This window comes from Capra hircus, chromosome 2 (genome assembly GCF_001704415.2).
Source record: "Capra hircus breed San Clemente chromosome 2, ASM170441v1, whole genome shotgun sequence".
Lineage (NCBI taxonomy): Eukaryota > Metazoa > Chordata > Mammalia > Artiodactyla > Bovidae > Capra > Capra hircus.
This window is the reverse complement of record NC_030809.1, coordinates 122614362-122899541: the sequence shown is the minus strand read 5'-3', so window position 1 is coordinate 122899541 and position 285180 is coordinate 122614362. Positions and strand designations below refer to the sequence as shown.

Here is a 285180-nt window from a genome sequence, read left to right as displayed (position 1 = left end):
GTGCCGCTTTCCAGTGTCAATTTCTGGGCCCAGCTGCATGAAACCATTCTCAAAGCATATTTTCTACAATCTCTATGGTTTTTGTTTGTTTGTTTGTTTGTTTTTTAGGTTATGTAGGCACAGTTTTAGCCGTGTCCTACTCTTTGCGGTCCCATGCACTGTACAAATTCTCCAGGCCAGATACTGGAGTGGGTAGCCTTTCCCGTCTCCAGCGGAATTTCCCAACTCAGGAACGAACCTGGGTCTCCTGCATTGCAGGCTGATTCTTTACCAGCTGAGCTATCAGGGAAGCCCATTTTACTTAAAGCATAATTTATACTTGCTGTTTTAATGTATGTTAATATAAACAAAAGATTAAATAACGAAGGCTAATGCTACACACCCGTGAACTCACCACATTGCAGAAGCCTGTGTGTTCCTCCCTATGCCATCCCTGCTGTCTGCCTTTCCCTGCTACTGCTGCTGCTGAATCGCTTCAGTCCTGTCCGACTCTGTGCGACCCCATGGACCCCACCAGGCTCCCCTGTCCCTGGGATTCTCCAGGCAAGAACACTGGAGTGGCTGTACTGCTTTTCTTTAGATATTATTTGAAGAGCGCGCACACAAACACATTGTATTATCAATATGTGTGTGTGAAAATAAGTTGTTTAGCCATTTGCAGCAACATGAATGGACCTGGAGATTATCATAGTGAGTGAAGTAAATCAGACCAAGAAAGACAAATATGATATAGCTTATATGCAGAACCCCCCCCAAAAAAAAGAAATACTAATGAACTCATTTACAAAACAAAAATAGAGAAAGAACTTATGATTAACAAGGGGAGAGGATAGGGAGGAAGGATAAATTGGGAATTTAGGACTGACATGTCACACTGCTAGTTTTAAAACAGATAACCAACAAGGACCTGCTGTATAACAAAGGGAATTCTGCTCAACACTGTAATAACTGAAATGAGAAAAGAATTTGAAAAGGAATTCATGTATGTACTTGTATAACTGAATCACTTGGCTGTACATCTGAAATTAACATTGTTAATCAACTATAGTATAAAATAAAAATTAAAAAATAAAAGGAAATAAAAGGGAAAAAATGTGTTGTTTAGTTTTGCTCACTTACTAATTAAAGTGATATGCTACATGGGTATATTCTGAGATGCTCTCTGATCCATACCAAACTCACTATCCCGCAAATACTCACCATCCTCTCTATTTCCTCTGAGGTTTTCCTGAAATCCCAAATCCAGCCAAGATTTTTCTAATTTGGGTGAGGTAATAACAATTCCAGCATTAAATGACAAGTTTCCAGAAATCAAAGCTTAAAACCACTTACAGATGAAGTGACTTTTTCTTAACAGATGTTATGAATGGGTTGAACTCTATCCCCCAAAATAAATGTTAAGATCCTAACCTCCAATATATAGGAATGTGACCTTATTTGGAAATAGGGTCTTTGTAGATGTAATCATGTTCAGGTGCAGTCATACTGAATTACTACAAACTTTGTGGCTTAAACCAACACAAATTTATATTTTATAGTTCTAGTGGCCAGAGATCCAAAATGATTGTTATAGGACTAAAACCAATGTGTCAACAAGACTGCTTTCTTCAAGAGGCTCCAGGGGAGAAACTGTTTCCTTGCTTTTCTAACTTCTGAAGGCTCACCATATGTTATGTATGCACTTAGCTTTTGGCCCTGTCCTCCTGCTTCAGAGCCAGTGGCATAGCATCTTCCACCTCTGACACTGCTTCTCTCTGCTTCTGTCGCCCGTGGTCTTTTCCTCGTATAGTAAAATCCCCCTCTGCGTCCATTTTATCAGGACCTCTGTAATCACATTTAGGGCCTACTCAGACAATCCAGGATAATCTTCCCACGGTGGTAACCAGTTGTGGTGATTAAGCTAATAACGATGTCTAAAAAGTAACATTCATAGATTCCAGAGATTAAAATGTGGAATACCTTTGGAGGCTCTATTCAGGCCACCACACCCAGCGATTCCCTTTCTAGAAATAAGGTACCAAGAAAAGTTCATCAATGAAGGGATTTCAATATAAATTATGATCTAGCGAAATAAAAGAACATCATGCACCTGTTAAAAAGAATAAAATGGATTGGATATGTGACTGTATGTATTGATCTAGAAAAATCTCCATGGTTGATGTGAAAGAAGCAATTTGAAAACATTACATAGCATCATTTCATTTTAACTTAACAAAAAGTATACATCTGAGAACAGATGCAAAGAGAGAGAGACAGAGATGCTTATTTAAATAAAGGAAAAATCTAGAAAACATTCCTCCCAAACTATTAACAGGGAAGGTAGAATGGGAGAGGGGTTTGTAAATCAGGGGGCTTAAGAAGGGCCCTTATTTTATCTTATATAACTTTTAATAGTTGATTATAGGCATTATTTACTATTTTTTAGTATTCTTCAAATTAAAACACTTTCTTTACTTTAAGAAAGCCATTTTCCTTCAGTTGCTTTTCAGTCTTCTACCCTTTAATTGTCTCTTTCCTTACCAAGTTATAAAGATGCCTACTTGTCCCTCTCACAGAAACTTTCCTATATCTTGTTCTTTCTCCGAGCTGCTGCTGCTGCTAAGTCGCTTCAGTCATGTCCGACTCTGTGCGACCCCATAGACGGCATCCCACCAGGCTCCCCTGTCCCTGGGATTCTCCAGCTACCATGCACTAATTTTTCTCACATTTTCTCTCCTTTTCTCAAGATCTCAAAATAAGAGCCTACAGATTTTCGTAGATGATCTATTTCCCTAACTTCACCACCTTATCGTTTAATTAAATACATACAGGCTACTATGTAACTCTTATGAAACTACTGATCCCCAGCTATTTTTCTCCTTGTGGCCAGATTAAGCCTGTCTTCTTGATAGCTGCAGTAGTCAACAGCTTTGACCATCTTTTTGTCTAGACAGTGTTTTCCATGTTTTCGGTGAGGCTACACTTCCTATTTTATCCCCTAACTTTCTAATCTTTTTCTGGTTTTTCTATACCTGACCCTACTTTATTCTAACCTGCACATATTATTAATAGTCAAGACTTTGTCCTCCTTCTTCTTAAATTCTTTTATGTTCTTTCTGGGAGTCCTCGTGAATTGTCATGTCTATGCCAAAAAAAAACCACAAAAAACTCCAATATTGTAAGCCCCAGCTCTCTCTAAAGCCAACTGATACTTTCCCAGATGCTTGATGAACAATCTACCAGCACATCAAGCCTCAAAAATAAAATCATCTTGCCTTAAAACCAGCCCCATTCCAGCTGTCCCTTTTTCTATTGACTTCTTAGAAATTCAAAATCACAGTATGTTAGAGTCTAAAATGATACAGACATTTATTCAAAGTCCGGCTCATACACTTAAATCTTGTATTACTTCAATTTGTATTAAATCTCTTTAGATTGTAAAATAGAAACAATACCTACTATGAAAGGTGGTTATGCTTAGTACAGGCTTCCCTGTTGGCTCAATGGTAAAGAATCTGCCTGACAAGGCAAGAGACGTAAGAGAGGTGGGTTTAATCTGTGGGTCAGGAAGATCTCCTGGAGAAGGAAATGGCAACCCACTCCAGTAATCTTGCCTGGGAAATCCCATGGACAGAGGAGCCTGGTAGGGTCCATGAGGGTGCAAACAATTCGAACGACTTAGTGACTTAACAATTACAATATGCTTAGTACAGTGCCTGGTCCATTTTGCTTTTTCTGCCTTCCGTTTTCCCTTCCATCAAACATTCAGATACCAAGTCCTGTTCTTTCTCTCTCCTCAATGCCTAGACAATGCAGTCAACTCTTAACAACGCCATGGCTTCAATCTCTCCCACCAAACACCACTATCCAATGCTCCCTTCCTTGTACACACTAGTCGGCTGTCCAAAACTCTCACTGACTTCCCACTCCCTACAGTAGCCTCATTTTCTTCAACTTCACAAGCTTCACGTGTGCAGCACATGCCAACCAATAGTGTCTCCCATTACACTGTATACATTCTCACCCAGGCAACAAGAAAGAGGAAAATCAGAATCCTTTAGGGGTGGAAGTTGCTATGACTGAATATTTGTGTTCCCATAGTTCATCTGTTAGAAATCCTAACAACCAGTGTGATGTTATTTGGGAGTTGGGAACTTTGGGAAGTCATTAGGTCATGAGGGTTAAGTCCTCATGAGTGAGATTAGCGCTTTTATAAAAGAAACCATCCAGAGAGCTCCCCAATCCCTTTGGTCATGTGAGCATAGAGCAATAAAATGCTGTCTGTAAGCCAGGGAGCAGGCTCCCACTTGACACCAAATCTGCCATATCGATCTTGGACTTCCCAGCCTCCAGCACTTTGAAGAAATAAATCTCTGTTGTTTATACGTTCCCCTCAGTCTACGGTATTCTGCTGTGTGTGTGCTCAGTCACTTCAGGCATGTCTGACTCTTTGCAGCCCCATGGACTGTAGCCTGCCAGGCTCCTCTGTCCTTGGAATTTTTCAGACAAGAATACTGGAGTGGGTAGCCATTCCCTTCTCCAGGGGAACTTTCCAGCCCAGGGATTAAACCCATGCCTCCTGTATTGCAGGCAGATTCTTTACCATCGAGCCGCCAGGGAAGCAAACAGCCCAAACAAACTGAGAGAGGACAGCAGGAGCATCTCTTTTGCTGATTCAACAGGCACCCTAAAAGGAATATATATTGTCACCCTACCTTCACCAGAGTTGGTTGAGAACCTCAGTTTCAAAACAGTCTCTTCACTCTCTCACCCTAGCTTTCTGCTCCAATCAGTTCTCCCATTATTCCCCTTTGCAACTGTTTCAACATTTTGTGAAAGATCTTCACATTATACTCCTTGCTCACAGCAGCACCCCTGTTTAGCATCTCTTTGCTTTCCACTGCAATTTACAAATTCCTGTTATTGCAAGTGGCAGCTCTCTTCCACCATGAAACTTGCTCCAGCCCTGCCAGCCTTTAATAATCGTTTCATCTCAAAAGGTACAACACATCATTTCTGCAACTCATTTGCTACAAGATACTTTTCTTTTTAAGTTTTCTTTTCAGCCCTACTAGATGAATTTTCTTGAGGACAGGATCGTAATATTTTCTATTCTGTTTTCCTCACTTTCCAACAAAACTATGTTGAAAAAGTAAATGGATGAACAAATTTTAATGACAAACTGTATATAAACATTGAATAAGTGTAATTATCTGATATAACTTATTTGATGCAATTTTCATGTTTTAAAATGTTTAAAATAATAATTTTACACATTAATTCTATTAGAAGTGCTTATTATACATATTATAAATGGAAGACCTATTTGTAGTTCTGTTTATCCTTTTTTAGTAAAATGAAATTTCTATAAAATCAGATAAAATGGGTTATCTTGAATGAATACCATTGTAGAGCACAATTTTACTTTGTATGTTTCTTGTTAAACTACAATCTTTAGAAATACTGCATGTTCATCATAGTCTTCCGTACATGGATATTATTATCTTAATTGCAATACTTGCTTTCCTACTTTCTTTTCTGAACATGGTAAATAAAATGTCAAAGTGGAACACCTGTTCCTTATTTCTATTCTGGATTTGTGGTTCTCTGAATGCTGCCTTCCACTGACATATGATTCCATCAAAGTGTTATTTTTGTAGATCATTGATTTTCAGACTTATATGGAATAATCGTTCATTTAACAAGGTTTTGTGCAGATACTTAATACCTACAACAGACCTACTCTGGTTGAGGGGAAGAAAAAAAAAAACAGGAAAAGTGCAAGCCCCACTAACTCAGGATTCTCTCCCCCTCAGCTGTCAATGATCGCCTTCAAATGACCCCTGAAGCACTTGGGTGAAATCCCTACGGCTACAGAGAGTCCAATCTAAAGATTAGTTTCTGGCTATATACATTTCAACTTTCTTCTAAACACAAATTTTTAAAAAGTCACAAATGTATTTGAGACACGAAGCCTCAAAATGTATTAATTTTCAATATATTTGATGTATTTGCAGCCAAACTACTGTGTGTCTGTTATACACACTAAATACTCATCGACCTATTTATAAATGTCTATCAATATTCAATGTTTGTATATAAACCTAAATTATTAAATCCCACTCCTAGTCTACTTTAAAAATAAAAACAAAGAATCTTGACACTGAAGCAAAGAAAAATGATATCCATCTTTGGTAGGAATTTAGGGAAAGAATAGAGTTTGTCACCTTTGAAAAGAGAGCCAAGAGAGGCAACATTGTCGCACTCATGTTCCCATCCTCTGAGCTTTTGGCAGCTGGTGTAGCATGGACAGGCCATGACGTAGATTGTGATGTCACATAAAGCATATGGAGAGATCATGATTTCATAGGGCCCAGGGACAAGTGATCTCCAAAAGAGCTTTATGGTGTTTAAGACGTAGGGATTTTGTCCAGAAAAAAATGCAAATCAATTGGTTGTTATTTGCATTGTCTGATCACTATAAACAGTAATGGCCAAAGCTACATCTTTATAAACTAAAATCAATATTATATTTGGAAACTTACCAGTGTTTTCTGATTTCATTATAGTAAACAACTGACAGAAAGAGGGTAGCCAAGCATCAAAAGATATATCAGTTTAGCTGACTCACTTGTCTTTTAACCGATTAGATGGTTCTTAACACCTGTTGGGGCTGCCCTCGAAGCTCAGCTGATAAAGAATCCGCCTGCAACGTGGGAAAACTAGGTTCGATCCCTGGGTTGGGAAGATCCCCTGGAGAAGGGAAAAGCTACCCACTCCAGTCTTGTGGCCTGGAGAATTCCATGGACTATATAGTCCATGCGGTCACAAAGAGTTGGACACCACTAACAGACTTTCACTCACTCACTCACTAATACCTGTTGGAAGTAAAAAGACATCAAAACTTACATATAACTATAGGAGAGAGTGGTGAATAGGCAGAACACAGGTTTTTTAGTGCAGTGAGGCTATTTTGTATGATATTATCATGGTGGACAGATGTTATTATAAATTTGTCAAACCCAAAGAATGTAGAACACCATGCGTGAATCCAAAGTAATGTAAACTATCGATTCAGGGCGTGATAATGAAGTTTCAATGTAGTTTCACCACTTACAACAAATGTACCACTCTGGTGGGAGATGTGATAAAAAAAGGAGGCTAAACATGTGTGAGGGCAGAAGGTATGTGGGACATCTCCATACCTATTGTTCAGTTTTGCTATGAATGTAAAACTGTTCTAAAAAACGTAACTTTCAGGTGTTATAAATTATTTTTTATAAATTAAATATATTATAAATACGATTTCATTTCCTGCTTTTATATGTGAACTATTAGATAGGTTTAATCAGATATTTAAAAGCCCCATGGAAGTTTTAGCAGGAAAAATGGACAATACTGAAAAAAACAGGATTTACTTTACAGAAAGCTTTGTCTGGGAGTTTCCTTGAAATAATCCTCTGTAATAAGGGAGGGCAGAAGCAGTGGAGGAAGAGGATAGTTGAGCACATCCTTTAAACAAGAAAAGCCATGAGTTGATCATTGTTGATGGCCAACTGATTATAGTATTCTCTAATTTTGTGTATTTTGACATTTTCCCAAGTTAAATTCTTTTTTTAAAGCAATAAGGAAAAGGGATAGGCTACCCACTCCAGTATTCTTGGGCTTCCCTGGTGGCTCTGAGGGTAAAGAATCCGCCTGCAATGCAGGAGACCCCAGTTCAATTCCTGGGTTGGGAAGATCCACTGGAGAAGGGAAAAGCTACCCACTCCAGTATTCTGGCCTGGAGAATCCCCATGGGCAGATGAAGCCTGGTGGGCTACAGTCCATGGGGGTTGCAAAGAGGTGGACACAACTAAGCACAAGCACAGTACTAGGGTGTTCAAAGATCATACATTCTCTCCCAGTTTATGTGAATAAATGAGAGTGAAAAACCAATGAAAAAATTACTCTTTTCCTACTTGATAATGTCATCCCCTTCTCCTCCTGCCCCTAATCCCTCCCAGCATCAGAGTCTTTTCCAATGAGTCAACTCTTCACATGAGGTGGCCAAAGTACTGGAGTCTTCATTTAGAGAAGTAGCATTTTGTTGAGGAGAGGTGCAAATCTTGACTTAATAAAAATACTTAATAGTTATACGTTGGAGAAGGCAATGGCACCCCACTCCAGTACTCTTCCCTGGAAAATCCCATGGATGGAGGAGCCTGGTAGGCTGCAGTCCATGAGGTCGCTAAGAGTCGGACAAGACTGAGGGACTTCACTTTCACTTTTCACTTTCACGCACTGGAGAAGGAAATGGCAACCCACTCCAGCGTTCTTGCCTGGAGAATGCTAGGGACGGGGGAGCCTGGTGGGCTGCCGTCTATGGGGTTGCACAGAGTCGGACAAGACTGAAGCGACTTCAGTTCAGTTGCCCAGTCGTGTCTGACTCTTTGCGACCCCATAAATCGCAGCATGCCAGGCCTCCCTGTCTGTCACCAACTCCCGGAGTTCACTCAGAGTCGCATCCATCGAGTCAGTGATGCCATCCAGCCATCTCATCCTCTGTCGTCCCCTTCTCCTCCTGCCCCTAATCCCTCCCAGCATCAGAGTCTTTTCCAATGAATCAACTCTTCACATGAGGTGGCCAAAGTACTGGAGTTTCAGCTTTAGCATCATTCCTTCCAAAGAAATCCCAGGGCTGATCTCCTTTAGAATGGACTGGTTGGATCTCCTTGCAGTCCAAGGGACTCTCAAGAGTCTTCTCCAACACCACAGTTCAAAAGCATCAATTCTTCAGCGCTCAGCCTTCTTCACAGTCCAACTCTCACATCCATACATGACCACAGGAAAAACCATACCCTTGACTAGACGGACCTTAGTCGGCAAAGTAATGTCTCTGCTTTTCAATATGCTCTCTAGGTTGGCCATAACTTTTCTTCCAAGGAGTAAGTGTCTTTTCATTTCATGGCTGCAATCACCATCGGCAGTGATTTTGGAGCCCCCCAAAATAAAGTCTGACACTGTTTCCACTGTTTCCCCATCTATTTCCCATGAAGTGATGGGACCAAATGCCATGATCTTTGTTTTCTGAATGTTGAGCTTTAAGCCAACTTTTTCAGTCTCCTCTTTCACTTTCATCAAGAGGCTTTTGAGTTCCTCTTCACTTTCTGCCATAAGGGTGGTGTCATCTGCATATCTGAGGTTACTGATATTTCTCCCGGCAATCTTGATTCCAGCTTGTGTTTCTTCCAGCCCAGCGTTTCTCATTATATACTCTGCATAGAAGTTAAATAAGCAGGGTGACAGTATACAGCCTTGACGTACTCATTTTCCTATTGGAACCAGTCTGTTGTTCCATGTCCAATTCTAACTGTTGCTTCCTGACCTGCATACAGATTTCTCAAGAGGCAGGTCAGGTGGTCTGGGATTCCCATCTCTTTCAGGATTTTCCACAGTTTATTGTGATCCACACAGTCAAAGGCTTTGGCATAGTCAATAAAGCAGAAATAGATGTTTTTCTGGAACTCTCTTGCTTTTTCCATGATCCAGTGGATGTTGGCAATTTGATCTCTGGTTCCTCTGCCTTTTCTAAAACCAGCTTGAACATCAGGAAGTTCACAGTTCACGTATTGCTGAAGCCTGGCTTGGAGAATTTTGAGCATTACTTTACTAGCGTGTGAGAAGAGTACAATTGTGCGGTAGTTTCAGCATTCTTTGGCATTGCCTTTCTTTGGGATTGGAATGAAAACTGATCTTTTCCAGTCCTGTGGCCACTGCTGAGTTTTCCAAATTTGCTGGTATATTGAGTGCAGCACTTTCACAGCATCATCTTTCAGGAAAGCAGCAGAAATAGTTATATAACATTAAGAACTCTAGGACTTAATTTTTTAATCTGAATAGTGGAAATTATAGTAGCTACAATGTATTGACTTATTCACTCAGTGATATATAATATCATTTAATATTCAATATTCAATATATAATATATATTCAATAACTGAAATTTATCCTAATGCTCTTCTATGTCACTCAGCCTATTATATAGCTTTTAATAAGCTTATTTGGCTTCTTCCTCCATTAATTCACCAAACAACTCTTGCCAACATCACCAAAGACCTCCATAAGGCTAAATCCAAGACATTGTCATTTTATATCTCATATAACTTTTAGCACCATTAGTTCACAGTAAACATTCTTTGAAATTCCCCCTAATTGACTCTCTCGCTTTCTCTCCTACCTCTCTGACCATGTGGCTAAGTCTCTTTTCTTAGCTTATCCTTCCCTATCTACCCCAGAAATGTTCCCTAGGCTCAATCTCATGGTCTGGTCTTACTCTAAACTCTTTCTCTGTATAATAGTATTAACATCCATTGTCCTAATGACTCTCAATTCATATCACCAACCCAAATCATTTTCCGACATCCAAATTTACATATACAATTGCCTATAGGACATCTACACTTCAATATCTCCAAGGCACTTCAAAATAAAATATAAAAAGTGGAGAAGGAAATGGCAACCCACTCCAGTACTCTTGCCTGGAAAATCCCATGGATGGAGGAGCCTGGTAGGCTACAGTCCATGGGGTCACAAAGAGTCGGACACGACTGAGTGACGACACCTTACACCTTAGAGCTAGGAAGGATTTTGAGATGATCTTGTTTATCCCCTGAGTTGCTGAAGGAAATATCTTCTGTCTTTCTATGCTGGAATATCTGAAGAACGATATGAAACTTCGCATGTGAAATGTACTTTGTTATATAGCCCCTTCTAGTTAAGAAACTTTGTTTATACCTTATTGAAATCTCTGTTGAGAAGGTTCCAGCAGAAACTCATTTGTAGTTTCTTTATAGGAAGAAAACTAGTTCTGTCAAATGCCTGTTCTGTATTATTATTCTGGTTATAACACAGGGTAGGCTCAGTAATATGAAAGAGAAATAGGTTATTATTTGTAATTGTAATATTAGGTTGATGCAAAAATATTTGTACTTTTGCATTGTTGAACTTTGCCCTTTATATTGGCATACATTGTTTAATAAATGTGATAATGTTATACATCAAAAAAAATAAAATAAAATAAAATAAAATATAAAAAGCCAAACTTAACTACCTTTTCTGTAAAATTTAATTACTTATCTCAGAGAATGACCCCACCAGCTATCTAGTTGCTAAAGAATGAAGTCTTGACATGGTCTTTAAACACCAACCCTTTCAACACCAATCCAATCCTGCGAATAATAATCCCTAAATACCTTTCAAATGCATCCACTTCTTTGCATTTTCACTGCCTTCACCAAATCCTGGCTTTACCATCTGATACCTGTATTTAGCTTCCTGGGTAGTCTTACCCTCCCTAATCCACACTCCACAGCACAGCAGAAGTGAGCTTTTAAAAATAACGTTCTGAGCAAGTTGTTCTCCGGATCAAAATCTTTCCATCCCATCTACTGCTCTAAAAGACGAAAATTCTAATGTGTCACGCCCTTTCTCACCCCTGGGTCTTTACATGCCTTGTTTTCTCAGTTCTGGAAGATCTTCAACACCCTACTTATCTTTCAGCACTTACCTCAAACATCGCTCAGGAGAGCATTCCCTTATAACTTGACAGATTATGACTTGAAATATATACTTCTATAATTCTAAAATTATCTATTCCCCCCAGCTAAGTTGTAAGCTTCATAAAGTCGGGTACTTGGAGGTTTTTGTTAATGGTTTTATTAAATTAAACTTTGTTATCTTGAGATGTTTGTGGATTCACAAGAAGTAAAAATAAGGTAGAGAGATGCTATGTACCCTTTACCTGGTTTCCCCCGTTGGTAACATCTTGCCAAACTATAGTACAATGTCACAACCAGGATACTCAACTTTGATACATTTACATTTTGACCAGGATCTTTCCTGTTGCCTTTTTGTAACCACACCTACTTCCCTAGGCTGCAACCACCTTCTTAACCCCTGGAAAACACTAATCTGTTTTTCATTTCTATAATTTTGTAGATACACATGTAACACTGACGTGCCCTGAACTATGGGCTAGGAGAGGGCTAGTATTCTCTTTGCTACAGAATCAGGGAAGGCTGTGTTATAGAGGAGGATCAACATATCCTGTACTGCCAACAGATATTTTACAGAAAAAGCACAGCAGCATCTGAAGAATGTCCAGAATGACTAAAAAATGTTTCCTAATTTGAAGTAACAACACAATAATACTAGTAGTATAGCACTCTACAGTTTCAGAAAACATAGTTTCATACAATTCAATTGTAGAGCCATTGATTAGGGGAGATGACATCAAGTTAACAGGTAATAAAAGAGAACGTCTTGACTCTGTTTGCTCCAGACTCCTTTGACCAAAGTTTTGCAAAGTGAAGTCGCTCGGTCGTGTCCGACTCTTTGTGACCCCCATGGACTGTATCCTACGAGATTCCTCTGCCCATGGGATTTTCCAGGTAAGAATACTGGAGGGGGTTGCCGTTTCCTTCTCCAGGAGATCTTCCCGACCCAACAGTTGAACCCAGGTCTCCCGCATTGTAGGCAGATGCTTTACCATCTGAGCCACCAGGGAAGCCTCTGAAGTTTTGCAAGGGAAGACCAATTGTTAACTGATCTGAGTGGAGTTAACCTCAACAGCACCAAGAATATGAAATGTCAAGGAGCCACTGAAGCAGTTGGTTAGCTTGTTGTATTACTTGTGAACAAGGTCCACAGCTATTCTTTCTCGTTGAATAGGAAAAGACCACAGAATTGAATTCTATTGATTTCTCAATTTCTTAACTACTGAAAAGAAAATGTTCTTCTTAAACAAACTTTTAACAAATGGCTTCTTTTGTCTGGAATTAATGAGAATTGTAGAAAATATTAGTACTTACTGAAAAAGAAAACCTTAAGATACAAATAAGTGCTTAATCTATCCTAAGGATATGGACTATATAGTGAGAAAATTTTATTTCTAGGCTACTCATCACTTGGAAATCTACTTCAATTTTTTATTTAAATTGAACTTACTATTAAGCTAGGCGCTATTACTGCTACTTCCTTAGTATTGTAATAATAATTGCAATATCTTCCAAAGAAACAAAAAAAGTTTATAAATATCAAATTGCTAATTCTTTCAACTTTCTTGTGAGGATGGTTAATTAACAGTTTCAATTCAGTTCAGTTCAGTCGCTCAGTCGTGTCCGACTCTTTACGACCTCATGAACCGCAGCACGCCAGGCCTCCCTGTCCATCACCAACTCCCAGAGTCTACCCAAACCCATGGCCATCCAGCCATCTCATCCTCTGTCATCTCCTTCTCCTCCTGCCCCCAATCCCTCCCAGCATCAGGGTCTTTTCCAATGAGTCAACTCTTCGCATCTGGTGGCCAAAGCATGGCAGTTTCAGCTTCAGAATCAGTCCTTCCAATAAACACCCAGGACTGATTTCCTTTAGGATGGACTGGTTGGATCTCCTTGCAGTCCAAGGGACTCAAGAGTCTTCTTCAACACCACAGTTCAAAAGCATCAATTCTTCGGTGCTCAGCTTTCTTCACAGTCCAACTCTCACATCCATACGTGACCACAGGAAAAACCATAGCCTTGACTATGGACCCTTGTTGGCAAAGTAATGTCTGTGCTTTTCAATATGCTATCTAGGTTGGTCACAACTTTCCTTCCAAGGAGTAAGCGTCTTTCAATTTCATGGCTGCAATCACCATCTGCAGTGAGTTTGGAGCCCAAAAATATAAAGTCTGACACTGTTTCCACTGTTTCCCCATCTATTTGCCATGAAGTGATGGGACCAGATGCCATGATCTTAGTTTTCTGAATGTTGAGCTTTAAGCCAACTTTTTCACTCTCCTGTTTCACTTTCATCAAGAGGCTTTTTAGTTCCTTTTCACTTTCTGCCATAAGGGTGGTGTCATCTGCATATCTGAGGTTATTGATATTTCTCCCGGCAATCTTCATTCCAGACTGTGCTTCTTCCAGCCCAGCATTTCTCATGATGTACTCTGCATAGAAGTTAAATAAGCAGGGTGACAGTGTACAGCCTTGACGTACTCCTTTTCCTATTTGGAACCAGTCTGTTTTTCCATGTCCAGTTCTAACTGTTGCTTCCTGACCTGCATATAAGTTTCTCCCATACAGATATGGTCATCCAAGGACTCCATACCTTGACAGAACAGAAGAGTATCAACTCTTATTTCCGTAATTATCAGCTTGATTAATATTTTAAAAGATTATAGGTGTTTTGAAAGTCAGTTATAAAACACATTCACTGCCTATAAAGGAATATGTGTGTATGTTTCTGTAGCTTGATCAAAACTGCACATTAGGGAAGAAAGTTTTTATAATATTTTAATTATAATATTTATAATTCAAAGAATATAATATTCTTTCTGTAATAGAAAGAATATATAATTGATATCTATAGACAATTTTTCTCTGGTGATTACTAGGAATTTGTTCTCTTTAAACTTTGGTAATTATTATTAATTAATGTTATTATTGTAGGTAGATGGTGGTGAGGAGGAGTTTTTGTGTTTCTTCTTAAGGCTATTTATTTTAGCAGAACCAGGAGTGGTTGTGTTGGGAGATCCTTAGAAAATTCTGCCCTTGGTAATTTGCCCACCTCTCCTTAGTAAAGGAAGACCTCCATGGTTCAGAAATGTCAAAACAGAAAAAATTCTAACCAGCAGAAGGCTGAGTGATCAATGTAGATGTGTCTGCTTATTATACAGTGGTATTACTTTGAAAGCAAGCTCCATGGGGGCAAGGATTTTTGACTGTTTTGCTTATCATCATATCCTTAGCACCTAGCACAGTATTTGACATGCAGGGGAGTCCCTGAATGTGAAAAAAAAAATCATTTTTTAATATTGAAGAAATACTAGGAAAATCTGCTAGTGATATTCTCAAAGCAAGATCAGTTATATTTAAGGCATGCTGTGAGAGTGTCATAAAATTGAAGATAGGCAATTATTATACCAGATTTTTTTTAAGAGGAAAGGGAGAATGCTATAACTTATACATAGTAAGCTGTATGCCAATTCTAGAGAAAATGTAGGGAACTTTTTGTTTGTGAGCACTTATACAAGCATTTGCTATTACAAAAAATAAATATATATATATGTGTGTGTATAGACATCACATACACACACATCACTAGTGGTGAGACATTAGGTGTCTTCATTTACTCCCTGAGTTTCTGAAGTTGCATTAGCAGTAATTGCAACTATTAGTAAGTGGATTCACAAATTTAGCAGCACAACTGGCCTATGCAAAGAGGGCAGTGAGAATTCAGTTCAAGCACTGAAAGCAATTTCCTCTCCTCCTGGTATGATATACAAATGGGAAGAGTGGGTAAAAACATAAGAGTAATAGCAAATTACACTATTTATGTGCTTTCTTTTTAACTTTGAAGAATTCACCACTCTGTAGACAAGAAGCATTAGCAAAATCAGGTCATTGTACTTATACCCTTACTTTCTTACACAGAACACTGTTTATATTCATAGAATTATTCTCTCAAAAAATATTCCTACAACATTAATTGCCATTTGAGCCTTTATTATCATAAGGTGCATGGCTATAACATAGCTTGACCTGCTGCTAGAAACACTCCACAAGGACAATTATTAAAATAATTGACTGTAAATTATAGGCTAGACAGCCTGGGTCCATCAGGAGAAACACCACACAATAAGAGTGGGAAAGTTTAATATAAAAGTTTATTAATTATAAAAGGACTGGAGTAATGAGGCCTAACTAGGTGGCAGAGAAGCTATGAGCACTGTTGGAGGCTATCTGAACTGCAGCAGCCTGCCTTGGAAGCACACCAAGCCCAGTAGAAATGGCCCTTCCTCTTGAAAGGGCTCTCCAACACACAGCACCTTCTACTGAGAAAGCTCAACATCACAGCCACTGTCAAGAGAAAGGTATGTAAATTGCCCATCTTCCTTTTTATAGACACAATTATGAGTGGAGTTGGAGCTGAGCTAATAAATGGGTAATTGGCACGTAAGCCATTATTCTTTCATATCTTGAGTGAAAGCAAAATACCATATCCTGGATACTCTTGCTGAATGTTTGATCAACTTTTAATTTCTAAATAACTTTGGTAGAAAATTATTGCGGGAATTTCCTGGTGGTCCAGTGGCCGGGACTCCATTCTTCTACTGCAGGGGGCACGGGTTCAATCCCTGATCGGGGAACTAAGAGCCTGTAAACTGTGGGCATGGCCAAAAAAGAGAAAGCAAATTATTCAGAAATTAGAAAGGACACTCATGTTTTCTGTTGTGTAGGCGGTCCTGTTCCAGACCTATTTCTAGTGTTCCCTGCTGTCGCGCTCAGGCACTGTCTGCCGGGGCTGCAGATGTACACTGCAGCTCACTTGCCAGAGCATGAATTATGACCTGCAGTGGGTGCTGTTAAGCTGGCACAGCAACATGCATCAATTCTTTTCCTCCCTTCCCCGCTCCCTCTCTTTCTGACAAGAAATGTTTGAGTGCCTATTATGGGGTACACACTGGTACAGATAAACAACATAGTAAAAATCTCTGCTCTCCCGGGGAGCCCAAGTTTTGATGGGAAAAGCAACAAAATAAATGAAAATACGTACAATTTTGGTGACAATTAAGGATATGCAGTAAATAAAACAGGGAAAGGTAGATGTAAGTACTAAGGATGGGAGCTGCTTGAAATACGGTGGTCAGAGAAGGTTTTACGAAGAACGTAAATCTCAGTTTAATCTGAGAGTAATTTAGCATCTTCTCTTGACTTAAAGTACTAAGATATGCTATTGAATTTTCACTGCCAATTTATCCACAGTAATGCCAATTACAAGAACTGACTTTAGCTTTTCACTTCTTGAGGTGGCTGGAGCATCAAATTTCCACAGACCTTTAAACTAATTTATATTCTAAAACGTATAACTCAGTGTTTTGCCAACAAGATTTTTTTTTTAATCCAGAAGTTGATGGCAAATAAGTCTTTTAAAACAAATAATCGCAAAGAAATAAAGATACTAATGGGAGAAATAGTAAATTTATTATTTTTATAAAGTATATCAATACCCAGAAACAATAAAGGGCACATTATAAATATGGATACAAAACAGTAAGTCAGAGTTTCACTTGAAGTAGAAAAGTTTAAACTGTTTTAAGTATATCAATGAAGACAAACCAAAAATGTGTTCACTGTAAATACCATTGCATGTAACATAACAATATAAAACCTTAAAATCTTCTGCTTTAAACTCTTAAATAACTACAAGTAACTAAATATGTTCAGGAGGCTTTGGGCAGAAAAGTCAACTACTTAGGGACAGCTGGAAAAGTCAAATAATTCCTTGTGCTACATTTCTGTTGTTTTTTTTTTAAATGTATTGTGGGTTTGCTTGTAAAGGTGTTAACTCACCCAGTTTATTGTGTAAGGTAAAAGGACAATACTATGATTTATAGTTGCTACATTCCAGAGTCTTTGGAGAATTTACCTTTGAAGGAGACTTTCTAAAATAGGAAAATCTGTTTTAAAATAGAGGCACAAAGTCCCTGAAATAGTTTTGTCACTCCCTCAAAACAGATGTATATTTGAGATCTGTCCATAATATGTGAAGGATTCCCTCGTGGCTCAGATGGTAAAAAATCTGCCTGCAGTGCCGGAGACCCAAGTCTGATCCCTGGGTTGGGAAGATCCCCCGGAAAGGAAATGCCTACCCACTCCAGCATTCTTGCCTGGAGAATTCCACAGGCAGAGGAGCCTGGTGGGCTACAGTCCACATGGTCACAAAGAGTCGGACATGACTGAGCAACTAACACTTTCATTTTCTCTATAATATGTGGAATAGAGAATCATAGTAATAAAGCTCCTTTTTGTGAATAACTAGGCATGACAGTGACATACTCATGGGAAGCCAAATAAACATGTTACATGTATAACCTATCCTTGCCTTACATAATACCCCTCATTTAAAAGACTGAATTCCCTTCACTGATTTATTTTAGATACAGCAAACTACTACCATTTAAAAGAAAACAAAATTGATGCTCAATGCCCTTCTGTAGATGTGCCAGAATATACATGTTTGCACTGTAACCAGATCACTACAGGCAACAACATATAACTGCAGACAAAACTAAACTATCCATAAGGAATAAGTTCTATTTAAGGCTTCATGTTCACAACATTTAATGGCTGAAAACTAAATAACAATAACAAAGGAAAATGTATTTAAATAAATACTTACACGTGACCAGACAAGGTTTACCCAGCAAATCCTCAGCAATATTAACTATAAAGACAATATCATACGCCAGCCTCATATTTAAGAGGATTCTGTCTGCAGGCTTCAGACAGCTCACTGTAGGTTGATTATACTTATGCTGCTTCTTAACAGATGGAAAGTTCATAGCTTTGCACACGATGACATCTTGTCAGGCTATCAGCAATCTTAAAACATAATTTGCATTTATCGCTTCTACTTTTTGCTCCCGCCAGCATAAGAAAGCCTCTTTTTCAAATGCACAGATGTGCTCAATGTGCACTTTCCAACTTATCTATAGGAAAATGCTTGCTTTCTATAATGTGTATCTAAGGAGAGCTCAGGATTTTCTTACTAAAATCTACAGGGCAATGATATTTTCTAAGTCATGCAAGTCTACCTGAAAGCTCTTAAATTCAATCTTAATTATTATAATTAATTTTAAGTGGATTTTTATTCTGAATAATTCAAAGCATATCTTTAAGCAAATTCATAATGAACAGAGTTTAGCCTTGCCAACAAGGAGACTTAATAAAAAAAAAAAGAAACCATTCAAAGCCTCTGGCCAAAAATAAAATTGTAAATGATTTTGGGCTTTCTAAAAATGTATTCAAAATTTCTTACAAAACCATAAGTGTTCTTTCCTTAAAAATATGTTCCCTTGTAGAATACCAAACTAGAAAACAGACCACATTTTAAAAATGATTCTTCAGGTTGAAACACTTTCCTACAGATTCAAGGGGATCAGATAATTATGACATGGAATCCAAAAACAGAATGCTAGGAACCCAGAATAAAAAGTACACAATTTAAGAGACTAGCACCTAATTAAAGAACCATACGCTCACAATAATGTAAGAGAGCATAGCTACACAAACATAGCTACATGTTTTAAAAAAAAACAGAATATAAGTTAAAAATCAGAATGAAAAGCGGGTGCATTTTCATAAAAGGACATACAAATTTTGTGAATAATGTAACTACTACATAAGTATTGTGTAAATCTTCAGATTTTGGTTACCTTTTGGGGGAGGTTTAAGGTATCATTTTTTAATCTTAAACTCTTTTCAAAGAAATTAGCCTTCTTCTGAAGTAGTAAATCAAACAGCACTTCACATTATTTCTTTCATGGAAATAGTTACTGGCATAGAAAACTACCAAAAGTTTTAATCAACTAATTTAATCTTTCATGCTTTAATATAGATATTAAATGTAAACCTTTTTTTTCTACAGAAGTCAATTATTGGTAATACATTGTTATTTTTCCTTAGCAAATCAAAGCATTTAATCTCACGTTATAATACTAAAGAAAACATGATATAATTTAAAAATTTATTTATACCCTAGTTTAGGACGATCAATTGACCTCTATTTCCACTTGAAAAAAAAAGCATGAGAAAAGGAGGTTGCTACTAGTTTACTCTCCAAAAAAGGAGGGAAGGTAGTGGCTCTAGAGACCAACTCAGAAAGTACAGTTGTCCATCATTGGCTAGAATGTAACTCAGGAACTGTTGCTTCTTCTAATTCCTGTAGTTTGTCACATCTATTCCTCTCTTTGCCCCCTTGATATGTACGAAGCTGCTCCAGAAAGCCAGCGTTGGGACATATGGAAGGCCTTGCATTTTTCACCAAAGAAAAAGCACTGGTAAATGAGATTTCTTCAGAATTCATTAGGAAGCCTATTATAATTGCAGCAGCTCTGGAAACTCCTGCATTACAATGAACAAGAACCACTCCATCCTATAATAAAACCAAACAAAAATCTTCATTATTTATTTAAGAAGAGTTGTACTGAAAACTTACACTATTTAAAAATTATAAGATAAAAATATTCACTTTATCAATTTATTTGACTCAGTTTATTCTGATATAGTGCATCAGAAACCAATGCACTGTAGGGAATGAATGGGGAAAAAAATCAATCAATTAATCAACACCTTCTTTTCCCACCTCCCAGGTTTGAAATGCTTTGATGATATATTTGGAATTCTGAAATTATCTTTTACTACCCTGAAGTAATCTAGTAAAGTACACACAAAAGTCTAGTAACTTAGTAGCCAAAGGCCTATAAATAAGAGAAAAATCAGAGAAAATATATGTGGAAATATAAATAAAACCACAATCATAAACTACACAGAAAGCTCATATCCTAGGTACATATACCGTTCCTATAAAGAACTCGTATCACTGGCTTAGACATCTATCTATAAAATGATCAGTAAGGAAAAAATGTTCTTCCTTTGGATCTATTTTATTCTGGAGGGAAGTGACCTAAAAAAATAGTTAAACTTATGAGGCAGTAAAATGTTGACTCAAATAGCTCATGACAACATGAAGTGGAAAATGTAATTTAGACACCAGCATGAGGTCAATAAATGCAAAACGTTTCAGGTAACTTGCAAATGATACTTTACAAGTGAAAAGGGACACAGTGCAAGACCAATGCTAATGGGGGTAATATTGCATTAAAAATGAATGTGATATATCTGATGGATCAGCACTGATACAGGTTGGCTTATCTCAGGCCTTTTAAAAGTTAATGATCTTAATGAAACATAGTGAATGGCGAGCACACCCTGCAGAACCAGTCATTTTAGTTACTTCATTTCTTGATTTTTCTTTTCATACAACACAAACAACATAGGAACAGGGAAGAGGAGAAAAAACCTGACAACTGAAAACTCTCTGCCCAAAGCAAACATCAACAATGCTATATGTTCATGGCTTATTAGATTATTTTACAAGGTAGTTCTTAGATGCATACATCGGTTGAAAAATTCCTTTCCTAAGACTATTATAACAAGTGTAGCAAGTGTATCTCACTTCAAGAGAGAAAGATGATTCACAAGATTAGTTAATATTTTAAAAATTCTCATATCAGAAAGACAGTTTCAATTGTTTATATTTATATATTTCAGAGTCATTTCCAGATATTGTTTCTGCACAAGAAAAGCAAAACAAAAATATTCACTATGCATATACAGAACTTTTCTCACTTTGTACAATGGCTCTTTTTAATAAGACTTAAGACATTTTAAAATCATATTACAGTAACCAATGGACACTGCCAATGAACTTCTTTTTAAAAAATAATATTTATGTATTTGACTGCACCATGTCTTATTTGCAGCTGGCAGTGTCTTTAATCATTTCTTGCGGCATGTGGGCTCCAGTTCCCTGACCAGGGATCAAACTAGGGACCCTGCAGTGGGAGCTCAGAGTCTTAGCCCCTGGATCACCAGGGAAGTCCCACTATTAATGAACTTCTTTTAACGCAAAACAAATCAGATTTTCCAAAGAAACTTGGGCTCATAACATTAATAAGAGATACCTTCCAGTGTAATTTTTAATGTTTCCTATGTATCAGTTATTGCTATTTTATGATCTACACATATGCTTTTGAAAATGAAACTAGCTTTATTTTTAGTCTTACAGTGTAATCAGTTTTAGCTATTATTTAATAATGTTAGTATTTTCTTCTCTTACATTCTTTATGTAACAGATACTTTTCTGTTAGTTTTTACAGCCTTTGAATTTACTTATTTACCTCTTATTCCTCGAGTATCATACTGCCCTTGAAAGTATTTCCAAAGAAACTACTAGCTTCATATTCCCTCTCAAGAATTCAAAGTAATGACAATTAAATAATTTATAAAGCAATTTTTCTTTTGCATTTGCTGTTGTCCTATGTTTAAAAGGCTTTTTCCTCTCGTTGATCCAGCTAACCATGGCTTCTAAGAAGCCTGTCTCTCTGCTTGAGAGGAGGGCAGGAGGACTCTCCAAGACATCTTTTTATGCCTAGTACTTAGAGCAATTTTTGGCACATAGTAGGTGTTCCATAAATGTCTGCTAAGCAAAATAAATTTTGCTATGCATTTTGAGAAAACATTCTCTTAAAAAATCATGTCACCATTTTGCAATGGGCATTTAGGAATTATAGTATTTCCATTTTACATAGCTTGCTTTGTTTTCATGTTGTTATTCATAGCTTTTCAATTAGATTGCTAGCTCCTTAAAGGCAGCAATATACATCCCTTCCTCCTTCTCAGAATAAGTAACTCATATTTTTTGACAGATCAAGTTCAGATCTTTTTTTAAAAAATAAGTCTTTTGATATATAGAAAAATACATTAAAATACTACAAGTGGCTATATGTATTGGTGAAAATGCATGATCTCGATTTTTACTTATCTATATTTTTCCAATGTTATAAACCACTTACATGTTTTAAAAATCACATCTTATAAATAATAAAATAAATGTGGAATATCAAATACACATTTTGTACTAACAAAATCTTCTGCACATAAAAAAGGGGATCAAATAAATACTCAAGTAAAAGAACTCTTGAACCTATGGAAGTTATCTTACTACTACCATGTCATGTGTATTTCTGTCCCTTTGGGCATAAGCCTGGCAGATAACACATTAGGGGGAGATACAGGAAGGACAGAGAAACCAAACAGGGTTTTATAACTACAGAGAAAAATGAGGAAAGACATGGGGAAATGAAAGACATTCTATTTGGCAGCTGTATGTGAAAAGACGAAAACAACAAACTAGGGCCTAGAACAGTAGTTCTGAAATAGGCAATTCACAGAGTAATCGCATTTAATAATACCTGAATATACAACAGGCAAAATCATGAAGAGATTTCTTCTAGGGGAAAAAAAAAAAAAGAATGAAGAAAATTCAAAATTCTATTGCTAAAGTTAAATGTGCATTATCTAAACGATAAAGAGTTTCCAGGGTAAGGAAATAATCGCTGAGGCTCAGGTTCCAGTAAAACACATAAGGCTTGAGAAATCAGAACATATTATATATATATCTCACAGCAGAAACACTTCAGGCATCTCCTCAGATTCCCTTGATCTCATGGACCCTCAGCTTGTTCCACCTCAGCTGCCACCTCTGTGGCTATTTCCCGTAGGCCTACTGAGTTCAGCTTGCCTAAGAATACCTGGCTCTTCCCCCACGTCAGTCTCTGCATAGACCGGTACACCCTGAGTTCTGGATTCTCTTGCTGCTTCTGAACTTGGATGGCAAGTCATACCACAGGGCTTCAAGGTGGGTGCTGAAAAAGTGGGGTGCTGTAACCTGGAATTGTAGGGTTAGTTACCTCTCCATGCCTAAACTCTGACCAATGGGAAACAGGAGCTGACAGAGAGCCCGGCAGATAAATTCTCTCTCTTCTCTCTTTCCCAAAATCTGTACTGAGGTGCAGTTTCTTTGGATCCCCTGCCTGGGGATGTCCTGGGTACCACCTCGCCAAGGAACCAGCTATTTTGCTATCAGCTCACTGTGAAGCTGTGCTCAGCAGGGTAAAAACATCACCTTATATTGGTTCTCATCCCTTTCTGAGTCACTTCCCTTTCTTCTCACTCTCACTGCCTAGGGACTACACCTCTCAAATGAAGCATCAGCTCTAAATCCTTGCCTCAGGTTCTGTTTTCTGAGAAACCCAAACTAAGGACCACTTTAATTAACTATTATCCATTTCACTTTTTACTTGAAACATGTGTATGTTTAATGTCTAATATGACATGTCTAATATGGAGATAAATATGAATAATGTTTACATTTTTCCATTACCATCTAAGGCATATTATACATCTCCTTAGAAAAGCAGCTAACACAGAAACATTATCCCTTTTATTCCTAAGACTATTAGCTGGTACACTGGCATCTGACAATCTAGAATCTATATAATTTTTCACATGCTAAAAGAGTGGCCAATATTAGGCTTTGAATTAGAAAACCTCTTTCTTTTTTCTTATCCAAATATCTACTATTAAATAAGGTTGAATAGTTTAATATTTTTTCAGAAATCTAGAGGAAGGTATCTAGAACAGTGTTGGGCACATAAGGCACTCAATAAATATTACTAAATGAAAGGAAGAAACAGAGAGAGGCAAGGAGAGAAGGTAGAAGGAAAATCATTAGAAGTTAATTAAGTTATAATGTTAACTATCGTTTATTGCCAAGTGCTCCATGACAGTTAACTTTTCTCTATAAGTGCTTCTACATTCCCATCTATTTATCTCACATAAATTTTATAAGAATTATATATTGACTAAAAATGATATAATTTCAAGGCATAATAATTGGTAAAGCCAACCTAGAAGCCCTGCCTGTCAGAGTGTTCCCTTGGATCTAGTACCAAGATTAAAGTATTGTATTTTCTGTGGGTCTTCTAAAATCAGAGAACCAATGGACAGCTTTTGATCAGCATTTTCAAACAATCTTAGTAATATTCATCTTCATAAATACACTAAGGACCAGAGCAGCTTCTGTTCCATAGTTCACCTGATTACCTTGCAAAGTGGTCAGAGGGCAGATGGTTAGAGATGATCAAAAGGAACCTTAGTAGTGGGCTGGCCAGAAAGGTCATTCGGATTTTTCTGTAAGATGTTATGGAAAAACCCAAACAAACTTTTTAGCCAACCCAGTTGAGCAGAAAATTTTAAATCCTAACATTTCTTAGGAAGGCATATGAAGACGAGAAATTAAAGTTAAAGAATACAGACTTCCCTGGTGGTCCAGTAGTTAAGAATCTGCCTTCCACTCTAGGAGATGTGGGTTCGATCCACACATCTTTGTGACAACAAAGATCCCAGATGCTGTGGGGCCACGAAGCCCAGGTGCCCCAACTAGTGAGCCCGTGTTCCTCAACTAGAGAGCCTGAGTGCCACAAGCCACAGAGCGTATGCGCTCTGGAGCCTGCACACAACTGCAGAGCCCACGCACTTTGGGGCCCAAGTGCCACAGCTAGAGGGAAGCGCACAGGCTGCAAAAGAGAGCCCGATGCCATAGTCACGACCCACGCAGTCAAAATAGTAGTAGTAAATAAATGCAAGAAAATAAAGTTAAAAGTAAGTACCTCGCTGGAAGAAGAGCAACTGGAGGACTAAATAATTATAGGAATTAATGAAATATTGTTGAAAGGGAAACTTAATAATAGTTCTTACATATTCATTACAGAGAGAAGTGGAGAATGGACCAGTATTTTAAAATTTCTGTTCTTGAGGAACTGTGAATCGGTACCAAACTTACCTTCATTTTTGCTTGTTCAATAAATTCAAAACATTCTGGAAAATAAGACAGGATATTGGTCTCAGGCAGATCCAATATAGAAATATTCTTATATATAAAGTCATTGAGGAAAGCGTTTTCAACTCCATACGCAACATTGAGAATATGAGTCACCTTAGAGAAAAAAAAGATAATTTTCAAAAATTCACATGAATTAGGTTAATTAAACCTAAAAAATAATGTTTAAATAAAATTAAACCTAACTAGGTTACTTAGGTTAATGAATTAGGTTAATTAAATTGAGGTGTTGAGATCTGTAACAATACATAATTTAAGCATGACTCACTTGGGCTTCCCAGGTGGCTCAGTGGTAAAGAATCTGCCTGCAGTGAAGGAAATGCCAGAGACACAGGTTCGATCCCTGGGTCAGGTAGATCCCCTCGAGGAGGAAATGGCAACCCACTCCAATATTCCTGCCTGGAAAATTCCATGGACAAAGGAGTCTGCTGGGCAACAGTCCAAAGACTCACACAAAAGTCAGACACGACTGAACACACGCACACTTGAATAACACGTCCTTCAGGGAGCCTTCTCTGCCGGCCTCCTCCCTTACCAGAAGTGCTATTTCTACACACTCATATTTGTTGTTATTGTTGTTTAGTCGCCATGCCATGTCTGACTCTTTTGTGACCCCTATGGACAGTAGCCCACCAGGCTCCTCTGTTCATGGGATGTCCAAGACAAGAAGACTGGAGTGGGTTGCCATTTCCTTCTCTAGGGGATCTTCCCAACCCTGGGATCAAACCCACATCTGCTTGGCAGGCAGGTTCTTTAACACTGAGCCTCCAGGGAAGCCCGTATACTCCTATAGTACCCTCTATGTGCCTTACAATAGCCCTTATCACCTAGAGTTCGTCTCCCATATTGTACTGGAAACTCCACCAGGGTAGGGACCATATTTAGCCTACTCACTTTTATAAGTAAGCATTGTGAGTGAGCAGGAAACCTCACACAGAAAGTACTTAAAATATCTATTGAATAAATCAATTAATGTCCATAAAAAAATTAAAGGGACATGCATTAGTAGCAATAACTTTCCTTTCAATAATTATTTCCCTACTTTCCTTTTGTATTCTTTGTAAGTACAGTCGTTCTCAAGTGAGGCTACACACCAGAACTACCCAGTGAGCTTTTTAAAAGTTCAATAGGTACACCCTGAATTTTGGATTCTCTTGCTGCTTCTGAACTTGGACAGCAAGTCACACCACAGGGCGCTGGGCTTGGTTTCAAGGTGACTGGTCACCCAATGAGGTTTTAAAAAGCATCAATGCCACAGGGTCTCAATCCCAGAAATTCTGATGAATTAGTCTGGTTGAAAGGTGGGATGGTCGTGAAAGATTTGCTTTCAAATGGCACATGTGAGCAACCTCCTCCTCCATCTACGCATTCAAGCTCCTTTCCTGGAGTCCACCAAGCAAATGCAAGAAGCCATGTGAGAAGTTCGTTAAGAGGATCCAAAGGCTAAATGGATCAGATTCTGCCTCTCCTGCCCCTACTATCTTCACAGGTGTGGCTCTGGCAGTGCCTTGCTCCCTCCCCCAACACAGCTAACTGGATTCCGGTGGACACCTGACTTAAGCTAGATTGATTTAAGAAATTTAGAAAGAGGTGTACGAGACAGTTAGAATAATCCACAAACTCAGGAGCTTTAAGACAGCCATTCTGTATTAAGTGCTTCCAAATGAGAAGAGCAGATGTGCAGAGAGGGGCTGTGTGCCAGCGGATGGCCTTCTATTCTCTGGCACAGCCACTCTCCTCCCGGCTTCCAAAGAGCTCCCTCTGCCCTCATCTCCCCGCCCTGAGATCATCATATGCATTCTCTCTCGTTGCTCAGGTTTCTGTGGTCCACAGCCAAAAGAGTATTGATTAAGATATTCAGGGAACTAGACCGCATGAAGAGAGGGCCATAAGCTACTTACAAACCTAACTGCCTTGTGGAGGAAAACAACAGGAATAAACCTCTAATCTGCTCAAGAGGAGAGATGGGAGAATTCTAGACAGAAGGGAAGAACATTTTCAGAAGAGACTGTCTGAAATGTCCTTCTGCTTTCCCTGTGATGGCCTCTCAGGCTGTGTCAAGTTACCCTCCCACTCCAAGAGAACCTCTGGCCAGGGCTGTATGACTCTGCCTTTAATTACGTAATAGATGTTCCAATGTCGTATGATACTGATGTGTTTGCCCTGTCTTTAGAACTATATTCTAATCCCCCAAAGACCAAAAATGAGGTCTGACCACTTATAGAATATATATGTATCTATACAGCTTTCCTTGGAGAAGGCAATGGCACCCCACTCCAGTACTCTTGCCTGGAAAATCCCTTGAACAGAGGAGCCTGGAAGGCTGCAGTCCATGGGGTCGCTGAGGGTCGGACACGACTGAGCGACTTCACTTTCACTTTTCACTTTCATGCACTAGAGAAGGAAATGGCAACCCACTCCAGTGTTCTTGCCTGGAGAATCCCAAGGACGTGGGAGCCTAGTAGGCTGCCGTCTACAGGGTCGCACAGAGTCAGACATGACTGAAGTGACTTAGCAGCATACAGCTTTCCTATCTATCACAGGATTATGAAGATGACAAAATGAGAATCTTGGGGAAACTTGCTGAAAGGTAAAAGTGCTTTACAAATACTATGGGCTATTAAACTATCCAACGTCTAGGTAGTTTCAGTTCAGTTCAGTTCAGTCACTCAGTTGTGTCCGACTCTGCGACCCCATGAACTGCAGCACGCCAGGCCTCCCTGCCCATCACCAACTCCCGGAGTTCACACTCACGCCTATCGAGTCGGTGATGCCATCCAGCCATCTCATCCTCTGCCGTCCCCTTCTCCTCCTGCCCCCAATCCCTCCCAGCATCCAAGTCTTTTCCAATGAGTCAACTCTTCTCATGAGGTGGCCAAAGTATTGGAGTTTTAGCTTTAGCATTAGTCCTTCCAAAGAACCCCCAGGACTGATCTTTAGAATGGACTGGTTGGATCTCCTTGCAGTCCAAGGGACTCTCAAGAGTCTTCTCCAACACCACAGTTCAAAAGCATCAATTCTTCGGTGCTCAGCTTTCTTCATAGTCCAACTCTCACATCCATACATGACCACAGGAAAAACCATAGCCTTGACTAGATGGACCTTTGTTGGCAAAGTAATGTCTCGGCTTTTGAATATGCTATCTAGGTTGGTCATAACTTTCCTTCCAAGGAGTAAGCGTCTTTTAATTTCATGGCTGCAGTCACCATCTGCAGTCAGTTTGGAGCCCCCAAAATAAAGTCTGACACTGTTTCCACTGTTCCCCCATCTATTTGCCATGATGTGATGGGACCAGATGCCATGATCTTAGTTTTCTGAATGTTTAGCCGCTTGGAAATGCAATTTATATGTGTATTGATTCAATGATCCTGCTTGAAAAGAACTGTACTAAGTCACAGGTCATGGTGGTGGTGCTGGAAGTATTAGTCACTCAGTCAGGTCCCAGTCTTTGTGACCCCATGGACTGTAGCCTGCCAGACTCCACTGTCCAAAGAATTCTACAGGCAAGAATACTGGAGTGGGTTGCCATGCCCTCCACCACAGGATCTTCCAACCCAGGGATCAAACCCAGGTCTCCTGCACTGCAGCAGATTCTTTGCCATCTGAGCTACCAGGGAAGCCCAAGATGGTAGTGTTAGGGACCTAACCTAAAACCTTTCTAGGAATGAAGCATACTTCCAAAATGCAGTTTCAGAGGTCCTTTCAATCATTGACCTTGGGATGCCCTTTAAAATAGGGATAATAAGAACAGCCCCTTCATTGAGTACTTAGTATGTGCTAAGCACACAGGTTAACTCACTTAAACCTTACATTTAGGCAATATCAAAATTTTATTTTTTGAAGTCATTCAAAAATCAAAACCTTATTTAAACAATTAAGAAGTCTTGCTCTTCAACCTGTTCTTTTCCACTCCATTATTGCCCACCTATATAGTAACTACCTTTATCCATTTCTTATATATTCTTTTAGAGTATCTTTAAAAGATATTTATATCTTATAAGATAGATATTTATATCAAATATTTTATTTACTCTTTTTCTTACACAAAGGCAACATTGGGGATTTTTGGCCCTGTTTAAAAATGTCCTTCAGATCCTTTCATATCAGTATTTAAAGACTGTTGTGTGTGTTTTTTAAAAGCTATATAGCATTCTGTCATTGTTCATTTAACCAGCTCCCTACTGATGGAAATGTGGGTTGCTTTCAATAATTTGCTATTATAAACAGTGCTGCAGTAAATAACTTGGAACACTCCTGAAGTACTTCTTTTTACCTTGAGTCTTTTCAGTGTATCCAGATCATGAGCAGCATCTTGTGACCCTATAAGAAATAAATCACATCACCTTGAACATAAAAATAATTATCCTGACTTTTAATCTGAATTTTGTAACAATTCTGTTAGTTATTCATTTATTTTAAGAAATATACCTTGGGAGGACCTGAGTCCAACTCTTTGAAAGATAATTCAGGAATACTCATCAAAAAATATTCATCCTGTAAATACTTTTGGACTCAAATCCCACTTCTAGGAATTGTTTCTAGAAAAATTGGACCATTGATGGGGCATTGGGTTTGGGTGGATTTTTGATGTTTTCTTTCTGTGGGGTTTATTTTGTATTACCAACAATACTGTGAAGAATATCCTAATAGCTAATCTTTGCAATATCCAGAACTTTTAGGAAAAATTCCTAGAAGTGGGATTTCAGAGTCCAAAAGTATTTACAGGATGAATATTTTTGATGAATATCCCGTGAAAATATATACGGCCCCTTGAAATGAGAAATGTAGAAGAATATTTATTGCATGGAAATATATTTTCAATATATCAGGTGATAGAAGCAGGTTACAAAACATCAATCATTTTTGTAAAAACAAAAATAATGTATATGCTTAAAAATGGGCAGGAAGTATATAGAACAAAATGTTACAGTAAGATTATAGGTGACTTTTTTCTTCACGCTCACGATTTCTTTTGTAACTGAAGAAAAGAATATTTAAAAAGACACCCACAAAATGATCTAGTGCCAGCTCGTCTGGGAACACTTAGTAGCTTAGAGCAAACACTGTTGGTCTACAGAGTTCCACCCACGTTCCATGCACAACTAGGGCTGTACCCTTTTCCAGTTGCTCCCTCTGAAAGTTGGCTTTCCAGATCTCCTACATTTGAAAAATGACTCTAGTCAATAAGCAAGTTTATACAGGAGAATAACTAGTTAAACTAAAGTGAGTTACACAACTGAAAAAATAGGGCATTTATTATTTAAAGATTTCAAGTATTTTACTTTCCTGAATTAGGTTCCATTTCTACAGAAAACGGTTTTTTCACCTTAACTGTCTGGGAAATCTGCCAGCTTCTACCATGTGATTTTAGGTAGCTGGAAGGTCAGCAATATGCTGGTTGGCCAATATTCTCTTGGTAATACAAAGCTCACAGGCTCCTTACTGAATCTACGTTCAACTTTATTCTACTTAAAACTTAGCCTATCAAAATATTAACATTTGTTAATGGTAGATATGTAATTGCTATAGTCTATAATTTTATACACATTTGAAGTACCTAATAATTAAAAAATAAAAATAATCTCTCAGTTTTCTGTAGGTAGTCCTATTCATCTCCAGGAGAAGAAATGGGTTCAAGTAAGTTAACTGAAATTTGGTGGTTTTATATGTACGGTATCTTTTAAATAATAATTCCACTCTATTTCTTACAAGAGAAAAAAGACAAGAAAAGAAAGAAACATGCATGAATGAAACTCTTTTTTTTCTTCCCTCAACTGTCATTATTGTATTTCTCGAAGCTGGATATTTTCATTATTTCCATTAAATACATATACACCTCAAACAGAATGAGTTAGTCATTTTTCAGAGTTGGTTGTTACATGTTGAAAATGATTTCCAGACAATGAATACATTGATTCAAATTTAGTGTTCTTGAGACCAAAGCAACTGACTCTTCAAACACAAGGAGAGTGTTAATAGTGTGGCCGGATAATTTTAGTCAGTACAAATGGACTTTAGGTAATTGTCCTGTGTGTTTCATCTAATACTTGGTAGTATTCAGTTCATGTTACTTCTCTCTAAATTCTAGATATAAACATTAGCTTTTCTCCAAATTAAGTAGCTTTGTGTTGCAGTCTTCCATTAAGCTTTTGTTGGAAAAACACTTAATATTAAAAGAAATACTCTAAATCATTATAACAATATGTTATTTAACCTTTGTTTTGAAAAAGTAGAATGTATTCTTTTATAAACTACCTTAATTAACATTTTAAAGAAATATTAATTTTAAGAATTTTATGATTTTAACAGTGACAACATGAATCTATGATTGTGTTAAATTTAATAGAACTGAATAGCAAATCAATTTTAACTTATGGTAATTTTAAATAACAGAAAAAGAAGTTGATGAATAGGACTATAACTAAAGAAATAAGTTTAATAATAATAATGTACAGTTATATCTTACATTGACACAACCCAATAATATTCATGACCCTGGCCAAAAATTATTATGGAAATATTATAGATGAAGTAACTGATTTAGAAAGCATATTACATGCTATTGGAGCTGGGACTTCTAACAAGTTCAGTATTTTGCAATCATATGTATCATAAAATTAGGCTATGTAAGATCTCTAGAATTGTTTCTGTTTTTAATGAAAATACCAAATATTGCATAAATTCTGATGTAGCATGTCTTAATTTACAAATCTCTATTTTCATCATCACAGAAATAGACCAAAAAAGTTATTACTGAAACAAACCAAAAAGATATTACATTACAAAAAGGGAAATAAATAATATTCTAAAGAGAAATGTTTTGGGGAAATTTGTAGGACTGAATTTTCACAAATGGATAGAAATAGTAGCATAAATTTCTATACTGATAAGGTAAAATAAAATTCATGAAAGAATTTTACAAAATAAAGAGCTTTACAAATTTAATGTATTATCTGCCTTCTAAAAATATTGAGTTTTCTAGATATTAGAAATCCTCTATAATCTTATGTGTTAGTCGCTCAGTCATGTCCGACTCTTTGCAACCCCATGGACTGTAGCAAGAAAACTGGAGTGGATTGTATATCCTTCTCCAGGGGATTGTTCCAAACCAGAGATTGAACTGGGTCTCTCACACGGCAAGTAGATTCTTTACCATGTGAGCCACCAGGGAAACCCTTATAACCTTGTAAAGGATTCCCAAATTTTCACTTGGAATTGAAGCAAAGATCTCAAGATGTCACCGATTGGGACTCTGTAACAAAATGGACATAGCCAAGAAGTAAGTGTACCTTTTAAAACTACCCAAGAGAAAAGGAATTTTCCACTTTTACAAATCAAGTTGGATTCAAGAAAAGTCCCAGTGAGATTTGTTGTAAAAATATAATTTGCAAAACCAAGGACAAAAATACTAACTATGATCTTTTATCAACCTGTTAGGTATTTCAAGGGCCTATGTAAGATTTTTGAAATGCAGGAGCTTGGGTGAATTTATGAGCAAACTGAAACAGACAGATCATATTTGTATAGCTTTCCACCTTCTTTATCCATCACCCAAAACAATATTTAATTTCATGTAGTGCTAGGTGGGAGCTGTGTTGCTTTGAAGAGATAAGGAAGTTTTCTGAAGCAACCTAGAAACAATCCCTGTATCATTCACCTGGAAAAACTTTAAATGTAACCATCCATAGGTCCCTCGGGAATAAGTTATTTGCAACCATCTCCCTCTCTTGTAACCATATCCTTCCCCTAAGAAAGGAATATTTCATGTTCTGATTCAAAGAGGAGACCATGTAAGGACTAGTTTCAGAAGTCCCTCCCACCACTCATTCAAGATCCTGGTAAGGTTCCAATGCCAGTCAGAATAGTACCTTGATCAGCCCACTTTGCATAAGTCTAGATTTAAAAAATAAGCAAAGTTCATGAAGACTCTGAAAGAGTGAAAGATATTTTTAAATTCTACCATAGTTATTTTAAACCATTATTACTACAATAGAACCACATAACCAAAAAACGTGCCTGGATATATTTCCTTTCCTAGAAACAGTGTGCAAATCCTGGGTGAAATTTTCAGACTAACTAAATGACCCACTAAATTTTTCACTGGGCTACAGAAACTAACTGGACATAATTATTTGGTGAATTTAAAAACAGATCATGTAACAATGCACACAATACATACTACAATAAATAACTCAAATGTATACTGCAACTGATACGTTTCAAAAAACTTTTGCAACAACTTTAGGACAACCCTATAAGATAAGCAGATATCCTTACTTCAGCTTTACAGATGGTCTCTTGGAGGACTAGAGAGAATTAATAACTTGCACTGGCTCATCTACTATAAGTAGAGTAGGAAGATTGAGGCTGAAAGCCTGGACTCTGAGGCAGTATACGTTAATGATGGAGAGCAGGAGTGTTATCAGACTTGAGCTGTGCAAGTTATTTAACCAATTGTTAAATTCAATTCCAATCTGAAAAATGGAGCTAATGATCTCTGTTTCACAGAGCTTTTAAAAGGAGTGTGCACATCACACAGCATCTCACTGGCTATTCTTGACTCCCAATTCAGTGTTCTTTTTACACAAGAGAGGCTTGGCTATATAAATACTGAAAAATCATTGATTTTTCCAAGTCTTAATTTCTCTATTCATAAATGAAAAATTATTCAAACCTACTTAAAACACTGTTGACTATCTTTTAAGAACACTGCATCATGTTTGTGCCAAGCTAACAAGTTTGCACACTCATATCTGTGCTTCATTTGCTATTTGTAAATTATGCGTTGTGCAGGGAATCTCTATTCATCATAATACAAGAAATCATAAACCATCAGACTCATAGCTATAAAATAACAATCCACCTTCTTAACAGTCCAAAAACAAGCACCAAGGATAGATGTGGCCACAGGAGGCATGCACTCCATATAGCTGCAATCCCAGGGCAGGCAAACAAGCACTTGTCTCTTCAAGCATTAACTTTTCTACAACTTCAACCCTCATCACTTGTAGTCTTGCCTAATAAAAGCATTATTTTTACTTTGATAATCTTTTAAGGCTATATCCTTTCATAATCCAATAAAATACACCATCCATGTGTTGTCCTCCAGACAAGTTGGAAAAACAGGAAAAACGCTTTTCTAAAATTCAAATACCAGGTGCTATGTGCTACTAGAATCTATGCCTCTTAGGTTCATAGTGTGGCAGAAACAGTCCCAGGCAGCTAGTGGAAGTTCCTAATCCATAAAAGGAAACATTTCAATTTTCTGGCGCTTTTAGCTGACAGCACAGACTACTATATACTAGGAGGAAAAAAGAAGTGATATGGTTAAAAGAACTCAACGATTTAGCGGCAAATCAAATATACTCACCCAGGAGCAACCATGGCTTAATAACACCAACTTTCAAGTCCAAGCTAAGGTCCTGCACATAACCACAACCTCCCCCGCCGCTTGGCTCTACTTCTTCCACAACATGAATTCTGGCATCTTTCCATGTTTCTATAATTTTCTTTCCAGTTAGCGTTGTCACCCTGGTGCACTGCTTCCTGAGATTATTCCGGGAGAATGCCTTAATTTCCTGGTTAAGGGAGTGCATTACCTGAGCAGTGGCTAGGAACAAATACAAGCAAATCCAGCTAGCACAGTGATGGACCGAACTGAGCGTCCCTTAGTGTTCAGTTAAGAAAAACAACCTCATGGGCACACGGCCCCGCAAGTAACACTAGCTGACACTCGCCGGGAGACGAGAGAGCCCGGCTCCGTTTTTCCCAGCGCCGCAATGTAAGGAGAAATTTGATTGGCCATTGCGAAAGGCACGCCGATTGGATGCTGTTTCTGCTTCCTGTTTTAGTGGAAAACAATGCTATCCAGGCAGAGGTCTCCCTTATTGTTGCTTCTGCTGCTGCTAAATCGCTTCAGTCGTGTCCGACTCTGTGCGACCCCGTAGACGGCAGCCCACCAGGCTCCCGCGTCCCTGGGATTCTCCAGTCATGAACACGGGAGTAGGTTGCCATTTCCTTCTCCAGTGCATGAAAGTGAAAGGTGAAAGTGAAGTCGCTCAGTCGTGTCCGACTCTTCGCGACCCCATGGACTGCAGCCTACCAGGCTCCTCCATCCGTGGGATTTTCCAGGCAAGCGTACTGGAGTGGGGTGCCATTGCCTTCTCCGCTTATTGTTGCTAATGCTAAGTCACGTTAGTCGTGTCCGACTCTGTGCAACCCCATAGGCGGAAGCCCACCAGGCTCCCCCGTCACTGGGATTTTCCAGGCAAGTACACTGGAGTGGGTTGCCATTTCCTTCTCCAATGGGTGAAAGTGAAAAATGAAAGTGAAGTCGCTCAGTCGTGTCCGAGTCTTAGCGACCTCATGGACTGCAGCCTACCAGGCTCCTCTGTCCATGGGGTTTTGCAGGCAAGAGCACTGGAGTGGGTTGCCATTGCCTTCTCCTTATTGTTGCTACGTAAAGCTATCTTTTTAATACACGCCGATTGGTAAAATATAAGAAATGATTGGCGAGCTGGTATTTCCTCACACTTTACAAACAGTGGTTTTCCGGATAGATTCGATCGGTGGCCCTTGTGGTTGGTGACCTGGGTATCCCTCCTGCTCTGGTTAGGCTACCTCTCCTGCTCGCCTGCTTTTAGGCTAATCCGAGGGGGCTACAGCAGACGTTAAAAGTTAGTCTTCGCTTTCTGTGTTCACACCTTTTCTTTCTGCTGTTACTGCCAAGAGGAACATTTACTCGATTGAAAAAAAAAAAAAAAAACTTGTGTAGGCTAGTAACAATTTAAATAAAATTTGCAAAAGTAATTTTTTTCTTTTTCATTTTCTAATTGTTTGTATATAAACAAGATAAACAAGAGCTTAATACATTTTTCCCTCTGACTTCTCGCCTGCATTTTCATTATCAATAAAACTGCTGAAGAAGCCTTCATGCAATAAATATACACTGTTTATAAGAAGCATTGCAACATTCTTTTCATACATAGTTTCAGAAATTGGTGATGCAAACATCCGTATTTACAAAACATCAATTATAGAATGATTAATTAGAATCATTATTCTAATAATATAGAATATTCTAATAATATAATAGAATTATATATAGAATTTGAATTCTATATATTATATATACATAGAATTAGAATATATTATAATAATATAGAATGGATTACAAAAGAATGATTTGTTTTTCTCAAGAAATCCCGATTCCTTTAAATAGAAATTTTTCTTCGCCCACCTAGAAGACAGTGCAACTTTGAATGGACTTAGACATAGTGTATAAATTCATGTATAAAGTGACAAAGTTGTGCTTAAAGAACACTTATTCACAACACCACATATTGACATTTTTGTTGTCATTGAGATTGATTTAAACCAAATTTCTCCCTATTAACAAGAGTGAGATACTAGCCCAAGCTAGCTACCCTGCACTCTAAAATGAAAAACTCAAGAACTTCTTTGCATCATTTAAACAAGTCTGTGTTCATCAAAAACTACTCTGACCACATATTATTCCATGTATTTATCATGAAGTGATTAAAAAAAAAATACCAACTCTTGAGCACACTAGATGCCAGGTCCTGTGCTTATAAGCAATTTTTAAATTCTTAGTGTTATATGTCAGGTACTTTATACACATTATCCCATTTGCCTCACCCCAAATTTTTTATGTAGCCATTGTACTATAATTACCTACATTTTACAGCTGAGGGAGCTCAAATGCAGAGATTGCAAATACCTTATCCTACATTTCACAGATTATAAGTAGACCCACAAGTAAAATTTAGGTTTGTTTCAGTCCAAGGCCCTAGCTCTTGTTTACTATGGAATACTGCGCTGCCCCTCAAGTAACTGTGTTAACAAATATTTATTGAGCAGTTACAATGTGCCAGGCACTGTTGTAGTCCCTGGGAATATAGCAATAAATAAAAACAAAGTCCCCTCTTTTATGGAACTCATTTCCAAATGGAGGGAGCAGATGGACGGATAATAAATAAATAAACTATAATTATGTTGGGTCATGAAATAAGAGCTAAAAAGAGAAACTAAGGGAAATAAGGTAACAGAGTGAAAGGACAGTGTGCTGTTTGCTACAGGTTGGTGAAAGAATGCTCCTCTGATAAAGTGAAATTTGAGTAGAGACTTGAATGAAGTGCAGGAGCTAGCCCTGTAGATACCTAATTGAAGAGCTCTGCAGGTAGAAGACGGAGAAGGCAATGGCACCCCACTCCAGTACTCTTGCCTGGAAAATCCCATGGGTGGAGGAGCCTGGCGGGCTGCCGTCTATGGGGTCGCGAAGAGTTGGATACGACTGAGTGACTTCACTTTCAATTTTCAGTTTCATGCATTGGAGAAGGAAATGGCAACCCACTCCAGAGTTCTCGCCTGGAGAATCCCAGGAATGGCGGAGCCTGGTGGGCTGCCGTCTGTGGGGTTGCACAGAGTCGGACACAACTGAAGTGACTTAGCAGCAGTAGCAGGTAAAAGGAACAACAAGCGCCAAGACAGGTGTGTACTGATGAGAGGTTTAAGGAATTACCAGGTGGCAAGTGTGGCTTTAGAGAGCGATTAAAGAGAAGCGTTGAAGGAGGAGAGGACGGCAGAAAGAAATGGCGAAGACATTGGATCTGATTCTGAATGAGACGGAGAGCCACAGAGAGAACAGAGGAGAGGCGGAACCTGTGCTGTACTACCCACATCCCCCTTCAGCGAGCGCCTGCTGTCTGGAAGTGCTACTGGCTGACTGGTAATGACCCTTTCAGGACGGCCTCAGCTACAGCAGGCTGCTTTGCCAGAGCATATAGCCTTCATGGAACAGACCACAGCCAAGACTGGCTGATGAGGGACTATAAAGACCTGGCTATCTTAGCCCAACTTGAGACAACTTTGAAGAGCCCTTCCAGCTTGAAAGACCAACATGTGGTTGGCCAAGACTATCACTGGGCCTGCATAACCTGTTGACTTCTGCTGAAGCCTGATCCTTCCACTCCCTTCTACAAATGTTGACCCCCAACAGCACTCCTTTGAAAAAGTCCTTCATGCTAAACACGACCTCAGTCTGCTTCCGGGGACCCAGTCTGTGATAAAGTGACATGCTAGCTTATGCTGTAAAAGGATGATCTTTCTGGCGGCTGTGAGGAGGAGTAGGGGCAACATGGAAGCAGGGAGATTTGTTAGGAGGGTATTACAATGACTCAGATGGAAGACAACAGTTACTAGAGCCAGAATGACTGTAGATGAGGAGGGAAGACACAGTCAGATGCTAGATATATATGATACCTGAGCCAAGAGACTTCTTTAGTAGACTGATGTGGGAGAGATTACGATCATTTTAAAGTTTTTTGGCCTAAGCAACTGAAAAATAGATCTGCCATTTACCAAGAAAGGAACGGTGTGGAAATGAAAAGTCCAGTTTGGGACATGTTAAGTTTAATATGCCTATTAATCTCCCAGATGGAAATGTCCAGTGGGAAGCCGCACATGTGGATCCGGACTTCATAGAAGAGCTCTCTGCTGGGGATGGAAATTTTGGAGTAAGACTCCATTAAAACCATAACACTGAACAAGATGATCTAGTTACAAAGGTTGATAGAGAAGCCAGACTTGTGCCCTCATTTAAGGGTCAGGAAGATGAGAAGGATTCGGCAAAGGAGACTAAGATGGAGAGATCTTGGAGGCAGGAGGAAAGGAAAGAGAGTTCTGAGAGTACAAAGAAAGCGTTTCAAGGAGAACGGTGTGATCAGCTGTGTCACATGCTGCTGATAGTGTTGAGTGACATGAAGACCAAGCTCTTACACTAGATTAAAACCCTCCTCAACGAGAACACATGCCATTTCCCAGCACTATACAGACATTGCTTCATGACAACTCTGTGAGGGAAGTAATATAGACCACATTTTTACAGAGACGGGCATTTAATGTGCAAGGTAAAGACTAGCCTTTGGACACAAAGAGTTTGGATTTGTTTGTTAGGGTCTAGCAGCAAGAACGGTTGAACACAGTTCCATCTTACTCAAAAACCCATATTCTCTGTACCACATCATTCTGTAATGGATGAGTAGAAGTGTCAACTACACAGTGATAGCTGCAGTCCCTGCTGATAATACTGTAGTACTAACATGTTCGTGTCACTGGGTACTTAGACGCTGTGCCACTCACCTGTTCATTTTACAGAAGAGTAGCCCAAGAAGTAAACTTATTTGCCCAATGTCATCACTCGTGGTCCCTGGTCCCTTAAGTGAAGTAGTTCAGTCATCTCCGACTCTTTGAGACCCCATGGACTATAGCTTATCAGGCTCCTCCGTCCATGGGATTTTCTAGGCAAGAATACTGGAGTGGGTTGCCATTTCCTTCTCCAGGAGATCTTCCCCAGCCAGAGGTTGAACCCGGGTCTCCCACATTGTAGACAGACACTTTACCATCTGAGCCACCAGGGAAGTCTCCCTGGTCCCTTAACTTAGTATCTAATGCTTGTTCTGGAGAAGGCAGTGGCACCCCGCTCCAGTACTCCTGCCTGGAAAATCCCATGGATGGAGGAGCCTGGTAGGCTGCAGTCCATGGGATCGCTAAGAGTTGGACATGACTGAGCGACTTCACTTTCACTTTTCACATTCATGCATTGGAGAGGGAAATGGCAACCCACTCCAATGTTCTTTCCTGGAAATTCCCAGGGACGGGCGAGCCTGGTGGGCTGCCGTCTACGGGGTCGCACAGAGTCGGACACGACTGAAGCAACTTAGCAGCAGCAGCAGTGGCAGCAGCAATACTTGTTCTACTGTAGTATATGGTTATCTAAAAAGTCCTTTAAGGGAAAGATTCCTTTTCATTAAGCTAGCCTGTGGGCAGAGGAGTTGGAGTTCTGGCAGGAGAGAAAGAAGAAACAAAAGGATAGAAAGCCCAGGCAAGAGGAAGAGGGCAGCGTTCCACCCATAGGAGAGGCATTGCTTATGTTGGGATTTGATAAGGATTGGTTGATAAAGGTTTGATAAAGGATTGTTCTGGAAGAGGGAGCATGTTCTTATAAGAATTAAGGGGTATGGGGAAAGGGGAAAAGTGTGAATTGAATATATTCTGGAATTTGTTGCCATGTCCACCATATAATTTCTCTCTCCTAACAGATTTAAAGTGTCTATGCCAAATAGATGGGGAAACAGTAGAAACAGTGTCAGACTTTATTTTTGGGGGCTCCAAAATCACTGCAGATAGTGACTGCAGCCATGAAATTAAAAGACGCTTACTCCTTGGAAGAAAAGTTATGACCAACCTAGATAGTATATTCAAAAGCAGAAACATTACTTCGCCGACTAAGGTCCGTCTAGTCAAGGCTATGCTTTTTCCAGTGGTCATGTATGGCTGTGAGAGTTGGACTGTGAAGAAGGTTGAGTGCCGAAGAATTGATGCGTTTGAACTGTAGTGTTGGAGAAGACTCTTAAGGGTCCCTTGGACTGCAAGGAGATCCAACCAGTCCATTCTGAAGGAGATCAACCCTGGGATTTCTTTGGAAGGAATGATGCTAAAGCTGAAGCTCCAGTACTTTGGCCACCTCATGCAAAGAGTTGACTCATTGGAAAAGACTCTGATGCTGGGAGGGATTGGGGGCAGGAGGAGAAGGGGACGACAGAGGATGAGATGGCTGGACGGCATCACGAACTCAATGGACATGAGTCTGAGTGAACTCTGGGAGATGGTGATGGACAGGGAGGCCTGGCGTGCTGCGATTCATGGGGTCACAAAGAGTCAGACACGACTGAGCGACTGAACTGAACTGATGCCAAATGCTATGCATTTTTCTAGTATTATCTCTGGACATGACAAGAATCTCACTTCTGGATAAAGCACAGTTGACAGCTAAACAATACAGGTTTGAACTACATGAGCTCCCTTATACGCAGATCTTTGTTAATGATTACTGGACCACAGTACTACACAATTCTAGGTTGGCTGAATCCCCAGATATGGAACTTACGGATATGGAGGGCTGACTGTAAAGTTACACTCAGATTCTTAGAGGTTCATGGCTTGGTGCCCCTAACCATGCATTGATCAAGGGACAACTATACTTGAAATGCAAAGAGCTAGTAAGCAATGGCTCTTGTACTCAATCTCAGGTCTATTGGATCTCAAGGCCCACCTTCATCCCACTACATATACACCTTGTGACATATTTCATAATAAAATTGCTATGGAAATATCTACTTTTCATTAACTCAGATATGATTTATATGGGTAAAAATATTTATAAATAATTGGAAGTCCAGTTGGCATACAATTTTTGGCTTCAGTTAATAGTCTTAGTTCTGCATTTCACTGAGAACAAAGAGACAGCCTGAAATGAATACAGGAAAAAATCAAATTCCTCTTATAACACTGCTCACTTTGCAATCTTTTTAAAATTATTTATTTATTTTTGGCTTTGCTGGGTCTTCCTTGCTGTGAGTGGACTTTCTCTAGTTGTGGAGAGTGGGGGGTTACCCTCTGGTTAAGGTGTGCAGACTTTTCATTGCAATGGCTTCTCCTGTTGCAAAGAAAAGGCTCTAGGGGCACAAGCTTCCGTAGATGCATCATATAGGCTCAGCAGTTGTGGCTTGTGGGTTTCAGAGTTGCAGTGCATGGGTTTAGTTGCTCCTAGACATGCGAAATATTCTGGGACTAGGGATCTAACCTGCATTGGCAAGTGGATTCTTACCCACTCTACCACCAGGGAAGTCTCTGCAATCTTTTTAAAGACTTTTTTTTTTTAATTAGTTCCATTAAAACAGGCTTGAATGCACATTTTCTTTATGAATACAATATCTGACATGAATTTCTAATTGGAGCATTTTGATTATAAAACATTGTTTGATTATATATGCATGGTTATAATAATAAAACAAAAGAAGCAACAAAACAAAAGAAGCAGGAATTTTCTATATTTTCTTTCAGATATTAATTATTTGCATGTCTGTGGTAATATTTAAGGATCTCATGTAGCCCAAAACAAAGTGAGGTTCTTTTTTCCAAACCTTGAAACAAAAGGGCTTGGAGTATAATTTAGAAATTTAAAGTTCAATCTTTTGTGATATCCTTTTTTTAAAAAAAGTAGGTGCCACACATTTCCTCATTCTTTTTTATATTTTCTACCTACCTTCACTCCAAAAAAAATTTTTTTTGTTTTTATTTTTGAAATTACTAACAAGCTGGACATAATAAATTATTTGTAGTGCAGCCACTTCTGTGGTTCAGAACTTTATAATCAGGAAATAAATTAACCAGCAACCATTTATGGAGTATCTACAATGAGCTTAATATTTCACCAAGGACTGTGAGGTTACCCCAAAATGGTATTTCATTAAATTTAAGATACCATTGATTATAAGACACACCATTATTTCATGTACCACCAGGAAGTAAGTACTGCCAATCACATTTTTACAAGGTTTACAACATTGTTGATGTTAATTAAGATGTATCTTTATTTAAGAGAAGTTGATAATATGAAAGCATGTGTATTTCAGAATAGACAGAATTCAACAACAACTAAAACTAGGTCTTGATTTCCAAGAGCTTACCATTCCATTTGGGAGGGAAAAAACATCAGCAGAGAAAATGAAATCACAGAATAAGAGAACTAGTATTAGCAAAAACATAGGAGTGATAAGGATACATGTTTCAAGGGGAACTTTCTAGCTGTTTAAGAAAGGGACTTCTTAGGAATAAAATTTACACAGTATGGTAGTTTTAGATTACGGAAACCTCACAAACCAGCTGGAAATTTTGGGGCTTGTAGTGTTTATGACGGAGAAGGCAATGGCAACCCACTCCAGTACTCTTGCCTGGAAAATCCATGCACAGAGGAGCTTGGTAGGCTGCAGTCCATGGGGTTGCTAAGAGTCGGACATGACTGAGCGACTTCGCTTTCACTTTTCACTTTCATGCCTTGGAGAAGGAAATGGCAACCCATTCCAGTGTTCTTTCCTGGAGAATCCCAGGGACAGGGGAGCCTGGTGGGCTGCCATCTATGGGGTCGCACAGAGTAGGACATGACTGAAGTGACTCAGCAGCAGCAGCAGCAGTGTTTATGAAGAGTAAGAGTGATATGATGAGAAATATTACTATATAGGCTGAAGAAAATTATCAAATGACCAATTAAGAAGCAAAGATAATAACCAATTAGGGATGTGGTAACACTGGATTATGTTGAAGTACATACAAAAACCAGATCACTCAAAAGGTACTTTTTAAAAATAAATGAAAGTTATTGAAAGAATAAATATAGGAATTGAAGTAGGAGGCTCATCAAAGATGACCTGACAGTTTCCAGCTAGTCTTGTGAGAGCTGTGAATTGTATTTTTCTAGAGTGTTGAGGAACATAATTTATTTACTTAGTGGCTTCCATAATGTAAAAATTTAATAAATATTTCGTAGACAAATGAGTAAGTGAGCAAAGCTAGAGTATCTGCGTTGTGATGAGATCATTCATGTAGAAGTGATGGTTGAAAGACAAGAAATGAATTTGTCAAAGGAGTCAGTTTAAAGAAAGCCCAGCCAAGGACAAAATTCTGGGGGACAAATTTTGTGGACCTAAAAAGCAAGTGAAACATGAAAAGGAAGCAGATACATTATAGAGGCCTGTAGAAAACCTGAGCCATATTATCAAAGGTTAAACACAGTTTTTAAAGAAATGTTGTTCAATGATATAAATATTACAGAGAAGCTGGGACACAGAGAACCAAGAAGAGAAAACTTGACATGATAAAGCAAAATCAACTAATGATTTTATATAGAAGAGCTTCAGTAAAGTGGTGGGGACAACTGTCAAATTAAAGAGATTAAAGGGATTTAATAGACTGGAAGTAGAGGCAGACAGGTTGCATTTAGAAAACTGCTAGGTTGTCAATGACAGAAAATTCCATTCCATAGTGGAACCTCAAGGAAAGTTGACCTCTTCACTTTCTGCCAAGAATTTATTCTCCTTTAAACATCTTCAATTACATTAATTACAAAAATGCATGCATGCATGCTAAGTCACTTCAGTTGTGTCCAACTTTTTGCGACCCTATGGCCTATAGCCTGCCAGGCTCCTCTGGCCATAGGATGTCCCAGCCAAGAATCCTAGAGTGGGTTGAGAATTTCTTCTCCAGAGGATCTTCCCTGTGGGTTCGATCCCTGGGTTGGGAAGATCCCCTGGAGAAGGAAAAGTCTACCCACTCCAGTATTCTTGCCTGAAGAATTCCATGGACAGTATAGTTCATGGGGTCACAAGGAGTTGGACACGACTGAGTGACTTTCCCTTTCAGATGAATGTATTAGAAAGCAATGGAACTTTGCCCTCAAAATATATCTCAGTGTCAGCATTTAGCTGGATAACTAATTGCATACGTGCTCAGTTATGTCCAACACTTTTTAGACCATGGACCATAGCCCACCAGCCTCCTCTGTCCGTGGGATTCTTCAGGCAAGAATACTGGAGTGGGTTGCCATTTCCTCTTCCAGGGGATCTTCCCGACCCAGGGATCTAACCCATGTCTCCTGCATTTCCTGCATTCTAGGCGGATCCTGTACTGCTGAGCCATAGGGGAAGGGATGACTAATTGTTCCAAAGCAAAATAACATGTCTTATATATTTAATCTTCAATCCTCTCTCAATAGAGTCAGTATTTCTCTGGAAATATCCCTAGAGATAGATGGATCTAAGATGGTAACTGTGGAACTGGAAACCACCACTACTCCTTACCACTTCACAGCAAACAGATGGGGGAACAATGGAAACAGTGACAGACTTTATATTCTTGGGTTCCAAAATCACTGCAGATGGTGACTGCAGGCATAAAATTAAAAGATGCTTGCTCCTTGGAAGAAAAGCTATGACAAACATTGACAGCATATTAAAAAGCAAAGACATTACTTTGCCAACAAAGGTCCATATAGTCAAAGCTATGGTTTTTCTAGTACTCATGCATGGATGTGAGAGTTGGACCATAAAGAAGGCTGAGCACCAAAGAACTGATGCTTTTGAACTGTGGTGTTGGTGAAGATTCTTGAGAGTCCCCTTGGACTGCAAGGAGATCAAACCAGTCAGAAATCAATTCCGAATATTCATTGGAAGGACTGATACTGAAGCTGAAACTCCAATACTTTGGCCACCTGATGTGAAGACTGACTCGTTAGAAAAGACTCTGATGCTGGGAAAGATTGAAGGCAGGAGGAGAAAGGGACAACAGAGGATGAAATGGTTGGATGGAATCACCAACTGAATGGACATGAATTTGAGCAAGCTCCAGGACATGCTGCAGGACAGGGAAGCCTGGCATGCTGTAGTTCATGGGGTGGAAAAGAATCAGACATGACTAAGCAGCTGAACAACAAATCCCTAGAGATATTCTATCATGATGAACAGTGAGGTGAGGTGAGGTGAAGTTGCTCAGTCGTGTCCAACTCTTTGTGACCCCGTGGACTGTAGCCTACCAGGCTCCTCCGTCCAGGGGATTCTCCAGGCAAGAATACTGGAGTGGGTTGCCATTCCCTTCTCCAGGGGATCTTCCCAACCCAGGGATTGAACCCAGGTCTCCCGCATTGAAGACAGATGCTTTAACGTGCAAATAGTAGAAAGTACTCATTTTTTGTAAATAGTGGGTATTTCAAAACTATATTACTTTGGGATGAGACTGCATAGAGTGAAAAGATAATTTTTTTCTGTGATAGGGAAGTCTTGATACTTTTTGCTTTAAAAGACCAAGGTGTAAATACTTTAGATTTTTAAAGACCTGAATTTCATTTAAATACGTTATTAAGTAAGTACTCAGTTCGGTTCAGTTGCTCATGTACATGTTGCTCATGTACAACTCTTTGCAACCCCATGGACTAGAGCATGCCAGGCTTCCCTGTCCATCAGCAACTCCTGGAGCTTAAACTCATCTCCATTGAGTTGGTGATGCCACCCAACCATTTCATCCTCTGTTATCCCCTTCTCCTCCTGCCTTCAATCTTTCCCAGCATCAGGGTCTTTTCAAGTGAGTCAGTTCGTCGCAATGGGTGGCCAAAGTATTGCGGTTTCTTCAGCATCAGTCCTTCCAATGAACACCCTGGATAGGTCTCCTTTAGGATGGACTGGTTGGATCTCTTTGCAGTCCAAAGGACTCTCAAAAGTCTTCTCCAACACCACAGTTCAAAAGCATCAATTCTTTGACACTCAGCTTTCTTCACAGTCCAACTCTCACATCCATACATGACCACTGGAAAAACCATAGCCTTGACTAGACGGAACTTTGTTGGCAAAGTAATGTCTCTGCTTTTGAATATGCTATCTAGGTTGGTCACAACTTTCCTTCCAAGGAGTAAGCGTCTTTTAATTTCATGGCTGCAATCACCACCTGCAGTGATTTCGGAGCTCCCCCAAAATAGAGTCTGACACTGTTTCCACTGTTTCTCATCTATTTCCCATGAAGTGATGGAACCAGATGCGATAATCTTAGTTTTCTGAATGTTGAATTTTAAGCCAGCTTTTTCACTCTCTTCTTTCACTTTCATCAAGAGGCATTTTAGTTCCCCTTCACTTTCCGCCATAAGGGTGGTGTCATCTGTATAGCTGAGGTTATTGATATTTCTCCCAGCAATCTTGATTCCAGCCTGTGCTTCTTCCAGCCCAGCATTTCTCATGATGTACTCTGCATATAAGTTAAATAAGCAGGGTGACAATAGACAGCCTTGACGTACTCCTTTTCCTATTTGGAACCAGTCTGTTGTTCAACGTCCAGTTCTCACTGTTGCTTCCTGACCTGCATATAGGTTTCTCAAGAGGCAGGTCAGGTGGTCTGGGATTCCCATCTCTTTCAGAATTTTCCACAGTTTATTGTGATCCACACAGTCAAAGCCTTTGGCATAGTCAATAAGGCAGAAATAGATGTTTTTCTGGAACTCTTGCTTTTTTGATGATCTAGCGGATGTTGGCCATTTGATCTCTGGTTCCTCTGCCTTTTCGAAAACCAGCTTGAACATCTGGAGTTTCATGGTTCACGTACTGCTGAAGCCTGGCTTGGAGAATTTTGAGCATTACTTTACTAGCGTGTGAGATGAGTGCAATTGTGTGGTAGTTTGAGCATTCTTTGGCATTGCCTTTCTTTGGGATTGGAATGAAATCTGACCTTTTCCAGTCCTGTGGCCACTGCTGAGATTTCCAAATTTGCTGGCATATTGAGTGCAGCACTTCCACAGCATCGTCTTTCAGGATTTGAAATAGCTCAACTGGAATTCCATCACCTCCACTAGCTTTGTTCGTAGTGATGCTTTCTAAGGCCCACTTGACTTCACATTCCAGGATGTCTGGCTCTAGGTGAGTGATCACACCATTGTGATTATCCGGGTCATGAAGATCTTTTTTGTACAGTTCTTCTGTGTATTCTTCCACCTATTCTTAATAGCTTCTGCTTCTGTTAGGTTCATACAATTTCTGTCCTTTATTGAGCCCATCTTTGCATGAAATGTTCCCTTGGTATCTCTAATTTTCTTGAAAAGATCTCTACTCTTTCCCATTCTGTTGTTTTCCTCTTTTTCTTTGCATTGATCACTGAGGAAGGCTTTCTTGTCTCCTCTTGCTATTCTTTGGAACTCCGTATTCAGATGCTTAAATCTTTCTTTTTCTCCGTTGCTTTTCACTTCTCTTCTTTTCACAGCTAATGCCTCCCCAGACAGCCATTTTGCTTTTTTGCATTTCTTTTCCATGGGGATGGTCTTAATCCCTGTCTCCTGTACAATGTCATGAATGATTCATAGTTCATCAGGCACTCTATCAGATCTAGTCCCTTTAATCCATTTCTCACTTCCACTGTATAATCATAAAGGATTTGATTTAGGTCATACCTGAATGGTCTGGTAGTTTTCCCCACTTTCTGTAATTTAAGTGGAATTTGGCAATAAGGAGTTCATGATCTGAGCCACAGTCAGCTCCTGGTCTTGTTTTTGCTGACTGTATAGAGCTTCTCCATCTTTGGCTGCAAAGAATATAATCAATCTGATTTCTGTGTTGACCATCTGGTGATGTCCATGTGTAGAGTCTTCTCTTGTGTTGTTGAAAGACGGTGTTTGCTATGACCAGTGTGTTCTCTTCGCAAAACTCTATTAGCCTTTGCCCTGCTTCATTCGGTACACTAAGGCCAAATTTGCCTGTTATTCCATGTGTTTCTTGATTTCCTACTTTTGCATTCCAGTCCTCTATAATGAAGAGGACATCTGTTTTGGGTGTTAGTTCTAAAAGGTCTTGTAGGTCTTCATAGAACTGTTCAACTTCAGCTTCTTCAGTGTTACTGGTTGGGGCATAGGCTTGGATCACCTTGATATTTAATGGTTTGCATTGGAAACGAAGAGAGATCATTCTGTCGTTTTTGAGATTGCAACCAAGTACTGCATTTCAGACTCTTCTGTTGACCATGATGACTACTGCATTTCTTCTAAGGCGTTCCTGCCCACAGTAGTAGATATAATGATCATCTGAGTTAAATTCACCCATTCCAGCCCATTTTAGTTCACTGATTCCTAGAATGTTGACATTCACTCTTGCCATCTCCTGTTTGAGCACTTCCAATTTGCCTTGATTCATAGACCTAACATTCCAGGTTCCTATGCAATATTACTCTTTGCAGAGGAAAAACTACCACACAATTGCACTCATCTCACAAGCTAGCAAAGTAATGCTCAAAATTTTTCAAGCCAGGCTTCATCAGTACATGAACTGTGAACTTCTAGATGTTCAAGTTGGTTTTAGAAAAGGCAGAGGAACCAGAGATCAAATTGCCAACATCCGTTGGATAATCAAAATAGTGAGAGTTCCAGAAAAACAAACATTTCTGCTTTATAGATTATGCCAAAGCCTTTGACTGTGTGGATCACAACAAACTGTGGAAAATTCTTCAAGAGATGGGAGTACCAGACCACCTGACCTGCCTCCCGAGAAATCTGTATGCAGATCAAGAAGCAACAGTTAGAACTGGACATGGAACAACAGACTGGTTCCAAACAGGAAAAGGAGTACATCAAGGCTGAGTACATCATGAGAAATGCTGGACTGGATGAAGCACAAGCTGGAATCAAGACTGCCGGGAGAAATATCAATAACCTCAACTATGCAGATAACACCACCCTTATGGCAAAAAGTGAAGAAGAACTAAAGAGCCTCTTGATGAAAGTGAAAGAGGAGAGTGAAAAATTGGCTTAAAGCTCAACATTCAGAAAACTAAGATCATGGCATCTAGTCCTACCACTTCATGGGAAATAGATGGGGAAACAGTGGAAACAGTGAGATACTTTATTTTGGGGGGTCCAAAATCATTGCAGGTGGTGAATGCAGCCATGTAATTAAAAGATGCTCACTCCTTGGAACAAAAGTTATGACCAACCTAGACAGCATATTAAAAAGCAGAGATATTACTTTGCCAAAAAAGGTCCGTCTAGTCAAGGTTATGGTTTTTCCAGTAGTCATGTATGGATGTGACAGTTGGACTATAAAGAAAGCTGAGAGCCAAAGAATTGATGTTTTTGAACTGTGGTGTTGGAGAAGACTCTTCAGAGCCCCTTGGACTGCAAGGAGATCCAGCCAGACCATCCTAAAGGAGATCAGTCCTGCGTGTTCGTTGGAAGGACTGATGTTGAAGCTGAAACTCCAATACTTTGGCCACCTGATGCGAAGAGCATTTGAAAAGACCCTGATGCTGGGAAAGATTGAAGGCAGAAGGAGAAGGGGACGACAGAGGATAAGATGGTTGGATGGCATCACCAAGTCAATGGACAGGAGTTTGAGTGAACTTCGGGAGTTAGTGATGGACAAGGAAGCCAGGTATGCTGCCATCCATGAGGTCGCAAAGAGTCAGATACGACTGAGCAACTGAACAGAATCATAAAGTAAAATAATGCAGGAAGCTGGGTAATGAAATTCACCATATATTTTATGTATCAAAGTTGGTTGATGGATACATGGTGTGGGGGTTTTGAAAATGGTCACTATAAAAAAATTTTTAAATAAATAAAAGAAACTTTTAATCAAAATTTATTCCTTTGTAATCCTCTGAAAGTGGTCAGTCTCTCAGGAATTTAAGCATCTGAAATATATATATATTTCTTGAAGAAAAGGTAAAGGAAAGGAAATAAAAGAAAAAAAATTACATAGCTGATAAGATAGATGGAGAAGGCAATGGCACCCCACTCCTGGGAAATCCCATGGGTGGAGGAGCCTGGTAGGCTGCAGTCCATGGGGTCGCTAAGAGTCGGACATGACTGAGCAACTTCACTTTCACTTTTCACTTTCATGCATTGGAGAAGGAAATGGCAACCTACTCCATTGTTCTCGCCTGGAGAATCCCAGGGAAGGCGGAGCCTGGTGGGCTGCCATATGTGGGGTAGCACAGAGTCAGACACGACTGAAGCGACTTAGCAGCAGAAGCAGACAAGATAGAGGAAGACAGAGAAACACTAGGCAATTTCCTAACATTATTGAAAAATTTGGGAAAGTGACAAGAATCTTTTGTAATACACTCTATCTTTTTTAATGTTCTTATATTTATATTTCCACGTTAAAGAGTAGTGACATCTAAGAAGTATATCTCACTATTTACTTGTTAAGTATGTTATTAGTCTTTAAGCTTGGTTTAGGCTACCTTACAATGTTTTTTAAAAAAAGTAATTTGTTTAATAGATATAGAATTTGCAAATTCTTCCATCAATAGAGATCAGCATTGCATGGAATTTTTTTTCTTGGCCACCCACATGTGATTCTAGTTCTCTGACCAGGTATCAAACTCGAACTGCCTGCAATGGAAACATGGAGTAACCACTGGACCTCCAGTGAAGTTCCCTGTATGAAATTTTATTATTAGCTTGATGCAAAAATAACTGCTGTTTTGCATTGCTGAACTTTGCTGAGTGATATCAGAATACATTCTTAAATAAATGTGGTTACGTTATATGTCATTTTAATGAGTATGTTTCTTTATTGTTTTTTTGCTAATGACATTATTTGCAGTTTATTTTGTATGAGTATTCCTCCCACTTTTATGCAACTTTTGTGCCATTCTGTTTATAATAGAGCACTGGGTTATAGTTTAAAATTTTTATGTATGTATTTTAGACTATGGAAATGATGTTAGACAATGGAAATGATGTTAGACAAATAGCTAATTCAAATGATTTTTTAATTAGAGTTCAAAATGGGTCATAAAGCAGTGGAGACAACTTGCAATATCAACAATGCATTTGATCCAGGAACTGCTAGAAACATACAGTGCAGTGGTGGTTCAAGAAGTTTTGCGAAGGTGACAAGAGTCTTGAAGATGAGGAGCACAGAGGCTGGCCTTTGGAAGTTAACAATGACCAAATGAGAGGGTCATCGAAACTGATCCTGTTACAAGTACACAAGAAGTTGCCAAAGAACTTAACGTCACCATTCTATGGTTATTTGGCATTTGAAGCAAATTGGAAAGGTGAAAAAGCTCAATAAGTGGCTGCCTCGTGAACTGACTGCAAATCAAAAAAAAAAAAAATTCATTGTTTTGAAGTGTCATCTTTTCTTATTCTACACAACAATGAACCATTTCTTGATCGGATTGTGACATGTGACAAAAAGTGGATTTTATGTGACAACCAGTGATTACCAAGTTGCTAGACCAAGAAGAAGCTTCAAAGCACTTCCGAAAGCCAAACCTGCACCAAAAAACGGTCACGGTCACTGTTTTGTGATCTGCTGCCGCTCTGAACCACCACAGCTTTCTGAATCCCAGCAAAACCATTACATCTGAGAAGTATGCAAATCGATAAGATGCACCAAAAACTGCAGCATCTGCAGTTTGGTCAACATTGGTCAACAGAAAGGGCCCAATTCTTCTCCATGACAATGCCTGACCACACGTTGCACAGCCAACACTTCAAAAGTTGAACAAATTGGGCTACGAAGTTTTGTCTTATCTGCCCTATTCAGCTGACCTCTGACCTCTCATCAGCTGATATCACTTCTTCAAGCATCTCAATAACTTTTTCCAGGGAAAATGCCTCCACAACGAGCAGGAGGCAGAAAATGCTTTCCAAGAGTGCATAGAACGAAGCACAGATTTTTATACTACAGGAAAAAACAAACTTATTTCTCATTGGCAAAAATGTGTTGAGTGTAATGGTTCTTATTTTGATTAATAAAGAAGTGTTTGAGCCTGATTATGATTTACAATTCACGATCTGAAATCCCCAAATTACATTTGCACCAGTCTAATATTATGTCGCAAAGAGTCGTACACAATTGAGCGACTGAACTGACCTGAATATTATGTTACAGAAACAGGAACAATTAAACTCAGTGTGCATGTGTGCATGGGCTCGTGTGCATCTGCTGCTGCTGCTGCTGCTAAGTCACTTCAGTCGTGTCAGACTCTGTGCGACCCCATAGACGGCAGCCCACCAGGCTCCCCTGTCCCTGGGATTCTCCAGACAAGAACACTGGAATGGGTTGCCATTTCCTTCTCCAATGCATGCAAGTGAAAAGCGAAAGTGAAGTCGCTCAGTCATGTCCGACTGTTAGCGACCCCATGGACTGCAGCCCACCAGGCTCCTCCATCCATGGGACTTTCCAGGCAAGAGTACTGGAGTGGGGTGCCATTGCGTGTGTATATTGGCTATTTATGTCTTAGTAGCATAAAAGACTGCAACTGGAAACCTATAGAGTCACACACCATGTGCTTATCTCCATGGTAACCATTTCTAAGTTAAATGCACTTCTGAACAATAGTCCCAAAATAGTCTATTACCCATTTTTGTCGATTTCCGTTGTAGCGGTAAAAAAATAATTTTGAAAAACTTTGTTCCATTCTTAACCAACAGAATGAGAGACAACAAACATATACCCAAAACAGCAGAGAAAATATGGTAAAGTGCAATGACAATTTCTATAATAAACTCCAGATTTCATCTGATCTGATTTGCATTTTATGGATTTTATATACTTACTGCTTCTCTCACTATTTTTTGGCTTCCTACATTTGAACCATTTATCCTTTCTGAAATTTCTCTGCCATAAAATGAAAAGGAATGAATGATCTCCCAGGCCTAAATAGACTCTAAAATGTTATGATTTTCTGATTTTTCTACTCAGTTTGAACCATTATGAGAACATGAGCCCAAGAAATGAAAACCTAAGCAGGCCATCTTTTCCCCTTACTAGGTTAGACAAAGGAGAATTTTTAAACTAATGCAATGACTTAATTGCCATTCCTACAAAACTCAAAAACTTCAGGTTTTTTTTTCCCATAAAGTTGGCTACTTCTTATTAGAGTTAGAATATCATAATTTTCTAAAATGGGGACAGATTTAAAGGGGTTCTTACTTTTGGGAAAATAACTTCTGTAGTTTTACAGATGCTCCTTTTACACTTACTCTTCCACACTTCCTCTGCTGGAGTTTCAGAGTCTTTCAAGGGAGGGGAGAGTCTTGATGATTCTCATATGGTCTGGGCCAGAGCCTGTGTTAATGGAAAGAAGTGTAAACAGTAGGAGTTGATGCTACCTTTAGTTCCAGGGAAATGGAAAGCTGGCTGCAGGGGTTTTGGTATCTCTACTACTTCCCCTCCCATCACAATCTCCAGTGACATTAAATTCTCTGTTCTCCAAGATTTAGAGGAAGAGAGAGGAAGCAGGTTTCTTAAACTGTTATCCAGACAGCTTTAGGCAGAATTATGACACCACACATTTCCTTTGAAAGTAATTCTTACTTTAAGCCTAACTCTACGAGTAAGTTCCTTTTAAATTATTTCCTGCCTTTGAAGTCCCACATCTTCTCCCACTGCCCTCTTGAATGTTGACTCTCTTTAGTGAAAAGAAACTTCCTCTCTCTTATCAGGGAAGATATGTCCCTATAGCACACCCTGGCCAGACCACCAAGATTCTTACCATTATTTTTTCCTCTAAACATAGTATGTCCTTTTCTATCTTACCCTTAGCTTGAAGCTGCCTACTGACCTTATCCATGCTAGCAAAGGAAAAAGAGGGACTGGAGAATTTATATTTTCCTTTTGATATAAGTACATTTTTAAAAAGCTCTTTGCAGTCAGTGTCACTACATTTTTGGCTAAACTAAAAGATGATGGAGATTTAAAAAAGGTAGATCAACACATGGAATGCATACAAAGGGGATGGTTTTGACAATGGCTTTTTCAATCTATGAAAGGAGTAGCTTTGGCATTGGGCTTTGTGGGTACCACAGGAGATACAAAGACTCCTGAGGGCAAAGTTCATTTTGGTCCCCACAGGTTAGTGGATCTTATGCCTTAAAAGTCCAGCTCTGTCAGCCATTGTCCATGTCAGCCATTGTGGGTCTGGAAACTGCTGTGCTTGCCTTGTCCTGACCCCTTGTCAGACCACCAAATGTCCAGGTTTCACTATTTGAAGGTCTATTTGGCTGAAAACTTAATCTTGGGTTACGATGTTTCAAGGGGCTTGAAAGATAATTTAGTATTTCCCCTCATTTTCTATCTTCTGCTATAGAATCTGAGCCAAGGAAACGTATCACTCTAATACTTTGTGTGTTGTATACAACAACTAATATAAAGAGTACATCATGTGAAATATCGGGCTGGATGAAGCACAAGCTGGAATCAAGATTGCCAGGAGAAATATCAATAACTTCAGATACATAGATGATACCACCCTTATGGCAGAAAGTGAAGAGGAACTCAAAAGCCTCTTGATGAAAGTGAAAGAGGAGAGTGAAAACGCTGGCTTAAGACTCAACATTCAGAAAACAAAGATCATGGCATCTGGGCCCATCACTTCATGGCAAATAGATGGGGAAACAAAGGAAAGAGTGGCTGACTTCATTTTTTTGGGGCTCCAAAATCACTGCAGATGGTGACTGCAGCCAAGAAATTAAAAGATGCTTACTACTTGGAAGAAAAGCTATGGCAAACCTAGAGAGCATATTAAAGAGCAGACACATTACTTTGCTGACAAAGGTGCATCTTGTTAAGGCTACCGTTTTTCCAGCAGTCATGTATGGATGTGAGAGCTGGACTATAAAGAAAGCTTTTGGACTATAAAGAACTGACGGTTTTGATCACCGAGAAAGGCTTTCTTATCTCTGGTTACTATTCTTTGGAACTCTGCATTCAGATGCTTATATCTTTCCTTTTCTCCTTTGCATTTTGCTTCTCTTCTTTTCACAGCTATTTGTAAGGCCTTCTCAGACAGGCATTTTGCTTTTTTGCATTTCTTTTTCCTGGGGATGGTCTTGATCACTGTTTCATGTACAATGTCACGGACCTCCATTCATTGTTCATCAGATACTCTGTCTATCAGATCTAGCCCCTTAAATCTATTTGTCACTTCCACTGTATAATTATCAGGGATTTGATTTAGGTCATACCTGAATGGTCTAGTGGTTTTCCCCACTTTCTACAATTTAAGTATGAATTTGAAAATAAGGAGTTCATGATCTGAGCCACAATTAGCTCTCAGTCTTGTTTTTGCTGACTATATAGAGCTTCTCCATATTTGGCTGCAAAGAATATAATCAATCTGATTTCAGTGTTGACCATCGGTGATGTCCATGTGTAGAGTCTTCTCTTGTGTTGTTGGATGAGGGTGTTTTCTATGATCAGTGTGTTCTCTTGGCAAAACTCTATCAGGCTTTGCCCTGCTTCATTCTGTACTGCAACGCTAAATTTGCCTGTTACTCCAGGTGTTTCCTGACCTCCTACTTTTGCATTCCAGTCCCCTATAATGAAAAAGACAACTTTTTAGAGATACCAAGGGTACATTTCATGCAAAGATGGGTTCAATAAAAAACAGAAATGGCACGGACCTGACAGAAGCAGAAGATATTAAGAAGAGGTGGCAAGAATACACAGAACTGTACAACAAAGAGCTTCATGACTCAGTTAATTACAATGGTGTGATCACTTACCTAGAGCCAGACATCCTGGAATGTGAAGGCAAGTGGCCTTAGGAAGCATCACTACGAACAAATCTAGTGGAGTTGATGGAATTCCAGTTGAGCTATTTCAAATCCTAAAAGATGCTGTGAATGTGCTGCACTCAATATGTCAGCAAATTTGGAAAACTCATCAGTGGCTGCAGGACTGGAAAAGGTCAGTTTTCATTCCAATCGCAAAGAAAGGCAATGCCAAAGAATGCTCAAACTACCACACAGTTGCACTCATCTCACGTGCTAGTAAAGTAATGCTCAAAATTCTCCAAGACAGGCTTCAGCAATACGTGAACCAGGAACTTCCAGATGTTCAAGCTGGTTTTCGAAAAGGCAGAGGAACCAGAGATCAAATTGCCAACATCCGCTGGATCATCGAAAAAGCAAGAGATTTCCAGAAAATCATCCATTTCTGCTTTATTGACTATGCCAAAGCCTTTGACTGTGTGGATCACTATAAATTGTGGAAAATTCTTCAAGAGATGGGAATCCCGGACCACCTGATCTGCCTCTTGAGAAACCTATATGCAGGTCAGGAAGCAACAGTTAGAACTGGACACGGAACAACAGACTGGTTCCAAATAGGAAAAGGAGTACGTCAAGGGTGTATATTGTCACCCTGCTTATTTAACTTATATGCAGAGTACATCATGAGAAACACTAGGCTGAAGGAAGTGCAACCTAGAATCAAGATTGTTGGGAGAAATATCAATAATCTCAGATATGCAGATGACACCACCCTAAAGGCAGAAAGTGAAGAGGAACTAAAAAGCCTCTTGATGAAAGTGAAAGAGGAGAGTGAAAAAGTTGGCTGAAAGCTCAACATTCAGAAAACTAAGATCATGGCATCTAGTCCCATCACTTCATGGCAATTAGATGGGGAAACAGTGGAAACAGTGGCTGACTTTATCTTTTGGGGCTCCAAAATCACTGCAGATGCTGACTGCAGCCATGAAATGAAAAGACGCTTACTCCTTGGAAGGAAAGTTATGACCAACCTAGATAGCATATTGAAAAGCAGAGACATTGCTTTGCCACAAAGGTCTCATCAAGGCTATGGTTTCTCCAGTAGTCATGTATGGATGTGAGACAGTTGGACTATAAAGCATGGTGAGCACCAAAGAACTGATGCTTTTGAACTGTGGTGTTGGAGAAGACTCTTGAGAGTCTCTTGGACTGCAAGGAGATCCAACCAGTCCATCCTAAAGGAGACCAGTCCTGGGTGTTCTTTGGAAGGTCTGATACTGAAGCTAAAACTCCAATATTTGGCCACCTGATGCGAAGAGCTGACTCATTGGAAAAGACCCTGATGCTGAGAAAGATTGAAGGCAGGAGGAGAAGGGAACGATAGTTGGATGGCATCCCCAGCTGGATGGACATGAGTTTGAGCAAAAAGGAGTTGGTGATGGAGAAGAAAACCTGGCATGCTGCAGTCCATAGGGTCAGAAAGAGTCAGACATGACTGAGCAACTGAACTGAAAACCTTAAGTACCAAGAGCTTATGGTGTTACCCATATCTCATTAAGCTGTTGATCTACTTGTTTTCATTATAGGGCCTACTTTGCCTGCTGCTGCTGCTAAGTCGCTTCAGTCATGTCCAACTCTGTGCGACCCCAGAGATGGCAGCCCACCAGGCTCTTCTGTCCCTGGGATTCTCCAGGCAAGAACACTGGAGTGGGTTGCCATTTCCTTCTCCAGTGCGTGAGAGTGAACAATGAAAGTGAAGTTGCTCAGTCATGTCCGACTTCGCGATCCCATGGACTACAGCCCACCAGGCTCCTCCGTCCATGGGATTTTCCAAGCAAGAGTACTGGAGTGGGGTGCCATTGCCTTCTCCCTACTTTGCCATTTTGTCATTCTCAAAACCTAATAGGAGACCAAGAACTTTTGCAAAAGCCCCAGCTAGCAAGAGACACATGCAGGAGATTTTAGTTAAGACCTGTATATCCATGTTTTCTCTCATTGACATGGAATTGCTTAGAATTTTCTTGATGTGGATGTTCTGTAACTCTTGTGACTATTTCCTACTATGAGAATTTAAGTTGTATCTAGTCTATTTTGTTATAAATAGTGTCCTTGTGCACAAATTTTTTTTTAATCTAGGATTTTTTTCCTTAGGGGAATACATCTCGAAGCAGAATATATGAGTATGAAGGATAAATCTACCATATGACCCAGCAGTTCCACTACTGGGCATATACCCTGAGAGAACCACAATTCTGAAAGACCGTGTACCCCAGTGTTCACTGCAGCGCTATGAACAGTAGCCAGGACATGGGAGCAACCTGGATGTCCATCAACAGATGAATGCATAAAGAAGATGTGTTACCTATACACAATGGAATATTAGCTATAAAAAGGCATGAATCTGAGTCAGTTCTAGTGAGGTGGATGAACCTAGAGCCTGTCATACAGAACGAAGTAAGTCAGAAAGAGAAACAAATATTGTGTATTGAAGCATGCATATGGAGTCAGGAAAAATGGTATTGATGAGCCTATTTGCAGGGATGAAATAGAGAAGCAGAGGTACAGAATGGACTTGTGGACACAGTAGGGAAAGGAGAGGGTGGGACGAATGGGGAAAGTAGCATCGACATATTAACATATACACTGTGCACATATGGTCAGTCATGTCTGACTCTTTACCACCCTAGAGACTGTAGCCCATCATGTGTAAAACAGATAGCCAGTGAGAGGCTGCTATATAACACAGGGAACCCAACTTGGTGCTCTGTGATGACCTAGAGGGGAGGGGGGAGGCGAGGGGAGGGAGGCTCACGAGGGAGGGGATGTATGCATAATTATGGCCGATTTGCATTGCTGTATGGCAGAAACCAACACAACATTGTAAAGCAATTTTCCTTCAATTAAAAAAAAATACAGAAAGGAATACACCAAGAAAGAAGCCTTTATTATATTTCAAAAAATCAAATAATGATCCTTGATATAGAAAAAAAGAGTATATGAATGTGTGTTCATATTTAGAAGGCATAGATATTTTGAATGTTCTTTATACATATGTCAAAATTAATCTTCAAAAGGATTACAGCACTACATGAAAGTGCACTTTTTACTACAAGAGCAGTTTAAACTTATTTTTTCTTGTTTTCCAAAGTATGGAGTCTTGCTGCTCTAAATTTTAAAGACTTCTTTTCTCTCCCACTATCGTAAATTCATGGGGAAAATACAGTTTGGATTTTGTATGTTATAGAGAGAAAAATGCACTTGATACCACAAACAATATAAAATTATAAAGATTAATATTTCTCTATTTTATTACAGCATTTTTTTCTTACAATAGATCTTAGGCTTAACTTAAAATTTAATAAACAAAAATTAAATGAAGAGTATATTAATCAAGCTTATCAATATAATAATATCCCCAAAGCTACAGCCAGTACTAACAGCAAAAATGCTCTTCTATGCTTCTTTGGAAACAGAAAAATGAGAAACTTTTCTTAGACTGAATCAATCAAAATGATTTTGTAATTTTTCTTGTCAACTAGTGCAAATACCTAGCAAAAATTTAATATTAGCTGAAAAAAGTTTTAATAAACGTAACACTAGGATTCTGAAAATTATCTGACTTTTTAAAATTGTTTTTGTTTACACCTATAAGCCAGTCAATCTTAAAGGAAATCAACCCTGAATACTCATTAGAAGGACTGATGCTGAAGCTGAATTTCCAATACTTTGGACACTTGGTGCAAAAAGCCGATTCATTGGAAAAGACCCTGATGCTGGGAAAGATTGAAGGCAGAAGAAAAGGGTGATAGAGGGTGAGATGGTTGGATGGCATCACCGATTCAATGGAAATAAACTTGGGCAAACTCTGGGAGGTGGTAAGGGAAGCCTGAGGAACTGAGGGAAGCCTGGCACGCTGCAGTCTATGGTGTCACAAAGAGTTGGACACCATTCAGTGAGTGAACGATGACAATAATACATCAGTTAGAGAGTTTTTTACATAATCAAATTCCCATAGTCAAAGTTGCCCGAGACCAAAATATATGAAATGAGCACTGGATGAGTGCCAGTCTTCAAAGAATTGTGAATCACCTAGAAGAAAAAAATGTTTGTTCAGTAGGTGGTTTATCTTTCTCTTTTTCAACCCAGTGACTCAGTACAATGAACTCACTGGCTGCATTCTTCATTTGCTTTTCAAAGAAATCAAGATTTAGGAAGCCCGACTCATGCAATGGTGTATCACATGCTATTAGCTCAGCTTCAGTTTGATAGAGAGATATGTATTCAACTGAGCTTAATTAGTTTGACCACTTGGTTTGGCTATTGCTAAGCATGTTACTTTGATATTTATTCTTACAGTCTCCTCTTTTAAAAATGTTTCTAAAAATTACCATCAAGCACCATGAAAACAGTTAACTCCCTTTAAAAATTCTGTTTATAAGCCCAATTCCATTCTGAAGGAACAGTAAATAGTTGTCTTCTAAAAATAATTCAAAATGATCTCTTTCAAGAGTTTCCAATTATTTATGGTTTATACTATTATTATATAAATAATTCTAGTTTAATTTAGATACATTAAAACCCTTTACAGTCAAGTTTGGGAAAATGTTAAGTGTCAAAGCTGGATAATGAATATATAGGAGGCCTTTATACTCTTTATCCTTTTTATGTTTGAAACAATTTGTAATATAAAGTTAAAATTTTAAAAATCTTACAATAAAGGTAGCGACACCACTTGAAATAAGAGATATAAAAGAAAGAGAAATCTTTCACATAAATTAAATTAAACTGTTCCCCATGGAGATTAAAAAAAATCCCTTAATCCTAATTTTTGTTATCTTTTTTGAAATGATCTTATTCCACAAAGAATCTGAGGCAGCTCACTTAACTCCGATAATTGTAGTCAAGTCCATTATTTTGTGTCAAACACTTAATGTTAAATGATGGTGGTGGTATTTACTATATATTTACTTTTTTATTTATATTTACTGAAAAAGCAATAGCAGTGTGGAACATAGGCATATTTTACACGGCAAAGAGGGAATTTGCCACTGGGCATTGAGGTCAAGAGAGGGGACATTTCATTAATAAAGAGTATATTGTCAGCATTCAAAAACATATAAATGTCTAGGTATTTGAAAACTTAACTAATACTGGATTTTGTTGGAATTTATTGTTTTCTCCATTTTTGTGATCCTTTCTTATATTCTATGTCCTTTTCTTCGTCATGTTAAATTTTACTTCTTATTAATCCAGTGTGAATAGAGTGTACCAGCGACAGATTTCCAAATGTGCTGCTTTATACAAAGCAGCTTTGAAGGCTGAAAAGTTGGCTGGGTTTGCTTTAGCACCATGCTTCTGAGACTAAATTTACAATTTTTGTGCATTCATTCTGAGGCAGACTGACTACGGCTTATGTAATGTGCAGAAGACACAGAATCTCTTTAAGACATTATATATTTCATTAAGGAGGCAGCCAATGCTATATTACATATAGCAGTAAGAGAAAGGGCAAAAACTTAGAGCAAAATAGCAGTTTCCTTTGCACCAAGCTATTTAGTCAAGGTATTCAACTGAAAATAAAATCATTTAAGTTTCATGCGTTCAGTTCTTTTTCCTAGTTTCTGTTGGAGGTGCCAAAGTCTGGCACCAGAAGGAAGCAGATAAAGAAGGAACTTGAGTAATCCAGCTACAGTGGGATATTTAGTCCTGATAAGGATGTTGATTACAAAGTCTATACTTTCATCCTGTGGAAAGATTACTATAGAGTCAGTTGTTATGCATTGAACTGATCAGGAAAGAGACACTTTTTACATTCTGAATGCTGGTGTGAACATTTGTTTTTCAATATTTATGTCAGGTTAAACCTGGACATTTAACACATGATTACTTTGGGTATACAACTGCTCCTCCTGTAGCTTTTTGGATGGACTCGTTACAGTCCAGGATAGTTCTGAATCTTTGGTCTGTGGGCCTTATACAGGTTTTAGTGAGACTGTAAGTTCTTTAAAATTGCATTAAAATTTTCTATATTTTTATGGACAGGATGCCTAGTTTTGTTAGATTTATATAGCATCCATGATCCAAAGCTAATTAGGAACCTTAATTAGAATCAAGAATTAATTTGGCCTATAAAGACCAAAATGTAAGGAAAAAAAATGATTTCAGCTTTATTTTTGTTCTGCTTCAACTCCTTGGAGGAAATGAATAAAGACAAGTTAGCTTCATTCCGTTCTTCTGATTCAAGTCATGAGCTTTAAGTCTGTCACACCCCCTCTTAAAACAAGAGAGTGAGCTACACTAACTTTGTTATTTCCAGAACTGGTTGACTAGCAATGTCCCCTTCTGGTGTTTGGAAGCACTATAGTTTGTAATCTAGTGGTCGCAGTTTTAGCTAATATATTAGATAACAGAATGACTACCATTTTTAAGCTAATATATTAGATAACATAAATATTTTCCATTTATAGCTATTTATAAATACTTTCAACTTACAAAGGTCAAACTATTCTATAATTAAAACCTGACACAAGAAAGTATTTACACATACATATGCATATGCTAATGTTTGTTTTAACATTCTCCTATATTGTAAATGTAGAATCTATGACGTGAAATAAGTAAACAAAATTTGATACTAGCTGTGAAACATGGCTTTCTTCTTTTCACAAACTGAAAGTTAATTGTTCATCCTGTTATTTCAAGTGTAGCACAAATAAAGACCACTGGGAATGGGAGAAATACACAGTGTGTGGAAAATTTAAATAAATTCTGATTCTAAAGTTTGGTTGGGAAAAGAGTAATCAATTGAAATAATTAGAAATAATGGAAGAAACGGGAAAAATGTACCATACAAATAATCTAGGTAGGACACTGAATGTTCATAGCGTTAAAGCAAGGAAACAGTAGCAGCTTAGTTTGTATGATGGTGGTTAAGTAACATTGGATTTGAATTTAAATGGGTATAGAAAGTTGAATTTAAGCATCAGTGAACACTTGGCTTATCGTAAACATTTAGACTTCAGTGATGTTTTAGTAGGGGAAAATCATCTTATAATGAGTTTATAATATTTAGCATAATGTATATTTTATAAGAAAAAATTTAATGTCCCTAACATTTGCACATAATCAACACTTCGAAGCTTAATGATTATGCTGTGTGTCTAACATGAAATAGAGGAACTGTCTTTTTCAGAAATTATTACTTTGAAATAGGAATTTGTCAAACAAAGCAATGCTAATCAATTGGACAAGTTTTTAAATTTGTTTGGTTGAGTCTTAAAACACAGCTATATTATTCTCTAACCACTACTCTCAATTCCTTTGCCACTTTTTCTCTCCATAGCACTCACCTAAAAACAGAAAAATCTACAGCTCTTCATCCCTTTTGTGCCATGTACCAACGCAGGAAATCATACATCTGCGCAGGCTGGGACAATAATAATTATCACCATAGTAGAAGTAACAAGAAACATTTATATTCACTGAATTACACAAGGTACAGTCCTAAAAATTATTCCAAACATTCCTCAAACAATCTAGTAAGTACAATAATCTTCATTTAAGGTGAAAAATTGAGGTTCAGAGTGCTTTAGTCACATGTCAAAGAACCACCATAAGTGCGAAAACCAGCATTCCAGCTCTGTCAGTCTGATCCCAGAAGCTAGGCTTTTTTCTGCTAAACATTCAATATTTGTGACACATGACCTCCCTTTTATGCTGATGAACTACTTCTAATTATTGAGAAAATAGAAGATATAAGAAAACCTTCCTATCTTTCCCAAACCAATTCTGCTGACCTACATCAGCGTTTTCATTGAGTGGTTAATAGCCTGAACTTTGCTCCTTACCAGCTGTGGCCTTAGGAGCAACTTCTTCATCTGTTTAATAGGAATAATGAAGTGTTCCTATTTCAGAGTTTGTTATGAAGATGAAGCATATTAATACATGTAAGACACTGGAGCAGAGCATGACACAATGCAAGTACTCAATAAATGTTATCTAGTATCATCTTGGCTTTTCCTGGAACTCCTAGTCAAAATTAGTTTGTCTGTTTATCATCTGATTCCCCTTCATTTTCTTTCTTCCTGTTCTGTCAAGGTTTCTGTACCTTTGATTATCCTTTCTGTCTGTTCTGAGTTATAAATCTCTCCCTCTTTACAGGGTAATCCGACAATTTACACTGAAAGTAAACAAAGAACCCTCTCTGGACCCCTCCGGCCTATTGCCCTAGTCTCTGGTTCCCTTCAAATTCCTGTTCAGTCTTCTTTGCTGACTCCACTTAACTGTATTTGATTCCTAAAGTCAGAGTTCTTCAGGGCTTTGGACTAGACCCTAATTTCCTTTTAAAAATGCTCTTTCCAAAAATGATCTCATCTATTGCCACGATTCCAAATATCATCCACATTTTCATGATCCTAAGTTTGTACTTCTAGTCTACACTTTGTGGAGGTCCAGTTCAGTATGTTCGATATTCTTCCCAATTTTTGTAAACTATTTATCTTTCAGTTCAGTCACTCAGTCGTGTCCGACTCTTTGCGACTCCATGAATTGCAGCTCGCCAGGCCTCCCTGTCCATTACCAACTCCCAGAGTTCACCCAAACTCATGTGCATCGAGTTGGTGATGCCGTCCAGCCATCTCATCCTCTGTCATCCCCTTCTCCTCCTGCCCCCAATCTCTCCCAGCATCAGGGTCTTTTCCAATGAGTCAACTCTTCGCATCAGGTGGCCAAAGTTTTGGAGTTTCAGCCTCAGCATCAGTCCTTCCAATGAACACCCGGGACTGGTCTCCTTTAGAATTGACTAGTTGGATCTCCTTGCAGTCCAAGGGACTCTCAAGAGTCCTCTCCAAACCACAGTTCAAAAGCATCAATTCTTCAGTGCTCAGCTTTCTTCACAGTCCAACTCTCACATCCATACGTGACTACTGGAAAAACCATAGCCTTGACTAGATGGACCTTTGTTGGCAAAGTAATATATCTGCTTTTTAATATTAGGTTGGTCATAACTTTCCTTCCAAGGATCTTTAGGGTAGATTAAATGTAAAAATATAAGCTGGAAGTTGGGTATCATCATAAGCTTAACCTGTAGTTTAACTCAAGCTTTGTTTTACCATTGTTTTTTTGCCAATTTTACACGTAGCATTCTAGAATTTTAAAATACTTAAGACCAAACCCCAAACATCAACCAGTAAGTGTGTGTATACACTGATACGTCATCTACTGTTTACGTATGTCTATGCACAATACATTTCTAAAACAAAAAACTCACAAGTCCTTTGTATTGCAAAAAGAATCAAGAAGAATTAAAACCAATCATAAACAGAAATTATTCACTACATTAGAGTTTTTCCACAGAAAGAACCTCAAGTTCTTTGAGTGATTTTAAAAGGAAATATAGTTTGCAGAGCAGAAGCAAACAAACACAAGCAAAATGTGTAACGTGCATTTACACATCTCACAGGCTGTAAGATGAATTTAATTGGATGTGAATAGTCAAGATCAAAGCTGTAATTAATTTTTCATTGTTTTCTTTTTGAACTTTTCGCATCAGTTCTATTTTGGGCATGTCTTCTGTTGACTACTGGAGACATCTTCTGTTTCATTTAGACTTCTCTTGGTTACTCCTTTGCAATACCAAGTTGCAATCTGTGGCTAAGTCCTAACTGCTTATTCACTTACTATAGATACTGGGATACTGTTGCTGCATCTTTCCCCGTTCACTTTCTCAATCATTTTTAGTTGCAGTCTTTGAATACATAGGAGAACACAACTTGAAGTACTGATTTAGCATGTATCTTACTGTCTGTCCTTTTTATGACCACAGTTAAACTACAGTGAAATCTACTGTCCTTTTCAAAGTTCTTCACCCAAAGTTGGTTCTTCTGTCTACTGTATGGTCCAAGTATATGCAATCTTCAGAACAGCTTAAAAAAGTAAAATTTCCTTGCAAAACTCCATTCGTTTCTTGTTTACATATGCCTAATCTTTCCCCACAGCCTGACCCATTTTTCACTTGCTGGTCTTCTCCACCGACAGCGTCGTGCTCAGGCCCTGCTCATGCTTCCCGAGACCCTGGCCGTCCCGGAAGCCGTACTTCTGCACGATTTTAGTGCTACCGTGCCCCCCATGTTGGCAAGGAAGGAGTTGCCAGGGTCGGTTGGGGATCGGGGTCTGTCTTGTTCCTCGTACACTGGAGGAGGAATAGCAGCTTTGGAAGACTGTGAGCGAGGTCGTGAATCCTCTTCATAAGGGAAGTCTTGGGGTAACTCTTTGTCCTTCTCCACAAGAGATGTGGGAGGTGCAATGGCAACTCCGCCCATACTTCTTTTTCTCCTCTCTCGCTCAAAATCTTCATCTTCATCAGAATCTGGAGCGGGTTGCCTGGAAAACCCACTAGCTTCATGTCTTGTCTTTACGCCTCTTTTCTCTCTCTTCCATTTCCTTCTGTCTTTCCAGCTCCCACTGCCTCTGTCGCTCCTTTCTTTGGCGCTTCACTACTTTCTCATAATCGTTAGGAAACATGGGATCATATTCATCAGCTAAGGGGATCAAAACTTCTCCTGCAGAAAACCCGCTGGGAACAGGGTCCTTGAGGCCTGCAGCCACGTGCGGTGGAGTGTCCATGATCTGCCCCTCATCTGAAGAGCCGCCTTGCTTTAGGTCAATTACTGGAGCAAGGACTGTACTTTGTTTTGTCCTCTGGCTCTTGGCCTGAGTGAGAGCTGCCTTCTTCACCTGGAGCTGAGACTGCAGGAGTTTGAAGTTTTTGGACCAGCCTTCTGTTTTTGAGTCACTGGTCTCCACTCCCAGGTCATCGTACAGGGACATCTCAGTTCAGTGCCAGCCTGATGCGACGCCGACACCGCGGGCCTATAAGTAGGATTTTATAACTGAATCATTGTAAAATATATTTGTGGGTCACAAAATATAATTCTATTATGAATTCTTCTATAAAGCCAAATTTATTCCTCTTCCAATTTATATATTTTCCAGTTTGGGTTTTCAAATGTTTACTTTCCTTACAGTGGCTACTTTTATACTTCTATCAAGAAAAAATAATTTTCAAAACACAGTTCTGTAACTTCTAGTCAGATTTATTGAGATATACTTTACATATAGTAAAATTCACACTTTTTAAGGCCTATTGGTCTATGCTAGCTAAATTTCTATGATTACTGCAAATAAAAAGCTATCATCTACTTTCTAAATCTCTCTGAAGCCTTATGTTTTAGGGACAAATAGCAAAAATCTAACTGAAGTGAAACAATTTGAAAATCTTTAGTACCAAAGGAATTGTGAAGACTATGCTTTATATGATGAGGGACATGAAATCTTTAATCAAGCTTTTTAAAACTTACCTAATCTTTTCTAAGTTTCCTAATCATTTTTAAAAATTTCTGCTTTTCCAGAAAACAATAGGAAGAAAAAAATCTACAAGATGGGCAATTTTTATAATAATTTTAAAGGCTGATTCACATAGTATGACATATTTTCAAAGACTGAAATACTGAGAGGAAATATAAAAGGACATATACTAATTATCCTTGCCATAAAATCATATATGCATAGGAAAATACAGGATTATTACCTTAGCACTTACAATAAACTTTATATTATGCGTGAGCTCAGTCACTTCTGATGTCTCTTTGCGACCCTATAGACTGTAGCCCACCAGGCTCCTCTGTCCATGGGTTTCTCCAGGCAAGAATACTGGAGTGAGTTGTGGGGTCCTCCTCCAGGGGATATTCCTCATCCAGGCATCAAACCCAAGTTTCTTGCATCACAGGCAGATTCTTCACTGCTGAGCCACTGAGGAAGCCCACTTCACACTACACATATGGGTAAACTTCAAAAGGGTTGGCTCAGTAACAAAATTCTTTTTGATGCAAAATGTAGACATGCAAGAATTATGAATACTTCACTTACACCTAATATAAATATTCTATTCAATCTAGGACCAGTATGTCTAAAAGTTAGTTATAATAAAAATTCAATAATGAGACTAGAATCTACAGAGGTCTCCCTCTATCTGGTGCTTCTAAGTTACAAGCAGCAAGTGTTCAAGTTCACATGGAATCCTGATAGTGGCTTTTCTAAATAACAGTCGTGTTCAAATTTTAATGTGGCACCACTTTATTGTTCTCTCTAGACAGCACTTTTGAAAAACTAGAAAATGATATAAACTTTCTACGTAGGACTCTAATTCTGTCTGGTTAAATTTGCCTTTGGTCCCTGAAAAAAGCACATCTTTACACCCCACCCCGCTCCCTACACCCTCTCCTTCCCAGGTATGCCCTCACTATCTCAGGTTCCAGACTCTTACCTTCTCTAAATTAATATTTAAGCTATCAAGTTGGAATGCAACCAGATAAATTAAATCCCCCAATATGCTAATAACTGCTACTAGCTCAATAGGTGATCTCTCTGAGGTGTTTCTATTAAAAAACTTTCATTCAAGTTAATTTTGTGTACAGGTTTCCAAGCATAAGGGCAGGTAGGATTTTTCAGTGAATGTAGGACTCTTTCCAAAGCTCCTTAAATCAAGTTCCGTCTACTGCCTTGATCTTGTAATATTAAAAAGAAAATTTCTGAAGGAACTCTATATATACTAGATTAAAAAAAATGTTTCAGAATATATTCCTCACAATTTCCTTTCCATAAAGTGTTTTGATCAATCCAGTGACACTCACTTTTGTAATGTCGTTTACTGAAGGTGGCAGGATATTTTGTCAGTTACTTAGAAATTAATACATCAAACGAAATTAAGGCGAAAAACTCCATCAAAACAGCTTGACTCCTCTTTGCTGGAGTTCCTCACCCAAGGCAATGACATAAGTCCTTGGTTTTGCTCACTTTTGGAATCACAGGGGGCAGCCTTCGGATGTGACTGGGAGGTGTTTGATCAGGAAAAAAAGAAAAAGAAAAAAAAGATGGAAAAGCAGAATGTTGCCAAGAAGGGGTGGGATTTGGGGTGGAGGCCAGAAAAAAAAATAGGAAAGTTCCTTCATGCACTTGAAGAAACATTTAGTTCTGCCTCCCTCAGGCCAGGGCCTCTTCTGTTGACGTCTTCTCCGAAGGGGTAATCCCGTCCACAAATGTCAGATTCTGATTATCTGAGAAACTTGAGTCGCCCGCACTTCCGACCCTCTCTCTCCCGAACTGCCTTAAAGCGGGGGAGATAGGCAGGAAAGGGGAGGGAGGGAGAGGCGAAGGCCGCCTCGCAGAGCACATCTGCTGCGTTCAGCCGGAGCGTCTGTCAAGCAGTGGGAGGGAAAAGAGCACGGAGCCACCAGCCCACTCTCGGGCGAAACTCGCCAGAAAAACCCGCCCTGCCCCCGCCCCCTCCCCGCGGGCTTCTGCTGGTTTCTTTAGGGAGGCGGTGGAGAGGCAACTTTTGGAAACTTGAAAGGGGAGGGGTGTGTGTTGGCCAGAAAAACATAACCTCATCAGGTCGGGCTTAGGCTCCCCGGCCAGTGGGCGGGCCAGGCCGGGTTGGGTCGGGTGTGGAGCCGGAGCCGCGTCCCGAGCGGCGGCTGCAGCGAGGCCGGGCGAGGCGGGCCGAGGCTCCCGCCCGCGCCCCCCCACCACTAGGCGCAGTTCCCCGTCCGGCCTCGCGAGGGCGCCGGCGCGGCAGATCAGGTGACCGAGCGCTCGTCCGGGGCTGCGGGGAAACGGCCTCGTTCTCAGCCGCCGGAGACGCCGCCGCCTCCGCCACACCTAGTGGAGGAGCCGGGGAAGGCGGCTCGGTGGTGGGGGCTGGGGCGGAGGGCGCCCGGGGTGGGGACGGAAGGGCGGCGGACCGAAGGCAGGAGGCCGCCGGGGCGCGGGCTGCTGCGGGGAGAGGGACGACGAGGCGTCCGCCGCGGCTCGCTCTGTCCACCCGCACGGGATTGGGGCGCGAGGGCCATGGGCGCGCTCCCCTGAGGCGGAGGTCACGGGCGGGAGGGGAGGAGGCCCGACCGAGGGAGCTGCGGAGGCCGCGGGCCGGTGACTGGGCGCGAGGCCGGCGGCGCCGGCCCCACCATCGCCACCGCCACCACCACCACCACCACCACCATGTCGCGCTCCGTGCTGCAGCCTAGTCAGCAGAAGCTGGCGGAGAAGCTCACCATCCTCAACGACCGGGGCGTCGGCATGCTCACCCGCCTCTACAACATCAAGAAGGTGCGCACGGGCCGGCGAGGCCTCGGCGGGGGCGGGATGGAGGGCAGCGGAGGCCTGGGCAGTGGGGGCGGCGGGCGGCGCCCGGGGCAGAAAGCACGGCCTCGCGGCCGCAGGCCCCACCGGGGTCGCCGGGATGCGCCGCGGCCTAATGCGGAGCCCTGGCGTCTCTCCCGCCGGCTCGCGGGCCGGCCAGGCGCGGAGAGGAGCCATTTGCCCGCTCCCAGCACTGGGAACTGGCCGGCCCGGCGCGGGGTGAGGGGCGCCGCCGCCGCTGCCGCCCCCTCCTCGGCGCCCCGGTCCCCGGAACTGGGTCTGCACGAAAGGGAGGAGGATGGATGAGATCCTAGGAGGGGGATAGGAAAACTTGGGTGTTCCGTAACTGAGATCGAATGGTAGAAATCTGGCGGAGATGGTAGCAGTTTTGGGGGTTTTTTTCCCCTCAGTTCTTTTGGTATGTAAGTGGGAATGTGAGAAGGGAATGGCTCTTCTGGATGAGCCCCACATCTCCTCCACTTGGCCATTTTATTTTGGATTGCCAAATAAAAGCCATTTTAGAGTGTGTTGACGATTTGGAATTATTTCATTTTGAAGGTGGAAAGGAGGTGGGAGTGAGGGTGGAACCAGTTTTCTCCTGAAATGCTTCTGGGTTGTGAGTCACTAGGACAGGAATAACAACCTTCTCTCTTTTCTCTTTACTCCTCCTCATCTTAGTTTTTCCAACCATGTCGATAATACCGAAACATGGTTTCTTAAATTTCTTTACGTTCGGTGTCTATACAAAATAAAAGCTGTGATTGTGTTGCTCTTATACTGATTTTATGGTGTAGTCTCATCATTTGAGTAACTCTAGCTAATAGGCCCATTGAAAGTCTTTACATGGCTTTCGCAAGATTAAGGAATGCAAGGCTGAGTTGAAGTTAAGAAGAATAGATTGAAAGAGCAAATATTACATTAATTTATTTTAGAAAAGTAAGACCAGAATTCTATTCCTTTTAAGGCAAAGTTAGTAAGTTTTTAGTAATTTGATAAGGAGAAAACTTAAGATTTTTTGATGCAAGCTAGGTCCTGACAGTTTCCAGTGTGTGTTTAATGTTATATCTTCATACTTTTTTTTTTTTTGGCTTTTTAATGCAGTTTGAATATTTCCTTTTAGTTTAATCGTAGCAGTAGAGTAGTAGCCGTTGTAAATTAGGGCTCTTGAAGAAAAACATACTTAAAAATTTGTATGATGGAGTTCAATATAAAGCTGACCTATTTCAGTCATTTGAAATTCTAGAGAAGACTGTCCTGTTTTAATAGGGATAAATTTTGTGTAGCGATGGCTGTGTTCCATTGGCTTCCCAGAATATGAGGATTTTTTGACTTTAAACCTTAGTGCACTCTGGAAAGTAAAATGCCTCTTCACACTTACATTTTGTGTGACAGGAGCTCAGGGTTATTCCAATGAAACCCTTTACATTTACTGAGAAGAGACTTGGTTATAAGTTTATGTAAGTTTGTAATAATTTTAGATAGTATTATTTACAGGTTCATTGACCTGAACTTTTTTGTGAGATGCTCCTTAACTTGGAGATTCGTTCCTATATGATCTTTGTGCAAAAAAAAAAAAAAAAAAAAAAAAAGGCAAGACAAACATCGCTAAAAGTTACTAGAGGTGTGGTATTGTGGTTAAAGGAAATGGTTATGATGGTTTCCAAAAGAGGAAGTGAGAGTAACATCAAAAGTGATTCGGGTATTTAGGCAAAATTCCTCTTTTTAAAGCATTCGTTACACATTTTTATGTCATGAAAGTAGTCGGATTTTACAAATTTCATCTTCATAAATGATCGAAGATTAGACTAAATTCTAAGCGTTCAAACATTTCAGTTCACTGCCGTTTCTCAAAAGCCTATTTTTTCGACTTCCTCTTTTGAGAAACTTGAGGCTCTTGCCTTATTGAACTAGTACAATTTAAAGCGAGTTGATCAAGTGTCTAATATTTTGAATTATTGAAATGTTATATTTCAGCACTTAACACATTTATAATTTCTTGAGAAATACTTCTACCTTATCTGAGTGATTGTGAGTTCCCACTCAGTGGGGACTGTGTTACTCATTTTTGAATTACTAGTACTTGGGGTCTTATGTGGTCCATGAAGCTTTCAGTTAGGACTTGTTGAAAAGTTTGAATATATTAGGCATATTATGTATATGCAACTTATATATGAGTGTGTGTGTGTGTGTAATCTTGTTCTAATTTTAATAATAATAGCTTTTGATCTGCCCTCCTCGTGTGATTTTATATACAAATACATCAGATGGATTTTGAGTCTTTAAGCCTGTATATAGCTGTGTATAAAGGCTGGCGTATCTTCCTGGCTGGCTGGGATTGAAACATTTGTTCAAAAATCTTGCCCCCAAAAGTAATTAAGATCTGTTTACCATGTGTTTATAAGGTTCATGCTGTCTCCATTTTTATGGCAGTATAAACCCACATAATCTTTTCAATCTCAATCTCTTATAGTCCTAAAAATAAAAAAAAACACTTCTACTGCATAATACATGTCTGCCAGTCATTTACCACATTTTCATTAATTCATGTTTTCATTAGATTGTCTATCAGATCTGATTACTGTTTCAACTAAAAGTCTGCAATGGCAATATTTTAGTGAGCATATAGAGTGAAAAATATTTCAGTGACTTAAGTAGCAATAAAATAAGTTACTATAACCAAGAATAAGAGGCTTTAGTACTTAGGGGAATGTAACATGGCCCCTGAAAAATATTTTGCTTTTTGAAGTAAAACTTTATCAATTGAGTAATTTTTGATATCTTAATATGTACAGGCTGGAGAAGGAAATAGCAACCCACTCCAGTATTCTTGGCTGGGAGATCCCACCAACAAAGGAGCCTTGTGATTATAGTCCATAGGGTCGCAAAAGAGTCGGACACCACTGAGTGATTAAACAACGAACAAATATGTACAGGTTATGAAAATTTAAGAATTTGTAATCAAATCAGAGATTTAAGAAGATGTGAAGGAGGATTTTCAGGGAAAAAGGTGAAGGTGGTAGGTAGTTTTACATTTAAATTTATTTATTTCATAATGTCTTAATTTTTTAAAAATTAAAAATGTCTTCCCTTTTCTGGAGCTAATACTACTACCCACTTATATAGTGACTTTTAACATTTCAGCCTACTTGTATATCACTCATTGTAACATGGCAGGGCAGGATGGTGGAAGTAAAGAGTATCAAGCCAGAAGTTAGGAGACCTACCTTCCAGTCTTCAGTATGTCACTGAGAGTTTTGTAATATTGGGTGGGTGTCTTGACTTCCCTGAGCTTCATTATTTGTCATCTGTGAAATGGGGGAAAATTAACTGAAAGGAACACTCAAGTCTGTTCCAACTCTGATTATGTTATCTTTACAAAGTAGAAGTTAAGGCCCATTTTAAACAGTTTAACTGAGCTCAGTTTAGTTTTTCTTAATATAGGGATCGTAATACATGATCTGTCTACTGCACAGGATTGTGAAGATAAAAGATTATAACAATGTGAAAATAGTTTAAAACTTCTATGACTGTAAGACGGTATTTGTTTAGGGCTGTCAGTAACTTTCGGGAGCAACATTTGTTTTTTTCTGAAACTTTACTGCTGTCTAGCAAACACATACACCAAAACTCCAGAAAGGAAGCCTTTTTTAGCTGAGCTTAATTGTGTGTGTGTGTGTGTGTGTGTGTGTATGTTTATTCCTTGTTCCTTTTTTCTATTTTTTCCTATGCCATCACCAACATGAACTTGATAATTCTGTACCAAAAAGATCTCAGTTAATACTTTTCATATTTTTCATCTTGTTACATTACTGCTTCAATTCTAAAGGACAGAAAGGTGAAAATACCTATCCAGCTATTGCAAACTTCTTTTTAATGGAGTGTTTTTATTACAGGCTTTTGCCCATGATTTTGGATAAATTTATTTTATGAGTAAAGAAGTTAATAGCAGTGTAAAATTGAAAGTCTTTACCTGACATCTGCTATCTAGTGGAGGTAAAAAAATGTATGTGAAGTATGCAGGCAGGGTAAAGAAAGGGGAATCCGCTTTAGTCTTCCCGTTCAGTGTTGGATTTCTCTTCATTTAAGGGCCTTATTTTCTGTGTGGGTTAATCAGGAGAAGAAAGCATGTTCCAAAGATTGGATTCTGGAAAGTTGTAGAAGTACTGTTAGTACCTATAAAATTTTTTCTACAGGGAGACTTTCATTATCCAAAAGCCTTAAACATGTTAAGAAAGCATTGTCTCTCCATCATCTGTATTTAAGTTCTATATATATAAAAAACATGTATATATTTATGTAAACAAATCCTCCTACCTCTGTTTGTAACTTTACTTTTCAAGGAAGCTGCTTATAAAAACGAGGATTTGATAATTCTGTTTCTTGTTATACTGGATGGTAGGCTGAGGAGATAAAGATCACTGAAAACTACTCAGGAAAGAGGCTTATTTTTATTATTTTTAAGTGGCAGTGGTAAATTGTCCACCTTTTGTTTCCCTTGTGGAATTGTTAAATAACTTAAATAATAAATTTTTTAAATGATTACAGAGGAATACTTGTTATTGTCAAAACTCAAATACGACTTCAGAAATTCTCTGCCTGTTCATCTCCCACTTTTAAAAAATAAGCTGTGTATACTTATCCAGTTTTTTGTACAAATGCTAACATATGTGCATGTATATTTTATTATATTATGACTAAAATAGATTATTTCCAAAAATAAAGTTGAAGCAGCATGGTACAGTTTACATATAAATAAAATTAGGATTCTTAATCTGTTGCTTGTATATTTATATTTTAAGAAAATTAAAGGGATGGACATATTTAGCTAGCTACATGCAATATGTTGAAAATGAGAAGGCTCAGATGAGAAAGTATTGGTATTGAAAATTTTTGTCTTTACTGGCAAGGGTGATTGAAAATTTAATTTGTATTCTTGTTGGATAATTTACTTGCAGTGTTAGTGTTAAGTAAATTCCAGCAATAATTTCAGATCATGTTCAGTAGATATACATTTATATGTTAAAAAGTTTTATCTCTTTGTTGTTGTTCAGTCGCTAAGTCATGTCTGACTGCAGCTCCATGAACTGCAGCGTGCCAGACTTCCCTTTTATGTCTTTCTTTAGCAAAAAAGAACATGTAATAAAAGTAAAAGTAATGCTAGCTATTTATTGACTCTCTATTATATCCTAAATTAAAAAATTTTTTTTTCTTTTAGTTGTCCACAGATCTGTGATTTATTCACTAGATCTGTGATTTATTCTCTAGATAAAGCAGTTGAATTTGGTTAACTTGTCCAAGTCTTACTCTGCAAAATGAAAGTTTGGATTGACTCCTTTCTTTCTTAACTGCTGAGTCTGGGCTCTTAATTTATTTTTGTCATTAGATTATAATCATTAGTGAAATTTTTCTGGCACATATAATTCTGAACATACAATAATCTTAACCTAAAAAAATAGGCAGTTATAGAAATAATTTTCTTATTTACTGTAGACTACTTTTATATGAACTTTGTATGGGTTTGTTATGAAAAGGCATTGAGGTTATAACTAACAGTCCACCGATGATTATTAAATACTTCTATTTAGCTTTGTAGTATATTGAAATGAGAAATAGTTTAGAATTAGGAAATTTAAAAATTCAATTTATTGACATTTTGGGGAACTTACAAATATTTTATATTTACTTTTCATATTATATGGATTTTTTTCTTTGTGATTATTTCTAAAATTAGCCCATGGCATATTAAAAGCACAAACTGAGAGGACTAACCACAGGAATAACACTAAGAAAACTGAAAACTAAAAGAAACTGTTGCTTGAGGGAAGAGCACGTATAAGACAGGAAGAAGGTGTGAGCTCAGACAGTGAGACAGCCCTTACCCTCCTTCATTGTAAGGGTGTGTACAGGCATCTTTTCATTGAAGAGGCTTTGTCTCTTGAGATTTCAAAGATACATTCTGTGTTTGGATTTTTAAAGTCAAATGGCAACTTTTTTTTTCCATTGAAAAACCCTGCATGAAATAAAATAAATGCCATTAAGGAAGTACAGCCAATAAGTCTGTTTCTTTCTGTCTTGGACTTTATAAAATTTGTACTATTCTTTTCTGTTCCCAAGATATGTTTTTTTGTTCACTGGTTTTAATATTGTCATTTTTAGTAAATGTAGTAAAATCGTCTTAATTTTGATCCTATTAGGAATTTGCAGTATTGTAATTATTAATTTTGACTCACTTAATATGACAGAATCTTCTAAAATATTTCTTTAAATACTATTGTAATGAAATGTTTTACTTCAATAAGTTAAACTTAATAATCTCTTAAATTGCAAGTTTGTAAGGAGAGTTGAACAGCAGAAAATGGCATAGACATCTTGAGAACTGAATGACAGTAACTTTTATTTGAAGCATTAACATTTTTAATAATTTTGAAATATATAACGTTAAAGTTTTTAGAGGAATATCTTGTTTAAAGTATTGGAAAATATTGCATACTTGATTATTTTAGATACTTGACAGTAATAAAATTGTATCTTTAATAAAACTTTGGAAGTCATATTATGAGCTATTCTTTCAGTTAGTAGCAAACATTGGGAGTTTTCTTTTCATTCATTCATTTGTTGAATGGCTTCCTGGACACTGGGAAAACAAATTAAGATATAGTCTCCAGTGCCAAGAAATTCATATTGCAGTGGGTGAGACAGATGTGTAGATAATTAACTAAAATGCAGTGATTAAGTGTTGTTGTGGGTATCTTGAGAACGAAGTTAAAGATTCCTGTCTGGGGGAGATGGGAAGAAGAGATAGTGACTTTTGTGCTTGGTTTTGAAGTATGAATAGAAACTTCAGCTAGGCAATGACAGGGAATAGTCAATCATTCAAGATTCCAAACTTTTGTTCAATAGAATATATAAAGATATAAAATATATAAAGTTTTAAAGTCCTGTATTAATCCTTCTTGCTGGCATATAGACTCTAAACTTCAGTTGTTTTTTTTTTCCCCCCATACTTGTAGCATTCTGTGGGTTGAGAGGGCTAGATTCTAGATAAAACTTTGGTACTTTGTTTTTTTTTTTTAACTTAGGACAAATTGTTTAATCTTTCTGAGTTAGAGTTCCTTTATTTATAAATTGAGGAGCTCCTTGGTTCTTGGTTAGAAATACATAACATAATCATTTTAAAAGGTTTTTAAAAGTACATCTGGATCATGACCCAAATCTACTGAATAAGCAAAAGCCCTTGAAGTTGTTCTGAAGAACCACTGAAATAAGTAAAATTAACTTCTTAATACTTCTGATTTCTTTTTCTGATAATTGCAGTGATTTAATTTTGATTTTGAGGGATAACTAAATTCCTGGAATGCTCGGCTGCACATAGACTCTGTACTAGCAAAACCATCTACAGGGTGCTTATTTGCTCTCAGCTTCTCCTACACTTCAAGTTACATTTTTGGTTTTCTAAGCCGCGTTAGTCTTACTGACTCTAATTCTTGCAATCTTAGATATTCCTGTTTTCCCACATGTGGAATACTCTAATTAGCATTATAAAGTTGAGAATTAAATGGGTTAATTCACAAAGTGCTAGTATAGTGCCTGGCACAAGAGTAAGACCTTAATGAATAGATGTTGGGTATTTCTGGAGCTTGAAACATAGTGGGCAGTTACTAAGTGTTCACTTTTTCCTAATAAATCCAGCTCAATACCATCTTTAGGAACATTACTTAATTATTCCTTTTTACTGCCTGGTATTATAGTTTGATATCTACTTGCTGCTAATACAAAATAAGTGTTTGTTCTTCAGGAGTATGTTTCCCAGCAGTCCTTTAAAGATCAACTTCTTTTAAAATAGTAACAGTGTAACCACATATAACCCTTACTCTTTGTTGGATATAAACTGAAATGTTTTTGTATATGAGAAGCTGAGAAATGTTTGAAAACAGTAGCATAGACATCTTTTTGAGTATTGAATGGTAATTAGAAACTTTGATTTATTAAAAATTTTAATAAAGAATTTTGAAATACATAATGAGTCAAAATATTTATGATTTTCTGAGAACTTGTTCTTAGGAAACAATAATCATAATATTTGTATACCTTTAAATTGGCTATTATTGACTCTATTAGAGATGGTTTATAAAATTACATTAATTTTAAAGCATTTCCAATAATTTCCATTTACTTTCCTATCAAGTTTTTTAATTCAAACTATAGAAGTGGGTTACTTTTTTTCTTCTCCTGCCCCCCCTTTTTTTTTTCACCTACCCAATCTCAAGGGGGAAGATGCAAGCAGATTGATTGGTCAAAATGTGGGTGATATGCATGAAAAAAAATGAAAAATTTAATCAGTATTTTTAGAGTTTGAGGCTTGTTTTGGTCTTGATAGGTTTTTGGGGTTTTTTAAGATATTTTTAATACTTACTGGAAAGTTGTACACTGAAGTTCATTATTTTTCAAATTAGAAAATAAAAGAGTTCTAGGCAAGTTCCTTTTACAATCCATGGTCTTAAGTGACGTCCATTTTTCCTCTAGGTATTAATATCGATTTGTTGAAGACTCAAGGGAGAATTTTAGTCCCCTTGTACTTCAATTTTGCAAAATCTGCTTTAAAACAGGTTTATTATTTCTTGTTTGTGGAGTAAAAGTTAAATTCATCTTTCATCTTGATCACATTTTGTATTTTTCTCTTTCCTAATACGATTCAGGTGAGGCTGATTTCTTTCCTATACTCTCACAAATAGCATTGTCATTCTGATCCCTGGGATTTTGTTCATGTTTTTTCCAGTTACTGTATTAGAATAAATGATTTTGTTCTATAATATTTTGGCAAAGGAATGTGTTTTAAGTTAGACTGGAAATTAAAAAATAAAACTGATTGAAGCAATCAGATTTTTTTTCCTTTAATGATGATTACTTCAATAAAAATTTTGAGCAGCTGAGGTATTGAAAGAATGGAACAATTTTTTTACATATTTTTTTTTGGTGTATATATTTTTTAGTAAATGTTTTTAGTGTGTTTTTGTTTGTTTGTTTGTTTTGTTTTCAGTGTTTTGAAATACTTGAGTACTCAAAGTTAGTAATCGTAAAGCCCTGAGCAAGTCACTTAATTTCTGATGCTCCTTTTCTGTCTGTTGCGTAAAGATTTAGATAATTTCTAAACCAAGGTGTTTTACATGCAACAGGTGCCTAGTAAATGTTCCTTTTACTCTTGACTCATAATCACTATCATTTGTTTTCTCTTGATTGTTGCTTAATCTCTTATGGATAGAGGACTGTTTCTATACTTTCAGTTTTTATTTTTTAGACATTGTGGTAAGGAAGTTCTTGGAAAAATCTGTAATGTTAACCATGCAAAGTTAAGCTGTGGTACGTAATCTGTGTTGTGACAACCCAAGGAAAGACCTTGGAGGGGATTTCAGTGGTAGATTTGGCAGGAAGATTTGTTGAAAAGTCATACTTTAAAACTATTTTAAGTCTGATTTTGAGGTTTTTAATCAAAGATGTCTATTTTGTGGCCTGAATAAAATAATATGTGGTTTTCTGAAACGTCTTTGTTGTTTATTTTGGATAATAACATTATATTTGTGTTTTGTGAAGAAGTGAACTAAGAAATACTGAATTGACAACACTAATTTGGTTAAATGTGTGGTCTTTTTTGATAATTAGGAACTCATTATAGATATCCATCTGTTGTGAAAAGTTCTATTTAAAAAAAATAGAAGATAATTAAAACTTATAAGAATTTGTGTGTCAGGCACCTGGAATAAGCACTTTTTGTGTATTTTGTCTTTTAAAAATCTGAACAACCTACCTTATTAAGTAGGTAATAATAGTATCCTTAATTTGTGGGTTAAAGTACTAAGGCTCAGGGAAGCAACTTGCCTGAGGCTGTATGGGCTGTGATCCACTTAGAGACAGTTATTAATTATTACATTTAAGTACTTCCTTTAACACTAGTATAATTTTATCTGCTAGATTAGTCTTAGCTTTGTTAAATTTAAAGATAATGAGAATATTCATGGGAAACAAAGTTTCAGTTCTGAAAACTGGAAATTTAAGTGTATAAATATTTAAATTTGCTTTAGATCTTCTGGAATTTTAAATTCTGGTATTTTATGCATTATGAAGTCATGCTGAGTCAAGATAAAATAAGGTATTAGAGTGGTGCTCTTTAAAACAATTCTAAGATTACGGATGTAGTTTCCTGTTTGCTTCTTGATGAAATAGCCCTTTTAGCCAATTATTGTTGTTGTTTTAGTTGCTAAGTGTATCTGACTCTTTTGTGACCCCATGGACTGTAACTCTCCAGGCTCCTCTGTTCCATGGGATTTCCCAGGCAAGAATACTGGGGTGGGTTCCTATTTCCTCGTTTGGGGGATTTTCCTAACCTGGATCTCCTGCATTGGGAGGTGGATTCTTTACCACTGAGCTATTTGGGCAATCCCTTAACCAGTTATTCAAAAAGCTTTTTTTTTTTTCACCTTTTGTAGAGATGAGATTCAGGGGTTTAGAAAAAATTTTGTCCTTTACTCCCCTTTTCTTTTTTTTGGAGGGTGGGGTGATGGACAGGTTAGATGTACACTTGTTTGAATTGATCAAACTTTTTGATTCAGTCTTTGTGGCAAGCCTTTCTGGAATATATTAGTTTAAAATACACTGATAACTAAGTATAGTAGTATATTCAATTTTTTTTCTTTCTTTTTCTTGTTTGGCTGTAACTCGTGGCTTGTGGGATCTTAGTTCCCCAACCAGGGATTGAACCTGGGTCCTCTGCAGTAAAAGCTCAGAGTTATAACCACTGGATCGCCAAGGAATCCCTTATCGTTTTCTTAAACATGTTATTTCAAAGGGTAATAGTTTTAAGAGTGAAAGATGAGTTTTGTGTAATGTTACTGTAGTAGGACGAGGTAAGAGTTTTAGGTGTACCAACTGCAGGCTGTGTTTTTAAAATATAGGTTATTATCTTATGATTTCTTTGTTGTTGGTGTCATTAAAATGAAAATTTTGAGTTGAGTGAAGATTTAATCTCTATAAACTGAGACATCTGGTTAGTTGGGATATTATTGTATTCTTTCAGTATGGTAGGACATTATTCTTCAGTTAATTATTAAGAATGGCTTTTTGCCAAGATGTATTTACCTAAATACTAGATTTCAGTCGTTTTGTTTTTTTTCCTTGCACTTTATTTTTTTGCCTGAGTATTTGCAAGTGTCTCTATTGGTATCTCGAGTAGGTTGATTTCAGAAAAAAATAAAATGGTGCCTAGTACTCTTGTATAGTGTCTGTGAATCTTATGTTTTTTTATTGGCATTTTTTGAGTGAATGTAGTATGCCAGATACCCTTAAAAATTCTGCTCATATGCGCACACACTGGAGAAGGCAATGGCACCCCACTCCAGTACTCTTGCCTGGAAAATCCCATGGATGGAGGAGCCTGCTAGGCTGCAGTCCATGGGGTCGCTGAGGGTTGGACACGACTGAGCGACTTCACTTTCACTTTTCACTTTCATGCATTGGAGAAGGAAATGGCAACCCACTCCAGTGTTCTTGCCTAGAGAATCCCAGGGATGGAGGAGCCTGGTGGGCTGCCGTCTATGGGGTCGCACAGAGTCGGACACGACTGAAGTGACTTAGCAATGCACACACACACCCACAAGCACCCACAGATACTAATCTAATGGGCAAAAACTTTTTAGGCTAGATTACAATTATGATTTGTTTAACAGATGAAGAAACTGAGGCACAGAAAATTACTCGTTTACGGTTATAGCTAGGAGCCAGGATTTGAACATGGACAGCCTATCTTATAACTCATGTTCTTAACTACTAGGCTCCTCGTTTTCTATGAGTAAAGCAAATTTGGTTATGTTTAGACTTAGTCATTATTTCTAATTCTGTTTACTATGATAAAGACTATTCAGTGGTTACTATTCACATGAGACTTTTACTTAGGTAATTATAATTATAGCTATTAGGTAAATACTAATTTCCCCATTTACACATGAAGAAATTGAGATTAGGAGATGTGTCGTAATATATTCAAGTATGGATTGTCCCATGGATAGTAAGTGATGAAGACTGAAATTTAGTCTTCTGTTCCAGGGTCTGTATTCTTAATCTTTATGGCATACTGTCTCCCAGTGTAGTTTGTTTAAATATGGCTGAGTGAGTAGTGTGGAAAAAGGTTAAATTAATTCCAAGGAAAGACTATATAACCACTTATTTTTCCACTGAAATGAAATTCCATTCTTTTTATTTTCTGTGCAGTAAGGAAGACCTGTTTATATACAGATATATCTTTAGCTACTTGATCAAATTCTTACACAATAAAATTTGTGATCACTGGGAATGGGTATGGTAGTCTATTATATTTTATTAGTTATTTCACTTATATTGTTAAAATGAATAACTGAATTTTAAAATAATTAGAGTATGAAAGATGATACATAATATTTTAAAAGAATTTGGAATCACTTTAGTATTCTGTACTACCTCAGGCATGTTCTTGAAACTTGGCTCTCATTTTATCATTGACACAAGGAATTGCTAATATGTAGCTATTTCCATTGGTACAAATTCTTAGTTATGTGGCTCTCAGTTATTCCTATATATAATATTTTGGGGGATGTGGATTAATTGGAAGATTAATTTATGAGAGATAGTATGTTGAGCTAGTGACAGTCTACTCTGAGGAAAAGTCAGATATATTAGTGTTTATGATATTGAAATGAAATTTATACAATAGCTTTGTGTCAGTCTGGTTAAAGATTATGAGGTTCTAAATTTCTTATAGTTAATTTTGTTTTATCTAATTATGTTTGAAAATTAAGATAATTCTTACTCCATTCCTATTTCCTTTTGGAAAATATAGAAGTTTTTGCACTGATTTTTATACTTTGGCTTGGTAAGGAGTTAGTTGGTATTTGAAAAACAGTTGAAATTTGAGCTAAAGTGCAAAGGTCATCCAATAACGACTTATTTTTATTCTTGGCTACCGTTTCTTTTTAAGGTATGTAAAATTTCACTGATGGTTTTGCTCCTGTTTTTATACTTGCATGTAGTCTTTATTTTTTCCTTCTAGTATTATTTTTAAGTTATTTAGAAAGAGCACCAAGAAACTGACATGGTTGTACACCTCACAGCAGTATTTAAATATATATGAATAATATAAACTCTATAAACTTATTGTGTACTAAAACTTGCTACTTAGAATACCTTTAAAATTGTAGCACCATATAGTTTCCATCTTGTTTTGTTATTCATAGCCTGCAGTGCATATGTTCTCTACTGAAACGTATGTCAGAGTTTGACAGTCATTGTTTACAAGTAATTTTCTCTCTTTTTATTACAATGCTTCCCCAGCAAGGACAAGTTTGGAAGGTTTGCAAAGCTTTTCACCTTCCCTTTGCCCGCTTGCCCGCTTTCAGATCAGTTTCATGTTTCATGACTTCTCTTTCTGCAATCCACAACATAGCTATAGTAAACAGTGAAAAAACATTAAATTACAGTATTGTATTTCCTCACACATAATAGATAACTTTTCAAAGGACATACCCTCTTTAAAATACAATGAAAAGAAGTTAAGTAGAAATGTTACCATTTTAGTAATTCACTAGGAAGCAGTTAATAATGTCACAGAATGAGACTGAACAGTATTGAAGATTATTCTGTATTGCTAATAGTTCAGGTAAAAAGTTCTTTCTAATAATAATGCCTTACATTTGTACAATGCTTTACAGTTTAATACAGAGAATGCTGTTCTGCTGATGTGGTCAAAATGTAAACATTTCCATTTGTTCTGTGCTTATGAGATACAGAATAGATGTAGATTTCATTGTTTGAAGTGCTGCTGGTATGATGGAGAACAATGTTGTAACTCAGATTTTCGGCAACACAAGTTAATACTATAAGGCCAGTTTTAGTGCCTTCCAGTTCTTTTGAACTAGGGCTCTTGTATTTAAAATGTTTAGATTGAAGAGGAGAACATTTTGGAAAAGACATTTAAATATAAGCTTTTATCATATAACACATAGAAACATTTCTAGTACTCTTATTGAATATTTAATTTTGTAATACTTTATTAGCTTCAGATGAATACAATCCTACCTCAAACCAAGAATTTTTTTTTCTTTTTCTTTTCTTTCTTTTTTTTTTTTTAGGTTTGAGCTTTTTCCTTCACTGCTGTTCTGCGCTAACTGCTTTGAAACTTTCCATGCATTTTTTTTCAGTAGAAGAACATCTCTGTACTGTCTCCCATTGCATATTTCAGCTGTGACAATCCCTGCACTTTGCCTATTCATTTTATCACCTGCTCACCAAAAACAAGTATCTCTCTAATTTCTGATTACAGATTTGCTATTATTTCTTGGTTTTAGAAAAACGATGCATTTCACTTTTTTTTTATTACTGTTGTTTTATAGGCTTGTGGAGACCCCAAGGCAAAACCATCCTACCTTATTGACAAAAACCTGGAATCTGCTGTGAAATTCATAGTCAGAAAATTCCCTGCTGTAGAAACTCGCAACAACAATGTAAGTCATTTAAATTTATATGTTACTTGATTTTAGCCATCTGTAGTGGAAGTAATGGTCAGTACTTGAAGTAGCTCTTATTTATCTAATTCTTTGTATTTTGAATATATAAACTATGTGCATTAAAGGCTTTTAGAGATAATATTCTTATCTCAGAAACTGGTGGAAAAAAACCATTGAACTACATTGCCATTTTATTACAGAAAAATAGGATCTTAATTTCTTACGTATACTTATTCCCTTTCAAGTTGCAACAAAGAGTAAGGTAATAGATAATGTATATATTTTCAAATATTAGTATTTGCATGACTAGTTAGGGACTTTTTTCTTATAGTCATAGGTTTAACTTTGTCTTGAAGTTAGAAAATGTCTCATAGAGCTTGTATTGTTTTTAATAATTAGCTGTTTAGCTTTAAAATGTGTTTCTTTTTATAATTGAGAAAAACTTGTTATATTAAATAAGATAAGCTGATGGTGTTAGGATGTTTATTATTCCATATTACATTTCCTCAGGTGGTAAAATTTTTCATAGTATTATATTGAAAGATGGTAACGTTTAGAGTCTTCCCAATTCCTTCACATATCTTTTGGTAATTCTTTATAATAACTGCTATGAGTAACTAACTTTAGGAAATTAGGGTTATTTTTCACCTTACTGTGGTCTTTTCATTTAAATTTTGTTGACTTGGACTCTTTCTGCATGTCTTCTCTTTATCCTTTTTTCTCTGGTGGCCTTATAATTCTTTTCTCTTTTCCTTAATGTACAAACTTAGTCTAGAAATTTCCTCTTACATGTAATCTCCCTACTTTTATGAAGCTCTGCTTAAAAGATATTTTGCCATTTTTTGGTTTCTTTAAATCATGTGTATGTTCATTGAAGATTTGTATTTAGGCTGTTATTCAGCTTTCACTTAAAAATATTTTAATGTGAAGGAAAAATACTGGTCAGAACTAACAAAATAAGTATGAAGTGCCTTTCAAATAATTTTTTTAAGTTTTTATTTTAAAAGTTTTGTGTTTTTTTGTGAATATAGGTTAATAGAAGTCTTTCTTTTGTTTCACAGAAGATTTTTTTTATCATTGGTATATTAAGATATCACAGTTAGTTCCTGATTACATATGGGTAATTGAAAATGAACATGTCTTCAGAACACTATTATTGTGTGGAAAACTCTCTTCAATTGTTGATATTAGTTTGCTAACTCATATGAGAGATTATATACTCACTCTGAAAGAGATTTTATAATGAAATCTGTTTTACATTTAATTTTACATTTAATTTTATGCTTGTCTTTCTCATGGCTTGTAAAATCTGTGACATGAGCTCTTCAGAGAATCTTTTCGATTTAATTTATATGTGTGTATAAATTTCTGTATGAGAATAAGCATAGTTCCTTGATACGAGACCTTTTATTAGAAAATTAGCAAGATCTGATGAAACATTTCATATCAGTAATTTTTTTTGTTGAATAAATTGATAATCTTTGATTTGCTGGGCATGCTGTTTACAATAATACTAGGTTTTTGTTATTGTTGTTTGTTTTTTAATAGTTTATTTTTCAACTTTTATAGCACAAAATTGATTTTTTAAATAACTATTCAGATATGATTCACATAGCGTAGAGTTCACCTGTTTAAAATGTACAATTCAGTGGGTTTTAGTCCATCCACAGAGTTGTGTATCCCAGTGCCACAATCAATTTTAGATCATCTTCAATCAATTTTAGATCATCTTCGTCATCCCCACAAGAAACCCAAGACCCATTAGCAGTCACTCCTGCCAGTATCCCCACCACCCCAACTCTAGGCAGACATGAATCTCCTTCTGTATGCTTGCCTGTCCTGTAGATTTTTTAGATAAAATAAATATGTGTCTTTTTTGACTGGCTTCTTTCACTTAGTATAATGTTTTCAAGGTTTAGCATGTATTCAGGTTGTAGCATATATCAGTACTTTTTATTGCCAAAAAATATTCCATTGTGTGGATATATCACCTTTTATTTATCCATTCATCAACTGATGGATGCTTGAGTTGTTTCTGCTTTTTGACTATTATGGATACTACTACTGTGAATGTTTATGTGAAAGTTATATGAACATATGTTTTTTCTTTCTCTTGGAAATATATACCTTGGAGTAGAATTGCTGGGTCGTGTAATAATTGCATGTTCAACCTATAAAATCAGTTACACACCACTGTTAAATGTCGTCTCTACCTATAGAACGTACTCTGGTTGTGTTGTCAGCACAGTCTGAATCCCGTCATGTGGCCTTTACAGCTATTCTGTGATGCCATTCTGTTGCTCCTTTACACGCTGAAGTACTGTGTGCGCTGTTTGTGAAGTTCTGTGACCTTAGTTTTGATTTGGGCCTGCTGAAATCCTCATGAGAAGTTCCCAGCGAGTTTGGCTTAGGAAATGAGAAATGAGGGGTTTCATCTTGTAATGTTTTAATTCTAGAGAAGTGGTTAATAGAAGAATAAGGACAGGGAATGACAGTATTGTCTGGGATGATGGGAGCCTACGGATTTCTGGCTAAATACACTGAAGAAGTGGTATTGACATCACAGCTGGCTTTTTCCTCTTCTTATTCCTGGTCTTCGGGCCATTGTAGAGATACGTGCTATAGAGCATGCTTGTATTATCTCAGGGATCAAGGAGAATTACTGATTAGCGGTGTTTCTGTTTTCATGCATGTTACACAAGCACCACTTGCCCCCAGTTTCAGGAAAGGCAGTCACAAAAAGATTGTTTCAGTGGGAAATTCAGCAAAATTTTTGCTTTCAAGTTTCTAAAATGATCCTTACAAAAAAGCCAGTCTTATTTTGCAGTGAAAATTTGATTTTTTTTTAATTGTTTCTCAGGTATCTGCTCTTGTGCCAGCTCCCATACTTTTAAATCCAATAGAAACTGGGAGCACATAGGTATCTCGTATACAGTGAAGGAGGGCAGTGCCAACTAATAGGATTGGTTCCTAACATGTAGTGATGATGTTGAATCTGTTGAGTCACTTTTACTGTCTTGTGTAGTTGTGACCAGTTGTAAATTTACAAATTCTACCCCACCCCCAATTTTGGACTTAGGGAGAGTCCATACCAAGGAATATAATTTTTTTTTCCTGGATCATGGTGTTGAATTAAATGCCCTATGTGCTTCAAAGCAGTCGATTAAATAAAATTCATATGAATAAAAGCCAGTTTTATTATAGCAGCTATTTAATTGACTGTCTAATATATGCCACACAGAATATATATGTGTGGAGAAGGACACGGCAGCCCACTCCGGTACTCTTGCCTGGAGAAGCTCATGGACAGAGGAGCCTGGAGGGAGACCATGGAGTCACAGAGAGTCGGAGAAGACTTACGACTGAACAATATGTGTGTGGGGGGGTTTTCTTTTAAATTAAGATTTATTTATTTCTTTTTGGCTGAGCCAAAAGTTACCGTGAGTGCGCTTTCTGTAGTTGCTGCAAGCAGAGACCACTCTCTAGTTGCAGCAGGCGGGCCTCTCACTCCGGCGATTTCTTTGTTGTGGCGCATGGGCTCTGGGGCAAGCGGACTCAGTAGTTGTGGCGCATGGGCTTAGTTGCTCCTTGGCAGGTGGATTCTTCCCGGACCAGGGATCAAACCCATGTGCCCTTCATTGGCAGGCGGATTCATAACCACTGAACCACCAGGGAAGCCCCCGGCTATATGTTTTAATAGGCTTTATAGATGTTCTTATTTAATTTAGATAAGGAAAACATTTCTGAGCTGAAAGGTTATTTGTCTGTACCATATCTTCCATTATTTTGGAAGTGTTACTGTCAAATGGATTTATGGTTTGTTTCTCATAGATTTCTTATGAACATATAGAGGGAAATCTGTTATTTCCCTGGATGAAGAAAAGAGTAGAAACTCCTTATTTTATCAATAGGTAAAAGTTGTTTTGCCCAAGAAATTCTTAAAGCCAATGTTCAGGTGTATATTAAAACTTTTAAGAAATTTTTTTCTTAAACTTCTAAAAACTTAATCCCCCCTTTCTTCCTATGCTGTATTTACATCTAAAAGCTAGTTTAAAACCATGAAAATATCTGGCTCAAAAGTATCATTAAGGAATTTTCTTATTTATTGTACATTAGTATAAAACTTTGGTTTGATTCCCAAATTAAGGAGAAAATGATGTAAATTACTATCTTATGTATGTTTAGTTAGGTCTTAACTCCCTAAGAATGAAGACATTATTAGTGATTGGGGTGGTACAGTAATACAGGGATTCTGGACTTAGGTATAGGCCATTATTGAAATAATTTGAAGTTAAGCTTTCAAACTTAGAGGAATGTTTTGTGTTATTGTTTATTTCCTTTTTCTTGGAGCATAATATTACAAGATGCTATTATATGTAATAAACATTTTTAATTAAGTAGCTTACAAGGTCACTCAAGACAAGACAAAGCAACTCTAAAAGTGTCATAATTTCATCACAGTTTGTTCAGAGGCACAACGTTAAAGTCTGTTTTTAGACACCATTTTATCCCTAGTGCTTGGCTCATGCGAGACACTAAATAATGATGAGTAAATGAACCTAATTGATAAGTTTTAACTTAGCTAGCTTTCATTTATTGAAATATTGTCTATAACTATGTCAAGATCCAAATTTACCAACACTTTAAAACACTTTATGTTATTAGCTATAAAAATAATTGTACTTTTTAGTGGAGCCCTAGCTTCTTAAAAGCATAAATGTGTTTTGGGGGTGGGGTGGTGGTATTGAGGGTGGGTATGGGGAGGCTCTGGACACGTGCACTGTGGTTTAGTCAGGAGTTAGAAGGAAAGGGTAAGGAAACTTGCTTATTCCTAGTTGGTCTCTAAAATGGGCATTACTTGTCTTGTCATGGCTTCCATCATGATGGTGCTATATTGGTTAAAAGGATGGACAACAAAATTTGAGTTTTGGTTTTACCACTCAGCAGACTTGTGTAACACATTGCTTTTGAAAAATGGAAGCTTTTATTTATATTACTTCTCTAACTTTCAGGTCTGCTTCACGAACTTTTTTCTAGCAGCTGTTTTCATGTAGATATTTCTAAATGACCTTTTTTTTCACTTCCTGCAGTATATGTATGTAAGAAAACATTTTATACTTCCATGGCTTCATCTAAACAATATACTATCAACTAAGTAACATGCTAGATACTACACTATCTAGTAATATACTGTCTCTAGTTACACTTTGGACAGCTCCACAAGCTGAACATCACACTTTGTGTCCAGTGTTGAACACATGGTTATCCTCCATTCTGTGTCTTTTCTGTATTCTTTGTTTTGAATCATTACAATTCACTTGGTTACCTAAACCTAGAGACCTTCAGAAACCCCTCTAACTTTTACAAAATGTTAAACTGGTCGTTGAGGGTTTGTCGCTTTTAATACCATCTTTAATGTCTTCTGAATGTGTCCTTTCAGATCTGTGAGTCCTGCTCTGACAAGTGAAGTGCTGTAATGATCCCATCAAGGCTCTTCATGCCCCTCCCCCTCCCCCCCCCCCCCCCCCCGTGTCTCTCCTGTTACTCCCCTCCTTCCTTTCCTCCAGCCTCCACTAGGGGGAGCAAAACAAAAGTGAGCTCTTTCTTTGTGGAACCTCATTCCTCTGTTCTCCATGCACCCATCTTTCAATCTCTGTTGATTTGGAGGTAGTAGGCTAGCAAATAATACTTTGATTATAGAAGGAATCATCTTACAGTAAAAGTAATGTAACAGTTTTGATGATGTATACTTTTGTAAAGAAGTATGTGTATGTTCTCATGGAAACTTAAAAGAAATACTTGATTTTGACTAAAATTCAAGAAATTTTAATACAATGAGAACTAACTTGTGTCTATATTCTTTTTTAAAAGTGTCATCAACGTTCAGTTAATATCTCTTCCACATGTAATAGTCTTTATTTCTAGCTTAAATAAGAAAGAAAATTAATAAAAGAATGAACCCCTCAATGGAAAAAACAAGTAAACCTTGCTTTGATATATTTAAAAAGAATTTGAAATAGGTCAAGTGCTGGCAGGAATTGCATCAGCACTAAAGACCTACCTAAACTGGCTTTCTTTTTTTACTTTTAATTTTTACCATGCTAACATGAATATATCATAATTAAATAGTCTGGAAGAATTTAGGATGAAATGTGAATGTATGTAATCCTAATCCACTCTTTCCTATCCTGCTCATATTTCTCAGGGGAACCTGTATTTTTAGTATATCTGGAGGTTACCTCCAGAACTATAAGAAATATGCTCATTCTTTTATATATTTGTTTGCCAACTTTAGACAGCATTTGTTAATTCTTTGCTACAAAATATGAGGATTTAGCTCATTGTTTCCTCCCCGCCTCTATCCTCTCCCCTCTTCCTGATGTTTGATGGGTTTTTTTTTTGGGGGGGGGTTAATATTTTTGTTTCATTGGTTACTTCCTTTTTAAACTTTAAATAGTGTATTTCTCTATATTTATAACCATAACCTTGGTCATTTATACTTTCATGTTGCCAGAATTCCTAATGCTTTCCTTTGGTCCTGTAATCATACAGTGTTCTGAGATTAAATTATATGCTGATTGTAAAAGTTAAAATAATTGGCAAAGACCTGAATACTTGATTTGTATTTCTTCACTCCATTATCCCACTTTGGACTTTCTTAGAAGTCCAAATAATATAATATTTTTATATTACATGTATTTATATATATATTTATTATCAAAATGAAATGGATTCTGTCTTCCAGAACTATTTCACAGTTATTTGTTCCATAGATAAATATTATGACTTTCCTGAATTAGTTTTCTTTACAGAATATTAAAATTTATCTAGTCTAAAATTCATGCCACCTTTCTGTAAGCTTTCCTTTTTTTCTGGAACCCACTCTCCTATAACCCTCTGTCTTCCAACTTTCCTCTGGACAATTTTCATAAGCCTGCTGCATAGCTTTCATCCCAGGATATATTTCTCTTTATTATCCCAAGTGTATTGGTTCTCACAAAGCCTTTGGCTGTGTAGATCACAACAAACTGTGGAAAATTCTGAAAGAGATGGAAATACCAGACCACCTTACCTGCCTCCTGAGAAATCTGTGCGTGGGTCAAGAAACAACAGTTAGAACCGGACATGGAACAACAGACTGGTTCCAAATTAGGAAAGGAGTACGTCAAGGCTGATATTGTCACCCTGCTTATTTAACTTATATGCAGAATACATCATGAGAAATGCTGGGCTGGAGGAAGCAGAAGCTAGAATCAAGATTGCCAGGAGAAATATCAATAACCTCAGATATGCAGATGACACCACCCTTATGGCAGAAAGTGAAGAAGGACTAAAGAGCCTCTTGATGAAAGTGAAAGAGGAGAGTGCAAAGTTGGCTTAAAACTCAACATTCAGAAAACGAAGATCATGGCATCCGGTCCCATCACTTCATAGCAAGTAGATAGGGAAACAATGAAAACAGTGAGAGACTTTATTTTTGGGGGGCTCCAAAATCACTGCAGATGATGACTGCTGACACGAAATTAAAAGATGCTTACTCCTTCGAAGAAAAGCCATGACCAACCTAGACAGCATATTAAAAAGCGGAGACATTACTTTGCTGACAAAGGTCCATCTAGTCAAAGCTATGGTTTTTCCAGTGGTCGTGTGGATGTGAGAGTTGGACTATAAAGAAAGCTGAATCCTGAAGAATTGATGCTTTTGAACTGTGGTGTTGGAGAAGACTCTTGAGAGTCCCTTGGACTGTAAGGAGATCCAACCAGTCAGTCCTAAAGGCAGTCAGTCCTGAATATTCATTGGAAGGACCAATGCTGAAGCTGAAATTCCAAATATTTTGGCCACCTGATGCGAAGAATTGGCTCTTGAAAAAGACCCTGAATCTGGGAAAGATTGAAGGCAGGAGGAGAAGGGGACGACAGAGGATGAGATGGTTGGATGGCATTACTGACTCGATGGACATGAGTTTGAGCAAGCTCCAGGAGTTGGTGATGAACAGGGAAGCCTGGCGTGCTGCAGTCCATGGGGTCTCAAAGAGTCAGAGACGACTGAGCAACTGAACTGACTGACTGACTGAACTTTCACACTGAATTTCATAGAGTTTGGGAATCCCCTGAAATTGTATACAGAGTTGATGTGTCAGTGTATTTTTCAGCTTTTGTCATATTCCCAAGGGTGGTTCTTGTGATCCCAAAATGCATATGTTTTAAAATCACCTTATTTTGTGAGTCTTGTGCATTGTATGTTCTAATTATACTAAACTACAATAATAGTTTAATAGTTTAATAATAATTATACTAACTACAAAAACTGCTGTCAGTTTTTCGGCAGGTAAAATGGCCAGTGAGCTTTGTCTTGGGGTTTTATAGCATAGTCCCCAAGGAGATGCATTCCTGCCATTTGCAATTATTTATTCATTTTCTTAAAATTTCCTAAAGTTATATCTTGCCAGTTTTTCAGCCATCTTCCAGATGTTGTTAGCTAATCCCTTTGACTGCGTTGATGATTATGATTTCCTTCATAACAGCAAAGTATGTTACCAAACCTAGTGGTATTGTTGATCTTTAGTTTTGTTTTTTTGAGTCATTTCTTTGAAGGGGCCTTTGGCCACTTTTAACCTGGTATCCTTTGAGTACCTTTGACATGGTATCTGATTATTGTTTTTCACGGCCAGTCCAGTTTTACCTTTTGTCAAACCAAAAGTTATTTGCCAAGCTCTAAAATCAAAGATAGCAAAAGGAACTATAAGCAAATAAATAACAGATGTTGCAAAATATTTGTTTTACTTTTGTTCTTCTTAGCACTCATCTTGGCTAATACTGTTTTAAATACATACCCTAATAGTCTTTGGCCAGGAATATATAGGATAGTATACTGTGTTAGCCCTCATTTTCCTCCTTGGGGAAATAGAGTATTTTTAAAGCAGTATTTTATTTGGGGAGAGTTATTTGTACACTTTGATGGCACAAATGGCCATTCTTTCTCTTGCCTCTAGCATTTTGTTATTTTTATTATCTAGAAAAATCTTTCTCTCCCATATTCTTTCACTAGGCTAATTTCTACTTGTCTTTCAGGTTTATCCTTAAATGTCACCATTTCAGAGAAGCTTTTTCTAACCCTATCTAATTAGGTTAAGTACCACTTGTATGTGTTCCCATAGTTTTATTTATTTAAAACATTTACTGGGTGCCTTCTATGAGCTGAGTCCTATTCTGGGAGAGGGAATCCAGCAGCAAATAAATCACATCACTGGTCTTGGAAGTTATACTCTTCTGGACAGAGATCGATTAGAATAGGAACATATTGCCAGGCAGAGATGAGTTCTAAAAAGAACGAAGAGGGATAATGCTGCTGCTGCTGCTGCTGCTAAGTCACTTCAGTCGTGTCCGACTCTGTGCGACCCCATAGATGGCAGCCCACCAGCCTCCCCCATCCCTGGAATTCTCTAGGCAAGAATACTGGAGTAGGTTGCCATTTCCTTCTCCAGTGCATGAAAGTGAAAAGTCAAAGTGAAGTCGCTCAGTCGTGTCCGACTCTTAGCGACCCCATGGACTGTAGCCCACCAGGCTCCTCCATCCATGGGATTTTCCAGGCAAGAGGACTGGAGTGGGGTGCCATAGCCTGCTCCAGAGTGATAATGGGGAGATGCTAATTGACTTGAGCTGAGAAAGGCCTTAGTGAGGAGACAGCAGGGTGGAGATTTAAAGTTAGGAAGATGTGAGGTGAGCCAGGGAAGGAGCCTTCTGTGTTTAGGGAGCAGCAGTGGCAGAAACTCAGGTGGGAGCATACCTGGCTTGTTCAGGGAAAGGGAGGTAGGCCAGAGTCCCCCCCAGGGAACGAGCTGGGAGATAGTGGTAGGAGATAAGGACGATGGTTGAAGGGGTAGGCAGATCATAAAGGGCTTTCTCAAACATAGTAAGGACTTTGGTTAGTTACTCAACTCAACTTGAGTTGAGATGTTATTGTAGAGGAGTAATAGAGGAATAAAGTGATATACCTATGGTCACTGTGGTTGCTGGATTGAGAGAGGTTCTGCAGAAAAAACAGGTAGAAACAGAGAAGCTGATTAGGCAATTTGTTGTCATTGAAAGAGCTGAGTGTGGCATGGCCTAGGGTGGTAAAGGTGAGAAATGTTCAGATTCTGGATGTTTTGAAGACAGAGGCTATAGTATTTGCTGATGCATTGGGTATGGGGTATATAAAACAGTGAGAAATTTAAGATCCTAAGGTTTTTGGATTAGGAAATACCAAGATTTATTGGGATGAAGAAATAAGATTACTTAGGGTTAGATTATAGAAGGGATAGTACTCAGTAGCTCAGTGTTAGATATGTTAAGTTTGAGAGATCTACTAGAAGTCTGAATGGAGATGTTGAGTAGCCAGCTATATATATATAAGGTCCAGCTTAGGCAAGCATTAACCTGAGAATCAAGTTGAAGAGGCATTATTGAGAGAGAGGAAGAGTCGCATAATCACTGAGGAGAGTTGGGAGAGGGAATTGATGGTGAAAATGGCAAAATGTTGTAACTCATCTAGGGTTGGTGATAGTGAATTCCGGTTGAGATGGAGTCAGAGCATAGGTATAGGCTTTCTCCTACTGTGGGTTTATCTGGCAAGTATGACAGAGGCAGAGAGTTACAAGGGAGTAATATAATGATGGGCCAATTGATCTTAAGATGGATAAAAGGGGAGACTGAGCATGAGATGGTATGTTTTCAAGAAAGAGTAGTAGAGTGTGTAGGTAGGAGCTCCCTCTGAGTTCAAAGAATTGATGAAGGTAGGATATTAAGTACCCCACCTTCTTGAAAGCCCTTTATGATCTGCCTACCCTGCCTGGGCTTTCCTTGTGGCTCAGTTGGTAAAACATCTGCCTGCAATGTGGGAGACCTGGGTTCAATCCCTGGGTTGGGAAGATCCCCTGGAGAAGGGAAAGGCTATCCACTCCAGTATTCTGGCCTAGAGAATTCCATGGACTGTATAGTCCATGGGGTCACAAAGAGTCAGACACGACTGAGTGACTTTCACTTTCAGGGTATTAAGTGGGTATTAGGGTGGTATTAGAAAGTGGGTATTAAAAGATCAGGTATCAAGTGGGAATTATTCTCCCATTGATGCCACTTCACCTTACCCCCAAATCTCCCAAGAACATCAGATGTCCAAAAAGGTCAGAAAGAGTGCAAGACAGCTTAAGCATCAACTTTATTCCTCTTTACAGGCCTCCTGATTGAGGCAGCCTAATCATGAGCCTCCACTCTCTGTCATCATGTAATCAAGTAACAAAAATAATCCTTGAGTGTATGGCCCTCCTTTAATTTTCTCCATCTTGCTCATCATCTTTACTACCCTTTGAAGCTCTGACCTTTCTTGTTGTAGTCTTTCTCATAGCATTTTGTGTAGGGGTTGTTTTTTCCTTTAAACTTCATTTACATTATTACAAGTTGATGAGGGTCTCTGTCTTGAAGGGAAAATGGGAATTAATCATCACAAATTTTCACCAGCTTTGAACCTTGCACCTGTAAGTTAGTTGTGGTGTAACCAGATTTTAAAAACTGTATATACTTTAAAAAAAGGAAGAGTTACCTGTATACCTACATAAATATTCCTCATTAGATTGTATGTTCATTTAGGGCCAGGGTCAGCATTTTATTCATAGCTTTATCCCTAGCTCCTCCAACAGTGTCTGACAATATAATATCAGGTTGGGGTATTTGTTGAATAAATATATAGTATATAATTATAGTAACTTGACTCTTATCTAGAGGTTACTTTTCTTATCACATGCCTCTCTTGAGTTGCACTTGAGAACTCAGAAGGAAGCAATACCACTTCTAGGAATCTGCTCAAGAAAAATGAAAGTACTTTACATGTCCACACATGGCTATGTTTATAGCAGCATTCATAGTTCAAAATAGCTTAAAAATGAAAGTAATTCAAATGCCCATCAATTGATGAATAAACTAAATTGGTATATGCATTTAATGGATCACTATTTAGCAATTAAAAGGAACAAGCTACCAGCACATGTTATAGCATGGATGAACTGTAGAAACATTAGGCTAAATGAAAGAAGCTGGTTGTAAAAAGTTTATGTATGATTTCATTTTATAGGGTATATCTGGAAAAAGCAAATTTATTGAGGCAGAAAGCAGATCAGTATTAGGACTGGAGGCGAGAATGGTATTAACTATAAACGGGCACAAGAGAACTTTTTGGGATAATGTAAATGTTCTAAAACTGGGTAGGGTTGGTGGTTGTGCAACTCTTATGAATTTACTACAATTATTTAATTTTCAGTTATTTAGTTGATAGATTAATTTATGATATATAAATTATACCTCAGTAAACCTGTTAAAAAAATTATTTTGACTAACCAGAAATAGTAGTTTATGAAGAGTGAAGTTTATTCAGAAATAAGCTTATTGGTTCTCCATGTGCCCAAGCTTGTTGAGTTTACCTAGGTAAAATCGTAAAAAGTATATTTTCCAAAGCATTGATGTTAAAAGATACGTTGATCAGGAGCAAATGATAATTGATAGGAAAAGAAATAAAAACTTTAAAAGTGAAAAGTATGGCTGGCAAGGACTCCCTGATGTTGTCATGCTGCCTTGCACATGTCAATAGCACATGAAGCCATCTTGACATAAACAGTGCAATATAATTATCAGTTACAGTTACGACGTCTAACGAGTAAGAAAAGCCTAACTTATTTCTCTATACCTAGGTTATGAAAACAAGCTAATCACATATTTGAAAAACTTTTAAAGAATATTACTAAAATGAGTGTAAAGGGATTAGCTTCATTTACATTTTCATTCATAATGGAAAATGGTGCCTTTAAAATAGGAAAGAATAGAGATCTCTTCAAGAAAATTAGAGATACCAAGGGAACATTTCATGCGAAGATGGGCTCGAGATAAAGGACAGAAGTGGCATGGACCTAACAGAAGCAGAAGAATTAAGAAGAGGTGGCAAGAATACACAGAACTATACAAAAAAGATCTTCACGACCCAGATAATCATGATGGTGTGATCACTCACCTAGAGCCAGACATCTGGAATGTGAAGTCAAGTGGGTCTTAGAAAGCATCACTACGAACAAAGCTAGTGGAGGTGATAGCATTCCAGTTGAGCTATTTCAAATCCTGAAAGATGATGCTGTGGAAGTGCTGTACTCAATATGCCAGCAAATTTGGAAAACTCAACAGTGGCCACAGGACTGCAAAAGGTCAGTTTTCATTCCAATCCCAAAGAATGCTCAAACTACCGCACAGTTCAGTCAGTTAGTTCAGTTGCTCAGTCGTGTCCGACTCTTTGCGACTCCATGAATCGCAGCACGCCAGGCCTCCCCTATCCATCACCGTCTCCCGGAGTTCACTCAGACTCACGTCCATCGAGTCTGTGATGTCATCCAGCCATCACAGTGGCACTCATCTCACATGCTAGTAAAGTAATGCTCAAAATTCTCCAAGCCATGCTTTAGCAATACGTGAACCGTGAACTTCCTGATGTTCAAGCTGGTTTTCGAAAAGGCAGAGGAACCAGAGATCAAATTGCCAACATCTGCTGGATCATCAAAAAAGCAAGAGAGTTCCAGAAAAACATCTATTTCTGCCTTATTGACTATGCCAAAGCCTTTGACTATGTGGATCTCAATAAACTGTGGAAAATTCTGCAAGAGATGGGAATACCAGACCACCTGACCTGCCTCTTGAGAAACCTATATGCAGGTCAGGAAGCAACAGTTAGAACTGGACATGGAACAACAGACTGGTTCCAAATAGGAAAAGGAGTACGTTGAGGCTGTATATTGTCATCTTGCTTATATAACTTCTATGCAGAGTACATCATGAGAAACGCTGGGCTGGAGGAAGCACAAGCTGGAGTGAAGATTGCCGGGAGAAATATCAAAACCTCAGATATGCAGGTGATACCACCCTTATGGCAAAAAGTGAAGAAGAACTAAAGGGCCTCTTGATGAAAGTGAAAGAGGAGAGTGAAAAAGTTGGCTTAAAGCTCAACATTCAGAAAACAAATATCATGGCATCTGGTCCCATCACTTCATGGTAATTAGACGGGGAAACAGTGGAAACAGTGTCAGAGTTTTTTTTTGGGCTCCAAAATCACTGCAGATGCTGATTGCAGCCATGAAATTAAAAGACACTTACTCCTTGGAAGGAAAGTTATGACCAAGCTAGACAGCATATTAAAAAGCAGAGAGATTACCTGTCAACAAAGGTCCGTCTAGTCAAGGCTACGGTTTTTCCAGTGGTCATGTATGGATGTGAGAGTTGGACTGTAAAGAGGGCTGAGCGCAGAAGAATTGATGCTTTTGAACTGTGGTGTTGGAGAAGACTCTTGAGAGTCCCTTGGACTGCAAGGAGATCCAACCAGTCCATCCTAAAGGAGATCAGTCCTGGGTGTTCTTTGGAGGAACTGATGTTAAAACTGAAACTCCAATACTTTGGCCAATACTGATGCGAAGAGCTGACTCATTTGAAAAGACCCTGATGTTGGGAAAGATTGAAGGCAGGAGGAGAAGGGGACGACAGAGAATGAGATGGTTGCATGGCATCACCAACTCAATAGACCTGAGTTTGGGTAAACTCCAGGAGTTGGTGATGGACAGGGAGGCCTGGCGTGCTGTGGTTCATGGGGTCGCAAAGAGTCGGACACGATTGGGCAGCTGAACTGAAGTGAATTGTATTGTCCTTAACACAGTGTGATATCTTTTATAAAGATGTTAGATCTGACTGACCACACTATACTGGGGTATATAATTAGTGCTTTTCTAATGCTTAAAATTAGTTTCATCAGTTTGCATTAGTTCAACCATCTTGTAACCAGAAATCTTAGATTTCTAAGATTTTTCCTGGTGCAAGTTATCATGCCCAGGTAGTGAAACAGAGACTATTTTAATTTCTCTTATTAAACTTTATATTAATCTTGTTTCCCTACCTAGTGCTGTATAACAGACCACCTGAAATCTTAATAGACTTAAAACAGCAACAACTTATTTCTTATTCTGAGGTTGGTCAGGCAGTTCTTCTGCAGGTCTCAGCAGTCTTAGGTCACAGCTGCATTCATCTGGAGGGTGGCTGAGGCATGGGGCCTGTTGGGATAGCAGCATGTTGAACCCCTCTTTCTGTGGGATATGATATCGCAAGCTTGCTCATACATGACACTTCAGGACAGTGTCCTAAAAAAGAACAAAATATGAAGCTATAATGCTTTGTAAGTTATGAGAGTATCATTTTCTGTTTTCCATTGGTCAAAGCAGGTCTCAAGGCTCCCTGAGATGGTAAGGGTGGGAAAATAGACCCATGATGAGAGGAACAGTAAAGTTCTATTGCAAAGAGGCATGGATACAACCTTTAAGTTTTTTGGTGTTTCTGTTCTTTAAAAAACACAACTCTGCTTTTCAGAATTGAACAGATGCCAATATAAACTTGAAAAACGTTGCTTTAATGTATAAAATGAACAGATTAAATTAGAGCTCTTAGAAGTTCAATCTGTGAGATTGATGAAACTACAATTAAATAGAAGTAGTTTTTGAGAGAAAATAGCATTAGCTTTACTTATTCCTATACTCCTTTTGTCATTGTATGGCAACTTGAATTTTGAAGTGTATTGAAGAGGTATGTGGAACTTTGAAATTTGATTACTATATTAACATATTACTCTTTTGTAGTCTGTTTCTATATCTGGAAAATGATAAGAATGTGCCTTGATTGGGAAGATGACAAAAACTCTGGAGATAGATGAGGGTGATGGCTGCACAACAATGCAAATGTATTTGTAAGTGTGAACTACACACTTATCAGATATGACCTTAGTGATATGTTTCATGCTGTATTTTACCATAATTTAAAAAATGAACCTTGAAAAGCAGTTATGAAGATTGTTTAATAACAAATATTAAACACTCAATCATGCATTTTTACTAGGTGTTAGGAAAACTTTCCCTAGAATTTACTACTACCTTTTGCTCAGAAAAATGCATTTCTGAAATAGTGAATGCCAGTAGAATTATTTGTATATGATAAAAGGAAAGTTTGATAAGGTCCCATGAACCTTTTTAAGAAACGACTAATCTTGGTGTTAATTTGGATTTTCATGTACTCTTAGGAGATTAGTTATATTTGATATGAGTATGTAATTCTCTCTAGATGTTTCTCATTTTTTATCCTGTAAGAACATAATGAAGTATTTTACCCAAGAGATTTATTCAGGGGATTAAATCACCACTCTGTATTGGGATACATGAACTCATGGGATGTGAATTGATACCTGATATTGCATTCATTTATAATTAGCAGAGCAGTGTAAAAATTGATTTTTTTTTTGATTTTTCTGTTGAGAAACTTGATCGTTTATTTATTTATTTAAAGGATATCTGCTGTGTTCTAATATTCTAGACCTTGGAGATAACAACATGAAATAAAACAAACCTTGCCTCTGTGGAAAAGGTCAGTTTTCATTCCAATCCCAAAGAAAGGCAATGCCAAAGACTGCTTAGACTACCGCACAATTGCACTCATCTCACACGCTAGTAAAGTAATGCTCAAAATTCTCCAAGCCAAGCTTCAGCAATACGTGAACCGTGAACTTCCTGATATTCAAGCTGGTTTTAGAAAAGGCAGAGGAACCAGAGATCAAATTGCCAACATCCGCTGGATCATGGAAAAAGGAAGAGAGTTCCAGAAAAACATCTATTTCTGCTTTATTGACTATGCCAAAGCCTTTGACTGTGTGGATCACAATAAACTGTGGAAAATTCTGAAAGAGATGGAAATCCCAGACCACCTGACCTGCCTCTTGAGAAATCTGTGTGCAGTTCAGAAAGCAATAGTTAGAACTGGACATGGAACAACAGACTGGTTCCAGATAGGAAAAGGAGTACGTCAAGGCTGTATATTGTCACCCTGCTTATTTAAGTTCTATGCAGAGTACATCATGAGAAACGCTGGACTGGAAGAAACACAAGCTGGAATCAAGATTGCCAGGAGAAATATCAATAACCTCAGATATGCAGATGACACCGCCGTTATGGCAGAAAGTGAGGAAAGTGAAAGTGGAGAGTGAAAAAGTTGGCTTAAAGCTCAACATTCAGAAAACGAAGATCATGGCATCTGGTCCCATCACTTCATGGGAAATAGATGGGGAAACAGTGGAAACAGTGTCAGACTTTATTTATTGGGGCTCCAAAATCACTGCAGATGGTGACTGCAGCCATGAAATTAAAAGGCACTTACTCCTTGGAAGAAAAGTTATGACCAACCTAGATAGCATATTCAAAAGCAGAGATATTACTTTGCCAACAAAGGTCCGTCTAGTCAAGGCTATGGTTTTTCCTGTGGTCATGTATGGATGTGAGAGTTGGGCTGTGAAGAAGGCTGAGCGCCGAAGAATTGATGCTTTTGAACTGTGGTGTTGGAGAAGACTCTTGAGAGTCCCTTGGACTGCAAGGAGATCCCACCAGTCCATTCTGAAGGAGATCATCCCTGGGATTTCTTTGGAAGGAATGATGCTAAAGCTGAAACTCCAGTACTTTGGCCACCTCATGCGAAGAGCTGACTCATTGGAAAAGAGTCTGATGCTGGGGGGGATTAGGGGCAGGAGGAGAAGGGGACGACAGAGGATGAGATGGCTGGATGGCATCACTGGCTCGATGGATGTGAGTCTGAGTAAACTCTGGGAATTGGTGATGGACAGGGAGGCCTGGCGTGCTGTGATTCATGGGGTCGCAAAGAGTCCGACACGACTGAGCAACTGATCTGAACTGAACTGCCTCTGTGAAATTTCATTTCAAGTTGGGATGTGAGACAACAAACAACTAAAGTGAATAAATAGGTACTTTTATTTGGAGATAAGTAGTAGGAAGAAATAGAGAGCAGAATAAGGAATTAAGAGAGTAACGTGGGTGAGAAGATTACCTTAGATAAGTGCTCAGCAATCGCTTCTCTGAAGTGGAAGACTGAGCTATGAGAAGAAGTGACGGACATTCCAGACATGGTGAAGAGCAAGTGCAAAGGCGTGGGGTGGGGCCGGCCTCCGTGAATTCATTTGATGAGCACAGCATGCAGAATGGCATGACAGCTGCTGAGAGAAGCTGGAGGAGTGTGGGGGAGATGAAGTTGTGGAGACAGGCAGGGCTTCTATTTAGATTTTATTGAGACATTGGTAAGGACTTTGTATTTTAAGTGTGGTGAGAAACTATTAGAATTTTTTTCAGCCCTTTATTTGAAATAATATTAGATTTGAACAAAAACAATATAATGAATTCACGTTATACTTGTTACCCATTGTTAGTATCTTGTATTGCTCTGTTCAGTTGCTATGTCACGTCCAGCTCTTTGCGACCCCATAGACCCCATTAGTTGCTCAAACTAATGTCCATTGAGTCGGTGGTGCCATCCAAACATCTCGTCTTCTGTCATCCCCTTCTCCTTCATTGGGATCATCTCTTCAGGGTAGTGTGTTACCTTGAAATGTCCACTCTCCTGTTGCTATGTGGAGAAGACTGAAGAGGCAAGAGCAGAAAACAGAGACTAGTTAGGAAGCTGCTATGCTATGAGCGTTGATTACAGAGTGTTGGCAGGACAATTCCTTAAAAGAGGTTTACGCAAATAGTCTCTCTGCATTCTTATTTTAAAAAACCTGGTTTAGAATATCTACTAAGAAATTGAACAAAGCCTTCCCTAAACCAAACTTCTGTACTTAGTTGTTTTTTTTAAAGGAACAAAACACTAGTATATTTTAGGTCAGGAAAAGTTATTTATTATGCATAAGCAGTTTCGATGATGAAAGAATAACTGACATAGGTCAATAAAGGACTTGAGTCACTTTCCTTTATATTGAAAGCCTGTGAGTTAGCTCTCTTTGTCATTGGTTCCTTATCGCAATTTGCTAGTATCTTTTCTCTGAAAGAATGAAAGCTAGTAAATACTAGACTTCAATCAGGTTTTAAAAAATATTTATTTATGGCTGCACTGGGGCTTCGTCACGGTGCACAGGCCTCTTCTTTCAGGGCTTCTCTTGTAGCAGGGTACCAGCTCTGGGGGCGTGGGCCTTTGTTGCTCTGTGGCATGTGGAATCTTGGCAGGCCAGGGATCGACTTGCATTGGCAGGTAGATTCTGCACCACCAGGGGAGTCCCTCAATCAGTTTTTAAGATACTTACGTTTTGTGTAGAAAATGCTTTTTCATTGTACAAAGATTAATTACCAGTACTTTTCATTGAAGAGATATGATCTTATCTTGTGATCTGCATGGCTGTTTATCCTGTTTATTTTGTTTTTACTTTGAATTTTAAGAATAATGGTCCGCAGTTAAAACCTTTAATGAAAGCACTGTACAGATATTTTGGTAATATGTTTAACCCATGTATCCATGATATGCTTTTAAAGTGTTAGCAAATAGAATCTTACCTTGTACTTTTCAGTGGTCTAGTACTGATTATATTCTTAAACCATTTCCTACTTTTTATTTAGTATGAAATAATGAGATGGGAGGTAGAGGACTTGTTCTGGATGTTGAACCTAGAAGTTAAATACTTTTTGGAAGTGTCTGCTCTCTTTTACTTTAAAAACGAAAATGGAGTATTTTTTTCAGTTGAAGCCCAAGAGTTGTAGATACTTTTATTCTTCGTTGTTATAGTTGAATTTTCACACAGAACTTTATGGAATTTATTCTCGTTAAATAGGGAACATAATTGTAACTTTTTATAGAGATGTTGAGAGGATCGTGTAAAATACTTGCACATTTTTTGGAACACTACCTGCAAAAGAGAGCATGCTCAGTTAATATCAGCTCTTATTAGGATACTATGAGTAGTATTGAGATTATCTTAAATAGTTTTATTTTTTGCTCATTTTGAAGAAGTGATCTGTGAGTGTCTTCTGTTATTCACTTAATAATTAATGAGCAGCTTCTGGGTGCCCTGTACATTGTCTTGGCTAAACTGCCCACATCAGCTCCCATTTTAATATTGAGGGTATTAGACTGTGAGAGGTTAAGTTATTTAGCCATGATTTCACAATAAGAGGTGGGCTGGTTAGTGTTAACTTACTAAAACGTTATCTGACACTGCCATGTAAGGTCTTTTTCTTTTTAATTTTAGGTTTATTTTCTTAATTGAAGGATAATTGCTTTATAGAATTGTGTTGGTTTCTGCCAAACAGCAACCTGAATCAGCCATGGGTATACATATATCCCCTCCCTCTTGAACCTCACTTCTACCTCCCTCTGCATCCCACCCTTCTAGGTTGATGCAGAGGCCTGCTTTGAGTTCCCTGAGTTATATAGCGAATAAAGGTCTTTTCAGTTTGTCCTAATCACTCATTTGATAGATGTTTATATTGGATATTTTTGTGCAGAGCTGTATGATACAGGCTGTGGAGTTTTGTACACTGCCTCATGGTGCTGGAGAGAACTATGATACAAGGTAGAAAATGATAATTATTAGAAACTGTACACATTTAGAAGAGGGAGGTGTTATTTGCATCAAGGGAAGCAGTTCAATCAGGGATGGTTTCTTGAAAATGAGGTTAACATTTAAATTGAGTAGTTTAGGAGTAGTGAGATTTGGACATGTATAAGTAGTGGAATTTGGACATATCCATAGAGGAAGCAGTAGAGAAAATGTGAGATGTTTATATACAATAGTGGAAAGTTTGTTTTAGCTACTTAGTGTAGTCTGTGAATGGATGTAGGAGAAATTTAGATTGGAAGGTATATTTAGACAAAGGGATGTAGAGCTTTAAAAACTTGACTAATTATTTTGAATTCATATATAATTAGTTCAGTAAATTTGTTTTAACCAGTGTAGAGGCTTTGTTGATGTTGTTTAGTCGCTAAGTCATGTCCGACCTTTGCGACCCATCAACTGCAGCATGCCGAGCTTCCTTGTCCTTCAGAATCTCTCAGAGTTTGCTCAGACTCATGTCTATTGCATCAGTGATGCCACCCAACCATCTCATCTTCTGTCGCCCCCTTCTTCTCCTTCTCTCAATCTTTCCCAGTGTCAGGGTCTTTTCCAGTGAGTTGGCTCATCGCAGCAGATGGCCAAAGTATTGGAGTTTCAACTTCAGCATCAGTCCTTCCAATGAATATTCAGGGTTGATTTCCTTTAGGATTGACTGGTTTGATCTCCTTGCAGTCCAAGGACTCTCAAGAATTTTCTCCAGCACCACAATTGGAAAACATCAATTCTTCAGCACTCAGCCCTCATTAATGGTCCACCTCTCATGCCCATTCATGAGACATACATTGGACCATAGCTTTGACTATACCGGCCATTGTCAGACTACTAGAAAAACCATAGCTTTGACTATATGGACCTTTGTCAGCAACGTGATGTCTTTACTTTTTAATACTCTGCCTAAGCTTGTCATAGCTTTCCTTTCGAGAAGCAAGCATCTTTTAATTTCATGGCTGCAGTCACCATCTGCAGTGATTTTGGAGCGCAAAGAGAGAAATTCTGTCACTGTTTCTACCTTTTCCCCTTATATTTGCCATGAAATGATGGCACTGAGTGCCAGGATCTTAGCTTTTTGAATGTTGAGTTTTAAGCCAGCTTTTCACTCTCCTCTTTCTCCCTCATCAAGAGGCTCTTTAGTTCTTCTCTTTCTGCCATTAGAGTAAGTATCATCTGCATATCTGAGGTTGTTGGTTTTCCCCCATAATCTTGATTTCAGTTTGTGATTCATCCAGCCTGGCATTTTGCATGATGTACTCTGCATGTAAGTTAAATAAGCAGGGTGACAATATACAGTAGAGGCTAGTTATATACAATTTTGGGGAAATAAATTGTAATGAGAAATTGAGACCGTGATGAGATTTTACTGTTAAAAAAGAAGATGGGGGTGGGGATGAAACCTCCCCACCTCCATGTGAAATGGTAGGAAGAACACTTTATTAGGACTATGGGTATGAAATTTTAATTCTGGCCCATTCATATTAACTAGGTATATAACTTTGGGGAAGACTCTTTTAAGTTCTGTGGGCATTAGCTTCTTAATATGCAAAATGAGAATTTGTATAAAAGGTCATTAGGGCCCATAATAAGATGGTAATCTGTCATTTTTTGTTCAAACTAGACACTGAAATTGAAAGGAGGCACTATAAATATAAACCCAGTAGCAACCAAGTTATATTTTTGCTTTTTATCCTATTAGGAGTTTACTTTCACCTGTTACATTTCAAAATTAAAATTTAAAGTACTGAAAAGCAGGGAAAAGGATTGATACCAATTATAAATGTTAAATGGTGTTGAACAAGGTAAAGGAAGTATCATCTGAGGGAATAGAATCATTTTAAAATAAGTATCTGCTTGATGTTGTGAGTGGTAGTGATTAGAAGTGTGCATATAAATATAGAATTGTTTTGAAACAGATAGCATGTTCAAAATAAAGTCAACTAGTGACACAGATAAAGCTAGAACAGTTACACACATCACTGTAAGTATATACCTCAGTTTGCCTGCCTTTAAGGGGAAGTAGAGTATAACGCAGTATAAACTTTGTTTATACATTTTAAAAAATGTCCTCAGGGACTGCAGGATTTAGGGTTCTATATAGTAGTTGGGTCTACCAGAATGCTGTGCTTGCTACTGTAAATAGCCTTTTAATAGGTATATTTTTAATCCTTTGATGTTACGCTTACTATTAAGAATTTTCTGACTTATGAAATGTGTAGAGGCACGCCTTCCCCCAACTCTCCTGTGTTAGGTGTCAGTAAGAACTGCTGCTGCTGAGTCGCTTCAGTCGTGTCTGACTCTGTGAGACCCCACAGACGGCAGCCCACTAGGCTCCTCTGTTCCTGGGATTCTCCAGGCAAGAACACTGGAGTGGGTTGCCATTTCCTTCTCCAGTGCATGAAAGTGCATAAGATGCATAAGAACTGCAGGAGGGTCTTAAAACTGGATAGCAAGTTTGGTATTTTGAACCATTTTCTCATATTTTCTAGTTTTCGCATGTCCCAGGTAAATTACATTTAACATGCATTCAGATCACCTGGGTATATTGTTAAATGGCAGATTCTGATTTGGGGTGAGCCTGAGATCCTCCTCTTGTAACAAGTTTCTAAATGATGTGGACATTTCTATTCTGTAGGCTGCATTCAGAATATCAGATAGTTCTAGATGATTTTGTTGACGTTTGGCAGATTTATGGTTTACTGCTGCATGTCCGATATGGCTGAGTTCTATCAGAAGTTTTATTAATAGTTTTTTTAAAAGAAAACTTAGGACTTCTGTAAATTTAATAATACAGTGGATTGAAATAATGTTTGTCTTTTGTATTCACATTTCCCTCTTCATATGTTTATACGTCTTAACTCTAGTTTTGCTTCTTTCTCATTTCTTTTTTTGTTGTTGTGATTTTTGCTTTTCTTTAATGTATTACTGTGTTTTGTGGATCTGGTCAGGGAACCGTTACTGTATTTTATGTTTGTATCTACATTTTATTTTGCATGCGTAACGTGGCTTTGCCTGGATGTTCTTTTTGGTAAGTTCCAAATTTATAAAGCATATTGTTTCTGTAGTGTAAGTTATAATATTTTTCACCTTCTTTTCTCCCACTTTTAGTAATGTGATCATGCTCATGAGTTGCTTTTAGTTTTCTTTTAAGAGTTCATTTGATAGTTATTTTTTTCCTAACACTTTCCAGTTTTCCTTAATAGTAGTGCAGTTTGGTACTAATCTGCTTTGATTCGTTTTATAGCCTCACACTGTAAGTTGCTGGTCACTATTTAGAAGTTGCTGTTTCAAGTATTTTGGTTTTTTAAAAGAGCCGTAATCATCTAGAAATATTATTCTAAAAGCTTGTGCTTTCATATAGCAATCATAAAAGAAGATAGTTTGTATTAAACATAATAATTTTGTTCACAGTAAACAGTGCATTCTAATTTTGTTTTCACAGCAACAGCTTGCACAACTGCAGAAAGAAAAATCAGAGATTCTGAAAAATCTGGCATTATATTACTTCACATTTGTAGATGTTATGGAATTTAAGGTATGTATTTTAATACATACAGTTTAACATTTCAGAGATAAATTGATATTTGTTAATTGTATAAATTGTTCTGTCACTTGTGGATAATAAAGTAATGTGTTTTCTGAATTTAGTAGTAGTCATATAAGTAAAAGATTAAAATAAACTTTTGTTTTCAGGACCATGTTTGTGAATTGCTGAATACTATTGATGTTTGCCAAGTCTTCTTTGACATTGTACGTATAATTTTCAGAAAATTTTCTAATTCTTCTCTCTGTTTCTAGTAGTAGAACTAAGGGGATCAAATGCTTTTCTTTAGAGATAATTTATATGGTTAGTGTATAAAATTTCAGCATTGAATTTGGCTTTATTTTTTAAGGTAAGGAGTTATACTGTATCTCTCTTTTTACTTATTGTTTGCCATTGAATATAAATCTTGTACATATTGGGAAATAGTTGTTAATTTTAGTATTTTATTTTAATAGGCTCAATTTTAAAAGGTTACACAATTTTTTCTCTATAAAAGGCATACTTGATAAAATCTTTCTTAATAAGACAATTTCTAGATATAAGAAATGAGTGAAAAACATCTCCACTGAGTTAACGGTGAACCTGTTCATTAATTTAATACTCCTTTTTTCTTGCTTAGTGAGAATTGCTTCCATGCTTATTATTATTCTGGTTTTGGCTATTCTTTTAAATTGTTAGCAGTTTGAATAGGGTGATCACAAACTCTTTTTCACCTGTAAAATTAAACACAATTTTACACTATTATTTGTAACTCCCAAATTTTAGACATGTTTTTGGTGAAAGGAATTAGGTAGAATTTCAGAAATGGGGATAAAATAAATACAGAAACTTATTAGCTTCCAGTAGCTGCCATGAAGATTCTTTTGTGTGTGCTTAAAAGTTTGTGAAATAAAAAGTTGAACTTAATGTTTTTTTTTCTTAGACTGTAAATTTTGATTTAACAAAGAACTACTTAGATTTGATCATAACATATACAACACTAATGATACTGCTGTCTCGAATTGAAGAAAGGAAGGCAATCATTGGATTATACAACTATGCTCATGAGATGACCCATGGGGCAAGGTATACCGCATTAAAGAAATCTGTGTGAAATTCTCAGTTTGATGGCTTACAATTCAGTGATATTTATGTGTCTGTTTTAAGTGACCGAGAATACCCACGCCTTGGTCAGATGATTGTGGATTATGAAAACCCTTTAAAGAAAATGATGGAAGAATTTGTGCCTCATAGCAAGGTAAGAGCTGGGTTTCAGGGGTGCTTCAATAGGCATATGAGAGCTTGAGGGTGGATAGAGTGATAAACTGCTTCTAAGAAAGAAAATCTTAGTGAGATATGATTTATGGTTATTTATGGTATGGTTTTATCTAATTGTGAACCAGAGAACTCCTTAATTATATCCAGAATCGTTAATGGAAACTCTGGAATATATTGATCCATTGTAGTTTTTAGGTTCTCTATAGGATATAGAGTTAGTGAAGTTTAGTATTTGAGAATGTCTACTACTAGATTCATATCAGACTGCTTTGTTCTAATCCCACTTCCGACAGTTACTATGTATTATTGGGCAGGTTACTTAACCAACTTCACTGTATCTCAGTTTTCTTACCTGTAAAAATGCAGTAACAGTCCTACTCTATAGGGCTATTATGAGTATTAAATGAGTTATTTTGTGAAAAGTGTTTCCACGCATAGTATTTGATAAATCTTAGTTAAATGTTATTAGAGTATAGCCTCGTAATGAGAAAAAATTGTAGGAATTTGTGATAATTTGAAATGTCTGTCGTTTATGATATATTAAAAAATAGCTCTTAATGAAATAATTTTGGTTTAGAGTCTTGCCATTATGGCTTCTCTGAGGGAGGGCTAGTTCCTTAGCATGTCAAGGAAGCTTATAGGTATCCTCATAAAGATAGGGAAATTGAGGACTGGAAGTGGTATGATGAAGTAAGCCATTTGGCAGCAGCTGTGGCAAAATGAAGGCTAGGATATTAGAATCTTGGTCCATTGTTCCCTTTGAATGATGGGAGTTAGGTTTTTAATAATACAGTGTTTTATATGAATCTGTGCTTTATTTTTTTGACATACAGTTAGCAGCAAGAATTTTCCTTCAGTTTTCTTACTGAAGATTCTAAAGATGCATTTCCAGTTTAATTTCTCTGCAGATCTATATTATACCCACAAATTCATGTAGATTTAATGTCTTAGCGTTAGTTGTAGCATTAGCTTGAAAGAGTCTAGTCAGTTCAGTCAGTTCAGTCACTCAGTCACGTCCGACTCTTTGCGACCCCATGAATCGTAGCACGCCAGGCCTCCCTGTCCAGCACCAACTCCCGGAGTTCACTCAGACTCGCATCCATCGAGCCAGTGATGCCATCTAGCCATCTCATCCTCGGTCGTCCCCTTCTCCTCCTGCCGCTAATCCCTCCCAGCACCAGAGTCTTTTCCAATGAGTCAGCTCTTTGCATGAGGTGTAGGTGATACCAATTTTGAAGTAAAAATCAGCATTGTAGATGGAAGTGTCAGGGTTTCTCAAAGTGCTAAACAGATCATCACCACCTGTCTCTTTGATTTTGTTAGTGCTTTTACCTCAGCTACTCATCTCTTGTTTTTCCTCTGAATCTGTTTCTAACTTTTTGCCAATCAGATATGGCTTTGCTTTTAGTTACCCACTTCAGATTTGGCTCTTTTCCCAGTTAAATGATAAACATTTATTTTAAAGCCTGTTATATCTTTACTTAGGGCTTCCCTGGTGGCTCAGATGGTAAGGAATCTGCATGCAGTGCAGGAGACCCAGGTTCAGTCCCTGGATCGGGAGGATCTCCTGGAGAAGGGAGTGGACACCCTCTCCGTTATTCTTGCCGAGAGCATTCCATGGACCGAGGAGCCTGGTGGGCTACAGTCCACAGGATCACAGAGCATGAGACACAACTCAGCAACTAACACTTTCACTTTCACCTCATATATCTCTAAGTTTTCCATAGCCGTTAGCACATACTAGACTGTTAATTACTTGAGGAGAATTGTCTATTTGGATTAGATCAGTTTTTTCCTAATCTTGATTTTTCTGATATTCTGTGATATCTCAGGGCTTTGATGTTAATAGAAAGTCACTCAGTTGTATCTGATTCTTTGCAACCCCATAGACTGCAGCCTTTCAGGCTCCTTGGTCCATGGAATTCTCCAGGCCAGAATACTGGAGTAGCCTATCCCTTCTCCAGGGGATCTTCCCGACCCAGGAATTGAACCCAGGTCTCCTGCATTGCAGGAGGATTCTTTACCAACTGAGTTAACAGGGAAGCCCAACAGAAAGACCATCATATATTTACTAGGATTTGTTCAAATTAATTTAAAAATTTTTTCAAAATCACTTGATGCAGTGATAAAAACAATTCCTAGGTTTTACTCCCGGAGGTTCTGGCTCAGGCAGAGCCCTGGATTTTCTTTTTCTGAACAAACTCTCCTGGCAATTTATGCATAGCCAGATTAAAGGACCACTCTGTACAGAATTTGTAGGAAGCAGGAGTGAATAGCAAAAGAGTTAAAAGCAAGCAAGAAGCAAATGAGATGAAAAATACCTTGATGATAAAGTTATCATTAATAGACTAAATGGCAAATAGAAATAATTTATTGAGATAAAGTACAGTGGATCATTTTTAGAAGGCATTCTTTGAAGAAATATGAAACATGTTGAGCTCTGGTAACACTTAGTCATATAACCTTAAGCACCACTTTTTCTTTCAGTGAGCACTATTGGGGTAGAAAGTGACACAAAAGGATGATGCTAGACTCTGTGTCCTTTTTAAAATAAAGATCACACGATTGCCATACATTTTCACCTTTAAGAAAGTAACATGATTTGCTGAGCTAAGCTTTAGGGGAGGAGTGCAGAATCTATGTAACTTTCATGAAATTAAAAACAAAATCTAGAGCATAACTGGAACCCAGCACAAGTGTCATATGGAGCATACTTGTAGTTAGGCTCTTGTTTTATGATGATACAGTTAGAAACACACAGCACTTGTAGCTGGAAATTAAATGGAAAGTAAAGAAAACCAACTCATTCTTCAACTTTCTGTTTTTCTGTTTTAATTAGTCTCTTTCAGATGCACTAATTTCTCTTCAGATGGTGTATCCTCGAAGGAACCTTTCAGCTGACCAGTGGAGAAATGCCCAGTTGCTGAGTCTCATCAGTGCCCCCAGCACAATGCTTAATCCCGCACAGTCTGACACTGTATGGTTCTGTACTTTCTTTTTTGAATGAAAGAGTAAAAAAAAAATTTTTTTAATCAATTAAGCAGTCCTGTTGCACTTTTTCTTCTGATTAGTATTAGCTTGTCAGTGAAGTTTATTGTAAAATGCTCATTATTTGCATTGTACTATTCACAGTTTTTTGATTTCTAAATGCTGATGCTGAGTACAGTTATTTGCTTTGCTTTCTTATGGTAGAAAATTTGGAAGATTAAGAAAGTTAGAAGAAAACAAAAATCATGCCCAGTTTACAGACTTACTAGAGAAAATCACTATTGTATTCTGTTAGGTTTCTTTTCAGTCTCTTTTCTGTGTATATAAACATAAATGTTATTCATATGGAGAATAAACACACATAATTACTGACTTGGGTGAAATAGTGAGCATCCAGGTACATAATTTTTTTTTTTTTAAATAAAATTTTATCCTTTGAAATACTGCAAACTCTGCAGTAAACTTGGGAAATTTGGAAGTAGTTATTTACAAAATTGAAAACAATTTAACAACCGTGTTTTTTAAAGAGAAGTTTCAGGGTGTGTGGATTTGAAAGAGGCACAGCTTTCATTGCCTTTTATGGACTACGGGTTTAAATATAGGTTATAAAACTTGCATCCACTTTTTCAACTCTGTTGTGGTGGTATTGGAACCAAGAATTGAGTAGTCAGACTTTTTAGAAAGAAGAGAAGGAGGAGTGACCCAGTGCAGAATTTTTTCCTTTAAATCACAAATTTATATTTTTCTTTTTTTAAGATGCCTTGTGAATATCTCTCTTTGGATGCCATGGAAAAATGGATTATCTGTAAGTAACATTGGTCAATTTTATGAATACTCCTCAGATTTAAGTTTTAGAGAGAAATAACAGTACGTGGATTGCTTTAATACCATGCACTGTGCTAAGCCTTCTGTGTGCATCACCCCGTCCTTATATTGATCTGGTTAGAGTAGGTTGATCTAGTTTATAGATGAGGAATTAAAGTTTAGTCCACACAGCAAGTAAGTGACAAAGACAAAGGACCTTCAGGCCTCATGGTCTACATTCTATTGCCTCTGAACAAGGCCATCAACAGCAAATTTTTATTTTATTTTTAATGATTTTCTTGATACTACATTTATTCAGTTTTTGTTTTTAAATTATTTTAGTATATATAATAGACGTATGTTTGCATGGGAAATAAAATTACTTGTTTGCACGCCTACAAGGTTCACAAACTGTGGGAGAAATAGACACACAGATACAGTGTAAATGAAAACTGCTATATTTTTTTCTACCACCCCCAGGTCCACTGGCAGAGGGGAATAATTTTGAGCAGTTTGTGCTTTTTAGTTTTTATAGTTCTTGTTTCTTAATTTATTAACATTTAGGTATTATTTGATGACTTTTTATTATACTGTTTCTAAAACTGGTGAATGACCAATTTTTCTTTTTTAGTGATTTTTGGACTGGTACTTTTTTATAAAATACATTGAAACTGAATTAGTGGAATTATCAGAAATAAAGTAACAAGAAAAGATGAAATTAAAGCCTACATTTTAATTATTAGATTCAATATTTAAGTATTAATCTAACAAATATTTAATCTAACAGTTTGATTGTTACTAGGTTTCTACCCCTAAGTTGCTATCAGTGAAAAGTTTTCTAAATGAAAGTTTCTAAACACTCTCAGTTCTCTGCTTAATCTCATTGTGCACTGGTGGTTTGAGCAACGCTGTTATTAGTATGAAAGAGGAAGAATTTAACACACATTGCCTGTCCTTAGCCATTTTTATTAATTGTAATTTTTACATTGATCAGGTTTGTGATCCTTACATTTTCTTCTATAATGATTGTTAAGGTTTTTATGCTTTTGTTGATTTAAAAAGACAGCTTTCGGAGTATTAATTTTGCTCAAAAGCATGGTGACCCTTGATTGTTTCGTGTTTATGGATATATGGATGCAGAACCCATGTGATTAGTAGTTAGGTGGCATGAGTGACCTCTAATGTTAAATAGAACTATTTCTATCCGTCTCTACCTTGAAAGTGTTCAAAGTGTTAGTCGCTTAGTCTTGTCTGAGTCTTTGCAACCCCATGGACTATAACCCATCAGGCTCTTCTGTCTATGGAATTCTCCAGGCAGGAATACTGGAGTGGGTAGCCATTCCTTCTCCAAGGGATCTTCCCGACCTGGGATTGAATCCAGGTCTCCTGCATTGCAGGCAGATTCTTTACCATCAGAGCCACCAGGGAAGCCCAGTCCTTACCTTAAATGGGAATAATGAATGCAAGGCTTTGCGTAATGAGCAGTGAGGAGAAGTCAGAAGGCAGAATACCCTGATGGAGGATGCCTGGGCATGGAAAAGGCAAACTAATTTGGGATAGCCTCAGTTGCCAAAAGTCAGGAAAGTGTACTAAGCTTTGCTGCTTTCATTTGTTTGAGCCTTGAGTAGAGTTAGTAGAATTACATCAAACTTTGCACTTCTTCCCCCCCCCCCCTTTTTTTTAACTTTTCCCTTTTTGACATCAATTCCTGCATTAGAACTTTCTATAAAAGCTAGTGTATTTTCTTTACAGCTTTGCTGTAGATTAGTTGAAAGAGTAGCAGCATCACCTTGAAACTTATTAAATATGCAGACTGTTGATTTCCACCCTAGGACTTCTGATGAAAAACTCTGAATGGATCCCAGCAACCTGTGATTTAATAAGCCTTCCCAGTGATTCTGATATGAAGCTGAAGTTTGAGAATCCCTAGTCTAGATTCTAGCCTGAGGCCAAAGGTTGTTGGGGCTTCCCAGGTGGTGCTAGTGGTAAAGAACCCATCTGCTGATGCGGGAGACATAAGAGACTGCGGTTTAATCCCTGGATTGGGAAAATCTCCTGAAGGAGAGCGTGGGATCCCACTCCAGTATTCTTGCCTGGAAGAATCCCTTGCACAGAGGAGCCTGGTGGGCTACAGTCCTCAGAGTTGCAGAGTCGAACACGACTGAAGCGACTTAGCACATAGCACAAGGGTTGTTGAGGGTCTGGAATGTTGAGGATCCAGCCCTTTCGAATGCGATTTCACAGTAACTTGGGGCTTCCCTGGTGGCTCAGACAGTAAAGAATCTGCCTACAGTTCAGGAAACCTGGGTTCGATTCCTGGGTCAGGAAGATGCCCTGAAGAAGGGGATGGCTACTCAGTCCAGTATTCTTGCCTGGAGAATTCCATCGACAGAGGAGTCTGGTGGGCTGGAGTCCATGGGATCATAAAGAGTCAGATATGACTGAGTGACTAACACAGTAATTTATTCAGTAACTTATCCTGGTACTCTTTTCAGGATTTGTTCTTACTTTATTGACTATATTTAAATTGATAGTACAGTCTTTCTCTTTTCAAATTTTTTCTCCAGCTTTCTTGTTTAGTATTGATTTTCTATCTTGTTTTCTTACATTTTCATAAGTATAAAAAACATGATAATATATTTCAGGAATTTTTAAGGAAGTTATTAATAAATGTACTTCTGTGTGTATAATCCTACAATATTTGCCTACCTAAAGAGTTAGTTTGCCTGTGTAGTTGCCCTTTGAAGGGAATGTTTAATTAAGAATAAAAGATGCAAGGCAAGTTAAATGTTAGTGATTGAGGAGTTTAAAGATTGAAATGACTGTTGAGAATCAGAGGGAAATCTTACAGAAAATAGAATTGGTTTTTAACTGGCCCAGCATGATACCTAGTTTATAATAAGCTTTGAGTACCTGTTCTAGGAATGAAAGATGAGGTTTTATGGCTTCCCTCATAGCTCAGTTGGTAAAGAATCTGCCTGCAAGGCAGGAGACCCCGGTTCAATTCCTGGGTCGGGAAGATCAGCTAGAGAAGGGATAGGCTACCCACTCCAGTATTCTTGGGCTTCTCTTGTGGCTCAGCTGGTAAAGAATCTGCCTGCAGTGCAGGAGACCTGGGTTCACTCCCTAGGTTGGGAAGATCCCCTGGAGAAGGGAAAGGCTACCCACTCTGGTATTCTGGCCTGGAGAATTCCATGGACAGTCCATGGGGTTGCAAAGAGTTGGACAGGACTGAGCGACTTTCACTTTCTAGGAATGAAAGATGAGGTTTTATGGCCTTTAGAGGGTCAGGGAAGACCTCAGTAAACATACAGGATTACACATTTTTGAAGACCTTCTAAATTAGATGACAGAAGGTAAGATACTTGAATTTATAGACTAGAGAGCCGTGTAACATACTGAAAGAATATTGGCCTTTAAGGGTAACTACCTGAGGAAAAGTCTGGTTCTAATACTTTATTAGTGTGACTTTAGGAAAGTCATTGACCCTCATTTCTTCAGTTGTAAAAGGATACCACTGGTCTTTCCACTCTGTGTGATAATCTTAGGAGATAATATATGTCAAAGGACTAAATTAGTAGAAACTATAATTTGCTATGAAATTGTGACATGCTATTTCATTTCCTGTAATGACTTAGAAGAGTAGCTTTCTTTTTCAGTTACTGTAAGGATAATTGTATATATGTAAATTGGTAGCTTCTGATCTGTGGCTTAAAATATCTTTTACTCATTTGTTAAAGTCAGTTCCTTCACAACCCAGTGAAAGTGAAGTCACTCAGTCGTGTCCGACTCTTTGTGATCCCATGGACCGTAGCCCACCAGGCTCCTCCGTCCGTGGGATTCTCCAGGCAAGAATACTGGAGTGGGTTGTCATTTCCTTCTCCAGGGGATCTTCCCGACCCAGGGATTGAACCCAGGTCTCCCGCATTGCAGGCAGACGCGTTAACCTCTGAGCCACCAGGGAAGCCCTCACAACCCAGAAATGACGTTTTTTCCCTTTTCATCAGTATAGGTACAAAGCACTGGTTTTGCAAAGTACAGAAAATTATTATTGAAAAAGAGAAATATTGTTGCCATCTTGGATGTATATGTATTATATTATCTGTTACTTAAAAGCCTCAGTTTAAGTGACTGTGTTTATGTTTCTTTATTTTTAAAAAGCTATCTTGTAACTCAAATAACCTAACTTAGGAAAACTTTTATTTTCTACTTCTTTTCCTTTTGTTTCAAGTTGGCTTTATTTTGTGCCATGGGATCCTCAATACTGATGCAACTGCACTGAACCTTTGGAAGCTAGCTCTTCAAAGTAGCTCTTGCCTCTCTCTCTTTCGGGACGAAGTTTTCCACATTCATAAAGCTGCAGAAGACTTATTTGTAAACATTCGAGGGTATGTCATTTTCAATTATTTTCTTTTTCGGAGAAAAGTAGTGAGTGGGGTATCTGTTGACATTCTGAGGTAGAGAAGGCTCACATTATGAGAGAAGATACAATCTGTACCAACTTGTCAGTCACACCAAGTTGTTCTTAACAATGATCCTGATGTTTTTTACAGGTTACTTCACCGACTGAAATAGCTAGTGTTTCTGCTATTTCAAAATTTGTATTCTAGGAAAAAGATGATATGATCTCTTTTGTGTATCGTTATATGGTTTTAGACATAAATATTACTAAAAGCACAATGTACATTTTAGGAATTATGAAGTTTTTAGAAATGTATTTTAGAATGCAATGCATTTTAAAAAGTGTATGAATCTATCAGAAAATACTTCATTAATTATTTATAGCCATTGCAGAAGTCAGACCACTGCAAAAAGGAAATCATGTTTCCTTATAATGAGGAAGTATTCCAACTGACTCATTCATACTCATTGCTTGTAACACAAATAATTCTTAAATTTGTTCCCTTGGAATTTTTAATGCTTGCTTTTTTTCCCACTTTTGGTTCTGTAGCCAGTATATAAAAACAAGTTGAACTCACACTTGGTAGCCTTTATGAAATCTTTTGAAATTAGGAGTATCTAAAATATCTTGGGGTCTGTTGGACATAAAAATATTGAATAATTGGGTTGGATTTGTCAGCTTAATGGAAGTGAAATTCACCTACATTTATTTCCTATCCGATTAAATAATGTCCTAAATGAAATTCAGATTTTAAAAAGTCTATTAGTTATTAAAATGTAAAGATATGTCTAGTACTGACAGTTTAAGCCAGTATACCATCTCAGATTTTAGTATGTATATGAAGTACCCTGGGATGTGAATTAAAATCCAGGCTCCTGGGTATCACCCCTAACCTCCTAAATACCCTGTATCTATATTTTGGAGAGGTATAGAAATCTGCCCTTTTCTCCTACTGCCTCCCCCCAGTAGTTTATTGAGGTAAATTTACAGACAGAAAAATGCATAAATTTTAAATGAACAACTCAACAATTTTCCGTACAAATACTCCTGGCAACCACTTAGATCAAGATACAGAATATTTCCATTGTCCCCAGAAAGTTCTCTTGTGCCTCTTTCTGGTCAGTACTGCTACCCCAGGTCCATTTCCCCCTAGCCTTCACAGGTGATCTCTGTTTTGATTTCTGTCGCCATAAGGGATTCTGACATTCCCATGCAGGTAGTCTCTCAGCCATAGTGTGAGAAACAGTATCCTCTGTATTTTTCAGCTCTTAGTTCACTTTTTATTTTAGATGGTGGAGTACCTGGAAATATCCTATGTCGTTGTGAACTTTGTCATTTTCAAAGTGATTCAGATCAAAAATCCTGAAACTTATGTCTTAGCCTGTTGACATCCTCTCTGGGGAATTATATTTAAATATATGTAAACACTTAGAACCAGAGAGTTTCTGTGTATTGAGTGAGCGTAAGGCATATATGGTACAGATAAGTTTAATGGCTTATGAAACCAATTGTCTTTTCATTATGCCATTTTTTTTTTCCTCCTGACCACTCCACATGACTTGTGGGATCTTAGTTCCTAGACCAGGGATTGAATTGAGACCCATCACAGTGAAAGCACCAAGTACCAACCACTGGACCTCTTGAATCCCTTTGTTATGCTTTTTCTGTGTTAAATGTACCGTTTAAGAATTTCTGTATTTAAATTTGAAAAGTTTTAATTTTTTTTATTAAATCATGAGTGATCCAATTTAAAATGTGAATTATAGTAATTAACAAGTCAGACTATAAGTGTGAAAACTCATCATTTATACAGGTCAGTGGTTACAGAATTATGACATTTGCTTGAAGAATACACAAATCTTAGCATACTTAATTTAGAAATTGAAGTTCTTGGTGTAAGTGGTTAGGAAGATAATTTTTCTTAACATTTTAGGAATTTTGAATTTTTATGTATTTAGTAGCCAGGAAATTAGCAGATCTTTATTAGAGTTTATTTTATAGATGACATCTTTAGACTGTTTGATGCTTCTATTCAGTGTCTTCTATTTTAAATGTTTTTTAATTTGAAAAAAATGTGCTTTTTAAAAAAAAATGGTCAGTAAAAATCACCCATAAGTCTATCCCTTAAAATAATTTAAAGTAATCAAATGCTTTCCTGCTCCAGTTTTCTCCACCACAAAATTTCTGTTCCTAGTATATGTGCCTTGAGAAATTTTTTTATGCTTATGAGGTAACGTAAAAAACCAAAAGTAATAGCTTTGTCAGCACTTGCAGTTTTTGGAAATCACTGTTAATTATTTTAGAAGTGTAATTTAGTGTCCCTATTGGAGATTTAAGAAAATGAAAGTCTTCTTTGTAAATTTAATTTTACTGAATTTAATGTAATACAAGATTTATTCAGGAAGAGCCAGTGGGGTACTTAAGGTGCTCAAAATGATGTGGGTAAACTTTTTCCATGTATTTCCAGTTTGAGAGCCAGTTTTTCTTGTTGATAATAAGACATTTTTAGTTGACTAGTATTTGACTAACTTGTTTTTACTGTTATTGACCAAATTAAGATTAACATACTTCCAATTTTTTTTTTTTGGCTCATAGCTATAATAAGCGTATTAATGACATAAGAGAATGCAAAGAGGCAGCTGTGTCACATGCGTAAGTGGTTCTAACTTATCTGTGAAACTTTTAATCAAGAATTCCTTTCTTAAAGCATTATTTTGTTGAAGTGAGTGCAGACTAATGGTGTGTAAGATGTGGCAGTGGAAGTAGGGGACTTCCAATCAATGAGAAACATGTTTATAACTCTGTATCTAGTCCTCTTGGTATCAGTGTGGACAGATTTTTAATATTTTTTAAGTGTTAGCATGCTCTTAAGGAATACCATACAGAGGAATTTATTTTGGTGTCATTCGTTTCTCTTATTACCCCTATGCTCTGGTACCAGTACTTGGCAAGTTATGACGATTTTTGTACTACTTCATGTGTACTCCCCCCAATGGTATTTGTTTTTCAAAGTATGTGATCCCATACCTTGCCCAAATATTAGTAAATATATTTTATTAGAAAATATATAGATAACTTAAACTAGATATTAGTGTATTTAAAATGTTTGTTCAATTTTCCCATGAAATAATTTGGTAATTCATTTACTTGTTCTATGGTATACTTGTATAGAATATCTTCTTTAGTAAGTCTAGGTACAGTAGAGATAACACTTGATCCATCAGTATTTCTACAAGGCAGAGAAAACATAACACCACAGTTATAGGTGAAAATAGAAACCTACAAGAAGTTTTAGAATTTAGGCTTAAGCTGTAACATTGATATTAGGAATTTAAATCATCTTTATTAATTGCTAACTATAGTATATTATTTCCTCATGCATTTTTTTCACTCAAATAAAGTGCTTATATTATTATAAAATCAGTCCCTAGTACAAATAACATGCTTTGGAGTGGGTTAGAATTCCATTCCAGGCCTGATTATTCATATGTGAAACCCTTGGCAGATATATGGTGTCACAGCTATCTTTTATAAAGGTCTTTTTTCCCTGCATTATATAAAACAGTTATAAGTAGTGAGCAGCAGTAATTCTTACCATTCATTAACATGTGCCAGACATAGTGTTTATATCTTCTCTTGATGGTAATACTCCTTGCAGCAACCCTGTATAGTAAAATAATCAAAACATTACCCACTTTCTATTTAGATACTATACCAGATGAGTCTATTATTTTCAGTAAGTAGAGAGCTTGTCATTAGAATTATACTAACATTGTAAAGGTACTATATGTTAGATAACATGAAAGATATATCTTGAGTCAGGTGTCCTCATCCCTGTTTCTTGATGAGAGTCTGGAGCTTAAGAGAGGTAGAACCTAAGGTCACATAGGTAAAGGTTGGATTTTAGTGTGTCTTCAAAATTAATCTGTGGTGTCAGAGTTAAATTTCTCATGTTGCATATTTCTTCTCCTTAGGATTTTGACATATAATAGATGTGTTGTTCAGTCTCTCAGTCGTGTCCAACTCTTTGTGACTCCGTGGACTACAGCACAGCCAGGCTTCCCCGTCCTTCACTATTTCCTGGAGTTTGCTTAGACTCATGTCCATTGAGTCGATGATGTCTTCCAGCCGTCTCATCCTCTGTCACCCTCTTCTGCTCCTGCCCTCAATCTTTGCCAACATCAGGGTCTTTTCCAATGAGTCAGCTCTTAGTACTATAGGAGCTTCAGCATCAGTCTTTCCAATGACTATTCAGGGTTAATTTCCTTGAGGATGGACTGGTTGGATCTCCTTGTATTCCAAGGGGTTCTCAAGAGTCTTCTCCAGCACCACAGTTTGAAAGCATTGATTCTTTGGAACTTTGCCTTCTTTATGGTCTAACTCTCATATCCATACGTGATTACTGAAAAAGCCATAGGTTTGACTATACAGACATTTGTTGACAAAGTGATGTCTGTGCTTTTATAATATGCTGTCTAGGTTAGTCATAGCTTTTCTTCGAAGGAGCAAGCGTCTTTTAATTTCATGGCTGCATTCACCAACTGCAGTGATTTTGGAGCCCAAGAAAATAAAGTCTGTTACTGTTTCCATTTTTTCCCCATCTGTTCGTGGGGTGGCATTTTTTTGCAACTGTCTAAAGTTTAAAACTTTTCTGGAATTACTTATATTTTGAACAGTATGAGGAGTTGGAATATTTAGAATGTTCTTTGATTTGTTTTTTGTTAATTTGTGAGAATAAATTTTTTCTAATTTGTATTTTATTTTTAAGATACCCAGTACATGAATATTTATGATTATCCTTTCCTCATCTTTCTGTTTTTGAACAATAGCACCAAATAGATTTCATCCCAGTACCTTAATGAATATAGCTTTGATTTAGTCAGTTTTAAGTTCATAGGGTTGCAAAGGAGTCAGACACGACTTAGTGACTAACAATGATATATTTAATAGCAATATACTTAATAAATGAGGATATAGATAATCAGATATTTATTAAGTTATATTTATTGATTCTACATGGGAGTGACAAAAATGTATACAATAAAAAAGTGCTTACTTTTAAGGATTTCACAGTCCATTTTATAGAGTTCTGGGCTATATGGTACTTAACTGGCAGAAATTCTTCAGGATTAGACATCTCTATATTGGGACATACTTTCTGAAGAGTTGGTCTTGAAGTTTGAGTAGGATCTTGATAGGTAGAGAGAAGTGGAAATAGTTAACCATAGCAGCACAAGAAAGGCAAAGAAAGACGAGATTGAAAAGTCATTTAATGACCAACACGTAGAAGATATTTTTAAGGGTTTCTGTTTCCTAAGAAAACTTTGGAAGTTGACTCTGAAATGATGTTAATTAATTGCCAGTAATAAGTTTAGTAGAAACAGATAAACTCTAATGGTGGTTGTCTTTTCCTATAGTGGTTCAATGCACAGAGAAAGACGCAAGTTTTTAAGGTCTGCACTGAAAGAATTGGCTACTGTTCTCTCTGATCAGCCTGGCTTGCTAGGTCCTAAGGTAATTGATTTAATTCTTGTTTTGGCTACAACAAATGTGCCACATTAAAATTAAAATAATTTTTTTTCCTATCTATCAGGCACTTTTTGTTTTTATGGCATTATCCTTTGCCCGTGATGAAATTATCTGGCTACTTCGTCATGCAGATAACATGCCAAAGAAGAGTGCAGATGACTTTATAGATAAGTAAGTTAGCAACAGTAAGAAAATATATTTTTTGCATATTTGATTTATGGGCTATGGAATTTGAGGACTAAAGTAAAATTATTTTTAAAATCTTTAAGGCTTTTCATATTTGTCATAATGGAGGGAATATTTAAAATATATTGTTAGGTGATATGAATTAGAATGCAAAGTCAACTTTAGCTTTGAATTAAGGCTTAAATGTTTTCTCACTAGTACTCTAGGTTGTTGCAGAGGTATGTTTTTGTGCTATAGTATTTCTTATAGGATTCATGTTTCAGAATTATTTATTACACAAACATTTGAATAACAATCCTAACGGAGTTACAGCTGTGTCATTTGTAATAAATTTTTTCTTACTTTAGTCCATAGTCCTGCAACAGCAATTAGATAAATGAATCAGAGAAATAATAGCATACAGAAAAATCTTGCTTTTTCCTAATACTCTAACCTTTTATTTATGACTTTTTAATGATATATTTATGAGATGTCCTAATTTTATTTTTATTTTGTATATTCCTTTATCAGTTTTTTTATTCTTGCTTTTTTTGCTTTCCATGGTTTCTTTTTGTATATGAGATAATATAAAAAAAGAAAGTAGTTGACATTAAATATTTAACAGTGCTTTTTCTGAGGAAAAAATTGATGTAGCAATATCAAAGGCAGTTCATATTTTCCTTGATAGTGAGTGAATTTAATTTTTGAAATGTTTTTTCTTGAATAAAAAAGGCACATTGCTGAATTAATATTTTATATGGAAGAGCTTAGAGCACATGTAAGGAAATACGGACCTGTAATGCAGAGATATTATGTGCAGTACCTTTCTGGCTTTGATGCTGTTGTCCTCAATGAGCTTGTGCAGGTAAAACCTCTGATAGCATTCTCTCTTTTGTTTCTTATTTCCCTCCTTTCCAATAATTGATTTGTTTGCTCAGTAAACATTTACAACAGTAATCTTTTGTCTCATGGTAAAGTCACAATGGTAAATAAGTCATGGTCATATTTTGTCAAGGGTATCATTAGCTAGAGCAAAGAAAACATTTAGTTGTATTCCAGTGTGATGGGCACTATGCTTAAGGGTGTATAAAGCTTAAAGTGAACACATGCAGGGAATAATTCTTTATCTTGGTGGGTGGAGGTGTACAGTAACCAAATTATAGAGGATCTTGCAAAAGAGGAGGTTAGTCATAAGTCAGATTTAATATTTAGGAAAATCACCCTGGCTTAGTGTGGATGAGAAATTACTGGGGGCCACATGAAGAGGCAGAGAGCAAAAGGCTCTTGAGAATCCCTTGGACAGCAAGAAGATCCAACCAGTCTATCCTAAAGGAAATCAGTCCTGAATATTCATTGGAAGGACTGTTGCTGAAGCTGAAACTCCAATACTTTGGCCACCTGATACGAAGAACTGACTGATTGGAAAAGACCCTGATGCTGGGAAAGATTGAAGGCAGGCGGAGAAGGGGACAACAGAGGATGAGATGGTTGGATGGCATCACTGACTCAATGGACATGGGTTTAGGTAGACTCTGGCAGTTGGTGATGGACAGGGAGGCCTGGCGTGCTGCAGTCCATGGGGTCACAAAGAGTCAGAACAACTGAGTGACTGAACTGAACTGAACTGAATCTAAAACTATTGGTTTTCCCCAGAAATAACCATACTTTGAAATCCTCATTTTCTTTCAAACCTACCTAAAAATGCAAACAAGAAAAAAACTGTTCATGTAATTGTTTACCCTGAGTTATAAACAGCTTAGTTTACTATCCTAGTTTATTTCTTCTTTTATCCACTAGATGGAGCTCATATGCTTCCTTTCTGCAATGTCTGTAAAAAGAAGGAATAGAAAAGCTGCTTTTATCCAAAGAAAAGTGTTAGTGCTTTGCTGCAGTTGTTTTTTAAAAACTTTTTATTTTATATTGTAGTATAGCCAGTTAACATGTGGTAGTTTCAGGTGAACAGCAATGCAGTTTTTGCTTTTTAAAAAATTGTTATTATATACCAGATAAACCAAAAGCTACTGTGCTATCAGTCTAAAAAGTAAATTAGACTCCTGGCTTTGTGGCATTTTGAAGTTTGCTATGACTAACTGGATATTTATTAATAAATTTTACAGATTATGTTAAAGTATTAAAATTTTTAAGCCACCCTGTGTCTTTTGTGTCTTATGTTATTTTAGCAATACTGAGAAAATTTTAGAAAGGCAGAGAAACCAGAGATCAAATTGCCAACATCGCTGGATCATAGAAAAAGCAAGAGAGTTCCAGAAAAACATCTATTTCTCCTTTATTGACTATGCCAAAGCCTTTGACTGTGTGGATCACAATAAACTGTGGAAAATTCTGCAAGAGATGGGAATACCAGAGCACCTGACCTGCCTCTTGAGAAACCTATATGCAAGTCAGGAAGCAACAGTTAGAACTGGACATGGAACAACAGACTGGTTGCAGATAGGAAAAGGAGTACGTCAAGGCTGTATATTGTCACCCTGCTTATTTAACTTCTATGCAGAGTACATCATAAGAAACGCTGGGCTGAAAGAAGCAGAAGCTGGAATCAAGATTTCTGGGAGAAATATCAATAACCTCAGATATGCAGATGACACCACCCTTATGGCAGAAAGTGAAGAGGAACTCAAAAGCCTCTTGATGAGAGTGAAAGAGGAGAGTGAAAAAGTTGGCTGAAAGCTCAACATTCAGAAAACGAAGATCATGGCATCCAGTCCCATCACTTCATGGGAAATAGATGGGGAAACAGTGGAAACAGTGTCAGACTTTATTTTTTGGGCTCCAAAATCACTGCAGATGGTGACTGCAGCCATGAAATTAAAAGACGCTTACTCCTTGGAAGGAAAGTTATAACCAACCTAGATAGCATATGGAAAAGCAGAGACATTACTTTGCCGACTAAGGTCCGTCTAGTCAAGGCTATGGTTTTTCCTGTGGTCATGTATGGATGTGAGAGTTGGACTGTGAAGAAAATTGAGCGCCAAAGAATTGATGTTTTTGAACTGTGGTGTTGGAGAAGACTCTTGAGAGTCCCTTGGACTGCAAGGAGATCCAACCAGTCCATCCAAAAGGAGATCAGCCCTGGGATTTCATTGGAAGAACTGATGCTAAAGCTGAAACTCCAGTACTTTGGCCACCTCATGAGAAGAGTTGACACATTGGAAAAGACTCTGATGCTGGGAAGGATTGGGGGCAGGAGGAGAAGGGGGCGACAGAGGATGAGATGGCTGGATGGCATCACCAACTCGATGGACATGAGTTTGAGTGAACTGTGGGAGTTGGTGATGGACAAGAAGGCCTGGCGTGCTGTAATCATGGGGTTGCAAAGAATCAGACACAACTGAGTGACTGAACTGAACTGAGAAAATTAATTTCTTATTTTTCTGAAACAGTAGCAGCAGCAATACTGATATTAATATAATAATTGACATTTATCCATAACATATTAACAACTCTGAGGGTAGGTGTAGTGAAGAAAAAAAGACCTTATGTAACTTGATCACTGTCGCACAGTTCATGAGTACATGAGTAATAACACCTTCAAAAAACACTATTTAAAGGTGTTAAATGTCTGAGCTTTTTACCACATGCAAGTACAGTATTTACATGCATAGTTTTTTTAACCATTTGCTAGGATTTAAATTTAGAACTAAGATAACTTGTTCAAATAGTTCATTGTAATATTGGTTAAAATGGTAACTTTAAAATTTTAATTTTAAAATTGTGGTAAAAATGTATGTAACGTTTAAGTTATCATTTTAACTATTTTTAATTGTACGGTATAGAACTGGGTGCATTTACATGGTTGTACAGGTCTTAATGTTTTGAAAATTATGCTTTTTGTGAGCTAATAAGCATATACTTTTTTTAAAAGTTTATCATTTAGCATCTACCTCAGATATAGTTTATTAAATATTCACTTTTTAAGCTATTTTCAAAGGTATTTTTTTGGTGCTAATTTTGTTGAGGCAAAATTTATACATGATAAAAATCAGTTGTTTTTAGTGTACTGTTTTAATTTGGACAGCTGTATGCATTCATGTAACCACTACCAGTCACGAGAAAGAACATTTCCAACATCTAGAAGTTTTCTTGTGCAACTTTGTAGTTGATTCCCTCTCTAGATCCTCAACAGCCCCTTGACTGCTCTTTTGTCACTTTTGCCTTAAAAAAAATTTTTCTTTTCATGTGAATGAAATCATCCTTGTTTTTCATTTGTTTCAGTTAGTATGTTTTTGAGTTCAGCCATGTTACTGTGTGTATAAACATCCCATTTTTATTTATTGCTTAAAAATATTCCAACTATGGATATATCAGTTTATCCACCTACTAGTTGATGGACCTGTGAATTTTCTGCCAACTAGATGTTTTTATCATTTTTATCACTTCTTTTTTTTTCAGAATCTTTCTGTTTGCCCTGAAGATGAATCAATCATCATGTCCTCTTTTGTTAACACTATGACTTCTCTAAGTGTAAAACAAGGTAATAAGTCTTTTAAATTGAAATGTATTTTCTTGCCATTAGGTTTTCAAATTCTGTTATTGAGGAGAGGACTTTGCCGTTAGTTTTTATAGGATTACTTTTCTTCCTTAGGAGCATATTTAATCTCTTCTCTTTGTTTGCTCTGAAGCAAAGGTTTCAAAGATGGATGTGTGGTGATATTTATAAGAAGTATAGCTTGACATTTCTTCATATTCAGCTGGAGGCAAAATGGTATTTTTGAAGCAAAATCGTATTTTTGAGGCAAAAAGGTATTTTGTAATTATAAAAAAGAAAAATGAGCACCCTGTATCATAATAAAGTTTATATTATGGTCCAGGCATTACCTATGACAGTAATCAATACCATTAATGAAATGATTAATCTGGGCAAGCACTTTATATATATTATCTTATTCAATCTTCATCAATGTTAAAAAGCTGTTAATTACTTTTAGTTGACACGTTTGGAAACTTGAGGCTTAAGGTTAACCTTTCAGTTATTCAACATGGTTTGCCCACACTTTTTAACAGATACTAAGTTCTTGAATAGGAACTTACGTTCAGATCTGTCAATCTCAAAAGTTGGGTCATATAATAGACTGCCTTTCCATTAGCTGAATACTCCTCCATTCCAGTAGACTGATATTTTAGTTTTATATTCTTTAAATAAAAAATATCAGAAACCTTGAGAATTTCTGAGTAATAAATTTATTTTAGTTTTATCAATCTTAATATTGATAAACTTATAACTTGATAAATTAATAACTTGATAAACTTATAAATTGATGTTAAACATACTTAACTTATGTAATGAATCTGCTATAAACTTGCCTGATGATATTTGGTTAAAATAAAGTTACTTTGTGGATGCTTTCCAAAGTTTCTGTTCATAGGATTCCTCATGCTCTGTTATAGGTGCTTTTGAGCTGACATGTAAGCAAAATGAGAATCACAGGGTTTAGAGAGAAGTCTGTACTTTACACTTCTCTTAGCACAGCTGCCTCATCACCTGTATAGGATATGAGAATTATTTCACTCTTCGCTATCATTTTTTAATTGTGGTAAAATATAGTTTACCACATTACCATTTTTAAGTGTACAGTTCAGTAGAGTTAAGTATATTGACACAGTTGTGCAGTAAATATTCAGAACTGTTCATCCCGGGAAATTGAAAACGTAGCTATAAAGTAACAACTCCCCATTTTCCTCTCCACCCAGCCCCTGGATCCACTATTCTGCTCTGTTTCTATGAGTTCAGCTATTCTAGATACTTCACATAAGTACAATATTTGTCCTTCTATCACTACCTTATTTCACTTAGCATTCCCTCAGCATGTCATCCGTGACGTGACATCCATGTTACAATATTTGGTCCCTTTTTTAGGCTGAATAATATATCATTGTGTGTATATATTATATTTTGTTTATCCACTGTTGATGGACTTTTTGGTTACTTCTGCCTTTTGGCTGTTGTGAATAATGTGCTATAAACATTGGTGTACACAAGAACATGGGTGTATTCTTTTCTATATATGTCCAGAAGTGGAATTGTCCTAGCCCTTAAATTTTAAAATGTGATTTAGGTTATTAAAATATTAATTAGCTTTATAATCTTTTTTCTGTTACTGTAGTTGAAGATGGGGAAGTATTTGACTTCAGAGGAATGAGATTAGATTGGTTTCGATTACAGGTAATAATAACATTGATTTTCATCATCATTCTGTTTGTTATTGAATACCTTAGTTAACATGAGAGCATAACTTAATATGAAAAAATATTCCTTGTATACCTATTGAAAAGACTTCTTTTATATTGTTATAACTAACATAGTCTTTACCTCATGGAAAAAACTTTTTTTAATGGAGATATAATTGACATGTAACATTATATTAGTTTCAGGTATGCAGCAATGATTTCAGTATATATGTGTATTTTGAAATGATCGACAACAAATCTAGTAAATATTCATCACCATATGTAGTTAAAAATTTTATTTTTTCTTGTGATGAGAATTTTTAAGATTTACTTGCGTCAGTTCAGTTCAGTTCAGTTACTCAGTCGTGTCCGACTCTCTGCGACCCCATGAATCGCAGCATGCCAGGCCTCCCTGTCCATCACCAACTCCCGGAGTTTACTCAGACTCACGTCCATCGATTCAGTGATGCCATCCAGCCATCTCATCCTCTGTCATCCCCTTCTCCTCCTGCCCCCAATCCTTTCCAGCATCAGAATCTTTTCCAATGAGTCAACTCTTCTCATGAGGTGGCCAAAGAACTGGAGTTTCAGCTTTAGCATCATTCCTTCCAAAGAAATCCCAGGGCTGATCTCGTTCAGAATGGACTGGTTGGAGCTCCTTGCAGTCCAAGGGACTCTGAAGAGTCTTCTCCAACACCACAGTTCAAAAGCATCAATTCTTCGGCGCTCAGCCTTCTTCACAGTCCAACTCTCACATCCATACGTGACCACAGGATAAACCATAGCCTTGACTAGACAGACCTTAGTCGGCAAAGTAATGTCTCTGCTTTTCAATATGCTACCTAGGTTGGTCATAACTTTTCCTCCAAGGAGTAAGTGTCTTTTAATTTAATGGCTGTAGTCACCATCTGCAGTGATTTTGGAGCCCAAAAAATAAAGTCTGACACTGTTTCCACTGTTTCCCCATCTATTTCCCATGAAGTGATGGGACCAGATGCCATGATCTTCGTTTTCTGAATGTTGAGCTTTAAGCCAACTTTTTCACTCTCCTCTTCCACTTTCAAATATATAATACAGTGTTGTTAACTATAGTCACCATCCTATATATCACATGAAAGACAGTGAAAGTGTTAGTCACTCAGTCGTGCCCAACTCTGACCCAAGAATTGAACCCCAGTCTCCTGCATTGCAGGTAGTGTCTTTACCGTCTTTATTGTAACAGGGAAGCCCATGTTGTTCAGTTGCTCAGTTGTGTTCGACGCTTTGCTGTTGGAGCAAGCCGGGCTTCCCTGTCCTTCACCATCTCCTAAAGCTTGCTCAAACTCATGTCCATTGAATCGGTGATGCCATCCGACCATCCCATCCTCTGTTGTCCCCTTTTCCTCCTGCCTTCAGTCTTTCCCAGCATCAGGATCTTTTCCAGTGTGTCGGCTCTTTGCATCCGGTGGCCAAAGTATTGAAGCTTCAGCATAAGTCCTTCGAATGAATATTCAGGGTTGATTTCCTTTAGCATTGACTGGGTTCAACTTCCTTGCAGTCCAAGGGACTCTCAAGAATCCTCTCCAACAGCACAAATTGAAAGCATCAGTTCTTCAGTGCTCAGCCTTCTTTATTGTCCAACTCATCACATCTGTACATGACTACTGGAAAAATCATAGCTTTGACTAAATGGATTTTTGTTGACAAAGTAATGTCTCTTCTTTTTAATAGGCTGTCTAGCTTTTCTTCCAAGGAGCAAGCATCTTTTAATTTCATGGCTTCGGTCACCATCTGCAGTGATTTTAGAGCCGAAGATAATTAAGTCTCTCACTGCTTCCATTGTTTCCCTGTCTATTTGCCGTGAAGTGATGGGACTGGATGCCATGACCTTAGTTTATTGAATGTTGAGTTTTAAGCCAGCTTCTTCATTCTCCTCATTCACGTTTATTAAGATGCTCTTTAGTTCATTTTCACTTTTTGCCCTAAGGGTAGTGTCATCTGAATTTCTGAGGTTATTGATATTTCTCCCCACAATCCTGATTCCAGCTTGTGCTTCATCCAGCCTAGCATTTCACATGATGTAGTCTGCATATAAGTTAAATAAGCAGCGTGACAATGTATAGCCTTGATGTACTCCTTTCTCAATTTGGAACCAGTCTGTTGTTCCATGTCTGGTTCTAACTGTTGCTTTTTAACCTACATACAGGTTCTCAGGAGGCAGGTAAGGTGGTCTGGTATTCCCATCTCTTGAAGAATTTTCCATAGTTTGTTGTGATCCACACAGTTAAAGGCTTTGGCATAGTCAATAAAGCAGAAGTAGATGTTTTCCTGGAATTCTCTTGCTCTTTCTGTGATCCAGCAGATGTTGGCACTTTGATCTCTGCCTCCTTCACCTTTTCTAAATTCAGCTTGTACATAGATTTAAGTACTGTTGAAGCCTAGCTGGAGGATTTTGAGCATGACCTTGCTAGTGTGTGAGATGAGTACAATTGTGCAGTAGTCTGAACATTCTTTGGCATTGCCTTTCTTTGGGGTTGGAATGAGAACTGACCTTTTCCAGTCCTGTGGCCATTGCTGAGTATTCCAAATTTGCTGGCATATTGAGTATAGCACTTTAACAGCATCATCTTTTAGGATTTGAAATAGCTCAGCTGGAATTCCATCAGGTCCACTAGCTTTGTTCATAGTAATGCTCTTCAGGATGCATGTTTTATTTATTTTGTAACTGGAGGTTTGTATCTTATGACTGCTGTACCCATTTCACCTACCCCTGACTCCCTGCCTCTGGGAAACACCAATCTATTGTCTGTGTCTGTGAGTTTGGTTTTTTCTTTTGTTCATTTTGGTTTGTTTTTGTCATTTTAGATTCCACATGTAAGTGAGAGATCATATGATGTTTGCCTTTCTCTGACTTCTTTCATTAGGCACAGTACCTTCAAGGCCCATCTGTATTGTCACAAATAGCAAGATTTCCTTTCTCTTTTCATGGCTGATTAACATTCCTAGTTATGTGTGTGTGTATCCCACAGTTTTTTATCCATTCATCCATCAGTGGACACTTGGGTTGTTTCCATGTTGTGACTATTGTAAATAATGCTGCAGTGAACAAAGGGATATAGATGTCTTTTTGCAGTAATGTTTTCCTTTTCTTCAGATGAATGCCAGATGTGGAATTGCTGGAGCATATGGCAGTTCTCTTTATAGTTTTTGAGGAACCTTCGTACTGTTTTCCATAGTGGCTGCACCCATTTCCATTCCCACCATTAATAAACAAGATTTCCTTTTCTCCACGTCTTCACCAACTCTCTTTATATATTACCTTTTTTATAATAGCCATTGTAACAGATGTGAGTTGATAATTAGTAATGTTTTAAGTAACTTCCCTGAAATTGCAGAGCTGATTAGTGGGAGATCAGGGAAGAATACTTGAGATACTACCACCTCCAAATATTAATAGTATATATTATACGTTATTTCTTCCAGTTAAAAATAAAGTTTAGAAATTAACATTTTCTTGTTCTAAAAAAATCTTATAAACAATGTATAAGTCATGCTTATTAAATGACAAAATAGAATTACTGTGCCAAAAAATATGTATACATTAAAAAAATTTGAAAGTCATCGTCACAAAGTTTGAACTGTTTTCAGCCTCTTACTCTCAGTTTGTGAGAGTTCCTAAACCAACATTTATGTTCAGAGAATTTTACAGATTTAAATGCCTTTCAAATTAACCCTTATTGAATACTTCCTGAATTATTAGACTTACTCATTTGAAAAATTCACTTGAGAATTTTACCTTTGTCTATTGTTGTACAGCAATGTATGAAGCTTTAGAGTGAGCATTAGGGGTATAGAATTGATATATCCCTTTGTGAGAATGTTTTGTTTTCCCTTAGCTTATAGATAGAACACTCTAATGACATCAGTCTCTCTCTTCACATCATCTTCCTTCTTTGTTTATCTCTTTGTCCGAATTTATTCTTTTTATAAAGACACTGTTCGTACTGGAGTAGACTCCATTTTAATGATCTAATTTTAACTTATGTCTACAAAGACCTTATTTCCAAATAAAGTTACATTCTGAAATATTAAGGATTATACTTTCAACAAATCTTTTTGGGAGAGACAGTTCAACCCATAACATTACTCTTAATCATGATTAGGACAAACAGTCACTCAACTCCTTTCTGTTGTGTATTAGACTCTCACTTTATAGTGATAATAGGTCAAAACATACCACAGATGAAAGTAATGGGACATAAAACTAAGCGTTAACTAGGAAAAAAGGACAAAAGTGCAAGGTAGAGGGCAATGTCCAGAACCTAGGATGTTTGCATAGATGACTAAGAGCAAGTCAACTGTTAGGGTTTCAAGATCACAGACTAGGCTACAGGATGTGGGAGATTAAATCCTGACAATTTATATAGTTGAGTATAATCCTCATTTGGATAGTTTATACATCTGGCTTTGGAGACAAGGCATAAAAGATAGGAAAAATTAAACAGTTTAAAAGCTTGAGTTACAATGACAGCATGATTATCAGTACACTGATAGAGTATGATTATCAGTTAATTACAGTTTTCTTAGGAAGGAGAAAGTTATTTTTCAAGTGGAATTACTAATAATGGCCTTATAGAGAAAATAGCCTGTTACCCACACACTGAAAGATGGGTCAGGTTGTAGTAGGAGAATCACTTACACAAGAAAGGGCAAGAAAAGAGCCTTCTTACTATAAAATATTACTACAGGAAGAAAAGTATCTTCACAAAAGATATGAATGATCTGCGTTTGGTGAGTGATCTGGTGGAAGGATAACAGTTACTAGGTGTAAGTATGTGGCCAGAGAGAGATGTGGAGCCCTGTATGTATCACTTCTTGAGTAGGGCAGGGCTAGAAGAATAAGCCTTTAAGGGAATGTGATAGTATGCTTTGTTACCGTCACTGGGGTCTTTGGAGTCTTAAAAGAAGAGTTCTCCTTCTCTACATGTATTCTCTGCCATTTTTTCTCTTCCTAAATTAGGATCTCATTCTGCTGTTTGTTCCATTAGTCACTTACGCATCTTCAGTCACTCATTCTCTTCTGCCTTCTAATTTACTTGGGTAGTTCATATTTTAGACTTTTATTTAAACCAGTTTTGTTTTTTTTTTAATGACGTGTGTTTCTTCTTCCACTGTTGTCATGCGTTTCAATGAGTTTTCAATTAAATTGTCTCATTTTGTCACCATCTTGTTTCATCTGAGCTTATTTTCACAGTGGTACTTTAATTCAGAATTTTTAAGATTATTCTCAGTTAGTGGAAGTCTTTATTGAACTCATGGCGACTACTGGTTCCTCTTTGTACTTTACAGCTGATGAAAGGTAAATTATACTTCCGTTAGACTTAGTTTGTGATGAATGTCCACAATACATCTTGCCATTAGTGTATTGCCATCACATTCTTCATTCTCTCCCTTTTTATGGTAGAAGACACAAACACCAAATTATAGAACTCTGCTTTGTGATGGGCCTGCCTTAGTGAATGGTAACTTCATCTGTGTAGTGACCTTTTCCCACTGGAGAGACTGAGATTTGATTTTTATCTTACTTAAAAGGCAATAATTATTTAGTCTCTTACTGTTTCATGGATACTAGCAGAAGACCTGGGGCTCCTGGCTTAGAGACAGAGAACTTAATTCACTGCACAGGAAGTACCATGAGCATCCAGATGTATACATTATTTTTCCCTTGCTTTCATGTCTTTTGGGGGTAGTGCAGAGAGACCCGGATGAATGCTGTGTATGCACTGGGCATGTCTTAAGCTAAGGAGGACTGAGTTTGAGGAACTCTGTTTTATCAACAGTAAGCATATTTGCTCTTTGTTCCAGAGGGACACATTACTTTGTTTCTCAAGTTTGGTAGCTGTAAGGCCTGAAGAAATGGCTGAGATAGTGAGTGGTCTGGGCTGTGCTTTCTTGGCATATCCAGCAAGGTGTGTACACACATGTGAGATTCATGAAGGAATGTCTCCCAAAAGCCAGGACCGTGGCCATCAACCATAATTTTGTGTTGCCTCCCACATCTAGTCATTCCCTGAGTAAACACTTTTGAGCTTTACCACCCTAGACCATCTCATAATCCTGTCTGGATTGTTACCACCACTGCCTCCTAAGAATCTCTGCCTCCTGTTCCCTCTCCACTCCTCTCTGTTGCTACCTCAGCATAGAACAATCTTTCTAAGCAGTAATTATCCATCACACAGACTCTTCGGTGATTTATCAGAAAGTTTAAATTCTTCAGCGTGATATATGGTGTTTATTCTGTAGGTATCCCTCGTATTGTTCTCCTTGCTTGTGGAATGTCTACCACCCAAGGGCAGGTTTTGCTTTCAGTGAGTTGGTACCCCTTTAGTGGAATTTCTTTCCCTCACAACCTGTCCTGATGGTTTTGGTTAAGACCTGTCACCTTTTTTATGAACTTAACATTAATTTTACCACCTTCAGAATGCTTCTCTAGAATTCATCAATTAGCACAGTGTGTTATGCTCTCCAGTTTTTAATGATTCACTATAATAAAAAACCTCCCTGAATCAACATGTGCAGTACTTAAGTTTCATCTTAACTGTTTTGAATATGTGTTTTCTCTTGAAGTAAGTCGAAAACTTCTTTTGCTAGGGGCACCATGTGACAATTCATTGTTTTATATCTTTGATATGTAGCTTCACTTACTTTAGGAGTTCAAGCTGAATGACCCATGTATTAGATTCTGTTTTAGGAATAATATTTCAGTTTCCTTAAAGAAATTCTTGATAGGAATTTTAAGTTTGAGTCACTGTAGACAATTTTTAAAAGATGATGTTCTTAATAAACTTTAAATGTTTTTCAATAGTGGGTATTTTTTCTTTATTTTTTTTCCTGTAAACTTGGTCTATACCTGAAGTCATTACCTAAACTACGTTTGTCCTTTCTTTCCTTTTTCAGGCATATACGAGTGTCTCTAAGGCTTCACTTAGCCTTTCAGATCACAGAGAACTTGGAAAGATGATGAATACAATAATTTTTCACACAAAAATGGTAGATTCCTTGGTGGAAATGTTGGTGGAAACATCAGATCTCTCCATATTTTGGTATGTTGTAATTTTCTTTAAATTAGAATTTGAAATTTTATTATCCAAAGATATGTTTCTTGATTACGTTAGTGTGGTGCTTAAGACAGTTTAATAAGAGATTCTAAGAATAAAGGGAATAGAGAACAACCTGCCAGTAGTGAAGTTTACTATGTTGGGATTTTAAGTCTGTTTTTAATTGTCTATAAGAGCACCTCTTACTGATGTGAATTTGTTTTTTACACTTTCTTTGAAGAAGTGAAGAACAGTCACTTCAAATTGTGTCATTAAAGGAAAAACAATTTGGATTGGGTCAAGTAGAGCAAATGTTGGAAATTAAATTCCACGTGGTTTCACTCTGTAGTGTTAAGTTAGACACTAAGATTGTGATAGTGTGGTGGCAGTTCCCTCCACTGTGCTCCACTCTCCTTTGCTTCTATTATAAAGTTCTCTTGTTATTCATAGTAGTTTGCAGCTCTTCCTTTTCTCCCAACATTGTGTGGTTCTTGAAGGAGGTCAAGTTTTTGTTTCCTTAGTGTCTAACAGAGTAAGTACTTAGTAAGTATTTCAATGAATAAGTGAACTTGATTGTGATAAAATTAATAAACAGTGGTGTCAGGACTCAAACTTAAGTATTCTGATTTCAGAGCTGTACAGTGTCCACTCTGTTTCTGCTTCTTGATCTTTTTTCCTTTAGGGAAGCTGATGAGAATAGCCTGGCAGGTTCCTTTAATTCTAAAATAGTCTCAGTGGATAGTGATAGTAGTTTCTCTGTATTGAATAGAGATCATTTTGAAAAGCTTGTGATTAATTTTGTTTTGTGGAGAAAACCAATCTACACTGATTTTTGCAGTTTTTAGTGGGGCTTTAATTAGCAGTTTTGCAGAAGAAATCCAAATTACTTGGCAGGGAAGACATAAGGGATCTCTTAAAGGAACTCAGGAACAAGTTTGTAAGAGTTTTAAGATTGGAACCCTATTCTATTGTCTGACCCAGAGGCTACCTTGAAAAGAAAATGTAACATTTTATGTTTAGGTATTTTTGAGCTATATACTGTAAAAGAGGGATACAGCAATTAGAAATTCCCCTTCTGGGGACTTCTTTGGTGGTCAGTTGGCTAGGACTGCATACTCCCAATGCAGGGGACCCGGGTTCTATCCCTGGTCAGGGAACTAGATCCCACATACTGCAGTGAAGACCAGAGATCCTGCATGCTGCAGCTAAGAACCAGTACAGCCAAATAAATTAATTTCAAAAAGAAAAAAATAAATTCCTCTTCTCTTTCCTGGAAATAAGGCACTTTGAATAATATTTAAAATTTGGAAATTTTCAGTCATTTAATTAATTATATCATAGTTGCTCTTAACCACATTCTTACTTTGTCACATCCCAAATAAAGACGTTTACTACTTCTGTTTTATTATTGCAAGATGTATTAAATCTGTATTTTATCACCTCATATTCTTTTAGATTTAACATCTCTTCGGTCTGGAAGTAATTTAAAGTTGATGGTGTATTATTGTTTAATTAACAGTATTTTTCTTTCTTAGTGGTACATAAAATAATGGTGTTTCTTACAATTGATAGTGACTTAGCTTTGATGACTTTTGATGCTGTAAGGTTTCAGTGGTATATATTCAAATGCTATAGATATGGTTTATTATCTCTTTAACTTTTATTTTAAAATGTGTTAATGTTATATAAATAATATTTTATAGCTCTGAAATGGTTATTGGTATGTTAGAGAACTCTTTGGAAAAATAACTTTTCCTATGAGAATGCTACAGTTGGTAATTTTCATTTACTTGAATCAAATTAAACTAACTTTACTTTTAACTATAAAAATTGTGATTCTGATTTTTAATTTGTTTCCTTATAGTTTTTATAGTCGTGCTTTTGAGAAGATGTTTCAACAGTGTTTGGAGTTACCCTCTCAATCAAGATACTCAATTGCATTTCCACTACTTTGCACTCATTTTATGAGTTGCACACATGAACTGTGTCCAGAAGAGGTAATTTCAAGTATTATTGTGATTAATATAGTATGCAGAATAAGCTACTCCAAACATACAGCTGACCAAATGTTCACAAAGATAAAGACTCACAAAGTCATAATTACCTAACCTGCTTGCCCACCTAATATATTTCTATGCAGAGTCAGAATGCTTGATTAGGCATATGATGTAATATTTATTTAAATGATTGGATAAATACAGGTACCTGTTTCTAAGGACACATCATAAAATCAGTTGTTCAGTCACTCAGTCATGTCTGATTCTTTTGATACCCCATTGACGGTGGCCCATCAGGCTTCTCTGTCCATGGGATTTCCCAGGCATAAAGCCACTTGAAATTAACCTTTATTAAAATAAATAGTCAGGCATTAATGTTTATGGTAAAGTTATATATAATGAGTGATTTTTATATGCTTAGTTTTCATCTGAAATGCTCATTGAAAATATTTGCAAATTGAATGGAGACATTACTGACTAAATACAAGCATTTCAAAGAAGAATTTCACTGACTTGTTAATATAATAGATATCGTAAGCAAAACTGAGATTTGCCAGTGTTTGTAAGAATTCACATACTGGCACACACAGTTCCTGAGTAATTAAAGTACTCTGTAGTTTACACATACCAAGTATCTATCAAAAATGTAGTCTCAGTATTTCTTAACACTTAGTGAGTATGGTAAGTATATATTAAAATTAAATAGTATTTTAAAAAATAGCTTAGTGTCGAATCTTTTTACTTAGAACTACAGAACTTATAGAAAAGAAACTTCCAAAGAGCAGTAGCATTATCTTTAAGTATTAGGTACTCTCTACTACAAGTTGTTTTTCAATAATCCTACAGGAAATTTATTAGGGAGTGCTTTTAAGATTAATTAATACCTGTGAGAGGATATGACACCACCAATTTTAATAGATCTATAGATTTTTTAGAATGAAAAATTTTTCCTCCTAATCATGATAGCTAAGATGTACTGTAATGTAATGTGTGATGTAAGATGTCAGTTTCTTCCTCACTGTCATTTCTTCACATTAATTACTCATCATGTCCTCTTAATTTTATTTGTGTAATATCATTTCTTGACTCCATCCTTTACTTTCCATTGCTGTTGGCACTATTGTAGTTCAGCTTTGCAAAGGTTTTCATATCTACTCCTAAATAACTTTTCTTCCTTCAATATTTTAGCCTTAAAGACAACCACAGTGCCACTAGAGTGCCTCTTTCCTTCTTAAAGTAGCATTAGAGTTCTCCATTGCATATGGAGAAGGTGGAAACGTCTCAGGCATTAAAAATCCTCAACAAATCTCCATCCCCGTTGTTTGTGTGTTTTTTTTCCTTTCCTTTTGTCCTTTGCCTTTAAGGGGGAGAGAAAAAAAGTATAAATACGTATGTATATATATATATATGGTGGTGGTTTATTTTCTAAGTCATGTCCGACTCTTAAACAGCCCCGTGGACTGTAGCCTACCAGGCTCCTCTGTCCATGGGATTCTCCAGGTAAGAATACTGGAGTGGGTTGCCATTTCCTTCTCCAGGGGATCTTCCTGACCCAGGTCTCCTGTATTGCAGGCAGATTCTTTACCCATTGTGCTATGAGGGAAGCCCCACATATATATGCACACACACAAACACACACACAGAGGCTTCCACTGTGGTGCTAGTGGTAATGAACCCACCCGCCAGTGTAGGAGATGTGAAAGATGAGCGTTTGATCCCTGGATTGGGAAGACCCTCTGGAGAAGGGCATGACAACCCACTCCAGTGTTCTTGCCTGGAGAATCCCATGGACAGAGGAGCCTGGTGGGTTACAGTCCATAGGGTCGCAAAGAGTTGGACAAAACTGGGCAGTTTTGTGTGCATGCACACACATATAAATATACACTTCTCAGGTGACTTAGTGGTAAAGAATTCACCTGCCGAGCAGGAGACATGAGTTTCATCCCTGGGTTGGGAAGATCCCCTGGAGGAGGAAATGGCGACCCACTCCAGTGTTCTTTCCTGGAGAATCCCGTGGACAGAGGAGCCTGGCAGGCTACAGTCCTTGAATTCACTGAGTTGGACATGACTGGTACTATTCTGTTTTTAATTTAGCTAATTTGTTAAAGCCTGTTACATTCCAGCCAGCTTTCTTAAACTTGTAATTGCAAGGATGCAAAGACATAGTCTTTACCCTAGACAAATCCATGATTTGATGATCTGTATTGTGGTAAAAATATACATGGGGCACTCTTAGAACACTGAGGGAATTCACCTTTGGGTGAGGATACACTAAGTTGGTGTGCAGCGTTAATAGTTCTCAGTGCAGTCTTAATTTATAGTTTTAGTTTTAGCCTTTCATCTCATTTAGATCAGAAAGATTATAGAAAAGTCCTGTAAAATAACTTTTTAATGCTGAGCCCTTATTTTAAGCTGGAGTACTTAGAGTGAATTTGCAGAAAGATAGTATGAATTAGATTTGAAATTCACACCATCATGGGTCAGCAAGATTCCTTGATAATGGTAGCCAGTACTAATGGAAACCTAAGTAATGAGTTGCCATAACTGTACCATCTGGTATAGTAGGCCATTTATCTTTTTCAGTCTCATTGTTTAAAAATCTTGTTTATGCTGCTGCTGCTGCTAAGTCACTTCAGTCGTGTCCGACTCTGTGCGACCCCATAGACGGCAGCCCACCAGACTCTTCTGTCCCTGGGGTTCTCCAGGCAAGAATACTGGAGTGGGTTGCCATTTCCTTCTCCAATGCATGAAAGTGAAAAGTGAAAGTTAAGTTGCTCAGTGGTGTTTATGGTAGTGGCTCCTAAATCTATATCTGCAGCCCAGATCTTTCCCTTCAAGTTAGATTTTCTCTATACTGCAACCTAGGTATTTTTAGCCATCTGAAGTGTAACATGTCCAGAATAGAACCCCTGATTTTTCCACATCTACCCCAACCTGAAACCTTTTCTGTTTTTGGCTCTACTTTTACAGAAGTATTCAGGCTCCTGCCTCTTCGCACCTTTCAACAAGCCCCATCATCCTTTGCCTGGATGATTGTTACTGTCTCCTACGTGGTCTCTGCTTCTGCCATTATCCTGTTCGCAGCACAGAGCCAGCGTTACACTCTAGTTGTCTTGCTTTCCAGTCTCAGCATTTTTTAGCCATTGAAGAGAAGTAGTGAAGTCAGATCTGTATTTTAAATAAGTTAGTTTAGTAAGTTTAAAGCAATGCTAGTTCAAGTCCTTTTCTTCAGGAAGAAGGGATGGCAAGGGATATATTATCTTTCAGGAGTCAGAATTTGGTTAAACAAAATCCAAATGTCTATAACTTGAAATTTTACCTTAAGTAAAGTGAACTATTATTTAATTATATCTGGTCTGTGGATCCCTTTTGGTTTTGCTTCCTATTCAAGTTTTAAAGGGCATTTTAAATAAAATACGTTGTAAGGTAATACGGTACATCTAACAACAGTTGTTTTACATATGTAAGCATTTTTATATTCTTTTATATTATCTTACGTTTATTTCAGTGAAGAAATAAAGTTTGTAATGTTTAAATGTTTTTGTTATATAATTATGGAAGGTCAGGGAAGGAAAACTTGTAAAAATCTGTCTCCAGAAACTAACACACATTTTAAATCAACTGTACTTCAATAAAAAATTTTAAAATAAAAATAGAATAGTAAAAATCTGTCTCTTTGTAATGTATTACACATTGTATCGGAGAAGGCAATGGCACCCACTCCAGTACTCTTGCCTGGAAAATCCCATGGACGGAAGAGCCTGGTAGGCTGCAGTCCATGGGGTCGCTAAGAGTCAGACACGACTGAGCGACTTCACTTTCACTTTTCACTTTCATGCATTGGAGAAGGAAATGGCAACCCACTCCAGTGTTCTTTCCTGGAGAATCCCAGGGACGGGGGAACCGGGTGGGCTGCCGTCTGTGGGGTTGCACAGAGTCGGACACGACTGAGGCAACTTAGCAGCAGTAGCAGCAGCAGCACAAATTGTATAGGGCACAATTACACAGTATTATATATTCAACGTTCCAATTACCGTTAACAAGAAAAACCTGTTAAACTATTGCAGCACTCAGCAAAACTAAAAGGATACAGATCTGTGGCTAGAAATAGATGGATTTGAGTGTGTGTGTGTGTCTACGTGGGCTTCCCTGGTGGTTCAGAAGATAAAGAAGCCACCTGCAGTGCAGGAGATCTGGGTTCGATCCCTGGATTGGGAAGATTCCCTGCAGGAGAGCATGGCAATCCACTCCAGTATTCTTGCCTGGAGAATCCCCATGGACAGAGGAGCCTGGCGGGCTGCAGTCCAGGGGGGTTGCAGAGAGCCGGACACGACTGAGCACAAAGCACACACAGCACATGTATCTACACGTACATATATAATCTCCCAAAAGTTAGAGATAATGTTCTCTTTTTTCCCCTATTGAGTTCAGAAAATGCAGGCATGGTCAGCTTGTTTTTCTCTTCTGGGATGGGAAGTTGGATTTTAGAGAATTGAATGATTTGTGAATTTGTTTTACTGACTCGAGTTTTAATGATATTATTTAAATATTTAAGCACTTGTTTTCTGTTTATAAACTACAAAATTCTTTGCTAAGATATATATATATATACACGCACACACGTATGTATATAATCAAGTGAGATCAGCAAATATTACTCTAAATCTGTTCTTTCCTTTTTTTTAAGGTTTTTAAAATAACATTTATTTCCTAAAAGTTAACATGTTCTGTCATATCATATGTTTGATATTTTAGTATTTAAGAACTGGATATAGGACATTGTGGAATTTGAATATTTTTTCATTTTAAGGAAAATAATGGTCCTTTCAGATTGCTTCCAGTCATACTTGTATAATCACCAAGTACTTACTTTGTGTCAATTGTGTGCAAATACGGTATGGTAGGTTAGTTTTTATAAGAGACAAAAGATATCTATAACATCTCCCATCTCCACTCCTTATGTAGGATACACTTGAACCTTATTTTCTACGTTTATTTAAAAACTCTTTTAATTCAAATTAGTTAGTTTAGTCGCTCAGTTGTGTCCGACTCTTTGTGACCCCATGGATTGCAGCACGCCAGGCTTCCCTATTCATCACCAGCTCCCGGAGCTTGCTCAAACTCATGTCCATCGAGTCCATGATGCCATCCAGCCATCTCATCCTGTTGTCCCCGTCTCCTCCTGCCTTTAGTCTTACCCAGCATCAGGATCTTTTCCAATGAGTCAGTTCTTCACATCAGGTGGCCAAAGGATTGAAGCTTTAGCTTCAGCATCAGTCCTTCCAATGAATGTTCAGGACTGATTTCCTTTAGGATTGATTGGACTCTCAAGAGTCTTCTCCAACACCACAGGTCAATAGCATCAGTTCTTTGGCACTCAGCTTTTTTTATGGTCCAACTCTCACATCCATATGTGACTGCTGGAAAAACCATAGCTTTGACTAGATGGACCTTTGTCGGCAAAGTAATGTCTCTGCTTTTTAATATGCTTTCTAGGTTTGTCTAGATTTGTTAATTCAGATTACTTTGTTATAATTTTTACTGTTTTTGTTACTATTTTTCTTTGACAGAGACATCATATTGGAGATCGCAGTCTTTCCTTATGTAATATGTTCCTTGATGAAATGGCCAAACAAGCTCGAAATCTCATCACTGATATTTGCACAGAACAGTGTACTCTGAGTGACCAGGTAATAATTTAAATGTTTCCTTACAGATGGGAAAATTGTGTTGAAGGCAAGAAAATCATCTCTTAGCTAGTTTGTTGTTTTTGTTTTTGTTTTTTTCCGTTTTTAATCTTATCCTCAAACTCTCAGTGAATCTCATTACCTCTTATTATGAAGCTCCATTGTTAGGTTTTTAAGACATTGCCACTGTCTTTCGGGTTATGGTTTAAAATCCAGCCTCTAGCTTGGCATTCCAGTCCCTTCCCAAGGTAGCTCAAACATCTCTCCTAGCATTTTATGCTCCACTACTGAGTCATTCTAATTAGATTCAGAGCACATTGTGTTCTATCATGGTTTTGGTCTTCATAGGCCATTTTCCTTTCAGCAAAGTGTTCTTATTCCTCGCTTGCCTGGTATTTTCTAATTTGTCCTTGAAGTGTAGCTTTGATATAACTACCTCTGTGAAATGTCTCTTCACACAAGATTCACCTGTTTCTGTGTTTTCCAAGCTGAGTGGGCTCTCCAAGCTGGCTGGGTGAATGCTGCGTCTCACTTCTTACCTCTGTTCTTGGTGCTAGTATATTTGCCGCATAGTCTGGGTTTAGCTACGGTTTCTTTCAGTAGTTAATGTTTCAGAGTAATTGGTATATATGATTTCATTTATTTTTAAATTTAGTTGTTGCCCAAGCATTGTGCCAAAACCATCAGTCAAGCAGTGAATAAGAAGTCAAAAAAACAGACTGGTAAGAAAGGGGAACCTGAAAGGGAAAAACCAGGAGTTGAAAGCATGAGGAAAAACAGGCTGGTCGTGACCAAGTAAGCCACCCAATATTACTGTATCTTTTTGTTACAGGTAGAGCAGTTTTGTTTTGTTTTGTTAGTTTCTTTTTTTTGTATGGCATTAGTACTGAGGAAATGCTAGTAATTGTAAATTCTTCATTTCCCTGTTAATGTTTTTTGACATTTGTGAACTTGATTAGCCAGTTAGTGCTTATTTAATCCAAAAGTACTTATTTTGGATTTTTGAAGAAAATACGTGTAATAGATGTCATTTTTTTAACATGTTGAATATTGAAGGCCAAGAATCTGTCCAAAAATTTGGAGGGGTATACTATAAGCAACCTGTAATTTTCAGTTTATTTGAAATTAGATGTCTGACACTATTTTGGCATCTTGTTATATATTATATATTGAACATGTCAGTTTAAGAGAGAAGAAAAGTTGAATTTTGCCATTACTATTCTGATATACTTATGAAATTAATTTCGTATTGCTATTATGAAATGTTAATTTTTTTCTTTACTGTTTATTAATATTCTTCAGCCTTGATAAGTTGCACACTGCACTTTCCGAGTTGTGTTTCTCTATAAATTATGTACCAAACATGGTGGTTTGGGAACATACCTTTACTCCACGAGAATATTTGACTTCTCATCTGGAAATCCGCTTTACTAAGTAAGAAAGAATATAAACTGTTTTTGTTTGTTGATTAAGTTAATGAGTTTGTTTTATTTATTCTTCGTATCTGTGCAGTCTTTACTTTTATGAGGGAAAGCATTAGTAGAAATGGTATATAAATTAGTAAAATAGTAGTATAAAAAAATAACTGGGAAGTACGAAGAATAGTGAACTGGGAATTACTTAAATTACCCAGTCTTATCCCACATTTAACTCATTGTAACACTGGAGAGGCTAGTTAATCTCGGTGAGCCTTAATTTCCTTATAAGAAAAAGGACAGTTAAGTTCAGTTCAGTTGCTCAGTCGTGTACAACTCTTTGCGACTGCATGGAGTGTAGCACACCAGGCTTCCCTGTCCATCACTAACTCTCTGAGCTTGCTCAAATTCCCATCCATCGAGACAGTGATGTCATCCAACCATCTCATCCTCTGTCGTCCCCTTCTCCTCCTGCCTTCAGTCTTTCCCAGCATCAAGGTCTTTTCTAATGAGTCAGCTCTTCACATTAGGTGGCCAAAGTATTAGAGCTTCTTGAGCTTCAGTTCTAGCATCAGTCCTTCCAGTGAATATTCAGGGTTGATTTCCTTTAGGATTGACTGGTTTGATCTCCTTGCAGTCCAAGGACTCTCAGAGTCTTCTCCAGCACTGCAGTTCAAAAACATCAATTCTTTGGCGCTCAGCCTTCTTTGCTTCCCTTGTGGCTCAGCTGGTAAAGAATCTGCCTGCAGTGCAGGAGGCCTGGGTTCAATCCCTGGGGGGGAAGATCCCCTGGAGAAGGGAACTGCTACTCACTCCAGTATTCTGGCCTGGAGAATTCCATGGACTGTATAGTGTATGGGGTTGCAAAGAGTTGGACATGACTGAGCAATTTTCACTTTCAGCCTTCTTTATGGTCCAATGCTCATATCCATACACAACTACTGGAAAAACCATATCTTTGACTATACGGACCTTTGTTGGCAAAGTAATGTCTCTGCTTTTTAATATGCTGTCTAAGAAAAAGGAGAAGATTGGAGCAAATTGGTGTACTTCAGCTGGCAGGTGGCAGCCCAGTAGGATCATGGAATCAGTTTAGAAAGTTGTAGTGAACATTTAAAGAAAAAAGAGGGAGGAAAGGAAAGAAGGAAGAAGAAATAGGGGGGAAACTCAGTGCATTGCATGTAGTAAGTAGAAATATTGTTTCATGGAGCTTTTTAGTTAGGTATATGTTTGTGTGTACTGAGTTGGTGATGTTAGATACATACCTTATAGCAGGTCACAGTCGAATGTGTGAAAACCTCAGGGTTGGATGAACACGAAAGTCTCATGAACTCCAAAATATGCTGTTATGCCAATAGAATTCTAGACCCGGGAGGCACTCAATTCTAATTAGTTTTATAAGTTATGTTTCTTGATATTTTATGTAACAAGTCAGAAATTTTGTAAATGTTGCTTCAGCCTTTTTCTAAAGTTACACACTTATTTATTAAAGAAAATATTGATTGATTCAATACATTTTTCTTAAAGGCCTTATGAAAGAAATTTCGCCAAAGGATTTTTAAAAGGTTTGGCTAAGGGTTATGGTCACTAACAAATATTTGTGCCTTATGTGTAATATTTTGTTAAGAAATATGAGTAATAATAAAACTGTATAAAATTTAGAGCTACAACAACTATAGAAGAAAATAGAATATGTAAATAGGCAGTAAATTGAGTGTCAAGTCATCAGTTGCAAAGAGTCTGCTATTGAGCAAAGTCAGGTGTTGCTCTTCTTTAGTAAGGAAGGTATCCTGACAGTGAAACCAAAACTGCTTCAGTATTTAGACTATAGGACATTGACACCTTCTGATACTTATCACTGTCAGCTCGGTGGATTGGTACAGTGTTGTCTGGAAGGTAGGGTTCAGTTTACAGCTCTCTGTAAACAGCTTTCTGTTTACAGCTCTCTGTTTACAGCTTTCTGTAAACAGTCTGGTCCGTTAATCCACAGAGAAGCAGATGTTCTTTTTATCGAACATCTACTTAGTGATCAGGTTCAAGGCAAGGCTGTATACTTGTTTACCTGGGAAATATTTTTATGCCAGAACAAATAGCTTGTGAATATTAGTTGATTGATTTTTGCTGATCACTTGCACACAGTCGTAAAGACTTACTGGCTGTGTACAAGGACAGCAGTTTTCATCTTGAGTTGTTCTTCTGGGACTATTACTAGTGATGGAATTTGTCTGTTGTCTTTATGAATTTATCCTCACAGATACAAGTCTAAGATCTTTATAAATCTAATGATTAGGGAATTTTAGGTTTTCCCCGGTGGCTCAGCAGGTAAAGAATCTGCCTGCAATGTAGGAGGCACAGGAGATGTGGCTTTGATCCCTGGGTCAGGAAGATTCCTTGAAGAAGGGAATGGCTACCCACTCCAGTATTCTTGCCTGGAGAGTCCCATGGACAGAGGAGCCTGGCAGGCTACTGTCCGTAGGGTCGCAAAGAGGCAAACACAACTGAAGCGACTTGGCACACACACATGCATGCACTTCCAAAGTGACCTTGATCAGTTTACTTGAGTTCTGCACCTCAGGTTTGTTCTTTCCTCTATGAAATGATGGTGATAACTGCATAGCAGGGTTATTAAATATGAAGACTGTAGGTAATATATATAAGGCCTAAAAACTAAAAAGTGCTAAAGCAGTTCAAGCTGTAGACTTGAATAGTCCATTTACTTGGAGACAATATATCATGTTAAAGGAATTTTTAAAACCCTCTTTATTCTTAAATCATTTTTATTGCTTATGCCCTTAGTATTTTTTTAATCACTTGCACCCCCATTTCATTCCTGTATATCTACTAAGTATATTCTTTTTTAACGTTGTTGCTTTGGAAGATAATGATAGTAGTAGTAATTTCATGAATTGTAGATTGAATGGCCTATTTACCGAAATACAAAAATCAGAGCTTTTTAATTTTTTCTACCATCCTCGCTCCAGGTCAATTGTTGGAATGACTATGTATAATCAAGCCACACAGGAAATTGCAAAACCATCAGAGCTTCTAACAAGTGTAAGAGCATACATGACTGTACTCCAGTCAATAGAAAACTATGTGCAAATTGATATTACAAGAGTATTTAATAATGTTCTTCTTCAACAAACACAACATTTAGACAGTCATGGAGAACCAACCATTACGAGTCTGTACACAAATTGGTAAGAAACATATTTAGAAATTTGGAATGATAAAAAGTTTCTTTGTAATGAACGACTTAAAGTTTTTAAATGGATTAATGCTTGTTTATGTTATTGGTCAACTTTAAAATTATATGCAGGAATGTATACCTTAATAAATTTTTAATTAAATTCTCCAGTTGCAAATTTACTCTTCTCCTTAGGTATTTGGAAACTTTGTTAAGACAAGTCAGCAATGGTCATATAGCTTATTTCCCTGCAATGAAAGCTTTTGTGAACTTACCTACGGAAAATGAATTAACATTTAATGCAGAGGAATATTCTGACATATCAGGTGAATAATACTCTGGCATATTTTAGAGAATGAAGAAACCTTGATTCTTTTGGGTTTTGATTCCATTATGACTATTTTCATTCAATTGTATGGATAATCAAACATTAATTTTAGACTTACCTAGGCCTTTATGTTCTCTCTTATTCTAGAAACTTTTCTTAGAGTTTTCAATTAATAATTTGCTTCTTAAAATTTTTTTTGTCAAAGTATAAAATTAATTCCATTTCCTTTCAGAAATGAGGTCATTATCAGAGCTGCTTGGCCCATATGGTATGAAGTTCCTAAGTGAAAGCCTTATGTGGCATATTTCATCACAAGTTGCTGAACTTAAGGTAATACAGTTTTTATTGATTTGAGCTTTAAAATATTTCAAAAATGTGAACAAACAAGCCTAGAGTGTTAATTATTTTAACCTGACATGAAGTTGTCATGAAATGAAATTATTTGAATTTATATGAAATTTATAAATTATACAAAATTATAGAGCTAGCAAGTTCTTTCAGTAGCATCTTCATTTGCTTCTGTTTTACAAATGATAAAGCAGAAAGCCTAGAGAGGTGAATTGACTAGCTAAAGGAGACTAAAACTCAGATTTCTTGACTTTTAGTCGTCTTCATTCTGTTGTATGATGATGCCTTTCTTCCAGTGACCGTGTTCAAAGTTCGAGCCAGTCATCTGTTTAAATTTGTAGTTTGAATGTATTACCGTCCACAGATTCCAATATAAACATTGTTAGGTTTATTGTTTTTTTTCTCCTTTTAAAAAACTTATTTATTTTTGATTGGAGGATAATTGCTTTGTAATATTTTGTTGGTTTCTGCCACACATCAACAGGAATCATCCATAGGTATACCTTTGTCCCCTCCCTCTTGAACTTCCCTACCACATCCCACTGTTTGTTTGTTTTTATTATTATTATTATTATTATTATTAGGCAGTCTTTTAAATTATCTTGTGCCTTTTAAACTGAAAAAGTGCTTATCATGTTAATAAAGATGTGAAAGAGCTGAAGCAATGTTTTAAGTAACTCTAGAAGCCTTGTAAAAAGATCTCAGGGCTAAAGTGATTTATACTGAATGAGTCTGTGTATAACAGCTATCTAGTTTTTGAAAGAATTTAAATTTGTGCCACCAAAATTTTTAAATTTACAAACAAAATAGGAAAGACACCTTTAAAAATACGGCTTTTTCTTTGTGAAAGTTTTTTGGTGATTACTTGTGCTTTGTGTTTTAAATTACTTAAGAATATGGTATATAGCATTAATAAGTAGCTTGCATTTCAGGTGTAGCACCTGAGAAGTCTAAATGTGGTAATCTCATTTACTGAAAATTGAGCAAATAGATGAAGTCAATTCCTGCAAGATTAATATTTTTCTGAGTGAATAGAGAGCAAGACTCAGTGTAACTAAAAGGAGAGGCAGTATTACCCAGTGGTTAAGAACTCAATTTTTCAAGTCAGGCTATCATGGATTTTGGTCCTGTCACTTAAGAGCTTTGACTTGGGATTAAGAATCATTTTAGGTGATATGTTTCAGCTGCTTAGGTACTCAGCGTAGTCCCTGGCATACAATAGGAACTCAGTAAATATTTTAGTATTCATCATGTCATTATCCTCTCACTTCTTCTTTAAAAGAAAGATCTGCAATTCTTGGTTAGAAATCAGCCTTTAGTTACTTTATAATGTGGATTTTAAATGCGCAGATATTATACCTTCCATAGTTTTAAATACACAAACATTGCAATTCTAGTTTTGGTGCTTTGCTTGCTTTACAAACAGTATAGACTTATTAGACTAATTCCTCTGTAAATTCATGATCTCTTTTCTATCCTCCTGTTCTCTGGTAGCAAATTTATCATCCCACTGTACTTTCTTGTGTTCCTCTCAGTATGAGATCATTGAAGAATTATGGTCCGGTTATTTAGCTTTTGCTAACTGTTGTTTGTTTCAGACACTTCTAGAACTGTTAGCGTTTTTATTGCTTCTCTGCCATTTAATGTGGCAGGTTAAGCATTATGATGTGATAATAAAAATTGGCCTGTACATATCTGTGAGAGTTTAAGGCATCTGATGTCCTTCACAGTATTGTAAGGTGCCAAGAGGATCTGGCTTTCCGCTTTTTCTCACATTTTTTACTCTTCCATCCCAGCTAGCCTACTTGTTGTGTCATCTCAAAGTACTGTTCACTGAGATACTGTCTTAGCTTGTTTTCTTGTAACATTCATATATTTTTCAGTTATCAGAATATCCTTTCTTGACCACACTTTTAAAAATAGCAACCATTACTTTATATTCTTTTTATCCAGCTTTATTTGTGTTACTTGTGACCTTTCATGTCACACATCTTATGTCCCTTTCACTAGAAAAAAAACTTAATTATAAACTCTCTTAAAACCTTGGTGCTAAATTGATATCCAGCAGATAGAGGTGCTTGGTAAATATTTGTTGGGTTCAAAAATTAAAACAGATAGCTTTCCTGACTTTTTACTTTATTCTAGGACGTTTCTAAGCTCTTTACATGTAGTTTATTAACTCCTTTAAATCCTTAAAACTGGTATTGTCCCTATTTTACACATTAGAAAAGTAAAACCAAGAAAGATTAAGTAAATTGTCCAGGCTGACATGCTTAATATATAACTAAGTAAATTTGAAACTATATATACAGTCACCCTGACTCCAGAGCTTTCTAGTACTGTGCTCCACTGTCTCAAAACATGAAAGAGATGTTAGCAGTCACCTAAACTACCCTTATGATTATACAGTGGAAGTGAAAACTAAATTTAAGGGACTAGATCTGATAGATAGAGTACCTGATGAACTATGGACATAGGTTAGTGACATTGTACAGGAGACAAGGATCAAGACCATCCCCATGGAGAAGAAATGCAAAAAAGCGAAATGCCTGTCTGAGGAGGCCTTACAAATAGCTGTGAAAAGAAGAAAAGCGAAAAGCAAAGGAGAAAAGGAAAGATAGAAGCATCTGAATGCAGAGTTCCAAAGAATAGCAAGGAGAGATAAGAAAGCCTTCTTCAGCGATCAGTGCAAAGAAATAGAGGAAAATAACAGAATGGGAAAGACTAGAAATCTCTATAAGAAAATTAGAGCTACCAAGGGAACATTTCATGCAAAGATGGGCTCGATAAAGGACAGAAATGGTATGGACCTAACAGAAGCAGAAGATATTAAGAGGTGGCAAGAATACACAGAAGAACAGTACAAAAAAGATCTTCACGACCTGGATAATCACAATGGTGTGATCACTCATCTAGAGCCGGACATCCTGGAATGTGAAGTCAAGTGGGCCTTAGAAAACATCACTATGAACAAAGCTAGTGGAGGTGATGGAATTCCAGTTGAGCTGTTTCAAATCCTAAAAGATGATGCTGTGAAAGTGCTGCACTCAATATGCCAGCAAATTTGGAAAACTCAGCAGTGGCCACAGGACTGCAAAAGGTCAGTTTTCATTCCAGTCCCAAAGAAAGGCAATGCCAAAGAATGCTCAAACTACTGCACAGTTGTACTCATCTCACATGCTGGTAAAGTAATGCTCAAAATTCTCCAAGCCAGGCTTCAGCAGTGCATGAACTGTGAACTTCCAGGTGTTCAAGCTGGTTTTAGAAAAGGCAGAGGAACCAGAGATCAAATTGCCAACATCCGCTGGATCATGGAAAAAGGAAGAGAGTTCCAGAAAAACATCTATTTCTGCTTTATTGACTATGCCAAAGCCTTTGACTGTGTGGATCACAATAAACTGTGGAAACTTCTGAAAGAGATGGAAATCCCAGACCACCTGACCTGCCTCTTGAGAAACCTATATGCAGGTCAGGAAGCAATAGTTAGAACTGGACATGGACCAACAGACTGGTTCCAAATCAGAAAAGGAGTACGTCAAGGCTGTCTATTGTCACCCTGCTTATTTAACTTCTATGGAGAGTACATCATGAGAAACGCTAGGCTGGAAGAAGCACAAGCTGGAATCAAGACTGCCGGGAGAAATATCAATAACCTCAGATATGCAGATGACACCACCCTTATGGCAGAAAGTGAAGAGGAACTCAAAAGCCTCTTGATGAAAGTGAAAGATGAGAGTGAAAAAGTTGGCTTAAAGCTCAGCACTCAGAAAACGAAGATCATGGCATCTGGTCCCATCACTTCATGGGAAATAGATGGGGAAACAGTGGAAACAGTGTCAGACTTTATTTTGGGGGGCTCCAAAATCACTGCAGATGGTGACTGCAGCCATGAAATTAAAAGATGCTTACTCCTTGGAAGAAAAGTTATGACCAACCTAGATAGCACATTCAAAAGCAGAGACATTACTTTGCCAGCAAAGGTCCATCTAATGAAGGCTATGGTTTTTCCAGTAGTCATGTATGGATGTGAGAGTTAGACTGTGAAGAAAGCTGAGCACCGAAGAATTGATGCTTTTGAACTGTGGTGTTGGAGAAGACTCCTGAGGCTGCAGTCCCTTGGGCTGCAGGGAGATCCAACCAGTCCATTCTAAAGGAGATCAGTCCTGGGTGTTCTTTGGAAGGGAAGATGCTAAAGCTGAAACTCTAGTACTTTGGCCACCTCGTGCGAAGAGCTGACTCATTGGAAAGACGCTGATGCTGGGGGCGGTTGGGAGCAGGAGGAAAAGGGGACGACAGAGGATGAGATGGCTGGATGGCATCACCGACTCGATGGACGTGAATTTGAGTGAACTCTGGGAGTTGGTGATGGACAGGGAGGCCTGGCGTGCTGCGATTCATGGGGTCGCAAAGAGTCGGACACAACTGAGTGACTGAACTGAACTGAACCTACTCTTAGCTAATGCAGAAACATACATTTTCCTAGGTGGATGAGTTGATCTTGAAAAAGAGGCAATCTCATCAATTACTGTATATTTCTACTTATGTATATATCTAAACTTCCCTGGTGGCTCAGATGGTAAAGCGTCTGCCTACATTGAGGGAGACCTGGATTCAATCCCTGGATCGGGAAGATTCCCTGGAGAAGGAAATGTCAACCCACTCCAGTACTCTTTCCTGGAAAATCCTATGGACGGAGGAACCTGGCAAGCTACAGTCTATGGGGTTGCAAAGAGTTGGACAAGACTGAGCAACTTCACTTTCACTTTCATATCTAAATAGTAATTTTTGATTGGCCCTTACTGTTACCTCAAGAGGTAGAGACTGCCTGTAATAAAATGACCCTTCACATGTTTAAAGCAGTTTTTAATATATTGCCTTTCTCTTCCATAGGTGAAATGTATTCATACATAGTCTCACTCTCTTCTGTCACAAATTCTCTTGTTGGTGTTGCTTATAGAGAATAGTGCCCAGAACTGAGAATAAACTTCAACTTCAACTAGAGATCTGATTAATGAGAATGCAGTTACTTATCCTGGACACTGTACTTACTATATAACACAGTTTAAGGTAGCATCAGCATTTATGTAGCTATACCATGCTGTTTTCAAATTGGAATCAGATACCTTTTTTTTTTCTTTTCTCTTAACCCTTCTTCCTCCTCCTTCCTTCCCCCTCCCCTTCACTCCCCTCATTTGTTTTCCTACACTAACTTGAACCATGGCTTCCACATCTGTTTTTTTTAACAAGGTGGTTGTTCAGTCACTAAGTTGTGTCTGTCTCCTTGCGACCCCATGAACTGCAGCACGCCAGGCTTCGCTGTCCTTCACTATCTCCGAGAGTTTACGCAAACTCATGTCCATTGGGTCAGTGATGCCATCTCAACATCTCATCCTCTGTCGTCCCTTTCTCCCGTCTTCAGTCTTTGCCAGCATCAGGGTCTTTTCCAGTGAGTCAACTCTTCATATCAGGTGGCCAAAGTTTGGAGTTTCAGCTTCAGCATCAGTCCTTCCAGTGTATATTTTCAGGGCAATTTCCTTTAGGATTGACTAGTTTGATCTCCTTGCAGTCCACGGGACTCTCAAGAGTCTTCTCCAGCACCATAGTTCAAAAGTATCAGTTCTTTGGTGCTCAGCCTTCTTTATGGTCCAACTCTCACTTCCATACATGACTCCTGGAAAAACCATAGCTTTGACTAGATGGACCTTTTTTTAAGATAGACATTTTTAGAACACTTTTATGTTCACAGCAAAATTGAACACAGCAAAATCTCTGCAGAAGGGGCAGAGATTTTCCATATATGTCCTGTTTCACATGTGCATAACCTTCCCCATTATCAACATCCTCTATCAGAGTGGGTACATATTGTCATAATCAGTGAACCTACATTGACATACTATTATCACCTGAAGTCCCTAATTTACATTAGGGTTCTTTCTTGGTTTGTGCATCTTGTGGATTTTAACAGATGTATGAAGTTAAGTGAAGTCAGAGTCACTCATTGGTGTCTGACTCTTTGCGATCCCATGGACTGTAGCCACCAGGCTCCTCTGTCCATGGGATTCTCTAGGCAAGAATACTGGAGTGGGTAGCTGTTCCCTTCTCCAGGGAATCTTCCCTACCCAGGATCAAACCCAGGCTCCTGCTTTGCAGGGGACCACCTGAGCCACCAGGAAAGCCCAGGAATACTGGAGTGGGTAGCTGATCCCTTCTCCAGGGGATCTTCCTGACCCAGGAATCAAACTGGGGTCTTCTGCATTCCAGGCAGATTCTTTACCAGCTGAGCTACCAGGGAAGCCATAACAAATGTACGTTGTCCTTACAGATTGACTTTTTTTATTTATTTTTTATGTGAAGGAAAATTGCTTTATAATGTTGTGTTGGTTTGTGCTGAACAGTGACACAATCAGCCTTAATTATACATACACCCCCTCTTTTAAGCCTTCTTCTACTCCCACCATCCCATCTTCTGGTCATCACAAAGCTCCAGGCTGGGCTTCCTGTGTTCTTAGCAGCTTCTCACCTACTATCTGTTTAGTACATGATAGTGTCTGTATGTCACTACTTTCTCCATTCATCCTACTCTTTCTTTCACTGTATCTGCAAGTCCCTTCTCTACATCTGAGTCTCCATTCCTTACCTGCAAATAGGTTCATCAAAACCACTTTTCTAGATTCCCTATTTGTGCATTAATATACAATATTTGTTTTTCTCTTTATGACTTACTTCACTCTTTATAATAGATGCTAGGTTCATCTGCCTCACTGGATATGACGCAGATGCATTCTTTTTTATGGCTGAGTAATATTCCATTGTAGCTATGTACTACCTCGTTATCTGTTCATCTGTTGACGGACATCTAGGTTGCTTCCATGTCCTGGCTATTGTGTAAATAGTGCTGCAGTGAACATTGGAGTACATGTGTCTTTAGAATTGTGATTTTCTCAGGGTATATGCCCAGTGGCGGGATTGCTGGGTCATATAGTAGATGTATTCCTGTTTTTTCTTTTTTTTTTGAGGAATCTCCATACCATTCGAGAACATAATGGCTGTATCAGTTTAACATTCCCACCAACAGTGTAGGAGGGTTTCCTTTTCTCCACATCCTCTCCAGCATTTATTATTTGTAGATTTTTTGATGATGGCCATTCTGTCTGGTGTGAGGTGATACCTCATTGTAGTTTTGATTTGTATTCTCTAATAATGAGTAATGTTGAGTGTTTTTTCATCTCAGTATATACAAGACATATAGATGGTTTATTGGCCATCTGTATGTCTTCCTTAGAGAAAAGTCTGTTAAGGTCTTCTGCCCATTTTTTGATTGGACTGTTTGTTTTTCTGATATTGAGCTGTATGAGCTGCTTATATATTTTGGAGATTAATCTTTTGTCAGTTGTTTCATTTGCAGGGTTTTTTCTCCCATTTCGTCCCATTCTGAGGGTTGTCTTTTAATCTTGTTTATTAATAGTTTCCTTTGCTCTGCAAAAGCTTATAAGTTTAATTAGGTCCCATTTGTTTATTTGGTTTTCCACATCTTATATTTTGTATTATACTGTTTTTTAGACCTTTATTATTTTCATAATTTTACATGTTATTGTTCATTATTTTTGGATCTTTTTTGAGTTCAGATTTTTCTCATGGTCTCAGTAATCCTTCTATAAACTTAACTGTCCTTAGCTATGTCCTTAATTGTTAATGTTATCAAGTATATTCTTATTCTTTAAAATAAATGGTAAAAGCTGATATTTTAACATTTCTCTTTTATATCTTGGAGAGACTGAATTTTCTTAGGTATTAAAATTTAAAGTTGATGTAATAATATAAATAATGTTGACTTCTTTTTTAATACTATGGGTTTTCTGACTTGAGTGTTATTTCTTGGCTGGGTTCTTTTTCAGTTATTTGATAGTATTAAATCTGAGTTTAAAAGCTAGTCAAAAGAAACTTTTTAGCTAAGAGTTTAGATTTATTATCTTTAGAGATATATCGGTGTGAGTTAACTTGGGTTTCTCATTAAATGTAATATACCCCAAAACGAAGACGGTTTACAATACTAAAACTTTTTTTCTTTAAAACTTTTGATTTTAGTAATCTTCTTTGTGATTTTCCTTACTTGACATGAGTTTTCAGTTTACCTTCATAAAACCTTGCATATTTTATCAGTTGTAAGACTTTTAGAAAAACCGCATGGTTATGTTTTGCTGTTTAGGAGCTTTATATATATATATTTTTTTTGCTTCTCAGCACTAAATCATGATTTAGTTAAGCGTTTTCCAGAAGGCTTCTTACTGTGGTCAACCTTATGGTTGAAAGCTTTACATGAAAGCTTTACATGTCTAGCATTGTGCCCATTATCATTTAGATTTCTGCAAAACAAAGCTAGTCCTCAGGATTTAGTTATCTGGAATTGCACAGTGCTTTACAGTGGTTTTCTCAGAGATCATTCTTAACAATCCCAAGTTGTAATTCAGATTTCTGTGAATTTAACTACTTGTATATTATTAAGAACTGGAGGTATTATTCATAACTTTGTTTTCTCAGCCTCAGTGTACTGAGGCCTACTTAGTGTGTATGCTTATATTTTATTCCATAAGAAATGTTATGGTCATAATATAATGGTGTTTCATATAGACAAGTTCAGTTTGTTTTACACTGTTGTATTTTATTGAGATAAATCTCCTAGTACTTGTTTATCAGTGCTGATTCTAATTTTGTTTTGCATTTTCAATGTCTTATAAAATTACATTGCTTAGAATACTTAGTTTATAAATTTATATTAATAGAAATAACACAGATTTTTGCTTCCAGTATGGGTAGGCTAGATTATTTAGATCAGTTCTTACCTTAAGGAAACTTCCAGTGGAAACAGTGTCAGACTTTATTTTCTTGGGCTCCAAAATCACTGCAGATGGTGACTGCAGCCATGAAATTAAAAGATGCTTACTCCTTGGAAGAAAAGTTATGACCAATCTAGATAGCATATTCAAAAGCAGACATTACTTTACCAACAAAGGTCCATCTAGTCAAGGCTGTGGTTTTTCCAATGGTCATGTATGGATATGAGAGTTGGACTGTGAAGAAAGCTGAGTGCTGAAGAATTGATGCTTTTGAACTATGGTGTTGGAGAAGACTCTTGAGTCCCTTGGACTGCAAGGAGATCCAACCAGTCCATCCTGAAGGAGATCAGCCCTGGGATTTCTTTGGAAGGAATGATGCTGAAGCTGCAACTCCAGTACTTTGGCCACCTCATGCAAAGAGTTGACTCATTGGAAAAGACTCTGATCCTAGGAGGGATTGGGGGCAGGAGGAAAAGGGGATGACAGAGGATGAGATGGCTGGATGGCATCACCGACTCGATGGACGTGAATTTAAGTGAACTCTGGGAGTTGGTGATGGACAGGGGGGCCTGGCGTGCTGCGATTCATGGGGTCACAAAGAGTTGGACACAACTGAGCGACTGAACTGAACTTACCTTAAGGACAACTTTTTTTGAAAAATGGAGCTAAATAGAGAGATAGGAAGAAAGGAAGGAAGATAGACATCTTCTGAAGAAGAGCTAAAAAGACAGTGAGGTGTTTATTTCTAGATCTTAGTTCCCCAACTAGGAATCCAACTTGTGCCCCCTGCAGTAGAAGCATGGATCCTTAATCACTGCACCACCAGGGAAGTGCCCCTGGAGGCCACTTTTGATGCTAATTCAGAAGTAAGGTCTGTAAGATCCTGTAGTCTTGGTGGTCTTGTGGAGCAAGGAGCTCTATTATCAAAACCCAAGACAAAGCCTACCCAAAGTGGGAGTGGAAAGCAATCCTGCTTAATTTGCCTTCCATTTTCTTTACCTGATGTTCCTGAATGTAGCATCCTCTTGTCAGCATCACGTGAGAAGTTGGATGTGGAAGATGCCCCAGACAGGCATATAATTACCCTCTTGTTATCAAATCCAAGTCTTCCTTTCTATGCCACTGCCTACAATTTCTGAGCCCTGCCTAGGTTCCAAGGCTTCCATTAACTTGCCTTCTGTATTGTATCTCCCTTAAAAGAACTTAACTACTCAAATTTCTCACCTCTACTTAGTCTTTGCTCCAGTTTTCATCTTCTAAAAATTTGTTGGACTGTCTCATTAGGTCTTGTTTCCTTTGTTATTGTAGAGTTATGCCTTTCTCACTTCAGTGGATTTTTGGAAGAAGCATAGTTTAGACATATATAGAGATTTTTCTACATTTAATCAGCATTTCATGAGGTTTACATATTTGTTTGAACATTTTTATAGGAGAAATTTCGTTTAGTGAATCAAAGAGTATGAATATTTACATTACTTTCTGATACTATCAAATATTCCTCAGAAAAGATTGTTAACTCGCACTCTGCACGTTAAAGCATAATGGTGCCAATATAGCATTTTAATCATTTTTTAAATTAATGAATACATTGTTTGGGGGAATTATAATATTTTTAAGATAGTTCTGTAACTTTTTAGCTTTTAATTTTCTGTTTTTTTTTATATTTAAACTGACATAAATATTACGTGGCTGCATCTTCTTTTTATCTTAAAGGTTACATTAATTGACTGTTTTAGTTTCTGTTTTAGCTGAGGACCTTTTTGTTTCAAAATAAGTTTGTGGGCCAATAAAATAAAGGAAAAGTTTCTTTATATTTAATGTGGAAGTCGCTCAGTCATGTCTGACTCTTTGTGACCCCAAGGAATTCTCCAGGCTAAAATACTAAAGTGGGTAGCCGTTCCCTTCTCCAGGGGATCTTTCCAACCCAGGCTCCCACTTTGCAGGCAAATTCTTCACCAGCTGAGCCACCAGGGAAGCCCCTTTATATTTAATGGTTGTGAATAAATCGCGTCAGAGACATAGTCAACACTGTGTACTAATGATAAAACATGTTTATTACTTTCTGTCGAAGAAAACAGCCAGTCTGCATTCCTACTAAAATTCTTGGGGTGTTTGGAGTTGTGCCCATTAAGTCAATGTCTTCTTCCAGTCCTGCTAGAAGAATTGTTTTGACATTTTACAGATCATTTCTTCTGTAGTTCTTTAGAGTCCTAGAAGGTGTTTTTTTCAAATGAAGTAAGAAATTTAAATATGAATTGTGCCAAGAATTCAACACTTTAGAACAGAAAACCAATATTTTTTTTTTTAGTAGTCTTGATTTGTTTCACTTGATTAATCTCAGGTTGTTCTAGATCATTTAGTTATAATTCCTAGTTTTCCAGCTTTGGGGTCATTTGTCAGAGATAATCATTTATCATGGCTTTAAATATATAGAAAACTCTGTTTCAGGATACAATTGAGGGAGAAAAGAAATTTATATAAACTATACTTTCAAGAAGAGACATCATTGGCTTTTCAAGAGTAATGTGCAACTAAATACTTTAGGCTGATTGTTTTTAAAGTATGGTATCCAGACCAGCAGAGGCAGCCTTGCTTTGAATCTTAATTAAAAATGCACAATTTTTGGTTCTTCCTAAGACCTGCTAAATTAGGACCTGTGGGGTTGGAGCCCAGCAAGTCCTCCAGATCATTATGATGCACGCTGAAGATCAACAACCATTTCTTGGGAGTTTAAGAACGTGGCTTTTAAAATCAGACATACTTGAATTCAAATTCCGCTGTTTAATATCTGTAACTTTGGGCAAGTTACCTAACCTCTCTGAGCCTTAGTTTTCTCAGTTGTGAAATTGTGGACTGTCACCTCCCTCATTTGGATCAGGGTATATGGGATTGTTTGTAAATTGCCTAGTAGAGGAACTTAAAAATAATCACCGTTTCTATTTAAATATGTACTATTTTGTTTTATTGATTCTGAAACAAAATGACCCTATATTAGTATTTCTGAAATTATATGTGTCTTACATGATTAGGATATATTGTGTCAGTTTAATTATTAGAGTTTTTTTCTTAATGGCACATAAAATAATGGTACATTTAAATGTTGTCTGTGATTCGCTGATACATGATATTATGTTCAAGATGCATGAACACTGTCTAGGTTGGGCATATATTTGAGTGTGTATTGACTGATGAGACAAGTATTGAATTGGCCTTAGAGAGAGCAGGCAGTGTCTCTAATTAGACACTGTAGAGGTTGAATTTAGCAAACAATTGTGACTGGAACTGATCATCTGAATGTGAATAAAAGCAAAAATAATCCAAAGTGTAAAATAAAATTCATACTGGTATAAGAAAAATTTTTATAAATTTTCCATTAGTCTTTTTATGCTTCCCTTAAATCTCTTGTCATCAGCCATTGGTTTTTAACACAATTCCTGTGGCATTTTAACAGTATGCTTGCAACATCTCCAAACCCAGACCTGCTGAGTTGAGATATCCAGGCTTTCCAAATATATCCATTATCTCTGCCAGAATAAAGTTAATTATATTTGTTTCAGTTATAATTTGTAAATGAAATTACTTTTTCCAATACTGCTTTTAAGAAAAGAATTCTTTAATGAGTTGTACTTTTCTTAATTAGCTATCCTTCACTCCCTTCCCTCTCTTCGCTTTTCTCAGTGGTCTTGGAAGAGGAGGTAGATGTTGACATTTCTGTTTAGTGCTGGGAAACTTTACTCTGTTTATAATTTTTATGAAGTGGTACCATACCCCTCTGGTTTTCTCCTCTGTTTTCATGTATATCGTCCAGTGATGAGCTTTAAGCTATCTTTAGCCAGCTTTAACTTAAGCAAGTTCCTTTTTGTTTTGGTTGGAATTTATTGCTTTCTATATCCACTTCGTGTCTGCTTTTTATTGTAGGTGCTGTACTGTGTCTAAGCATGAGATAATCCTTTATCCTACTCCTTATCTTTATTGCTTTTTCCTGAACTCCTCCCTTTTTGAATTTGTAAGCCAAAGGAAAACATTAATTTTATTTAATTTTAAGATTCTTTTAATGAAAATAACAAAAACATAGCATAGACCATCTGGATTTTCTGTGTTATTTTTTCTACTTGCCAGTTGTAATTGCCAAGCATGTTCTTATCTCATCAACCATAAGGAAGTCTGTGCCTGACCTAGGATCTTTCCTTTTTTTTTTTAGAAACTTGTGGTGGAGAATGTTGATGTGCTAACACAAATGCGGACCAGCTTTGACAAACCTGACCAGATGGCTGCCCTCTTTAAAAGATTATCATGTGGGTAACTCATGCTTTTTATAAGAATTAAGAAGACCCTGAAACTCAGTCTTTATTAGTTTTTGCTCAAATGTAAATATAAGTAGTAAATTATGAAAAGCTTTCTTCACTAGAACATTTTAGCAGTGAATGAATCTTTTAAGTGAATGGCTTATCTGTTCCATAATTTTTTTTCTTACCATACTCTTAGTATCACACATTAAATATTCAATATCATTATCAGTTAACTCATGAAACCATTAAATAAGTTAATCTATATTAATTTAGACCAAAGGAGATTTAACTTTTGAGTCTGTAACTTTCTAAAAATCAGCATTATTGAGGTATAGCTTATATAAGTAAAATGTGCATTTTAGTGAACAGTGTGATGGTTTTTGACAGATGTATACATCCACATGGGCTTCCCTCATAGCTCAGTTGGTAAAGAATCTGCCTCTAATGCAGGAGATCTGGGTTCAATTCTTGGGTCAAGAAGATCCCCTGGAGAAGGAGCTGGCAACCCACTCCAGTATTCTTGCCTGGAGAATCCCCATGGACAGTGGAGCCTGGCAGACTACAGTCCATAGAGCTGCAAGAGTTGGACATGACTTAGCGACTAAACCACTACAGCCATATATCCACATAACCATTACCACAGTCAAGATGTAGAGCAGTCTTGTCAGTCAGTCAGTTCATTCGCTCAGTCATGTCCAACTCTTTGCAAGCCCATGGAGGATCAGTCTCTTCACCTCAAAAAACTCATGATTCCTTGTAGTCAGTTTCATACCCCTTGACAATGACTGGTCTCATTTCTGTCACTATAGGAATGATGAATTTAAGTTTACCTGTTCTGTTGTATAAACAGTGTGTACTCTTGTATATATTGTTGAGATTCACCTCTCTTTGTTAAGTGAATCAGTAACTTGTTCCTTTGTATTGCTAACCTAGGATTCATTGCATGAAAACCTGAGCCTCCAACTTAAAATTTTTTTTTACATATCTTCTTGATACTGATTCTTTGTGTGAGCTATATTGTGAAATAACAGTGAATCTTAAGTGTTTATTAAAGTATGTTTATCCAGGCAACTATTTTAGATCCACTTGAGTTAATTTCATCTGCTTTTTGTCCTTGAACTCAGAGTTATAATTAAAAACTAAAAGTCACACTTCCTATTGAATCTATTTAAAAACCTTTCCAACTTTAAAGACTTAGTGAAATCCTGAATAAAATACTTTCTATATTTGAGAAAACCAGAGAGTTTATTTTCCCAAATAAAAGATAATCCTGAAGTAAATTAAAGACATGCATAGAGTTTATGTACTTCCCCTTTGATATTTTTCTTTTAAATGTTTTGCAGCTATATCAAATTTTATAAAACTATAAAATGACTTCAAGAATCACTTCTTTAGGTAGCTTATCTTGCTTTTAAAAATACAAACTTATACACATGTACACCCGTGGTGGATTCATGTCAATGTATGGCAAAACCAATACAGTATTGTAAAGTAAAATAAAGTAAAAATAAAAATTAAAAAAAATACAAACTTATTTAATAAAAATTAATATGAAACTAAACTACAGGAGCTTCTCTGGTGGTCCAGTGATTTAAGAATCTGCCTGCCAATGCAGGGACACGGTTTGATCCCTGGTCTGGGAGGAAGGTCCCACATGCCGTGGGGCAGCTAAGCCCATACGCTGCAGATACTGAGCCAGTGCTCTAGAGCCTGTGAGCCACAGCTACTGAGGCCACACGCCATAACTTCTGAAGCCCGGATGCCTGGAGCAAGTGCTTCCCAACAAAAGAAACCACGGCAACCAGAAGCCCAAGCACCTCAGCAAAGAGTTGCCACCACTCATCGCAACTAGATATAAAGCCCATGCACAATAATGAAAACCCAGAGCAGCCAAAAGTAAATAAAAGCAAAAAAACGTCCCACTAAACTACATTTCAGGTTGCCTTTACAGCAGATCAGCCTTTGCCGTAGCTTTAAAGGGAAAGCAGCAAATGAGGTTTTGGAGGTGATGAAACTTTGCCACTGTGGTGATGATAATAAGTAGATCTACACATATTAAAAGTTTTTCCTAGAACTGTACACTGAAAGGGGGAAAAGGCAGCTTTACTCTTGGGAACTTTAGGAAATGAAATTTTTTGAATGAAAAAGATTGACTTGGTAGCATTATACAGAAGAGGAGTGTGAATGAATAGTTACTATTATTTAAATCCCTATCTGATCTCTTTTCTTCATTGGTATACTGTATACTTATATTTTCTAGTATGCTTTACTTTATTCGTATTATTTTTGTTTTTCATGTTTCTTTCTTTTTAAATACTCATTTGACCACCCTTACTGGCCTTACTGGCCTGAATTTCATGCTAATAAACAACATTCTGGCTATATCACCTGGTTAGAGGCAACTAACCCACTACAGTGTCCAATGCATGTTTACTATTACTTTTAACTCTCCTGTTTGTTGAAATGAAACAAAATATTTTTTGTGATTTGGAAAAAGAAAAGGTCTGCTCAAGAGTGATCTACTTAGAGGATAGAGAAAGCTACTCTTTGAGTTGAACTGTTTTCCAGAATACTCTTCTGTCTCTAATCTTGTTTTTACCTTTGTGATAAATTGATGGATGGACTTTTGTAGCAGTTTGATTTTCAGAGTCAGCTAACACATTCTTTTAAATACTCTTAAAAAGAGAAAGCTATGTAATTTATTAAAAGTAGCTCTGGGGAATTCCGTGGTGGTCTAGTGGTTAGGTCCTTTCACCACTGTGGCCCTGGTTCAGTTCTTGGTGGAGGAACTAAGATCTCACAAGCCACATAGTGTGCCCCGCACCACCCCCACTCCCGCCCCCGCCAAAAAAAAAAAGCTCTGAATTGGGAGGCAATCAGCAATTAGCTTTTGAGTTTTTCAGAATTTCTGTGTGACTTGAACAAATTTATTTTATTTATTGAAACTATAAATTAAACAAAATTTCTTACTGTGAAGTTTCTCAGAACTTTTAATATGTTGTTACTATGCATATTTAAGAGGAATTTATAGATACAGTCTTTGCAAACTTTGTTAAATTCTGGGTAACATCCTTTGGAAAGTATATGATTGTATCACCCTACTTATTTTCTGATTGCTCACCTTATTCTCTGGATTCTATTTTCTGGGTTTCCTGTCCTGTTTTTTTAGACTGGCATGCCCCTTTGTTCTCACTCCTCCTTAATGCCCATAAATTGGATGACATATTCTTAGAGAAATCTTTTCTTTTACTCTCTTTATTTCATCTTTTCTGGATAGTAACAACTTCCTAGTCTCATTTCTTGACTAATCATTTCATTAAACATCCTCTTGTTTTCTGGGTCTTAGGCACTCTGCTGAGTCCTATAGATAGATAGATAAAAAGGACTTTGCTCATGTGGAATTTGTATTTGTGCCTTACATGGTTTTGTTAACACTACTATTTTGATTCTCATCACATTTTGGTTTATTTTATGCTTTTTCATGTGTAGTAATAAAAGATGATTATGGTAAAGATTTAAACAAACCACACAGGAGGTAGGAAGTCAAAACAAAATAATTCATTCCTACTGCTCAGAAGTATGACTGCAGTTAACAGTTTCTCTATACATCTGTCTGGCAATTTGTTATATATATACAAATATGTGTGTGTGTATGTTTCATATAAATAGGATTCTATTTTCTTAGTTTTCTTGACAGTGCCTTTAAATTGTTACTTAAGATCTAGGTTATTGTTCTATTTGTATCTGCTTTATTACATAGTACAGTGCCTTGTGTATGAGGAGTAATTCAATAAATGTTGGCTTTTTAAAAATGAAGGTATTTATCCTTCTAATCCTAATTTCCCTTGAGTTTATTTAGCCAAGTTTTAATTTTGAATATAATACTAATAAATTTCAGAATAATGTTCTCTGACCAAAATGTAAATGATCAAATCTATTCATAGTCTTCAGAAACCTGGTCTTATTGCTTATAATCTACATAATTAGTTTTTGTTTCTGGACTCTGGACCTCAACAGCTTCCTCTTTCCCTAGTCTTTCTTCTTCTTCCTCCTACCTCTACCATTACTGTGATAGGATTATATAGGAGGCTGCTTACATGATTATTTCACGATTCTGATGAACCATCTAAGCCATTTTAAAGAACAGTGTACTCTACTTGAAGTAAACAATAATTTCCTTAGTTTTAATATCAACTTTCAATACCTTTGCCTCTTTAATCATTTGTTGTAATCGAATTGTTTTTAATTGTGCCTTTTATCATGGGGTTTTATGACAAAGAGTTTTTCCAAGGGTAAGAAAGAATCCAATTCACTCTCTTCTCTTTTCTCCTTCCTTTAAACATAGCTGTTGACAGTGTCTTGAAGAGGATGACAATAATTGGTGTGATTTTATCCTTCCGATCATTGGCACAGGAAGCACTCAGAGATGTAAGAAGCCATTTTAAGTACATATTCTATAGCCAAATAGTCCTTTTTAATTTCCCAGAAATTAAAAGTAACTTTTACCATTTATAGTTGGCAGTAATCTAACTAAAATTCCAGTTTTCACAGTTTATGTGAAATAAAGCATATAGAAATCATAGTTACTATTTTGTGTTTTGGTGATGTAATTCAGGCGATACAACTTGCCTGGATATTGTGCTACTTTTTCAACTTTCTCTTCATTAAAGCATTTTCCATTTTGACTATACTCAGTTTGCCATCAAATGCATTCCATTAATGGGTACATTAGAAAATCATATGAAAATTGACAAAATAATTTTATGAAAGCTGAAAGTAGTTGAGTGGTAACATTTCATAAATTTAGAGATTGCCATTAAGAAATAATTATTTGTTTTCCTGCTAGGTCTTGTCCTACCACATTCCTTTTCTTGTCAGTTCAATTGAAGATTTCAAGGACCACATTCCAAGGGAAACTGATATGAAGGTAGTAAAACTTCTATTTGTATTTTACTGTTTCTAAAATGACATATTTAACTTAAATATGAAGTAAAATTTAGTAAATCCTAAGCTGTTATAAAGTTTAGAATAATGTGTTAACATTTTTGCCTTTGAAAAGGCATCTTTGAAAGCTCAGCACCAAAATACTATATAGGCATTTTGAAAGTCAGTCTTCCTGATCACCTGTAGCAATGTAAAATGGGTTAATATCAGTCACCTTTTTTATTTTCAAAACACATACTTCATATTTCCTCCTTTATTATATAAATATCAGTTTAACCTTTTACTATAAGAATGTAAATGTTTTAAGAGGATCTTTGTTATTATTTATACAAATTCACAAACAGTACAATTAATTGATTAAGGTCTCTGGGTTTCTTTAACTCCATGGTCTCATGTGTTGCTGTGGAGGATTCTAAAAAATAAACAAAACAAACAGAAAACCCCAACAGAAAAATATACATCCTACTCAGAAGTGATTTTTTTTTTTTAAGCCACAAGTCCCAACCCCCATCAAAATAAAGAAAGACGTCTACTCCTCCATTTAGAAACAGAATTTTTAAAACCCACCACTACCTGTTTTATTAACAATAGCCATAAGACATGAATTTCAGTCTCCTCCTCTTCACACCAGGGCTCCGGGCCCCTGTAGGCCAGCTCCAGCTCCTCTGCCCCCTACAGGAAGCTTCACTGTGCCTTTTTTGTAGGGAAGTGTGGAAGAGAGGGAGGGCAGGGCAGAGGCTTTGCATATATAATCATCATTTCAAGACACAATCTGCATCTCAGACAGACACCCCCCCCCAAAAAAAAAAAAACCACAGTCCATCTCTCATGTCTCCCACACATTTGTGCTATATAAATTAAGTCAAGATTTAGGAGCACAGTTGGGTCTTCAAATGCTTAGAGACAAGGGGAAAAAGAAAAATAAGAGCCAGAAATGTGAAGTGGGAAACACCAGATGGATGGGGTTTGGGAAGAAGCCAAAATGAAAAAGACATACAAACCCAATGGGTATCTTCCTAGTCCAGGCACAAAAGTTTTTCAGTCTCAAAATATCTCTCTTAGAGAACTCCAGGGCTTCAGAGAAAAAAGTAAACTAAAACGAGTTAGCCTGACATATATGTGTGTGTGTGTGTATAATTTATATAATATATATACTCAGTAGAAAAAGAAAAAAAAAAAGACAAGTTGATGTCAAGTTTCTTTAAAAAAAAACAGACAAATACAAATGAAATGAGCAAGAGTAACAGTGCTGTCAGAGGAGTGATGAGGTGAGACTGGGAAAAGTTACAAAGTAAGAAGGGTGAAAAAGCCTTGTAGTTGGGTTTGCTTTTTTATATTTCAAAATAAAAACCAGATCACGGAATTCAAATGAAAGCTTAAGTGAAGGAGCTTAAGTGAAGGCAGACATTTTCCTCAACTCCCCAGGGCTGGAGGGATTGCTCACCCTTGCCCCAGCTTCCAGGCGCACAGTAGCTCAGTCCCTCCTCCGGGAGGAGTGGGTGGTAAGCAACCTGTCCAGGAGAGGGGCAGGGGTGGTGGAGGTGGACACTGCCCCCCCTACACACAAAAAAAAAAGGGGGAGAGGGGAAGGGAGCCAGGGGCTTCCGGTCATCGCCCCACCACGTCCGTGGCCGGAGGGCGAACAGGGAAGGTGGGACAGACAGCTGCTGCTGGCCTCACCTGAACTTCTCACTGTCCATCATCTGCCAGAGGCCCAGGTTGATGCTCTCTAGGCTGCGCTTGGTAATGTGGGTCAGTCACCTTTTCCTTAAACTATTTATACATGGTCATAAGCAGAATGAAAAAACCAATGAAATGAGAGTTGTTGTGTTTTAAATAAAGCTAAATTCAGCTTTTAAAAATTGATGTTAAAAAGTCTTATAAAAGGATTTAATTATGGGTTATAATTTTTTAAATTAATATACTGTTTGAAATAGAAAGGTTAGTAAACTTATGAGCATCCACAGGTTTCATTTTGAAAATTTATTGGCAGCGAAATACAGCCACTGATTGAATCACAGCAAATATTTACCAGTGGTTACACATCTAGATATAGTGGAAAAAACAGAATGGGAAACCGTTTCCATTCCAATCCCAAAGAAAGGCAATACCAAAGAATGCTCAAACTACTGCACAGTTGCATTCATCTCACACGCTAGTAAAGTAATGCTCAAAATTCTCCAAGCCAGGCTTCAACAATAACGTGAACCATGAACTTCCAGATGTTGAAGCTGGTTTTAGAAAAGGCAGAGGAACCAGAGATCAAATTGCCAACATCCGCTGGATCATCGATAAAGAGGAGTTCCAGAAAAACATCTATTTCTGCTTCATTGACTGTGCCAAAGCTTTTGACTCTGTGAATCACAATAAACTCTGGAAAATTCTGAAAGAGATGGGAATACCAGACCACCTGACCTGCCTCTTGAGAAACCTGTATGCAGGTCAGGAAGCAACAGTTAGAACTGGACATGGACCAACAGACTGGTTCCAAATAGGAAAAGGAGTACGTCAAGGCTGTCTATTGTCACCCTGCTTATTTAACTTCTATGCAGAGTACATCATGAGAAACGCTGGACTAGAAGAAGCACAAGCTGAAATCAAGATTGCCAGGAGAAATATCAATAACCTCAGATATGCAGATGACACCACCCTTTTGGCAGAAAGTGAAGAGGAACTCAAAAGCCTCTTGATGAAAGTGAAAGAGGAGAGTGAAAAAGTTGGCTGAAAGCTCAACATTCAGAAAACGAATATCATGGCATCTGGTCCCATCACTTCATGGGAAATAGATGGGGAAACAGTGGAAACAGTGTCAGACTTTATTTTGGAGGGCTCCAAAATCACTGCAGATGATGATTGCAGCCATGAAATAAAAGACGCTTACTCCTTGGAAGAAAAGTTATGACCAACCTAGATAGCGTATTGAAAAGCAGAGATATTACTTTGCCAGCATAGTCTAGTCAAGGCTATGGTTTTTCCAGTAGTCATGTATGGATGTGAGAGTTGGACTGTGAAGAAAGCTGAGCTCGAAGAATTGATGCTTTTGAACTATGATGTTTGAGAAGGCTCTTGAGAGTCCATTGGACTGCAAGGAGATCCAACCAGTCCATTCTAAAGGAAATCACTCCTGGGTGTTCATTGAAAGGGCTGATGCTGAAGCTGAATCTCCAGTACTTTGGCCTTCTCATGCGAAGAGTTGACTCGTTGGAAAAGACCCTGATGCTGGGAGGGATTGGGGGCAGGAGGAGAAGGGGACAACAGAGGATGAGATGGCTGGATGGCATCACCAACTCGATGGACGTGAGTTTGAGTGAACTCCTGGAGTTGGTGATGGACAGGGAGGCCTGGCATGCTGCGATTCATGGGGTCGCAAAGAGTCGGACACGACTGAGCGACCGAACTGACTGAACTGAGTGTTCTTATAGGTGACTCGAATTTAAACATTATGTATTTTTTCTTACTAAAGTGAGATTTCTCAGAAGTTTGTTAGTATGTTTCTTACTCTAGTTTTTATATTTTTTAGGTTGCAATGAATGTGTATGAATTATCATCAGCTGCTGGATTACCTTGTGAGATTGATCCTGCCTTGGTGGTAGCTCTTTCCTCACAAAAATCAGGTAAAATACATTAGTAAAATTATGTAGTAGTCCTATTAAATAACCAGGGCAACACAAATATAGATGTAATACTTACTCTTCAGGTGTCTGCTTTATATCAATGGGTTTTGGGGGGCTTTTTTTGGTAGTTGGAATATATCAGTGCAGAAAATACCAAGATCCTTGTCTCCTGGAGCTTAATGTTATAGCGCAGTCATCACAGAGATTAGATATTTAAGTCTTAAGACTGGATAAGGTTATTAAGCCCATTTGTTACGCAGAGGTGAAGAGGGTCAGAGTCTGAGTCCTGGGCCACTCTCAAGTTTAAGAGTTCAGGGAGAAGAGGAGGAACTACCAAAAGAGAAACTGAGAAGGAAGGATCTGTAAAGGAGAAGAAAAACCAGGAAAGAATCACTTCCATTTGAGTGGAAAGGAAATGGTCAGCTGTGTAGAATTAATAGGTGTGACAAGAGCAGTGTCAGTGGAGTCCTGAAAGCAAAAAGCTCATTAAAGAGGGCTGAAAAGAAAACAGGAGAAAAGAAATTAGAGAAAATGAGGATAAAACAACTCTCTTGCAGACTTTTACTGTATAAAGGGGAGCAAAGAAATAAAACTAGTAGCTAGAGGCAGAGTAAAATCAAAAGAAGAAAATTTTTCAGATGGGAAAATAAGTGTGTGTCTGCTGATGGAAATCATCTAATAGCTAGAAGCATTTTTATCTAGAAAAGGATGTCTTGGGAGTTCCCTGACAGTCTACTGGTTAGGAACTAAGATCCTACAAGCTGTGGCACAGCCAAAAAAAGAAACCCTAAGACATAAATTTTTTAAATGTATAAAAACTATGAAAGTTTATCCCATTTTAATTGGACTAGAGCTACTTACCATAGAAAGTCTGTGCATTATTCAGTTCAGTCGCTCAGTCGTGTCCAACTCTTTGTGACCCCGTCAATCGCAGCACGCCAGGCCTCCCTGTCCATCATCAACTCCCGGAGTTCACTCAAACTCACGTCCATCGAGTTGGTGATGCCATCCAGCCATCTCATCCTCTGTCATCTCCTTCTCCTCCTGCCCCCAGTCCCTCCCAGCATCAGAGTCTTTTTCCAGTGAGTCAACTCTTCGCGTGAGGTGGCCAAAGTACTGGAGATTCAGCTTTAGCATCAGTCCTTCCAATGAACACCCAGGGCTGATCTCCTTCAGAATGGACTGGTTGGATCTCCTTGCAGTCCAAGGGACTCTCAAGAGTCTTCTCCAACACCACAGTTCAAAAGCATCAGTTCTTCGGCGCGCAGCTTTCTTCACAGTCCCAACTCTCACATCCATACATGACCACAGGAAAAACCATAGCCTTGACTATGGACCTTTGTTGGCGAAGTAATGTCTCTGCTTTTGAATATGCTATCTAGGTTGGTCATAACTTTTCTTCCAAGGAGTAAGCATCTTTTAATTTCATGGCTGCAGTCACCATCTGCAGTGATTTGGAGCCCCCAAAAATAAAGTCTTGACGCTGTTTCCACTGTTTCCCCATCTATTTCCCATGAAGTGATGGGACCAGATGCCACAATACTCGTTTTCTGAATGTTGAGCTTTAAGCCAACTTTTTCACTCTCCTCTTTCACTTTCATCAAGAGGCTTTTGAGTTCCTCTTCACTTTCTGCCATAAGGGTGGTGTCATCTGCATATCTGAGGTTATTGATATTTCTCCTGGCAATCTTGATTCCAGCTTGTGCTTCTTCTGTAATATTAAATATTTAAAATATTTTAAGATCAGCCCTTTAAAATGTATTACTCAGAATTCTAGTTTTTTCCACAAAGTAAAATGTTTCATCTGTTTCTGGTACTAAAATGCTTCCCCTACTTCCTTGGATGTAACATGGTGTTTGTCTAAGTTCATCAGTTCTTTTTTGATTTGACATTAGTTTTGTTTCATCACTTACGCAAAATGTTAATTATAATCACATGGATAATTATTGCAACTAGCTTGATTTGCCAGGGCTGTATTTTTTATAATCAGCCAGGTTAAAAAAAATTTTATTGAAGTGTATATCATTGATTAACGGTGTTGTGCCAGTCTGCTGTACAGCAGAGTGACCCAGTTATACACATAAAATTCTTTTCCATTGTGATTTATCACAGGATATTGAGTATAATTCCCTGTGCTATGGTAAGACCTTGTTGTTTGAAAGTGAAAGTGTTAGTTGCTCAGTCATGTCTGATTCTTTGAGACCCCATGTACTGTAGCCCATCAGGCTCCTCTGTCCATGGAATTCTTCAGCAAGAATGCTGGAGTGGGTTGCCATTTCCTTCTCCAGGGGATCTTCCTGACCCCGGGATCGAACCTGGGTTTCCTGCATTGCAGGCAGATTCTTTACCATTTAGCCACGAGGGAAGCCCATGCCATATTTTAGATTCCACATATATTATATGGTATGTATTCCACATGATATCATATGGTGCTTGTCTTTCTCTTTCTGATTTCCTTCATTTAGTATGATAATTTCTAGTTGCTTCCATGTTTCTGCAGTTGGCATTGTTTTGTTCTTTTTTATGGCTGGGTAGTATTCCCTTCATCTATTGATGGATGTCTTTATCCGCTCATCTGTTGATGAACATTTGGATTGTTACCATGTTTTGGCTATTGTGAATAGTCATAATCAGCTAGATTTTTCAAATATATTCTGACTCTTGTCTTATGTTAAATTCTTTATTATATATAGTTAGTGGAGTGACTCGAAATTCTCAGGTACCAGATAAGTGAAATACCTAGATAACACACAATTTTAGTATATGGATACCATAAATGTTTTAGATAAATTATTTTACAATTAATAATTAAAACATTAGGACAGTGTTACTTATATTCATTTATGACTGGTTCCTCCTGTCTTCTAAAATGAAGAGGTTAGAAATCCAGTTTACTTTATACGTTTATATATTTTTAATAGTAATTATCAGATCACATGTATATCTATTTTAGAAAAAAATTGAAGAGTTTTTTGGATGATTTGGCTGAGTAAGTTAGGAGATAATTTTCTATACTGAAATATAGAATTTTCCTATTAAATAATTTATTATTAGTTATCAAGTAGAAGATTTTAGGATTTCAGTTATTCTAAATATATTTTTAGTCCTGTAACCTTACAATTTAAAAAACAAAAAGGAAATTTTGCCTTACTGTTTTTTCAGATGTCCTTGAAATATGCTTAACAACTTGATAACGGCTGATACTATTGTGTATTATTTCTATGCATTCTATATTTCTTGTAACAAAATCGTAATCAGCTCTATAGAGACTCAGTAAAAGACATAAAAATTAAAATGTGCTTTTTCCGATTTAGATCGTCAGCTCTTAACTAATCTTGATGTTATTTGTAATTTTTCTGCCTTAGAAAACATAAGTCCAGAAGAAGAATATAAAATTGCCTGCCTCCTAATGGTGTTTGTGGCCGTTTCTTTGCCCACACTGGCCAGTAACGTGATGTCTCAGTATAGCCCTGCTATAGAAGGTAATAGTAGTTTAAAATTCTGTTGGCATTGGGAGAGTTATGAGTTTTGATATAGTAGGTACTTTTCAAGTAATTGTGTATTTTTTTTAACACAATAAGAAGTGGATTAAGTTTTGCTACTTACTAGATGTGTAATCTTAAGATTGAAGTTTTCTTTTTCTAAGCCCCAGTTTCACATACACGTGTGAAATGTGTACATGTGAGCCTATGGGTGCCTGCACATGTATGTGGCAGGGGATAGTGAAGGGACTATCCAGCTCAGGATTATTTAAAGGATTGAATGGGGAAATGTTCGTAAAGCAGCTAAGCTCTTAATAAGTTTCCAAGACAGTGTAAAACTGATGTATGGTTTCTTTTAGGGGTTTTTGAAAATGTGCCTGTTTAATACAGCAATGGGTGTTGCTCTCTTCTACACTATTTTTAAAGGCACTAGTTCTCATGAAAGTAAAAAGAAGCCAAGGCAGGTTATGCCTCAACTTTGTTTCTAATCATGCCACTATTTATGTAGATTATAAAGTCATTAAAGATTTTATATTTTGAAGTCACACAGAAACCACAAACCCTATATGCACTTTCTCAGGGCACTGCAACAACATACATTGCTTGGCCAAAGCCATCAACCAGATCGCTGCAGCTTTGTTTACAATTCACAAAGGAAGCATTGAAGATCGGCTTAAAGAATTTTTGGCGGTACGTATAATCAGGCAAAATTCATGACTTTTTTTTTTTTTTTTTTTTAGAGAAAATTAAAAATCACAACTGTGGGTTGTAACAAAGTAAATTCTCTTAATTTATTCATTTTTGGAAGAAGAAACAGGTAAAGACAGGGTATTAAAATCAAGGAGCAGTTAGATTAGCATTTTTCCCCTTTGGCTTAGCAGTCTCTTGTTTCTAGAGCTCTGCAATATGACTTTTTTCTGAGCTGATGTTTGGACTGCTCTAGAATTTTGCCTAAGTGTTTGAAAGAGAACAAAAGAAAGAAAGATTGAGGAGAAGAATGAATGTTCCCTCTAAAAGGATATATTTTATTTATTTCCATTTATTTGGAGAAAGTCTGTGAATGGAGACAAATTCAAAAATAAGAATACTGCTCACTGCCAAAAGAAGGTAGTAATGCTGACTCTAGCCTCATGAAGTATTGCTCTTAGTTTCTGTGGTAGTGTAGCTCTTTCTTTCCTTTATCAGCATACCTTTTCATATTTTACTTAGAAGACACACTTATATAAGAACACTAGAATATTTGCATCTTTCTAAGTTATAAATCCTGTTAGCTTTTAATAATTCTTTTTTTAATTTTTAAAGCAAATGTAGTACTAATTGGAGAATAAAATAACATCTATTTCAAAGAAAACAGTAATAAGAGTTAAAATTTTTCTTTTTCATTTCCTTCATTCAAGACCTAATGTCTTAATCTCACTGTAGTATTAACTCAAACTCAGTGTGAAATTTTCTTATTTGGCAGTTAGGAAATATAGTTAATACAGATGTTGGGAAGAGAAAAAGGAATTTAAATTATTGTGTTTTTGTTTTTGTTTTTTTCTCACTTGTTCTAAAAAAATATCTGTTTTAAAGACCAGTAAGAATATTTGATTACTTTAGCCAAATATATATTATTCCAATAATTATTATTGGAAATCATTCTAATAATTTTTCAGTATTATTTATTATCTTTCTGTCTGTTTATACCTTAATAGCTCTTAAATGTTGCTTGAAAGTATAGAACCTAAGCTCACCTTGTTATTGAAATGTGTTACAAGTTGAAGCATACTGAAGATAAATACATGGTGAAAGTTTTATTTTAAAAAACTTATTTACTTAAAATGTATGTATACTTTTAAGCTTGCATCTTCCAGTCTACTGAAAATTGGCCAGGAGACAGATAAAACAACTACACGAAATAGAGAATCTGTTTATTTACTGCTAGATATGGTAAGTCTTACTTTAATTTTTGTTAATCACAAAAAGGTTCCAGTCATTCCTGATAGTATTTTCTTGGTATTTTAGTCATTAAATAGTAATAAGAGCTGATATACTTTTTTGACAATTTATATTCACTCCACCCAAGCCACACATTTCCTAATAATTGCTGAAAAGACTGCCATTTGGTAAGGATATCAGAAAACGACAGAATGAATCACCATTACCTGTAAAGTGTTCTTTTATAAACAGTTTTTCAACCTGTTGGGAAACACTCAAGCTTTATATTTTCCTAGTCTTCCTAGTTTCATCTCTTTCTAGTTTTCTGAATGTTCTGTTTTCTGACTCCATCTCACCCATCTAATAACATTTCCTATAACTTTCTGTGCCTAGTCAGTTCCTTCTTTTTACTACCATGAAGCCAGCTGTGCTTATTTCTGTAGTGTGATTGTTTCCTCACTTAGAATAATTTCCTTTATCTGCAGAGGTCTGTGTCTAGCCTAATAATGATTCTGCATACTTCGTAGCTCAGATTCTTTTTTTAGATAGACTTTGATTACTTTAGCCTACACTGATTTTTCTTCTCTTTTGAAAATTCTAGAATTTAAGCTTTCCACTTAATCATAGATGGTCTGAGGTTTGATTTGGCTTTTTAGCTTGGTGTTGTGTTCCCAGTTAGACTTGATGATATGGACTGCATTTTAAATAAATGGTATATTGTTGAGGGCAATACAAGTGCTTAGTATTTCTTGTTGATTAACTGATTTAATTGAGAAGTAGTGATTTAAAATGTTTTAGTGCATACACTATGGCACATTTACATTTCAGATTTTTAAAGTAAAAGTAAAGTACTTTAAAAGTAAAAGTAAAAATTTATGTGTTCCCAGTAAGAGCAATATAAACTGATGCTTTATTCATTGTCAGTAAATGTTTCCATTATAAGTAACTTGAATTAATACATTTTTGGAATTTTTCAGATTGTGCAGGAATCCCCATTCCTGACAATGGATCTTTTGGAATCTTGTTTTCCTTATGTCTTGCTGAGAAATGCATACCACGCTGTCTACAAGCAAAGTGTTACATCCTCTGCATAAAATACCTACTTATTGAAGACAAGCACGCATTTTTGTTGCCTCTGTTTTACCTGTAAACTGTGGAACTGTTTGACCTTAAGACCTGAAAAACAGTTTTGTGGATTATAAATTTCTTTCATATGGTTGTATTTTCTGATCATCAGTTTCTTAATACGGTTGTACTTCAGTATACTTGGTTGATTTAGGTCGCACATTTACGGAATTCACTGAAATTATTCCAATAATTTTAGAATATCATTTGTTTGAAAAACATACATTCTCTATGTTTTTGATATTTGATAAAGAAAAAAACACCTTTGCTTGTTTATTTCTGAAAAATAATTGTATTTAGTGATTATTTTAGATAGTGATATTATAGCATTCATTGTGTGTAAATTATTTCATATAGGGAAGAGTTCTGACCTGTACCTATTATGGTTCTTATTGAAAACAAAACTGGATGTGCATTTCTGTGATGTTATGAATACATTTCTACTTTATTTTGAAACATTTGCCAAACTAATTACTGTAACACTGTATAACATTAAAAGTGTTCATGGACTGCTTAGCATTAGAAGCAGACTGTGTCCCCAAATTCTAAAACAGCAGCAAATGATGTTGCTTGTATAAAGCCTAATAATAATTTTTAGACTAATTTCCATGGTGCCCTGTTGGCATTAGCACTACCATTGTACCCTGCTGTATAATAAACAATCTTAGACATTTATCAGCTGTTGATACAAATGTTAGTCCCTAACCACTTTTTATATGTTTTAAATTTTTGAAATTCAAGTGTACCTGCCATAACAAAATAAACACTAGACTATCACATTTTGAATGATTTCTTTTTGGAATCCTCAGAAATTTATTCAGTAAAATGGAAGTTTTTTTGTTTAAACTTAGTTTAAAATAAACTTTATTTTAGGTATATCTAAGTAGCACATTGATACTAGGTCACCTATTATAAGATTTGCTTAAATGTTTTAAAAAATATTCCACTAGAAAAAATATTAAAATTAGAAAATAAAGTTGCATAACATTATTTAAAAATTAAGAGCTAAAAGGAAACTTGTGTGCCATCAGCTTGCTAATTTTTATCAGTGAGAAAATGGACAGATTTATTTGAAAGATTGGGGGGAAAACAAAGAATGATCACAGAAATAGACTTTTTCTCATGAGCTGTGTATCTGGATATCATAGAGCTTCTGTTGTTCACAGCTTCTTATATATACACTGGTAACTTGTGTTAAGATAAAAGAAAGCTACTGTGAACTTGGTTATAAGTTTTTTGTAGTTCAGATACTGGAATGAAATTGAAGTGCCGCAAGACTATATTTCTATTTTGGATATGGTTTCTCCAGTTTATATTTAAAGCAGGGAATAGTTGTCACTATCTGTTGAAAATTTCCAGTGGTAAGGAATTTTTTAATGAAATAGTTTTAGACTTGAAATAACCTAAATACACAGTAAACAGTTCAAAGTAAGATTAAATACTGTTTGCTCTGAAATACTAGGATCCTAGAGCGGTAATAACTTGTCAGTAGTAATATCCTCAAAGGTAAAATAGGCATTTTGAGTATATACACTTCCATTGGGCTAGTATGTGGAAGGGTTAAGACATTATTTACCCCTCTTCAGGTGGAGAAAAAAGTCACTCTTTCATAGTCCTGTCAAGTTTATCTTGCCCCAGTTTTTTTCTCATATACCTAAACTGACTGACTAACTGGTGTACTATGGGATTGTTCTTTGCAGAGAGTCTTTCTACCCCTCCCCCCAAATAAATTTTTAAATAAAGTTAAAAGTAGATTAACACTCCTATTTTTAACATCTTGTTTGTCTTAACTTTTCTTATTTTCTTCTGAATTTATACTGCGAAGATACTGTTTTTATTGTTTTCTCTACAGTAATGTAATCATAACATATATACTTGCCTGTAATCTGTTTATTTCACTCAAGTAGAAAAAGTCTGCTATTTGATATTCTTTTTAATGCCTCCTTATATACCATAACTAGTTTAAAAGTTTCTTTTAGATGAACATTTAGGCAGATTTCTTCTTGTTCATTACAGGCATACCTTGGAGATATTGTTGATTCAGTTCCAGACCCCTACAGTAAAGTGCGTATCACAATAAAACAAGTCACATGAGTTTTTTTTATTTTCCAGTGCATATAAAAGTTACATTTACACTACACTGTAGTGTGTTAACTGTGAAATAATAGTATGTCTAAAAAAACACATACGTTAATATAAAATGTTTCATTGTTAAAATCATGCTAGCCATCATCTGACAATGCAGAGTTACTACCAACATTCAATTTATAAAAAATGCAGTATCTGCAAAGTGCAATAAAGGAAAGCGCAATAAAAGGAAGTATTCCTGTGTTATAAATAATATCTTGGTGAACATGGGCTTTTATCTCCTTTGGCATAATTTCTTATAAATAAAATTGCTTGGTGGAAGGGTGTATACATTTTAAACATATTAAATTTCCCTCCAGTGAGATTATATCAGTTTTACTCTTACAATTGTGTGTTTGAGTATAATTTCCTCCTGTGGTAAACTGTTGATACATACCAATTTTACTGTTGTTGATGCATCTTTGCCTCTTTAAAAGATGAAACATAAATGTTTTAATTTGCAGATCTTTGCTTATTAGTAAAGTGGAATATCTTTTTTAAGTTTATTTGTTGTTTTTATTTAATGGATTACTCATTTTCAAGTGAAATGTTCCAGATTTCTTTAAATGCTAATGGGACACGTTTGCATGTTATTTTTGTGCATGTATTTAGAATTGAAAACACCTCCCAAACAATGTTAAGTGTAGTGATATGACTATTAAAATATAGTCCATAGTAATTAATGTTAGTATACAGCTACTTTGATTACTGAATTTTAATTGACCATTAGGAGTATAAAGTATTTCCAAGTTAAGAACAGCATTAAGCATGAAGGGACTTCCCTGGTGGTCCAGTGGTTAAGACTCCAGGCTGCAATGGGGGAGGCCTGGGATTCAAACCCTGGTCAGATAACTAGATCCCACATGATGCAACTACCATGTGCTGCAAAGAAGATTGAAGATCAGACCTGGCACAGCCAAATAAATAAAAATAAATTTTTAAAAATGAAAAGATATCCAATTTAAGTATATAACTACAGAGTAGATTGAAATTATGCCATGACACTAATTCCTTAATTCTAAATTTAAACTGTTAAACAGGTGTATTGTAAGTTACACAGTAAGCTAATTCCAAAAGGTACTCTATATGTAGGAAACTATCTGAAAATTTTAACCTCATTTCTCAGATATGTCATTTTGAAAACTTTATGTTCTCAAGTAAAAACATCTACCAATCAATGACTGATTCATGTCATTGTATGGCAAAAACCACTACAATATTGTAAAGTAATTAGCCTCCAGTTAAATAAATTTAAAAAAAATCTACCAATCAAAAGGTGAAAAGCTGTAAGGCTTTCCTTGCATTTCGTACTGATAGCCTGGTATACATACTTTAAAAAAAAAAAATCACTTTCCCCATAAATTGATGTAATTAATACTAACCTTTTAAATTACCAATAAAATAGCCAATTAAATCACATCCTGTAAAGTTAACTTGTAAAGCTCTATATTTTAATGTGCTTGCTAAATTTGTGTTTCTATCATTCATTCCGGCACAGACTTCATTTTTTGGAAAGTTCCCTTTTTACAGAATACTTTGGAACCTAGGTAAAGTGGCCATTTTCTTATTAAATATTAAGAGGAAGTAGAAATCTACATCATATATTAAGTGTAATTAAGAAAAGAAATCACTCCTTAGCTGTCATTAATCCGTCTTTATTTACTGTAATCACTACCTATTTTTTAGATAGAGCTAATGCAGGATTTCTGATGTAAAGTGTCCTCTGTTCAGTCAGTTGGAGAGCACATGTCTGAACTGTTGAGGATGAAGGAGATTACCCCTGCCTTCCAGGATCTTAGAGTGAACTTTGTACTGGTGTAAGTCATAATTTAATCGACTGTTCTATTGTGCTTGTGTTGCCAGTTTCTTAAACCACCGCCCCCACCCCACCCCAAATAGTAAAATAGTAGATGCTCACTACCATAGGACTAGGGCTCTGGTATTTTTTCAGGAGAAAAAACAGTTGGAAGCTTATAGTTAAGGGAAGATTGAGTCCAGAAAATTAAGTCAGAACCTGGCTCTATGGGTTATAATTGGCACAAATGGTACGGTGATCGTTGTGAGAGTCTGATGCAGTTGAGTAAGTGTTGGCTGATGCTGTGCTGTGCTTAGTCGCCCAGTCATGTCTGACTCTACGACCCCACGGACTGTAGCCCACTAGGCTCCTCTGTCCATGGGGATTCTCCAACCAAGAATACTGGAGTGGATTGCCATGCCTTCCTCTAGGGGATGTTCCCACCCAGGGATCAAACCAGGCTCTCCTGCATTGCGGGTTGGATTCTTTACCATCTGAACCATCAGAGAAGCCCAAGAATACTGGAGTGGGTAGCCTATCCCTTCTCTGCGGGATCTTCTCGACCCAGGAATCGAACCAAGGTCTCCTGCGTTGCAGGCAGATTCTTTACCAGCTGCGCTGCCAGGGAAGCCCAAGTATTGGCCAGATGAGATCAGTGTAGTTTAAAGTAGCAATACCCTTACCAAGTCTGTGTTTCCTCAGTTATGAAAACAGTGAAAAGTGAAAGTGTTAGTTGCTCAGTCATGTCTGACTCTTTGTGACTCGATGAAAGGGGCTTGACGGGCATGGGTTGCAGAAAGTTGGATGTGACTGAGCAACTAACACTTTTTCACATTAAAGTAGTACCTTAGAGTTAAAATAAGGTGTTCCTTCCTTTCTGTTAGACTCCTGTTCCTTTTGTTTATTCAACTTATCTCTTAATTTTCCAACTTATCTCTTAATTTTCCCTTCATTTTCTTTACAAGAGGTAACCATGGAACTTGACACACAGGCTTCCCATGACTTCCATCCTGGATTACCAGTTAGTCATTAGCACTCTTCCTAATCATTTTCTTTTTTTCTGCTAATTAATTCATTCAGCAAATATATATAGATTCCTGGTTATAATAGTGAGCAAAATAAAGAAGTTTCCGCTTTACACTCAAGTTATCATCTTAACGATGATGGACAGAAAAGGAGGAAGCTTCTGATGGTGATAGGGAAATATGCGGGATGATGAGCTGAGGATTGAAAGAGTTGCTTGGGGGCACCACTTTAGAAAGTGTCATTTGGGAAAGCCTCTATAAAACCTGAAGGAAGAAAAGAAACCAGAAATGGACAGAACAGTGAAGGTAAAGCCCCAGAAGGCAAAAACAAACTTGTCGTACATGAGAAGTAGAAGTATACAAATTAGTATTTCTGTCACAAGAGCAGCTTGACAGAGCCGAATTTGGCTAGCTAGAGCTTTTCTTTTCTCTGGTCTGCCTGTCTTGCTTTGTTCTTTGTCTGTATATTAAGAGTTTACAGATCCAATCAAGACAAGTAGGTTATAAAGAAGGAAATGAACTGAACTTACTGATGCTGTGTCATTGATATGAGAATGATAAAGTCTATTGTATACCATCAGGTTTTCTAAAACAGCCTCAAGTTCTATCAGACAGGGAACCATAATCTACTAGTTAATGTGCATGAAATCATGTCCACCTTTCTATTATAATGACTTGCCTCTGGGAGATTTCAGCTATCTTATTTGTAAAGACTTGTGAATGAATAATCCTTAAAGTAGTATAACTCATATATGTCCTTCATCCCTTTTTTATAGTCACTTGAGCATGAACCATCATTTCATTTGATTATCTTGGCCTGAATTTCAAAATAGACACCTTGCTTTCTTTTTTCTAAAGGTATATTATGACTTCTTTCTCCCCCTTTGGGGAAAAGAATCAGTTTGAAATCTTAAATGTTTTAATCTTCAGTGAGAAATTATTTTTGAGTTATTTGGGCCCATTGAAAAATATTTATTGACTCTGCTCTTGTGTTATTTTCAGAGTGGAAAGTTGCTTTAAGTATATTAAATTGCTTGCTTTCTTGTATGAGCTGAACTCTCTGTACCCATTGCTGTAGTTAACATTTCAAGCATGCCTAACTGAAATGTTGCATTTCAAAAGTTTTCAGCCTGTCATTCTGACCTGAAAATAACAAAATAGGATAAATTAGCAATCTAGTTAGGAACTTAGCCATAAAGGGCCATATCTCATTTATGATTAAGTGCACACACCTTGACCCTTATCTTTCTACTTCTTTCTTTGCAGAAGTAAGATGGATGGACAAGTTCTTGGTGTAGGTTCTGGTCAGCCTCTTACATGCGATTCACAAACCTGGAAAGCAAGTGAGCTGGAGATGGGACTGTATGGGGTATGCACCCTTGTTGATTGCCATGTCTTAACTGTGGTATATGGCTGAGTCACATTCATAGTACACATGTTGACCAAAAGGTCAGTAATTGAGTCTTGAAATTAATATTTGGCAAAGTTCAGTTAGCCGCTCAGTAGTGTCTTACTCTTTCCGACCCCATGAATTGCAGCATGCCAGGCCTCCCTGTCCATCACCAACTACCACAGTTCACTCAAACTCAAGTCCATTGAGTCGGTGATGCCATCCAGCCATCTCATCCCCTGTCATCCCCTTCTCCTCCTGCCTCCAATCCCTCTCAGCATCAGAGACTTTTCCAATGAGTCAACTCTTCACATGAGGTGGCCAAAGTACTAGAGTTTCAGCTTTAGCATCAGTCCTTCCAAAGAACACCCAGGGCTGATCTTTAGAAAGAACTGGTTGGACCTCCTTGCAGTCCAAGAGACTCTCAAGAGTCTTCTCCAACACCACAGTTCAAAAGCATCAATTCTTCAGTGCTCAGCTTTCTTCACAGTCCAACTCTCACATCCATACATGACCACTGGAAAAATCATAGCCTTGACTGGATGGACCTTTGTTGGCAAAGTAATGTCTCTGCTTTTCAATATGCTATCTAGGTTGGTCATAACTTTTCTTCCAAGGATTAAGCATCTTTTAATTTCATGGCTGCAGTCACCATCTGCAGTGATTTTGGAGCCCCCCAAAATAAAGTCTGACACTGTTTCCACTGTTTCCCCCTCTATTTGCCATGAAGTGATGGGACCAGATGCCATGATCTTCGTTTTCTGAATGTTGAGCTTTAAGCCAACTTTTTCACTCTCCTCTTTCACTTTCATCAAGAGGCTTTTGAGTTCCTCTTCACTTTCTGCCATAAGGGTGGTGTCATCTGCATATCTGAGGTTATTGATATTTCTCCCAGCAATCTTGATTCCAGCTTGTGCTTCTTCCAGCCCAGCATTTCTCATGATGTACTCTGCATATAAGTTAAATAAGCAGGGTGACAATATACAGCCTTGACGTACTCCTTTTCCTATTTGGAACCAGTCTGTTGGTCCATGTCCAGTTCTAACTGTTGTTTCCTGACCTGCATATAGGTTTAATCTCTTTCAGAGTTTTCCACAGTTTGTTGTGATCCACACAGTCAAAGGCTTTGGCATAGTCAATAAAGCAGAAATAGATGTTTTTCTGGAACTCTCTTCCTTTTTCCATGATCCAGCGGATGTTGGCAATTTGATCTCTGGTTCCTCTGCCTTTTCTAAAACCAGCTTGAACATCTGCAAGTTCACATTTCACGTATTACTGAAGCCTGGCTTGGAGAATTTTGAGCATTACTAGCATGTGAGATGAGTGCAATTGTGTGGTAGTTTGAGCACTCTTTGGCAGTGCCTTTTTTTGGGATTGGAATGAAAACTGACCTTTTCCAGTCCTGTGGCCACTGAGTTTTCCAAATTTGCTGGCATATTGAGTGCAGCACTTTCACAGCATCTTCCAGGATTTGAAATAGCTCAACTGGAATTCCATCACCTCTTCTAGCTTTGTTTGTAGTGATGTTTTCTAAGGCCCACTTGACTTCATATTCCAGGATGTCTGGCTCTAGGTGAGTAATCACACCATCATAATATCTGGGTCGTGAAGATCTTTTTTGTACAGTTCTGTGTATTCTTGCCACCTCGTCTCAATATCTTCCGCTTCTGTTAGGTCCAGACCATTTCTGTCCTTTATTGAGCCCATCTTTGCATGACATGTTCCCTTGGTATCTCTAATTTTTTTGAAGAGATCTCTAGTCTTTCCCATTCTGTTGTTTTCCTCTATTTCTTTGCATTAATGGCTGAGGAAGGCTTTCTTATCTCTCCTTGCTATTCTTTGGAACTCTGCATTCAGATGCTTACTTATATCTTTCCTTTCCTCCTTTGCTTTTCGCTTCTCTTCTTTTCACAGCTATTTGTAAGGCCTCCTCAGACAGCCATTTTGCTTTTTTGCATTTCTTTTCCATGGGGATGGTCTTGATCCCTGTCTCCTGTACACTGTCACTAACCTCTGTCCATAGTTCATCAGGCACTCTATCTATCAGATCTAGTCCCTGAAATCTATTTCTCACTTCCACTGTATAGTCATAAGGGATTAGATTTAGGTCATACCTGAATGGTCTAGTGGTTTTCCCTACTTCCTTCAATTTAAGTCTGAATTTGGCAATAAGGAGTTCATGATCTGAGCCACAGTCAGCTCCCAGTCCTGTTTTTGCTGAGTGTATAGAGTTTCTCCATCTTTGTCTGCAAAGAATATAATCAATCTGATTTTGGTGTTGACCATCTGGTGATGTCCATGTGTAGAGTCTTCTCTGTGTTGTTGGAAGAGGGTGTTTGCTATGCCCAGTGCATTCTCTTGGCAAAACTCTATTAGTCTTTGCCCTGCTTCATTCCGCATTCCAAGGCCAAGTTTGCCTGTTACTCCAGGTGTTTCTTGACTTCCTACTTTTGCATTCCAGTCCCCTATAATGAAAAGGACATCTCTTTTGGGTGTTAGTTCTAAAAGGTCTTGTAGGTCTTCATAGAAGCATTCAAATTCAGCTTCTTAAGCGTTACTGGTTGGGGCATAGACTTGGATTACCGTGGTATTGAATGGTTTGCCTTGGAAACGAACAGAGATCATTCTGTCGTTTTTGAGATTGCATCTAAGTACTGCTTTTCGGACTCTTTTGTTCATCTGTGCACTATTGGATAACATTTTTAAAAACAAACCTGAAATACAGTGTCATGTTTATTTTTTCTAATGTTTTTGGCATGGATTTATTGCATCATACATTTGATTGAGAAAACAATTATCAGTAAATGTAGGTTCTAGCAATGTGGCAATGAAGTGATTGACTGGCTGTCAAGATAAAAGTATGGCTTCTGAATTTCAAGTTATGTATCATTTTTAGTTGCATGCACATTCATTTTCAGCATCTTCTCTGTAGTAGAAAGAGGATCCTCACAGCAAGTATCATGTAAGAAATACTTGCATTCTAAAGGCAAATTCATGCTTAAACTGATGGATAGAATTCAACATGTAAAGCACACAGTAAGATTTTCACTCCAAGTTACATCTAAAATATTTATTTGAAAGGGAACATTCATGGAGAAGGCAATGGCACCCCACCCCAGTACTCTTGCCTGGAAAAATCCCATGGATGGAGGAGCCTGGTGGGCTACAGTCCATGGGGTCGCACAGAGTCGCACACGACTAAGCGACTTCACTTTCACTTTTCACTTTCATGTACTAGAGAAGGAAATGTCAACCCACTCCAGTGTACTTGCCTGGAGAATCCCAGGGATGGGGGAGCCTCATGGGCTGCCGTCTATGGGATCGCACAGAGTCAGACACGACTGAAGCGACTTAGCAGTAGCAGCAGAGTAGGTATGTGGGGCTCTTTCAGGGACCACAGAGAGGGTAGGGGGAAGAGTTTGCAGTGCCCAGGTACCCTGAAATCCCCAGTAATGGTGCTTCAGTGAGCCCCCAAGTTCCAGTGGGAGAGTAGGGTCCCCTCCTGTCTCCCCCCTCTTTCCCTCACTTACATCTTTGTGGACAATAAATCAATACGCACACACACAAAAAAGAGAACATTCAATGATTAATTATAAATTGAGATGCCATGCTAATTAAGTATGACTGTAACCTTGTGTAATTAATCACATAGTCATTGATTCTACACAAGCTCTGGGTGCCAGAAAGCACACTGAAGTAGTCGTTTAGCTGTTAAACTTTGCCTAGGCTGAAGGTGGAGCAGATAATGTACAAGTTCTGAGGCAGAAGCTGAACTTTAGTTTATTCCTAGTTCTTACCTTCAGTCATAAATATACAAGGGTCCTTGTGTGCAGCTGAAGCAAGGCCCAGCTGGCAAAACTTGAGGTGGGAGCCAAGAGAAAATTTGACCTTAACTGTTAATAGGGGCTTTGTCCAAACTGAAATTTTTGGCTAGGGTAATCGAGAGCTAATGTTTACTGAGAGATCCCCATTTACCAGATACTGCAGTATAAGTTTTATCTAATTTAATCCTCTAAGTGTCATTCATTTTGTTCTCACAGTATCCCTACGTGATGATTATTCTCATTTACCAGTGTGGAAACAGAAGCTCAGGGAAGGTAAGTAACCTGACCGACTCACACTGCAAGGAAGTAGCAGGGCCAGGATTTAAATCTGGCCCAGAGCCGTACTCTTATCTTTGCGTTGTCTCTCATATGTGAGTGGGATTTTTTTTTTTAATCTGAAAGTATTTAAATCTTCACTAATTTAACTGCAGCTCAAGGAGCAGAAGAATAACCCTTACTCAGTGCTTACGTTGCGTCACTCTCAATGCTAGGTGTTTTCCTGTTCTTTAGTTATCTCATTTGGTCTCCAAAACCAAATTACTCAGTAGGGATTATTTTCTGAATTTTCATAAACAAATGGGAAGCTGTCTCACAGCTTTAAATCCCTGGCCCCAGTGTCACAAAATTATTTGGGTGACAGCACTAATAATTAAAATTATTTAGTGATAGCTGTTGGATTTCTTGCCTATTTGTTGTTCAGTTGCTCAGTCTTGTCTGACTCTGCAACCCCATGGACTGCAGCACGCCAGGCTTCCCTGTCCTTCACCATCTCCCAGAGTTTGCTCAAACTCATGTCCACTGAGTCAGTGATGCCGTCCAACCATCTCATCCTCTGTCGTCCCCCTCTCTTCCTGCCTTCAGTCTTACCCAGCATCAGGGTCTTTTCCAGTGAGTCAGCTCTTCACATCAGGTGGCCAGAGTATTGGAGCTTCAGCTTCAACATCAGTGCTTCGAATGAATATTCAGGGTTGATTTCCTTTAGGATTAACTTGCTGTCTGAGGAACTCTCAAGAGTCTTCTCCAGCACCACAATCAAAGGCATCAGCTCTTGCCTCTGCTTCTGCTATATTGCGCACTTTGCCAAAACAGTGAAAACCATTTTTTTGGGGATAAAGAACAGTGAGCTTGTTCTTCCTGACGCTTTCTGTCCTTCATGACAGAGTTTACCTCTACACTTTCTCTCTGATCCATCATAGTTTAATCTCTACCAACCCTAATTTCTTTCCTAGTCTGTCTTCATGCTCCCCTGTCTCTCCAATATGTAATAGATAGTATGTCATACTTACCCATTTTGAAACTACTCATTTTCATTTTGAGGCTCAAAATCACATAGTATTTATACTTTCTGTGTTAAGAGAAATTATATTTTAGTGAAGTTGTGATGCTAACCCAACTATTGACGTGAGATCCTACCTTGGAATATTCAGCATTTAGTCTAGTATTACACTTAGTGTAGGGAACTCTGTAAATGTAACTGATTAAATGATTCTGCATGTATGAAAGGTGACCTTATCTTCAAAATAAGAGCTAATATAATACTTGAATGAAAAATATGGCAGTGGTTATAATAAAGGAGCATTTTAGTCTTTTTACCTAGATAGAGCCTTAGAAGTTAGCTACCTTAAACTACTCCAGGGTTAAGTAATTATACCAAAGTTGCATAGAAAGAGACTGGAACTAGGATGCTGTCTTCTTGATCCTTGGTACCGTGCTGTTTGTGCTGTGTGATATTGCTTCATGTAGTCTTAATCATAATGAGCATTCACTGGTTCTTGGTAGGATTTTAGGGGTTGATGTATGAAGTATGATACCATGTCATCAAATTAATCTGGGATTTGAATCCAGCTCTCACTTATAGATGAATTGCTTGACTCTTCTGATTTTGTATCCTTAAATGTAGAATGGGGTTAGTAACTATTGTAAGAGCTGTTGTGAGAGTTAAACAAGATTATGTATATAAATCAATGACATTGGAGCCTGCCACACAGGAATTCAGTTAATAGTGGTTATTTCTCTGATATTATTAGGCTATTTGGTTTTGCTTCTTATAAAACTGCCTTCTGAGAGTTCACTTTTTTAGGAATAGTATAACATCACAATTTACATTCATGAGAATGGATGTTTTTGTGTCAGGCTAAATTCTAGCTCCGGTTTGAAAGTCATTACATTGTCTTAAATGGGGAAAAAATTTCTTAATCTGCTCTGTACTGTAATACTCTCTACTATATTTTTGTATACTATACACAACAGATGTAAAGCTTGTCTTTTCAAATATCGTTGCAACATCTAGAACAGTTTCAACAATTGCCCATTGAAAGCCTCTGTATTTTTCTTCATGTTGTTTATTTCTGTCTCATATTCATCACCTCCCTTTCCTTAGCATGCCATCCTCTCTTTTTAACCTTGTAAGTGCCTTTATTATTTGCTTACTTGATTACTTACTGAATCACATTGTATTTGTTACATGCCTGTGTCTTCTTCAATTCTGGGAAAGCCTTAAGGTCAGGGTCCGTGTTTATTTCATCTTTCAGTTTAGTCATACCCCCAACCCTGCCTAGCCTTCAGAAAATATGCTGTCAGATAGAAAAGACTGATGGCTAGACAGATACTACAGAAGTCCATTGCTAATGATACTCTGCTTTATAATGGGCACACGTAGTTTTTTTTCTCTTTATTCTTATGGAGGAGCACGGCATTATTAGTTACAGTAGGTGGGGGTTTCTAGCACCCAGAGCAGAGGTAGCTTAATGGTGACACATAAAGTGGTTTCTGTGATTTCTCCTAATGAGGTGATTCACCTGTCCAGAGTGTCTGGGGGAGAAGGTGAGGAATCTGATCTTATATAAATAGGCATAAGAGTGGGAGCACTGGCAGAATATCAAAAAGGTGTTCCATGTTGTAGGAAAAAAAATTTTTTTTTTAATTTAGAAATTAAGTAAAATTCCAAGGACAAAGGGGTTACCCAGGTGGCGCTTGTGGTAGAGAACCTGCCTGCCAATGCAGGAGATGTAAGAAACACGGGTTCAATCCCTGGGTCAGAAGATCCCCCAGACAAGGGCATGGCAACCCACTCCAGTATTCTTGCCTGAAGAATCCCATGGACAGAGGAGTCTGGTGGGCTATAGTCCTGGGGTCATACAGAGTCAGACATGACTGAAGTGACTTAGCACGCACACACCAAGGACAAAGAAGAGGGACCATCAGAGAAATAACAGTGACTGCCCAGGTCACTGTCCTGAAATAGAGAAATGATCCTTTCACTGTGGTGACTGACCTCTAGCTAGAGTCAGTACTTCATAAAAGGGGCAGGAGCTTTGAGACACTTAATTGTAATCTTATCCATTTTCAGAAATACCTCCCATACTCAAGCTGGCCTGATGGTCTTCTCATGTCACTATGCACAAGGATTAGTAGACCTTGAAATGTTATCCTATCAGTATAACTTCACATCTAGTCTCAAGATTGCACTGGCAATTAATTCCCTTGGCAACTGATCACACAGTGAGGACCGACCAGGCTCATTTGCTTCCAAGACAGCCAAATACCCTTGAAGAATAAATGCCTCCGCTGCCGGAGGTCACAGCACCCAGAAAGTGTTTAGAGGAAGCAGCTGCTGACCTCTCCAGTGAGTTCTGCTATTCTTGTCATTTCAGAGCCTAAGTCCAACGGTTGCTGGCAATACCATGACTTCCATCTGAAAGACCACACCACTCAATATATTCTCTTCTGGAAAAAGAGTCTGCTCATTGATTCTGCAGAATGTGACAGTGGGAAGATAGTTGTGCTGTTTTAAGAACAGCTTCTAGTCCCTCAGGCTATGCTAGTAAATCTCTGGTAGGAATTCTGCGTTGCTTCATAAATTAACCTAATTGATCCATTGAGGTGAAAGTTCATGAAAAGTTTATGCAGGGTGAACCCTCATAATGAGTTTAATTCTCTCTGCATGTGAGAAGGAGGAGACACCTTAAAAAGTACCTGTATTCCTAGGGGGTGGGGCGGGGAAACCAGTATGATGGAGCGAGTCTCTGCCAGTTAAATGTATCCGTGGAGGAACATGGCTGGTGATGCTAGGCTACAGGGAGCTGATGGTAGTGCCCGCCTGCGTCCTGAACCAGAGGCTGTCGTAGCTCTCTGAGGGGCATCTGTAGTGGGGTTCTTTCCCCCTGTTCCTTGGCGGAGCGCAGCCTCTGTCTAACTGCTGTGTTTTCTTCCCCCTTCCCAGCAGTACTCACCGGGAGAGGGGGATACAATCTAGGTGGTACAGCTGAGGTGGAATTCTGGGGCGTTGACCAGAGGTCTCCATTGCTGGGATTGGAGCCCACTGAAACGGTGGCTCTACGAACTCTGGGAGGGCTGGTGGAAGAGCAGTGGCTGCTGCAGGAACTTCACCTGGCCCTGGATTGGGCAGTAAGGCAGCCTCCGGTCCTGGTGGAGCACTGGGAGGCAGGCGAGGGGTCAAGTCATCCCTGTCCAATCCTGTAGAATTTCCTGTTTCATCATCAGTCAATTTTTGTGCTATTAATATTTTTCCCTTTCCCTTCTGAATACAGAACCTTGTCCAAGTAGGAGGATCTTGGGCAAACCCTAGCCATGAGTCAATGTATGGATATTGATCCAGGTGTCCTGGCTCTCCTGTGACTACTGTATAGACTGCTTCCACTATTTTTAAGTTCATGGTGTTCTCTGGGGGCCATCCTACTCCCAGAGAGGGCCATTCGACCTCACAGAGTACGTGGAGGCGGTGAGGCTTCATCTTCACCCCAGAGTCTCCTCCAAATCCCTTCTTTAAATTTTTAATCATGCACTCCAATAGTTGCCTTAGATTCACTTCCTCCCATCTTGCTTACCTTCTCAGACCTTCCTCTACTTTTCCTTTTCGTTCTGTCTACCAAGTTCTCAGTACCCTATGTACATCTGATATTTCCATTCAATGACACTTAAATTGCCATGCTGCCTCCTTCCTAACTGGGGTGAGAAGAGCCTTACCTGCCAGATCCCAGAGGGAAAAGGGGATTGGCGTGTATTCACCTGCCAGTCAGCACAGCCGAACCAGAGCACGTGATCCAAGCCTGTTTCTCCCTTAACTGTTAAAGTCCATTCTGCCTTGGTGGGCTTGATCAGGTGCGGATGAAATACAGATGGGTTAAATATCCCACGTCCCAGGCCGTCTCCGGAAAAGCCAATTCATACTTACGTATCCCCTCCCTCTAGCCTGACAATTCCAAGGGGATCAAGAATTTCATAGCAGATGGGACACCTCCTTGGGGAGGGCAGAATACGAACACACTAAAACCAAGTTTCTTCTCCTAAAAATCCCCTGGCAATTGCTTGGTAATAATTTTCCCCAAGACGGCATGGACACCACATCCTGAATGACCTTCACAAATTTCCTTCCTAAGCCCTAACATGCTCGTCAACCTGTGTACCAAGTAATTGTTGCCACCTGCCTATTCCAGGCTCCTGTGGGTCTGTGCCCCTTCTAATCCCTCCCAGGGGGGTGATCAGGCCCCCTCTTCCACCTTGCCGGGTGGGTTCCTCCTCACCTGAGCGCTCACTTCCCCTGCTGCCATCCATTACCTGCTAACATGAAAGGTCTGGGCATTGAGAAGCAGAATCCTTCCAGACGCCTTTCCCCCTCTAGAAGATTCGAGCCGCAAGACCTCAGAGTAGTCCCAAATGGGACTTGTCTCCTCAAAGTGAGGAGTTTCCTGGCCCATGTACCAAATGTTTTAACCACGCCTTCTGGGGAACAAACTCACTCAGAAGGACAATGCAGATAGTGGAGTGCAGGTTATTACACTGGCGGGCCCAAGGCAATGTCTCCTCTTGGCCAAGGACCCTGACCAGTTTTTCTGAAAACCTTATATACTCAAGTGTACATGCCCAAACCCACCTCCCGCAGTTCCCTGAAACTAGTCTGAACAAAGGAAAAGAAAGATACAATCAAAGTTAACCCATGATTCATATGCCTTAAGCCTAGGTAGTTAACAGTGGGAAATTATCAATAGGCCTGTGGTCATACCCCATTAAGCATAATAGAATGTAGGATTCTATTTGGTTATACAGATAATTAGGGTATTCTTTTAGGCAACAGAGAGTCTAGGTCTGAGCCCTGGGGCTCTTCCATCCAGAGGGCCTAGTTTTCCAGTTGGTATGTTGTTTCCATAGATACTGGACATCTAGCTCGAAGTCCACCCAAGTCCGGCCCAAGATGGAGTTTTGCTCTCAAGATGGAGCCTGTTCTGTGTGTTTCCTCCTTCATTCCCCTCTCTTGATGCTCTTGACTCATAGTGTGAGCATCATTCATAGGGATATATTGCACCCTGACTCTCCGACCTCCAATTTGGGAGAACGACATCAACCTTTGTGTTACAAGGTTCGTAATACATTGTAAAATAAAGGGTCCACGAAGCAGAACTATCAAGACAACTATAACAATGGTAAATATAGTTTTCCACCAAACACCCTTCACCCAAGATAGGACCGTAGTCCAGAAAGGAAGTTCATCATCCGACATAACTTTTACCTGACTTTTCATGTCATCTAAGACCAAGTGACCAAGTGAAGTCACTTAGTCATGTCCGACTATTTGCGACCCCATGGACTGTAGCCTACTACACTCCTCCATCCATAGGATTTTCCAGGCAAGGGTACTGGAGTGGATTGCCATTTCATTCTCCAGAGGACCTTCCCAACCCAGGGATCGAACCCAGGTCTCCTGCATTGTAGGCAGACGCATTACCATCTGAGCCACATCTAGGATGGCTGATATATAGCCAGATAAATTAGGAATATATACACAACATCCAACATTAATTATAGCATAGGTCGCTTGTTGTACTGACACTATGGTTAGTCTCAAGATGATACCAGCAAGTCCTTGTAGCAGCAGTTGATTGTAGAGCTTCATCTCTTTTTCTTCTTTAAGATGATTTTGGTTTCATGGGGATCAGTGGCGTCCTTTTGTATAGTCCACTTGGCGTCCTCTGGGTCTGTGTGGTATGCTCCCTTCACCCTCGGGTGGTGGATCCAGGGAGTGACACCTGCAACTTTAACTGCAGTGGGGCTGGAGAAGGCAATGGCACCCCACTCCAGTACTCTTGCCTGGAAAATCCCGTGGACGGAGGAGCCTGGTGGGCTGCAGTCCATGGGGTCGTGAAGAGTCGGACACGACTGAGTCACTACACTTTCACTTTTATGCATTGGAGAAGGAAATGGCAACCCACTCTAGTGTTTTTGCCTGGAGAATCCCAGGGATGGCAGAGCCTGGTGGACTGCCATCTATGGGGTCGCAAGAGTCGGACACGACTGCAATGACAGCAGCAACAGCAGCAGGTCTGGTTAGAACAACAGTATATGGGTCCTTCCAATGTGGGGCCAAGGAGTCATGTTTCCAGTCCTTGACCACACCTGATGCCCGGGCACAAATTCGTGAATCTGTTCCCCAAGGGGGAACGGCACCCTTTCTTGTACAAACTTAGTTACCTGATTGATTACCTTACCCAGTTGTTCCACTGCTGTGAAATCGCATCTCCCCTTACCTGAGGCAAATTTGTTGATACCTGTTTTATGATGTGAGCGGGCCTCCCATACCCAGTTTTGTATGGAGAAGAGCCATGGGACTGTGGGGTCATCCTGAGTCTGAGCAGAGCCATCAGAAACAAGTCCACCCAGGAACAGTCAGTCTCTAAGATCCACTTGGAGAGTGTCTCTTTAAGTGTCTGGCTGGTTTTTTCCACCATCCCAGAACTCTAGGGCCTATATGCTGTATTTAATTTCCACTTGATGTTTAAAGTTTTGCTTACTTGTTACACTAAATCAGCTATGAAAGTCAGGCCATTGTCCGATCCAATGCTGGTAGGAAATATAAATCTGGGAACTGTCTCCCTAAGGAGACACCAGGCTACTTTTGATGCTCTTTCAGTCCCGGTAGGAAAATCTTCTACCCATCCCGAGAACGTGTATACCATGACTAGCAGGTAATGGTAGTGTTGGTGAGGTTTCACTTCAGTGAAGTCCACTTCCAGGTGTTCAAAGGGCAGCGTGCCTTTTACCCAAATCCCTGGAGGTTTCTGTTTGTGCCAAGAGGCAGCATTGACCTGTGAGCAGGCAGTGCAGTTCTGAGATTTTGTCCTGCATAGGGAAGAGAGGTTTGGCACCAAGAAATATTTTCAATTTAGCTGTTCCAGTTTATCATGGCCTAGTTGGGTTGCTTGGTGTGTTTGGCTTACCAGAGTGGGTGCCAGCTCCTTTGGTACCAATAATTTGCCACTTGGTAATTCCCACCATCCCTTTTCAGTCTTGATGGCCCTTTCTGCTTTGGCTAGTTGTTTTTGGGCTTCAGTGTATTTTGGAGAGTCTAGCATTATCTCAGGTAGCTCCTCCAATATGAGAGCTTTAATGGAGACTTCACTTGTCACCCCCAAGCCCTCGGCTGCTGGTTTAGCAGTCTTATTGGCCAGTCTGTTCCCTGAGCCCGGGGGGTATCCTCCTTTTGACGTCCTCTGCAGTGTATGACTGCAACCCTTTCTGGTTTCCAGGCAGCATCTAATAGGGTCTTAATTTCTTCTTTATGTTTAATATCTTTTTCACTAGCTGTCAGAGGCTCCTCTCCTTATACAGAGCCCTGTAGTGTGGCAAAAGCATACCTGGAGTCTGCGTAAATGTTTGTCTTCTTACCTTTTGACAGCTGGAGGGCCTGGATTGGAGCATATAGTTCGGCCTGCCGAGCGGACCAGAGTGATGGCAGAGAGCTAGCCTCCATGATGGTTTCTTCCATGACTACTGCATATCCCGCCAGTCACTGTCCTTGTTTCACCAGGCTGGTGCCATTGGTGTTCAGGACGAAATCTGGGTCTGGGATTGGCTGGTCTCTCATGTCAGGTCTGCTGGCATATTTCCTTGCAATTATGTGAGGGCCCACCTTCTCTCTCAAGAAAGAGAGTGGCCAGATTCAGGGTCTGACAAGTCTCAGTAGTAACATGGGGGTTCTCACGTAAAAGTCGCTGGTATTGAGTAATCCGGGATGCTGACAGTCATTTATGGGGGTGCCATCACAGGAGAGTGTTGAACTCATGCGGGACTTTTACGAACAAATCTTGGCCCAAAGTCAGCTTGGTTGCCTCCTGGACCAGTAAGGCAACTGAAGCAACTGCTCATAAGCATCCCAGCCACCCAGTGGCAACATTGTCCAGCTGATTAGAGATAAGTCACTGGTCCGTCCCGTGTCCCCAAATTCTGGGACAACACTCCCATAGCCACCTTGTCCTTTTCAGTCACGTAAAGAGTCAGGGGCTTAGCAAGATCTGGCAGGCCCAAGGTGGGTGCTGACGTAATTGTACCAGGTTTGAGTTCTCTTACTGAAACTTGTTTTGCAAGTGGGACTTATTTTGCAAGCCTGAGAGGATTGTCTTCTGCCTAGACCTCAAGGAATTGTTGAATAAACTCTCTGTCGACTGTTTAGCCTGCCCGGTTTCCTTTCCGGGAGATCGTGCAACCTCCATTCATCTTGAGGAGTTACTGAGAGGAAGAGTAAATAGGTGGTTGGACCCACTCAAACAGTGGGTCCTTCGTGAGGGGAGAGGTGACTTGTGCCCCCAATTTAGACAGCAAGTCTCTTCCTAACAAAGGTACTGGGCATTCAGGGATGTATAAAAATTCATGAGTCACTTGGTGTCCCCCCATCTGACATTTTCAGGGTAGGCTAGAGACACAAAGGCTGCATTTATCACCATCTGAGACCCAGCAGCCTCTGGATGGGTCTGTTGGTGTATAAAGGCTATAGGCCTCACACAGCCTTTCGCAGAACTCAGAGGGTGATTGGCTTTCCCTTTGCGATGCTCATAGCTTTTTGGGGCCCCAACTCTTTAGACCTTTTGAAATAGGTCACCCAATATCTCTCCAGGTGGCCTCTCTCTTCTGTGTTACAGTCCCAATTGGGCCTCTCATCGGAGGTGGCTAGTTCTGCCCACCGCTGCCAGTCTGCAGTACCCTCAGGTACCATTTCTCTTAGCCATTCTCTGGCCTCAGTTAGGATCCTGTGTCTTTCCTCAGTGCTGAAAAGGGAGACTAGTAGTTGGATTATGTCATCCTATGTAGGGCAGTGGGTTCGAAAAATAGTCTCCATTAGCCTAATCGTGGCTCGTGGCTGCCCCAAGTACGGTGCGGCATGTCTCTGCCAGTTTAACTTATCTGTGGAGGAAAATGGCTGGGAAACTAGGCTACATAGGGCGGACGGTAGTGTCCCATTCATCCTGAACCGGAAGCTGTCGTGGCTCTCTAGGGGCATCTGTAGTGGGATTCTTTCCACTTGTTCCTTGGCAGAGCGCAGCCTCTGTCTAATTGGTGTGTTTTATTCCCCCTTCCCATCAGTACTCACCAGGAGAGGGGGATACAATCTAGGCAGTCCAGCTGAGGTGGAATTCTGGGGGCGTTGACCAGAGGTCTCCACTGCTGGGATTGAAACCCGCCGAAACTGCGGCTCTACGAACTCCGGGAGAGTTGGTGGAAGAGCAGTGGCTGCTGCAGAAACTTCATCTGGCCCTGGATTGGGCATTAAGGTGGCCTCCGGTCCCAGTGAAGCACTGGGAGGCAGGCGGGTCATTATCCAGTATGGGGGAGGGTTCAGATTATCCTCGTCCAAATCCTGTAGAATTTCCTGTTTCATCATCAGTCAATTTTTGTGCCATTAATATTTTCCCCTTTCCCTTCTGGATACAGAACCTTGTCCAAGTAGGAGGGTCTTGGGCAAACCCTAGCCATGAGTCAATGTATGGATATTGATCCAGGTGTCCTGGCTCTCCTGTGACTACTGTATAGACTGCTTCCACTATTTTTAAGTTCATGGTGTTCTCTGGTGGCCATCCTACTCCCAGAGAGGGCCATTCGACCTCACAGAGTATGTGGAGGCGGTTAGGCTTCATCTTCACCCCAGAGTCTCCTCCAAATCCCTTCTTTAAATTTTTAATCATGCACTCCAATACAGTTGCTTAGATTCATTTCCCCCCATCTTGCTTACCTTCTCAGACCTTCTACTTTTCCTTTTCATTCTGTCTGCGAAGTTCTCAGTACCCTATGTACTTCTGATATTTCCGTTCAATGACATTTAAATTGCCATGCTGCCTCCTTCCTAATTGGGGTGAGAAGACCCTTACCTGCCAGATCCCGGAGAGAGAAGGTGGATCGGGATGTCTTCACCTGCCGGTCAGCACAGCTGAACCAGAGCACGTGATCCAAGACTGTTTCTCCCTTAACTGTTAAAGTCCATTCTGCCTTGGTGGGCTTGATCAGGTGCAGATGAAAATACAGATGGGTTAAATATCCCACGTCACAGGCCGTCTCCAGATAAGCCAAGTTGTACTCACTTATGTATACCTTGTTTCTAGCCTGACAATTCTGAGAGGGTCAAGAATTTCATAGCAGATGGGACACCTCCTTGGGGAGGGCAGAATACGAACACACTAAAACCAAGTTTCTTCTCCTAAAAATCCCCTGGCAATTGCTTGGTAATAATTTTCCCCAAAACAGCATGGACACCACCTCCTGAGTGACCTTCACAAATTTCCTTCCTAAGCCCTAACACACTCGTCAACCTGTGTACCAAGCAATCGTTGCCACCTGCCTATTCCAAGCTCCTGTGGGTCTGTGCCCCTTCTAATCCCTCCCTGGGGAGGTGATCAGGCCCCCTCTTCCACCTTGCCGGGTGGGTTCCTCCTCACCTGAGCGCTCAGTTCCCCTGCTGCCATCCATTACCTGCTAACATGAAAGGTCTGGGCATTGAGAAGCAGAATCTTTCCAGACGGGCCAGGCGCCTTCCCACGTCTGGAAGATTTGAGCCGCAAGGCCTCGGAGTAGTCCCAAATGGGACTTGTCTCCTCAAAGTGAGGAGTTTCCTGGCCCATGTACCAAATGTTTTAGTCACGCCTTCTGGGAAACAAACTCACTCAGAAGGACAATGCAGATAGTGGAGTGCAGGTTATTACACCGGCGGGCCCAAGGCAGAGTCTCCTCTTAGCCAAGGACCCTGGCCAGTTTTTCTGAAAACCTTATATACTCAAGTGTGCATGCCCAAACCCACGTCCCCCAGTTCCCTGAAACTAGTCTGAACAAAGGAAAAGAAAGATACAATCAAAGTTAACCCGTGACTCATATGCCTTAAGCCTAGGTAGTTAACAGTGGGAAATTATCAATAGGCCTGTGGTCATACCCTAATTAGCGTAATAGAATATAGGATTCTATTCAGTTATAAAGATAATTAGGGTATTCTTTCAGGCAACAGAGAGTCTAGGTACAAGCCCTGGGGCTCTTCCGTCCAGGGGGCCTGGTTTTCCAATTGGTATGTCGTTTCCATAGATACTGGGCATCTAGCTCAAAGTCCACCCAAGTTCAGCCCAAGATGGAGTCCTGCTCTCAGGATGGAGCCTGTTCTGTCTGTTTCCTCCTTCATTATAACTGTTAGCATATATATTATTTATTCAAGTGACTAAGGAGTGCTAAGTATTTTATCAAATTGCACTGTAATATGCAAGTTTCATCTGTATTCTGGCTAATTGGCCAAGAATTTGTAAGTCCATACAATGGGAATAAAGTGTATAAACTTGTAACAATAGATCACTGAATTTACTAAATGTAGCTTTCCTAATTCATATTTTCTGTGTTATTCCAAAAAAAACAGTACCTCCCTCATATACATGAGCCGTGACATGCAGGGCCACCCAAGATGGACAGAGCATAGGGGAGAGTTCTGACAAATGGAGAAGGGAATGAGAAACAACTGTAGTCTTCTTGCCTCGAGAACCCTATGAACAGTAGAAAAGTCAAAAAGATATGACACGGAAAGTTGAGCCCCCCCAGGTCGGCAGGTGTCCAATATGCTAGTGGGGAAGAACAGAGAAACAGCTCCAGAAAGAAGGAAGAGACTGGGCCAAAGTGGAAACAATGCCCAATTGTGGATGTGTCTGGTGGTGAAATTAAAAATCCAATGCTGTAAAGAAATTTATTGCATAGGAACCTGGAATATTAAGTCCATGAATCAAGGTAAACTGGACATGGTCGAACAGGAGATGGCAAGAGTGAATGAACATTTTAGGACTGGAATGTAAAAGTCAAGAGATATCTGGCGTAACAGGCAAGTTTGGCCTGGAGTATAAAATGAAGCAGGGCAAAGGTTAACAGTTTTGCCAAGTGAACACACTGGTCATAACTAACATCCTCTCTCAACAACACAAGAAACAACTCTACACGTTGATATCACCAGATGGTCAGTACCAAAATCAGGTTGATTATATTTGCAGCTGAAGATGGAGAAACTTGATACAGTCAGCAAAAACAAGACCTGAAGCTAACTGTGGCTCAGATCATGAACTCCTTATTGCAAAATTCAGACTTAAATTGAAAAAAAAAAAATAGGGAAAACCACTGGGTCATTCAGGTACAGGTATAACCTAAATCAAACCTCTTATGATAATACAGTGGGGGTGATGAATAGATTCAAGGGACTAGATCCGATAGAGTGCCTAAAGAACTATAGACGAAGGTTCATGACATTGTACAGGAGGCAGTGACCAAAACCATCCCCAAGAAAATGAAAGCAGGAAGGCAAAGTGATTGTCTGAGGAGAACTTACAAATAGCCAAGTAAAGAAGAGACAAGAAAGGCAAAGGACAAAGGGAAAGATATACCCTACTGAAGGCAGAGTTCCAGAGAATAGCAATGAGAGATAAAGCCTTCATAAGTGAACAATGCAAAGAAATAGAGGAAAACAATAGAATGGGAAAGACTAGAGATCTCTTCAAGAAAACTGAGATACCAAGGGAACATTTCATGCAAAAATGAGCACAATATAGGGCAGAAACTGCAAGGACCTAACAGAAACAGAAAAGGTTAAGAAGAGGTGGCAAGAATACACAGAAGAACTACACAAAAAAGGTCTTAATGACCAAGATAACTGTTATGATGTAGTCACTCATCTAGAGCCAGACATCCTGGAGTGTGAAGTGAAATGGGCCTTAGAAAGCATTACTACCATCAAAGCTAGTGGAGGTGATGGAATTCCAGCTGAGCTATTTCAAATCCTAAAAAATGGTGCTGTTAAAGTGCTGTACTCAAGATTTGGAAAACTCAGCAGTGGCCACAGGACTGGAAAAGGTCAGTTTTCATTCCAATCTCACAGAAGGGCAATGCCAAAGAATGTTCAAACTAGTGCACAATTGTACTCAATTCACATACAAGCAAGGAAATGCTCAAAATCCTTCAAGCTAGGCTTCAGCCATATGTGAACTGAGAACTACTAGATGTACAAGCTGAATTTAGAAAAGGCAGAGGAACCAGAGATCAAATTGCCATCATTCATTGGATCATGAAGAAAGTGAGGGAATTCTAGAAAAAAGCATCTACTTCTGCTTCATTGACTACACTAAAGCTTTGTGGATCACAACAATTTGTGGGAAATTCTTTAAGAGATGGGAATACCAGACCATCTCCACCTGCCTCCTGAGAAATCTGTATGCAGGTCAAGAAGCACCAGTTAGAATCATACATGGAACAATGGACTGGTTCAAAATTGGGAAAGGAATATGGAAGGCTGTATATTGTCACTTTGCTTATTTAACTTCTATGCCAAGTACATCATGTGAAATGCCAGGCTGGATAAAGCTCAAGGTAGAATCAAGATTGCCAGGAGAAATATCAACAACCTCAGTATTCAAATGATACCACCCTTATGCCAGAAAGTGAAGAGCAACTGAAGAGGAGTCTCTTGATGAAGGTGAAAGAGGAGAGTGAAAAAGCTGGCTGAAAACTCAACATTCAAGAACTAAGATTATGGCATCCAGTCCTATCACTTCATGGGAAATAGATGGGGAAAAAAGTGGAAACAGTGACTGATTTTATTTCCTTGGGTTCCAAAATCACTCCAAAATCATTTTGTGGATGACTGCATCCACAAAATTAAAATATGCTTGCTCTTGGGAAGAAAAGCTGTGAAAAGCTAGACAGCATTTTAAAAAGCAGAGACAGTACTTTGCTGACAAAGGTCTATATAGTCAAACCTATGGTTTTTCCAGTAGTCATATATGGATGTGAAAGTTGGACCATAAAGAAGACTGAATGCCAAAGAATCAGTGCTTTTGAACTGTGGTACTGGAGAAGACTCTCAAGAGTCCCCTGGACTAAAAGGAGATCAAACCAGTCAATCCTAAAGGAAATCGGTCCTGAATATTCATTGGAAAGACTGATGCTGAAGCTGAAACTCCAGTACTTTGGCTGCCTGATATAAAGAGCTGACTCATTGGGAAAGACCCTGATGCTGGGAAAGATTGAGGTCAGGAGCAGAAGCAGGCAAGAAAGGATGAGATGGTTGGATGGCATCACCAACTCAATGGACATGAGTTGTGCAAACTCTGGGAGATACTGAAGGACAGGGAAGTCTGGCAGGCTGCAGTTCATGGAGTCACAAAAGAAAAGTCGGACACAACTCAGCAACTAAACAACAACAACAAATAATTTTTTACAGATCATTGGAAAAGAATATTGTACAACAGAATAGTTATAATGTGCTAAAAGATGGCATTCCTATCTCATTGGCATGTGGAGAACTAGTGTGAGACCTCCTTGATCTTTGCTGGCGTTTTAGCTGAAAATATTTGGACATCTTTTTTGGCAGTAGCAAAGACAGCACTCTAGTGGCTGTTTATAGTGGTCAGTTTTAAGCAACAGATAAGACAGTCTTTGTTGAAGTCAGTTCACTAATGCATAACAGGCAATATGTTGCCTTAAAAACAAATATGTATTTTTCTCATATCAAAATATCCCCCTGGCTTGCCAACATCAAAAATATTTAAAAGTGGTCCACATTTTCTGTTCCAGTTGATTCTGTGTTGAGAATACTGCAACCCTATGAGTTTTAGCAGTTTTTTTTAAATAAAAGAAATTGTTCATAATGTAGTTGATACTGTAACTACTCAGATGTCTCAGACTTTCAAGGGCTAAGTACATTTGCTAATTTGTTTGCATTTCCTTTTCCAGCTCTAAGAATTCAAAGACATGAAAACTCTTGTTGTGAAAAATGCATAAATAATGCAAGAGTCATCTTCAAGTGGGTTGTCAGAAAGGGTACAAATTATTGTTTTCTAATACAATTATGAAAACTTAAACTGAAAAAAGTATAACTGTCTCAAATTTATCCAGGCAGTTATAAAAGAGTACATGAGGGAAGGTTTCCCCTGAAATATGTTTTTTTAATTCAATAAAGTCTTTTCCCCCCAGCTCTATTGAGTATAGTGACATATAACATTATGTAAGTTTCAGGTGTAAGAAGTATTGGTTTGATACACTTAAATGTTGCAAATGTATATACTGCAGAATGATTACCACCAGAATATTAGCTATCACCTCCATCATGTCCCATAATTATCATTTCCTTTTTGTGGTGAGAACATTTAAGATCTACTCTCTTAGCAACTTTCAACTACGTAGTACAATATAATTAACCGTTAGATTCCAAGAATTTATTCATCTTATCAGTGGAAGTTTGTACCCTTTGATCAATATCTCCCCTTTGCCCAGTCCCCATCATTGCCTGGTAATCACTATTCTAATCTCTGTGTCTATGCCTTTAGCTTTTTTAGATTCCATATGTAAGTGATATCATACAGTATTTGTCTTTCTTTTTCTGATGTGTTTTGCTTAGCATAATGCTCTCAAGCTTCATTCACGTTGTTACAAACGGCAGCACTGTCTTCTTTCTTGTGGCCAAATAATATTCCTTTATACATATACACCAGAAATTACTGTGAATAGTTATATGCCAACAAGTTGGCTAACCTAGAAGAAATGCATAGATTTTTAGAAACATATGCCTATCAAGACTGACTTATTAAAAAAAGATAAACCAAACAGAACCATAATGGCTAAGAAGACTGCATCAGTAGTCACGCACCTATCATGCCATGAGGCTCAAAGTATCTCAGTTCCCCAACTAGGGGTTGAACTTGGGCCATGGCAGTGAAAGCTCAGTATCCAAACCACTAGGTCACCAGGAAAAAAATCCCCCCTTTATCTTTTATGAATATGCTGTAGGTTTTTGCTTTGTGGCTACCATGAGACTGACATAGAACATCTTGTCCACATAATGGTCTACATAGATACCAGTTTAACTTCAATCACCTACAAAAACTCTTTTGCTCCCCCTTTTATGTTTTTGATGTCACAGCTTACATCTTTTTATATTGTACCTCCATTAAGAAATTACTGTAAGTATGGCTTTTTAAAAATACTTTTGTCCAGTATCTTTTCTATTAGAGTTAAGTAGTTAACATACTGTTATAGTATTAGAGTATTCTGAATTTGACTATATGTATAATTTAACCAATGTGGTATATACATATTTTCATGTTTCATGTTACTAATTATCACCCTTTCAGTTCAGCTTGAAGACTTCCTTTCAGCATATCTCGTAAAGTAGGTATGGTGGCGAAGAAGCTTCACTTCTCAAGGGCAGTTTTGCTGGGCTGGTTATTCTCGATTGGCAGTTTCTTTCTTTCAGCACTTCATATACATGATTTCATTCTCTCCTGGTCTGTCAGGTCTATACTGAGAAATCTGCTCTTAGTCTCACGGAGTTTCCTTTCTGTGTATTTGTCTATTGGATTCTTCAGCTTGCTCAGTGTACTCTATTGCTCCACAATTTCTGTTTGGTTCATTTTTGTGTTTTCTAACTTTCTGTTGAACTTCTCATTTTATTTTTCTGTTGTTTTCCTAATATTGTTGCATTACATATCTGTGTCCTTTATAGTTCTCTGAGCATCTTTAGAAGGATTATTTTGAGTTGTTTATTGGGCAATTCTTGCACCTCCATCACGTTGGGATTTGTTACTGATGGCCGACTGTGTTCCTTTGGTGGACTCATGTTTCCCTGGTTCTTTATGATCCCATGTAGGCTTTCATAGATGTCTCTACATTTAAATAACTATCGCCTCTTCCAGACTTCATGGATTGATCTCAGCAAGGAAAGACTTTCACCTGTGGATTGGAGTGTACTATGATCCTGGGTCTAGTGGTCTACCGAGTGTGGGGCAGTGGGGCCAGGGCTGCATGATCTCTTTGGCTCATGCTGCTGAGGTCCACAACATGAATGACTCTGTGGTCCTTGGGAACGCTGCGGGAGTCTGCAGCAGCTGCACGAGCTGTTGGGCTCCTCAGTTATCCCTCTAGGTCCAGCAGCTAGTGACCAGGCCAGACAGTGATGGTGGCTAGAGCCAGCAGTGTGCACACACCTGCCTGCTGCAGGTGCCTGTGGAAAAGCTTGGTTCAGCTGCAGACACACACCTAGCGGTGGGGGCCAGGGTGGGCAGCAAGGGCTGGAGGAGACCCTGGCTGCTGGTATGCTCTCCTGTGACTACACAGCCTCCCCACTGCAGGGGAGGACAGTACTGGAGGTCAGGCCAGGAGTAAGCAGGTGCACAGCTAGAGGCCTTAACTACAGGTAGTGTGGTGTGGTTGTGCAGGCCAGGGTTAGAAGGTAGGGCCTGACCTAAGACCACAAGCTGTTATGGGGACCTTGGGTGGCAGCATGCCCATCAGCGGCTGTATCGTCCCCCATCGGATGTGGACGCTGTGGTGACAGGTGTCAGGCTTGTGGTGTTCAAATACAAAGCTGGAGTGGCTTTATGAAGTACACTCTAGGAAGAGGATGTAAGCTGTGGGGTCTAGGCTGGCATCTTGCACTCATGTAGCCACAGAGGCCTGGGCCGGCCCCCAGTACAGTCACTTTAAACCATGACTGCTTTTCTTCCTTGTTGCTAACTGTCTGTATGTGTCTCAGCTTTGTCGATCTCTGGGTGGGGGTGAAACTGAAACGGGACCTTCATAAGGTACCCCGAAGGCTGGGGGAGGTGGCTGCTCACTCTCTCCACTCTTCCCTTCCTGGTGAGGGGAACTGTTTCTGGTTGTCCTCATTTCTTTCTAGAACTTCTCTCCTGGCCCTGAGTAATGCTATCTTGAGGAACGGGATAATGCAGGCAAAATGAAGCTTCCTTCCTTCCCTTGTGAGGTTATTCTCGATTTTTTGCTCTCCTACCTTGCTGAATGGACTCCAGTGCTCTCCAGAGCTGTTTCCGTTCCCAGAGAGCTGGCTAACTGCTGATCTTTACTGGGGGATCGAGGGTGGGGCTTTCTGCATCACTGTTTTGGTAAAATCTCTCCTGCCGTCACTTCAGGGAGTTTGTGACAAAGGCCCTGTACTTACATGTGTGTATGCTTTTTCCTGGAGAATTAATTCGTATTGTTCATCAGATTTTCAAAAAGGCTGGGGAAGAGGTTAAGAATGATTACACCATATGACATATAAAATATTTCTTAAATGAATACTTGCATTGGACTTTATTTCTTCTTGAAAGATTTAATATGCACCATTTCTTCTAGAAAGGTGTCTCCTTTAGAAACTCCTCAGCTAACAAAGGTGAAAGTCTGTTATTTCACTCTCAGCAAATGACTAAACATTAAATAAAAATGTTTTCTTTCCCATGAAGAAGGAATTCATAGGGCCTGGACTCCATCTTAGGCCTGTTCATGCTGATCATGCTCGGCCACCTTTCCAATGGACTCTGAACTCTGTGTTTAGTGCCTATGAAAACAACAGTAGAAGGATAAGACCCGCTCCAGACAGCGGAACTTGAAGATCGTATCTAGGTGACTCATCACCTAAGAGAAAACATACACTAATCACCCCTTCCTCCAGACAGGCCATAAGTTTTTCTGTATCAATCGGAGGGTAACCTCGGGTTTATTGATTATTGGCTAATTGTTTGACTGTTTGAGCACATAGCATGTGAATGATGGGGTTATTGGGATTGTATTTTCCTTGGTTTATGTAAGTCTCAAGGAATTTGGAGTGGTGGGTTCAGACACGTACACATGGGGTATAAAAGATGTTCACAAATGCTGGTCGGGATCCTTGGCTAAGAGGAGACTCTGCCTTGGGCCCACTGGTATAATAAACTGCGCTCCACTATCTGCACTGTCCTTCTGAATGAGTTTGTTTCTCAGAACCCGTGGCTACAACATTTGGTGCATTGGCTGGGAAACTCCTAACTTTGAGGAGACAGGTCTCATTTGAGGCCATACCAAGGCTTTGTGGCTTGAATCTCCTAGAGGGGGGAAGGCGCCTCGCCCCTCTGGAAGAATTCAGCCTTTCAATGCCCGGTTTCTTCACTTTGGTAGGTAGTGAATAGCAGCAAGGGAACTGAGCGCTCAGGTGAAGAGGGACCCACCTGGCAGGGTGGAAGAGGGGCCCTGACCACCCCCCTGGGAGGGACTACAAGGGGCATGGACCCACAGTGGCCTGGAATAGGCAGGCAGCAGCGATAGCTTGGTACACAGGGCGATGAGCGTGCTACGGTTTAGGAAGGAAATTTGTGAAGGTCATTTAGGAGATGTGTCCATGCCGTCTCAGGGAAAATTATTACCAGCGACCGCCAGGGGATTTTTAGGATAGGAAACTGGTCCTTGTATGCTTGTATTCTGCCCTCCCTCAGGAGGTGTCCCATCTGCTGTGAAATTCTTGACCCCCTTAGAATTGTTAGGCTGGAAGGAACGGGATACATAAGTGAGTATGAATTGGCTTTCCCAGAGATGGCCTGGGACGTGGGATATTTAACCCACCTGTGTTTTCATCGCACCTGATCAAGCCCACCAAGGCAGAATGGACTTTAACAGTTAAGGGAGAAACAGTCTTGGACCACGTGGTGTTCTGGTTTGGCTGTGCTGACTGGCAGGTGAATACACGCCAATCCCCCTTCTCCCTCTGGGATCTGGCAGGTAAGGCTCTTCTCACCCCAGTTAGGAAGGAGGCAGCATGGCAATTTAAGTGTCATTGAGTGGAAATATCAGAAGTACATAGGGTACTGAGAACTTCACAGACAGAATGAAAAGGAAAAGTAGAAGAAGGTCTGAGAAGGTAAGCAAGATGGGAGGAAGTGAATCTAAGGCAACTGTATTGGAGTGCATGATTAAAAATTTAAAGAAGGGATTAGGGGGAGACTATGGGGTGAAGCGGAGAAGGCGATGGCACCCCACTCCAGTACTTTTGCCTGGAAAATCCCATGGACGGAGGAGCCTGGTAGGCTGTGGTCCATGGGGTCGTTAGAGTCGGGCACGACTGCGCGACTTCACTTTCGCTTTCCACTTTCATGCATTGGAGAAGGAAAAGGCAACCCACTCCAGTGTTCTTGCCTGGAGAATCCCAGGGACGGGGGAGCCTGGTGGGCTGCCGTCTACGGGGTCGCACAGAGTCGGACACGACTGAAGCGACTTAGCAGCAGCAGCAGCAGCATGGGGTAAAGATGAAGCCTCACCGCCTCCACGTACTCTGTGAGGCCGAATGATCCTCTCTGGGAGTAGGATGGCCACAAGAGAACACCATGAACTTAAAAATAGTGGAAGCAGTCTATACAGTAGTCACAGAAGAGCCAGGACACCTGGATCAATATCCATATATTGACTCATGGCTAGGGTTAGCTCAAGACCCTCCTACTTGGACAAGGTTCTGTATCCAGAAAGGAAAGGGAAAAATATTAATGGCACAAAAATTGACCGATGATAAAAAGGAAATTCTACAGTTGGACAGGGATGACCTGACCCCTCCCCCATACTGGATAATGATGCGCCTGCCTCAGTGCTCCACCAGGGCTGGAGGCCGCCTTACTGCCCAGCCCAGGGCCAGGTGAAATCCTGCAGCAGCCGCTGCTCCTCCGCCAGCCCTCCCGGGGGTCGCAGAGCCGCCACCACGGCAGGCTCCCTTCCCGGTGACAGAAACTTCTGGCCAGCACTTCCAGGATCCGGCTCCAGCCGAACCGCCCAAGCTATACCGGCTCTCTCCCGGTGAGTACTGACAAGAAGGGGAGAGAGATGTTGGAATTAAGCAGAAACTGCGCTCTGCCAGAGAGCTGGAGGGAATGAATGAGAACGGGACAAGAGATTTGCAATGCTAGCTGCTGCTCTGGGAAAATCTATCTTGGGCCCTCCTGAAAACCTCCTCTGCCCCAGGGACAGGACAGTCCTTCAACCGGTCCCAACGGAGGCCCCGGGCCCCATTACAGCCAAACCAGTGTGCCTGCTGCCAAGCTTTTGGCTACTGGAAGAATGAATGCCCTAAGGCAAGGAAGGAAGAGGAAGCTCCCACAGTTGTGGGGCTTGCTGGCTTGGAAATTAAATAGGGCTGCCGGGGCTCAGAGATATCAGGTCCCCAAGAACCCATGGTAACCTTAAAAGTGGGGGACCAAACCATTGACTTCATGGTGGATACAGGAGCAGAACTGTTGGCAATAACAAAACCTGTGGCACCACTGTCCAGAAAGACTACCGCTGTAACTGGGGTATCGGGAGAAGAGATGATTAAATCGTTTTGCCAGCCCAGAAAATGTCAGATGGGGGGGCACCAAGTGACTCATGCATTCCTCTACATTCCTGAGTGCAGTACCCTTGTTGGGAAGAGACTTGCTCTCCAAACTAGGAGCACGAGTGACTTTCTCCTCTGAGGAGAGGCCCACCTTCCAGATAGACAATATGATTTATTTGCTCTCTCTCTCAAGACACCCCCCCAAGATGAATGGAGGTTGCATGAGCCTCCGAAGGCAGAACTGGGTGGGCCAGAAGAGCATGAGAGAGAGCTACCTCAATTATTCCCTGAGGTCTGGGCAGAAGACAACTCCTCAACTCCCCAGGCTGGCTAAACATCAAGCCCCAGTGATAATAGAACTCAAACCAGGCACCATCCCGGTTAGAAAGCTCCAGTACCCGCTACCGATAGGGGCCTGGGCTGGCATAATGCCCCACATCAATAGATTGAAACAAGTGGGCATTCTAGTGGAGTGCCAGTCAGCTTGGAATACGCCGATCCTGCCGGTCACAAAGGAAGGAGGACAGGACTAAAGGCCTGTACAGGATCTCAGGCTAGTCAACCAGGCTACTGTGACTTTACACCCCACTGTTCCAAACCCCTATACCTTAGCCTCCTCCCACCGAGGACTAAAGTTTATACTCGCCTAGATCTCAAGGATGCCTTCTGCATACGCCTTGCCCCAGTGTCACAGCCCATCTTTGTCTTTGAACGGGAAGATCCACCAAGCAACAGCTCATCTGGACTCCCCCACAAGGGTTTAAGAACTCCCCAGCCATCTCTGGGGAAGCCTTGGCTTCTGACCTGAACTCACTCCATCTGGAAGAGTACGGATGTTGGCTCCTACAATATGGGGATGACCTGCTGCTGGCCGCTGAGACCAAGGAAAAATGCTGGAAAGGGACAAAAGCACTCCTCTAGCTGCTGATGGAAGCAGGTTACCGGGTGTTAAAGAAGAAGGCACAGATCTGCAAGGAGGCGGTAAGGTATCTGGGGTTTGTTTTAAAGAAGGACACAAGGTTCCAAACCCTAGTTGGGTCCTATATACTGATGGCACCAGCCTGATAAAACAAGGACAATGGCTGTCAGGTTAGCCAAAGCGGAAGGGGCCATCAAGACTGAAAAGGATGGTGGGAATTGCCGAGTGGCAAATTATTGGTACCAGAGGAGCTGGCACATGATCTGGTAAGCCAAATACACCAAACGACCCACCTAGGCCATGCTGCCTGCTCACAGGTTAATGCTGTCTCTCGGTATTCAGACAAAAACCTCCGGATATTCAGCTGAAAGGCACACTGCCCTTTGAACACCTGGGAGTGGACTTCACTGAAATGAAACCTCACCGACACTACCATTACCTGCTGGTCATGGTATGTACGTTCTCGGGATGGGTAGAAGCTTTTCCTGCCTGGACTGAAAGAGCATCAGAAGTAGCCCGGTGCCTGCTTAGGGAAATAGTTCCCAGATTTGGACTTCCTACCAGCATTGGTTCAGACAATGACCCGACTTTTGTAGCTGATTTAGTACAACAAGTAAGCAAAACTTTAAACATCAAAAGAAAACTGCACACTGCATATAGGCCCAGAGTTCTGAGATGGTGGAGTGAACCAACTGGACATTAAAGAGACTCCCCAAGTGACTCTCCCATAGAGACTGACTGCTCCTGGGTGGACTTGCTTCCGACGGCTCTGCTCAGACTCAGGATGACCCCACAGTCCCAAGACTATTCTCCATACGAAATTGTGTATGGGAGGCCCCCTCCCATAATGAAACAGGTATCAACAAATTTGCATCAGGTAAGGGGTGATAGGATTTCACAGCAGATGGAACTGGGTAAGGTAATAAATCGGGTAACTAAGTTTGTACAAGGAAGTGTGCCATTCCCCCTTGGGGAACAGATTCATGATTTTATGCTTGGTGACCAAGTATGGGTCAAAGATTGGAAACTTGATTTGCTAGCCCCTTGGTGAAAGGGCCCTTATGTTATTCTAGCTACCCCTACTGCAGTTAAAGTGGCAGGTATTGTCCCTTGGATCCGTCATACGAGGGTGAAGAGAACATACCACGCAGACCCAAAAAACACTGAGTGGACTGCACAGAGGGACCCCTCTGACCTTTGAGAGACTAAGACCACCCTTAAGAAGAAGGAAAAGAAGATTCTGGACGAGCCCCTTCAGGATGAAGCCACACAATCAACTCCTGCTGCTTGGCCTCATCAACGTGATTTTGAATCTAACTTCTGTTTCAACTCAGGACAATGTTTTCATCTCATGGGCACATTCCTACGCAGACTTCCACAACACTTCCAGCTGCTGGGTATGTAGGGCTGTGCCTCTGTCAGTGACGGACGGACTTCCTTGGTGGGTGTCACCGCTCTGCTCTTTTCTGGGATGACAAAAAGAGACTTTCCTCTCTCTTGCCAATCATAACCTCTCCTTGCTCTCTTGGTGTAAGACCTACAGTCAATAGACTCGGGTCATGGGGTTACATTTAATATAAATGCCAGTGTAACAAAAGCCCAACCTACAACAAGACCTGGTAAATCCACCTTATTTACATGCTAGGTGGACAAGATCTGTGTGTCAATGGTATGAGTATATTGCTGCCTTATTCATATCCTCTATAGGGGCAACAGATATCATGATTAAAGTAGAGGCCTTGACTAATTTCACAAAACAGGCCCTCCTAGATAGAAAAAAAGCCATCCAAGCCTTAAATGGAGAGCAAATCCAAATGAGAAAAGCGGTAATTCACAACAGAATGGCTTTGGTCATACTCACAGCTGCTCAAGGAGGGACCTGTGCTATAATTAAGGTTGAGTGTTGTGTATACATTCCTGACTTATCTGGCAATCTATCGACTGCTTTAGATGACATGAAAAGCCAGGTAAAAGCAATGTCAAATGAAAACATTCCTTTCTGGATGTCAGTCCTATCTTGGGTGAAAGGCAACTTGTGGAAACTATATTTACCACTGTTATAGTTGCCTTGAGAGTTCTGCTTTGTGGACCCTGGATTTTACAATGTATTATGAACTTTGTAACCTGAAGGTTGAAGTCATTCTCCCAAATTGGCGGTTGGAAAGCCAGGGTGCAATATATCCCTATGAATGACGCTCATAATATGAGTTAAGAGCATCAAGAGCAGGGAATGAAGAAGGAATTCATAGGGCCTGGACTCCATCTTAGGCCCATTCGTGCTGATCATGCTCAGCCACCTTTCCAATGGACTCTGAACTCTGTGTTTAGTGCCTATGAAAACAACAACAGAAGGATAAGCCCCCCTCCAGACAGGGCAACCTTGAAGGTTGTATCTAGGTGACTCATCACCTAAGAGAAAACATACACTTAATCACCCCTTCCTCCAGACAGGCCATAAAATTTTCTGTATCTATCAGAGTGTAACCTCGGGTTTATTGATTATTGGCTAATTGTTTGACTGTTTGAGCACATGAGCACGTAGTACATGAATGATGGGGTTATTGGGATTGGATTTTCCTTGGTTTATGTAAGTCTCAAGGAATTTGGACTGGTGGGTTCAGACACGTACACATGGGGTATAAAAGATGTTCACAAATGCTGGTCGGGGTCCTTGGCTAAGAGGAGACTCTGCCTTGGGCCCGCCAGTGTAGTAAACTGCACTCCACTATCTGCACTGTCCTTCTGAGTGAGTTTGTTTCCCGGAACGCGTGGCTACAACACCCAGAGCTCCCTGCTCTCCTTTTCTGGAATCTTTCACATCTGAGAAGCAAAGTACTCCTGAATGTCACAGGCGCTACACTAACAAGCTGTGGCCCCAGAACTTCAGGGTCATTGTCCCTCCAGATATGAAGTCCTGGCTGTGCTGTAGTCGGGGACACAGCCATCTTGCACAGTGGGAGCAGCCTCCAGATCCTGAGCAGCTCCAGCCCCTGTGGGGCTCGGGCTCCTGATAGGGTGTCAGGACTTGACCTCCAGCCCCGCTGAGGCCCAGGTCCAGCTGCAGAGCCTCTGGCTCCTCCTGAGGCCGCGGGAGGCTGGGGAGGGCAAGCACGCAGCAGAAGCGAACTCTGCCAACTCTAGTACTTTGGTCTCTGGCACCTTTTGCCCCAACAGTCAAGCTTCCCATGGTTGAAAAAAAAAACAAAAACTCCATTTCTCTCTGCAGCAGCCGGTTCCTCTTTTCTAAATCTTCCCGTGCCCACCCTGAGCTCCTCAGCTTCATTCTGCCTGGCTCTGCTCCTCAGCCAGCAGCTCTGTTTCTTGGTCTAAGGAAGGAACTGGTGAGGAAGGAAGGCTAGAGGAGGGGAAGGAAAGGGGTGGCGGGGACAGGAGGTGGCATAGCCTGAAAACTTCCAGTTGTGATAACCTAACTTTGAATTGATCTAGAATGAAACCTTTTTTCCTTCCTAAGCTGCAAGTATTTGAAATGCTCACTGGTGTCTTTGGGGTGGGAAATTAGCATAACTTCCTTTTCTCTCAGTCAGGTCTTCCAGCCTCCCAGTGGGGTTTCTCTTTGAAATAAGAGTCGAGTGTGTGGATAGGTTTCAGGAGCAAGGCTTGAAGGCCAAGAAGAAAAGCAACCAGCTTATTTCCCATCCAAAGAGTAACCAGATACAGCTGTAACATTAGACTGAAGTGCTTGGGAAAGTGATTATTATTATTTATTATTTTATAAGAAACAAATACAGATTGCTGAGGACAGGGCCTAAATCTAGCTTTGATGATATAGTTCAGTATACTGTGTAAAATTTAACAAGCTAGTTGATTTATTTCCTTAGGGAAAAAACTTAAAACTAATCTTTTAAAAAAACAAAATGATTATGTATCAATTTAGAGATACAAACCAGAGATTCTCAAACACCCAGAGGATACAATAGACTTATGGCCCGTTCCTATTTCCTTCCGTATTGGCTACATTCAAGTTTGAGCAATTATTGAAGGAAGTTATAATTCTCTGGCGTTTTGACTACCTGTGGGAGCTATAATAAGATCTCAGCTGAAACAGGAAACATCCTATAAATTCCCCTTGTATGACTGGAATTGAACGTAGTTTATGTTTGCAATAGTCATGTAACTTTGTTGGGGGCGACAATTAAATTACATTGTAAGTTACATATTACCAAATAGCCTCTGCTGAATAATACCCTGTTTTGTATGTTTGTCACCTCTTTGTAACAGCAGCCTGTGTCTGGACTGTAGTTAACACACAATCAACTGTGAGATATTGAAATGAAGAGAAAAGAGGCATTTAACACTGAGTTTGTGAAAGGTTATATGTAACGGGATTTCCCATGAGCAAATTATACCAAAAAAGAAATACTACGTTTTCTTAGTTTGAATAGAAAAAAGTTGGGTGATTTAAAAACTAGGGACTATGTCAACAGAAGGGAATATGGTTTATTGGCTCAATATATTTTTTCAAGGAATTATTATTTATGAACCTGAAAGAATACTACCCCTTGTCTTTCTTTTAGCTCATTCAAAAGAATTTCAACATAGTTATTCTTTAATTACTATCCCTGGAAAACTAACCTTGAAAAAAGAAAGACAAAAATAAACTATTGTATTTTTTTAGTCCAATTCATTTGAAAACCCTGTATTGGAGTTACCATATATATGGGTTTGAACCAAACTCTTTTTGTTCAAGTCAGTCTATGCAGTTCAGATTCAGGATACCTGTAGTGCCAGTCCCACCTGACTTTGCGTCTCCAACCTATGACCTAAGCAAGTTGTTGTTGTTGTTGTTTTTCGGTTGCTAAGTCATGTCTGACTCTTTATGACCCCATGGACTGCAGCACACCAGGCTTCCCTGTCTTTACTATCTCCTGAAGTTTGCTCAAATTCATGTCCATTGAGTTGGTGATGCCATCCAATCATCTTATTCTCCATTGCCCGCTTTTCCTCCTGCCTTCAGTCTTTCCCAGGGTCTTTTCCAAAGAGTCATCTCTTCACATCAGGTGTCCAAAGTATTGGAGCCTCAACTTCAGCATCAGTCCTTCCAATGAATGTTCAGGACTGATTTGCTTTAGGATTGACTGGTTCGATCTCCTTGCAGTCCAAGGGACTCTCAAGAGTCTTCTCCAGCATCACAGTAAGAAAGCATTAATTCTTTGGTGTTCAGCCTTCTTTATGGTCTAACTCTCACATCCATACATGACTACTGGCAAGGCCATAGCTTTGACTACATGGACCTTTGTCAGCAAAGTGCTGTCTCTGCTTATTATAACGCTGTCTATGTTTGTCATGATTTTTCTTCCAAAGAGCAAGTGTCTTTTAATTTCATGGCTGCAATCATGGTCCACAGTGATTTTGGACCTAAACACGGGTGGATGTAGTTGAAATGAGATGTGCAAGTGGAAAATCAGAATTTCAGTATCGCATGTGTTGAAACACAAATTCAGCGTTTTAACAATCTGCATCTGTTTTCATTCATGATCCTTGCTCTGAGTGTTGTACAATTCTAGCAAGGCGTTTTGTGAATCAGAGAACAGACTACAAAGCCCAGAAGCTACAGGAGTGTTAGCTAATGGGTTCAGACTTAAGTGAAATGCATTTCTGCTGAGTGTCGAAAGAATGCTACCTCATGACTGTATGCATTATGAATAAATTAGAGAGGTCCCCGTAAAAATAGGGGGAAAACCTACAAATCACATTCAAGAAAATTAAACAATAATAAGGAACTCCTTGCCTGAGACCTTTACACTGACCCTTTTAGGATATCTGCATTTCTACTCTACGTCCTGTTGTCTAGAGTATACTGTAGCTTAAATGATAATCCAAAAATTCAGTAATGATTCCTGTATTATTTTGTGCACAACACCTAGGCCTTCTGTCATTATCAGGTTGAATCCCAGTCTTCTATAGCTGAAAAATAACACTTTCCTATTTATTTCTTTACAGCATTCTTAAGAGCCAGCATTGTACAGGGAGGGTATTATACTAGGAAAGCTTGACTCTTAGTGTATTATTTCCTGGTGGAGGTAACCACTTTTCCTCCAAACTGAGGAGGCAGTCTTAGGTGGACAAAACAAGAAGGAATTAGATGCTAACACAAGTTTTCCCTGTGCTCCCCAGTCATCAGTACTTAGGCTGACAGCTTGACTCCATTTTGCTTGCCATGTAAAGGTAGAGGGTAGAATTAGGGTCATCTTCATTTCAAAAATCTAAAGATGTTTCCCAGGTGAATTTAGAGTACATAAAGCAACAACTAAATGGCCTTTTATCATCTTTCAGCTCATGGGAGGTGCAAATTTGTATGAAAAGTCCAATTCCTCAGGAGGTCCTGGGAGACCAAAAGCTGTTAGTGCAGATATTCCCTATCCAAGGCCTGGGATGGTGGCTGTGACTTGGTCCCCATGTCACCAGGCCCTAAGGCACAGGAGATCGACTCTGCCTGCAGCAAAGCCAAAAGGGCATGAGACTACATTAATGCAAGTTGGGCTTGGAAAGTGTAAACACATAAAAATAGGCACAATTTTTTTTCTTTTAGAATAAGTATGGTACAGTCTATTAATTGGTTACTATATGATTTTTCTTCTAATGTATTCTACTTAAATAATTTTTACATGTTATGAAGTAATATTTGTTTATTGAAGGAAACATATATTTACTGAAGAAAATCCATATTTATTCAGGAAAAATACAGACAAGGAAAAAACGCAAATGTTAAATCACTCTAAATTCCATGTTTATTTAATATGGAATTAACATTTATTTTACATTTTTATCATTAACATTTTATCTAGATACAGATAAAAAGATACCTGCATATGCAATACATATACACACGTAAATGTTTTAGAGCTATATGCACTTCTATATCTATATTATATCTACGTCTACCCCACACATCTGTTGATCATTGATCTCTCGATCTAATTATTTCAGTATCGATATATGCTTCCTTGGTATCACAATACTCACTGATAACTTTTCAAAACTTAACATATCATGAGCATTTTCCCATGTCATTTTCCGCCCCTGCTGTATAGCCTGCTAAACCATTTTTGATGGTCCAATTCATAGCATTCCATGTGCCATGCTTTTACGAGTCCCCTGTTGTTTTAGTAAGGCCCATATGTAGAAGTGGAATTATGAGCCAAAATTGTAAGGCTTCTGCTATTCAGCAACACTGTCTTCAAATGGTCTCTTCCTATTTCTACTTCCACCTGCAGGATTTGAAAGGGCCTGCTTCCACGCCTTATTACTGAACATTGCTCTAAAACCCTTACAAGGTGTTCTTGTCTGAACAGCTCAAAGCATCACAGATATCCACTTAACAAGGTCTTCTACTTAGGCAAGGGAGTGAAAAGGGTTGTTATACTTATTTTAGTGAAAAACATTCAATATTTGACTGAAGTAGGAACTAAGGTTGGGTCAAGCGAAGACCTTGAATTGACTCCTGATCAGCTGACTTCCCAGTTATATTTCTCTCATTTTAGCTATATTGCCAGAATTTCATTTAACTGTTTATTCAAAGAACTGTTATTTTAGTTGAGTGTCATGGTTCATTTTGTAATAGTAATACATTTTTTCAGTTCAGAGTTTCAAAATGGATTCTAATTTAGTTCAGGGCAACTTCAGGACAAAACAGGCTTTTAAGAGACCTGTAAAAAGAAACTAAAATAAATTCCTAGATATCAAAATATCCCTTTAAGTCAAATTGGTGAGTATAAATTAATTAAAAAATAGATTAAATTTCTGACAATACCCATTGAGTTAAGAAAATTATACTGGTTAGAAAATGCATTGTACTGAACACAAAATATTTGAAAAATAGCTTGAAAATTTTGCGAAGTCTTCAATATATCAGAATTTACTCAATCCTAATTTTGTTGCGTTTTCAAATGTTAACTTTTGGTATTAAAGAGTATCTTCACAAACCGAGAGGAACTGTCTCTAAAGGGCTGCTATATAAAATATATAGTATAAATGCTGTGTACTGAAGGATAGATTTACTCTAGGAATTACTGTAAAATGGAATAATCTGCATTTGATTGATATAGAATCTCAACAAAAACGCATAAAAATTCAATATGGGAAGGACGCATCTAACAATAGGGGTAGGCACAATCTGGGTGGAGGTAGGCGTTCCCTGGTGAAGACCTGCCATTTTTGCATATGCACTTACCTTTATTCAGTTTGTCTTCTTTGATACTCATCTCTGACTTCCTTCTTCTATTTCCCCTTTTCTATATGTTTTAATCTTTTCTTGCTCTTTTCATGTCATTCTTTATTTTAGGTTATCGAGGTTTCCATAGTCTTTTCCAGTGGAGGAGAAAGAGGGAATATGCTTCTCATTGTGATTCCTTATACTAACTCACTTTATCGCCAATGGAACATCCCTGTATGTTTCTCTCAAACAGGTAAAAGTATTTATTATACTTGATAACCTAAAATAAAGAATGACATACAGTATACTAACGCATATATATGGAATTTAGGAAGATGGTAACAATAACCCTGTATACCAGACAGCAAATGAGACACAGATGTATAGAACAGACTTTTGGACTCTGTGAGAGAGAGAGAGGGTGGGATGATTTGGGAGAATGGCATTGGAATATGTATAATATCATATATGAAATGAATCGCCAGTCCAGGTTCAATGCATGATACTGGATGCTTGGGGCTGGTGCACTGGGACAACCCAGAGGGATGGTAAGGGGAGGGAGGAGGGAGGGGGGTTCAGGATGGGGAACACGTGTATACCTGTGGCAGATTCATGTTGATGTATGGCAAAACCAATACAATATTGTAAAGTAATTAACCTCCAATTAAATACATTTATATATATATTTTAAAAAATAAATGAATAGACAGCATCACTAACTCAATGGACATAAGTCTGAGCAAACTCAGAGACAGTGAAGGAGAGGGAAGCCTGGCATGCTGCAGCCCATGGGGTCATAAAGAGTCGGACATGACTTAGCAACTGAACAACAACAAAATGTATAATGGAAGGAATCCTTAGTACCATTTTGCCTACAGCATCATCCTTCAGCTCTAGAGTAAAAAGAGAATACTGTCCTAGAATTAGTGATATTAAATGGACTGGGTCAGGGGTCTGAAAGCCCTGCATCCAAATCCAAACCTACTATTCATCAGTTCCTTGCTAGGGGACTGACTTAATACTCAGTGTCTTAGAATTAAAGAAGATAATGTAGCTCCAGCATTTAGCACAGCCTTTGGCATACAGAAAAGTATTTTTTAGGAGGTGAGATAAGCAATCATTTGGGACATTAAGTATGTTGACTGCACTAGGTGTTACTGGGAGATACTTTGTCCTCTTACAGTTAAATACCATCCCACTAACTGCAGAAAATCCAGTGTTTCCCCACAAATTTCCATGAATTACCAAGGAGCTTATGGTCATGGTGCCCTGTGGCTCCAGTCTCAAGCTTCTGTCAAATTATGTGTTAAGAGATTCACCATCCCATGAAAGCGTCCCTGTTTTGTGACACTTTCATCCTGTCACCCAGTGATTTTTTTTTTTTTTTACTTTGCATGCATACACAAAAATTACTCACAAAAGATATTTATTTGTATGTGGAAAGCTTGACTGAAGTTTCTGGTAAAGGGATTTATATTATAGACAAGTTAACTTACAAATGAATTGTTGGATACTCTTCATTTTGAAAGTTCCTTGGTCATTTTTGAAAAGTCGGCTCTAGTTTCTGTAAAAGGATGATAAATAGTAATACCTAAATCATAGGATTGTGGTGAGGGCCGAATGAGATTAACCATGAAAAACACTTAGAACAATGCCTGGCGGGAAGTGGTTAGCTACTGCCTCTACTCTTACTTTTATCATCACTGTTATTGTTATCTGCCCAGCTGCCGTGTGGCCTGGCCCTCTCTCCCTTCTTTATCTTCTCTCTTTCTTCTGCACCCCCATTCATGTTTGTCGTCTTGGCAGCTGCTGACCTTTAGCTCTGGCATTCATCCAAGGTGGCTTTGCAAACATTTCCTAAACTGAGATAGTTTCCTTTCTAAGGAGAATTCTGCAGCTAGCTGTTAAGATAAATTCGTTGGCAGTTTTTTCACCTACAGCTTGTATATTTTAAGCACATAGAATAAGTTTATTTAAGAAGGTAGGCTCCAGATATATTGTATATCAAGGTCAAATTCACCCCTGTTTCTTATACCTACTAAGTACTCAGTTTATTTGTTGACCCAATAGTGTGTTTCCTATCTTTGTATGGAGTGTACTCTCTTTGATGGCAAAATTGTGTCTGACATATTCTGCTCTGACTCAGAGAATTTCATGTAGCAGATATAATAAATAACGACTGATTGACTCCTTTCTCCACCATCGTGATTGACCCTTTTCCTCGCTCTCTCTTTTACAAAACTTTCAGAGTCAGGTGATTTCTGGCCAAGAAACAAAAGCAGAATCATTTCATTCTCCTCAAACTTTAAGTGAAAATTCATAACACAGTCAGGTGTATCCCCAAGAGGAGACACCGATGAAGAACCAGGCTGCATCTATATGAAGAACCAGGCTGCATCTATAAGGAATTGTACATCCGAGACTCACATTTATGTTGTATCAAGGTCACTAGCATTTTACCCTATCAAGCTAAAAAATTGCCACTACCAGTACAGTTGGACATATTTTATTGGGAAAATATTTTTTTAAATTTATGCTCTGTGCTAATAGGTTGGTTCAGCAATAATTATGTGAGACCTTTTGTATAAAAAAATATGAATAGATGGAACAATGTTGAATATATTCAATTCCAAGGAAGAAAAGTGTTTTTAAGAAGAGCCAGCAATTTTTTTTAAGGTAGCATGGAGGTTTTAATTTAATGGTTCTCTCATAGAAGGAGAGGAAGAGGTGATGATGATGATGCGGAGAGACCACCCGTCTGCACCAGCTGAGTCCATCTGCAGAGGGCGTTCTGCAGATGACTTGCTGAAGCTCAACTCCCAGCTGTACAAGAGCTGAAGAGACCTGCATGGGAGCAAGTGCTCTGCAAGCTTTGCATTGTGTGTTCATATCTGGTGGTGCGAGTCTGTGTGGATGAGATATGCGATGGGCAGCAGCAGGGGGTGGGTGGGTGTTGAGGAGGCGGGGTGAAGGTGGTACTCTTTTCATCCTTGTGTCTAGCTGAGCCTCCTTTGGACAGCTTTGGATGCATTTGGCATTTTTAAAATCTTGTAAGTATCCTACCAGCCTCAGGCCTAATACAGTTTAGGGCATTTTATTTGAAAGAGGACATTTACATAATTCTTAGAATCCAAGAATTAATCTTTATCATCTGTAAAAACCAGGAATTTAACACGTATTCTGCTTTTCCTGACATTTCCTGAGATATCCATGATATTGCCTGAGATATTGCCAAAGAATGTTCAAATTACCACACAGTTGCACTCATCTCACATGCTGGCAAAGCAATGCTCAAAATTCTCCAAGCTAGGCTTCAACAATACGTGAACTGAGAACTTCCAGATGTTCAAGCTGGATTTAGAAAAGGCAGAGGAAGCAGAGATCAAATTGCCAACATCTGTTGGATCATTGAAAAACCAAGAGAATTCCAGAAAAACATCTGCTTCATTGACTATGCAAAAGCCTTTGACTATGTGGATCACAACAAACTGGAAAATTCTTGAAGAGATGGGAATACCAGACCACCTTACCTTTCTTCCGAGAAACCTGTATGCAGGTCAAGAAACAATAGTTAGAACTGGACATGGAACAACAGACTGGTTCAAAATTGGGAAAGGAATATGTCAACGTTGTATGCTATCATCCTGCTTATTTAATTTTGTGAAATGCCAGGCTGGATGAAGCGCAAGCTGGAATCAAGATTTCCAGGATAAATATCAATAACCCCAGACACGCAGATGACACCACCCTTATGGCAGAAAGTGAAGAAGAACTAAAGAGCCTCTTGATGAAAGTGAAAGAGGAGAGTGGAAAAACTGGCTTAAAACTCAGCATTCAAAAAACTAAGATCATGTCTCATCACTTCATGGCAAATAGATGGGGAAATAATTGAAACAGTGACAGACTTTATTTTCTTGGCCTCCAAGATCACTGCAGATGGTGACTTTAGCCATGAAATTAAAAGACACTTGCTCCTTGGAAGAAAAGCTATGACCAACCTAGACAGCATGTTAAAAAGCAGAGACGTTACTTTGGCAACAAAGATCCGTCTAGTCAAAGCTGACTACTTTGACTACTGGTTTCTCCAGTAGTCATGTAGGGATGTGAGAATTGGATCAGAAAGAAAGCTGAGTACCGAAGAACTGATGCTTTTGAACTGTGGTGTTGGAGAAGACGCTTGAGAGTCCCTTGGACTGCAAGGAGATCAAGCCAGTCAATCTTAAATGAAATCAGTCCTGAATAATCATTGGAAGGACTGATGCTGAAGCTGAAAGTCCAATACTTTGGCCACCTGATGTGAAGAACTGACTCGTTGGAAAAGATCCTGATGCTGGGAAAGACTGAAGGCAGGAGGAGAAGGACGGAGGATGAGATGGTTGGATGGCATCACTGACTAAATGGACATGAGTTTGAGTAAACTCCGGGAGTTGGTAATGGACAGGGAAGCCTGGCATGTTGCAGTCCATGGATCTCAAAGAGTCAGACATGACTGAGCGACTGAACTGGGAAAAAAAATTGTGGAATGAGGAGTGAGTTATTAGTGTGGTGTTTAGTATGATAGAATAACAAACGGCACTGGTGAGGAGGAAAGTCAAGGAGAAAATATGGAAGGAAGGAAAGAAGGGAAGAAAGAAAAGGAGGGAAACAAGGAAGAAGGAAGAGAAAGAGGTATGTTGTGGGGGCCAATTCTGGGGCCTGCTATGAATTTACTCAGTATTCACTGCGGTGGGAGTAGGGTCTGGGAATGGAAGGGGATCCGATATCTGGTTACTTTCTTTTGTTTTTTGAGATGTAATTGACAGACAACATATTAGTTTCAAGTGTACAACATAGTGATTTGATATTTTATGTATTGCACAGTGATCACCACAATATGTAGTTAACATCTGTCACCAAATACAGTCAAGATTCTTTTTCTTGTAATGAGAAACGTTCTCCTAGCAACTTTCAAATATGTGATACATTGTCATTAACTGTAGTACCATGTTGAACATTATAGCCCTATGATTGACTCAATTTGTAACTTAAAGTTTGTGTTTTTGCCGGACACTTTCTAATTAGGGCATTACGTCATTGGATTCCAAGGGCCACAGAATCTAGCTGACCTGTTGGATCTGTTCATCACTGTAAACTCCTGGATGAGAGCAGTACCTAGAATAGAGTAGATACTTTATGAATATTTGTCAAATGAACAAATTCAGTTTTTTCATAAAGACATCACTGCATCTTTGTTTCCCATATTTAAAATAAACAGTTTTCTTCACCCAGCATGCTAACTTGTGGCTGAAAGACTCACAGAAAGGGCTGAGCTGACCTCACTTTTCAGGAATCCCAAACCAGGGAGGGTAACAGAAATCCCTGGGCTCCACCTAGACGAGGCACAGATCACAGACCCGTTTACCCTTTCCAGTCCAGGAGAAACAAACAGCAGAAAGTCTCAGAGTGAGAATTTCCAATTTAGCTGTGCCAATCCCTCCACACACCCTTCATAGGAACCATGAAGGTGATCTCCTTGGTCATGAAGGTACTGCTGGCCGAGGTGACTCATCCAAAGCCAGAAATCACCTCATTGACAAGCACTAGAACTATTATTACACAGAAAAATCTATTGTTAGTTCCATAAGTTTCTATGAAGATTATCTCTTACGCAGAGAAGAATGGGCAGTTATTAATTACTTATTTCCTTTGATGAGAAAATACCAGTATTGAGTTCAGAATGGGGCAGGTGGGGGAAATGTCCATGTTATATGTGGGAAGAGCAGGTATCATTAAAAGAGAGATACTTGGACAGGTAATGTGCTCACCTAACAAAGGGAGGGGGCATTTTTAGGATGAGGAGAGATACTTTCTCAGACAAAATCAGTGATCATCATAATAGCTAACATTGATCAGACCAGGCACTGTTCTAATTGTTTATACATATTATCTCATTTAAACCTCACAACCTCATGAAGCCAAATACTGTTAACATTCCTGTTGATAAGAGGGAGAATGAGGCTGAGAAGGGTTGAAACACTTACTCAAGGTTACAGTGTATTGCTGGCCTCCTCTATTGATGAATGGGGGAAATAGGCAATTTGGTAAGCTCCAACTCCAGAAATATTAACATGAAAGGCTAAGATTTTAGGCACTTATGCTTCTATTCCAGAAGTAAGTTGGTAAGCATAAACCTGGGAGCATGACTCTTAGCAGTTGCCAACTTTGTAACCTCTGATGTTGGCTATCTTTGTTATTCCTCTCAACCCCTGTCAAAAGTTCATTTTACAATTTTAAGTGAAATGAACTGGACAGCTTATACCTAGAAGCAGTAAGGAAAATTGAGCTTGGGACCAAGAGACAGGTCAGGGATGGTGGCTGGGTCCCTGGAGTCTGTTGGGGAAAGGAAATCACAGGCGCAGGCTTGTAAAGAGGCCGCGGAGATGAGCAGATAGTTCCAGGATATGAGATTATGCGGAGATGAGCAGATAGTTCCAGGATATGAGATTATGCGGAGATGAGCAGATAGTTCCAGGATATGAGATTATGCGGAGATGAGCAGATAGTTCCAGGATATGAGATTATGCGGAGATGAGCAGATAGTTCCAGGATATGAGATTATGCGGAGATGAGCAGATAGTTCCAGGATATGAGATTATGCGGAGATGAGCAGATAGTTCCAGGATATGAGATTATGCGGAGATGAGCAGATAGTTCCAGGATATGAGATTATGCGGAGATGAGCAGATAGTTCCAGGATATGAGATTATGCGGAGATGAGCAGATAGTTCCAGGATATGAGATTATGCGGAGATGAGCAGATAGTTCCAGGATATGAGATTATGTAAATCGTGGATGCAGACTCAGGCATCTTTGAGAGAGGTTATGGAATATTCTTTTCTGAAGGTGTTTAGACTTGGGGCTTATTTCCTAGAGCTCTGTTTTTATATTATCACTGAAAAGGACATGTGGTTTCATGTGTCCTGGCCACGGCATCTGAAATATTCTGTCCCCACACCCACTCCAACTACTCAGACATAGGAGACTGCTTCCCCTAGACTTGATTGTGAAGCCTTGCTAAGAGTGCTTAAAGAGCTGTAGAAACAAGTACTTTGCTTATTAAAAATTGTATTTGAAAAATGATGGGAATATAATGTACACACCATTATCCCATCTTTGTATCATCATGGTATAAGGTAAGCGGCTAAATTCCTCTCCCTGCTTGCACACACATTTAATTCTGCTCTCAAGGGGAAAATATTTTATCACTTCCATTTTATCCTTTCCTCCTCATTTTATCCTTTCCTCCTCATTTTATCCTTTCCAACTTGTTCCTAAAGAGACTTGGATGTTTTTGTAGATGTTGCTGCTGCTGCTGCTGAGTCACTTCAGTTGTGTCCGACTCTGTGCGGCCCCATAGATGGCCTCCTACCAGGCTCCCCCGTCCCTGGGATTCTCCAGGCAAGAACACTGGAGTGGGTTGCCATTTCCTTCTCCAATGCATGAAAGGGAAAAGTGAAAGTGAAGTTGCTCAGTTGTGTCCGACTCTTAGCGACCCCATGGACTGCAGCCCACCAGGCTCCTCCGTCCATAGGGTTTTCCAGGCAAGAGTACTGGAGTGGGTGCCATTGTAGGTGTTATTTTATCCTAAAACTGCCTTTTGATGTCAGATGAGAAGGATCTATTATGACCATTTTACAGATCAGGATATTCAGGCTTAGAGAAGCTGAATGACTCACACAAGGTCATTATGTTAATATGAGAAGGAACCATGACTCAAACCAGTGTGCCTTGCTAGTGTTCATGTTTGGCGAGGTTACCATAGTGAATAACTTCCCAGTGTTACCATTCCTTTCCATAACAATCAGTAAAGACTTCTTCACAGTCATTCATTCACTAATTCATGCAACAAATATATTTTGAGTGCCTTCTAGGTGCCCATTGTAGGCACTACAACAAATAGTCAGATCACTACCTGCATTGAGCTTACCTTCTAGGGGACGAAGATAGATAATAATATAAATACATATAGAGAATATTAACAAAGTGCTGAGTTAGGGAGAAAATAAAGCAGTGGAAGAGAGGGGATAAAGAGAGACAGGATTGGACATTTATCTTTTTAAATAGGGTCATCACGGAAGTCTTCCTTGAGGAGTTCACATGTAAGCAAAAACTTGAAGGAGGTACAGGACTGAGTCATATAGCTATCTGGAGAAAGAGTCCTCCAGACCGAGGAATCAGCAAGGGCAAAATCCACAAGTCAGGAGCATTTTCGTTCCCGGTATGTTCAGGAGCCTGCAAGGGAATGTATGTGGTGGAGTGGAGTGAAGGAGAGAAAAAACAGTAGGAGATGAAGTCAGAGAGGAAAGGGGAAAGTCGATTCAGCTGGTCTTGTGGACTGCTGGAAAGACTTTGATGTTTACTTTAAGTAAAAATGAAGCAAGTGTAACATAATCCAACTTGTATTTATAAAGGGTCGCTTTCACTGCTGTGTTGTGATTAGACTGGAAGGGACAGAGTGGAAGCAGTGGGACTGGTCACAAGGCTGCTGTGATCATAGACTTGTTCCGCTGTTCTAACAGTTGAGGTGATGAGACGTGGTCTGGTTCTTTATATATTATTTTGACGGTAGAGACACAAGGTAGAATGACCCCTAGGATTTTGTCTTGAACCCATGGTAGGATGGAGCTATCATTAACTGAAATTGAAAAGATTGCAAGTAGGGCAGGTTTTAAACTTTTTATTCTTTCCTTTCTCTTTTGGCATGGTAGTGGTGAAACATCAGAGCACAATTTGGGGCATGCCAAATTTGCGGTGTTTACTAGATATCAAAGTAGAAATGTTGAGTACATTTCAAGGTCAAAGTTTGAGCTAAGAGACATAAATCTGAGAGTCAGCAGTTTCTAGATGGAACATAGAAGTTGTGAGATTGCATGAAACTGCCAAGGGCGTTAAATACAGAGGAAATACGGGGATCAAGGACTGAGTCCTGCGGTCCTCCAACATTAGACAATGAAGGAGATGAGGATTTCAGGATCATCTCTTAAATAGAAAATACAAAAAAAAAAGAAAATACACCAAGACTCTCCTGGATGTCCAAACAGTCTGTCCCCATCACCTCACTCCTACCACCATCATCACTTCCATGACCATATAACTCTTCTATGGTGTAGATCATGTGAACTGGATCTGCCATTGCAGTGCTGTGCAGAGCAAGTTAACGTCTCACCTCTTTGCCTGTCCAGGAGAGTGGTAAATTTGCTGAGTGGAGAAATTTCTTAACTGATATTCACATAACAAGGAACACTTCTGATTGTATTACTATCACACGTTGGTCCAGAAAGGGCTTTGCTCTGGATTAGCATGCCTCAAATAGAGAAGCTAGTAGAAAAAGATTCTATTCTTATTTAGATTATGAGTGCTGATCATCTACTGTGGGACCAGCACAATACAAGGTATAATGGGGTACGTGAAGAGTTACTATATGGCCCTCAACCTTGAGGCATCACAAATTATTACATGCCTCTATAACAAGAGATAATCTGATTAAGTGACGGAGTCATAAGTAAGTACAGTCACTGGTTGCCAAGATTGGGGAAAAGTTCATGAAGGTCATCCTTATCCAACTGCCTTCCTGGAGCAGAGAACATGTATTGAGAAAGAGCTGTGTGTTGGCTTGGATGAAGGAGTGAGAAAAGGTCTGTGTAAGGGGCATGAAGAGACCAGGATCAAGGGAGTCTTGGGGTGGTGGGAGTTGGTGATGGGAGCACGGCTTGACTGACAGGAGAGTGTCAAGGGTCTGGCTATCCCAGAATAAAAGCATTTTGACAAAAACTTCCAAGGGTAAGCCACAGCTCCAGCCCACTTCTTCAGTTCAGTTCAGTTCAGTTGCTCAGTCATGTCTGACTCTTTGCAACCCCATGAACTGCAGTACGCCAGGCCTCCCTGTCCATCACCAACTCCTGGAGTTCACCCAAACTCATGTCCATCGAGTCGGTGATGCCATCCAGCCATCTCATCCTCTGTCCTCCCCTTCTCCTCCTGCCCCCAATCCCTCTCAGCATCAGGGTCTTTTCCAGTGAGTCAACTCTTCACATGAGGTGGCCAAAGTACTGGAGTTTCAGCTTTAGCATCAGTCCTTCCAAAGAACACCCAGGGCTGCTCTCCTTCAGAATGGACTGGTTGGATCTCCTTGCAGTCCCAGGGACTCTCAAGAGTCTTCTCCAACACTGCAGTTCAAAAGCACCAATTCTTTGGTGCTCAGCTTTCTTCACAGTCCAACTCTCACATCCATATGACCACTGGAAAAACCATAGCCTTGACTAGACGGACCTATGCCAATTTAAAGAGGGATTTGGGGGGAACTGGATACCAGCTTCTTACAGTGGATGTGGAAGCTGAGTAGCACCACTGAACTCCTGGGTCTTCCCTTAAGTTCAGGATGAGAGGCACAGAAGGTGATGTTGAAGGACTGTTTTATTTCATCCCCTCACTCCCTATTAGTGTTAAGTTTAACCTCAGTAGGAAAATGTGTTCTTAATTTAAAAAAAAAAAAGCTTTCTTTTTTTATATTGAAAGTTTTGAAGAAAAAAAAGGTTGTTAAACTAGATAAAATGATACATATTCTTTGTTTTACTTATTTATTTTATGTACTCACCCCCACAACCTACATGTATTGAACATCTATTCTGGGAAATATCGAGCTGAGGACACGATGGATGGAGTGTCATTCCCTTACTCCTCTGCAGGCCCCTGGCTTGTGCTCACATCATCTATCTTATAGTCGGAATATTTTCTGGTAGGAAAAAACCTCACTTGAGTGTGTGCACCATCACATCCACTCTCAAAACCTTAAACAGGGGTTCAGTTTAATTCAGCCACTCCCTGCACCTGTGTGCCTCAGAGGAGAAAGTAATGAGCAGATATTCTGTTGAATAAAGCCAAGTTGTTCTTTTTGTTGCAGTCTCAGGGCTGAAACCGCCCTTGTGCTCACGCTGAAAGTTACCGGCCTAGAGAAAAACATAGAGCGAAACTTGCTTAGTTTTATACTTTTATTCCTACAACAAGGAATGTTTTCCATTGAGTGGGAAAGAGGCATAAGACATTTATATGGTGGGATAGGCGGTTTTAAGACTTTTCTAATCAAAGCATTTTGATTCCATGATTAGCAACATCAGATTTTCTTCTGAAAGCCTTATTTTGGGAAGAGCACGTTGAACTTCAGAATGTATTTTAAGTGCTGTAACTGCTCTAATAAAAAAAGATAAACACTGTGACCATTTCGTAAGTTTCAGTGTTCACACTATTTCTTTGCCCCCCAACAAAGCCAAAAGGAAATAAATGAGCCCCAGAACTTTCGGCATACTTCATCTAAAATGTTTTTTGTTTGCATTCTTAACACTTAGGACCATAACTCCTGTATTGTTTATTTAGAACTAGCTAAGTGCAGCCACACTGACTTTAGCAAAAGCTCATTCGTTTGTTTGTTTTTTTTTTTTAATTGAAATTTCTGGGTCATTTTCAAAACAGTACACTAAGGAACCTTTAAATGGTAGCAATATGTGTTTTGTAGTCATTTGATAGTTCATGTTTGTCTGAAAAAGACTCCCTAATATGGGTCTATCAAATATCATTAAATACACAAAGTAACTTAAATTTGTAGTTCAGTATGCCATCTTATCTGAGTGAACTCCGGGAGTTGGTGACGGACAGGGAGGCCTGGCGTGCTGCGATTCATGGGGTCGCAAAGAGTTGGACACGACTGAGCGACTGAAATGAACTGAACTGAACTGAACTGATGCCACCTTAAAACAAAATGTCAGTTCAGGAGAATTCTCACGTCAATGTAACATTTTATGGGTTCCTGTAAAATGTTTAATGTGAATAAGTTATTTTAAAGGCTTCAATTTTAGGTTGGCATATTAATCAAACTGTGATGGAAAGTCTAACTCTTTAAATTTTTTCTAATTAGTTTACTTTAAACCAAATGGACTTAAAATTTGTTGTTGATTTGAAGAGCTATATAAATTACATGTTAAAAATCCTGTTTTTAAAAACTGAATGGAATGCCTCTCTAAAGAGTTGTGTTCTGTTCATATTTAATCCAACTGCAAGCCTCCTGCCTTGCTGCCAAGATGAAGGCTCTAGGCAGCGCTTAGCCATAGTTGATGACATTATTCACAAGTAGACACTGTCTTATCTTCTCTAGAGGCCACAATAATGAGACACAGAATCTACTTCCATTTTTATGCTTTACTTGTCAAATCAGAGACATCTCATCAGGACTAGAAAGAGGGAAAGAGGTGGTGTTGATAAATGGCTGATGAAGTTGGCACGGAAGTTTCTGACACTCTGTTAGTGCAACTGATTGCAACCCTGGATAGTTTCTCTGCAGGTCTCAATGACCTGTTTGTTCCACTTCTTCCTTCTCCCCTAAATTATCATTGTCAGTGAAATAATTAATATATACTTTGGAGCTATTGGAACGATTTAAGCTGTAAAAATTTAGTTGAGAGTTGACAGCCAGATAAGTAAAAATTCAAATATATTATTTTTATCTTATTTAGTCAGATTTGTTTATAAACATGTAGAGTCAATCTAAGGGCTTAAAATGTATGCATAAAATTGATCTAAAATAAATAGGGAACATAAATAGAAATATAAAGATATACCTATATTTGTGTATGTTTACTTACATACACTTGGTGAGAGAAAAAAGAGAAGGGGAGAGAGAGAAGAACCCTGGGTCTGGCAAGAAAGTGGGGCTTGCAGGTCACAATGTGGAAGAGTCATGTGTCTTCTGGAATATTTGCAAATGTAAATAATTTCAGACCATGTCTGCTTTCAGGTACAGAGATACATTTTGAAGTTTTTAGTTTCCTTTTCATCTCTGCCTCTCTTGTATTTTCTCCTTCCTTAGTTTGAAAGTTATATGTTCTTTTGCTGTTTTTGTAGTGGTCACCTAAAATTTTTCAAAAGGATACATTTAACCTAACACAGTCTAATATTAATGATTAGACAACCAAAATATCAGTCCACATGATAAAGGATTTTGGAATGTCTTAGCACTGCCTTCTAGTCAAGGCTATGGTTTTTCCTGTGGTCATGTATGGATGTGAGAGTTGGACTGTGAAGAAAGCTGAGCACCGAAGAATTGATGCTTTTGAACTGTGGTGTTGGAGAAGACTCTTGAGAGTCCCTTGGACAGCAAGGAGATCCAACCAGTCCATTCTGAAGGAGATCAGCCCTGGGATTTCTTTGGAGGGAATGATGCTAAAGCTGAAGCTCCAGTACTTTGGCCACCTCATGTGAAGAGTTGACTCATTGGAAAAGACTGTGATGCTGGGAAGGATTGGGGGCAGGAGGAGAAGGCGACAACAGAGGATGAGATGGCTGGATGGCATCACTGACTCAATGGATGTGAGTTTGAGTGAACTGCGGGAGTTGGTGATGGACAGGGAGGCCTGGTGTGCTGCGATTCATGGGGTCGCAAAGAGTCAGACACGACTGAGCGACTGAAATGAACTGAACTGAGCACTGCTTACCATTTCCTTTGGAATTACACTCTATTGTTAACTAGTAAATAAGTATCTGTGGGTGGACATTCTCTAAAAAAAAAGATTTTGGGGAGCTAAGGTTTCAACAGATGTGCATTTTTTAGAAACAATTTATAAACTAATTAATAGTGAAAATGTATAGGAACTGTTAATATCTTGTATGTCCTGAGTTGAGCCTTAGTTCACAGGCCCAAATGATCATGCTTGGAATTCATTACTTTTATCAGTGGGGAGTTGCAAATAAAAGAAGCAGGAGAGTCTCAGTGACAGTAAATGATAAACCTGGTGGGATATATGCTGAATTACAAGCAGATTTACACAGAAGCTCAGCAGTTTTCAAGGATCTTACCCCAGAATCTTGTAGTAGTTTACGGCTTTAGCCACAGTATAGATCGGATTCCTGAATAGTACTCATATCATAAAAAAGGTGTAACACAATTTTGGCCTTATAAAAACATCCAGTATGTCAAAAGCACTTTAGTCCTAGGCTTTTTCCAGAGGTAGGGAAAGGGTTATTCAGCACACCATCTGTTCCATCTTATATTTCTGTAGTACTTAATCTCCAGGGCATTTTTGTTTATAGATAGGCCAAGAACAGGCAATATAAGAGGAAAATTGGTCTGGGGTCATGGCACATATGAGAAAAATTTCAATGGTGAGAGTTGAAGTTCTGGTAAATAGTACTTTATACTTATCATCTGTGACCTATTTGTTCTTTGTAATCATTTTTATAAAAATAAACAATGTTATTAATAAGAGTAGGACTTTGATGTGGAATCATCTTTTTGGGATTGTATCCTTTGTGGGGATGTACTGCTGAGGCACTGCACAGAGGTGTCATTACTGTCCCTATTATAGAGGAACTAGAGGGATGAAATTAGACACCGGGGAAATCTTGAAGGGGGTTAGTACGCAAAGCCCTCTCTTACCGATCCAAATTAGGATTTCAATTAGGAAAAAAAAAAAAACTTATGGAGCATAGGAAGAGACACTGATGGATATGATTACCAACAAAGTCTATTGGAGAACATGACTTTATATATAGCTTTTGATTGCAGGACTAATAAGAATTAAATCCCCAGTCATAGGAGTGCTGGGCCATTGTAGGGCTTCCCTGCAGAGGCTGTACCACTCTAGAAGTGACCGGATTGGTCATCAGAGGGTTTGAAGATTTCCAAAGGAGAAGGAAAAGCCCAGCAGCTTTCTGCACTCAAGGTCACCAGGAAAGAGGCTCTTCCGGTCAGCTTCCTCCTGTGTTTTTGGTCCTGGGGGGAGGACAGTTCCTCCTCTCTGAGGAATTATCCTCTTGTTTCCCCACTAGCAAGTTGATCCCTAGTATCCTTCCAACTTGTCTCTGTTGCACCTCTTTTCATTTCCTTTGTTCTTCTTCCCTGCCTGGGGTGGAGGAGGGGGGCTCCAGGGGCAGCTATCAAATATTTTTTTGTCTTAATAATTTATTTCAATCATGTAAGGATATATACTATTTGTTATATTGTTGTTTAGTCACCAAGTCATGTCCAATTCTTTGTGGCCCTATGAACTGAACTCCTTCAGACTCCTCTGTCCGTGGGATTTCCCAGGCTGGAGTGGGTTGCCGTTTCCTTCTCCAGGGAGTCTTCCCAACCCACGTCTCCTGCATTGGCAGCTGGATTCTTTACCACTGAGCCACCAGGAGAGCCCCGTTTATAAATGCAACAGTAGAAACATATACTTTGTATATTTTGAGATCTATATATGAAATGACACAAACCTTAGTTCTCTATGCTGCTGCTGCTAAGTCACTTCAGTCGTGTCCGACTCTGTGCGACCCCATAGATGGCAGCCCACCAGGCTCCCCTGTCCCTGGGATTCTCCAGGCAAGAACACTGGAGTGGGTTGCCATTTCCTTCTCCAATGCACGAAAGTGAAAAGTGAAAGTGAAGTCGCTCAGTCGTGTCCAACCCTCAGCGACCCCATGGAATGCAGCCTTCCAGGCTCCTCCTTCCATGGGATTTTCCAGGCAAGGGTACTGGAGTGGGGTGCCATTGCCTTCTCCGTTAGTTCTCTATAGTCAGGAAAGAAAATGTAAATTTGTACTGAAGTTGAAAACATGGAATGTGTGAATAACTACATCCTAAAATGTTTAGAATAAGTTCATTCATAAAGAAAACCTACAAACTGTATTTCCCTGGAGGCAGCAATAGCTAGATAGAAACAATGGACTGACTGTCTATTTGGATACTTTTCTCTTTCTAAATGTGATTGAACTTTTCTATGTAAAGTAGTTTTTTGATTGCCTTAGTCATAGTCTTACTATAAATCAAGTGTTACAATTTTATGGTTTTCTTTGGTTCTTCTTAAATACTTTAGGGAAAATCTTAGCCTGTTGTTGGCTTGACCACATTCTTCAGAGGAAAAATGATTTCTCAAACAAAATGCATAGCAGATGTAAAGAATGCGAAGTTCCCCACCTAACCTTTCACCATAAATGATATTTTTAACACTAAGCAGCACCCACTGAGTGACTGATGTGGCGCTGCGTGACGGAGTTCCTTGAGGCGCGTACTACCCTGGCAATTATGGTCTTACAGATACTTCTAGTTAAAATTTTTTATACCAAGAAGAGGAAATGCAATCTTCTGCAAAAAGAATATCCATGGTTGATGTGGGGAAAGAAGCGAAAATAACACAGACTTATAATTTGGTAAAATGAAACATGCTACCTATAGGACAAAGAATCATTTCAAATGTATACAACTTAGGCTCTTATTATATAAAAAGTGACTAAATAAGCATATACTGAGGTAGGAGGTAGATGCCCCACCCCCTCAGGACAAAGCGATTAGATGTTCCCTGTGGACTGAAACTAGAAGACAAGAATAGCAGGACAATTAAGAGAGGCGGCTGGGCCCTGCCCAGACCATATAGTTCTCATTCTCCAAGTCAGGAGACCTTGCCGACCACACATGCACAGAAAGGCTCCTTGGAGGCCAAAGGGGGTTGATGTCAGGGGATGTTCTACCCATAAACCTTTTCAGTAAAATCCATGTTGACTAAGAGTTGTGTGCGCATACATGGGCAGACCCTGAGATATAGCAATTATGGACTGTAAAACCGGCAAATCAAAATGATCGTCCAAAGGAAACTTGGAAGAAATACCTCATAAAAGTAATTCAGACTTCCACAAGTGTGCAACTTGGGGACTCTCCCTCTGAGTCTGCCTGTCTGTCTGCGCATACTGTACTCTTTTTCCTTTTAATAAATACTTTACTTCTTTCACTACTTTCCATCTTATGGCACTTCTTTTCTGCAGAGCCAAAGGGCCAGCGCCCTTGTCACCGACTACTGGTCTGGTGCCTGGGACCTGGTGCTCTCACCACCACGACTCAGCTTCAGTCTTTGACTGGGAACCCAAGCACCGCTCCAAGCCATTGCAGGCCGAGGTCACCCATGATCATATGCCAAGCAGAAAATATGTAAGGGAAATATAAGCAGTTTTTCAAGAGAAGTTTACAGGTACTATCAAAAATGCCAACTTAACTCATTTTCCACCTGCCATTTTTATCAAAGCCTCACTTCCCAGGCCTCCTCCTTCGTCTTCAAGTTTGGGGCTCATCTGAAGAAAAGAGTGATGTTTGTGGTTGTGCTTATAAGGTGGTGTCATCTAAACACCTAGAAGACAAAGGTGTTCTGTCTTTCTGCACTAAGGGACCAATTTCAGGGCTTTATCAACCTCAACCTAGAATATCCTTCAGATCTAGTGTAAATCTTCTTTATAATGTTATAAGTTACAATGTTATAACTTAGTCTTTCCTCAGTTATGACATAGGACCAACCATTATATAGTTCTTTCCATTTTGTAGAGAAAACTTGTGACCCTGTATGTTTTATGATGGACCAGACTCTGCTCTGTTTATTGTGTCATCTCCACAGCTAAAAACCAGCGCTTAGAAGGCAGCCATACGTGTTCAGTGAATGAATGGATGAATGACCTTTTCCAGGATAACAATATGCCTTTACACTTCAGAGATTATATTCTACCTCCTCACCACTGCCAAATAGAAGTTTCATTGTTTCCTCTTTATCCTGTTTACTTTGGTCCAATTAGACACAATATTCTAGACCTTGATAGCTATGTTGTCATTGTTAATCACCATCACTATCATCATAGTCAAAAACAGCAGAACATTTATGTTGTTTACAAAACAGTATAAATGGACTCCAGTGGCACTCTACTACAAGATCCTCTTAGACACTTAGAATTTGTTTTCATTCAAAGCTTACAAATTTAAATGGTTTTAGTTTCAAAATTGAGAAGAAAGAGAATCTAAGAAAAGGGACGCTATTTCTCACTCTTACAAAATATTTAAAGAATTAAATTGTTTTTGTTTGACAATTACTAGTAAAAACTAGTCAAACTCTGAATGTCTATCAAGAGAGATGAAGGATTTACCAAACGTCTAAGCTTAGAAGTATTTGGATGATCTGAATCAATGGTCAGGTTTTTACCTTTATCAGGCCGAGGGAAAGAATGGCTGATTTTCTGTAGAAATCTTTATCTTCTATCTCTTCTATCTCTGTAGAAATCTTTCAGCACCTATTTCTGAAATTCTGATGAGCACTTATTCTTCAAAACTAAGAAAGTATTTTTAAAAAAATTCTCTGGCTTTAGTTAATTGATACAGTTGCCAAGTTGGCAGAATCATGTTCTCATTATTTATCTAACTATAGAAGAAACGGAGTCATCTTCCAGCTTAAATACGATATGTACAGCTCACATTTAACAAATCGTAGATGACAGAGGCCTAGCAGGATTATATGACCAGGATTTGAACCTTTGCCCTCAGCAGTGAAAGTGGACTCCTAACCACTGGACTGTGAAGGAAAGCCTGGGTTATTGCGTCTTATTGATTTTTTTTTTTGGTGGGGGGGGGCAGGATTTCTAATCTTGTGGGGATCATTTTAATGCCATTTTCTAATGTGGCCTTGATGGATACAGTCAGTTGCTCAGTTGTTTATAAATAAGGTTGCAGTGTGCTACTTGACTTCTCCATCACCGTAAGAGAGGGAGCTGAGGAGTAATTCAAGACTTCTACAGATAGAATAAGTTGAAAGATGTAGCAAAACGTGTATGTCTATTCTAGAGTAAAATGATAGAAAAGGTATTCTAGAAATCATCTGCAGTTAGATCTCGTCAAAGGGAGATTAGAAAGAAATCCAGGATCATTTGGGTTTCAACTGACAGTAGGCGCAGGAAGGGCGAGGAGGTTTCCTTGGAGGTGTCCCACACCGTCTCCTCTGGATTCCCAAATCCTTTTAAGCTGTTTGGAAGGTCTGTAGGATTTTAAGGGATTGTGTGAACTGATATACTTTATATAGGCACTTGGTGTTTTTAAATGAATGAAAAACATACACATTTTCAACAGAGAAGAGGATGGTGTAAAGAGAAAGAATATTGAACCAGGCACATTTCACCACCAGTAACTGAGTTCATGACTTTACATAAATGATTTTATCTCTGAGTTTTCTCTTCAAGTGAGATAGGAAGGGCCGGGAGGTTAAGGAGGAAGAACAGGTGGGCGGGTTATATTGCTGAGCTTCATTCATTTGCTGAGCTACTATGGTTCCTTCTGGAACTTCTTTGAAGCTGGATCTATTGTTCTTTTGTTGCAATCGGAGTGGAGTGGTGCTGTTTTCCTTTAGAAAAGTACATTGGGGTCAGAAAGCCAGCTGATTTCATTGTCAGGCCTCATTGGGGCTCTGAGACAGCCTTTGCATAACTAACTGAGGCATCTAGCCCTCTCTACCTTCCTACCTCTCTTCAGAGGGTCATTAGCTGTTAGGCTGCTTTATTGAAATTTTGTTTCAAAGTCTTTGTGACAGAAGACAACCAGGAGATAAAGATCATGAAATCTCTTTAGCATGTTAAGTTTGCTAAAGGTATATCAGAGCTAATACCTAATTAAAAACCGTGATATTCACTGTTCCTGGACAGCAGTATCAGCATCACTTGGGAACTCATTAGAAATGCAAATTCTCAAGCCTTACCCCAGAACTACCGGGTGGGAAACTCTGAATGGGGCTCAACAGTCTGTGTGTTCAGAAGCCCTGCAGGGGATTCTGTTGCACATTACAGTTTGAGAGTCTCTGCCCAGATGTTGATATAGCTAACGGGTGGGGGGTTTTATTGGGTTGCTTGGAAACTGGAAAGGTCTGATCTTCCCAAAAAGGAATTAACAAGGTCTGCAGAATAGCTCAGGTAGAGGCCACTAAGCAGGAAGTTCTCCCTGTTTGGAGCTCAAGGCTTTGCATTCTATTCCTAGGCAGCAGAGCGGGAGGCTGACAACCAGTATGGCTGGGTTCAGACAGAGACCCAGGCTCACATAGGGTCCTGTTTGTCTTTCCCATTTCCCAGCTCCTTTCTGCCCAGGAAGAAGTGGGATTGTTGAACTTGTGAAGAGCGTGGACTCAAGTCCCGCTTCCAACTGGCCCTTAGCCAGCTGTGGACACTGGGAAATTCCTTCATTCCTCTGAGCCTCAGTTTCTTCATCTATGGAACCTATACCTCCAGCAAAGCATGGTATGGTTTACATGCCTCACTCATAGTAAGTGCTTAATAAAGACTAGTCCCCTTGTTCCCTAGGTACTGGGTCCCCTTGCTCAGCTCGTACAGAATGAGAATGGCTGCAGTCATTCTGACTGCTCAGTGTCTGAGCCGACCTAGTTGTTAGTTACTCCACACGTCAGCCCCACACTTTTGCTTAATAGGACAAGATGTGGACAGCCTTGCAGACTGCTCCTGGGATAAGTTTAAGGTATATTTAACAGATGAAAATAACGTTAAAATTTAAATAACTGACAAAACAAGATATTGCAGAAATTATTTTAATTGGTCAAACTTAAATTTTTGAAAAATGACTATTTCACAGTGATAACCTCTAACAAGATCTTTTTCTGATGTCTCCACAGGAACCCTTGTCAGGAAGTTAAATGGAATGGCACTTACTGTGGTGCTGGAGGCATTTTAAGAATGATTGGCTGTAACTGTGTCTGGATATAGTTTCTAAGCAGTCATTGAGCCCCAAATTGATCCACAGGCTGCACTAGGTTCAAGGGGACTGCAAGAGCCAGGTGCCACGAGGTTACTCTGAAGTGGCCTCATCCCTGGAAGAGACCCCTGGAGGAGCCTTGGGGAGCCCTTCGAAGTCCTGGAATCTGGTTTTCATAAGATCTTTTTCAGCAAGGTATTGGTATCAACAAGTTGCATTTACCATCTTAATGACTTCCTCAAATATAAAATCCACTGCATAAAACTCTGATTTTCATCCTTAGTTTTAAAATATGAGTTGTTTAAGATCCCTATCAAAATATCATTTAAAAGTTACAATTCTCCAGCCCCTTTTGTGTGGCCTACAGATTATCTACCTTGAAATTTCTTCACCAGATAGGGAGAAATGCCTCAAGCTGTCTTTCAAGTACAAGCCCAGGAGCAGTTTTACACAAAGATCAGTGTTCTCTCAGTTAAATGCTGGTTAAATAAAGCAGTGTAAAATAGAATCTAAGAGAAACAAATCACCTAAGACCTATTTCCTCTGAGGCACTGGGTTTCAGCCTTCCTTTAATTTTCTCCTGTTCTTGTTCAGTCACTAAGTCGTGTCCGACTCTTTGTAACCCCATGAACTGCAGCACACCCAGCGTTTGCTCAAACTCATGTCCATTGAGTTGATGATGCCACCCAACCATCTCATCCTCTGTCATCCCCTTCTCCTCCTACCCTCAGTCTTTTCCAGCATCAGGGTCTTTTCCAATGAGTTGACTCTAGTGTGGGCCAATTTGAAGGCACTCAGCTTTGGGGGGGTCAGCTCATTCATTAGTGGAAATTATGCCATGTCTTGTTTGTTTCTTTCATGTTCCCACAGCCTACTTTTCAAATTTGGCTATTGTAATTTACTCAGTTTGTACTGTACTTCTCTATAAGAGATGTATATGTTAATATTTAAAATACTGCATTCCAAGTTCCATCAGCCAACATTTCTTAAATGACTATTTCAAAAGAAATAGAAGATGAAATCTCTTCTTAAAAAAGAAATACCTACTATTTAGGAAGACAGAGCACACCCAGATGGAATAATGAATAAAATTTTTTGAAGCAATAAATTGGCAAGTGCTAAAGAATAATTTCCAAAAAAAAAAAAAAAAAAGAATGATGTTCAAGGGGAACTAACTAGAAAAATGAACAGAACCAGGCAGGGTACTCAAAAAAGCTTCTGAAGGCCAGTTGGCGTATGAAAAGATGCTCAACATTGCTAATTATTAGAGAAACGCAAATCAAAACTACTATTAGGTACCATCTCATACAGGTCAGAATGGCCATCATTAAGAAGTCTGAAAATAAAAAGTGCTGGAGAAAGTGTGGAGAAAAGGGAACCCTCCTACACTGCTGGTAAAAGTGTAAGTTGGTGTGAGCACTGGGAAAACAGTATGGAGGTAACTTAAAAAACTAAAAATAGAACTAACATTTGATCCAGCAATCCCACTCTTGAGCATACATCCAGAAAAAAACTAAAAACAACAACTAAAAACTGATCTTCAAAAAGATACATGCACTGTGTACAGTAGCCAAGACATGCAAGCAACCTAAATGTCTACAGACAGGTGAATAAATTAAAAATATGTGCTTTTATATATAATACATATAATATAATATATATACATATATAATGGATACTACTTAGCCATAAAAAGAATGCAGTATTGCCTGAAATATTGCCATTTGCAGCAACATGGATGGATTTAGAGATTATCTTACTAAGTGAAGTAAGCCAGAAAGAGAAAGACAAATACTACATGATATCACATATGTAGAACCTAAAATATGACACAAATGAACTTATAAAACAGAAACAGACTCAAAACCATAGGGAATAGACTTGTAGTCAAGGGGACGGAGTTGGGGGAGGAACGGATTGCGATTAGCAGATGCAAACTATTGTATACAGAATGTATAAACAACAAGGTCCTACTAAGTAGCACAGGGAACCACATTCAATATCCTGTAACAAATCATAATGAAAAAGAATAGGAAAAAGAAGATTACATATATATGAATCTCTTTGCTGTATAGCAGAAAGTAACAACACTGTAAATCAACTATACCTAAAAAATTTAAAAAAAAAACGCTTCTAGGAAGCCGTGAAATTTATTTTAGATTTTGACAAAGACAAATTTGGATTAGAAAAATGTTGTGAGGGTACATGTTAGACAAAGGAGATATTTGACTTTTGTGCAAGAAAAGGAAAACACACTTTATTTCAGATAATTGTAGAACCATTAAAACAATTGGCTCATTCTTTTTCTCATGCTGTTAAGATATAAGATGAATAGAAAAATATATTTATCAAACAATCTATTATATCTACTCCTCACTTCTAAACTATTGAAAATCCCACCTACATTTTCTTTACAGAGCCCACAAATGCTCAAATATTGACTGTTTTTGTTTCTTCCCCTAAATGTTACTTGCTAAATCTTTTTTCATCTAATTTATTTATATAATTTTTGGCTTACTTTTGTTAAATGATACAAAATAATTGTAGACCAGGCAAAGTTTGTACACTCAATTAAATGACTCCCTATCTACAGTCTGTTTGTTTGTTTTTTTTTTTCTTCTCCTAAGTGGAAGAAACTTCCTTCTGAAATAATTTACTGCAGTCCCAAATGGCTGTTTATGGTCATTTTAGAGATAAAATTCCATAAGTTCAAGTTAGCACCGACATTTTATAAGTGCTGTCATGTCAAGGCTGGGGAATGGAAACCATCTCACTGGGTTCTCTAAAGTGGAAGCATCTTTTGTCTGCTTATTACTGACTGTGAGAAATGGCCGGATTAAAGCCTCCAAATGTTTCAGTGATGCAGAGCAAAGGTGACTTCCTGTTTTGTTTTAGGGTTTGTTTCCTTCTCTTCTCAATGAAGGCTGTGTTTTCTGACATTCTGCGATCTTTTTGCTCAGTGATTTCCCATTGAAAGGGCAGGGTAGGAGGGCTTCTGCAGGTCATTCCATTTACAATATGCCCTGAAAAGGGAGGAAGGGGGGAGAGGGAGGGAAAGAGGAAGCTCATTAGTGGAAGGAGCAGACCAGGAGGGGATCTGTTTTCCATTTTCTTTTCTGGATTGAGCTCATTTGGATGGAAAGGATTTTATTGTTATTCTTATCATCATTATCATTACCAGTGTGGTCTAATTTTCCTATACGTTTGTCTCAAGTGTGAGGTGAATTTATTGGTAGAAGAGTTAATAAGTGCCATTTTATTTTAGTAAAATCAGGGGTGCGTGGGTGGGGGAAACCCAAGTACTTTAAAGCAGTTTTCACTTTGAAGCTTAAAATACAAAACTCAAAAGTTTTAACTCTGCAGTGCAAAAGAAAAAATTATGAGAAAAAAAGACCTGCTTCTCGTGGCCTATTTGTAATTATGTACAGCGTTTCTTTTCTTTTTATGAAAGGCGATTTCCGCCCACACCGCCACACCCCCTAACCCGGTCCCCCACACCCCGCCACCACCTAGTTATTAAAAATGCAGACCTCCGCAGTCAGGAGTTCTGGATTGATAAGGCTCCATCATCGCTGCAGGAGTCCCTGTTTTCTGCCACTTGGACATTTTTCAAGTGACGTTGCTTAAGTCTTCCCCCTCAGCTCTTCCTGCAGAGCCGGTAATCACAGAGACGAGGCTAGAGGTTGCTTAAAGGAAATACCTCCTGGGAGCGGGGGGCTCGGGTGGGTTCCCAAGTAGGGAACTGGGGGCACTCCTTCGTGGAGATTTGGGGTGGGCTCTTCAGTGAGAGGCTGGGGGCTCTCCTTTGGAGCCGGGGATAGGGGGGTGCGGTGCTCCCCGGTGTGGGTCGTCTCGAGTCCACTCTGTCTCGGGTTATCGCATCCTCTCTGCTTTTGCAGGCGTCTCCTTCCTCCGCCTGCAAACCACAGACCCCTTCCCGGGAAGGGGAGCGGGCGCTTGGAGGTCTGGGACCGCACGGGGGCGGGGCTGCCTCTCGCTCCTGGAGGTAGGAAAGCGGAGAGCAGCGGATCCGAGGCGCGGACCTCCCGTCGCGGCTCCTCGGACGGGTCCCCTCCTGTCAGCGGCGGTCGCTGCAGCAGCCGAGGCTCACACCAAAGACCCGCAGCTGGGTCTTTCTGCTCAGCCTACCAGACTTGCAAACTCTCACTGCACCCTAGTCCTCCCTTAGGAGTCTTTGCCCTCTCGTTCCCCCCTCCTTCACCCTCCGTCCTCCTCCCTCACTTGGGAGACTTTCATGCTGCTTTTAGCACTTTTCTGTAATCCAGGGGACGTGACACCCCAGAGCTCCAACTACCTCAGCTGAATTCTACTTTTTGTTTTGTTTTGTTTTTTCCTCCCTCGGTTCCTCTTGTTTTCGTCTCATCTGCGAAGTCGGACGCTTCTGCCAGAGCGAGCGAGGAATTAAATAGATGCCGCGGCCCCAGGAGGCTTAGACTTCGGGAAAGAGCCGCCGGAGAGGCAGGAGCGGCAGGGGCGGCGGCGGCTGGCGCTCGGCGCAGCTTTTGGGACCCCATTGAGGGAATTTGATCCAAGGAAGCTGTAAGATTGCCGGGGGAGGAGAAGCTCCCATATCATTGTGTCCACTTCCAGGGGGGGAGGAGGAGACGGAGGAGCAGGCCTCGGGGTTCTCCGCACTGCTGCACCCTGCCCCGTCCTGCCGAGATCATGGTCTGCGGGAGCCGGGGAGGGATGCTGCTGCTGCCGGCCGGGCTGCTCGCCCTGGCTGCGCTCTGCCTGCTCCGCGTGCCCGGAGCACGGGCGGCAGCCTGTGAGCCCGTCCGCATCCCCCTGTGCAAGTCCCTGCCCTGGAACATGACTAAGATGCCCAACCACCTGCACCACAGCACCCAGGCCAACGCCATCCTGGCCATCGAGCAGTTCGAGGGTCTGCTGGGCACCCACTGCAGCCCGGATCTGCTGTTCTTCCTCTGCGCTATGTACGCGCCCATCTGCACCATTGACTTCCAGCACGAGCCCATCAAGCCCTGCAAGTCTGTGTGCGAGCGGGCCCGGCAGGGCTGTGAGCCCGTCCTCATCGAGTACCGCCACTCGTGGCCGGAGAGCCTGGCCTGCGAGGAGCTGCCAGTTTATGACCGCGGCGTGTGCATCTCTCCGGAGGCCATCGTCACTGCCGACGGAGCCGGTGAGTGCGACACTGCCCAGCCTGCCCCCACTTCCCTGCCTTCCAACCGCTCACTTCTTGGAGTCCTTGTTACTCCCATTTACTCTGGTTCTGTGGATTCGGATCACTTCGCTTAGTCTCTGTCTTAATTACGCCTCTATCGAACACCGTGCCTTTTTCCTCTCTTTTCGCCTCCCTTCTAAACCGATGCAGTCTGTTCATACAGGCGATCTGTCTTTCTAAAACACTCAAGTTCATTCCACTCCCATGGCACTTCTGCTCAACACTGCCCCTTCACTTCCACTCTTTACATGTCCTAGTAGCCACATATAGGGTGCTCTTTTCTTCCCTTTATTTGTTTATAATCACTGAACTTTTTTGCGTTCTCAGCCGTCAGTTTTCTGTATCCCTCGTGCTTAGCTACTTGTAAGGACTGTATGGTGAAAACGGAAAACTGAAGCACTGTTTTCTTCTTATCATTAAAAATGCCAAGATAATTTCAGTAACCGTACCCCAACCCACAGATCTTAGTGGTCTGTGTTTGCTCAACATCCAATTTGAGCAATTACCTTCACCTTAAATTTCCCCCTCCTTTCAATGAGATAAATTGTTCTTCCATTCCAGACTGAAATAGCTGTGAAACATTGGTATGCACTGCTAATTACTTTCTGAGACTTGCTCCAGCCACAGAGCTGGTGAAGTGAAATTGCTGGGCTCTTTTCACAGTCCCACATGCCTTCAAGTCATTTTGTAAATGACATATGGATGAAAGGAGTTATATTTAAGGCATGTTATCATCATACACTCATGTAATGTTATTTTTAATCTCACCCCTTATCCCACTCTTATGCCCTGCAAACAATTTGTCTTCAGTACCTTTCTCTGTGTGCATCAACCACAGATTCATTTCTCTCTTCCCCTACTGTAAAACTTTATTACAGTTCTGTGTTCAGTGGAATCAATCACGAGTTGCTTTCTCACTAGCGTTTGGTCTAATTAGGATAGTCATAACTCGTAAGAGTCCAGCTAAACCTAGTTCATTATGGTCCATTTAATTCTAACTCAATGTCATTCCTACCAATTACCCAAACCCCGAAAATTTCACCCTTCGTATACTTTAAATAAACCCAATCTTTTATGTCTGGTCCTCTTTCACACCCTCCCCAGATCATCTCTGCCCTTAGGTGTGATGACTTTATACCTCCTTCTCTGTTCATTTCTTGGGCATCAACTTTTTCTTCTTTTGCCTCCCAACTTGCTCAGCCTAAGCTCATGCCGTCAGTCCATTCTTAGGTGAACAGTTCTTGGTCAAGGAATTGATTTGGAAAAAATGTTTTCTGTGCACAGTGACCCACTTAACATAGAGGACTACGGGGGGGGGGGGGGGCGGGGGGAAGTACTTGTACAGATAGCTGCAAAACCAAGCTGAACAGAAAGATTTCCAGACTTTTTTGATGGTCACCTCACTTTATCACCTTTGACTACACCTATTGTTGTCTTGATTTTAATAATCAACCAACAACTGATTAAACAAATCACAAAGAAATGTATTTCTTATTTATCTTTGGGCTAAAAGAGCACTTGGGCTTTTATACTCATTAATGTTACAGGCTGTACAGATGCTGGGAGAGAGCTGCCCTGGTCTGTCAGGCACTTAGATCAGTTAAATGCAGACACTCCTCTCAGGCCAAGGGCTAGGAATGCGGTGGCCACAGTTCACGCTGAAATGCATTCCTCCTTCTGCTCTGAAACCGCTCCTAGAGATGGACCTCAACTGAGAGAGGTTTGGCAAAGTTAGAGGCTCTCAAAAGCCATGGTCAGTATGGATAGGAAGCAGTTTCCTCAAGTGTCCCTGAGTTACCCATCATCGTGAACCAAATGTAGAACAATTGCCTCATTGAAGCACTCAAATAAGACATGCATGGAAACAATTTGTCAGTCCATGGGCCCGGATTACTAAACTGCTTTAAAAGGCTATAATGTGCTTTGCTGACAGTTGCCCCTGCTAGAAAAAGAAGTAGGGGTAGGTGGCAGTTGGAACCGTTTGTTAGTGACGTTCTCCCTTCCCCTTACCGTGTCCCCCAGTGTGAATCAGAGACTGTGGTGGCAGGAGGGAGCTGAAGGGGAGGGGGCAGGGAATGGAGTGGTGGATTCTAGCCTGAAGGGTCCCCTGGCTTCCAAGGCTGCAGCTTGCTGAAAATTACATTCCCTATGCTGGGTCAAACTATCAGGCACCTGGAATTACTTAAGAACTACCACATGTGGCCAGTTTAATTTACGATGCAATATGCGCCTTGCTTCAGTGGGATATGATAGTTCATGAAGCAGGGTTTTTTTTTTTTTCCCCCTTCCTCTAAGTATAAACAGAGTTCCTATGTCTTATGCCTAGAATCTAGCAGAATATAAAAATGAGGTCTCCCTGAATAAAATAGAACCACCGTTTACGTACCTTCAATGTCAAGAGGATTTTCAAATCCTACCATTTACACAAATTTGTTCCCTTGTAGGATATTATGACTCCACCAACAAGTTTCAGGACATTTTACAAAGCAGAATTTTATTGAATGGGATTTTGCTTCAGTCTACTTTTTGTTTTGAAGTATTAAGGGCAAGCATGTTTTTATACAGAAAATATCATATCCTCTTGATGATTACTAATAAATTCACATTAAATTTATTCTTTTTCTACATTTTGTATTTATTGTAGACCTGTGACTGCATGTACACCTGCTTTATCTGTGAATTCAGTTCAATTTAGTCATTCAGCCAGTTAATAGTCAAATATTTAATATTGTGTGATGAATAAAGGGTATGAGCGTGGAGTGGGAAAGACCAGATGTTGAATCTTGACTCTGCCTCATATCAGCTATTACTATAGGGCAGTTGTATAGCCTCTCCAATGCAGAGTTTTCTAATCTGTGACATGGGAACATGCTGCCTACATCCCACGGAGATGGTGAAGATGGAGTTAAACAGCATCAGTAGTATCTCATGCATAGTTAGTCCTCAACAAATTGCTGCTGTTGCTATTCTATTTTACCATTATTATCATTAGTATTAAAATTTATTTTTTTGTTTATTTGGACAAACCTAGTCTGTTGGTAAAGGCAGATAGAGCTTAGAGCTTTTCTCAGTTCAACTCTGGGAAACAAGCTTCACACTGAGAACGCCCTGCGTAGGCCAATCTTATTTCTTCTGAATATAAACTTAGTATTTCATTTTACGCAAATTGACCTGGACCTCGGGCTCAAGAACAAATCCCTTTGGGAGCAATAGGAATAAAGAATGAGCTTGACGGATGTCTGTTAATTACAAACAGTTTATCTCAGACACGTAGACATTGAGTGTTTAAGAAAATGTATGGTATGATATTTCACAGCACTTATGCTGCCCCCAGGGTTGCCATGCCCAGGGCTTTGTAATCGCTCCTCAGTCACTGCTGCTTTCTGTTGTCACCCAGCTCTTGCGCAGCACATTTCTCCCTGCCCTCTCTCGCCTGGCAGAGCTGCGCCAACTTTCACATGCGTGCACTGCTGTTGAATCATTTCTCCACTTTCTGGGGAACAGGCAGCCTTTTCTTTAGCCCTGGTCTACAAATATTTGAGGGGCCAAATAGCAAGAAGGGAGAATTATTTAGTGTGATATGAGGAGGAAAATGGAATGGAAAGGGGAAATGGAAATTTTAGGGTAAGACTTCATTGTGTGAAGTTTTGAAAGGCACTCTGGATGGGGGTAGGAAGGAGTACCCTAGAATACAATGATATTAAATTATGTGTATAGCTAACACAGTTATCAGTGGTAATGGGATCTTAGGTAGTCTCCAAATTGTATATTAATAATTCTTTTCTATCTTGTTTCCACAAAACTCTAAATAGTGGCTTGCTACACATAGCAAAATTGGCTAAGTTATATCTGTCCTTTCTCCTACTGGGTGTATGGAAAGAGGAGACCAATTACCACCATATGGATAGAGAGTTTTGAATGATTAAAAACTGGCCATATGTCTTTAAAGAAAACCAGTTTTAGAGTTTTGGCCCTTAGTTGGAATCCCAGATTTGCCATTAATGTTATACTTTGAGGGACTTTCCCTTGTCGTCCAGTGGTTAAAGACTAAGTGCTTCTCCTGCAGAGGGTGTGGGTTCGATCCCTGGTTAGGGAACGAAGATCCCATATGCTGCACGGTGCAGCAAAAAAAAAAAAAAAAAAAAAAGTTATACCTTGAGCAAGTTGTGTGGCATTAAGATAGACTGTGAAGAGCAAAAGAAATAGCTATATGAAGTGAATGATAAAGGGGAAAACGACAGCAGTGTGACTGGGAAGACATCATTCTCAGGCCAGGAATCATTACTGGCCAGAGAGTAAGAACCAACAGCACTTAGTATGTGGCATGCGCTGCTTAGTATGTGATGCATGTTAATTTCTTTAATTCTCATAATAACTACTTGGTAGGTACTATTACTCCTCTCTGCAGAAAGGGAAGCTGAGGGATATAGAGAAGCTAAGTGAACCAAGTCCATGAAACTACTAATAGAAGATTCAAACCAGGACCTGTTCGAAGTTATACTTCCTCTCTTATGAAGAAACAGGTGATGTTAACTATACAGAGAATCGGTGTCTTTTGACCATCCGAGGGCTTCCCTGATAGCTCAGTTGGTAAAGAATCTCTTGTGAAGCAGGAGACCCTGGTTTAATTCATAGGTCGGGAAGATCCACTGGAGAAGGGATGGGCTACCCACTCTAGTGTTCTTGGGCTTCCCTGTAGCTCAGCTGGTGAAGAATCCGCCTGCAATACAGGAGACCTGGGTTCAATCCCTGGGTTGGGAAGATCCCCTAGAAAAGGGAAAGGCTACCCATTCCAGTATTTTGGCCTGGAGAATTCCATGGACTGGATAGTCCATGGGGTTGCAAAGAGGCAGACACAACTGAGCGACTTTCACTTTGACCATCAGATTTCAGTTACAGTAACCCTTTTGTTTTCATTGTATTTTGATTTATATGTGGCTTTAGAGAATAGAAGGCAACTCTGGACAATGAATTCCAAGGGATGAGAGATAAGTACTTGTCTGCACTTCTGAGACAGGAGAGAACATACATTCTGTACTCTCCTGTCTATCCCTGAGCTCCTCGGTCTCTGCAGGCCCCAGAGTGAACTCCTCATTTCCTTACCTTCATAGGTCAGTTCTCTTCTAGTATTTTCTATATTGTTAAGGGGCACACCCACCCATATTCCAGGTCTGAAGGCAGCCTTGCTTCCACCTTTTCTTTATCCCCCACATTCAGTTGGTATCAGGTGCTTTAGGTCAACTCTGAATACAGTTCCCTCCCCTTTTTCTCTAATGCTACTTTCTTTCTTTGGATCTCACCATTTCTTCCATAGATTGTGGAGCTAGAATGATAATTGGCTTGCTCCGTGTTCCAATAGGGTGATCATTCTGGAATACAAATCTGTTTAAAATTTTCTGGATCTGCCACTAGCCTTCATGATCTCATGCCTTCGTACCCCTTAGTTTCCTTTCTGTCTACTTACTCTGCTCTGTTAGCCCCACTGGAAGACTAGTAGGTCCCTCCACTTCACAAGTGCTTTCGTTTCTCACCCCAGACTCTGGCACGTGCTATTTTCTATTTGGAAAACCCTCTCTTCTTTTCCCAGCTCCTTCTTAGAACTCTTCTTCTGGAAACCCTATGACACCTACTTGAAATCCATGGGACATTAAAACCTGCTAGTAATACCTGCTATTTTTATTTAGGATAATTTGTTAGAATTCCTAACTCTTCTTCTGGAAACCTCTATGACACCTACTTGAAATCCATGGGGCATTAAAACCTGCTAGTAATACCTGCTATTTTAATTTAGGATAATTTGTTAGAATTCCTAAGTTCAACTTTCTGAAAACAGGATCTTTTTGGATTATTTATAATCAAAACTTTGGCTTTCTCTTTTATAATTCTAATAGCTGATGTCTAAGCACTTTAAAAAAGTATAGAAACATTTTCCTATGAATAAGAATAAAAGAAGAAAACCAAACTCCTAGGATCAGCTGCTTTAAAGGGGTTTTCATTTTCCAAGAGAAGAATTTTTTCAGTTTTATTTGAACCTGTTGACATTAAACAATTACTTTACATGTGGGCCAGTATACTTTTTTAATTCACAGAGAGATCATCTTTGGATAAATCATGTGCATATTTTCCTAGGATATAGCTTTTTCCCTATTTTTTGTTTATTGTTAATTTTTGGCTGTACTAGGTCTCTGCTGCTGCATGTGGGCTTTCTTTAGTTGTGTCCAGGGAGGCTGCTCTGTAGTCGCAGTGCCTGGGCCTCTCACTGCAGTGGTCTCTTTTATTTTGGAGCGTGGGCTCTGGGTGCACCAGCTCAGTAGGTGCAGCGCGTGGACTCTTGAGCATGTCCACTCCAGTAGTTATGGGGCACAGGCTTAGTTGCCCCACAGCGTGTGGAATCTTTCTGGACCAGGGATTGAACCCTTGTCCTCTGCATTGGCAGGCAGACTCTCAACCACTGGACCACCAGGGATGTCCTTTTCTTATTTTTTTCTTTTTCGTTTTTGGCCACACCGCACAGCTTGCAGGATATCAGTTCTCCCACCAGGGGTTGAACTCTGACTACAGAAATGAAAGCCCAGAATCCTAACCACTAGGTCACCAGGGAACTCCCTAGGATATAGATTTTAAAATACCAGCTGATGATTACTAATCCTGGGAAAGTAATCCGTTAATTGTAGTTTCGAGTGTTATTGTTCTAAAATGGTGTTATACCTTCTGGTTTCATTTATTCATGATATGACCTATGAAGGAAAAGGACAGAGGAAGAACATTATTTTCTACTAGGATAAACAGAGGCATTAAACTCATTTAACACAAGGTATTAATGCAAATGGAAAATGCTGGTGTAAGTGTACTGAGTTAAGTGTCAATAAGAACATATAATTAGGTACCGCATAATGCTTTGTGAGGGAGTCAGTATTATTCATCAGAGGCTGCTTTCTTCACTAGAACAAAGAAGAACTTAACATAATTACCATTTTCATTACCATTAATCATGTTACCATTTTCTGGGATTTGGGGATCTTAAAAAGAGTCAATGGCAAATTTCCAATTATTATTATGTCTATTAATTGCACTGGCTTGAGTAGTCCCTTAATGGTAGACTTCCTTTCTGCTAAACACCCATTTAGTGTGCACTTAACCAGGAGCACAGGAACACTTTCTGCACATTTTCCTTAAGGACTAAGAATTAAAATGTATGCCAGTAAAGTGTGATATATCTGTTATTGAAAGGGTGTATTTAGTTACTGTAGCCGTCATGAAAAGTGTTGGGTGAGTACCTAGTATATGCTTAAGTGTTGGAAATTTTCATGAAACTCAAAAACTTTGTTTATTAAATCCAAAAATGTATCCACAGTTGATGAGGATTCAAGAGGATATCAGCTTTCAATCACATGAAAATCACATGAAAGAATGCATCTTGTCCTTATTTGACCTACAGAAGATAGTGTCAACCTCACTACGCTAATAAGAATCCATCTCCTTGAGACACCTGGGTTGTTATCCAAATCCAAATCAACTTGTGACTGAATTAGACTTTAGTATGAGAATTCTTGAAATAATAATGAATAGTATGACTCTCACTGTACTCTGTCATCTCCTTTCAGATTTTCCGATGGATTCTAGCAATGGAAACTGTAGAGGAGTAAGCAGTGGTGAGTATACCGCTATCTTTCTGGTTTTCACTTGTGGTCACACTAGCCTTGATGTTACCTAGATATTGAAATCCTATTTGGGGGCGTTTGTGCCCTGCATGGGCTTCCCTGTTAGCTCAGTTGGTAAAGAATCCGCCTGCGATGCAGGAGACCCTTGTTCTATCCCTGGTTTGGGAAGATCTGCTGGAGAAGGGAAGGGATACCCACTCGAGTACTCTGGCCTGGGGAATTCCATGGACTGCATAGTGCCTTACATATTAAATGTGAACTTATAAAAATGTTCCCTTGTTTGTATTAATTTTATTTTTTAAATTAATGATAAAATTTGATCTTTTATTTCAGTATGTAGTTCTTTGAATTTTAACACATATTTAAATTTGTGTGAGCACCAACACAATCAGGATACAGAACAGTTCCATAACTTCAAAACAAACAAAAAACTCAATTCAGCTCATCCTCTTCCTTCATGATTACCAGCCTCTCCCACCCTTAACCTCTGGCGATCACTAATCTGTTTTTCATTGCTCTGCTTTTGTTTTTTTGAGATTGTAGTGTGCATAGAATGATAGAGTATGTAACTTTTGGACATTGGCCTCTTTCACACAGCAAAATATCTTTGAGATTTATCTAAGTTTCTGCATGTGTCAGTAGTCCATTCCATTTTGTTGCTAAGTGCTTTATTGCTTGGATGTATTACCATTTGCTTGTCCATTTATGTCTTAAAGGATATTTGGGTTGTTTCTAGCTTTTGGCAATCATAGGTAGAGCTATTATAAACATTTATGTATAGGTTTTTGTGTAAATATAAGTTTTCATTTCTTTAGGGTTAATGTCTATGAATAGGGTTATTGGGTTAAATGGTAAGGGTATGTTGAACTTTATAAAAAAACTGCCAAATTGTTTCCAAAATGACTGTTCACTGTTGCACTAGCAACAGTTAAGAGTTCCAGTTGCTCTGCATCTAAGAATGACTCCAGTTGCATTTCGCACATTTTGAAAGCTTTTATTTTGGTTTTTCTTCAGTTCAAAATGTTTTATAATTTCCATTTAGACTACCTCTGTGACTCATGCATTATTTAGGATTGCATTGTTAAATCTGGTGCTGTTTGGAGGTTTTTCTGTTCTTATGTTATTAATTTTTATTCTAAATTCCATTATAGTCCAAGAATATAATTTGTATGATTTTAGTTTTTTTAATTTGTTAAGATTTATCATATGACCCAGGATATGATCTATCTTGGTGAATGTTTCGTGTGTCCTTGGGAAATATGTATTCTGGTATTGTTGGATGGAATGTTCTTTAAATGTCAAGTAGATTAGTTGATTCTTGTTAGCCTTTTGTCTACTACATCTACTGATCACTGTGAGAAAAGTGTTTACGTTTCCAAATATTGTAAATTTCTCTATTTCTCCTTTCAGTCTGTCAGTTTTGTTCCATGAAGTCAAACGTGATACTATTTTGTGTGTATGCATTTAATATTTTTATGTTTTATTGGTCAAATTGACCCAATGATGTAATGTTCCTCTTTATCTTTGGTACTTTTTCTCTTTTCTAAGTCTGTCTTGTTTTGTGTTAATATAGCTACTCCAGTTTTCTTTTGGTCAATGTTTGCAAGGTATATCTTTTTCTATTTTTTCTTCTAACATATCTGTATCATTATGTTTTAAATGAGTTTCCTCTAGACATAATGCAATTGGTTGTTAGGTTGGTGTTGGTTTTCTATCCGCTCTGTCAGTCTTTGTCTTTTGATTAGTATGCTTAGATTATTTACGTCTGTTGTAATTATTAATATGTTTGCATTTAGCACCTTTATTTTACTTGTTTTATGTTTGCTCCCTCTCTTTTTCATCCCTGTGCCCTATTTCCTAGCTTTCTCTTGCGTTATTGGAATGGATCTCTCCGTCTTTCTCTCTTACCCTTGTGAACGTGAGTGTATACACACACACAAACACATCCATGTATGTGTCTGTGTGACATATATCTTTCCATAAGACAATGCTGTATTTTCTCTTTCAACCATTAATGTCTATTTCAAACATTAAATATGTCTAGATAGCTCAAGAGGAGAAAAATGGCCTCCTGTATTTATACAGATGTTTATAATTTCTGTTGTTCCACCTTCTTTCCTGATGTTCTAGGCTTCCTTCTGGTATCATTTTCCTTGTGTCCGAAGAACTTCCTTTATACTTAGAGAGCAGTTCTGCTGGCAGCCAATTCTATCAGTTTTCTTTCATATAAAAATGTCTTTACTCATCCTCATTCCTGCAGGATATTTTCACTGGATATAGAATTCATTTATGCTATTTCCTTTATTTCTGTCCTCACTGTTTCTCATGGGAAATTGGTTGTCACTGTTCTCCTGTGAGTAACACATCAGATTTCTCTGGCTGCTTTCAATAATTTTTTCTTTGTCTTTAGTTTTTAGCAGTTTGATTACAGTATATTTAGACGTTGATTTCTTTGGGTTTATACTGTTCAGGGTTAACCTAACTTCTTGGATCTGTAAGTTTATACCTTTTCTCAAATTTGGGAAACTTTCAGCAGTTATTTTTTCAAATATTTACTTTTATAACACATTCTCTTTTCTTGTGAGTATATAGTTATATGAAGTTTAGATCTTTTGGTATTCCCATAGGTCCCAGAGGTTCTGTTCATTTTCCTCCAGTCTTCCTCTATTCTTTAGGCTGGATAATTTCTATTTGTATTCCTTCAGGTTTATTGACTTCTTCCTTGTTATCTCCATTTTGCTGCTGAACTCATCCAGTGTATTTTAAATTTTCAGTTATTATAATTTTTTAAATTAAGATTTTTCTCTTGATTCTTTATGATATTTTGAGTTTCTTGGAGTCTTTCTATCATCTGCTTCATTTCAAGGGTGTTCACCATTTACTTTTTGGAGAATTTTTAGAAAACTGCCTAAAGTCATTGTTGGATAATTTCAACATTTGTGTCATCTGATTTTTTTTTCCCCATACAGACTGAGATTTTCCTGGTTCTTCATATGCAGAATAGTTTTTTCGTATATCCTAGACATTTCAAATATTATGTCCTAAGACTTTGGGTCTTTAAGATCATATGAAAAATGATGCTATTTTTTTGTTCTGGCAGCAGTCAACCTAACTTGACTTAGGCTGCAAATTCTGATTAGTCTTCTGAGGGTTGGTTTCCAAAGGCATTTGTAGTGCCTTTCAGGTCTATCCCATGTGTATACTATTCAGTGACCAGTGTGAGATCAGGGCAGTGATTTGTACCATAGTTCAGTTTTCAAAGTCTATCTTATACTTTTTAGTGTCAGAGTCACCATACCCAGGAGTGAGCCCAGCAGTTCACAAATATTTCCATGGGATCATTTCCCAAGCCCCTCCCTCTCCATAATTGTCTCAGTACTCTTCAATTTTGGGGGCTCCCCCTTTTGGTTCTTTGGCCAGAAAGCTGGGGCTTTATGTATCCCACTCTGTGATGCACTTCCTGTGACTTGTGTATCAGGGGCCCAGTGGTGGGGACAGAGTGGTGGGGCTCACCCCAGTCTCAGAAAGGAAGGCTCTCCTCCATCAGCGTTCTAGGCGTCTGAGGACCTCCCTTGCAGCAGCTGCTGCTGCTGCCACTGTCCCAGGATTGCTTCACAGATGGGATGGAAAGACTGGAGTGTTAGGAGACCCCTTCCCACTTCCCAAGTTAGAACCGGAGGGCTTTTTCTAGAGGACTGTCTGCATGATATCTACTTCCAGGCTGTGTTGAAACCGGGCGGGAAGGTACTAGAAGTGGAAAGAATGACAAAGGCCCCATCAGTTTGATGGGGCTGGGCTTCTTTCTCAAACTTTCTGCTACTGTTTACTTTTCAGAATCCTTGAGGAGTCCTTCTCAGATTCTGTGTTATAACTGCGTTCAGTGGGAGAGATGAGGTGGAGTCTACTTACTCCATCTTTCCATAAAATACACCCTTAAATGAAGTATAGCGCATGTGCAGAGAGGAACACATCCTAAGCATGCAGCCCAGTGCGTTTTCACAAAGTAAACACTCTTATGTGACCACTGCACAGATCAAGCTGGGTACCATCACCAGCACTCCAGAAGCACTTCCTTGTGCCACCTCCAGGTCACTGAGTCCACCTTTCTTCCCAGAGGTAACCTCTGGCAGAAGTGCTAGCAGCATAGAATAATTTTGTCTGATTTCAACTTTTATGAGAGGCATTATTATATATACAGACAGTGTGTCTATGTGTGTGCCTTCCTCTGTTCATTATGCTGTCTATAGCAGAAGTTTTAAATTTTAATTACTGTATAATATTCTATCATATGAATATACTACTCTTCATTTATTCATTCTCAGGGTCCTGGAAATTTGCATAATTTTTTTCTTCTCCTTTTTTTTAAAAAAAAGTATGACTAATGTTGCATTTGTTTCTGCAAAAGCCTTGTAACTACAACTAGTTCTTTTTTACTTTATTGAAATAGTAATTTGTACTGATTTGGTCTGTAAGTTGTCGTATATGGAAGTGGAATCTTTCTTAAGTTGTAAATGAGTTTGAAGCATCAATTTTCATTAGACTGGAATAGTTTCACTGTTGATTTTCACTGAATCTTATCAGAGTGACAAGTATTTGACATAAGGCAATGTGCATCAAAGGTACCTCAAAGAGTTAGCTTTTAAAAACAAAAGTGAATTAAAATAATTTATTTAGAATTATGTTGCTTTTGAATGCAACTGAGAGTGTTTATAGTGTCGTAAAATCAGCTGGAAATCACTGGTGTCCAATAGTGGTGCTGTTTTAAGGATTACTCCTGTTACGGTTGCTCAAAACAAACTGAAAAGCTCATTTGTATTGTATATAGTACACTTAGTGAGTCAAAATTTCAGACCAAGTGCATGCATGTTCTATCAATTTGTCTGGAACTTATGGTTAGAATAATACAGCACTTCAATGTGTGAAAGAGAGAAGACGTTAATGACACTATAAATTAAATACAAATACAGTTCAGTGTGTAAAAGCCAGAGTGAATATGTGGTTCCTGTGTTCAGTATTTACTGTCCCTCTTTATAAAAGAGGAATGTTTTCCTGTTCCCTGGTATAATGGGAGTGATAAAGACAAAGAGACAGGCAAAACCAAGCTCACTTGCTTGTGGAGAAACACATTGACATAGTCACACGTTCCAAGAAGAAAATAAAATTTGTTCACACTCAACATGTCATACTTTGGAGTAATATAACAGCTGAAGTTGATTACGATAGAAGAAATGAGGAAGGCACAAAAACATTGTCACCCTCATAACCCCTCTTTCAAAAGTGTCAAGCTGTTTATGTCTGGAATTTGGAAAAGAAATTCTTTCACTCCAGTTAATTTATCTTTTGCCTCAAAGCCTAGCAGTCTTCTTTTTTTTGGAGATAATGACTGTCTGAGCAGCTTCCAGTTTATGAGTGTATTTTGCTGTTATAAATCCACTATCATAATAAGGGGTGGATTCTCTCTAGTTTTCATAACATGGAATATGGAGAAAAACACTTTTAGTTCTGTTCTGCTGAGTCACTTGGTCTGGTCAAATCAACCCAGAAAATTAAGGCGGGTATTCAGATGGTGCAATGAAAAGATAAATTGTTTATTAAAACAATTCTGAAAAAGAATCCCCCTCTCTTGCCCCAGTTTTCTACTTGGTGATGGTGACCAATTTATGGACTTTCGTATTTGAAAAATACATTTTCCCAGTGAGGTGATAATCATTAGTAAATTCTGACACCAATTAAGTGTATGAGCATGACCAAGTTACTTAACCTGTTATTCTGGATCTGTGTTTAAGTATAAAATTAGATAATATTGATCGCTGAGTTCTGATATTGATTTCTGGTATATTTTCAAATTAGGGAAACACGAGTAATATCTGCTGGGCTTTCCTAGTGGCTCAGACAGTATAGAATCTGCCTCCAATGCAGGAGACCTAGATTCGATCCCTGGGTCAGGAAGATCCTCTGGAGAAGGGAATGAAAACTCACTCCAGTATTCTGGCCTAGAGAATTCCATGGACAGAGGATCCTGGTGGGGTACAGTGCATGGGGTCACGAAGAGTTGGACACAACTGAGCGACTAACACACACACACACACACACACACACACACACACACACACGAGTTGGATATTCTTGCAGTTTTAGCTAACGCCTTTCTGGTAGTTTTTCAGAGGTGCTTCAGAGAAACCCCTCTGAGGAGCTGAGTAACTAGTGATACCTGACTGCCTGGACCTGCTAGGGCTGTGCTGGCCATCACCCCGCCCCCAACCCCCAACCCTCTGCCCTGCAACAGCCAACCTCCTCTTACTGAGACAACCAATGCCTAGCTTGGGTAGTATGGACCCATTCTCTCTCTTTCCTTCTCCAAATTTGTTGTTGTTCAGTTGCTAAGTGTCTGACTCATTGTGACCCCATGGACTGCAGCACACCAGACTTCCCTGTCCTTCACTATCTCCCTGAGTTTGCTCAAACCCGTGTTTATTGAGTCAGTGATGCCATCCAACCATCTCATCCTCTGTTGCCTGCTTCTCCTCCTACCCTCAGTCTTTCCCAGCATCAGGGTATTTTTCAATTTATTTCCTACTAATCTGGGGAAGGATTCCAATTTTTTTTTTCCTTTGGTGCAATGTTTGTTCACTATAAACTCTGAATTAATTTGTGGTAACTTCGGCCTTTATTTGAACATAAAATTGGGGTAGATAAAAATAATATTTTGTAATTACATAGTAGCTTACCTGTAGCTCAGTTGGTAAAGAATCTGCCTGCAGTACAGGAGACCCGGGTTCAATCCCTGGGTTGGGAAGACCCCCTGGAGAAGGAAATGGCAAACCACTCCAGTATCCTTGCCTGGAAAATCTCATGGAGAGAGGAGCCTGGTGGGCTGCAGCCCATGGGTCGCAAAGAGTCGGGCATGACTGAGCAACTAACGCTTACTTACTTGCAAATATATGCTTTTTTCACTGTTTTCAGTATTGGACACTTTGGATGAATCCTCATTCCTAAGAATTCTTCTCCCAAATTGTCCTAGTTCTCTTCCTGTCCCCTAGCTGTGGGCATTCCCCAAGGTTCTAGGCTTGGCCTCTGCTCCTCCTTACAATGAGTTCTTCCTGTTGGAAGTCATCCAGCTACATAGGCTGGATGCTACATGTTTCACCTCCAATAAGTATGTCTACCTGGGCAATCTGTTTGTACTTCAAAGGGTATGTATTCAATAATTTTCTTTTCATTAAAATTTTACCCCTTGCAACTTTTGTTTAGTATGTGGCACCATTGGTTTCCCAGATCCTCAACACTTAAACTTCATCGTCCATCTACCAATAAACTCTTTAGTCCATCCTCCCCAACCATTCATCACAAATGTGACGACCACCCCTTGTGCTGGTATACTCGATGCCAGGAACAGGGAGGGAGTGAAGGAGTGAACAGTTGATTGCACTTTTCTCCCACCTCTTTTCTGTGTGGTTGGCATTGGGTAGATGCATGATGTCCTGAAAGACCTACTTTGCTTTTCTCTTAATTGACCTTTGTTGTTTTGGGCCATGCCGCATAACTTGCAGGGATCTTAGTTCCCTGACCAGAGATTGAACCTGGGCCTCAGTAGTGAAAACTTGATGCCACTGGACCACCAGGGAATGCCTTCTTAATTGACTACCTCAGAGTACCTTACAGCACAAAACTGGCATTTCAGGTCTCACAAGAGAAAACAGGCGTGCTGCACTGGTTCTTTACGTTTTGTGTGTCCCGAATGCCTCTTGGGTCCAGAAACCTTCTGAAAGGCAGTTTATTTAAAATTTTCCAAAGATAGAAATCCTAAAGAAATAAAGCTAAATTTCCTTTTATTTTTAATATAATGTTAGTTTCCTCAATCTTAAGCAATTCCCTTTTACAAAGTGCAAATTACTATGAACTGAGACCTTTATTGCAATATTTGAGGTTTGTTTTTTCAGCTAAATTGAGCGAATGTTAGTTTTGCTTTTGAAAGCTTTATTATATTACCTGAGCTCAGCAATTGACTTCATTGCATTTTCCATATACAGCAGTAATCCTGAATAAAATCCAATATGATACTCTTTGCCTAATGTATATGTTTAGGAAATAAATATTAAACACGTAATGAACAGCTGCTAAGTCATGATATACTTTAATTTATGGAAAATGAAAGGAATTCATATAATTATGAATTCGTATGTTAACTTACTTACAGTAAAATGCATAGTTCTTCAGTGTATGGCATATTGAACTTTCACAAATATATATACCTGTGTTGCTATCACCCGGATCAAGATAAAGAACATTTCCATCTCCCTTGAGAATTCCCTTGTGCCAACTCAGTCACCCACCCCACCATGAGTTGAGCACAGGTCTGATTTTTATTACCATGGATTAATGTTGTTTGTTCTTCAGCTTCATGCAGGTGGAATCATACAGCACATACTCTTTTGTGACTGGCTGCTCTTGTTTTTGTATAATGCTTTTGAGATTTACCCTTTTAGTTACGTGCATCATTTTATTGTGGAATAGTTTGCCTTTGTGTGAGCATAATACCAATATGACTTCTAAATTCTATCTTTTATGTAATTCCCCCCAAACTAAATATAATAATCTAAATTAACTTTTTATCTCCAGGAAAAACTTGGCAGATTTTTATCCTCAAACTTATAGATGATTTTTTTGTTGGAAAATTTTCTCTTTTGTTTCATAAACTGCTCTTAAATTTGCATAAAGTATTTTCTGATCTTTTTGCTTGTTTATATATAACTAGCTAGCATCTAATGAGTGATTAAATACCAGGCAATATGCCAAATTCTTTATGTGAATTACTGTTTAAATTCTTATAATAACCTGATGGGGTAGCCAGTGTTAGTTTAGGAATGGGTATTGTAACTTGCCCAAGGCAACATAAGCAAAGAGGGACAGCTGGGATTTAAACTCATGTGTCCTTAATCAGTTTGCCATACTCTCTTGTGCTAATGCTTATTATTAATATAATGGCCACATATATGATCATTCTGGCTTGCTAACTTTGATTCTTCAAATTTTGGAAATGGACATGATAGTTCAAATGGACTTCCTGCATCAGGACAGAAATTAGCTTTGTGAACTTGACTCAAAATAGCGGAGTCAGGCACTATTGAAAAAATCCTATTACTTTGCTTACTTATGGTAGATACCACAGTTCTTGCAGGTGGCAAGCAGCCTTGGGAAAATATTGCTTCTCTTACTCATTAAATGGTCTTTACAGATGAAGGATTGGGATTCCCAGTGAATTTTATGCAAAATTAAATCCGACGTTTATGGGTCATTGTGTGCTAGATACTGTGAAAGGTATTTTATGTTTATTATTTGATTCTCTCAGTAATTCTGCTGATCTGGTATCTAAAAAGATGCCACTTTTTAGATATTAAAAGTTACATAAATAGTAAGGCATGGAGCCTACATTAACATCCAGCTGTGCCTGATCATAAAAGTCCATCCTTTTAATCATGGCGTTTTCTGGACTCTGCTTCAATAGTATAGACCTGCTTAATAGTATAGATCAGCATGGTTCCTGATTCTGTAAGAGATGCATTGTTGTTCTTTTAAAAATTTTTCTGGACTTACTTGGTGGTCCAGTGGCTGAGACTTCACACTCCCAGTGCAGGGGACCCTGGGTTCAATCCCTGATCAGGGAACTGAATCCCACATGCACCAACTAAGAATTCATGTACCACAAGTAAAGATCCTATATGCTTCCACAAAGACTGGAGACCCCTTGTTCCACAGCTAAGACCTGGTGCAGCCAAATAAATAAATAAACAAATATTTAAAAATAAAAGTGTTTTTTCATCATTGAAATCAGGACACTAGGGTTCTGTTTTCTTGTCTGTTTTTTTTTTTTTTTAATGCACCAAGAATAATAATATCCTTTAGATTTTCAATAAAGTGTCCATTTCCTGACTTATGATTTTGGGAGGAGAGAATGTAGTCCTAGGGCTGGAATCCAGGCCTGATTCACCATCTCTTTGTTTTTAGAAGGGTAGTGAAACTGATTTCTGGAAGGTCTAGTGATAAATTGCCTATCCTCCGTTAAGCTCTCTCTGTGCATGCTCCATAATGGCCCCCATCTCTGTTGCCGTTTTGATGACTTTGATGATAAAGATCATTCATTTAGTGCACTGACTTCTTTACTTCACTGATCTGTTTGTTCTGCCCCAGCCATCTAGCTCCAGGGGCACATTCTGTACCTTGCCATTGAGCAATAGTGCCAGCTCTGTAATCCTAACTTCAAGTGTACCCTTCTTTGCCTACCGTCTCTTTTCATCCCAGCAGATTTGCTCTAGTTTCATCATTGCTATAATTTTGCTCCCCTGGGCCTGCCTGCTCATCATGTACCACTTATTATTATTGCTCAGCCCTAACCTCCTTGCCTACCTGAGATTCCATGGTCTATTGTAACACTCATTTCCTTGAAAATACCTTCAATTCATTTGCCAATCTTTTCTTCTGCCATAGTCACCTAACAAATTCTCAGCTCTTGTTGCTGGAGAAAAATTACTTAGCTGGGGTGACTGGTTTTACTTTGAATTCAAGATAAAATTCGGATACATAATCAGCATTGCCTAGTACTACCTTGTATCTCTAGAAAGTTTGCCTTCCACTCAATAACTGTTTTATGCTTTCACTTCTCTCCTTACTCTTCCATACCCTGCTTCTTTTAGCCCCTCATTTCCTGCAGCTGATAACTTCATCCTTTAATGAGAAAGTAAAAGCTATCAGAAGGAATTCTTATCACCCTAGCAACAGATTTATAAGCTGTCAACATCAGTACCCCTTTCTCCTTTTTCTTATGCAGCGGATGGAGTGTTTCTCTGATTTTCATCCATCTTTTCCTTGCCAACTAATTTTATTTTTGGCCATGTCATGCTAAATGATCTTAGTTCCTTGACCAAGGATCAAACCCATGCCTCCTGCAGTGAAAGTGCAGAGTCTTAACCACTGGACTGTCAGGGAAGTCCCCTTGCCAACCGAAACTGATAGACCTCCTTTTCTCTTAAGTCATTTGAACTTTGAGGGTGTTCTCCTCAAAGAGAGCTCACCTTTTTTCTTGCAATGCCATCTTCTTTGAGGTTTTTTACTACACTCTTCCTGTGTTTCTTCCTCATTTTTGGATGCTCCTTCCCAGTCTGCTTTGTGACTTCTTCACTATCTTATACATAAAGATGTAGTTCCTACCAAGATAACAGCTGATCTTTCAGGTTTCAAGCTTTAATGTCATTTCCTTAGAGGACTTTGAAGACCAGCCTAGTGTAGGTCATCAAGTTGTATGTTCTGATGACACATTGTACTTTTCTTTCATAACAGGTATTATACATGAACATAGATTATTTTGTGCGTAATTATTTGTTCAGTGTCTGTATCCTGTTCTGAATTGTCTGTGTTGCTCATCAGGTGTCCTCTATGCCTGGCACAGAGCTTGGCATGTAAGAGACATTCAGGAGATGTTTGTAGAATGAATGAATTATGTAAATGACTCAAAATGTTCAACAAATGTTAGTTCTCTTTTCCTTTCCCATCTCATATTTAGAGAAACATAGTTATCCCAGGGTTGTAGAGTCAGAAGACACTCTTTCTGTAGAAGAAAGGCCATTCTGTGATGTGATAGATATTGACATATGTTTAAATTATTTAAGCCATGCTCACAGACACCATTTATAGGCAATGAAAAGTATAGATCTGGATCTCAGTTAAGAAGTCAGAGTTAACAATCATAATATTTAATTTTTTACATCTGTTTTTAAAAATTGTTGTGCTCTGCTCCTATGTGTCTTAAAATGGAGCAAAGTGGGCTTCCAGGATCAAATACAAAACATATATTTCATTTGGTACAAATTAAAATTATTTAAACTCTGACCCAATTAGAAAGAACCAATATTAAGAGTTATAATAGAAATTGGAACACAAATATAATTATATTTTCTTTTTTTCCCCTACTTTTTGAAAATAAATCTTGAGCACAGATCTAAGACCTTTTCCAAAAAAAGCAGAAAAATATTCACTAACAGTAGTATTTCAAAGTCATGGGACATGAAAAGTTATAGGGGTTTTGGAATCTGCCAAAGTTAATTATAGTCTTACAGCTCTGGAGGAGACCCAAGAGAAGTCAGTTTCAAACAAAGGTCAGGATTAGTTAGAAAGTTTTATCACACTTAAGCTTGAGCTCAAACAAGGTTGCCCTAAATAGTGGAGGGCCAGTGAGCATCAAATTTCAAAATTGTCAGATATTTATAACTTTCAGATCTTGTAAAATTGTAGAACCCTTAAAAAAAAAGACTGTTGTCCTTGTGTGTTTTCAATAAGTGAGCTGATACTTATGTGTAAACGAATAAAGAAGGATGTGGTGACTTCTACTCAGAACTGTCTCTAAGAAGCCCCGGTGTTGAGAGAGAGAGGCTGTTCCCAGCTCAAGCACTGCAGTGCACAGTAGGGCAGCCCCCAGAATTGCAGACCAGATTGTATGCAGCACTGGGCATATTAATTTTACAGACTCACATTCATTCTAGTGGGGTAAACTCATGTTCATACTAGGATAATGCACAGTTTTCAGTTTCACTAGCAGAGAAGTAGGAGATCATTGATTCTAGAAGAGTAGCTGAGAGAACCCAGCTAGAGGACTGAGGGAGAGCTGCCCAAGAGAGTTTCCTGGTCCCACTCCAAGGATGCTGTGTGATACAGGACCACATGCTGTTATGCGACTCAAGAGAGTTGTGTTTAATGCTAGACTGGAGGCAATGAATTGCTAATATTAAAACCTTCCCCGCATTTGAAGAACTCTTGTCACTTTATTTTGTCACAGCCAGCCTCTTTAAATTTTCCGTATTTTCCTTAGATAAGAGCACCAAAGCAGTTTGTTTATATGTTTTTCTTCTCAACAGTGGAATGCAAGCAAATCAATACCTATTGGTCTTTGTGCAAAGCTCAGTAAAAGAATAGATTTTATTTTGCCACGATAGCGGAACAAAACTTAGACGTTGTGCCATTTGGAAGCTGGGGGAGGAAGACTACTGGCAAGATTATTGGTGAATTAAAGTAGATATGATGGTAATGCTGCTGGCCCAATACAAATCAGAAATCAGCTATTGGTAATAAAAAGAAACTGTTGCCGTCTGATTTAGGGTGGCTAATACATGAAGCATATGCCTCCATGTTTGTTTTTTTTCTTCCGTTTCCCAATTCTTGGGCTTTCAGGGATATATATGTAGATGTGAATAGAAATACTTTACAAGAAAGATAACTCTCCAGAACTGTTGATCGAAGATATGCTTTTCATGAATACCCTCAGATATGAATATGGTTGGGTTGAGTCAGCATAGATAAGTGAAAGAAAGTTCTTCTGTATTTGAGCCTTGTGGATATAATATTCCATCCTCCTTTTTACTCTGCTGTTTTATTGACTTACTAGATACTTCAACTAGAGATATATTTGCTTCTAGCAAGAGCTAGGGACTGGCACACAGGAAAGGCCTTAAGTACATAGTATGGCACTTCTACCTCTGAGGCCAGCAGGAGAAACAAGTGCATTGGGAGGAACAGAATTCAGTCCAAAGAGTATAATGGATATATTAGGTCATTAGCTATTAGGAGTCTAGCTAATATATGTAGTTGTACATATGGTTGTGGAAATACCTACTTGAAAACTTCCTAAATTATTTTACGATATAATATTTTGGAAAAAATCTCCACCTGGAAGTTTTGTGGAATCCATTGTTTATGCTTCAAGTAATCATATTAGAATCAATCCAGTGATAGTTGGTGTATTTTTCAAAATCTATTTAATTGGCAGTTGGTGTATTTTTGCCAAGAGTTTTTTATTAGAATATGTGCAGATTTCTGAAGAATTACAAATATGTAGATAATTTATCTTCATGTATTATTTTTAGTGAGTAGTATCTATTTTTAAAGAGATAGAAAAGCACAAATCCATATCTATATGTAGGTGAGGATAATTTGTAAGTCAAAGACCATAGCATTTATTTCTTCGGAAATAGTCTCGTCTCAAGAATCTCTCTTTCAAAAATGTGTAACATTTTGGTACAAAAGAAAGCAACTGTACGGTGGAACTAGATCACTTTTCAGTTTGTTGTAAGTGGGAGTACAAATGCTTTGCTAATAAAAACGTCATTTTGTGAGGAATCTTCTTCAAATAGCAACCAGCACTGATGTGACTTATTGTCTACTGAGATCGTTATTTCACAGAAACAGTGTTAAAAATTATCTGCAGAATCAAAAAAAAAAAATTATCTGCATAATCAGAGCGCTGCTGTGTGTAGCGCTGAGGACACCCTCGCCTGTCTTCCGGGTGAGAACAGCGGTGCTTGTTCCCAGGAGAGATGCTTATCTCTAGAGCTGAAAAGAGGGTAGTGAGGTGCTATTCTCCGAAGGACTGCTACTTCAAAGCACATTATCCGTGAGTTCAGCTGGAAATAACATTTATTATGATAAGGAAGGGCTTCCCTGGTGGCTTAGATGGTAAAGAATCTGCCTGCAGTGTAGGAGACCTGGGTCCGATCCCTGAATCAGGAAGATCCCCAGGAGAAGGGAATGGCCACCCACTCCAGTATTCTTGCCTGGAGAATCCCATGGACAGAGCAGCCTGGTGGGCTACAGTCCTAGGGTCACAAAAAGTTGGACTCGACTGAGTGACTAACACACACACACACACTTAGAAAACATAATGTCAAATTGTCAACAAAACTTTCTGCTTTTTACTGGTCTCCATGCTATCATAAAACACTTTTTAAACAAAAAATTTTGTGTTGGCTTGTTTTCTGTGATTCATGTGCCCAGAAATCTTTATATAAATGAATGCTTTCTCCTAATTGTGTATTATCTCCAATTTTTATGTTCACTTTAATGACTAAGATTTTATTATGGTTATGATGTACACCTGAGGTGTATTTCTTAGCCAAGTAATCTGTCATAAACAATGTAGTAATCTACTCTCTAAAATGTTAAATGATTTATCCTATATATGAAACACTTTGAGATAATTAAAACTTGTATTACATATGCTTGTATTATATTACATAGAAAATGTTCTGGTCACTACTCACCAGATATTTAAAAAACACAATAGCATCTTATTTCAAAATATGTATATAGTAACTTCCTCCTGTAAACATAAAACTACCATTGAGTTTATTTATTTGTTTTTTTATTTATTTTTATTTATTTTTTAAATTTTTATTTTTACTTTATTTTACTTTACAATACTGTATTGGTTTTGCCATATATTGACATGAATCCACCACGGTGTACATGCGATACCATTGAGTTTAATACCAGTTATTCTGTCTATAGAAAGTGCTCATGAGAATCACTATGTTGTACACTTGAAACTATTATCATAATGTAAATCATGTATACTTCAATTAAAATTTTAAAAAATTAGATCCAAAAAAGAAGGAGGTCATGCCTCTTAAGAACTTCAAAAAGTTCACTGGGTTATAATAATATTTGCTTATCTTATTGTGTTGAATTTAAAAGCTAATATTTGGAGGTGGGTTGCAGAGTCTGTAAAATGTCTGTGAGGGCAGGTGGCCTTGAACAGGGGTAACTAATTAGCTGAGCTTAAGCATCACTCGCCTCTCGGGGGGCACTCATTCAGCTGCCTGAAGCCCTGAGCGTGTCTCTTTCAGGGTTCTGGGGGCATGCTCTCTTCATACATGGTGGGGAACAGGGTTCCTCAGGATTGGGAACTTTGACTGAATAGGCAGCCCTGTAGACAGAACGAATGTGAATGTAGTTGCAGGAGAAAAGGACCAGAAACATAGACTATGAGCTTCCTTTGCTACTAGGTTTGGGTCTGATCTTACCAAAAAATGTGCATAAACAAAAGAAAGCTAATGCTGAACTTTTGCTCATAGCAGATAAAATGTTATGTTTTTTAGAACGCTGCAAGTGTAAACCAGTCAGAGCTACACAGAAGACCTATTTCCGAAACAATTATAACTACGGTAAGGATGACTCTGTAGTCGACTTCTGAACTGCTAGGTTCAGAAAGGGGTTTGTGTGTATGTGTGGGTTGATAGAACAACTTACGAGTAAGGCTTAAAAACAAACAAGGACAGCTTTTAAGAGCACAATCTCTCTGTTCTGAACAATTAAAATGTCTCATATGGGCACTCTTCTTAACAAATGCTTGATTTTGGGGATGCGTTTCAGGCAGCACGGCTGGCATCTTGGAACCATGCAGGGACACGCAGGCGGTTGAGAGGGGCTCTTCCCTCTCTGATAGGCCAGCAAGGATGTGGAGCTGCAGTGGGTCAGCAGTTGTGAGTCACTGGGGTGAACAGTCAGTGGGGTAAACAGCACTTCAATGCATAAGGAATGGTTAAAAGAGTCAAACTGGATTTTTTCAAATCTTCTATGTCATGGAAAACATTGACAGAGTTGGAAAGTAACACAGAGGTGGTTAGTATTCAATGAAATGTTGTATTCCTTGAAAAAGTATTCAAGGAAATGTTTTGTTATCTAGCCTGAACTAGACATGTGCTGTTCTGATAAGCAAAGTATTAACTGAAGAGCTACCAGTCTAAATGTAGCTGACAAATTTAACTGGAGGAGAGAAAGCTGTGTCTCTGTGCCAGATAACGTGTTAGGTGGCTTCCAAACACTGTCGTAGGTGGTTTTCTCAACTGCACCGTGAAATGGTCTATTATCCCTATTTTATCAGTGATTATTGAACCTAAGTTATCCTTCCGTTAATTACTCAGAATGTCCTCTTGGATACTGGAATGCTTCAGAGTCACAAATATCAATCACTGTTGTTATACTTAGAAGGGTCAATTAATAGAGTTTTCTAGTTGATAAAATGAGCAACAAATCAGTATTTGCTGTATTCTGTTGGCATTTTATTATGGTTCTTCCACTCTGGCATTTATGAGATTAATAAAGTTCATGTTACTGTCTCTGCTGAAGACCGTCAGTGCTGAGTAAACGAATAAACATGGCAATTAAATGCATTTATAAAGTGCCTTCATTACTAAAATGAAGGCTTTATGATTGAGTTTACTTTAGAGAATATAGCACACACACAACAGAATTGTTCCTCCTTTTCTATTATTTGGGAATTGGAAGGAGAGAAATGGATAAATCTCTGTCAGAGTAACCTTTGAAAATACTGTAGATTGAAAGATATCAAGTAAAAAATTCAGTGTAGTTAAATCTCTTTAAAATAAATATACCTAGTTCCTCAAATTTTTCTTCAGTGGATTCAATTTTTATTTTTTTTTACTAATTATCTTTAGAGGAATCTGTAGTTTCTCTTAGCCAATGGTAGACACACTTTCTAAGGTGGAAATGTAAGAAATCAGATGCCTGGCTGCTCATCTGAGGATGCTATCCTCTATAAATTGATGTGAAATATCACAAGGAAAGGAAACTTTTAATTTTTAGGAGATTAACTTTGTAAGATTGAAAAATGCTATATGAACTTTTAAGTTAATGGAGAGTTGTATTAAAGTCAAAAACATGAAAAATTTTATATTCAGAATTTTTGCTTAGTTTGTATTTGTTTTACTTATTATTAATTTTTATTTATCCAGTCAGTGCTGCAATGGTTAGTGTTACTATTTTTGTTAAAAGGTAAAATGGTTACTAATGGTTACAAGTCATAGGAAGAGAAAATCTTCCAACAAGATAGTGGAGTGAGTATTATAACAGAAAATAGGATATAGATCACAGGCAGTGGAAAAAAGATAACTTCTTTTTTATGGTTAAACAATAACTAGATTTCCCATAGTTTAAGAATTTTCACTTCTCTAAGTCTTACTCAGAGCTTCTTTGAGGAAGACAGGCACTGAAATTATAAAAGAGAAGGAAAACTCCTGAAAAGAAAATGTATTTTAAATTTTAAAATATGTTGATTTTTATCTTTCTTAAATATCTACATGTGTCTATTGAGAAAACAAAGTAGAGGTGGGAGCAAACTGATAATTCAGATGAGGCCTCTGCTTCGTTCAGATTAATTCAGGTAAAAGCTCTCGAGCTTTAACAAAATTACTTGCATAATAAAGTAAGTCTTGTAGAGAGGTATTTACCTTGGAGTGGGCACATGTGCTAAAAATTTCTAATGAAAATAGTAGACGCACGGTAAATAAATCATTAGTTTGAGAACGTTTGCACAGTTCACTAATCTCTAATAGTTGGTGAATGCTGTGAAGTACATTCACATTAGCCAGGACACACAAAAATGTGTGCTAGCTGGGGCTGTGAATCTATCATCTGGTTCTCCCAAATGACATTTCAAAAAGGGCAACCTTATCTTTTGTTAAAATAAGAATAGAATGCTCATGAAAAAAGACCCCTTCACTCAGAAATCACACCAAGCAGAGAGGCTGGGCAGTTACATTTTGTTTGCTATAAGCTCTCATACTTGAGACAACTAATTCTCTGAAGATTGAAATACCTGTGAAGCAAAATTGAGGTTTTGTTCTAACGTTTTTAGAATTAGTAGCTTAATTCTTATTGTATGTGTGTTGTACTGGTGGAATGTTATTGAATAAATTTCTGTATGGAATTGGGGCATTGATGGAGGGCAATGGTTTATTAGCTGGCTTTATATTTTCATGGATTACTTTTTCCTTTGTAGTCCAAAACCCCTAAAATATGTGGGAAGGAACTCAGATGAAAGTGGTTGGCAGATATGTGCCTAAGAGGCTTTTAAAAAGTACATTCATTTGGATATATTGTGTTTTCTTCTGTATAAAGTCCATGGATATTGAACTAGAGCAATGAGGCTGCCTGGGCAAAAGCTGTTGGCTTCTTACTAATTGACATTTTTTGCTTCTTCCTAGGCCTTTTCAAAATCTCCTTAGGAAAAAAAGTAAAAAGCTCATTTACCCGAAGTAGGAATCTAAAGAATTTGGCTCTTCCAAAGGAGAAAAATACAGAAAAGAAGCAGAACAGTACCTTCTAGATTCTGAGTCAAATGTTTTGAATTTGCAACTGAATTTATTCTTTTTAAAGCAGTTTTGTCTTTATTTTGAGAAGTCAAGCCCAGCCTTATGAGATAAACTGGCTGCCAGAATACCCACTGAGACAGTAGATTAATGCAATTGACGTGTTAGACTGTATTTCAGAGCACATGAGTGGGACAGTTTTTATTCAAGCAGAAAATGCAGTATACCTAAACGAGAGTATGAAAGATAGTCTGTACTGAAACAAAGGAGGAAAGGAGCTGATGTCTGAACAGTGAGCTAAGGTGAAAAGGGTGGAAAGAGTGCAGAACTAGCCTGAGAACATCGTAGAACAGGACAGCTTTATGACACTAAAGAAAACCCTAACTGGTTAGAAAATCTATTAATAGACCTGATGGAAAAAATGCCGACAGTGAAACAAAGCCTATTTAGGTGGTAGGTCTTTACATATAGTGAAACTAATATGGTTTAAATTCCTCTTGGCACAATTAAAACCTGACATACCTAAACAGTTCTCATCATGAAATACATGCACAAACGTATGCATATATACACACAAATATAAATGTACATGCGAATTTGCAGGGGATCAGGGATGGATATTAGGGGCAGGTGTGCTCTATAGCGTGTTACTCACTACTGTCTAAGGAGAAAATATCGGCTTGATTTTTTCTCTCCATTCATTGAACATCAAGTGGATATGAATTGACTAGAAAGAAGTCTTCTTGTCTCTTTTGAATGGGGCACCTATTGTGTATCATATTGCCATGTCAGCTTTACTGTCTTTTATCCAGTCATCCGGGCTAAAGTGAAAGAAATAAAGACCAAGTGCCATGACGTGACTGCAGCAGTGGAGGTGAAGGAGATTTTAAAGGCTTCTCTGGTAAACATTCCAAGGGAGACTGTGAACCTTTACACCAGCTCCGGCTGCCTGTGTCCTCCACTTAACGTTAACGAGGAATATCTCATCATGGGCTATGAAGATGAAGAGCGCTCCAGGTAATTCACTCTCTAAGGACTCAGAATAATTTCTATGCACATCCCATTCTTATTGCATTTCTTTATAGCTCTGACTCTGGAGGTTGTTCTCTGGGATCTGTCTACCTTCTGGGGAATTAAAGATCAGTTTTAGTTGGATCCTTCAATTCATGTATTAGATAGGAAAGTATATGTGGGAAATTTCTAGGTGTGCATTTTTCTCGGGAGAGGGATCATAACTTTGTTTGTTCTTAAACAGGTCCATGACTCCCAAGTAGTTGAGAATTACTGTTCTAAAACATGGCTGTCCCCTTCTAGTATAAACAGTATGTGTTTCTTGACAATGATTCCTTGTATTTTTCAGTAATATGTTTTAATTTTTCAAAAATGGCTGCTTCTTTAAAATACAGATTACTGTTGGTGGAAGGTTCTATTGCTGAGAAATGGAAGGATCGACTTGGTAAAAAAGTTAAGGTAAGCCTAAATTTTATTTTATTATTTATTTATTTATTTGTAAATTATTTATTTATTTATTTGGCTGCATTGGGTCTTAGTTGCCCCACAGCCTGTGGGATCTTAGTTGCTTGAGTAGGGATCAAACCTGCATTGGAAGGTGGATTCTTATCCACTGGGTCACCAGGGAAGTTCCAGCCTGAATTTTATATTGAAAGTGATACCCGGAAAATTAGAGTAGAAAGCCAGCCATTTGTCATTTAAACAAAATAACTTCCTTCAACTACATGAAAAATATTAAAACCTGATACATGTGTGTGTCTGTGTGTGTGTGTGTGTGTGTGTCTGTGTGTGTATTACAAACATTACAAAGTCAGGCTTTGGAATATAAAATATATATATATATATTTTTTAATTTCGAAACCCAACTTTGTCTGTAATGTCTGTTTCATTTAAGGAGCACATTCTATGTATGTGTGTCAGAGATCTAGCTACAGATACCTGACTTCTCACAGTGGGAAATCTAGCTGTAGTTAGACCAGCCTTGTTCCCGTGGCTTCATATTCTCAGTAGAGCTCCAGGCTTTTTCTAGCTTATTTTTAAATAAGCTAGAAGATATTGTCATTTTTAAAGATTTTGCTTCCATAATCAAGTTTAGCTGGAGGTCATAGTTTGGCTGCCCCACCTCTACGTCACACTTACATTTCAGGGGAAACGAAAAGGAGGTAAAAAGAGATTCCAAGCGTCCTACCCAACCACATATTACTTAGGACTGGGTCCATCCCTAGCTGCAAGAGAAGCTGGAAAATACAGGGTGTGGTTTTGTTTTTTTAGCTGGATATGTTGATTCCTTGAACAGCTGCAGTTCTGTGAGTCAGAGAAGATGGGAAGAATAAAGCATGAGTAGAAAACTGTGGATATTGTCCCAATGTATAGACACCAGTTCCTATGTACAAAGTGCAGCCACAGTCATCTGTATACAAGAGATCTGACCAAATTAGGTTCTTAGAGCAGTAATGTAGCTTTATTTTAAAACCAATGACTCTTAGATTCTGAAAGTGATGCATTAAAAAAAAATACAGTAAACCACCTTATTATAGAAAGTATCATTTCCTTTTACTAAGTAAATCTGTTTCAACAAAAGGAATGTGAGGGGCGTATTCAGAGGGACAAAGAATCAAGAAGGGTGTGTGTGCACGGGTGTGTGTGTGTGCATGCACACATGCAGGGGCAGGATGGAGAGGGGAGAGTAGGGATTGTACTAGACATAATACATCCTCTTCCTTCTGTGAGTTTGAAGGCTTGGGAAACATTTATGGGGTAAGTTAAACACCCCTGGGCAGTTTATCTTATACATCTGGCACTTGACACAGCAGACACATTTCAGTTTAAGTGACCTACAAAAATATAGAGGGCATTATTTTGCAGGGAGAAAATACCCTCTAATACGTTCTTTTATTCCCCTCAGTATTATGTCAAAAGTGTGATGTATTTCAAGTTTACTTATGAGAATTCTCTATTTGTGTCTCTTCAATTCGTTTGGTTTCTGTTAAAAAGTGCCTCTTCTTTAGTATGTGGGAATCTCTTAAACTGTCCTTTTAATTCCGTTTTCTGCTTGCTAATGCAGAGTAGGAATTTGTCCTAAATTCCTGTATGAGTTGGAAAAGCTTTCAGCATCACTGCTGCAAAGCATGTAACATGGCTTGCTGCTTCTCTTTTGGTACCAAAGCAATTATCATCATGTAAAGATACAGGACATCATGGCTTGTTGGTCCTGTTCCTTAGTTAGGCAAGCATTTTTTTTTCATGGCTTTCTACAGGGAGCTCTCAGTTATTATTGTAAAATCACTTACAGTTTCATCTGGTTGCTGATGGGAAGAAATAACTTGAGTAATTTTTAATTCTTACTGTGGTTTTCCAGTCAATTTTGAGGATGTAAAGAAGAGTTTGATGGAGGATATTTTTTTTTTTCAAATAAGAATTGTCCTTCTCAGCTGATTTTTTTTTTTTTTTTTTTTTTTTTGCTCTCTGGGATAGATCAAGAGCAATAAAAACTTTTTTTATGGTCTTGCCATGCAAAAAAAAATTTAACCTAAGTCTCTGTTATAAGATGTTGTTCAAATCAAGATATTTCACTTGCCTTGGGGAGTTGAAAATCTGACTTTTTTTTAAAATATGGAAACCCAATATGATTGTGAAGTAAAAATGTGCTAAACTGAAGAATTACTGAAAGTAATTGAAAATTGAGAATTTGTTATGTACTAAGAATTTTATTATAACTCTTATTCTTATTTACTACCTATAATATCCGTAATATTACTTCCTTTTAATTTATTATATTACATGTGAACATTATTGAAGTTGTCAATATGAAATATTAGTAAACTTGATTGTAGTTATTAAAACCATTTGTGATGTGATCCTTTATAAAACTTAGAATGAGGGCAGAAATTGGTTCTGTTTTGTTGTACTTGGTAGATGTAACTTAGAAAGATATTTTTAAAGTACCCTATCTTCTCTTCCCACTTTCATTTTTTTCACTGCTCAAATCACTTAGGTTTAAAAGGCTGTGCTCTTATGTGTCACAAGAGAAGAAAATTAAAAATAGCACTTTCTTCAAATTCTCTGAGGAAATCTTCTATTTGTTGATCACCCGTGAAGTATCAGACTTGTGTACGTTACCTCAGGAAATACCCACAGATATCAATGTTTATTTGTGTCACCATTTACTGACATGGAGATTTTAAGTTTAAAATTTGATATGAAACCATTACTGATATATTGTAGGTGGCCAGTTTTTCAGATTAAAGTATTACATTTACATAGCATCCATCTCATTGCTACCCCTGGGATATAGATTATACTTTTGGAAAAGTAGTAAAATGCTTTTGAGATCTGATTTTGCAGTCCTAGATGTTAGAATAATAGAAATGATGGCCCTGGTAATATGTGCTTGTGACTGTTCTGTGTTTTAAATTTAACAGCGCTGGGATATGAAGCTCCGTCATCTTGGACTGAATACAAGTGATTCTAGCCATAGTGATTCCACTCAGAGTCAGAAGCCTGGCAGGAACTCTAACTCCCGGCAAGTGCGCAACTAAATCCTGAAATGCAGAAAATCCTCAGTGGACTTCCTATTAAGACTTGCATTGCTGGACTAGCAAAGGAAAATTGCACTATTGCACGTCATAGTCTATTTTTTAGCCACAGAAATCAGGTGGTAACTGATATTACTTCTATTTTTTCTTTTGTTTTCTGCTTTTCTCCTTCCCTCGTTCCCTTTTTTGTGGTCTGAGTACAGATCCTTAAATATATTATATGTATTCTATTTCACTAATCATGGGAAAACTGTTCTTTGCAATAATAATAAATTAAACATGTTGATACCAGGGCCTCTTTGCTGGAGTAAATGTTAATTTGCTGTTCTGCACCCAGATTGGGAATGCAATATTGGATGCAAAGAGAGATTTCTGGTATACAGAGAAAGCTAGATAAGCTGTAAAGCATACTTTGCTGATCTAATTACAGCCTTATTTTTGCATGCCTTTTGGCATTCTCCTCACGCTTAGAAAGTTCTAAATGTTTATAAAGGTAAAATGACAGTTTGAAATCAAATGCCAACAGGCAGAGCAATCAAGCACCAGGAAGCATTTATGAGGAAACGACACATGAGATGAATTATTTGCAAGATTGGCAGGAAGCAAAATAAATAGCATTAGGAGCTGGGGATAGAGCATTTTGCCTGACTGAGAAGCACAACTGAAACCAGTAGCTGTTGGGGTGTTAACAGCAGCAGTTTTCTTTTGAGAATGCATTTGATTTGTTTATGAATATATTGATCAGCATTAGAGCAGTGGATTGTAACCAGACATCAAGTGTTATCAGCATAGCTCTGTTTAATTTACTTCCTTTTAGATGAACCCATTGGTGTCTTTTTTTTTCTTCTTTTAAAAGAAATCTCCCTTGCTGCATTTGACCAGGAAAAGAAAGCATATATGCATGTGCACCAGGCTGTTATTTTTAAGATATGTAGCTCTATAAAATGCTATAGTCAAAAGATGGTAAAATGTGCAAGATTCTGGGTGTGTGTATTAATGTGTGTGTGTCCCCATACACTCACACTCAAGCTGAACTGAATGACAGGCCTGTGCACTGGCCTGCACTTTATCATTTGGATTTGTGCTGTTTAATGTTCAGTAAAATATGCTTAATAAAAGGAATTATGGTTGTCAGGAGAGAGGTGATTCTGACTTTTGAAACAAATGCTCACTCTCATTACCCAAGGTGCAGTGGGATCCCGCAGGGACCATGGGGAACAAATGATGCTCTTACTTCTTCCTCCAGTAGGGTTCTTTGGAGCCTGTGCCCAATACCTGAAAGTCTCATTCTCTTAAATTTACATAGTTGATATTAATAGAACCAAATTTCTAAATTGTGGTGTGCTGGAAACACGAAGCAAATGGTTTTATTTCCTTCTATAAAGACAAACCTGCAAGAATGCAATTCATTTCTGAACAAGTTTCCTAAAATAGTAGATAACAATGCATCCACATTCTCTCTTTGGAAAGGAAGAGAACACCCTTGCCCTTCTGACTAACTCCCAAACCCCAACACTCTCCATGATCCCAGAAGGAGTTCTCACCTTTGCTACAGCAGGACCACCTAGTCTTTGAGCTGCCATATGGTTGCTTTGAGGTATTGTCACAACCTGTCTGTTGGGCTTTATTCTCAGATGGCTAAGACAGGTCATCTGTTTCCAGATGTGGATGTTGGAGCCCTAAAGGGGGAGTTTGGGTGTCATGGGGTGGTAGTGAAGTCCTGCAGAGGAAGTACTGCACCTCGGTGTTCATTCTGACTTCAACTTGAGCTTCAAGGACTGAGGACTGGGAAACAGTGCTTCTGCATTCTCCTGTTTGTCCCCTGCCTTTTTCATGTTACCGATGGGGAGAAGGGCAAGAAATCACTGCAGGAGATTCAAAGGGATTGGTTTCTCAGATCCATGGAATGTCATCAGCTCTTCCAAACCTTAGTTAGAGGAATTTAAGTAGCAAAATCTTCAGATGTTCAATGAAAGCCACAGATGTTTCCAGCTCCTCAAGTTTTCTTTTTCTGGGGAGAAGGAAATAATATTTATGTAGAGATTTGATACAATTTATGCTCAATACATATACAATTATGATATTTATAAGCAAAAGAGGACCAGAATTTAAGATTCAGCAGTGTTTTTTTTTCCACTTTCCATTTGTCTCATCAGTGTGAGGCTCTGTCAGTTACAGGTTTTAACGGTATAAGGTCCATGAATAAAACACATTAACTTTTGAAGTTTGGTAGTTGCAGTGTCTCCATTAATAAAGTAAGGATGGGCCTCTTTCGAAGGTGTCATAATGTCTTACCTTAATGGTCACATTTCTAATCAGATTGCAAAATCATTTCTACTCTGTAATTGCCGTATCAGAAATACATTTAATTAATGCCCCTCCACGGGCTTTTCTGACAGGTATTAACTTTTCCTTGTCAGTAACCTTGAGATTTACAAATTTAATATAATATTTCTTTGGAAAATTTTGTTCACCTTTAAGATTTTAGTTTTCCTAGCCAAATAACAACATCAAAATGATGTTTTAGATGCAGGCTGACAAAGTTAAGATAACAGCAAACTTGGATTCTCTTCACGGATATGTGAGTATTTCACTGTGTCTCAACCAGAGTGTAATCTGATTCACTGCCATATGTTGCACTGAGCATTTGGGGGTGGGGTGGGACAAAGCCATGTCATTCCACATCTGCTATAGATTAAGAAAGCAAATACAAAAATTATAATCACTGCGAGTAAATAGCACTACTTACTGTCTTCTGCAAGACATTATTTGCTATTATCTTTCAACAAGTAAAATGACTGAAAAGTATTTCAAGAGTGGTATTTATTTAGACAGAATTTTAATATTTTAATCATACAAACTTTCAAGAACCTGGGTGAAAATGAGGTAAAGCAGAGATTTCTAATACTGTTATTGAAATCCAACCGATAGGATTTTAAAATATGGTTGCCAGCTGTACTAATATTACCAAAAACAGTATAGTTTTACCTTTGATAATTTTCCTCTTAGGGTAATAAAGCCTGATAGTGGCTCAAGCTCTGTACACAACACTGGCATGTATATTACCTCACGTAATCCTTGCAAATCTGTGAAGGAGGAATTGTTATTTCCATTTTACCGAGAAAGAAATCAAGAATTTAGCACTTAAGAGTTATGTAAGTAGCAGAGCTGGGCCTCAGACCATCTTATTCTTACTCCCCAGTTATATGTTTTTCACCGTTGCAATTGCTAATAAAAAAAAAATGAAGAGTGAAACTGAAACATATTCATTACCATATGTAAAACTGAGAGCCAGTGGGAATTAGCTGTGTGAGGCAGGGAGCTCAGATCCCATGCTCTGTGACAGCCTAGGTGGGTGGGATGGCGGTGGGGGGAACCCGTGTACGCCTATGGCTGATTTATGTTGGTGTATGGGAGAAACGGGGGCTTGCCAGGTGGCCCAGTGGTAAACAACCCAACTGCTAATGAAGGAGACATGAGATAGGCAGGTTTGAGCCCTGGGTCACGAAGATCCCCTGGAGGAAGACATGGCAACACACCCGTCTTCTAGCCTGGAGAATCCCACGGCCGGAGGAGCCTGGCAGACTGTGGTCCATAGGATTACAAAGAGGCGGACCCGACTGAAGTGGCTTAGCACGCACGCATGGCAGAGATTGACACAATGTTGTAAAGCAATTACCCTCCAATTAAAAACAAAAGGAAATGTGCTTCCTGGTGCTGTAAACACCCAGGGCCATCAGCCTGGAGCGAGAGCTGCCCACACTGCTTTCTCCTTAGAGACGTTTCGTCATTCAAAATGGCCCCCTCACCATACCTTGAAAAGAGGTTTGCTAGGGCGCCTGGATTCAAATTCTCTCTTTGTAACTGTTTAGTGCACGCTCGAAGTTCTGAGATCAGGTGAGCTGAGCTGGCTGGAGCCTGTTGGGCAGTGCCGCGAGCATGGGAGGTGTCAGAGCTGTTTCACCTTTTACTTCTGAACACTCTCTGTGAGGTACTCGGTCCTCAAACAGGGCTCTCCCGATTGCTTAACTGGAGAAGAAAAGCGGCTTCCAAGAGATCCTATCCCCCGCCCTGCTCTCTCCTCCATCTTTAAGATGCCAGACTCAAACCTTGCCCCCACCCCTGCAACTCATCCTCAAGTTGAAGAGAATTGAAATGGGTTTCTTTTTCCTCCTCCAGTCAGGCAGATGTGCTTAGAAAGTAACATGATCAGGAGACAAGATGAATACTTAGTTTTTTAAAAGATAGGATTTTGTAAAAATAACATAGTACTCAATTCTACAAATGTATCACTGGTATTTCAAACATCATTAATTTTGGAAACCAACCAAAATACTTTTTCAATCACTTTTAAATACAGAGGATGGTAAACCTATAGAAAACTTCCTATCTTTGTGCTGGTTATCTCAATGGAGATGTCAGCTTCTCAACTAATTTGCTCAATCTTTCAGTGCTAAAGTAGAATTGGGCTTTTATACTTTACTATTATCCATTATAAGCATGAAGTAAGAAATTATTTCACATCAAGGGACAAAGCAGGTCAAACAGTTTTTCTCTTAATTATTGGTAAAAGTTTGGCTCTCCAAAAAAGTTATTGTTCATGGTTTAGGTGAGCAAGGAGAGACCTCTGGCAAAGATAACGTGTTCTCAATATAAGCTGAATTCTGTCAGAGGAGCTTCTTGGTGTTTTTCGTTTCCTGGGGAGTTCCAGAAGTACTAAAATTATATCGAGACAAAGTGTTTATGTTTCAAAAGTGCAGGCTCTGCATTCCAGGCTACACACTGAGGGTTCTCAAAACAGAGGCAGCTTTTATTGAAACTTGGAAATAAGGATAACTCACAAGGACTTGGACTAGTACATACTGGAAAAATAGAAGATAACCCAAGAGCCAGCTAAAAAGGGAACAACCTAACCAGGAGTTTCATGGTAAATACTTAAGACTTTGTGGGTCATATAGTCTCTGTTGCAAGCTCTGCTACTGAGGTTCAAAAGCAAACACTAACATTACATACATGAGTGAGCTCTGTTCCGATAAAACTTTATTTACAAAGACAGGAGGTAGGCTGGATTTAGCCTTTGGGCTATCGTTTGCCTGTCTTTGTGGATCTAATCAAACGCTCCCCACCTAGTTTGAATGATTTCATCATTTGTTGGATTTAATTAAATAGATGGTTTTGGTAGCATAGAGAAATTAACTACTAAGAAAAGTTAGATTTGTGCTTAAGGAGTACTCTGCTTAAAATTTTACCATTAGAAGTTCAGTTTATGTGTTGAACATTCTTTAGGAATCTGCTTAAAATGCAAGGGGTTAGGAAATAGATCCTTAGCATTAATTAAGTACTAACTAATATATTAATTAGTATTAATAACTAATATTAGTTGAGTACTAATATATCCTTAGTATTAATTAAGTAGCTACGGCTGAAAGAGGCCCTAGAAGCTGCCAGAGAATACACAGTACCTAGCATAAAGAAAAGAAGATTGAAAGGGGTGAGCCATGAAAGGGAGGGGTCTGTCTCCTGGCTTTAAACAGTTATTCATAGGATCTATTTGACCATCCAATAATATTTTTTTGTTGTTGTTCCTGCAAAGGCACATTCTTTAGGAATAAAGTCCTGCATGAATGAGTGCTCAGATATCCAGACCGAGGGTGCCACTTTGTTCACTGCACACCCATTCAACAAACACAGATTTTGTTGTAAGGCTCAGGGCTAGGAAATGAAGGTAAGAAGTGGAATAGGATAATCCAGCAGGGAAAATCCACATATAATACAAAATGGCAGAATCTACAAAAGAAGCAAGAACAAAGGGCAATTCTTTTTAAAAGTCCCTCAAACTGCCGGTCTCATTTCTCTCCGGCCCTCCCTCCAGTTCATTCTAGTTCCATGTATTGAAATGTGTTCCTAGGGCTAATTATTCCTTATTTTTAAAGCTGGTGTGACAGTAATAGTGAAAAACTATAAATATAGTGGTTGGTAGTTGGTATAAACCTTATTTACTCCTTGCTATTTCCTTAACATTTCCATTTAAGTTGCTCAAACTAGAAAAAGATACTAGGAAGTGTTGCTCATGCATTAAAACCCCCTTGTGTGTTTAACCCATTCACCATAAGCTTGATTTACAACAGCTTCCCTTGCTTGATGAATCCCACATGCCCCATAATTTAAACATCTTAATGTGCCTCTCACTGGAGTGCCTTTTTATTTGAATTTAAATTGATTCTGAAACTGCTCCCAGTCAGAAGTTTGTGTTTGGTAAGCCGTAGCTTACAGTGGAATATGGTCACACCAAGGTCCAATCTGCAAGGTATCAGAGGGAGGTTCAATTGCTACCATAATTAACCTAGTTCAGGTTAATTTAACCATAGAATATATACTGTGGTGACTGTTTAATCTGCCACAAATAAATGAATAGCAAAGATCCTGAGCCGCTTGACAACTGAAATACAGTTTGTTCATATAAATACAGAAGAACCTCAAGTTCACTTCTGGATTTGTGCAGCTTATGCTTTTTGAAGAATTTTCAATAGAAGGTAGACAAGATTTTTGTAGCATTCTAAACTTGAGAGCAATCGTCCTTGTCTAGTCCAGATAAAACTAAACTTAAACCATTTTTAAAAAGTGGTTTATCATTTCTCCTATTCAAAGAGTATGCTGGAAGTCATTTAATGATTCTTCCAGGGATATGGACAGACTTGCAAACAAAACTGGGACTATAATGAGGCAACGGGTGAACAAAGTGTCCAGAGAGGAGAGGCCTAGACTGCTGAGAGCCCAGGGCTCCACAGAGGCTGCAGCCCTGGCCCCTGACTAGCATCACCACAGCCATGTTGATGCAGATCCTCCCCTTAAAACACAGAGGATGGTGATTCTGATTCGTGTAAACAGGCCTACCCTCTTGGACAATTGATTTTTTATCTCTGGACATTAGGTGGCCTTAAAAATTCCTCAGGCTTGTGCTTGGATGGGCAGCATATATACTAAAATTGGAACAATACAGAGAAGATTAGCATGGCCCCTGGGCAAGGATGACATGCAAATTCATGAAGCATTCCATATTTTTAAAGAATATTGCAAGAGATAAGGAAGGGCACTACATAATGATCAAGGGATCAATCCAAGAGGAAGACATAACAACTGTAACTATTTATGCACCCAACATAGGAGCAACTCAATACATAAGACAGACACTAACAAACATAAAAGGAGAAATTGGCAGTAACACAATAACAGTAGGAGACTTTACCACCCCACTCACACCAATGGACAGATCATCAAAACAGAAAATTCATAAGGAAACACAAATGTTAAAGATACATTAGATGAGATGGATTTCATCAATAGCTCAGGACATTCCATCCAAATGCAGAAGAATACACTTTCTTCTCAAGTGTACATGGAATATTCTCCAGGATAGACCACACCTTGGGTCACAAATCAAACCTCAGTAAGCTTAAGAAAACTGAAATCATATCAAACATCTTCTCCGACCACAATGCTATGAGACTAGATATCAATTACAAGAAAAAAAAACTGTAAGAAACACAAACACATGGAGATTAAACAACACATTTCTAAATAACCAACAGGTGACTGAAGAAATCAAAAGGGAAATTGAAAAATTTCTAGGAACAAGTGACAATGAAAAAAATGACAATTCGAAACCTATGGGATGCAGCAAAAGCAGTTCTAAGAGGGAATTTATAGCAATACAATCCTACCTCAAGAAACAAGAGAAACATCGAATAGACAACCTAACTTTACACCTAAAACAACTGGGAAAAGAAGAAGAACAACAAAAACCCCCAAAATTAGGAGAAGGAAAGAAATCATAAAGATAAGAGAAGAAATAAGTGAAAAAGAAATAAAAGAAACAATAGTAAAGATTAGTAAAACTAAAAGCTGGTTCTTTGAGAAGATAAACAAAATTGACAAGCCTTTAGCCAGACTTATCAAGAAAAAGAAGAGAGAAGAATCAAAGCAACTAAATTAGAAATGAAAAAGGAGAGGTTACAACAGACAATGCAGAAATACAAAGGATTATGAGACTATTATGAACAACTATATGGCAATAAAATGGATGACCTGGAAGAAATGGACAGATTCTTACAAAA

The 285180-nt window shown here is 38.6% G+C and overlaps 3 protein-coding genes and 2 pseudogenes across 7 annotated transcripts; 3 read left to right on the top strand and 2 right to left on the bottom strand.

Annotated features, from left to right (window-relative positions):
* On the bottom strand, positions 17406-35077 carry DUSP19 (dual specificity phosphatase 19). Its single transcript, XM_005675884.3, has 4 exons — positions 34682-35077; positions 29585-29631; positions 25255-25407; positions 17406-19941 (listed from the first exon to the last, which is right to left on the bottom strand). Exons 1-4 carry the CDS (start codon positions 34905-34907, stop codon positions 19684-19686), a joined length of 684 nt encoding a protein of 227 aa, XP_005675941.1. The 5' UTR covers positions 34908-35077; the 3' UTR covers positions 17406-19683.
* On the bottom strand, positions 66212-67139 carry LOC102189907 (annotated as a pseudogene).
* On the top strand, positions 70252-181147 carry NCKAP1 (NCK associated protein 1). 2 transcript variants are annotated; one of them, XM_018065461.1, is made up of 32 exons: positions 70259-70366; positions 83753-83770; positions 84811-84921; positions 108839-108931; positions 109090-109146; positions 109863-110005; positions 110087-110177; positions 113037-113174; positions 113942-113990; positions 118221-118377; positions 120987-121043; positions 123809-123905; positions 123985-124091; positions 124818-124950; positions 128496-128577; positions 130208-130266; positions 137208-137353; positions 139212-139344; positions 144915-145034; positions 145687-145826; positions 146334-146465; positions 149428-149646; positions 149829-149959; positions 150194-150291; positions 163345-163438; positions 167778-167860; positions 168279-168359; positions 171897-171990; positions 175356-175472; positions 176053-176162; positions 177312-177401; positions 178367-181147. In XM_018065461.1, the coding sequence occupies exons 1-32, from the start codon at positions 70259-70261 to the stop codon at positions 178481-178483; spliced, it is 3405 nt and encodes a 1134-aa protein (XP_017920950.1). In that variant the 3' UTR covers positions 178484-181147. The 2 variants fall into 2 exon arrangements, with proteins under 2 accessions (XP_017920951.1, XP_017920950.1); XM_018065462.1 differs by lacking the exon at positions 83753-83770 and having other exon boundaries at positions 70252-70366; positions 178367-179287.
* On the top strand, positions 211996-214199 carry LOC106502664 (annotated as a pseudogene).
* On the top strand, positions 244255-278205 carry FRZB (frizzled-related protein). Of its 4 annotated transcripts, none has more exons than XM_005675889.3 (7): positions 244255-244378; positions 245113-245884; positions 253531-253578; positions 269508-269573; positions 273332-273536; positions 273926-273989; positions 276953-278205. In XM_005675889.3, exons 2-7 carry the CDS (start codon positions 245407-245409, stop codon positions 277067-277069), a joined length of 978 nt encoding a protein of 325 aa, XP_005675946.1. In that variant the 5' UTR covers positions 244255-244378; positions 245113-245406; the 3' UTR covers positions 277070-278205. The 4 variants fall into 4 exon arrangements, with proteins under 4 accessions (XP_005675946.1, XP_017920948.1, XP_005675943.1 ...); XM_018065459.1 differs by having other exon boundaries at positions 244270-244402; XM_005675886.3 differs by having other exon boundaries at positions 244365-244442.

Excerpts from the sequence above, each read along its gene's own strand:
- FRZB (XM_005675889.3), top strand. The coding sequence starts at position 245,407 with ATGGTCTGCGGGAGCCGGGGAGGGATGCTGCTGCTGCCGGCCGGGCTG. Across the intron at positions 253,579-269,507 it reads CTGTAGAGGAGTAAGCAGTG|AACGCTGCAAGTGTAAACCA; the intron begins GTGAGTATACCG and ends TATGTTTTTTAG. Across the intron at positions 273,990-276,952 it reads GACTTGGTAAAAAAGTTAAG|CGCTGGGATATGAAGCTCCG; the intron begins GTAAGCCTAAAT and ends TAAATTTAACAG.
- NCKAP1 (XM_018065461.1), top strand. The coding sequence starts at position 70,259 with ATGTCGCGCTCCGTGCTGCAGCCTAGTCAGCAGAAGCTGGCGGAGAAG. Across the intron at positions 121,044-123,808 it reads GAGGCAGCTGTGTCACATGC|TGGTTCAATGCACAGAGAAA; the intron begins GTAAGTGGTTCT and ends CTTTTCCTATAG. Across the intron at positions 177,402-178,366 it reads TTTATTTACTGCTAGATATG|ATTGTGCAGGAATCCCCATT; the intron begins GTAAGTCTTACT and ends GGAATTTTTCAG.
- DUSP19 (XM_005675884.3), bottom strand. The coding sequence starts at position 34,907 with ATGCACTCCCTTAACCAGGAAATTAAGGCATTCTCCCGGAATAATCTC. Across the intron at positions 29,632-34,681 it reads TAAGCCATGGTTGCTCCTGG|GGTCACAAGATGCTGCTCAT; the intron begins GTGAGTATATTT and ends TATTTCTTATAG. Across the intron at positions 19,942-25,254 it reads TTGAACAAGCAAAAATGAAG|GATGGAGTGGTTCTTGTTCA; the intron begins GTAAGTTTGGTA and ends GTTTTATTATAG.